The sequence below is a fragment of the Colius striatus genome, chromosome 15 (genome assembly GCF_028858725.1).
Source record: "Colius striatus isolate bColStr4 chromosome 15, bColStr4.1.hap1, whole genome shotgun sequence".
Classification (NCBI taxonomy): domain Eukaryota; kingdom Metazoa; phylum Chordata; class Aves; order Coliiformes; family Coliidae; genus Colius; species Colius striatus.
In genome coordinates, this window is record NC_084773.1 from 17,073,616 (window position 1) to 17,325,042 (window position 251,427).

The window sequence follows — 251,427 nt, forward strand, 5'->3', positions numbered from 1 at the left end:
ACATTAGAAGACACTCTAAGCCCTGAGTTATCTTATTCATGCTACAGCTGGTAAGATTAACAGCAAAAATTAAACAATTTCATTATTATTTAATGGCTTTTAAAAATGGATTGCTTTAATATTGATAATTGGACTCTTTAAGATTAATAACCCTGATCTGGCACCTCCACACCACAAACCATTTCTCACACTTAGCCAACTTCCATAGAACTTCACAAAGAAAAGACTGACAATACACCCTGAAGACCTCTGAAGTAAAAAGAAAGACACCATGTGCACCCTTACATTAGTTTTTATTTCCCATCCACCTCTCAGTTTACATTGTACATGAAACACAGGCAGTCCTGTAAGCACTCAGGATTGGCAGCATTCACCAAGCCCCTAAACTAAATTCATCCAGCTGATGTCAATGTGCCAGTTCAATACAGATTCTGAACTTCAGCAAACTGGAGACACATGCACAAACAAGTCAGAAGTAGAAAGGATCACAATTCCTAAAATCTGTTAGGAACATATAATCAATCCAGAGTTCTACCCTGCCTAAAGAACCAGGGGCCCAACAGCTTTGTGGATTCCCTCAATTGCCAGTTTCCAGACAGAGATGGCCCAGACCCTCTTTAGGAAAGCCATGAGCCAGATCTTTGCAACTGTCCAAAGTCTCCCAGCATTTCCTGGCAAAATCCCATTAATCCAACTCTGAACCTCTTTCTGCTGTCAAGACAATTTTGTGACTCTTTTGTAAAGCTAATCAACAAATCAGTATTTGTGTCTCTGCAATATTAAGCCACAAAGGCTGAAGAATACGTTGGCCATCAACTGTCAGCACTGCACTCACATTTGCTGAAAGTCGTGAATGCTTGCAGGATATTTTGCCCTTGGATTATTTCCCCTCAGCCTCTCTTCTGCACATTCAGGCATACGTTCAACCACTTGTTCTAGTGAGTCCTGACACAGCTTGAAAGAGAAACTCCTCATCAGCTGCTTCTGTACAGGTTCAGGCACACGTCTGCATTCACACACAGGCTTCATCAGCACCGTCTGCAGCACAGGAAGTTAAACACACACCATTGTTTTCCACAAACCAGCCTTAAAATGCACGGCAACAAAGCCATCAGTGCCAGACCACAGCCTTAGCTCTGGGTGAGTCCCACAGAAATACACTTCACCATCAGCTTGGACCCCAGAGCATCAGGTTGTCACGGCGAGAACAAGCAGAGACACGTGGCTCCACGCCATTAACAGCATTTAAAACTCTTTGCCTCTAAAACCTGGCAAACAATGAACCACAATTTTATTTCTTTTTTTAATGAGAAGTGTTTTATAAAAGAAAATATCAAATCTCTGCACAGGTCATAGTTAAATGTCATCTTTATTTTGAGTTGGTTTCACTCGAACTCAGACATTTTACTCATTTCTTTAAACATCCCACAGGGTGAAAAAAAACCCACACACACATCCCCTTTCCCCTCAAATACAGGAAATTGTATTTCTCAAGGGTTTTTTTCTTTAGGTCAAGAAGTGCAATTTTGCTTCTATGGTTCTTTAAAGTAAAGGAGTTTTATGTCTCAGTAAGAAGTGCAGCAGACACCTCACACATGTCGTGTAGCACCTCTGTCCCGCTTTCCCATGCACTGCTTATGGTTGTGAGAGAGCTATGTGGGAATTATGCTCACAGTAACTCATCCTGACCACTACAGGCAGGTCAGTAAATGGATCCACACCCTGGGAAATTGCCTGTGACTGTCAGAGCATGGAAGTCAGTAACACCTACAGTTACACCACTGGAATGTTTACATTTACTGGAACTGTTTGGCTTTTGCATACAAGTGTATGCTGTGCTTCAGGCCACTGAGGCTGTATGATTACACTGCAACTCCATCATGGGAATATGTTCTTTAAAAAGATCCATAATTTAACACAGAACTCTGGGTTTTTTATTGCCCTGAACTCGACTCTTCCTTCTGGCCCCACTTAAGACAACAGAACTGCTCCCTTTTTCTCTCCATCAACATGTCAACCCTGAAGGGAATTTCATAAGAATTTGGCTTTGGCTTACTATTTCCTTTACTAGACACAGGGAACTATGCTACTGGCTTTGAAAGGATTTTCCCAAGTTTTCTAGACTCTCTGACATTGAGAAAACAAGAATATGAATAGATGAGGCTTTTAATGACTGCAGGAACGAGGTTCCTCATGACTTCACTTCCTTTCAGCTGCAGTTGAAAAGCACACTGTGCAGGTCATTTGTCAAAAAACTGTAAGTCCATTCCCTTTAGCATCCTCAAAAAAGACTCAAGTTGGATTCTAGTTTGCTCATTTTTCCATTAGAGTCATGTTTATGTGAAAAAGTTGAAACACTCAGATTACCTGATGGTTTAAGTATGCACTTCGGACAAGATTTATGTGCCATGAGATAGAAGACTGACTAAACCTACTGAGCAGACTTTATCTATTTTAGCATTTCAAACTAGAGGGAGAGAGTCAGAAGTTTATATTTAAATCCAAAAACACAAGACATGCTGCTTTCTAACTTGAAAAAAATGTTTCTTAACATGAAATATACTCTGTACTCAGCCGGACCAAACAAGAGGAGTTAAAGCTTTCTTAACCACTTCTTTCTGACAACTGCTATTACACAAAGGAAGATCTTCACCCCTAGAAACAATACGGGGACAAGCACAGAAATGATGTGGATAGTGATGGAAAGGAACTAACCAGCCATTCTGGAACCATCGCACCACATAAGTTGGCTGCAAAAGACATACTGGGCAGTGTCTTACTACAGAAAGGCAATCCCTATGCAGAATGTTACTTACAGATACAGGGCTATATATCAAAGCACTCAGCTTCTTCAAAAGAGGAACTGAGGAGCTCTGACAGGCTTAGTTCACTCCCAGTGAGAAATTAAGCTGTAACCCTCTCCAGCTTCTAGGATTTCCTCACATAAGAGAAGGTATAAACTATTACAAGATTAGTGTCTGCTCCAGAAAACATTCAGTGAAATGGATGGACTTGTACACAAAGACGAGCATGTCCCAATTCAGAACGTAAAAATACAGCACAGAAACCCAAAAGAGGTCTGAAAAATAGTGTTTACATATCAAAACCTCCCAGAATTAAAGGGAGGGATTGTAAAGAGAAGGTATGGTGCCAGGAAGTGGCTGGATAAGTTAATGATGGGTTCTTTCCCTCGTAGAGGTTTACGTGTTTCACACCAGCATTTTGCTTTATGTTGGTACAAGATTTTTATGGAGCATTACTTAAAAATACTATTTCAGTCAGAAGTCTAATTTAGAATTCATCATGTTTTACCCTAAATGGCCACTTGGAATGCTGTGAAACATGATTTGTAGCCAGAAGCACCAAGTACATAAATTCTTCCACATCAAAGGAGTAGTTGGTAAATTTTGGATGTTCTCCCAGCGTTGGATGGTGTCCCTGGAAAAATGAAATGAGGCTTTTTAGGTGGAAAAGACAAAAAGAGAATCAGTACATCTTCCATCCTCAAAGCAAGGGAAAAAAAAACCTGAGCATCTGCCATTTTAATGTATTATTTCTGATCCACTGATCTGCTGTAAGGCAAGTCAGCAAAGTAACTGCAGAACAGCAACGCTGCGGACAGCTTGGATTAATAGCCAATTAATTTCATCTCTCTTCTTCCCTCAGCCATTAATATCAAATGATTTCTTACTCACAACAGGGAAGTTAATTTGGTCTAAAGAATGAAAATCATATTTCAAGTATCAGGAGGCAGATAGGTAAAATAAGCTAACCTTTAAAGGCTTCAAGTGATTGCACCCACCCTCGCAGCAGCAGTCCTCATTACCTGATCCTGAGGGAATACTTTATTCCTTTTTCGCCAGGTAATGTAATGAATGCCTCTCAGCCTTGCCAAATCCAGGTAACAACGTTCATCTTCACAATTGTATCTAGAGACAGACAGAAAAATCATATTTACCTGCAGAGATTGTTCTGATGTTCACCAGGGTGAAAAACAAACCAATGCACTTCAGGCCCAAATGTTTGTTGTCCAGCTCTAAGGCTCCAAAACCATGGACAAACTCTCCTCCAATGAAGACAACACCACTGGGTACCATCTGTTGGTGAGATGTGACCTGAGAGGCAGTTTGAGGCACATCTGCAGGTCAGGCAGGCCCCTGGCCAGCTGCAGCAGCTCTGGGACATGCGCTTGTGGAGACTGGACAAAATGCTCTCAAGCCAAAGTTCTGCTGCCAAGCACCAGCCCTTCAGCCTTCCCACAGTAGAGGCTTTAAGCAGCATTTCCCAGGATGGAGAACTCGGTGCTCTTCTGAGAAGCATGTAGCATTTTTGTTTAGGCCTAGAGAACTGGAAGCATCTAGAACTCCCATACTTTGTTACAAAATTTGGCTACAAAAATGATCGGAGGGATAGAACGTCTGTCCTGCATACAAAGGCTGGGAGAGTTGGGGTTGCTCAGCCAGGAGAAGGCTCCAGGGAGACCTCATTGCAGCTCTTATAAGGGGGCTTATAAGAAAGATGGGGACAATCTTTTTAGTAAAGCCTGCTGTGAGAAGATAAAGGATAATGGTTTAAACCAAGAAAGGATAGATTTAGACAAGATATAAGGAAGAAATTGTTATGAGTGGTGAAGCACTTGAAGAAGTTGCCTGGTGAGCTGGTAAATGCCCATCCCTGGAAACACTTAGGTCAGGTTGGATAGGGCTCTGAGCAACCCAATCTAGTTGAAGGTGTCCCTGCTCATAGCAGGGGGTTGGACCAGATGGGCTTTAAAGGTTCCTTCCAATCCAAACTATTCTATGAAAATATGTTTTAAAAGGAAGTTGCTAGAGAAATTCGGGGAAAACAGAACGAGACACAGCAAAACTTGGCCAAGAAGTTGGTACTCATGTCCTGAACACAGAAAGAAGTTTGACCAGGTTGCATTTCATTTATACCACAGCATCTTAATAAATCACAGCCTAAACCTGTATGATACAGTTACATTATATTTGATAATGAAAGCTTCCTCACTTCTCCCACTGTCAAAATGAGGTCTAGATGAGGATGGCAAGACAAATGCTCATAGCCAAATACCAGCAAGGGAAGTGCTTCATTAACACCTATGAACAGACATTAGTAGTTGTGGTGTGAGGAAAGAAAAAGAAACAGACTTACAGTTCAAAAACAACAGCCCAGTCTGGCAGAAAGAGCAAATGGGTAAGTCCAGCTCCGTGCATCCCAATGAATATATCAGAGTTGTGGGTAATTCTCAACTGCTCTGAAAACTCAAGTTCCCTGCAGAGAAAACAAGAGAAGTGGTGATGTGGCATTGCTTGTCCATCTTAGTGAGAATTAGTTACATGTAGAAAGCACAAAATTAACTTCAGGGAATGCTGAAAGAACTGATTTCTCCAAGAACAATGCTAAGAATCCCAAATGCTGCAGCCAGCAATAACTCAGCATGGCATTAAAAGAAATGCAGATGGGTTTCAAAACTTCTCAAGTCTGTCCCAAACATTTCTATTGTTTTTCTTACAAGCCGAGGCTTTTGTCAGGTTGGGCTTTTTTTATTGTCTGTGGGAATCTGCGGTGCTGAATGGCACCACAGAGCTTCAACAAGCATGGGAATGGTGCAAGTACCACTTGGTCATCCCTTCAAGGAGGATGGTTCAGGGGCCCTCTCAAGAGTAGACACCCTCTTGCCTATTATTAGACTGCTCCAGTGCTTTCATTGACAGGGAATTGGAAGCAACTCGACTTCCTCCCACTGTAACTACTTCAGTCAGAACGCTGAGCTCTCACTGCTGATTGTTTCTCATTCTTCCTGCGTGATCCATGACAGCATCACTGAGCAGACAGGAGTTGCTGCTGTCTGGCACTGGCATACACTACCCAGGAACTTGTTCTTCAACCCATTTCTTGCTGGCACAGTTCCTACCACATCTGGGCACCACAAACTGCCCTCAGGCAGTGTCTTCAGTGGCCATCAAAGCAGCAAATAAGCTGAGTTATAAATCATTACTAAACTAAGGGTCCTACAAAATAAGACACTAGCATCATTCAAGAGGAATTCTTATTGACCCAGTTACTGCAGAGCATTAGCAAATGCAAAAGAGTGATGGTAACACACTCTTGGAGAGGGGAGGAAACAAAAAGCGATTTCAAAACTTGCTCATCATATAGTAGCTTTAACTTGAGCCTACTACCTCTAGAAGTTCATTCCTAAGTAGTGCATCATGAGATGCAAGTGCTTAACTGGCTCCTCCACCACTCCCTAATATTCCTCCTTCCTTACCAGTTCAGGGACTTGGCAAAGGTTACACAATGGGGCACACGTAGCTTTGCCTGCAAACAGTTTTCCCCAGCCATAGGCAGCATGAGCTCACATCAGTTTCTTACACCCACTTACGTACTTGTACTTGTAGTCGACCACTTTGACCTCCAACGTCGATACCGTTTTCAAAGCATTCACAAGCTAGGGAGGAAAACAAAAAGACAATGATTTGGTGATCTCCTTCAACTAATTCCTCCTCATCATTGTACACACTCCTCTTCCCCACCAAGGAATTACAGTGAGACAGACAGAAGTTACTGTCACTGCCATGGAAAGGAGCAGTTCTCCTGCTTTTGTGCCTCAGATACATCGTTCCTGGCAGAATAACCCTCAGTGAGGGGACTCATCCTGCACTCTCACAGAGGCTATCATTCACTTCTACATGCTCCAGGACCCAATCCTACCTAGAAGACTCAAAACTAGCAAGAATTTTGCCATGAGTAGTGGGAAAATGTAACTGGATTTCCAAAAGATACCCCAACAGCTAAAGAATCAAATCAGCAGCTAGAAGGATTTTCAAAAATACCTTACTAGGTCAGACTCCAACTTGCAAGAGAAGTGAAACCTGGTTAGAGTCTGGCAAAAAGGGCTTTTTCTAAGTCTCCAATCCCTAGCCAGCAGAAGATGGACAAAGAGCCAAGTATTTTCTTCTACAGAAGTGTAGTAAAGGTAAGATTAACTTCTCCTTTTCTGTCATGTGTTCGTTACCAGAAAACATATCCCATGTAGCAGTGTGAGCATGCACTGTGCCTAGCAGGTGAGGCACAAACCTAGCCACCTGTGCTCTGTCTCTTCTGCCGCTGAGCTATTGCATCAAACATGTCTCAGTTTCTCCCTATATAAGGTGTGGATGATAATGTCAATTCATTTCTGATGGGCACTGGGAGCTAAGAATGAAGACAGGTATGAAAACATTAGATGTTATCATTTTACTACAGGAGAAGTTGCACCAGAAGTTCACTGAGCTGCATGACTCAAAAATGTGAATGAATATGAACATTTATGAAGTTCTGAATGCACATACTCAGATACAAAAGCTTGTGCATTTTAACCTACAAGCATAACAAAGGTTTTTGTTGGAGCCTTCAACACTGGGAAATGCTAGAAATAAAAAAAAGACAAATAGAGAGGGAAACAATTTAATGTTATCAAAAGCTCTGCCATGTCTGTTGGTTAAGAGGAAATACTTTTAGCATTACATCTGTAGTCTTCCAGTGGATATTTTTCAAGGTCACTTTTCTGCCCGGTGTCCAGAAACAGAGGCTGGGTAGAAGACATATTAGAAGAAATTAACATTAGCACTGAATGTATTTTGTCCAAGATTTGTCAGCAGACAGATGCCTTGGGTGTACTTGGAAAAAACAAAAAAGCCAAACCAATTCCAAGAGCAAATTTAACTTCTGATAAGTTTGTTTTATAAGTAAGAAGGTCCCCACCTCATTCTGGTTTAGTATTTTCCGGTAATCTGTACTGCGGGCAAGTATTGTGACTCGAATTTTCCCATCCTACAAGGGAAGAAGCAGCAGTGTATTAGTTATGAGGCAGACCTCACAAAAAAAACAACAAATCTCCACCCCAAACTCCTCCATTTTTGCTTTTGGTCATTATTTGAGCAACTAAATATGTTCCCTCTCCATGTAATAGGTGATGTAATCACCTTAAAATTCACATCGTATTTTCCAGCGGATTAAAAGTGTCAGGCACTTTGCAAAAGTCTGACTATTAACAGAAATAAACCACATTTTCTGAAGGATTTCTTTTATTCAGTACAAAAGAGTCTTTGTATTCCACATTATACAGCAGTTTTTGAAAGCAGGAAAACAGCTTCCAGGACAGCTTGTGCACAAGATCCTTGGAAAAAAATATTTTACTTCACCAACAGTTCCTTCTTTTACCTCTTTAAATTAATTGGACTCACAGGGGTAAGTGTTCCAAGTGAAATAAAGAGATTTAACTGCATGACTCCCATTAGTGTCAGCAGGAGAAGCATAACTGTGCAGTGCTTTGAATGCATGCCCCTCAGCGATAATATGTAAGCTACTCCCTAGCAAATACTTCAAGAAGGCCAGAACTGCCATATCCATCAGTGCAGCCATTGCAACAATTTGCCAAAACTACCAGTGTGTGCAAGGGAGAAGCCCAGGGACTAGCAGATGGCACCAGGCAGGGACAGGGAAGACCAGGTTCCATGGTTTCCTCCTGTGATCTGAGCTCAGCAGAGCAATCTCACTGCACTGCTCTGCAGGATTGCCTCTGCTGGGCCCAAGGGCTGGAGCCTGCTGACAAGCTCCTGGAGAAATCAGGTTACGTGTATCCTGCCTAACTAGGAAGGACACAAAGGCCTTGAACAGAGAGAATGGAGAAGAGGAAGAGAACCTGAGGCTGGAAGGACAATGGTCTAAAGTCTGCCCTATGGGAATGAGACATGAAGGCAACTCTCACAAATGTCTGCTGAAGGCCTTCAGAGAATAGGCTGACTTACAGGAAAAAAAAGAGATCCCAAGCATCATAGGAAGGACAAAACATGCACAATACACCCTTATTTCCCACTGGGGCCAGATTGATACTGCTGTTTCTCTGGTAAGAGCAATCAGCTCCATATTGTAACTCCATTATTCAGTTATCATACCTTAGGTCCTTCTTGTGTGATATTTAATCTGTGTAACACATGCTGAGAAAATGCTCTGAATAGCCCTGTACCATGGCAGCCAGAGATCTGAAATTAAAAAAGCAACTGTTAATACAAAAAGTGATTTTCCTCAGAAAAACCTCTCTTTATGATCAGTCTTCTGCCATTCTTGTGGAACAAAAGTCTAGTATCATGCACTGCACTAAACACATCACTATTCAATGCAGCACAAGTGGCACTTTCATTTCGAAGGAAATACATCTTTCTCTAGAAGTGTTACAGCCTGAATGCATGAGCTAATACTCTTGGGAAAGTCTGTCACTGCACAAGCCCTTGCACTCCACAAAAACACCAGTAAGTTCATAGTGCTCACCTATTCAAGAGGAATAGTATGAGTTGTGACACAGGAGATTGGACACAACCACCTAAAGTAACTCCAAAATCCTAATCTTTGGGGAAGATCACTTCACTTGGAGTGGCACAGACCTTCAGTGCAGTACATTTCATGGTAACTCTGCTAAGTATTTGAAAGACTCATTAGCTCAGATTTGATAGTCACACATGCATGTAGTTAACACAGTGGATGGATCAAAAGGACTCACCAATGGTGTGTTATAAAACAAGCCATATCGCATTCGAGGCAGTAATGAGAAAACTGCTTCTTTAAAGCACACCTGCAAAAGGAGATCACAAGAAGTTACACTGCACTGCTACCTTCTGCTGGCACATCCCATGCTCATTCAGGGGGATCACTGCTTATAATGAGATAGCAATTACAATGCTCCTGTCAAAACATCCTCACTTCCTTGACTGTGCAAATGAAGAGAACAAAGACGATCTTGATCCCAAAAGAGCTCTCACTTAAGAGATGCAAGTGTGGGAAGAGGTCAAAAAACCACCCCCAAACCAGAACAAACATGAACTAAATAGAAGAAAACCAGCTAGAGAATAGAGAGTTTAAGACAGGCTTTAAGGGAATCAAGAGACTAAAATGAGCTCTGAATAAATGGTTGTATTTTTTGGCAGGAGCAAAAGTTTTTTAAACGATAAGCAGCAAGTACAGTGAAAGTTGCAGGGGAAGAGAAACACACCAGGAGGAATCAGAAGACTTACAAATTCAGACAGTACCATTTGAAAACCCTTCACTTCAGAAGTGAAACCAATACATAAATGTCACCTCTCAGAAGACACAAAAGTTAGGCCCATGGACACATGACAGGATCAGGTGACAGCTGTCTCTTGTTTGTAGGGTACAGCACTCATGTTACACAAATTAAACATGCATGGAAAGTATTAGTATTTTCCTCTGATCCACAAGCAGCTTGAGAAGTTGTCATATTTGCTACTCAGTGTCTACAAAGTCAAACAAAATATACAATACCACACCCTTTTAGAGTCAAAGGTTTTCAAGTGTATTATCTCATGGTCAGTAAACGCCTTCCATGTCTCACTGAACAGGTCACCGTAGCCATAGGAGCTCTAGGAGGAAAGGAAAGATCACAATGACTACATAAATGCATATGAAAACTCTCTTCAGGATTTACAAGCTCTGTATAGGAGTTTTAATACACAGTCAATACATGCAGTACCACCACAGGACCTAAGGCAGCCTAGCACAGAACACAGATATTGCAGAACACCAAGCCCTCTGTTTACAACAGTAGTTGGCTCAAATTACCTTTCAAGTTGTTAATTTTTAATAACAGAGTTCTATAAACTACCAATCTACACAAAGTTCTTCAGCAATAGCTTAGAATTTCTGAGTTAGGAGCAAAGAGTACCTGCAACTTTCCCCAGAGGCAACAAAACACAAGTTCCATTTGAAGTAACAGAAACACAGGGATGGTAGGAGGAGTGAACCTCAATACCCGAGACTAAAATGCCACCTGGGAACTCGAGTGCAGCAGTCATGTTTGGAGTAAAAAGTCACAACAAGCCTGTTTCACATCCACCTCTGGTTTGGGACTGTCACTTGTACATTGCACATACATCACAAATTAAAGGCAACAATCTGATTTCATGGAAGACAGAGAAAGGAAACTATGATCTGTGTTATTTTGACAAGCTGTCAAGAAGTTCCTCTAGAGAGCAGTATAAAACTTCCTCCCTTTGTAGCAACACTCTGTGGAACCTTTTAAGAACCATATATTCCCTACAACACTAGCCCAGCAGCAAGGGCTCCAGCCTTCACCTTTGGAACGTTTCCTACACATCTGAGGGCTACGAGTCACCATCTCTTACTCTTTGAATGGAATTAAATGTGGCTTCAGTAGCCCTGGTGCAGACTCTCACTTAAAGCCTCTTTTCAACTCTAGAGCTGGTTCAGGCTGCTTGGAAGGTTATGTGGAAACATTCTCAACAAGAACTATGAAAACAAAGACTACAAATGACCACAGAAGAGAGGAAATCTAGTGAAATGGGAAAGAATGTAAAGGGCATCAGATCTCCTTCAGTTGAAAAGGTGCTCCCTTCTCTTTCTTCTGCCATCAAGTTTTAATGAAGCTTATGAACCATACTACTTTCTGGCCATCTGTATTACAAGAACTGCTCTTCCAGATTAGAAGTACAGAACTGACATTCAAGGTTGAAAGGACTGCTTTCTAACCCTATCTGCTCTCCTTACAAATGCTTTACAAACACTGCTTTCCTGCAGTTGCAGAAACAGACTGCAAGTCCACACCCAGTGGATTTCCTACTCATTTTCTGCTTTAACCTCCATCTAAGGGCATTACTGTTTAATAAGAAGAGTGCATTGATTCTACAGTAGCTAGAAAGTATGGTCAAATCTAATGGCACCAAGGAAAAAGAATGAATACTAAGCTGGTCCATCTTTCCATCAGGATAGAGGGTTCAGCAGCAGTTAGTTGGTGCCATCACCTGGTTGTCCATGGTAATGAACAGAAGCAGGCTGAGCAGTTAAGACTCATTTAAAATGACAGTACTGACACAGTACTTAGTTTGAACGGTGCATTTGAAAGAGTTATTTGATTCAACAATGCAATGTAAGACAAAGAGCTGCTTTTCAAAGTGATTTATAATACTGTCTGACACATCTGATCTTTTCAGAAAGCCAGCAAAGCTGGATTAATGGGTCTGTGAATAACATCTTGAGAGCTTGCTTATCTGGCAGCATTTGTTTTAGCTCTCAATATATAAGAGAATTAGAAAAAACAGTCCCTTCCAGCCAAAGTGCTTTCTCATTAAATAGCATGCAGGGGATAGCTGCAGTTCTCCATTGAATATTAGTTGTCCCAGCAGTAAACATTCAGAAAAACACTCCAGTATTTTATGAGTACAAGACAGGCATGGGACAATATCATAGTCAAGAACTCTGTTATTTCTGGAGCTGATTACACATGTCATCTGGCAGGTTACAAATTGCCTAGCATTTTGTTATTTAGCTTAACGCTCTCCTACAGAACTTAAATACTGGCCAGTAAATGTAACATTCCTCTTAAACACAGCCATGGTCTCAACTAGCAGATAGAGCAGAAGTAGCTCCACTTAAAAACTTTGTGTATTTGTCATCATGGCATTGTAAGAGGTGATTGAGAGAAGTAACTGCAAGAAGGTCACTCAAAGGAATTATTTGACCCTGTTTTAATACATATATATATATATATATATATATATATAAAAGGGTTTCAATTATTTGTTTTCTTTACTACAGGCTGCAGATTACAGATTTAGGAAGATGTAGGCTACATTTCTTTTTCATAATAGAAGAAACAGTTTTGAGCAAATCTGCTTCAATATTCTCAGAGAAAAGTCTAAGGGAAACAATAAGAAATGTTCAAATCATGTTATGTTCAGATCATGTTATTTTTGAGGTCTTGTGAAAAAAAGGCATAACTATGTACTAGCAAAAAATAACTTACAGAGTACTGTTCAAACAGCATATGGTTTACTATAGAAAGTCTATTCCCTAACTACTATTCATGCACCTGTATTAATAGGATCCAAAACCTTTTCAATTTCACATGGCTAAGCCCACAAGAAAGCAAGGATTGGCTACTAAAACCTCCAGAGTCTTTATAAAGCCAAAATACAACACATCACAAATACATTAAAAGCACAGCAGACTTACAGTGTCCCACATGACTATGTTGACATCAGTGCTGAAGGAATTATTGATATGCTGTGTAATGTACAGATTGACGAAATCACAGAAGTGATGGTACATGTTAACACCTGAGAAAGAAAGAATTGTTAGCAAAATACTCCATTTCTCATTCCACTTTTTATTGGTCCATGCATTTTTTCCTGCATTTTACATTATTATGTATTATCTTATGTTCTGACTGAATACTCCTTATAGAGCCTAAAAGGACAAACCTTAAAGGGAATAAATCAAGAGAAGAAATTTGAAGTAAAATGTGTTTTTAAAAAGTTCAGAGAAATTAGAAGAAAGGTCAAAACACAGCATAAGATAAAGGTAAGTTTCATGTGCTATTTCTTACTGCAGTCTGCAGTTGCTTTCTGAATTATATGAAAGTAACTACTCCTTCAACAACAGCTAGTCAGGCATACATGAAACATTAAAACCAGGCCTTCAGTACCGATCTTAGTTCTGCTTTATTAGGGCTAAGGGAAGCTCTGTCTGCGGGATGACAAGACAGAACTTGTACTTGCACACAAGCCAAAGCCCAAGGAATTCCTCAGGGTTTTTTTTTTTTCCTCAGAGCGTTCTTGTTCCTTCCTGGTTCCTTAAGCCAGTACCTTAAGACTATGGCATATAAAAACTACCATGAAACAAAAGAGGTAATGTACCCCAGTTTCCTTGCTAGTGAAGGCCAGATCCCAGTTTTGGAATCATGTGCACACAGCCCCTGTTACTGCTTCTGACCAAAATGAGCTCCCATGACAGAATTTAGCTGTCATGTTTCTCCCTTCTCCTCTGAAACAAGGGAGCTGGACAAAATCACCTCCTGCTCAAAGGTACAAATTGACAGCACAGCAATTCTGCCTCAGTAACTGTTCAGGGGCCTACAACAACTTTGCTTAAAATATAAGACACTGGCCTGCAGGGGAGAGGGGTAATTCAGTTACAGTATGGCACAGGGTCAAAAACACAGCAGATGACTATCCAGTTTATACCATATCTTACCACACAGCAGCTTGTTTGTACCTCTACATCCTGAACACTCTTTCACTAACATTTGTCTGTAAAACACGTTGCATGAACAAAAAGCTTGGTGAGCTTCCAAAAATGTCAGATACCACTGGCTGATTCCTGAAGGTGGCTGGGTGCTGCCTGTCTTTGAATATCACTTCCTCCTTCCTATAGTTCAATACACATAGACTCCTCAATTACTGAACAAGGACTACAAGGCACATACACTCAGACCTTGTGTTTCATGGTATGAAACCTATCATCCAGAAATAGCCAAAATTAAAGACCTTGTACAGAAAAGTCTCTGGCACAAAGCTTTTTAAAACACGAGAATGACTGTGTAAGGCAAACATCAGGAAATGTTTCTGATTTCTTTGTTAATCATCTCTGGGAACATGTCAGATTTGGAAATTTAAGTTTACAAGTTCATCAATGGAACTGCAGAAACAAAGGAATGAACAAGGCACATCTTTTTCAAATAAAAAATATACTGCAAGTGAATTTGCCAATCACTGCAGGACACAGAAACCACACAAGCTAAAGATACCAATTACCTGCATCTAATTTCATGAAGTATGTTGGCTTCTCAATAACAACGTCACACTTCCCATCTTCTAGAGGCCTGAAGTCTAATGCAGTAAATGTCTGGAGTTCTGCAAACCTACAAAGATTCGATCACACAGAACATGCTTTGACATTAACACACTGAAACAAATGTACTTCAATACATCTAAGATGTAGTAACTGCTCCTCCAGTCCATTTGATTTAACAGAACTGCTGAAAAATGATAGAATCTGACAATTAAAGTGATTTGAAATTGTAATGGAAGGTTCTTCAGCTTATGAGCTTCAAGAGGTTAAACACTGCCTTTGATCTCAGAAGGGAACAGCACCTTTGATCTTCAAATCAAGGCAGCAGAGATGTAACAAAGAGCTTTAGAGCCTAGATCTGTGGGTCTACCAACTTGATCTGCATTGACAAAGACACTTCAGCAAGTTCTTCATGTCTTGGTCAGAATAATGAGTGTAGATGCAACTATTTATTATTCCTGGATCTAAACAAGAATGAGCAGTTGAGATGGCAATAGCAGGCCAAGAAAAAGACTTTTCCTCCTCTGCAGTTACCCTTAACTGAATTGACCATCAATGCAAAATGAGAACAAAAATGAAAACATCAGAAAAGAATAAAAACTAATTCTTATATAGACCTTAATGGCTCCAATTGCTGTATATTCCATCAACTGGATGGCAGCTTTGAAGTATTAACATGCAACTTGTGACACCACAAAGAACCCTCTGCACTTCCTGCCCAGCCTGGAGACTGTTGCCCATGTCACATTCCAAACACAGGCTCCCTGGGAACACCATAGGAAGGTATATCCAGATCAGGTATTGCACTGGGCACATCAACCAAGGGCTGTGTCAGCTAAGACAAGTGCAAACCCAAGGCCTGATTTCACAACAAAACAATTGACTCTTAACAGACTAGGCACAGAACCAGCACCTTTTCCAGAAAACACCAGAAGGCTAGAACTGCAAAAGACAAGACATTTTCAGATCTTTTTCTGCTGTAAATTAGGCAGGAGACAATTACATGCAGCCTAGCTCAGAATATCCTGCATAGATGCAATTATCAGAGGTATCCAAAATGAATTCTCAAACAGACCTTAGAAAGAAGCAATAATTTTTCAGTGTGAAATCCCCCACACTCAGTTGCTCATGCCAGTGAAAAAGAAATAAAAAAGCATTAGTAAGTGAACTGGGCAGCAGCCTTGACAAGTGATCCTTACCAAGACTGCAGGGGGCTCTTGCGCTGACCTTCAGCCAGAAACGTCTGAACGTCCAGAGTGCAGTGACCTCCGATTTCCCCCTTCTGGAAAAAGTCTTCTTTGAATCTAAGGCAAATCAGTACAATTCCATCAGCTTTTGTGCAATAGCATTACAAGTGCTCTGTAGTCAACACTACATACTCAAGCCAGTGCTAGTTACTCTCAGTTCAGCAAGGTGCTTCATATATATTTAAACCTCAAGTACTTTCTCCAGTGTAATTCAAGCATTTCCCACAATTCCCAGATAGAGATAGTGGTGTCCTTGGAGTTAAGAAAATAGCACTCATCTCACCTCATCTCATCAATGCTATCAGGAATCATCTTCTTATACTCAAGTAAGTAATTTAATTAGATTTTGCTACACAATTACTTACAGGAGCATCAGTAGCTGGGCTTCTTGCTTGCTTTTAACAACAATTTCTCAGTGAAGTTCATCTCAGATTTCACAACCCACTCAGTAACACAAGAATTTTATACAACATACAAAAGAGATGCAAGAACAAGTTTCATGAAAACAACCTGACAACTAAAAGTGCTGCCTAAGTTAGCGCTCAAGATAGACTAAGATGATCAAACCCATCCTGAAAGGTATCAGCATCAGAGTCATGAAGCAGCTCTTTTCAAGTCATTTCAACAATGAGGCAGAAGGAAGAATGGTACCAAAAACAACAGTATGGGATTTTTTACTCAGTTTCCCAATATGTGGCATTTAAATCTGGGATGTGGGAGACGCAGGTTCAGATCTCTCTTCAGTCTCACTGTACATGAAATGCAGTTCCTGGTTCTGGCATAAAGACACCTAGCATTGGAAAGGTCTCCTCAGTGTCTAATGCAAAACCAATTCTGCTTTGAACATCACCTGATCAAGAAAGGATCTGAGTGAAAACACATAAAAGTCTTTCCTTTCTTCCATCAGAAGGGAGAATTTCAATCACCCACCATCATTACATAAAACTGAGAGTTTAAGGATGAGCTGTATTGCTGACAGCAGCCAGCATTCAGGAGATGTAGATCTCAACAAGACTGTAGTAACAAGTCTCTGATCAGCAGGGCCCATGACAATAAACACACCAGCTTCATTAAACAAATTCTGAAGTCCTTTTCCCTGCCATCCCTTGGTTTTACTAGAACATAAGGAAATCAGAGACCTGTCGTGGTTTCTTTTCACTGTCCGTAAATCGATGTACAAGTTTGTCGCTCTGCAATGCTGAAGGTATTGAGAACAGGTCAGAGATGAATCTCCCTGTTAAGAAAAGAACAAGCAGGATTTCATCAGTAACAAAAGGCTACATTGAAAACAAGGGAAAGTATCGTACCTATCAGAAATACCTACTGTTGCTGCAGGCTTACAATGGGTTTTCATTTCATTGAGCCTCTCTCGAACGTAACCAAAGTCAGCTTGTTTCCAGAATATCTGTTGGGCTGTCTCAATGTCACTTGCCCTGAGGTATGAAAAGGAGAGGAAAAAAACAGATATCAAGGTCCATTCCACTGAAAGTAGGACAGAAGAGCCAGTCAGTTACTTCAGTGACATCCGAGATGCAAAACAGGAAGCAACTTATCAGCTGCGCGTAAGTGAAAACATCAGCGACAATTTAAAGCATTTCTCCTGTAAAAGGGGACACAGTCTTTTGGAACATTTTTTTCTTCTGCTTTCAAAGCTGAGAAAGGAAATCCAGAGTTATTTTAGGAGTCTGATTTCAAGGCTAAATCGCAATAATGAAAGCACAGTGGAAGGAAGCATTTCAAACACAGTTTTCTTCCTTAAAAAGTCACATTTTTAACATCATGTTGAAAGACAGATGCATAAATACACATACTCCTCCAGGAACAATCATCCTCTAAACTCTGAGTATCACAACGATGTTAACTTCACAGATAATAAGAAAGAAAGCACTAGACTCTCTTTTTTTAACATCCTGTATTTTATAGATCTAAAACAAAACTTACCATCCAGTTTCCACATAATCACAGACCGGGTAACTGAACCTGGAATCTGGTTTGCACGATTTCTCATAACCCCAGCAAGATTTTAGCTTCTTCAAATATTTCTGTAACAGAGAATAACTGAATCAAGTTGTGCAACAGTAAATTGGGAAATTACTTAAGGTAGTTGTTAGCTTATAAACAACCTCCCACTAATCCTGTATTAAAGGCTTTAGGTTTGGTCTGGTTTCAGATAGAACGCTCAGAATCTTTTTTGGGCCTCTGTTGTGCACAGAGGCCACACATGCACAGCAACATTATCTTGTCTTTAGGATGGCTGTTCAACCATTTTTCCTGACCCTGTAAGTAGGATTCCAAAATTTTGACATCACTGACAGATACAGATAGCAAAGCTAAGCTCACACAAAGCCCAGTGCTCCAAGTCTCAGGCTCTCAGTGCTGTAGAGAGACAGACAACAGGGAGCACAGGTTCACCTCCCAGCTCTGTGAAGAAGCTCTAGCCTGAGAGCCACTAGACTCGCTCCTGAGCCACATGCAGCCTGGATCTCTGGGTTTCCTGTCTCTGCTTCAGGTGAATGAATTCTGTGCAACCACAGAGTAAAATTAAATCAACATTTCATTGATTTGCCTACACTCTTGGCACATCTGCAAAGCTGCCACAGGATGCTAAAAACCACAGGCCTAGAAAGTACTAACTGCGCTCAGTTCAAACAGCTTCCACATGCACAAGTCATTCAGATCAAGATCACCATTTCAGCTCTGTGGCTATTAAAAAAAAGAAGGGATACAAATCTTACAAAACAGTATATTAAAAGTGCAATCTTGTGGCAGCATCAGATTCTGGAAGGGCCTTGTATAACCATTCCAAAAGCAACAACTCCAGTGCCCAGTGGAACTGACTAATTGCAAAGGAGATTATCATCATTCTTAAACTGCCATGACACTGAAAAGAAACCACTTCAAAGTTACATTTGAACAAACAAACAAACACACAAAGGCAAACTTACCTTATATGGGCAAAGAGAATCCTGCCTACAGATGCCAGCAATATGCTGATTATTGTGCAGAAAGTATGGAATATGCTCTTCTGGCAAGTTGACGGCTTTGTAGCTATATAATGGCTCTTCTGGAATGGGTTTTATTTCAGTGACATTTTCAGCTTGGGAATTAGCCAGAACTTCTTGCAGTAGCAATCCAAATACAAGCAACATGAACATGGCAACCTATGAGCTCTGTACTTTAAAAGACAAAAACAAACCAGACACTTCATAGATCAACAGCACAGCACATTTCAGGCATGTAAGACAATATTCATCAAGAGGCAGTCATGTAATCAAAGCATTTCTACTTGTATTTCTGGGGTGGTTTCTGTTTTGCTATGAAAAGTAAACTTTCACTAAGAGACTAGACTGTACAGGATTATCTTTGAATCATTAGTCATTAGAGGGTTATTACGCACTACTAGCTCCCAGTCAAAATGAAATGGGTGTGTTTACTTTAGAGAAATCCCAAGAGATCTTGAGAGCTCAAATGTGGAAACTAAGTATAGAGCATATAATATCCAGCCAGTGGGAAGAAAATGTAGAAGTCTTGGGGGGGAGGGGTGAGAAGAAAAGGAATTTTAGTTTAAAGTACAAAAATAACACATTCTCCACTTTGGAAGAAACTAATCATTAGTTGAAGGAAAACTATGCAGCCAAAACCAAATGGTCAAACTTAGGTCTGATTGAGGATGCTTGTTTTTAAGTAGTTAACATCACCTTTGAATACCAAGGTCTATACTTGAACTTAACTACAAGTCCATGCATATCTATATACTCTAAAGCAGACTAGATTTCTGGTAATAAAATCTTCTCATCAAACACCCTTCCTTTGAACCTGAGGGAAAAAAAATGGATGGCCTGGATCTAAACAACCTTTTATAGCATTATAATTTGCCAAAATTTGCATGCTTGCTGGCAAGTGAAGCCCTTAGCAACATTCCTACAACAGAAGTAGTTTTACCTGTTTGGTTTGAGAAGAGCTGCTCCAGATTTCTCAAGTACAAACCTAGAAGTGGGAGGGGGAAGAAAGCCAAGTTAAATACGTCGTGCAAAAGGAAGCTTCCTTTGAACACAGCCCTGCTTCTTGAGGAACATTCACAGGAGTGAGAGCAACCTCCCAACAGCCTGGGAGCGCTTCTGACCCGTCTGGCTACGCGGATACCTGCAAAAAGCGCTGGCTTTCCCTACGGCACGCACTCCGGGGCTCGGGAGGACCGCACGGCACCCCATCCCCAGCTCAACCCCAACACTGTGCAGCCGTGGCCGGCTGCCCAAAACCGCCTTGCCCCTTACCCATCCGCTGGGCCCTGGCTGAGGATCAGTTACTTCGGGAAGGCGCCCGAGACTCGCTGCCAGGCTGGACCCACAGGCGGACGCTGCCTCCGCGTCCCACGCCGGCCCGGAGCCGATGCCAGGCCCGCGGCACGCCCCGCCGCATCGCTACCCCATCCTTCCCGCCCCCCGCGTCGCTCACCCACGCCCGGGGGCCGCGGCGGGCACCTCACCTCAGCTCAGCCCCGGGGAGCCCAGTGGCTCCTCCCGTGACGCGCTCACCGACGGCCTTAATCCTCATGCCGCCGCGGCAGCTGGCGGCTGTCGGAGCGGGGGGGAAGCGCGCCCGGCCCGGCCCCACCAGGCTCCGCGGGAGAAGGGCGGCCGCCGTGAGGGCTGCTCCCGCCCGCCCGCCCTCAGGGCGGCCCCGCCGCGCGCCCCTCCTTCACACCCGCGCGGCGCGGCGCGGGGCGGCACCGCCGCTCCCCATCGTCCCACAGCGGGGAGCGACCGCGGCCTCGGGGCTGCGGCGCCGGGCCCGCCCCACCTGCAGGCGGCGGGGAAGGAGGGACGGGCCCGCCTGGGCTGGGCTCGGCCTCGGCCACCGCTTTCCCAGCCCGGCGGCCGTCAGGTGGAGCCGGCAGCGTGCCCGTGCCCGCCTGCGCCCCCGGCCGGGGCCGGCGGGGCTGGTCCGTGCCGCACGGCACCTGCCGAGGCAAAGCGGGGCGGTAGCGGCGGCCGGAGCCGGCGGAGCGTCTTCCTTGGGCTGCCGGAAATCGAGCGCTGCCGCCGTCTCGCAGCGGGAGCGGCGCTCCCAGGCAGCGCGGAAAAACGCCTTTTCCTGCCGCCGTTCCGCAGGAAGCGCAGCCTCCGGGCACCCCATTGTTCGAGGCGTCCTCGCCGCTCCGGGAGAGCTGGCCAGGAGGAGGAGGGCCGGGGAGGGGGGCCGACGAGGCAACACCGCGCCCCCGCCTGCAGAAGCTGCCATATCCGCAATCAGGGAGCTAATTAACGCCCTGCCTCGCTCCAGGGGCCAGTCCCGCACCGCCGCCTGTGCTGGCACCCTGCAGTCCTTCACCCTTTACTCAGTTCCCGCTTTGACAAGGGGCAGACGGACTAATGACACTCCGAGTGCCTCGACTGCTGTCCGCAAAGGAAAGGGCTCGGCTCCCCTGGGCCCGAGGTGGGAAAGGCGGTGCAGCGCCCCAGAGAGCCTACTACTTCAACAAAGAAAATCACTCTACCTTTCACATGATCTTTAATCCTATTACTGCAGTGCATTTACAAATAAGCCAGCCTCTTCTGCCTAAATACACACACCAGCCCAGGCCGTAAACTGGCACAGGTAATTCTAACTTGAACTACCTCATATATCTTCTAACTTCAGTATTTTCCTTTTATACCATCGGGTTCACATGAACTCATAATGAAACTAGTTGGAAAGTCTTTTCCCAAAAAGAAGCAGAGCACACTCTTAGCACAAAGTTTTATTTTCCCCTGACCCATGCTTTGTACAGTTTATACACATTTTACAACCCAAAACCAAGGGTTCCACTGTCACAGGGCGATAACCCATCGTGTTTCACACGCAGGATCATTATAGCCCTTAGTAAAAGATATGCACATAAATTACAACAAAGGGATAGCAGGACAAGAAAATTAATAGAACTAACCCTCTCTCTGATGTATGGATCCCTAGGGTTTAGAACATCATGAAGGACATACCACAGTGCCCAGAGGACCAGCATAGCCTGTACCTCCTCCTAGCCCTCTCACGGGATGGGAGGCCTTGCAATAGGAAATGAGCCCCTGCTGCACAGTACACTTCCAGCAAGCCTTTAAAGCCTAGAAAAGGCAATCTCAGTCATAGCAGTGAACTTAAGGTGTTCAAGCAGCCATTAAAGTTCATTCAAACCAAGCATACAAGATTTACATCAGAGATGACCAAACCAGAATACTTTGAAGTCTAGTTACCTTCCAACAGCCACTTTGTATTGTAAGGCTTTGATGATTAAGACACAGCAGGGCATCTGATTCTTATGTGACAGTAAAGGTTGCACTAAATTCAAATAAAGAATCCAAGAAACAGTCAAAACAATATTTACATTTACTTTTGTAGAAGTTAAACATCTCTGACAAATGCTTTCAGATCTGAAGCAGTTAATGCTGACAGCATGTTACAATTTCCCATTTAGCTCAGCTCTTCCTGTAAACCTCTGGATAGTGGAGACAGACTCAAAGCTGCTCATGCAGGTCAGCCCTGCATGATTTATCTACTCACATATTACAGAGGAAGTGTTACCTTAAAAGGGTTGGCAGCCATAGCTCCAAATAAAAGTTCAAAGGACTTTTTTTTCCTTGAGAGTGCTGTATTTGTCTACCAAGACTGTAAAAGGAGAAAGGTGAAAAGTCAGCAACGTATTGATTTGCTTCAGTTGATAAAAGTGAATAGAATTTCTCACCTTTGACCACCCTAATGTTTCCTTTTTTAAAGCAAAAGCTGAACTTACAATATGTGCACACCATAATTCTAACACACATCAAATCAGTAAGTTCCAACAAATGATTTATGTGGAGTGTGAGTTTGGGGTTTTGGAGGGTTTGTCTTTTAAAAAAGAACCTTTGACCATCTAACTCTGCCTCGATACGAAGGCAAAGTGTTAAACTCTCAGTTGTTGAGAAGAAAAACTATTTCACCTTGGTTTCCAAAACTGAAACTAACAAAGGAAGAGGGGTAGTTCCTTCCCACCTCCTCCAGAAAAAAAAAGTCTTTTATTTCATTAAAGCAGTTAGTTTCTATGACAGATGCTGAGTTAAGACAGATTTTAGTGTTCTTGCTCTATGGCTTTATTGAAATCTTCAAAATAACCGTCTGAATCTCAAACAGAAACATTTTTTTCCAGGAACACACCCTTGCCTGTGTAACTTCAGTCACTGTTCTCCCTGTGAGGAGTAAATCCCTAACACCTGTAGAAAAGTCCCATCACCAAGAGGCTTTTCTCCAGAAGCAAATTCCTCACCATTCACAGCTTGTCTGTCTCAGGCCACTGAATACACAAGCAGGATCTGAGCTCCACACCACCAATTACAATGCACACAGATGAGAAAACCACCTCTCACCACAGAGGCAGTGGTACCACGTGCAAAGATTTTGACTGCTATTTGACACAAGTATTTAATCACAGCTCCAGTTCTGAGATGCAGCAAAACATTTTTGTCTGGAATGCAGAGAGGAAGGCACAAGAAGCTTCTCGCCGATTCTCAGCATTCCCAAGGGTACCATTCAAATGTTTCCTCTGACATCAACGAAAATGCAGCTAAGCCTGAAGCCACGTGGATGCTATTTGACCAATATCTTGCTTAAGGAAGGGCGTGAGAAATACTTGGCAGCCACTGGAGACTTGCTTGGAAACTATATTAAGTCACAGTACAATTTTGCAAGAAGTCTAAACTTTGCTACTGATATAAAAGGAACCACGAGCAGCAGCAAGTGATTTTTTTTCAAGTCATTTTTCTGCATTCATCTGAACTGTTTGAGCTACTGTTAAAACTCAGCATTCAAACCTAGAACAAATATTGAACAGTTCAGATTTGTGGTATGAGAAGTTAAACATATTTAGAATGAGAAGCAGAGCTGCTCTTAGACAGCTCAGGAGACAACACAAGGAATACACAAGAGAGGCTGTAATTTATAAGTTCTTACCAGTCTCACACTTTGCTTAGAGCTGGTGTAAAAGCCAGGCTAACCTGACTTGTCCAAGAACTGAGAATTCTCATCCTAACACCTTCAGATGCCACAAGGAAAAATAGGAGATCATCCTGTCACAAAAACAGTCACTGATTCTGGTCCAGATAACAAAGCACTGCTGCTTCATTGTGAAAAAAGTACTGATGAGATTTTAGAAAAACTCACATTAAAAACACTTGAAAAACTCTTCCAATGGCATTTTCATACACAGGGTTTATGCATCCAGGGCTGCTTTAGTAAAACTCTCACCTTCCAGTGGTGGTCTCATGAGGTAACTGTCATCATTTCTGCTACTGTTTACAAGTATAAAGGCCCACCAGTTAGCAAAAACTTAAACAAAGGGATGACTGAGGGACAATTATTAAATATTGCACAAATAATTTAACTGCAGACAGTAGAAGACACTTAAAGCATTGATTTTCTGTCAACATATGAACCCTATTATATAGTCACACTTTCTATAATACAGTTGTTTTTTTACAAGACATTTAAATTCAGCATGTACATAAACAATTATCTTTACAATCTGTTATCATATAACATCTGGAGTTCCAGCAGGAATTAGTTTTGTCTCTGTTTTAAGAGTTCATCTATTTGAGTCTTGTACATGTTTTTCACATCCTCAAGATCCAGTCGGAGCTCTTCTGCCTCCTCCGCTTTCTCCCCATACATCTGAAGAATTGTATTGTACCTCTGATCCAAATCCTGCAAGGACATGTGGGTTTTTATCTGGCTGATTTTCAACTGAAAAGAAAGTTCCTGCTAGGACAGAGTTTTACACTACTAGAGAAAAATAGGTGTAGCATTATTTTCTCTAAGTGGAACTACTTTAAAACGAAGCACATTGTAAACTCTTCAAAAATACTTCTAGCTTTGCCTGAATATGGCTTGATTTATACTCTAGATATAAAAAGATATTCCAAAGAAAAGGACTCTTGACGACAAAGAACTAGCTCTGCCTTCTAAGGATGTACTGAAGCACATTGAAGTTCAACTGCTATAAAAGTACTGAAATACTGATAGCAAACTGCACTTGGGTTTTACTACAGGAATGACCACAGTTTGGGAAATATTTCCTTGGCAAATTCACCATTCTGCATTTCAAGAGCAATGACCATTTCCCAAATTATTCCCAAACTATTTCCAACATTTCAAATTAAGTTCTTAAACATTCAGAGGATTAAACTATTTGTTCTGTTAGTTGTATCAGCTCACTGAGCCTAAAAGAGTTAAGAAACTCTTAAATCTGTTACTTGTCAAAACATTCCCTTTACTGACAGACTACTTCCAGACATGTCTTACATGAGAGAAACATAAAAGTCTTCTTTCCCTGATGTAATACACAATCTTAGCACAGTACACATTTCTAACAACTGCATTTTGAACTCACTACCTAGTCATGGTGTAGGCATTTTCAGATTCTACTATATCTAACCAAAACCAAACACAAAAGAGCTCTTCAGTCATTTATGATTAGAGACAGATTTGTATATAATCCTAAACTGATAAGGGTATTCCTAAAAAAGCCTCAAATATGTCAATTTGACAGCAGACTTACAACAGAAATGCACTCACCTTTAACTGTGCACGTAATTTTGGTATTTCCTTCACTTTTTCTTCAAGTTCATCATTTTGATTTGTTAATTTAACCAGTTCTTCTGCCATTATTGATCGAGTTTTCTCAAGGTTTCCAATTTCCAGCTAAGGTAAACACTTTTAACAATTAGGAGGAGGAAAGAATTCACATTTATAGAACACTGTATCAAAATACTCTGATACAGTAATTAAGGCTTTTTCTACAAAACTGCAAACTCTGGAAGCACTTTCACTTCTCAAATCTGGTCAGTGGTTTGGTTTGGTTCTTTTTCAGGTAAGGTCAGTTTCTGGACAGATCCTTGCCAAAACAAAAAAAGAAGCAACAAATCCTTCTCTTGCTCATCCCTACACATACCTCCAGCAGCTATACTGATTAACAGAACTCTCCTAAAAAGGGGAAGAGTGAATGCACCTTTCTGTGAGGAGAGGGACCAAACTCCGAGTATAAAATTGGTCACATATATTTGATATAAAATTTGAATATAATATTGGTTGCATTAGTTTTTACCCTTGTAAATGCTGTTTGGTTATGTAAGAATAACTACTGTACCTGTAGATGTGAAATCTCTCCTTCTCTTAGTTTTAGCTGTGATTGAAGGTTTTCAATGATACTTGAACCTGCTCCCATCCTTATAGCATCATAAAGATTGCTCCCACCAGTAGCTATTGGTCCAAATGTGTGATCATGAGAATCATCCTACAAACAACAGGTTAGAGAAGCTTAAAATTAGACAAAAATATACACCCTTTGGAAACTTCCTTCTCCTGAAGTACTGTAACATTTAAGATCTAAAATTATACTGCGAGCATTTCCACGCTTAACACTTGTTTTAAAACAAAAGCTTAAGACTTGAGACAGCTCCCTTCTGGCACGCTCTCATGTCACCTCTACAACTGCCATTTACCTTGGGCATCGGTAACCATATCCACAGGAAAGCAAAAGTGGCAGACTTCACACAGCCCACAGCAGTCAATGATACTGCCTAGGGAGTGGGGCTGTACCCAAACCCAGCATTGTTAGTTAAAAGACAGAAATTTGACTCCTGCTAGTGTTATTCAATGGTTCTAGGTGAAATTAGACAGGTGAACTCAGCACCAATACATTCAGCTATTACTCAGCAATAAAATTTTTAAGTTCACACTGTCTTTCACAGATATTTTACAATTACAGATGGCTGATGAGCAGCTTTTAGACATTTCTGCATAGGAACTGCCAAATCTAAGGCAAATATACTCTTAAAGAGACTTTTTCTACATTAATAAGATTTTTTTAAAAGGGAAAAAAGCAGTCTGTCCCAAACCAAAAGCCAATAGAACTGATATTTGATACCTGTGAGAGGAAAGATGTCTGAAGACCTGCCATATCAACTCCACTTATGGAACTAGAGCGTGAGATAGTTGGAGTACTTGAAACAGTTTCCACTGTAAATGACTTTCGATCCTTAAGAAAAAAAGAAATCCCACACAACATGACCAGTTAAAGAAAAACGTTTCCAAGATGCTGAAAGAAAGATTCTGCAAAGAACAGATTGCCCTTTTCCACCAATAACTATAGAACAAAATGTGACTGATGACATTTTCCCATCCCTAAAACATAGGAAAGTTCAACAATAAAGAATCTCTGTGCCAATAACCCTTCTAAGCCTATGCTCAAATCTTCAGACTCTTCAGCAAATGAAGACAGAAGCTGCAAATTGCACCAAAACAATTTCTCTTTCAATTAGCCAAAGGAGATTCAGAGGCAGTTTTGTATGTCAAATGCATCAGAGGAAGTACACCCCAAACCCAGAAGTAAGTCTCTTTTTAGAAAGTATGTTAATACTTTTTAAAAAATGAAGTGTATGTATTAAACTCCGAGATGTCTCACATGCCAATACCTTACTGACAAACCTTCCAAACAGACTGACCTCTCTTTATAGGCAGCATCTGAAACTATGCTAACCTCTGAAGGAGGAAGCACTTGGATTTTAGAACTGGAGATGGTGAGAAACAGAAATCAGCAATAGAAACAGTTTTACTTGAGTACCAGCCACTAATTAGCAGTATTCAAATTATTGATTGAGGACTGTTCTGTAATTCAAGCTGGAAAGCACATAGCACATAGCACACGACACACAGTCATGTGAAATGCAAACCAGGAACTCTATGGAACCAATGTAGCAGTCAGAGCAAAGGAAAAAAATGTAGCTTGAGATGAAAAAGACTCCAAGAGTGTTAAAAAATAAATTGAAGATCAAACCAATCACTATCCAGATTTTCTCTCTTTTCAGGTTAAATAGTCTATTCTCAAGACTCATTTCTGCGAGTGTAACACAAGCACTTACTTCACTGTCCACAGAAGGAAGTTACAATGAAGGGAAAGCCAAGACCTTAACTTTTAGGCTGACAGTATAACTCTGTACTGCTCTAAGTCCACTCTGTTACTTGCAACAGTCCAGTTCTACATATCTACCAGAGTGATAGTACAGGTAAGACTGAACAGAAACGTTAGGATTTGGTACCTTCTCCTTTGCTGCCTCTTGCACAAAGATTGCCTTCTTTCTTTCCTGCTCAACTTTCATTTTCTCCATTTCTAACTGAGTAGCCAGCAGTGTCTACAAAAAAAACCCACACGGTATTAATCTCCTGCTAGCTGAGACTTCAACAATAATAGAGATTAAAGCTAAAGTAGACAATACCTTTTCTTTCTTTGCATCTTCCAAGGTTTTTGCATACTCATCTTTGAGCCCTTCTAGTTCAACCTCATATCTACAATGAGGAAAGAAAGAAATAGGGAAATTCAGTAAATAAGTATTCTGTGTTTACATTAGATTCATATGCTTTTAAAACCAACACAGCTTCAAGGCTTTGATACATTATAACAGTAACACACCTCAATCTTTAGCAGGAAACAAAATATCCTTAACTTGGGTAATGTTTTGCATAGTTGTATCAACACTGAAAAGAACCAGGTTTTCCCACTTGCAAAGAAATCTGCTGCAGAGGGTTACACAAGAGATCTTACTCCACTACAACTTTTAAGAGCAAAAATGCAACTCACCTACTGTTTTCATTTTCCATTTTCTTCAATCTGTTTCTTTCCACTTCCAGCTGAGTCTGAAGGCGTGTATTTTCTTGCCTTAAAAGACTGTTCTGGGATTCAGTAGAAGACATCTGAACTTTATAAGAAAGAAGTTCCTCTGTAGCAGCCCGTTCCCTCTCAGCAGCTGCTGCTAGAAGAGTTTGAGACTCACCTAATATTAAGTAAAGAAAAACATGAAATTTAACTTTTTGGACCAAATATTTATAATATGGGCATTCTATTTATGCATCAAAATGGAATCTGAGATTCTTTTTACATGCAACTGCTTTTTCTTTTGAAAAAAACCCTGTTTTCTGTTATGAAGTTAAACATCTTCCTTCATACAGATCAAAGCAATGCAGAACAACACTTCATACTCTCTCAGAATGCAATATGCAACTACAAATTGACTCCAGAAAGTAATTTCTTTGGGCATTTTATGCATTTTTCATTTACAATAATAGATTAGTGATGTATCAACAAATATACATCTCATTACCTATGCAGTTCGGTAAGGAAAGGAACTCAACCTTTACGCTGTGGAATCTAAGTAGCAGGCTTGATAACTGGAAATGCTGGTATATTTTCAGTTGTCTCCTTCCTCTAGATGCTGTGAGGACATGTACACTTTGACATCTCTGTCTTACAACCAGTGAATTACTTGTCCAAGAACCTTGGCAGAATACCCCACACACCATTTCCTTGCAGGAAACTGTTTTATGCTCATCTCTCCTGACCTACCATTTAAGCTTTGGGCAACTGTCAAACCCTTTTCATTTGCCTCTAGCTATCATCCATCTTCAACAAGAGACTCACAGCTCATTAAAAGCTAAAAACATCCTACCAAGTCTATCAGAAAGGTTCTTTTCCAGTTTTTCCCACGCAGAGGTTTGTGCTCCCAGGGTGGCTTGCAGATTTTCTATCTGCCGGAGGAGCGGCCGTGTAGCAGACGTAACACTTTGGCTTAGTTCTTGGTTCCGGCTTTCTGCTTCTTGAAGTCTCTGAAATCACAAATGAAATATCATTAAGCTTTAAAGTCACAGGATGGATTGAAAGATTGATCCAGAATTCAGTTAGCCACAGTTTAGCTTTAGCTACAGTTTAGCTTTACATTCGTAGTTGCTTTACATTCTAAACCTCCTGTGTTCAAACTCGCAGCCAAGTGGGAAACTCCAAGACAGAAGCTTAAGACTTTAGATCCATGACAGAGCAATGGCCCAGAAACATTCAGCCCTCTGGACATCCTTTTAAACATTTTGGCAACAATCTATTGTTCTTAAGGTCTAGAAGATAAATACATTCTTAAGAAGCAGTTGAACAATCACAAGGTATTTGCTAGCAATTTCAGAGGACTATAACAAACTTAATGGCTGTACTTTGTCTTCTACAAAAAGGACAGTCTTCTATTTAAAAGGTATAAAAAATACTTCTTTTTCCAGATGTGATTAAAAAAACTACTTCCTTTAATATTGTTATTACTGCTCTACACAGGAGAAATACCACAGGTAGCTAGGAAAACAAAGCTTCTTTCAGGTTATTAATGTCATGACAACATTTAATTTTCAGTTTTTAGAAGCCCTCTTTGTATCTGCAATTTGGCATCATCTAGCTGCTACAGTACCTGCTGTAGTTCACTGATCTCCTGGCGTAAGTAGTCTTCTTTTCTTGCTGCCTGCTGTTCAGCACGTTGCAGCGTGAGCCTCAAGTCTGCTACCTAAAGAAACAACATTGTCACTCACCTCTTGCCAAAAGTTATGGTACTAACTACTCCTTCCTGCAGCCCTGTACCATTTTCAAACACCATTAGACAGGGCAGGTCTGTTTACAAGCTGAAGGCTTAAGTTTTGCATGCACACAAACAGCCACACTGATTTATCCATCACTGAAAATTCTGTCCAACTACATTTCTTGAACTTTGCATCATGGCAAGAGCACTACACACTTAAGACAGAGACTGTCAAAGTCATTTCATGCAGATAAGTAAAGTAATTTTTAACAAATTTATTGTTTTAAAGCTTAGCACTAAACAAGTTCACAGGAGAAAAATCCACTAGGTATTTGCTAAGTACGCAAAACCATCTCCCACCTCACATTGCATCTGGTTTGTCACGTTGGAGACACACACCATTCCAGTACATTCACTTGACAAAGAAGTTTTATTCACTGCAACTTAAGACTCACCTGAATTGCCAAAGCTTCTTGTTGCTGTCGAGCCTCATCCTGGGCCTTCTCCAGAGCTAACCCGAGCTCTTCTTTTGCCTTCATTTCCCGACTTAAGGCTGCTTCTTGTGCCTCACTGTCCTTTGTAGCATTAGCTTTATGAAGATCTGCAAGTTCCCTGAGGAGAAGAAAAAAGAAACACCCCAAAAAGCAACAATGCATTTACAGTTTCTACAGCACTAATAGTGACTTCGCAAATAGCTTTGTTATGTATTAACATTTCACAAGCATTGCACAAGAAATAGGCACAGAAGCTGAACGTATGGCTGAAAACAGGCACATAACTATCTGATTACTTGTATGCACTGTCCAGTGCTGCCTGAACACTTCTGTTTCGTTCTTCAAGGTCTTCCACTTCTGCCTGAAGTTTAGCAAGATCCTTTTCCTGTCGTTCTACAACACTGTTCAGTTGTTTAATGCTGTCTCGATGTTGCTTCTCAAGGTCTTCCTTGCCATCAAGCACCTATTAAAGCATAGACAAGAAGCATGAGACTAATCCCAGTACACAAGGTAGACAACATCATCTGAGGACAATAACAATTGTGGCAACCAAAATCAGGATGGAGTTATACAAAATCATCAAAATGATGTAACACTTGATCAAAAGAGGATTTGCTCCCTCATCTTCCCCAGAGGAGGAGGCTCCTCTTCACCACAGTTTCACATACTTCATATAATACTGGGTCTGCTGTTTGTTAAGGTCTTGATTCAATCACTAACCAAACAAAAACCTGCCCAAAGTTTGCTAGTACAGCTTTCCCAACTAAAATCTGTAGAAAGGCAATTTGGTGATCCCATCTGATCACCAGCAGTGCAAGCGCAAACAAGCAGATGGAAAGACACCTGGATGCTGTTTTAAACTCTTCTGAGAACACACACAGAAATCACAACTCAGACTTCCAATAATATGAAACAGAGAAGTCTCCCAGAAGAGAAAAAAAGTGTCAATCTACACCCTTCCCAAAAGGCTACTGTGCAGCTCACATAAAAAGCTTAAAAACAAATTTCCTCACCTGTTTTAAATGTTGCAACTCCTCTTCCAATTCCTTGATCTTTTTGTTCTGTTTTGTGTTAGTATTTTCTCTCTCTTTCTCTTTGGCTCTCAATTTCTTAATAATGTTAGAATTGTGCAGCTGCTGTTTGGAAAGCTTTTCTCCTGTGAGGAAAATGAACATAAAGCTAGTGCATAAAGCTGTTACTCTATGAACACTCTATTCACACCTTCCCCCACTCTTCAGTCCCATTAAAGCAACAATCAAATATGAGTAGAAATACACATACAAGTTCTTGAGTTTTAAATATACCTTCACCTCAGATGACCTTGCTACACTAAGCAATAGTGAGATAGGACAGGCAGGGAAAGGCTTTCAAAGTAAAGCAAACGAGCTCCTCATATCAGAAAAAAAGCCCCAAACAAATGGAGTGTTTGTTTAGTAATCATATCGTACTCCCAAAATTTAAACACAGTAAGGAAATGACTGTAGAAATGCCTTGAACAATGTCCTAGTTAGATTTCTGCTGCATGGAACATGGAGCATTGCACTACACGCTGGTTTTACTTCACAACAGCTTTTAATGAGTACTGCAGAAAGCACCCCTCTAGCCATCTGTACTTCACTGATCCCTCCTGTTGCTATTTTCTATTACTGAAATGTTTCTAAATGTTTGAACCATCCAACTTCCTTCAAATGACATCTTTTTTCCACGTAATGGAGGCTCATATGTGAAGGCACTGCATTTCAAATCATTCTACAAATGTTCAGCATTACAAAAACATTATTCTCACCTTCTTCCATTAATCCTTTGATTTGCTCTTCTTTTTCTTTCAGTAAATCAGCAGTTTCATTGGTATTAAGTCTAGTGGCCAATTCTTCCTTAACAGTTTTTACTTCCTTAATAATAGGATAGAGTACATAGGATTATTTATTGAAATATATTTAGGGGAAAATGCACAGTAACTTACACAGATCATCTTTTTCTTCTTCCCTTCCATTCAAAAGGCTTTTCTTTGAAAACCATTTTGGTTGGAAGGGAACTATGAGGATTACCTGATCAATTCAGACTGCTCACAGCATTAGCACACTATGTTTTAAGAACAACCAAGGACTGAGACTCCATAAATTCTCTCCACAATTTGTTCCAACTCCTTCCATTTCACTTTCTAAGCTTTAAACTTTTGCAATATAGTAAGTACTTTTGCAATACAGTGAAAACAAACTTACATACACAGGCATCAGATGATTTTTCTATTTCAACTCACTCACAGTGAAAAAACAACTGTGAAAATATTTTTTCCTGTTACAGATTTACTTTTTGCAGGCTAGCAATAAACTAGAGAAACATAATGCTGTGCTATCAGCTCAAGAACATATAAAGTCCATAAATGTTGTTGCTACACACTTTGTTGCTCATTCTAAACCAATTCATCATGATGTATTAATTTTACTACTAGTTCTTCTCCCCCACACCAAGGCAAATGCACATATGGGTACAAGGTAAATGAAGGCAGATGTTGAACTTCTTTCCAAATTAGACTAACTTTAACCTAAATGAGTTCCTTAACTTTGTTCACATCACGGCTGTAAGAATGCTTGTGTTAACACAAGGACATAATCAGCTTATGCTGGTGACTAATACCATGAGATAGCACCTGTCAGTCTCGTGCATTTCCCTGAAGTAATTTTTATAAGTTTGCCTCAAGAAATTTACTTGTGTTCTACAATAATAAGCATTAATTTCACCAAAAAGCTAAATTACCTTTTTAGCTGCATCTCTTTCTTTGCAGGCTAGCTGGAGCTTCTTTTCAGCATCCCCAATCCGCTGAGCAAACTCCTCTTTAAGAGATGAAAGGCTACTGCTCTCTTCTTTCATTCTAAACATTTCACTACGTGTAACATGAACATTTCAGAACAGTTGCACAGTTATGGGGCATTACAAGTACTTTGTTAACAGGTTGTCTTAAATGCTTTGAAACTATTTTGGCTTTTTTTATTTTACATGTTAACCAGAAGTTAATAAACCTACATATTAAAGGTACTGATCAAAGATCTTTATTAATTCAGTAATCTACCCATGAACACAATGAAATGCTTGATTTACCTTCAATGTTTTGCCCCTTAGTCAAGTTGTTTCTGATTAAACATAGTCTGTTGTCATATATAGAGCAAATGGTCAAATGTATTTTTAAGATAAAATCAATTTAGTTATTAAATAACACACAATCTGTAAATTTTTGAACATATTTGATGAGTAAATTGGTAAATCCAACATTTCTTTTTCATTTAACTGAATTAAATCATGAATTCAGATTTTTCCCTACAACCAGCTCTTCTACCACACTTTCAGTGCCTACATTTTAGTCGGCTCATTATTTGGTAAATTAGGTTCATCGCCCTGGATCAGAAAAGTCAGTTTCCTCTAATAGCTGAATCCAGACCTTTAACAACAACCAAGTCTGATTCCACACATCTGCTTGTCATTTGTACTGCTTACTTACTGAAAAATCTTTCACCAGCCTCTTTCTAAGAGATTTTGGCCCCAAGAAATAACGTGTCTTTAACAAAAGACAGGACATGCAATCATCATTTCAACCTTTCCCAAACAGTGCACATCTCTTGTGGCCTTTGCTCTAGTTATAAAGCTACTTGTTTTATGACATTGTCTACTGATGTTATTATAGCAAAGTGACAGTTACACCCACTACTGTGTATATGTTCATACTTACTCTTTTAGGTTATCATAAGCTTCTTCCAGGCGAGCCTTTTCTTTACTAGTACTTAATAACTGTATTTCCCTCTTCTCCAGTTTCTCAGTTAATGAATCAATCATCTGGACAATGTTTTTACAGATAAAGATCAGATGAACAGGACAATTAAAACACAAGAGGGGCAGGCTTCCCCTTTTCCCCCCCACTATTTAAAGCTGAACTTGTCAATGTCTTTAGGAGTTGAAAACTCAGTGAAGATTTCCATGTTTCTGCCACATTAATTTAGAATTAGCAATATTTAGACACAAAAAACATTTGTTTTCTACAAGTGTAGAAATCCCACTAAGGAAGCATGAGGCTCAGCTAAGTTTCTCATCAAAATCATCAACAGTTAAATCTAATTATAAATGGAGTTTTAAACAGAAGTGATAACCTATCCAACACCAGCTATAATGAACCATGCAGACTCCCAGTGCTCCTTATACCACTCTTTACAGAGCCACAGTAATCTGCACTTAAAGGTTTCTTCTTTGAGATGTTAGCACAAAGCAGCAAAACAGCAGTAGATGAGGGAAGAAAACTTTCAGGTAGGACCAAGAGCTCTTAGCTCATGTCAACAATTGAATTTCTTAATATCAGATACTGGGAAGCTAAATATAGAGAAATAACAGAAACATATATGCAAATATCAACAAATGAGACAGACTCTGTAAGTGTAGCTCAATATGGCCAATGAAAGACAAAATTTGTTATGGTCCATTACCACTGTTTCCACAATGTACAACCATTTAAGTGAAGAAAACTTCTGGGTAACAGTCCACAGCTTTGGAGTTCCCTATGGAATTCACATTGACATTCTGTACATTGTACAAAAAAAAATGCTTTCCTTCAAGCACAGGTTACACTGAGCTTTTTCCCATAAGCCATTGCTTTTGCCATGCTACTATCAGAAACAGCATCAGTACTGCAAACATGCCTAGAGGGCAACACCATGAGCAGGGCTCTTATGTTATTTATTAGGCATGGAGACTATGAGCAAAGCAAAATGCAAAGAAACAGAGCAAAAAACATGTCAAAGGAGCTCAGAAACTAAAAACAAGAATAGAGGGATGGGAAGGTGGTCAGAGAAATGGAAACAAGTGCACACAATGCAATGGTAGAACTGGACAGAACATGCTGGTTCAAAGCTCCTGTCTTCCATACACTTGAATATTTGACTTGGTCACATTTCTAGTCATTCTTTCTATCTAAACTAGCCATATAAATTTGTTTTAATCTATGCACTATTCATACCTATGCTTATCTTCTTCAAGAAAAAGCCTAATGCACCTTTTTTTAAAAGTTAAGATTACTTCTGCTAAAAACCCCACTGATTTATGACTGACTTACACAAACTACTGCTATCCTTAAAGAACACAAATCATGCTCCTAGAACGTAACAAAATTTTGACAGTTTTGTAAGTCGGTAGGAAAAAAAGCCTTGCAAAATATTATCTCCATTACTGCTGAACACTTTAGTAGTGCCATAATTGAAATCAGAATACTTCGAGGAATAACTACACCAATAATTTCAATTAACACATTTGACTTCTCAAAGCTTCCTGTTTGTTAGCACTACTCACAGTTCACACTAACTGTGTAGGTTAGGTGAAATCTAAAACTACTTGACCAGAAATTTCACCAGTATTCTTCCAGTGCACATCAAGGACAGTTTTCTACAAGGTAAAGTAGTTGAGCATCAATTAATTCCTATTAATTGAAGACAATAACTACATAAGGAAATAGGAGTTCCATATGTAAGCAAAGGCTGTGTTTGTTAAAAGCCTTTTACAGTTACCTTCTTAAGCTCTTGCTTTTCAGTGTCCTCTTCTAACAACTTCTCAACAGCATCCTGCTGTGGCTCGGTCTCCCCTTTCACAACCTGTTCTTCAGCAGTTTGCACAGTAGCAACCAAAACATCTGGTTGCTCAGAATTCACCGGGGTTGCACTTCTCCCACTCTCTTCCATCTCAGCTTCCTCAGCATGTAAAATAGGAGCATCACTCAAATTTTCAGATTGATTTTTCAGGGCATCAACCATTTCTGTCTTTGGCACAGAAGGGCTGACAGCGACAGACACCGAAGCAGAAGCTCTACCTGACAGTTCATCATCTGAGTTTATTTCACTTACACTTCTACTATCTAAAGACTGTACACTAAATGAATCAATTCTTTCAAAAGCATCAGAGGAGCAGCAGCTTTCAGTCATTTTTTGAAAGTCATCCAAGCGATTATAATCTGCACAGGCAGACGTAGATAAAAGCTGAAATGACGTTTGCATTAGGTGAAGACTGGATTTTGAATCTGCTGTTTCTTGTCTTGAACTTACTGAGCTCTCACTTATTACACTTTCATGGTCTAAAACTTCAATATCACTAGTTGTGGATGTCCCCGAGGAGAAAGTGCTAATTGGAGGTGATGGTGTATTGCTTTGCCTGTCCTCAGTCTTTCGCTCTTTAGTTTCCAAACCCAAGTCTTTTGTACCTGCATTAGAAGGCTGTGAAGCACTGCCTGGTGCACCCCCTGCTCCTTCCCCTCCTGCACTGTTCTTTTCATTAAGAGCATCTTCAGGTATTTCCAAATTTAGAGCAGACACCTTTTTGTCAGTAACTTCATCTGTGCTTTCTTCATGCTTGGTATTAGATACTAGCACAGAATTAGCTTCTAGTTTCTCCTTGGGAATATCAAGGTTTTTCAAGTCCACCAGGCCAGCTACAGAGGAATCCTTCACTTCTGCCTCTGTCGTCACCGACACTTCCAGCTGACTGGGGGGTTGAGACTCCTTTAAAGTGCTTTTTACCTCCTCTTTGGGTCGCTGTGATTTGGCTGGAGGTTTGGACACCACTGGATTTTTCTGTATGCTCTGAACGTCTGTCGGAGAGAGAAAGGCACTGAAGAAGTTTTCAGATTCATCTACTACCGTCCTCCTCACTGGCTTAGTGATTGCTGTCGGTGACGCTGGCTGATTCTGTGGCTCTGTATTTGAACTTAAGCCCCAGGAAGATGTATCCCATCCTCCACTTATGAGAGAATTTGTTCCTAAAACAAGAAAAAAAAAGATATAGGCCGAGAACACTTAAAATGTTTTGTTTTGTCAGTCTTTCTCTTATTAGATGCAATAATTCAGAAGATGTTTTCAGTATCATATAACTTTGTGATCATGTATTATATTCACTCAGCATCACCTAATACAAGAATAGATTTTAGTTACTACTTCATTACAAACCTTAGAGTTGATTTTTAGACAAAGCAAAAGGAGCTTAAGAGAGATGTGGAGTAATTCTAAGAATTCAGGTGGACACAGACACTTCTAGAAAGTACCTGAATGGAACCAACTTGCAACCTCACTATTAAACTTTCTGCAAAGGCAGAAGAAAGGAATGACACACAAATTACATCACAAAATCAAAGGGTGAGATTTTCAGAAAGATGAAGAGCAATGTCTGAGATGTCACTGCCTTCTGAAAGTTGTAAGGGCAAGCCTGAAACCTCTTTGGGACAAAAAGCAAGCATTTCCTTTGCAAAGGGAACAAGCAAAAGGGAAGGTAGGCTCCTGCTTCCTATAGTGAGAGGAGGCTAAGCAAAACAATCTGAACAACCACAGCTTAAAAGTAGAGAACTACACAGATTACAAAAGGATCAAACAACGATAAGGTCCTGAAAGTTATCTGCCAGTAGCACACAAACACTTCACACATCATTACAGAAAATAAGGGGGAAAAGCTTTAAATAGCTGCAGAATTTACACTGTAAGAAGGCTTTGTCCCCTTCTAGTTTGTGACAGCTTTATTTTCCTCTCAGACCAAGCAACAGCATGAAGCTGACAACATGCAGTGCCAGCAGCTCTAAAGTAATAGCTTTCTTCTTCTGTGGAGAAATACTGAACTGATTAGTTCAGAAGTTGCCCTAAAACAATGTCAACAATACTTCTTATTGTCCTTCTTGCAGGTTTTCCAGGGCTTATCAGCAGCAAGAAAAAGAAGAATTTCAGCATCAAATTTCAGTGACATTTCAAGTAAGGAAAAAAACCCCATAAATATCCAATTTGATTTTGCACCCAAAATATAATTTGGTTATGTAGCTTTTCAGGCTACTTAAAAACAAGCTCTTTTTATACAGCAGCTTCCATTAAAAAACACCAAGTTCTAACATTTACAGCAGATTACCACTTTCAGAAACTGTTGATAGCTCTTGGCCTCAAACTTTCACATTCAGATAATTACTACCCTTGTTGCCAAAAGTAGTACAAACATCTGATTTATTACTAACTTGTCCATGATTCAATAGCTTCAGAAAGAGCCCTGTGAGTAAACTGCATCATCCAGAAAATATTTTGACTTTTAAAAACAAATACGAGTGTGTTCCCTGAAAAACACCGATATTCGCCCTTTTCCTTATGAATTACAGACCTACTATAAAGATATAAACTCAAAACCAATTTGGATGAGTCTAAAGTTTTAAGAAACTTAAGCATGACAAAGTCTTCTATAAACAATTCCTGTAATTTCAGACAACAGTGGACTATGTAAGTGATTGTCGAGCCCCTGCTCCCACAAAGTGATGAAGATAGGGAAAAGTGACCCTAGGCTTTGCTGAGCAAACCTAGCAAACACTTTCATTTGTTACAGCTTTCTGTTTTCATAGGTGTAACTCTATTGTGGGCGTACCTGGAAATAACCTCCTGCCACGAATACATACATCTCTTCTAGATCTAGTTGCAGTAACGACACTGGCTGCAGATTAATTTAGTTTCCCATTATTTTCTTTCTTCATTCTTATCTTTCAAGTATTGTTTATAGAAACTTCTTTTCCCTACAAGGACTCCTTATTTTTCCTATTTCCATACAGCAATTAAGGACTGATCACTCAGTCTCTACATTAGCATACATACAAGGCAGACACTTCTTCATAACCAAGCCGTGACATTTTTTTCCACCAACACATTGCTTCTGGCAGACTTTGGATGAACTTCACACCACCAAGTGTAGAAACTTCACTGGGTTTACACGGACTAGACTTTCGGCTTCTATTCCACTCTTCCTGACACAAAAAGCTAATTCATATTTGTCTCTGAAAGAATATAATTTCCCCTTTTTTATTGACTGAGCCGTTTTCATCACTGATCAGTGCCTCGGATAAAGAAAAACAAATCAGGCCTTGAAGAGATGGGGTCTGAAGTGTGGTGGTACCCCTGGCATGGCGTGTGCTGCTGACACTTTCTGTCAGGCTTAACTCTCCCCCACCTGGACGGGCGGGAACAAGAAGTACCACAGGCACTGGAGAACGAGTTTGGACGTGGTGGGCAGGCTGCACTTCCACAAGTGAACTCCCCGAGCCAGGTTACGAAGAGAGACAGAAAACGGGGACAGAGGAGGGTGAAGGGAAAGCGTCACCACGGCCAGCCCCACTGCGAGGGCCGGGCAGGAGGCCGTGAGGCGAGGCGGTTCAGCCCGCCTCAGGCGGGGGCTGGGAGCACGGGAGAGCCGCCCGCAATCACCCCCGCTTACCGTCACCATAGTCGGGGATGACGGCGTCAGGCCAGGGCCCCTCCTCGGCCTGGATGTCCAGCACTCGGTCGATGGACTTCTGGGCCTGCGACAGCGCCTGCTTGGCGAAGCTGGACAGCTGCGAGGCGTTGAACCAGCTCATCCTCCGTGACGCCCGGTCCCGCGGGGGGGCGGCGGCACCGGGCCACAAGCGCTGAGGCGCAAGGGGAGCCGCCCGCCCTCAGAGCCCGCGCCCCGGCGGCGGCGGAGCCGGCGGCCTCGAGCTGGGCTCGGCGCTGGAGAACGGCAGCCCCGCGCCTGCGCGCCGCCGCGCTCCACGTCGCAAACAAGCCTGCGCGCAGCCGCAGGGCCCCCGCACGCGTCAGAGCGGGGGCGAGGGACGGGCTTCCGCCCCGGCAGCGGCCACGGCGGCCGCCCGCGCCTCCCCTTCCGCCTCGCCGCCGGCCACGGCTGCCTCCCTTCTGTCGTGCCGACACTTCCAGACGTAAATAACGATGCAAGTGTAAGCGCCTCTGAACATGAGCGCCTCAACTTGCTGTTTAAAGTCCCACTGCGTAACTTCCTAAACGGGCAGTTGTTAAAAATTACTGTAAACTGCCCCCTACCTTTACTACTGAGTTCACGTGCAAGACTGGAAGATAGCAAGCTTAACCATAATTCACAGTTTACAGAGTTAAAAGTTAAAGACAGTTTATACACATTAAGTGAAACAAAGGAGAAATCACATTATCCAACTATCTGGCACTGATGACAGAAAAGTCTCTGAAGCAGCCAAATGATAGCCAAGATTTTTTAATCAAGGTTATAAACGCTCTTGAGTGTCCACTGAGAAGCCACAAACTAAGGTGTCTTTATGATTTTTTATTAATAAATACCTTAACAGCACCAATGACACTTGAATATAATCCTGCAGTACTGTGCACAGCAGTTGCTTGCAGACGTGTCCATATTCTCAGTTACAGTTGATCATTTTCTCCTATTGTGTTCGCTCTTTAAGTAATCTCTTCCACACTTAGCACTTCTCATAAAATTGATCAAATCAATACCAAGTAAAAGGGAAATGCTCATTTTAATCTATTGTGCTCTTTTAGCTTTAAGGTGACTCAGCAAGTGTACAGGAGTGCTACAATTCAAAACCAGATGGCAATGGTTCCTTTCAATGGGGGTTCTCGTGGCATACGCATGTGCATACACGTGTTGAAAACAAGACTTTTGGCCACTTTAAACTTTTCACGTGTCTGAGAGTATAGTAGCATTAACATTTTGACAACAAAAACTGGAAAAAAAGGTGTATTCCTATACACCACAGTTCTGTACATTAATAAGCATTTATACAAATATAATCCACCAAATATTGGCTTCTACGTACAGTTCTGAAGTATGGTGATTCACTTGTATTACCTAACCTTCAACAACGCTAGTACTAACATGAACATTTCAAGTTGCTTTAACACCCAGAGTATGTTTGCTTTACAAGGTGAGTACAGGTTTCTCTCACTGTATATGCACTTTACTTATGAATAGATTAAGTGGTAAAGTGAAGCTTGAACAACATAGTCTGTGGTGTAGTAATATCAGCAACTGCAAGTTCCTGGCCATCCACAAGCCCCAACTCTGAAACAGAAAGAAAAGTTTAAGTACACTAAACCCATGTGCTTTGTCCTGTTTTAAATTATTGTTCTTAAATTTTTTAATTAAGAAAAAAGTTTTGCCATTCTCACAAACCCATAAATATGATGAAATAAAGCTGCTAACAGCTCACTAGCTAAAATAATACTAATCTAATTCAACCAGGAAAATCACAGACCTTGTTAAGAAATATATAAAACATTAGTGAAGTATGTTTAATTCACATCAGTTATCAGCTTGCTTTGTTGCAACATTTTTCTCTGCCATCTGCCCACACTTCACATTTAAGCAAGTCAAAGCTCATCCCTGAGCAACCTGAGAAAGGTATATTGCAAATAAAAGGGTAATGGAATACATTCTACTGCATACTGTAAAATAAAGCTAAAGATGCCATACAGCAGGATGAAACTGCCTGCCTTTCTGTTGTATCTTGAAAATCTACATGACAACTGCCTCGTACCTTTTAGTGTCTTGGAAAGGTTTGGCCTTGTTCGTTCTTCAATTGAAGCTACTGTCTGCAAAAAAACACATTAAAAAGCCAAAACATTTACTTCCAATTCAGTAAATTGACATAAATTATTAAAGACAATAACATACATTCAGATTACCTGTAAATAAAGTGTTTTATTTCCCCCATACATAGTTGCTGTGATTGCAGGAGACTTCATTTGCCTATATATAAAACATTTTTTTTAGGAACAGAAAAGCCAAAACAGAGAATCAGGCAAAAATACTTCTTTTTTTAAACATTAAACTACCAAAAGCAATCAAGTCAGAGTAGTTGCACACTTACAGTGAAGCATTATTTGTCAAGTAATCCAAGATTTCCTGCAATTTAGCTGATGGGGAAATCTCTATGTTTTGGGGAAGCTGGCTGCAGGCTGGACAGTTCTCCTGCAAAAAAGCACCACAAGAATACATGTCATGTTAAATACGATTTTTTTAAAAGCTTTTCATAAGGTCTCAAAACTATTTGTGTGTTTGTGAGGTTTGAATCAAGTCTTGGCTCTAGAAATGTTAATAGTGTTGTAAACATTAATGATGAAACCAAATCCATCGTGAAGTCTGTCACTGTTCAGCTGCCTCGCAACATGCAGCTAAGTGTTTATGAACCACAAATTTCATCTGACAGAAAATGTAATACTACGAACTTTCAAATCATTAATTGTCATAACTTCCTGTTGAGAAGATTTGCTTATGAGTCTTCTTAAGATTGCATATCTTATTTTGTAAGCCACACTTCCTGTATTACAAGGCAGATCTTCAGGATTCATTTTCAAAAAAGTCAAGTGCTATTCTTCCCTGCAGGCAACGTAGCAGAAAGTTGAAATACCAACATTGCACAAGCAGACACTACAGAAATATCTTTCTGAGGACCTTCCTATACCAAAGCTACTTTATCCAAAGCTTCTTAATATTTGGAAAACAGGCAAAAACTAGATATGCCAAATTCACATACTAAGCAATAGTTTTTGGTAAACTAATGGATAGAAGAAATGGTTTCATTACCAAGACATCAAATAAAACATCTGTTGATCTGGAGGGAAGCAGTCCTGCTACTGTACAAGGACTGCCACTTGCACCACTATTAGATCCTAAAACCACAGAAGTTTTAAAACCAAAAAAATCCTACACGCTAAAAGCAATGCTCAGGAGAAGCAGCAGACTAGTAACATTGTAGTTTCTGCTTTTAAAACTTCAGAAATATTATTATTCAGTGCTAGAGAGCAAGAGATTAAAACTTGAGTTTTGGAAATACAACACAAACTGCCTGAGTTCAATAAGAATCAAGGAAGCAACCCTGCAAACCTTTAATGGCACTAACCTTTCTTTCCGCTTCAAACGTGTACGTGTATAATCCATCCACATCATTAAACACCAGGTAGTTGTTCAGAGGAATGTATGCACTATAATGACAAACATGTTTCTATTAATATATGTCATTATGTTGGAAATCATGTATGTTATTAAAAAGAAATTAAATACCTTGTGGCTATTTTAAAAACTTCAGTGGCACAAACAGCTGGAATGAGAAAAGAAAGAATTTCTTCACCTTCTAGCTCTACCTTAGAACACACAGACATTAGTGCAGGGAGTTGGATCAAAGAAGAATGGAACAACAAAAAATGAAAGTCAAGCATAACAATTTATAAGGAGAAAAACTTCTGAAGGTAGCTGGTAGTTTTATGCATTAACGCCATAGATTCAGCACTAATTTGTGTTCTTCAATTATTCTTTTCCCCTCCATCCTAAATACTTTTACTCACTCCCACAGTCATACATGAGCTTAAAAATGACACACTCACATGCAGTTTCCCTACACAAAACAGAAACGAAACTAAGAACAAAATCAGACCCATTTAAAAGTGAGTATTATCTTCCCAAGTTCTCAGTTCCAAACTGTTGCCTTACAAAACTCTGAAGTCTCTAGAGCAGAAATGAAATGAGTTCTTTTAGCATACCTGCAATTACTGCATTTGTAGAAGCTACTGCTGGAATAATTCGTTTAACCACTCCTGTAAAAACAAACCATACAGAGCTTTGTCTTTTCCAAGAAACTATACCAAGAGCTGCCTTTTAGTCAGAATAATTACAGAAGGGTATACTCAAAGGTATTTGAAACTTTCCAGGAATTTCTATAACAGTGAAGTATAACAGCATGCTTCAAATGCTTTGACTTTTTTTGTATTTTAGGCATGGAACAAGCCTGTTGAGAAAACAAAGGTATCACACCCAGAGAACTAGTGGACAAATTCTCAAAACAAGTATTCTGTATTTATCACTAAAAACAATTTAAAATGTGGTTCCATTCCTGTTTAACCGGGGAAATGCATGAAGGAAAGCTATTTGGTTTTGGTATTCCTCCTGCAAGAACAGTCTTGCCAAACTGTATTGGCATCTTCATCCAACTCTCTTTACTGAGCCCATCGAGCCCAACAGCATAGTACCTACACTAACATCAGCAAGATTTCCTAGGCATACGAGTCTGTACATTTGGAACAAAGAAGTTCAGTCTTTTTTCAGGCCTGTCAAAAAGGCAGCAAATACCTAAGCAGTCTGAAGTTCCTCTGGCTTCTCATTACTCACTTGTATCCTTTCATATCTGAGAAAATGTGCATGAAAATTATTTTTGCTTTCTTGCTCTTATGTACTTTACAATGAAGCCACCTTCAAATGCTGAAAACTGTGCAGCCATTTGCATGTGCATAATATTTCATAACTGGAGTTTACATTTATCTGTACAAAAAAACCCCCCACTACTAGAGAAGCCAGAAAAAATTGCTGCAAAGCAGACAATCTGCAATACACTAGGTGGAATTTGCAGAAGGTACACAAGGAATCAGTTTGTCCTTTTTTGATAGAAAGGCACACGTGGAGGTTCAAGTGTGACAATTCAAGCCCAGCATTTCAACTGTGCTCTCAATACTAAAAGTCAACAAGTAACTAAAAGTTTCCACAAATTCTGTATGAGATTCTCCACTTTTTTTCCTGTTTGGTTAGTGTGCAAAATGCTGATTCAATAAGTGGCACCATTCTGCACTTGTATGTGAAAAGAGGCATATACAGCAGTGAAGAACAGATGATAATAGCCTTAACGAGCCTAAAATGGCATAAAGTGTTGCTGTTGCTAAAAGAGTAAATCATGTTCTTTTGCTCCTGCTCTTTGACTCAGCAAAAGTGGTCACAGTGTCATGTAAACTGTGGATCTGCTCCAGGTTAAAAATAAAATGGAAAAAATCCCTTCAGTTTTGTCCCAGATATGTTCCTCTGATTCATGATGAACGCCTAAACATCTGAGTCATCATCAAAATATTTATGCTGGCACAGGAAACAAGCTGCTTGTTTCTGTTTTAAGATGCTAAGGGAGAAAAGAACTATTTCTTTCTCAGCAGACCTGACAGCTTAGTCTTAACAAATACATGGAATGCCAGACCAGCCTAATTGCAAATGCCATAAACTTGGTGAAATGCCATAGGCCTTACCTTGGGTGAGTCTGTATGTAACACCTTTAATATTAAATTGTGATGCTCTTTCTAAAGACTTCTGGTAAATCCACTGTATATGTTCAGGGTCATCTCCATCCAATGCAACACCTTCTACAGTAAAGTTAAAAAATTACTGATGAGTTACACCTGTAAGAGTCCTTCAGAAATACAGCTTTCTTATTATCTAAAATAAATCCCTTTGCTTTCATTTGGGTTAACACAAGTATCTCATTAAACTATTAAAATGTGATACTTCAAATAATCAAAGTATCACTTCTACAAGTATCCTAAGTTCCAACACATTCTATACACAAACTATTCTAACTTCAGATAAGTACAGAGCTGTTACATTTTGAGTCAAGAATGTGAGAGAGAAACACATGAAGAAATATGGAACTTGGAGTGAGCCTGAGAGAAAATCCATCACCAGCTCTGAGGATGCTCACATGCAATACAACAATGAGCCACATCAGCTTAGAAGGTAAGATTGTTTTATTAAAAATACCTGTGTATACCTAACTCAATACAAATTAGTTAAGAGGAGAAATGTCAGTTTAACACCAATGCAATATTCTAATTACCTCCAAAAGGCTGTTCTTTTGGCCACTGCAATATCCTGACATACTCAATACAATGCTCTGGTAGTCTGGGCATCGATGCAATAGTACACATGGGAAAATTGACCTGGGGAAGGCAGGGGAAGAAAACCAGAAGAAAACATTAATACCTATAGTACTAGGAAGAAAAACAAGCAAATCACAGGACTATTAAAAAACAAACCAAAACAGACCCCAAAACATCATTGGTTGCAATTACCTGTGGTGGATAAAGCTCAAGCGTGCACTCAACACATGCTGTCATACCAGGAATAATCACACGAACATTTCCTTTAAAACCTTCTGTCCCTCCATCTATTAAAGGTATGATGGAACTTGGATCCAGTACACCGTCTTCATAATGTAAAAATGACATCTAAGAAATAAAGGGGTAGGTGTTGTTGGGTTTTGTTTGGTTTGGGGTGTTTTTTTTTAAACAAGTTGCAGGAAGAAAAAAATAATCCTAAAAATGCTATTCATAACAGTACACCGCAAGACTGAATGCTTAATGCATAATTTATGTTAAGGGTACATGTATTACCTATTGGTCAGTGCACGTGACTTCATCTAGCACCTTCACCCTCCACCTCCTCATCCCCTTACATCCCTGATAAATGTTACTATTTCCTTATAGCAGAGCAGAACAAATGGTTGGTCGGTTTGAAGGATTTGATTCTTGGTTTGCTGTTTGGTTTGGGGTTTTTTTTAAATACTAATAAGTACTCAAGATCATTATTTTATAAATAAATAAATTCACAATGATAAAACTACCTAGTTCAATGACTGGCTTTGTACTACTTTCTAGGAGCGGGGCTCCAAAATGACATTTACAAGTTGCAGCATGGCAAGTACTATTTACAGTGGGAGCATCCAGAGAGGCTGTGGAACTTCCCTTCAAAACCTGACTGCATAAAGCCACAAACAATGTAATCTAACTTTGACATTACCCCTGCAGGGCACTGCACAAATGTTGGCTAACTCCTCAGGAAAAAGGCAGGTAAGAGAGCATGCATTTTATCCTCTTCACAAAAATATACAGAAATAGACACAGAATGCTGTGTTTCAACAGCCCTTGTTTCATTTTAGTGACACATTCTACACAAATCTATTCAATTTTAGTTATCTACACTCAAGTAATAACCAGGCTTTAAAAAGACTGAAGACTTTACCAGCATGCCATTTATCCATCTTCTTGCAATTATAGAGTCCAGCCCACAAACAATAATATGAAACTCTAGGAGGAAAAAAATAGTTATTTAAAGTCTATACTAGCGCCTACTTCTTAAGACAAGCAAAGTATCCTGTCCATAACAGTCCAGAGGAACTGACTGTACTTTAACTATCTCCCTTAGATTACCTACATGAAAGATGCATTTAAGTTTTGTCTACTTGTTACTTCTATTCCCAGCATACTGTAGAAGACTAAAATAATTAGCAATCCAAGTACTAGGAAAAGCATAAAGCAGCAACAACTGCATGTTCCCCTGAAGCACCAGTGGGTGTCTGGCAAGCAAACAAATACCACTTACGTCGATAGAAGCTTTCATCCATGTCTTGAATCTTTTTAAAATATCTGAATGCAAGCCCAGTAAAGGAATGTATTTATAAAGCACTGAAGTTTACTGGGTTTCATTTGCTAATATAAAGACAAAACATGATCTAATTTACTACTCAAATTTTACATGACTTCTTTTTAAAACTAAGTGATTGGAAGATTCAAAATTCCTACAGCTGAAACTGTAGCAGCTGACAAAACAATTTTAATTAAGTGGCACAAGGTAACAGTCATACACAGGAGAAAGCTCAGCAGGCAAACTATTCAGTAAGCTCAAAATGTGTCCTCTCACAAAGTCCAGTATCACTAAGTGCTGCGCTATGTTTATAAACTAATGTCTCCTACCAAAATGTGCTCAAAACACTCTGTATAAAACTCTGAATAAAGCTGGAATTCCAGTATCTCAATGAAAATTAACAGGTTGCATTTGAATAAAAAGACTTGGTGAAAACATTAAAAAAACAGTTTCTTAAAGCTCAGCCTCCTCTCCCCAGTGATACCTCCTGTGTGCTAACGTCCCACTGAAAGAATTCTCAGTCATTAGCTGAATGAATCTGCTCTTTATCGTACAAAAAAAAAAAAGAGAGGATGGGAGCAAAATACCTTAGTCTTACCACCTACAGAGCTTTCTAGGTTTTCTGAAGCCTTTGAGGCTACTACTTCTCTATAAAAGGATACGCTACGACACTGCAGTTGGGAATGCGGCTGTTTAGGAATTCTGCTGCAACTTCTGCTTTTGGTCGCCCAACATCCTTCGGTCTGGGAAAAAAACCCAAGCAAATTCAAATGTATTATTGTAGTAGATTCAATCTTGCCAGCCTCCATGCACTGCTATACTGGATTAAGTGATTAATTACGACCGTAGGACAATTTATGGATAATATTAAAGCATCTCCTATTACAACAAGGAATCACACACAATGTTTAGTTAATTATGAGTACTTCTGTGATAGGAAAGTTTGGTTATCTTTAGTTTTTAATCCTTTATTCAATCAAAATAGTGATCAGTCACATATTTTGTTTAGGTAGATTTAAAGAAACAGAAGTCGAATCGTGAAAATATCACTTACCGAAACAAAAACTGTCGGTTAAGGTTAGAAACATCTATAGTATCCATGTCAATAACATGGATCTGTCTAAAGCCAGACAGGGCCTGTGGAAAGAGGTAGTCAATTTCATTTAATAGGAAATTAAACACTCACAGTGCTCCAGAATTCATTCCACATGTCAAAAAGTAACTTCTGGAGGAACAAGTGTATTTGCTTTTCATTCCCTCTGCGGACGTGGTTGTTCTTTGTTAAAAGAACACTCTTTGTTGGGTTATTAATGTCAATATTTAGGCAAATGGGATCAGTAACATTTCAGTGGTCAATGTTCTACCCAATGCTGCATTGCTTTAGCTGACCTAATCATAACACAGTAAAGCCAATGGTAGGCTGATCTGTAAGGGGAACTTGCAGTATTGCCTCACAACTGGAGTAAATCAAAAGCGTTCATTGGGGAAAAAAATGAGAATGTGAAGAAATGCCATAAGCAAGCACTTCCTTGCTTGGCAGGAATAGGAAAACAAAGTTTAATTCCTGTAAAATTTTAAGGGTTTGAATATTCAGCTTTTTCACAGTTGGCATAAGTGAGTCTGGCATATCCACCCCAAATCACAGTTCAAAAAAAGCCAACATTCCTCACTGCATTCAGTGCTGGGATGGAACGCAAACACAAAGGCACTTCGCTATCAAGAAGACATCAAACCTCTGAGAGAAGTTCTTCCTGATCTCTTTGCAGGCCATCATTAGATTTAGCAAATAATTTTAAAGTAAAATTGTCTTAAAACTGTATTGTGGGTCTGAACTGATAATATAATGTGTCAGGCACCAATAAACAATGTGAATTGTGGTTAAACAGAAACCATAAACCATTGGGTTTAGAGAAAGGAAGTAAATGTGGTGTTATGTTCTGAAATGACTCCAAAAACTGAGGCCCATTCTCTAAGTTTTTTTCCTTTAAGATTCAGTCTTGTTGTATACAAAGATTTTCAAACTTTTCATTTCACATTTTCTGAACAGAGTTATCCCAAGCATAGTAGGTACTGAAAATACGGTGTCAGGAAACTGATCAAATACAAGAAGAACAGGACTAAAGCCTTTCAGAATAGAAATGAATTTCTGTACATCATACACTGCTGAACAATCACTTTGTTTCATTGATAAATGTTCAGCTTCTGTTCTACATTACCAAAGCAGCCTGGGAGAGCCTGCTAAAGAGCAAGTCTTGGACCATGAACACACAGATTGAGAGTCTTTATCGAATCTATACTCATTGTCCCACAGATATGAATACCTGTGAACAGAATCTAGATTTACTTCTGAGCTTATCTTTCTGAAAACGATAAAAATAAATCACAACAACCTAAAACCTTTCTAAAGAGATGGAGACCGAGTGCACAGAGCAGACTTAGGAAGTCCCTTAGCCCATACAAATCCTCCCTCTCAATGACCTATCAACAGATTGAATTTGTTATGTCCCAATAAATCCATAAAACAGTAGCTCCGAGCAGAGGTTAAATTCACTAAATTCCCAAAGAAAGAAAACTGCACCAGAGGTGTCATAGTATCTTCAAATAAAATCCTGCTTAAGCATTGAAATAACAAACCAGGGACCAGAACAACAGTGCACACAAGTGCTGGAACTGTAAAACCACCAAGTTAATGCATCTGGAAAGCCTGGCTTTAAATGAGGCTATTGATTTATCAAGAATCTCAAGTTTGAAGGTAATCTGTGAAAATACTGAAATAGCAGTACACAAATTCTATAGTAAAGTACACTAATGCATAAGTGTTGGAATAAATGAAGGAAAAGAATTATTTCATAGTAAGTTACTGTAACAATTCACACATTTTCCATGGAATCTATAAGGACAGAAATTATTATTAAATAGAAGAACAGAAAAGTACAGTGTTAGTCTAATCTACCAAACTCAAAAAGGATGGTAACAGTGATACACTTATAAATATGAGCATCTGTGAGGATAAAAACTACATTAACAAGATAATTAGAACCATTTAAATTTATTAGATAAAGGTCTGACAGCACATGATACCATGATTGCATTTTAAACACTTAAAAATTGCTTTCCAGAACAAGTAGTGAGAGACTCCATTATATACTAACACTGTACCAAGAAAACTACACAATACCTTCAGGTAATCTGTACCCCATGGAATTACTGTCATATTTCTTTCCCTGTTCTTACACTAGTACCTGTTCCTCCTTAGCCATTTCCGTACAAGACAGTGTGTGTTGATCTGACTCGACAAAGTTGCTGCCATTACATAGGCTGAATTCAGCAACAGATGCAACTCTGAGGGACTGTTCAGGCTCTGCAGACAACCTCCAATTTACTGATCTTGAGTACCTGGAAAATCTGAGAGCCACTACTCAGGAAGGTCAAATGGATCCCATGGCCATGAACGTCACAGTAAGTTTGGCTCTGCTAATCTCGCTATGAAAGAACATAAATAGTTGCAGCAATTCTAATCTCACTTTGAATTAATCCAAAGATGTAAAAGAAACTTGAAATGAAATTCAACCTTTGTTAATACTAAACTTTGTACTACCTACTTATGGCAGTTTGAAGCATTGCTCTTCATCTAAAAAGACACAGTTTAGCCACTGCATTCCAAACAACATTTCATTGTATCACTATGAGCATGATTTGTTCTTAGTTTACTTCACTTCCTTAGATTAAAGGAAGATTAAAGGAAAAATTAAAGAGAAGATTCTAAGAAGGGAAGGGTGACAAATGAGTAATTACCAGGTTTTTCAGGAGTTCGCATCCCAAGCCTCCTGCTCCAATAACTAGTACTTTACATGTGCTTAACAAAAACTCAAGAGCCTGCAGAAAATACAAAACAAAAAGTTAATACACTAAGTAGGAAGAAGTATAATTTGCCCTTTGCTTCGTAACTCTTATAAATGCATTTCCATAAATGTTCAGCACATAGTAAGTTTTACATACAACCACGGAGATCAATAAAACAGTTGGTGCTTGCAGGAGTAATTACATATCGGACTTTTAAGTGGTTGTTGAGTTCATTCAGTTTCTATATCCCAACCTAACAGAAAATCAAGACTTTTGTTGATGTGAGTATTCTCTTTATATTCATTTTGACCATGAAAATAGCAAAGTCCACCTTTATTACTCTTCCATTTAATTAAATGGTGTTTTCTTCCTCCAAACAGTTTACTGATATATAATACAAAATAAATCTAATCAGACATTGCCAGTCAAGAAGAATTTAAATAACTACAAAACTGCTTTCTATGAACTGTTCTTCTACATCTCTGCCTCAAACTACTAAATAACGGAACGCTACATTAAAGAGGTAAAATATATTCAGCTGTAAGCTCTGAAACAAAATGTACCAGAAAAGGAAAGCAGAAGAAATAATCAAAACCATCTGCATTTTGCTTTTCCCTATTAAACATATTTCCCAATTTTTTAAGTACTTTTATTAACATTAACCCCTTTAAGTACAAGAAATTACTTACTGTACCTAGTAACTTCAAAATAGAGAGAAAAATACTGATACTTTTCATGTGGAACTCAAAGACAGAGTTCTTATGTTGCTACATCTTTATATGACGACAGCAAACTTGCATATGACAGGATACAATTTAGAAATACAAGCTTATGAAAAGAATACAATATGTTCTTCGAGAATCATGTTTAATCAATTAAAACATAAGCTTTTCATTCAGTTGTAGTATTCATACACTGCTGGCATTCAATTCAGGCAACTGTTTACATTAGTTTGCAACATACACTACAAATCTTGTATTTAAAGTAAGTGTTTCTCACTTGAGTGCCTGGCTCGAAATCAGGATGTGTGAATGGTCCAGATCGCTCGAGGAACTTCTTTACATGGTTCCAGCGACCTTCCCAGTCTCCAGTGTCCCCACACCCACCATCAACAGCCATTCTGCACAGAACACAGTAAATTCAGCTGCAAAATCGTAGACAAAAAGCCACACCTCTAAAATACTATTTTTTTTCTTTATATATCTTAAGAACACTTTAAATTGTTGACCCTTCACACAAATGATTCTGTATATTCTTTATGCATGGAAGCTATGTGCATGAGCATTTGGATCAGTGGGTTTTATCTTTAGAACTAGAAAGCAATAATACTAATATGCATAGAGGGGAAAATCCCAGGCATTTCAATAAATCCCACCAACTTAGCTGTTACTAGTAAAAGTTAACCTGAAGTGAAAAAAGGGTCTGGTCTTTTTGTTTAATTTTCCTTGTATTTAAAGAGAACATGGAAAAAGAGGCTGTCCCTTTAGATTTTGAAGGTGGTGGGGTTTTTTTCAGAGACAAGTCTTGTATACTTTTTTTTTTTATATAGACTTTTAACATTCATAGACCATATTTAGAATTATCAGTATGTAACACTAATTGTGAGGACTGGATAAATAACAGGATCATGTTGCACCACCATCTCCTCTGAACCTTCATAGTCGTTTAATTTAAAGAAAGGTTAGAAGAAATATTAATCTTGAGCATTCTTCACCCTTAATTAGTACAATGTAATTTAGTATACTTCTATTTTTCACTCATCTCCTGAGCCTATCACTTCAAAAAAAAAAAAGGAAAGTTGCAGTTCTCTTTTCAATCTTCAAGACAGAATTTTACATCAAATACTCCAAAACCCTTTTTATGCTTTTGCAGGTCACTTTTAGTAGTACATAATTACAAATTTAAACAGTTAAAGAGACTTACTGGAATAGTTAAAAACCAGCTGTCAAGTAATTGTGTAATGTAAGATCACAGCACAAACCCTTTCTTGACAGAGCACACTTCCCTTTTTAAATAGGAGCTCCACTAGACTATATTGCACATTAATAGAAAACTAAGCTTGTAACAAAGGTTGTGTCATCATTGATAAGGAGCATTATTTGCCTCCTCCTATGAAATAATATGAAGGTTGCTTCCATCAATAACTGTTGAGTAATGTTTAGACATTATTATTACTTCCTGGTGACTCATTTCAAATTAAAATAAAAATGCAGTGCAAACATTTAGGCAGCAAATGCCTTTATCCTCAAAGAATTCAGAAGGTGGAAAACACAGTATGTCCATAGTAACTTTAGCTTACAGGCAAATAATTTTGCAAAAGATTTTCAGTAACAGGGAATAAACTTCACTAAAGTGCAGGAATAAATACATCATAATTTCCCTGTATTTTGATTACAGGCTGAACTCACTCCTGGTTAACTGTTGAATTCAGGCAAGTCAGTTACTCCATGAGCAGTAACCTCCAAAATTTATTTGAACTCATAAAGGTTTTTTGACTTCTGACTTGCAGCTTTGTGTCTCCTCCAATTTACATTAAAAATTAAGTTTTTAGGAAGCTGTGAATAAACATAACATCCCCTCCCCTGAACTCTGGGCTCATCTGTTGTATGCCAGTTTTCAGCATGTGCATTAAGCACTGACTTGAGTAAATAAAAGGGTTCAATAAACATCACAATAATTGTTCCTATGGATTACATTTTAACTTTAAACTTTTCTGGAAACAAGTGTCGAAGCTCTGCTTGGTAATATCAAGAAAAAATTCTTAATCCTTTTATAGAGGCATTAAGAGCAGAACTCAGCTTTTCCATTTAGATATGTATTCTCCTTTGTAAGTGATAAAATGTTAAGATCTAGTTTCACTTTTGCACTTGGTTTTTATACAGTTGGACATTGTGGAGATCTGAAAAGCATCAGTAACCCAACCTGAGATTTTACATTAAACTTCAGAGAAAGTTTTTTAAAGCGTTTATTTTTGTGTAGTTACAGTATTAGCAGGTATCTCTATTACTAGAGTTTAACAAAATGAATATTTATGCCATCTGATTAATTTTAAATTGTTTACAGTATCAGAGTACCACAGTTGCTTTAGGCCCAGACTTTCCCCTGACACCTTCACATCTCCAGAGCTCCATGCTTTTGAGGGACTCAGCATGCACCCCCAATCCAACATGCCCAGGGATTTTTGTAAGCCTCACCCCAACACACGCATGCACTGCCTGTGAGTCAGCTGCTCAGGGAGGCAGGTCTGCTTTGTGATCCTTGGGAAGAGGGCCACAAGCAGACGGAAAGGAATAGTTAGGGGATGGAAGCAGATGAGGTTAAAGATTTCCGAGCATTAGTTTTCAAGGCCGTGCACAGAAGCACAAGTGCATAGAATTTAGGGTTTTAATAAGCAGAGGTAACTGTTCTGTAGCCTGAATTTTTACTTTTCGGCCAAAATTCAGTCACCTGCTTCTAGCCTACAGGCCCTTCCCAGGTCCCCGAACAGGCAATACAGCTTTTCCCACTCCTGTCACAAAGCTCTCCATCACACCAGCCGTTACTCATGCCAAGCTCCAAGCCCGCGACTCCCATCCCCGCTCCGGGTGGGCCCCTTGGTCCTCTCCCCAGGAGATTCCTCTTCCCCAGTCCTTGCTGCTCAAGCGCCCTTTCGCCTTCCCCCTCCTCACACTGACACAACTAACACCTTTCCTCCGGTTCCCTCCTCCCGCCCCTGGACTGCGCCATCCCCTCTTCTCTCCGCCTCCCGGGCCGCTCTCGCACGCTCGCCCCTACCAGCGCCTTCCCAGCGGGCCCCGCAGCCCTAAGCTAACCCGCAGCCTCCTCCCAGCCCACATCTCTCCTGCGGGGCTGCGGCTCGCCCTGACCTACCAGCCGCCCCTCAGCAAGCGCTGCCTGCCCCTGCCCCGGGCCGGGAGCCCGCTCGCCCGCAGCCCCGCACTAACCCATCCGCCAGCAGCTCCTCTAGCCTCCTTCTTTTCTTCTCCCTAAAAGAGAGAGAATAAAAGAAGGGTCAGTATCGCGCTACAGAGACCGGGGAGGAGGGAGAGGGGACCCCGGGGCCCACCCGTCCCCGGGAAGCGGGGGAAGGGGCGGCCAAGCACACACATACAGGGCACTTACGGTTCCTCACCATCCGCCATATTTTCCTCTGCTTCCCACAACGCTCCGCGGGGTCCGGATGGGCGGCGCTTTGCCCCAGCGCCGCGGGTGCGGGAGCTGGGCCGGGTGCGATAGAGCGTCCGCCCGGCGACCCCTCCCGGCCCTGCCCCGAGCCCCGCAGCGGGAACCGGGCAGCCGCAGCCCCTCCGGCCACGCCGATGTGGAAGGGACCCGCGATGGAACCCTCACCGGGTCCCTGGCAGCGCCGGCAGCGAGGGGCAGCTGCGCCTGGTCCCGGGTAGCCGAGGGCTCTCCCCTCGTCTGTTTCCCTGACGCTTTCTTGGGGCCCTCAGGGACCGCACCGGCGGCCTCCGGGACAAAAAGGCGGTGGGGTTGGCCTCGGGCTGGCAGCTGGCCGGGTACCCACTTCATCCGAGCTGTGTTTACAAATGGTTGTTGGCGATCAGTAACCAGAGGCCGGCCACCACGGGCAGCCCTGGACCACACGGAATGGCGCCGGAGCGTTTGCTCTCCAGAACTAGAGCAAGGAAAGGCATCAAACTGCAGGGCAGGAAGGAGATGAGCAGGGATTGCTTCTCAGGCCTCAGGCTCCTCAACTTTAGGGATCCAAATCCTCTGTTGATCAAGCTGTGAGAAGCTGCTGCTAGCCCCCAGCATGGTGGAGTTTACCACATTCAGCTTGGCACGACCATTAGGTCAGGCTTTCATTTTGAAGAGGGCTTTGCTGCCGGTGTTGTGTGGCACACGGGCAGCGTGTGGATCAAGTGTGGAAGTGCTTAAGAAACAACCCTTCTTACAGCAATTGTTGCGGTTGGACCCACTGTGGCTGCTAACACCGGCCTTCCCCTCCACAGCAAGGCCTTGGGGCGCAGTTGCCCCACAAGTGGACTCTCCCTGCGCAGGCTCAGCACGCCCTGGGTGCCTCCTCGGCTGAGGCAACTGCTTCGTGGCCCTTTCCACACCCAGACCCCGACTCGCCGTTCACAGAGGATGCGCACTGGATCCGCCAACCGAACACTGAACGTACGTCATCTGCTGAACACACACAGAGTCCAGCGGCCGTTGGCAGCAACGGCAGCAGCGGCACTGCCCCCCACCCTCCCCCGCCAGCTGCCTTTCTGCACGCCTCTGCTGCCGCCCCGTTCTTCATTTTCAGAAGCGTTTCTTCCCCGCGTCAGGAAGGCGCCGGGGCCAGGGCCAGGTACCGGAGCCGGGTAGCGGAGCCGCCCCGGGGCGGTGCCGCGGCGCTCTCGGGCCTGCGCGGCGGCAGCGGGGCGCGGCGCGGGCGGCGGCGGCCATGGAGGTGCAGGTGGCGCCGCTGAGGGCCTGGGACGATTTCTTCCCCGGCTCGGACCGCTTCGCCCGACCCGACTTCAAGGACATCTCGAAATGGAACAACCGAGTGGTCAACAACCTGCTCTACTACCAGACCAATTACCTGATGGTGGCGGCCGCTGTCGTGTCCGTCGTTGGGTGAGTGCGCGGGCCTGGCTTCCTCCGCCGCGGCTCCGGGCGGCCGTTCCCTAGGCGGGAGGCACTGTGCCTCTGCCCGGTGCCACTGCGCTGCCCCTGGGGATGACATGGGTGCAGGGGCAGGAAAGCTGCCTTTCCCTTGCTCTGCTTCTCCTCAAGCCTCTGATTTACTGGGTGTCACTTTAAAAATTAAGACCTACTTACAGCTTCCCTTATGGAGGGCGGGCTCGTTAGGTTAGGTGTAATGTTTAGGATTTGTTTATTTATTTATCTAACAGATCTGAGGACTTCCTCTGATCTTCCTTTCCCACAGGCTGCTTGCTCATCCATCCGCTTTGTCCAGGGCTGCCTGCCCCTCAGCCTGTGGCGGGGCAGAGAACAGGGGACAGGTTTATGTGCTGGATGTCAGTGCTCTGAACAACCAGGCTGCATCCTGCGCAGTGATCTTTGCTTCCTCACCACATCTGTCTGCTGTGGTTGCTTACGCTGAGATAAATAAAATCTAAATAAAATACCAAATTAGATTACATCTGCTCTGTTAATAGTTCTGCTCGGTGAAGTTCATGTTCAGGGGGCAGAGAAAGCCTTTCTTATTTCTAAGCTACCTCATACTGAAAAATATTTAATATAGAATAAAAAAGGTGGCCATTAATTTTGTTTTCATGGGCAGGATTGAGACCTTCAAGGCAGTACCATCTGCTGGTACGATGCTCTTGTCAGGATCAGCTTTCATGAAGAGAACTGGGAAGTAACCTTATAATCATCTTTTGAATCAAAGTCTGTATGACTTTTCTTCAAGTATGGCTCTTTGGTCAGAAAGCTCTTAAGCAAGACAGCAACAGAGGCTGATGATTAAGCTTTTAATATGGAGACTGGAATGCCTCACTCTTCACAACAAACAACGTGCAAATGTGAATGCTTAAACTGGAGAATTGCCCAGCCACTAGATCAGTGTGGTTTGGGCTGAACCATATCTTCTGGGTAGCAGAAACTTAAAATTTCTCCCCTAAATCCATTTTGGTTTTTTTAAGCACTCTGCATGTTTTTAGGACTTGTAGAGGTGTTGACCCAGCATCTAAGTCAGTGAAGATCATCTGAGTTGCAGAGAGCAACGGTGCTCTGTGAAAGGAGCATCCAAGAGCTCCGCTTTTTTTCCTTGATGCACATGGTAGTTAAAAGTTTGGCATAGTGGCAAAGGCTTTGGTCTTCTTAATTTTGGTGGGGATATGTTGCAGTCAGCTTAATAGGCCAGTAGACAGGTGAAATGAGACTTCCACAGTCTGACTGTTCTTACACCTCTAAATGCCTAAATTGGTGTTCATCCACTCCTGTTTGTGTGATGGTGTAGCCAGCTCTCAGTGAGTAGGGGGTCCTGGAAGGCAGGGAGGCAACTCTTCTCCCCAAGAAGGTGTGTGTGGGGGGAAAAATAGCTAAACTGTGTTCATATGTCTGTAAAACTGTGATGGCAGCAGCTTTTACTTAGTATTCTGCAATCCTCCATTTCAACTCCTATCTCTTTTCTTTAGATCAAGGGCAATCTGTCTCTCACTATTTAGCTGGGGTGGAAGAGGAAGAGAGCCACAGGAGACAGAGATTTATACCAGACCTCCAAAGCTAATGTCTTAATATTGAGTGGTAACCCTCTGAGTTGAGAATTTATGGATGAGGAACACCTGGAGGGAGAACCTGATCTCAAATATTTTTTTGTGTGTCTTAGAGTCTTTGGTATATGATGAATCTGATTCTTCTAACAATGAAATAAAAGAGGATGGGAGAAGAACTCTAAAGGAAAGAGGATAACAGTTCAATAGAGAAAAGCTATTGATTTCTTTTAATGCAAGATTTTTCACTCTGCTAGGCTGTGTCTTTGGGAGAAAGGCAAAGAAAGTTCTCAGATAAATTTAAATTGATGACTAAGTTGTCTCGCAGCCTTGTTCTGTAGTGGGCAGGAATCCCTGAGTGATAAGTGATGAATCATGGCTTTTTAGGAACTCAGGGCTGTATACAGGCTTAAGGGCAGGTTATTAAAACCACTAATGTAGTGGCCTTCCTGCCATCAAAATGTATCTTAGCCCATGACCAAATCTATCTGTCCTTAAACTGTCTAATTATATAGACAAGCTTGTAATGCAGAGATGATATTTTCAGCTGTTGTAATAGTGGGTAGCTGTGGTGGTGCTGGGCTGACATGGATACTGTAGCCTAGAGCTTTCTTCATACTGGAAGTACAATGCTCACTGCCATGGCTTCAGTTTACTGCTTCTCATACGATAAAGTTAATCTCCATAGCCTTTTACCATCTCTTTAGATGGTAAGGAATAACCTTACTCTGAGGGGGAGTGGAATTGTAATGGTCTCTGCTGCATCATTTCCCTGCCTTTCTCCCTCCATGAGAGCTCTGTTCTATATAAATGGTGTGCTGTGCTTTGCAATAATGTAGATATTCCTTTGAGCCTGCAGATCTAGACAGATAATAATAAATCAGAGAACATGAAGCAAACTTCTGAATTAGTGCCCCTCTATGAGAACAGGTTGATAGCAGCAGCCTTGTCTCCTTCACCCTCCCCGCCCTGCTCATTCCTGTAAGAATTAATCTACAGTAGTCTGTTACTTCTTTTTTTCCTCCCTGCAACTCTGTTGCAGGAGGCTGCTAATAAGAAACAAAGTCTATACTACATCAAATTGTGCCCTTTCTCCCAGTTGTGTAGAAACTGGACTGCCTGCACTTGTCCTGAGCCAGAGCCCTGTCGTTCTGAATGCTGTACAGATATTTATTAAAATCAGTGCCTCCCACACCAGCTTGCAGCTCCCCTCAAACAATCATTTTGTTCAATGAGGGGAATTTGTCTGTACTTTTACCTACTCCAACAAGGCTTCTTTGTCTTGCAGTTAAAACTGAACTACTTAAACTGATGTCATTTCTTCAAGGCTGTTGTTGCCAGGTACTCACTAAAAATTAGTTTCTAAATCTGACAGTATTAAAAGCTGTATTGGATTGCAGAGTGTTACATCTAAAAGAGTCTTCATTCTCTTCTAGCATAATGTTTTCCCTGTGTGAGGTTCTTTCCTTTACCACTTGTTTTCATGGATGCTGAGGGCTGTCACCTAGGACAACATGCCAATATATTGTTTTATGTACTATCTCTAGTTATATAACCTCAGTGAAGCTAGAAGTATGGGAAGAGAGAAGGAGGAACTTCATCTTTAAAGTTATTTAAATCAATACAAATGATGTAGGAAGCACTGGAGTGCTCTAACCTACCCACCACTTGGAACATGGTGGAGCAAAAGGCCTTCTAAAAGGAAATATTCATGCTTATCGATGTAATGGTCCAGCTGAGCTGTTCTAAGTAAAGAGATGTTGTTCTCAATGACAGTAAGTCTCTTGCTCAGTGCCATTGTTCAGACTTGCCTGGTCACATGCAAAAGAAACAGATGTGACAGCAACTGCTGAATAATCACTGCGACAGCCATCTGAAATGGAGATGATTTAAGGATGGAACTAGCTTGCTTCTGATTTTAATGTGGCCTGTCCTATTTCTGGGCTTATGCTGCTAGAGGCTTCTTGTCTTGCACAAAGGCTGTGTCCTGCTCAGCATTTTTTCACTATGCCATATCTGTGCTGTGTATTCTCTGAGGAACTGCTCACTTCTTCTGCTATAAGGCTATGCATAAGTGTGCAAGGTGATGTGGGAAGTCACTGAAAGCAGAGAGTACTCTTTGAGCTTTCCTGCACCTGTGTGAGAAACCTAACCTGTCGTGTGGTGCATATAGGGCAGAGTCTAGAAGTATGAATCCAATTAAAAAAAATAGAAGAATCTCATCTTAATCTGTTTTTGCTGGCCAGAGGCAGCTGCCAGTACTCCCTCCTCCCACACAACTGCCCCCCCAGCTGCTAGCATCTCCACTCTCTTCTGATGCAAACTTGCACAAACACAAAGTGTCCCATGGTGCTGCTTGGTACAGGGCAAGGCCTACGTCCCTGCAATCAGGGAGGATGTTTCTTGTCTCGTTTTGTTTTCTCATCTCTTTAGTTTGTATCAAAGCAGATGCTGAAAAGGAAGCCCAATCTCTGAAAAGTACCAGGATTGTAATTCCAAGTTGCAATACTGCTGGGTCTGAATCTAGGTGACAGCTTTTCCTTGCTGGTTTGCCCCAGCTGTACTGGAGATTGCAGCATCTTACCAGGGTTGTACTTTGCCCACCAAAGTCAGAAGTGCAGAAGATCATACAGCTAGGGTGCTCTGGGCTGCTGGCACCCCCAAATGCTATTTAGTCCTGCCATACTGACTCTTTTCAGGGTAGTGAGAATTAGTGTTTTCCCCAGTCCCAAGAGTGGCTTTTCGCCAAAGTCGTCCTAGCAGTTTAAACTCAAGGTACCATGCTGCTGCCATCCATTACATCTTTACGTATTTGAGAGATCTTGTAAATCACTCCTTCAGGGAATTATATTTAGAAAGTATCTTGTAACATACTTAATGGCAGGTCACTTACCTTGTCTCTGCAGCTTGGGAAGACTTCCAGCCTTCTTCCTTGAGCATAGATTTGGCATATTGTGTCCTGATCACTATATAAATAAGGCCAGTATCAATAGTGTTGGCTCAACTGTAAGGTGACTTCTAGGGCTGTTACATGGCTCTTTTCCTCAGACACTGGTGTTCTAAAATAACAGGTCCATGTTGTTTTCCCATTTGGTCATTAGCTATTGTGTTACCAAGAGCAGTGTGTCCACAGATCTGAGCAAAACTGGATAACAGAGGTCTGACTTCTCCAAAGATGCCATTGCTGGAAAAGAAGTTTCTATATATGAATTTCTAGGAGAATCTCAGCTAGTGATGTCAACTATGCTGTGGGCGAGTCAGGCAATAAAGGGGGAGCTTGGCATGTGACACCCTATCCAGTACTGTAATCAACAGTATTGAAGTCTGTGGACACATGGCTGATAATTTGAATACCAGTTTTTAGTGGCAACTGCTGTCCCCATCTGTTTTCATGTGGCTCTGAATGACTTCATTTGATACTTATGTTCACTGTTTGCTTGTACACGCTGGAATGCAGCCCACTTCACAAAACATGGAATTCAAATAACTTTCACCAAGAAAGTGGCATCTTCTCAATGAGTTTTTTTCCCCCTTTATATCCCCCACAGCCAATCATTACATACAACTTCTGTAACACCAGAAAGAAGCATAGAGCAGAGAAGTCTTTGGTGTCTTCCATCTAAATATGGAGGGGTTGCCCTTCACTACTGGAGTTGTAATGAGAGTAGAGGGAAGGAAGATAAAGCTTTGAGAGTATTGACCAGACACATGGAAAATGTGGAGTGGAGCTCTGCCTAGCCCTTTGTTGCATCCAGGATTGTCTTGCCTATAGATTTTTGGGAACAAGAAATTGCTGTGAATTGTCTGAGTAAGTTTGGCCATTTCTCCTCCAAGAGAGCTGTGATGGGGAGGTGACTTGTGCTTTAAGAATATCCTGTGCCCAGTAGTATGTATATAAGCCAGGCACTGGTGTGGTCCAGCCATGAGTCACGCTCCTCCTGCTGCAAAGGAGCACAAATGAAACTGACTTCTTTCAGAGGAATGCTGTTCTCTTTTTCCAGCCTGGAAATTTTAGATTGACTATTCAGAGCTAAATATAATCTGGCTGGCTAAAGGGAGTGACTCAGATGCAACACACAAGCCTTTCCTATCACCACTTCTAAAAAGCCCTCTTGGCTTTTCAGTACGAGTGGCAGGAGCAGGTGGGGAACTAGTCTGAATTTTAATCTGTTTCCATCCAGTAGTCCTGTCTCCTGTTGGCACAACTAACTTAAGGAATCAAGAGTCAGTCTCTGCTCTGAAATAATTCTTGGGGTTTTTTCCATGCTCTCTGGCACTGCAGGTAGAGCGTTGGCACACCAATCTGGCAACAGATTGCTTCATATCCGGTGTAGGCAGAAGCCACAAACCATAGCATCCTCCTCGGAGTGGAGTTCTGAGGCACCCTGTCTCTTAGCTGTGGAACAGTAAGGCTGACTGCAAAGTCTACAAGAAGAAAGCTAGACCACATCCAGCTTTATCAGGGCAGTGTTATGCTGTTGTCATAGTGGCAGCTCAGAGCCCTCAGATGCTGGGTAGTTGGAGCAGTGCACATACACGCAAGTAAATCAGCATGCAGATGGAATCACATAGCTTTTTACTAAAGAGGTGAACTGTAACAGAGCCTGGACTTGGTGTGAGTGCAGAAATGAGTGAAAAGGAAGGCATTGCTGAAAGTGTGATGCTAAACAAGCTCTAAATACTTGGGAAAGTGGTTTGAGCAGGTGATGTTCTTACCCTGGTCCATAAAAAGAGACTTGCTGTTTATAGTCCAAAACTGATCCACTTGACAGCTTGGTTCGCTTGGTAACTCCAATAACAGAACACAAACCTCAGCAGTGACCCTCTGACCAGCCCTGTCCCTCCTTCCTGCATGACCTTTATCTCATACTCCAGTTCTTTCTGGCTCTCAGGCATGCTTGCTTGAGGTTGGGCTTCCATCTGTTCTGTTAATGGTCATAAGCTCGTTCTGCAGATCAATAAAGTGATGTTGTTTGGGTGTACACCACTAAGTGGGCTTTTTCAGGAATAAGTAGGGAAGTAACTTTTTTTTAGTCAGCATTCCACCACCTTTCCCATTTCACAAACCTAGACAAGATAATATGAAAAGCTAGTTCATCTGAAGGCCTAGGCTGAGCCTGGTTTCGTTCCTGAGTAGGGAAAAAGTCAATCCCTTGGGCACCTTACTGTTGATTTCATCTGCTCAGAGTTTCGCTAATTCTGGGTCTGACATCAAGGGAACATGTGGATTGGACAAGTAGGAGGGTTCCTGGTGGTAAGAGATGATGAGCTGCTGCAGAAACTCTCATTGTCTTGAGCTACGTTCAGGAAGTGAACATAAGGATTATCTAAATTCAGTGCTAAGAGTTGCTCGTTGAGTTGCATTTGTTGCTTCATTTACCTTCTACCCAAAATCAGAAGTTGCTAAAGGTTGACAGCAAAAACTGACTGCTTAAGGCCTCCCTTAACAAGTGACCAGTGAGCTAGATGTCTGCTTATATGGACATAAGGCACAAAGGCTCTAAAACACAACTTTCTCCTTTTTTTTCCCCTCCCTCTTCCCTCCAGATTTCTGAGTCCTCTGAATATGCTCATTGGCGGTACTGTGGTGGTGCTGGTGTTCATGGGCTTCGTGTGGGTGTCACACAACAAGGATATAATCCGCAGGCTGAAGAAGCAGTACCCAACCATGTTTGTGGTGGTCGTCATGCTATCTAGCTACTTCTTGATCTCCTATCTAGGAGATGTCATGGTGTTCCTGTTTGGGATCACGCTTCCTCTCTTGTGTAAGTACTTTTCCTGTTCTCTGAGAGGGGAGGGGTATGTGACCTGGGCTTTATCAAACAAGTGTGGAGAGTCCAAATCAGCTGTGGCCTTTACTGTCTCTATTTAAATCACCCCAAAGCAAGATTGTGGGGAGAGGGGACACAGAACAGCACAATGTTATTAAGTTACTTAAGTAGTCACTGAGACTTCAACTTCTTCGAGTGATGTCACGGCATTGGAGTGTGTCATAAGATGAATGCTGAAAGAACTATGTATTCCTTGGGCATTCATTACTGAGTGTGTTTCTGTCCTGCAGTGATGTTTGTCCATGCTTCCCTGAGGCTCCGGAACATAAAGAACAAGATGGAGAACACAATGGAAGGAATAGGCTTGAAGAAGACCCCAATGGGCATCATCCTGGATGCTCTAGAACAGCAAGAGGATAGTATCAACAAACTGGCTGACTACATATCTAAAGTGAAGGAGTAAGCAGCTGCAACGTGTCGTTTTGACCTGTTGCAGGAGTGTAGTTGCTATTTACTATTGTTCAAGCTTGCTTTCAGTTTGTGTACAAAACAGGAAATGCACGTGATACAGATTAATAGTTGCAGGATACAAATATTCCAAGGTCTTCTGGGCTCCTCTAAGAGCATAAGAGCAGCAACTTTTTCCTACTGTATAGCAAAATGTTCTCGTGTTTACACAAATACATTCTAACTTAAACGTGTTTGCTTGTCTCTTCTTCTGTGGGGTGGAGGAGGAAGAGATGGAAACCTATGGAATGAAGTCTCTCCAACTGTCATGTAGCAAATATGTCTGATCCAAGCAACACCCCTTTCATCTCAGTTCTACAGGATGGCAGTTAGCCAGTTTATGCTGGCACCTTCAGGCTGGCAGTGAGCTGGGATGTGTCAGAAGCAGGCATCTCCTGCATCCTCCACCTCTCTCCTATGAGTGGTCTGTGTGGTGGCCATGGCATTAGCTTAACTGGCCAGGTAAACCTGGGCAGTACTGGCCACAAATATGGGTTCCTATCCTCACCCCACATTCCTCCATTAGCAGCTGGGAAACAGTCTAAATACATCTAAGCATGAAAAATACATGTGGCACTGTGGCTCTGTCAGTTCCAGGCAAGTGCACGTTTGGTCTCTGCAAAGTCTTGACCTGTAGAATCTGCTCCTCTCTGCAGGAGAGCCAGGCTTCCTTGCATACCAGCTAAACTATAGCCAAGCATGGAAGAAAAAAGGTTTCCAGATATATTGGCTGAGCTCAGTTTCTGCTCTCTTGGTGTTTTAAATACTACTACTTTAGGACTTACCTTGTTCTGCTTCAGTCTGTATAGGCTGCTTTGTAAATGGAGGTGAATGAGTGTTCTGAGGGGGTCATCTTCTTTCTTCTTAACCAGAATGCAAAGACAGCAGTAAAACCCACATCCCACTGACTCTGCACTCCTGACACTATTCAAAGGAATAAACTGGATTTCAGGTTTACAAGTAAAAGCAATAAATGTCAAGAACAGTTTTTGAAAACCTATTCCAAATTCATGGCTATATTTGCCTGTAACAACTCTGGAAAGTTGAGGGGGGAGGGATTCTTTTATACATATATTTTAACTGCCAGCTCTGAGGGAATTATCTTGATAACAGGAGCTTACCAACAAAAGGGGGGGAAAAAGTTGTCCAGGTGACACCCTCCACTTCCAACCTTCCAGCGTTTCTCTTTTCTAAAAAAAAGCAATTAACAACAAAAAAAGCAAGGATGCCTGAAGTTGAAGCTTTTATGTAACTTACCATGCTGTTTTCATAGTGAACTGTGGAGAAAGCTGACGATGCCATTCCATTTCAGTGTTGAAGTGCTCAGTCCGTAGTGGAAATGTCTGTACGCTGCAGCGCCAGCGGCCTGTTCCTCACGTGTAGCGCATGGTCTTTGTTATCTGAAAACTTGTTCCCACACTTACAGAACACACTAGCCTGTGGCTTCATCATTACTGTAGAATTTTAAAAACTGCACAATTATGAAGGAAAATAAATTCTGATGGTGATTGCTGAGTGCAGTTATTTCAGGTTGGGAAGAAGGTGGGGGGAGCTGGAGCTCGTCACTGTGCCTGTGGTTGGAGGAACTTCCCCCACAGTGGCAGCAGGAGATCTGTCACCCTGCAGCTCGTGCCACAAGCCTGGGCTTGGGATGAACCTGCTGCATGAGAATGCTCTGTATCTGCATTAACTTTGTTGAGGCACAAGGAAACTCTGAGCTGCAGGGATGTTATGGCCTTCCTCTAGCATCCTTGGAAAGGCTTCTCGACTGAGGTGGAGTACTTAAGGCATTTGTTCCTGCTGTTTCAATCTCTTATATAACTCAGCTGGGATTTCACATTTCTTTTAATTACCCGAGAGGGATTTCTGCTTGTAGGATTAGTGGAAGCTGTGCCTTGAGCAGCTGGAGGAAGCCAGGTCTGCTCTCTGTCTGCCCTCCCTCCTCCTCTGATCACTGGAGAGGTGGCTCAGGGGAGAACAGGGCTCAGAGCAGGGCTGCACGGGTCCTGCTGGAGAGAGCTGGGTAACGTCAGCTGCTGCAGCACTGCTGTTTCTGACAGAGGGGGGAATGGGAAAGCACTGCATTGTGTTTTTCTTTGTACTTCCCCGTCCCAGCTGCTGGGATAAGCTGCACTAGCCCAGTCTTGAAGCCAGCCTGGCAAGCAGTGTGCTCTAAGGGCTTTCTAGGGGAGCTGCTTTCTGCACTTGTCCTTTGCTGCTTTGCTCCACATGAGGACTTAGTTAGAAGTACCAGCTTCCTTCCCTTTCCTACTGTTAACCTTTACCAAAAGGGAGAGCTGTATGAAATTAGTACAACGGAAATGTTACTTCTTGATGCCTCTGCCAGGCAGAAATGGCTCTTACCTCCTCCTTACATGATACTTAAAGCCTACTTGCTGTGTCACAGGCAATACAGCAACCAACTTCCCTGAGTGTGGGGCATTATGGTTGCAGACAGAAGCAGAGCTGAGAGGGAACTTTAAAAGCTGGGAGGATGGAAATGTGAAAGAGGCCAGATCATAGATACAAAAAGGAGAAGGCTAAATTAAAACTTGAAGTTATGATAGTGGAGGCTGCCTGGGGTTCAAAGAGATGCTGGACATTGCTGGTGCTCCAGGACTATCATCATAAATGCAGCAGGAGGCGTGGGATGGGACTGGGATTTAGGTGCCAGGGAAAGCTGCTAAGAGTTACAGGCAGGAGCAAGGAGAGGAGAGACTCACCTGAAGGAAATGCTGCCAGGACCTGCAACACTCTGCCTTTTGAGCAAGAGTATCAGCCACAGGGAGCTGCATGTTAGCAAAGGGAAAGGCTTTCTTCTTTCTTGATGCCTTATAACTTAAGCCCAACAAAAGCCCCAAAACAACTGGTTTCTTGGGATTGTGTTCCACAGGAGTGTGACTTACCTTGAGCTGCTTTACAATAAAAGTCTTGCAGCAAAAAAAGAAACTGATGTGAACAAAAAAATCACAAAATTATTAAGGAAAACCAAATTGTGTATGTGCAGGTTTAACCCCATCCTATCCAGCCCTGCTCAGAGAGACACATTCACACCCCATACTAGGAGGGAGGGGGAGCTTCTTAAACTCCTGGCAAAGAGAGAGGGGTAAGGCTCATCCTCCTGCTGCAGGAACAGTGTGGAGAAAGACCTGAAATGGCATTTCAGTGCACTCCAAAATGGCTTTAATAAAGGAATATCTCATGGGCAGAGGTGTACCGTGGGGAATGAAGATGACAGCTCCCAAAGCAGAGCATTGTGTCTGTTACATGCTGACCAGGTACAATACCAACTAGACTTAAGTTTTGAAGCAGAGGTGACTTGAAACCATCCAGCAGCTGAGGCTTTCGATGTGCCAGCGCAGTTGTTCTGTTCTGTGAGCATCTCGTTAGCCATGGAAGTGCTGCACACATCTTACAGACAGAGCTTTATTTCATTTCTGTTTCCTTAGCCTAAAAAATGGAGCTGTATACATGGAAACCAAATACATTTCTCATGGACAAGAGAAGAACAAAGGAGCATGTGTGTGAAAAGAAAGATAAGATAAAGCACAGCATGTTCCTGCAGAATCTGGCAGCAGAAGGACAACGTGGAAGCAAAATAGTTTGCTGACAAACTAGAAAGACGAGGTTACTGATGCCTCTGAGAAAATACTCCCACAACTAACTGGAGCCTCGAATCCCCTTGGCAGACAGATGGCACTGGGATTGTTTGGTACTTGATGGAAATGCTTAGCACTGACTTTTCCCATGCCAGCCATTCTCACCACACTTACAGAAGTGTGTATCGCAAGCTTTGTTCCCAAAGAGTCGTTTATACCACCTGGGTTCTGCAGAAAACATCTGCTGAAACAGTTGTAAGCAAAACTTGAATAGTCTTTATTCTGTGTTGTTCTCTTCGGGTCACTCTGGTCTCTCACTCCAGCTGCTTCGGCAACGGCACCTGGGCAAGGACAGTAAGTGTGAGGTGGAGAAAATGTTTCAGTCTTATTTCCAAAGCTGGTTTAGTTTAATACAAACTTTCAGAAGTTGTTAAATGACCAAAAATGTAACAGCTGGGAGCCCTAAGGAGCTCTGGAATTCCTTTTGTTTGTGATTCCCCACTTGTAGTTTGCAGTGCTTAATGCCCAGTAAAGCAATTTGCAAGCAGTGAGTGCCACCACAGAGTGACCCAACATCCAGCTTGGCTCAAGCGGTGAAACCCCATTTTATGCATGAAGCTGAGGATACTGAGGCAAATAAGGAGTTACCAAGATCATGCAAGCAGGTGAGAATTACACCCTAATGCCCAAATTCCAGCCCTCCAAAAAACCACCAAGCAAAAAACAATCCCTGAACCCAAACACATGTGCCCATTGCTTCCTCTTTCCATGGGCTGTGACAGTAATTATCTGCCCCATGCCCTACACCCCTCATTTATAAAAACCTCCTGAGGATTGAGGGGGATGGTTGGGGTTCCTTATTGCTCCATGACAGCACTTGAGTTTCAATGCACTGACACCATTGTCCTCCATCCTCCTGAGCAGAGGGGAGAACACAGATCCCACAGCAGTGTCAGACCCACCTGCCATCACAAGCACCATCTTGGCACGCAGAGAAGAGCCACGGACTTTACAAGAGCAGGTAGGAATAAACCCACAGCCTTTACAAGAGCAGGTAGGGATAAACCCACAGCCTTTACAAGAACAGGTAGAGATAAACCCACAGCCTTTACAAGAGCAGGTCTTGTCGTCTTAGTTTTGTTTTGGGGGCAGAATGGTTCTATGAAACCTGGACCAGGTGCAGAGATCACTGTAGGACCTGCCCCTGCCAAAATTTTGGGACAAACTACCGTCTCTGGAGTTACTGAGGGAATAATTATTGCCCACATCCCACTCTATTGTAATGTCCATTTTAAACAAAGTATTAGTTACAAAGTGCCACTTAACCATTTCTTAATTGCAGAGGATTTCCTCTCCCCTGAGCCTTGGCAACACAAACAGATGTATCAACTTCATTAGCTATAAATAGATCAGACAGCTTTTAGCATTTCTTGACTAAGGGTACAATGCAACGAAGTGTGACATTGCAGGACAGCAAAAGGTTAAAGCTAGTGGGCAGCATTTTGAGAAGTGGCCCATGAATTTGGTACCCACAGAAGAGCAGCACCAAGAGGCAGTTTGGGACTTGGATTCTCAAGGGTGTTTTATGGGGAACTGGGCTACGGGTAACGGGCAAAAGCTGGAACACAAGAAGTTCCACTAAAGGAAAAAAACTTCTTTACTGGGAGGGTGATGGAGCAATGGAAGAAGCTGCCCAGGGAAGGTGTGGAGTCTCCTTCTCTGGAGGTTTCCAAACCCACCTGACACTTTCCTGTGTGACTTGATCTAGGTGGACCTGCTTGAGCAGCAGGGTTAGACTAGATGATCTTTAAAGGTGCCTTCCAACCCCAACCATTCTGTGATTCTGTGACTGCAGACTCGTGAAAAATAATACCTGTTCCTCTCCTGAAACAAATATCCTGAGCAGCACTTGCCTGTCATAACTAATAGGCTATTACTAGCACACTAACCCTGAGCTTCTGGGCATCTGAATTCCCTTTCACCTGTATGGATGCAGAAAGTGATGCTGTCATTTTTCTGTGCTAAGCCAAGCCTTAGTGCTGCCAGGCAAAACAACCAGCTGCACTCCAGGAACAGCAGCCTGATGCAAAATGAGCACCAGCCACCCACATGAGAATGTGCCCAAGCCCCAGTCAACAGCCACCATCCCAAGGGGCCGTCCGGGAGCGGCAGGGGCCGCGGTTCCCTCCCCGGGCCGCCCCGCTGAGCACGCACCGGTTTGAGGTAAGCGACGTTACTCTGACGGATGTCGTTCAGCAGCTGATCTCGGGGGGTTATTTCGACGAGAGGGGGTGGCCTTCTCCTGGGGATCGGTTTAAGGGTTTTGATGACATCTTTGAGGTTGGTTTTCTCGGCGGGTTCCACGTACTCCGGCACGGCGGATTTGCGTTGGATCTTCTTCAGCTTGACCACTCTGAAGTTGACGGGCTTCTCTCTGCATGGCTCCTCAGGGGCCACCTGCCTCGTGCTCTCCTGCCTTTTGCTCAGGGACACAGCAGCAGGGATGGGTGGTTTCGGGGCTTGCGGGGGTTCGTGCACCCTCGGCTGGGGCATTGGCCCCCCCAGCATTTCCCACATCCCGGGAGGCAACCCAAGTCCATTTTCCAGCATCGCTATCAACTCTCTCTGCTCTTTCATTTGCTGCTGTCTTTGCTCCTCTTTCCTCTTTTGCCTCTGCTTGTCCAGGTTCCTGCTCAGCAGGTTGGTCACCACCATCCTGGGCCCCGGCAGTTCGAAGTGATACCCCATTTTAAGGAGGGTGGTGTTGGCTTTCAGCAGCCTGGCGATCTCCATCTCTGCCTGGTGGCCCAGCATGCTCCGCTGGTTGTGGAAGCGGAGCTCCGTCAGTGTCTCGTTGTACTGCAGACACCTCATGATAGCAACCACCCCTTTGCCAGAGATGAAGTTGGAGTCGATGTTCAGCGTGGTGATGCTCCTGTTCTCCCGCAGCATGTTGGCCAGAGCGAAAGCCACGTTGTCGTCGGCCCCCACGTTGGCCAAGCTGAACGTTTTTACGTTCTTATTCTTTTTCATGGCATTGACAAAGTCTATCAGCATTTCTTTGGGGACGTTCTCTATGTTGTTCAAGTTGAGTTCTTTCACGTCTGGGTTGTTTCTTCGGACTTTGTCCAAACTCTCGTCTAAATTGGTTTGGTTTCCCGAGGGCCTGGCGCTCAGCTTCATGAAGCTGGTGTCCAGTGCTAACTTTTTGGGGATGTTCAGTTTGGATATTTTCTTTTCATTTTCCTGTGGCTTTTCTGTAGTTTCTCCTGGTTCTGTACCTGATTTCTTACTTATCTGATCTCTGTCACTGTTCTCATTGGTGGAAATCTCCTTTGTTTCCAATTCAGGCTCATCCTCCTCTTCATCCTCCTCTTCATCATCTTCCTCATCATCTTCCTCATCCTCCTCAGCTTCTTCTTTCTCATCATCCTCCTCCACTGTCTCCTTATCGCTTCCACCTTTGTTTGTCTCCCCGGATGGTGTTCCTGAGCTGGACAAGTGCTCATTTTGGTAGTGTCTCTCTTTTCCCTCTGCTCCTGGCACCCTCCCGCTGGCCGCCTCGCTGCTGCCCAGGGCCTTTCCTTCTGCCTCCTCTGCAGCGCTTCTCTGAGGAAGACAAAACCTCACAGCTGAAATAATCCAATGTGGCTTTGTTAACATGAACTTTCTGCTCAAATAAACATGTGTAGTGACTGGGTTTAGATATCCCTGTGCCCACACATGATAGAACAATCCTTAGAAGTGCCACTGCCTGTAAGTTAGGGCTGTGCTGACTTGCTTGGGAACACAGGAATGATTGCTTTTAAAGTGACTGCAAACCAATTTCTCATCTTTACCCATCAAACTCAATCCTGACAATCAAGTTATGTGTTTAATGTTATGTTAAAGTGGTCCTTGAACCCTTCTGAGGGTTAAGAGCCTCTGATGCAGCCTCTTTCCAGATTTTGTGTGATTTTTGTTGTTTCCTCAACACGACAGAATGTTTCTTTTGTGTACCACAAACCATTAGAAGCCATTGTTAGGAACTGCCTATTTGCACAGCCCAAGGAGGAGTCAAGAGGAGGATATATCACAACATTTATGGAGTCATCCAGCACGAGACAAGGCTACCTGGCTTGGTACCTGCCAGAGCATGGCAACTGAGAGAACACATCTCTGAAGATAAAGCAAAATATTACTTCAGTGTTATTTTGAGTTCAGAGATAGGAAACTGATCCCTGCACACAGCTGCTGCAAGGCAGTGGGGCTGCTAGCATCAAAATGAAAGCAATTGCAAACTTCCAGCACCTCCAGAGACCCTCCTAGCTAAAAGGGGTTTTTCAAGCATCTTTTTGCAAGAGGATCCCCCATCACTGAGAAATGCTAAGAAAGATCAAGGTCTTTCCCCAAAAGATTTGCACTAGTTCAGGCAGAGCTTATGCTTCCTCAAAAGTCACACAAGATAGTGATAAAGTCACCTCTGCCCTCAGGGCTGTGGCTCCCGTCTGCTGTGCTGGTGGATGGCTTTAGTACAGGGGGCACCTCAGCAGCTGTGAATGCAGCAGGCAGCTCTACACTCAAATGCCAGATTTAACCTTAGAAGCATTTAAACAACAACAAAAAGTCTCTTTGTAGGTAACTGTTGTAGGAGGGAAAAACTCACTACATGATCCTCCCCTCTCCAGAGGCAGCCCATGACACCTGCCCTGGGAAGTCCGTGGTGTTGTGTATTAACAAAACCACGAGTTTATTGGTTTCATGTAAATAAAACCAGTTACCTCAAATTCACTTTGGTTCAGGTATGGATGTGTTCTGTTTAGCCAAGTTTTCATTCTATTAATCTATTTTTAAGAGTGCTCCTCATCCTAAAAACTGTCTAAGTATGACCTGAACTTTATTTCAAAGTCATAAGGACAGAATAAATACTGTGTTCAACAGGGTTGGATCAGCTTGTGGGGTTTACATGCTTGGTTGTTAGTGAATGTGTCACATTGTTAAAATACAGTGGTTTGGGGGTTTGTCCAGTATGACATGAAATTCTGTCGATTAATTAAACACATATGATTAATGTAGTTTGCTATTGAAAAGCATTGTGGTGGTTTTCCATACTCAGAGCCACACCCATTTGAGTTACACCTCCAAACTGACTTTATGACAATTTCTCAGTGATTTGCTTTACTGAGACAGAATTAGGATTTATCTCTCATTAAAAAGCTTAAATAAACACTTGGGAAAAAGCAATTAAAAAGTTACTAACTCTGATATCAGTCCAAGCCAGATGCTGACATTGCTGAGGCTTTAAGTATGAACTCAAATTTGTTTGCACCTTACCTTAAGTAATAGATGGAAGCAGAAGCAGTTTAAGGTGTTAAAGCTATAAAGCAAATCCCACAGCAGATGCATAATAAATATTTATGATTTTTTTGCTTGTTACCTCAGAGGGCAAGAGGGTGACAGGAACTCTCTCGTCCTCGAGCATGCGTCTGGATGCCTTCTGCCAGTACAGGTAGTCAACCAGCGACCTGTGGTCAAAGCTCCCCGTTGGGGGTTTCTCTGTCTGATCTTTCTGTATCATCCCTATTGGGACTTCAGGGTCTGGGGCCATGACTTCCATCTCACACTGCAGCTCCTTTAGCTCCTCAGGGGACAGGTTTGCCAGGATTTCATCCTCGTCGATGTCCTCAGGACACACATCTTCGTCAGAGTTTTGGCTGAGTTCGGACATGTTCTTTCTTCCCTCCTTCCTCTAGTACTTTTTAAATCTAAAGAGAAAGATAAATCTTAAAGGATTTTTTCTTTTGTTTTCCTGACTAGCAGTAGCTGATTTGGTTAAATGGACAACTTCATGTTTTGGTCATGAGCTGTGGCAGCTCTCGGTCCCAGTGCAGGAGACAGACCACGCAGCTAAGTCTATATTAAGCTGCACTTGGCTGACTAAAGAGAATTTATGGCGATGCTGCCATGCTCCATTTTCAGCAACCTGTCAGCTGTGCAAGCCCTTCTGACATTTCAGTGCAGCTGGTGTGTCCCCCCATTGAGTAAGGCAGGAGGCAGACATGTTCTAGAGGGTTCCTGGGGCATTGTGCCTTTCATTGCTTCAGCTCGTGCTTGAATGGCCGTAGGTGGGTGAAGTCACGTGGATGGTACCTGCGAGGTGTATGGGTGAAGTTCTGCACTGTGGAAAGAAACAGCACAAGGTCTCTGTTACGTCTCAGATATCTCAGAAGGGCTGGAGGTGCAGGCTCCTCACTGCCTTTAGCTAATCCAAACCCTGACTGAATATTGCAGGTGGTTTTGGTGTGAGTGCAGCCATCGTGCAATTGTGGAGCTCTCACAGAAACCAGATCATGGTTAAGGTAAAATCCTCTAGGATGGAGCAAAGGCAAGTGGTCAGTACAGCACACACCTTGTGCTTGGCGACAAGGGTCTATGTGGGGACTGGCACCAGCTCTTTGAAGCAGTCTAAGGGAAACACATTTCACACAGCACATCCACGTGCCCTGCTCCCACCCAACCTGCCCAGGGGCAACGTCAGTGCCCTATTTCTTGACTGGCCCATCCCTATCATGGGCATTATTTGCACTGTCAACAGATCTTGACTGACAGTTCACCTCAGGTTCATCCTTCTGCCATTTTTTACCAGTTTTCTTGCAGAATTAACAAGCAGCTACAAAGAATTACTTTGCTGATGTTCTTAAAACTGGTGTGACTACAGAAGAAAGCTGAAATCCCTTTTTTTAGTGAGTGTCCATTCCAGCTAAGAGGTACCTCCTCCTCTGTTCTGAATGTTTTACAGGCTTCTAAATTTACAGGGTAAACCTGAGACCATACCCTCAACACCACTCAGCTCGCGGCTGCTCTGTAAAAACAGAGTAGCGTGGGTGGGTAATTTTCCCACTACTGAGCAATTTCAGCACACTGCAGTTTGAACTGTTCATTGGATTAGCAAGATTTCCTCTCTCACTTTCAAGTATTCCTTGCAGGGAATATTGACTCAAACCCTCACCTTGCAGCTGCAAATGCAGCTTTTGTAGGAAAGAAGCCACAGGTGAGTGGCTGTGAAATCAAACCACACCAATCTTTAAGCCATACACCTTGCTAGTCTCAACCACGCTCTGCTGGAGCCAGCCAGCAGTAAAAGAGTCTCTGCATGGACAATGGCTTCTCTTGGTTGAGTTTTACAAAATATGGTGCTCAAGGTCCTGTTAACCTCTATTACAAGGCCATTATCCTCAGTTAATTAATGCTGTTACACAGTGGGGAAGGGGGCAAAATTTTAACAACAAAATAAGCAGTAAAGGAAGAAATAACAAAAACTCAAGCCAAGAAGTAATGGCTCTGTTTGCCCCTTTGGTTTTTCAAGGGACATCCTTATTTTATATTATGCAGTAGCAAGCACAACAGCAGACCCACACATCAATCTAGCTGGTCTAGCAGTTTTAACCCCCCAGCCATTGCTGTCCATAATAGAGTCCATAAATGGTTTCCTGATGTTGTCAAATAAATCAATGCTCTTCAGTAGCTGGCATGTTGTTCTCCCAAACGATGCTGTTTGGGTCACAGAAGCTGACTATTCAGTGGTTACTTATCTCTTGCTAATTTCTTGACTGTAAATAAAGCCCCTGGCCCCCTTCTTGTGTTTCCATGATCTTCAGCCAGGCCATCTTGGGCCATCGTCTTGTCAGATCTGCTAAGCAGGGTCAAACCCATGAAGTCCTCTTGAGAAGGGAAACAGGGATACTGAGAACACTATCAGGTATTGGAAAAGCAAGTTTTCTCCTAACTAGATTATTTGCAGATACCATGGTTAGGAAACACTACACCTCTGGGAGTGATGCCTTCTCCGTCAGACTCAGAGCAGAGGGCTGCCCAGTGACATCCCTCTCCTGGTGACACGGGTGCTAATCCCACAGATTTCCAAGGTGGGTATCACATTTTGCCTACTTTAGGTCTCCTCTCTCCATAAATTACCTCGAGCACAGGATTCACTTCCTTTTCTAACACGGTGCTTAGTGTTTTGCTGCACTGGAAACGGAACGTTAAGGCAACAAACACCACCCTCCAGGCTGGGGACACACTCATGGCCAAATCTAGAAGTCTTTTCCAAGGCAAAGCTCCCATCTCCCTCCAAATAATATTTGTGGGTATTCCCCTGGGAGCTTTCCAAAATAACCACTCATTTCCTCAGCCTTCATTAAGAGAGGAAGGCCACTTCCATTGGTAGCACTTGTTATTTTCATGCCAATTTGACACTTGCTTAGGAATCCCCAGACTAATCAGCTGCTGCACGAGGTGCTCTGTTACCAAGGAGCAGAGAGCTGTGCCAGCAGCCACGCTCAGAGAATCAGCAGAAGACACATAGTACCTGCTGCCATCACAAAGCTATTACTACAGGTAGCAGCTCAAAATTCATGCTAAGTAGGTACCTAACAGGTGCTATAAGGCACTTCAGGAGCAAACAGATAGGAGCAAAGATCTGCTCGCAGTACTGACCAACCCATGCTCACTGTTTCTAGGGCAGTACTCGTGCATGGATGAGCACTTCCATGGAACCCAAGGGGCTCTCATGCAGGATTATTTCACTTCATTAAACTTTCTTTCCTCATTAATGCATTTTTGCCAAAACTTCCAACTTACCTCTTGAAAACAGAAGAGTTGACAAGTTTGTCACTCAACTCTGAAGAGAGGCTGACCCCTGTGTCACCACTTGACGTGAGGCAGGACATCAAACCATGCTTCGAGTGCCTAAAATGTTCTGGTTTTAAGGTAGTTGATGGGACACACGCTGGTGCCAAATGCTCAAGAGCAATATCTATAATGTTGGCTTTCACTTATTCTACTTTTTACTTCCCTTAATTACCAATCCACAGCATTTCCAAGCACCAAGGCATTAATTGCAGCCAGTTGAAGAATGTGCCTGTGTAACATATCCTTGCATCACTTTTAAGGAACTCGTAGGATTGATGGGGTAGTCTAAAATTGACAAATAGTAGCATACATCAGGCATGTCCAGCAATGCACTGTAATGCAATATGGGGATTATCAAGGGTCAGATGATGGGATCTTAACAATAACAACCACTAAGTAACGAGAGAGATACTCTGTGGGAAAAACATCAGGGATCATCTTGGAGGAGGAAAAAAAAAACACCTCACCCCACATCCAAACTGCTACAGAGATAAATATATCATATATAGATATAAATATATCAGATTAAGTTTGCTGCTTAAATAGAGTAAGGACATTTGACTTTCAAAGCATTTGCCCAAGATGCTTGAAAGGGAGCTGCAAAGCCAAGGCCCCGTGCAGAGCAGCAGGCATGGTAGGGGGATGGGGGTGTGAGCCCCTCACCCTGCCTCAGCAGTCACCAAATCACCACATCCCACTGCCTCCAAGTCCGGAAGTTTCTCCAGGAGGAGCAAGTGGAGCCGTGTCTCTTGTTTTCTTGGGACCCTGATGCCTCAAATTTGTCCCCAAAAAGGGACAGAAAAGTCTGAGAGCAGTGGCACAAGATCCCTAGGCAGTAGGCAACCACCTCTGACATCATTTGTATTCTTTATTACAGAAAAATACCCATTAACATGCACAGGCAGAAAGGGAGAGCACAGAGAGGACTTTGGTCATGCCAGAAATTAAGGAGAGAAAACGTCAGCCTGGGGCAGGGAACTGAGCCCCACACCAAAGCAACCCTGCAGGGAAAAGCATGGGCGAGTCAGATGTGTGTGTTTCTGTTGGCATCAAAAAGGGCTCAGTAATTAGCTGATGGATTTCTAAACCATTTCAACTGTTTTAAACCATTTTTAAAAGATAACCCAAAACTCCTTGATTTTGGGGCAGAGGACAGCTCCACATAGGAACGTTGCCAGTCACTAAGCTAGTCCTGGGGCTCTGGGCTAATCCAGAGCAAACCTTTGACCCATTCAGAACCAAAACACACCCCAAACTTCTGTGCTTATTTGCCAATGAACAACACTATTCCTCACCCACCATCCCCCCTGCCAATACACATACACTCTATTTTTAATGGCCACGTTTTAAAGTGGCTTGAGCAGCAACTCCAGCACAGCCACAGCACACACGATGCCCATTTGCACTGTGCTCATTAACAAAGAAGAAGGTGTGTGTTTCCAGGAGAGAGCTTCATCTCCCAGATACCATTCATAGCACAGCCATGGGCAAAAAGCTGAAACGCTCAGCACTAGTGAAGTCTGTCCTAATTTGGTATTTTTACTTTCCCAGGTCATGTTATTCACATGATCTGGGTAAAGCACTTCCAAATACCTGAACATTTTCCTCCCTAGGTGGTGGCTCCTTGCCTCATCTCCTTGAGGAGTGGCAGCCATCATCATCATCACCTTTTGAACGAGCGACCACCTCCACATCTAATATGAAACACCAAATCCAGCACACACCAAATCAGCTAAGAACCAGAGTCCTTCTAGGACACAATGCCACCCTTCACATTAACCATAGGGTGTATCTTTCTTTTGTAGCACCCAAACCTATCACAGCCCCATACCTCACACCATCCTGTGTCCACGAGCACTGATGCTGACAAGGCCATGTGGCCGTTTCATTCTGTCTGCTCAGGGCACGTCCTTCCCTAACCTCAAGCTCAGGAACAGGTGGAAGGGTTTCTTCTAGAGTTACTCCAGCTGAGCCCTGTCTGGCTGCAAACTTCTTCATCTGCAGCTCTTTGATGACACTCTAATGATCAAATATAAATTGAGACTCCTGTGTGCTGTGCTTCAGACAGGCAGGAGATGCCCCAGGAGACAGAGCACATCTCTCTGCAGTCAAGGACTTGCTGAAGGATTTATGGTGATTCCCTTCATGAGGGACAGACAAGGATAACAAAGTTGGATGGATGGCAAGGAACTCTCTGATGAAGGCCCTGACATTTATGTCCTGTGTCCTCTTGGGCTACGAGCACCCATCACAGCTCTCACTATCCTTTCTTTCAAGGAGGAAACCACATCACATGACATCAGGTTTGTCTTGCTGCATCAAAGAATGGGGTAATTGTCTTTGATGATACATCCTACCCTGGGAGATGACCTATGTGGTCCTGAATCTAACAGCTACAAGGGGAAGGGGAAGGTCCTGACAGACGAAGCAGGGGGTTGTTCATCAGACAGGGTGTCACCACCTTGACCCGCTGGTAGCACGGGCATCACAGCCATGCTGGGAACAGGGGAAAGTGTCTTTGTTGGAAAGCTCAGCCAGGCATTGCAGACACACTGTCCTGGCACACAAGGACACTTGGCCAATTTGTGACTGGGCAGGTGGAGGAGAGAACTCAGAAAAGGGAAAGAGGATGAACAACAATACAGCAAGCATACAATTGCCTCTTCTTCCTCTGTCCAGGCCTATGGTGGGATCTATTTGCAAAATAAAACAGGATTCCCCTGCCTTGTTTGTCTCAAACAGCTACAAAAAGCCACAGAAGTAATCTGAAAACCATGCCAGGAAGTTTCTGTTACCAGCAAGAGACAAATATTCCAGAGAACACAGAGTTTCTCCCCTAGCACAAAATCCCTGGGGAAAAAAATCCATGGAAACAGATAATTGGACTTAAATTAATAACTATTACATAAAATACAGTTAAAAGATTGTTCCTATTGGCTTTAACTTGATAGATTTCAATACTTGTGCCAGGCCTTGCTATAGCTGAAGCTCTCAGCTTTCTACCTAAGAAATGTATTGAATATGATAGAAGAACGCAAAGGAGATTGAAAAATAATGTAGGAAGCAGAAATCTTTCTAGAAGAGGTGTTAACTCATCCAGAAAGTGCCAGGCAAGCACAGGGGACAGGGAGCTCCTGCTCAGGCTCAGAAGCTGCCCGCAGAGGCAGCTCTCCTGCAGTAACCCCCAGAGCCCAGGAGATGGAGCAAGGCTTCAGCCCTGGCAGCATTTCCTACACGTGGGGACCGGCTGGGCCATGGCCAGAGGCTTCTCACGCACCCGGGAGCCACGCAGCCTCGCTGTGCGCACAACATCCCTGCTACACTGCTCACTTTGAAGCTGAAAGAGTCCAAGATCACGCAGGAAAAATCAGCAGAAAGCTACAAGAGTGGCATCACGTATTGAGTCACCCTGGCCAGCAAGTTTCACAGCAGTATGCTTGTGTGAATTTTGAAGACCATCCCATGCTCAGGGAGGGGGCTCCTGGTCTGAGCCTCATCCTTCCCCCTCCCTGTGCTGGAGGAATGGCAGCCACCATCCTCCCACGGGCGTTGGTCCTCCCACATCTCCCAGTGTTTCTGGTCAAAACAGCAGAGAAAGAGCAGGCAGCAATTAAAAACATCAGGCATGGCTTATTTTAGCACAGTGCCATAACGTCTTTTTAAGGATTCCTGGCAAGGGCTTGTTTTTCTTCTTCATCCATCAACTACAAAGCACTCAAATGCTCCATTACATACAGCTTTCTGGGGGGTTTTATTTCCCCTCCACACACTCATCTCATCAGCACGTTTTACCTGCTGGAGAGAGACGTTTGTGACACTGTAAAATAGAAGCCTGTAGGTCTGTGGGTGTTTCACATGGGTGTTTCACATTGTTCACCTCTTAGCTCTGTTCAGGGTCATACTAAGTCACAATTTCTAAATATTTCTAGAAACTGGAAGGGGCAGGAAGGATTTCCAAGGAGTACCACAGCTGGGAAGCCTCTTCACTACTACTGGCCAGTCACTAGATGTCCCCAGTAGCCCTGGCGAGGAAGAGTTGTGGCTAAACGGCAGAACACAGAGCAGGTCAAAGTCACACAAAGCACAGGCAGATTGTAAATCTATCTTATTTGCTCACAGCTGAAATACAAGCGTATCTTTATTACCTTTCTGGCTGCAACAGACAGGCTTGGTCTCTGTGAATGGCTGCACACGTGCATCAAACCATTGCTGTGGAAATGTAGTGCAATAAAGGCAGCTGGAGGTCTGCAAAAGGCAAAGTTAAGGGTCCTGGGGAACAACAGTCAACGAGCAGGTGTTACACAAGCTGCCCAGCACCACCAGCTCCCCTGTCAACAACAGGCAGAAGGTCCTCAGGAGATGTTATGCCCTGCCCTCCTCAGTCCTTTGCTACCTCCCCAGGCAACACCTACAGAGGCTGGGTGGTGGTCTTCTCTCTTCTTCTGGACCTCCTTTGCTCTCTAGTTTCACCCTTCACAAGTGTTTTGAAGAGCACAGCTCTTGCCCAAGACCAGGCCTGTGGAGGACAAGGGGGTTACAAGTGCTGCACCTGCCACACTCCCAGCTCTGCCACCCCCAGCAACTCTGCAGCTTACCTGTGGCTTACAGAATGCTGTAATCAGGTTCTGAACTCTGGCCCTAGAGGTTTTATGCTCAATATCCCCAAATACAGCAACTCTCAACTCAAACTCACTTCAAATGTTGATGTTCTCAACAAAACGGTCCTGCTCCTGTCCAAGCAAATGCCAACATGGATGTGTCAGACTGGGTTAAATCCTTAATGCTAATGGAAAAGCCAATACAAAACTCAATGGCTACAGCATTACAATAAAGGAATGCAAACAATGGCTTAAGTGAGGCACGGACCTTGCTACACACCTCATTTCCTTTTGGAAATGAAAACCCTTGAGAGTGCTGATAAATAACCACCAGCCCATACTGATACCATGAGTTCTGGGAAAGGTCCTGGACTTCGTCCTGCCCAGCTTCCTGCTCAAAGCATCAATGCTTTGGAACAGCAGCCAGCTTGACTCTTTGAATGAACAACTTGTGATCAGACAGACCCCAAAATCTACTTGAAGAAATGGAAAAGTGTAACCACATGGGAGTATTTTTAGTGTAAGTTCTTACTAATACCTATTTTCACCAGCAATCTGGAAATAAGAGCAGAGTTCAGCACTGGTGGTGAAGCTTATGATGCTATAAAAAGTAGGAAATAGCAAATAACTCTGAAAAGAGGAGAGTGAGAGTGAATAACCTCAACTGCTTGGTGACCAGGGTGCTAAAGCAGTTGCACACCTGGAAGCCAAGTTGCTCTTCCAGAACGGTGGGTGTCACTGAGGGCATGAATTCAAGAGGGGACCCAGAAGATGAGTGAACACAAACCTCAACAGCCATGTTCTAAATGGGAAAGGCTGCAGCAATTTTTAGGTGCTAGGACAGATGAGTAAGAAGTGTTTTCAGAAACATGAGGCTAGGTCTGTCTGTGCATCCCTGCCAGGCTGAGGCCAGGCAGCTGGGCCAGGGATAGCAGCGGGGATGCAGCTGTGTTGCAGAGGCACCTGCAAAGGCAGCTGCAAAGGCACTGACTCCTTCCTCTCCTTGCATCATCCCAAATTCAGACTTACAGATGTGTTTTGAGAGGGTCTGAACTGTCCAGGGCCAAACCTCCCCCAGCCAAGGCCACTGATCCTCGACACTCAACCTACCATCTCAGGCCCAAGGACATCATCACTGCACAGTGATTTACTGCCACCCACTTAAAAGCCTCGAAATCCCACAGGCTGTGCAGAACACACAAACACTTGAGCACAAAGAGGAAGAAGGCTGAAGTGGTTTTGGTAGCACACTTTTTAGTTTATTGACCTATACAAAACAATAGGTCTAAAAAATTCAGAAGTAGTAAAAGAATAAGCAAAAAGAGCTTTCGCATTTCTAGAGGCCTATACAAATATGCAAACCCAAGGAAATAAGTTACTTCTCGTTTTGTTTCTGTTCTTTTCAATTCCAAACCGCGACTCTAATCATACAAACGACTAAGTACCAGCTTAACAAATGTGTCCTTCTGTATATATTACATGCTCTGGGATATTGGTAAAAAAGGTCAAAAAAGTTGATCAGAAACTTTTCTATTCACAATATGGACAAGGAGTAACGAATCCTTTGTATAAAAGAAAAACAAGAGAGCACCATTTATGGAATCCTGAAGCACAGTACAGCTGAGAAACCAGAGAGGGTTTACCGCATGCAAACGAGTTGCTGGAAATCCCATCAGCTACCTCGTGCCAGTTGGTTCCCAGAGGGGTGGCAGGAGGTGGGTTTATCCCTCTTGGGTCGAGACTGAAGATTGCAGTCGCACTTCTTTCCTACACAAAGGGTTTTGCTAACGCGCTGTCCTGTCCCTCAGCGGCTCCGCGATGCGCCCGGCAGTTCAGGGCACTCGCGGCACCATCCTAATGCCCCTCAGTTTAAGGCACCCACTTGGCTGTTGGTGTTTGCATTCACCTGAAAATACTGGCCGTGCCAATCATGCCGTTTGCTCTGCGGCGAGCTGCCCGCGGCAGGTCCCCGGCTCACCGTGGCACAGCACAACGGGACCCTCACCCCACGGACCGGGCTGCTGTGAAGCTCTGCCCACTCCTCCACACAGGGGAGTTGTACCATGGAAAGGGCATTACACAGGAGGTTATTAATGACACTTCATCATGGAAAAGTGAGTTCACTGCTTCTGTTTTCAAAATCCACACAACCACCCATGGTTTCACACGATATATTGTGTCAGCAAACTCTTTGCTTTGTGGAACTTGCTTGTGGTGCTAACAAGCGCTCTAAATGACACCCCAAAAAATAGAGAAACTCATTCAAACCTTCCTAATGAAAAAAAATATCCAGGCTTCCTTCAAGTAATGTTCCAATACTGATTAAGTCACCCTTGGCCTCACTCACACACACGCAGTCTATCCTTCATAAGCTTATGAAAGTCCTTCCAGGCCATCATAAGCCATAGCAGAATGCATTTTCATTTCTTCTTATTTCAAACATCAGAACTGTGCTCCTAGAATTCCTGGGTTTTCCATAAAAGTCTCCTTTTCACATTTTCTTTTTCTCCAAGGTTTGACTTCAACACCTTCCAACCTTCCAAAAAAGTGCTTGCTAAATATAAATACTTCAACCAAGTGCTGCATCTAGGCATAGATTAAACTGTGGCTTGCCCTTGCTTGTGTAGGCTGTCTGGATTCAGAAGTGCCATTCGTGGTGAGGCTCTGTCCTGCTGCTACAGTCCCTCTTGGTGCTGACTTCCATCTCTCCCAGCAGAACAGCCCTGCTTCCTTTTGCTCCTTCGGTTTGGAAGTTCCACCCGAGATCCACCTCGGAGTCCCGGCATCTTGTGCAAGGCACGGGGGGAGGGCAGGAATGTGGGGCTGCAGGAGGCTTACACCAACGTTCCAGGCTTTGAGTCCTCGTGCCAGAAGAGCCTCTGCTCGTTGCCATGCCCGTCCCCCTCCAGCCGGCTCTCGTCCCCACCGCCCAGCGGGCTCTGCTCCGCGTACGTCCTGCAAGAGACACAGACCGGCCGTCAGACAGAGACAGGCACCATCCCCTGCACAAACTCCCAGTAGCTCCAAGCAATTCTGCCATTTCCGACTTCAGCAGTGCAGAAGTCCGGGGCAGGTGAGCTCATGTGCAAGAGGTGGATTGCTTTAGTCAGCCTCTCCACTGGGGAAGGGTTGGGGCATCATCAAGGGTTGGGGCCAGCAGGACCAAGTGCGCCTGCACTCAGCACTGGTGAGGCCACATCTCGAGTGCTGTGTTCAGTTTTGGGTCCTTCACTACAAGAAAGACACTGAGGGACTGGAGTGTGTCCAGAGATGGGCACTGGAGCTGAGGAAGGGGCTGGAGCACAAGTGTGATGGGGAAGGGTTGAGGGCCCTGGGGGTGTTCAGTCTGGAGAAGAGGAGACTGAGGGGAGACCATGAGCACTCTCTGCAGCTCCCTGACAGGAGGTTGTAGTGAGGTGGGGGCTGGTCTCTTCTACATAACAACTGATGAAACAAGAGGAAATGGCCCCAGGTTGCCTCAGGAGAGGTTGAGATTGAAGCTGAGGAAGAACTTTTCCCCTGAGAGGGTTGGTTGTCAATCTCTGTCCCAGGCTGCCCAGAGAGGTGGGGGAGTCCCCAGCCCTGGAGGAATTTAAAAGACACATAGCTGAGGTGCTGAGGGCCAGGGACTGATGGTGGGCTTGGCAGTGTGAGGGGAGCAGGTGGACTCCAGGAGCTTAAAGGTCCTTTCCAACAGAAACAATTCTATGATTCTATGACAAACCCAGGTTTTGTGCTGTCCTTAGTAAAACAGGATCTCAGCTGCTGGAAATTGTCAAGACTGTAGGGTGTATTGATGGCTCATTTGCCATAATTACATTAAAATAGAAAATAGATGAATGATCAGACAAGTGATTCAGAACATGGAAAATTAATAGCTAATAAGCCTCATTTAGATACAGCTGCCAAAATAAGCAGAGTTTTCAAAGCCCAATTACAGGAAAAAATCAGTAGAAAATGTATTTTTAAACACTGTTACTGTAAATCTTCTAAATCACTGCAGTAAAAAAGCCCATGACATTATCTTGGAATCAGGGACCTAGCAGATGCTTTTATGTCTTTTCTAACTCTTGCATTTATTTTAGAACAAACACCATTTAAACTTCAGTAATTTCTCACAAGTCAGCCTGGCAGCAAGTGCAAACTGCAGTCCACAGAGCCAGAGGCACAGCCTTGGGGTACTTACTACAGCTGGCTACACTTAGTGTATGTGCACTTAAACGTGATGGCATCTGTGTGGGCAGAGACATTGCCCTGGACAGGAGCCCTCTGTCCTCACTGGCAGCAGCTGACACACAACAGCGAGGGAAGAGACATAAAAACACTGAGTAGAAGCAGTGGGAGGGCTGCAGGAGTTCCTGCAGGGAGAGAGCAGAGCCTGAGGTGCCCACAGCCCTGGAGAGAGCCCTGGGAGCAGCAGCACAGCCCTGGCCACAGGGCTTCTCCCTGCCAAGAGAGGGGTGTGACAAGTGTGGAATTGCCTCTGGACACCTGTCCTCAAGATATGGAGTTGGAGGAGGTGTCTCCTTCCCTTGTTTCTCCAAAAGTTTATCAGCACAGGCACTACAGCTTCAGAGACACAAGAAGAGTAAGAAAAGACATAAATGCTGGGCTGCTGTGGGGGTGAGTGGAACAGCTACCAAGGAGTGTGAGATCTTGGATGCTCCGGCATCAGCCCAAGGAAAAGGCTGTGCAGCAAATGAGTTCATCCTTCACTGTAACTGCTTTCCCCTTCCTTGAACACCAATAGTACAACTGACCTGCCCCACAGAGAAGTCTTGCTCTCACAAAGTCAATTTTACAGTTACTCTCCACTCGGGCTCTTTGAAATCAAGTTTTAACAGCCTGTGAAATGCAGGATGAAGCAGAGAACAATCCTGATGCTCTCTACTCACCTGCTCTGCAAAGGAAGGTTGCCATAAACATTCCCATAACAGCTGGAGTAAGAGGAATGAGACAACACGTCGTAGTCTGAAAGTCCCAGCGCAAGAGGGTTTCGCCAGTTCCCAGCGGTGTTTGCAGAAGATGCTGGAATTAAAAAGGAATTACAGCAAATTAGATCTTTCTCCAGCTAAATCAGCTGAGACAAACGAGACAATTCTCATTAGTGATCTCTCTGGGTTTCTGGGGACACACAAGCAGACAATGCCAACATGAGACACGATTCACAAGCCCTGTGGGGTGGTACTTTGGAGCTGGGGAATTGCTTTAAAAAAGATCTTCTGACCCATTCAGGGATGTTCACTGTACTGTGTTTTGGAAGCCACCACAGCAACTGTGTTTAGACGGCAGGAAGTTTTGTACGTTGCTTCTAGTTGGCAAACACCTGTTTGAAACCCACGTGGCGCTCTGTGCTGCTTTGGACTATCTGTTCACACAGAGTAAAAGGAAGTTTTGCCCTTAGGAGAAGGCAACAAGCAGATCCTTCTTCCCAAGCACAGAACAAGATACTGTTCAGTTCCTCATCTACCTTTCAGATCAGAGCTCTAGCCTTGCTTCTACTCTGCTGAGTTGGCTGAGGAAGCAGGCAGGCAGAATTTGATGTACAGCAGGGACTTAAAGAAACCACTCTGGACAGAAGAAATGAGACATTACCCGAGGAGAACGACGACACCCGACTGCTGGGAGAGCACGGCACCTGCAGACCAGCAAAGCCCAAACTCCTTTGGGATCCTCTGTCAGACTCAAAGCCTGCCTGCAGGCCATGACCCTGTTCCTTTTGACCGGAGGCACGTTGGTACCAGCCACGGAGATGCTCAGCTACTAAGGCCTTGTGAATGTTTTTGGTTATATGCTCCGTTTTAGCCACTTGCTTCCTGGGAAGCCTTAGGGTTGCATACGGGTTGTGTGGCACTCTGTCTACGTCATCCTCGTGGTAAGCCCTGTATCTCTCGTAGCCGCAGTGCGCCGAGGAGCGGTAGGATGGGTTCACGCTGTACTGTCCCTCCGTGTCGCTCTCGTAGATGTAGCCCCCTCCAGTGAAATAAACCTCAGGCTCAGCATATGGGCAATACCCAGAAATATAGTAACTAGAGGAAGGCTGCTCCTGGCTTTTGTGGTAGACACCATTGCGGGCATCCCTCTGGGCAAGGTTTGGCATGCTGCCTGAACTGGCGGCGGAAATGTTGTGTTTCTTGGAGCGTCTGCGCCCCCTGGTCCTGTTGTCCAGCGTCTGAGTGGTGTAATAGGGGCTGGGAGTCGGCGTCACGCAGTAATACTCTGCGCTCGACTGGCTCGTGTAGGACGACCCGTCATCGAGGATCTCTGTGCTGCTGCTTCGCTGGGCCTTGGAGAGGGTGAAGGCTGCCTTCTCGGCAGGAGCCTCCGACAGCAGCTGGGTTTGGGACTCCAGACTCCCGCTGCGCTGCCGGCAGTGGTGCGGGGAAACATCCGGCCTGAAACAACACAGATGTTAAAGGGTGGCCCAAGGCAGTCCCACGAGAACGTGCCCACGCTCTCTGCAACCCTCTGTGTGAGGCAGGCACGCTGTCTCCTCAAACTAAGCACAAGACAAACTCACTCTTATTTTCCCACAGAGTATCTGCATTACAAGACACTGAGCTTGGCTGAATCTTAGATTTGCTGCAACAGTGGGAGCTCTCTAATAGAAATCTATAACTGAGCAAGCTTCGTCTGTGCCAGGAGTACATGCAGTACGGCTCACAAACATATTCTGCAATGATTTAAAGAAGGACTCTCACAGTTTTTAAGTAGGCAGAGTCTGCACAAGTAACCGAGCTAGCAGCAGAACATGGTGAGCGTGGCTCTGTTTCTCAAGGCTGCACTACTCCAGACAAATAAACCATGAGCTCTTCATAGCATTACCACATTTATACCACCTTTCCTTCCCCAGTGTGTGTTCTCAGCTGCCTAATAGCACAGGTGAGCTGCCCATGCAGCTTTCTTCCCAATAGTTAGGGCATTAGTTGGGTTCTCTCTCCTCTATCTGGCCACTTTGTCAGGAGGTCTGTAAGAACATAAGCCACAGCAGGCATCTGTCATCTTGGGAACAAGATTTTGTGGACAGGCCACTAGCTGATGGACAAGGCAATTTCAGAAGCCTCACTTTGTTAGGAAACAAGGCCACAGAGAAAATGTAAACTGAACTCTGGCTATCTTACAAGCATTTCACAGGAATGTTTGGAATGAGCATTTCTCCTTAAACCTCCCTACAGGTGCCTATCTGGAAATGACTCTTCTCACATAGTCTTTTATGATGAGAGGGGCAATATTTGTGCACCAGCTTCCATCTCACTCCTGAGTTTGCAGACACCATTTGTGTGTGCTGCTATTTGCCAGGAGAGGGTTTATGCTCACATAAGTGCCTTCACTCGCTTACAAAGCTGGTGCAGGACTGTGCCCCAAGACACTGGCTGATATGAACCTTGAGCCTCCAATAGCCACACAAGATTTTGAGAGCCTGGCAATGCTGCATGCCAAAGGACCTTTGGCCCTCTCATCATTGTTTGCTTTTATTCTTCTGCTACCTAAGACAGAGGTCGCACTTAACCCAGAGCCCTCTTACTGTAGGTGGCTGCTGCTGTAGGCATTGCGTGTGAGCACGGGGGTGGTGGGCATGCTCCTCCCGCCCTGCAGCTGCGGCGGCCGCTCCAGCGTGCGGTACGGGCTGCTCTGAGTCGACAGAGGGTCCCTGCAAGGAAGGAGACGACCCTGGTTCAGTTAAATGCCACACAGCTTGCAGCACACAGGATGTGTGCACCCTAAGTCTTGAAGAAACAAAACAAAGGGCAGAAAACACAGGTGAGGGCATAGCTGGATGGGTTTGTCCATATAAAGGACAAAGCCGGTAAACAGGAAGAGAAATTCAGCCCCTTCTGGTGGCCTGATGGAGGTCCTCTCAGGATGACCAGTAGGAAAGCTGCTGCCAAAGGACACAAGTGCAATGCAGAAGAGACAGGGCAGGTAACAGAGAAGCAAAGGAATCTTCTTTTAAATGATGCACATCACAGCTAAATGGCTGCATATGGCTACAATTCAACTTTTAAACCTCATGTGGACGAAGGTTCTGCTTATCTTGAGGGACAGACGATAAAAACACAAAGACATGACATTACCCAGAATGTCAAAAACACTCTCAAGCATGTATTCAACAGCCTGCTCAAGGCAAGACACAGTCCAAGAAATACTAGGATGGGTGGGAATCCTTATACTGAAAACAGCCAGCACCAGATCAGACCCATGTAACAGGATCACACACCATCAGCAGAGCTGCTGGGATCAATGTGCTCCATGTTCTGCCTCAGAAAGTGCCCAAATCCCAGAGGTACATACAGGAACCTCAGCCAGTCACTGCAGCTGGCACTAATGATGGCAGGTGGTTGAATCTCTGACATGGAGAACTGCCCATCAGGACTGACATGAATTCTATATGCTTTGACAATGCACTGATACCACCCTGAGGGATGGGTATGGTTTGGTGTTATCTGAAGCCCTTAACCAGTTATCAGGAAAACCACAAGTTGTTTAGTGAATACTGGAAACAAGCCCCAGAGATGGAGACAAGGTTGACACTACTGTAGGGACAAGCAATTCCTTAAATACAGCCCTTGCCATTAAATTTCTCACCCGTCTCAAACCTCTTCACAAAGCCAACACTGCGCTACGATTTCAGAGACCATGACAACACACTTTTGTTACTAAAAAGATTTAGCTCCCATCACCAAATCCTGTCGTGAGAGAGGAGCGTCGGGCAGTGGGCTCTGCAGGAGTGCCTGCAGGAACAGGATTCCTGGCAGGGGCAAGAACAGAGCTCACACCAGGAAGGTGGAGAGCACGGTGGCAGCGAGACGTGCCCTACCTGGAGTATCTGGATTCCAAGAGCTGCTCGTTTATGGATGACTTTCTGAGATGAATTCTCTCCACCCCGAGGGACTTTGGTGGAGGAAGCCTTGGAGAGAGCTGTGCAGAGCTGGGTCTCTGTGCTGGCACAGGAAGTGATTCACTGACTGTTGGAAAGGAACATGTATCTTATTAGCAAAATCCTTGATATTTTTGCCCTCTATGCAAATCTGTGGCCCCCAAGCAGAACCACTTTGCACTGTAGAAGCTGTGAATCTAGAAATGCTCTCCTGCCTGCACTGAGCTCTCCCCCACAGGAGGACATCATGGAGGCTCATTCAGATCTCAGCAGCACTGACTCCTACAGAGCTTACACACAGCTTGGGGCTGTGCCAGATTGCCAAGTGGAATTTCCTCAGGAAAACATCTCCTTGTAGCACAATCCGTCCCAGAACTGAGCAGGCAAGCTCAGCCTTGGCAAAGGCCACTTCTTCTCCCTCATCTCCCATCTCTTTACTTAAAAATGACATGTTAAGAATTAGTTTTGAAATACAACCTAAAAGGAACTGACTTCAAAAGCACCTGAATGAGCAAAGACAACTGAGAGACACATTTGATTGAAGGCAATGGGGAAGACGCTAGTTTGATCCTTGCTCTTACTTTGCTCAGGGCACAGCCCAGGTTCCGTCAGAGCCAACAGGAAACTCCAGCTAATACATATAAATGCAGGAGGAGCATCACAGAGAACACCTTCACAAACCAAAGGCCTGGCTCTACTTTTATTAGTAGGAGCAGGAATCAGGAGTAACTCCATTTTAAAGCACCAGATGGGTTGTACAAGTCTCAAACTGGGACAAAGTGAGATTAGAATCAGGCTCTAACTGAAAAGTGAGTAATAATTTAGATAATGTTTGTCCCCAAATGATGAGTATCCAGTGGAAGGGAGAGGCAAGCCAAGTCCTTTCCACCTTGTGGAACGGGGCGTGGACGTGTGTGTCTGTGGGTGTGTGTGTGAAATGAGTCAGCTGAGCAAACACCACATCCATGCAAGATGCAAGCTCACTAGGTAACAGCTAAACGTAAACAGATCCTTAGTATCTGTCACTATTCTGCTTTTTTATAAGTTTTAGAGTGTCTGTGAGGACAGAAGGGCTGGGCAAACCCTCCAGCCTTTGACTCACCTCTGGCCACCTCCTAGGGATGAAGTATTTGACATCCACAATGCACTCAGCTTGCAGGTTGGTTGTGTTAAAACCAACTGTCCTCTCCAAAGAAGGCTCAGATCAGCTCACAGAGCAGAAATTTTTCAATAACTAACCCACTATGCTCTTGCTTCCTCTGCTATAAAGTCATTTGTCACTGAAAGGCACCAAAATATAGGCCAAGGGCTTGTCTCTGAAAGGGCACATTTCGTAGCAAAACAAGGGTAAGCAACATACCGTCATCATAGGTGGTTGTATCAGACAGGGAGCTGCTCTCAGATGGAATTATATCTTCTATGAATGAAAAAAAGCACTTTTAAGTATAGGAGACCCAACACCAGTTTCCAAATCTCATACACAGTTTATTTTCCACAGCTTCAGAGCCAGCTGCTACTTGTAATGCTGTGATGTGTATGCTTTAGACCTCAGCAGCCTGGAGACAGTCCTGCTTTGGAGTGTGTCGTGACCCAGTGGTGTTCACTGTAGTTCAGCAAGCTACCTTAGCTAATTATCAAAGGAGGTTACTTTTTTTTCCAGCTGCAGCAGGAATCAGGCCAAGATTTACAAAGGTGTTTTCCACCCAGCTTCCAACAGATCTCACAAGGTGTTTTGGTGCTTCAATATCTGTCAGGAGCCTACACAGACATGTAGATCTTGGCTGCTAGCATCTAATCTCCTCTAGGTATATCTGAAATACCACCAAGGAGGTAGGAAACACCTTTTGAAATTTGGCATTCACTTTTCAATGTTTCATCAGCATAAAAATCCCATTTCAATGAAATTAAAATCAATTCAGAATATCTCCCCCAATTTCAACCAAGTTACTGGAAATTCCAGCAACCCAGTGAGCAGTAACTGTTGTAGGAACACTGCAAACCTTTCTGTTTCTTGTTTTGTTTTTTACTCAAAGTGCTTTATTGCACCTGCTTGTCCTCTCACCTTGATGTCACACACTCGCTCAGCAACAGCCTGTCCTTGCTAAGGAGCTCTGAATTTAAATCCTAAATCTGTGCACTTCCCCACAGAAACAGGACAACTCTGGGTGACAGAGGAAGCAAAGGAAAGGGAGAGTGGAACACGAGGAGGGGACAGTCCAGTATGTCCTTCCCTTAGGGGCTGGGATGACAACAGTTATGGCTTGACTCAATAAGTCAATTTTATTATTTAACACATTACTTCCAACAAGTCATTCCCCAAATTCACAGACACTGGTGACTCATTGTTGCTCAGCTCTCTGAAATCCAGTACCTTGAGCCTGAGAGTATGGCCAGTGGTGGGGAAAAGGTTAGAAAGAAAATCAGTTATTGAAGCAGAGGATGGATCTGCTTCAGATAAACAAACACACACTGTACTGCAAGAGACAGGAACTGGAAGGGAACACAGCTAACTCATTGCTAGCTAGGTATTTGCTGTCTTGCAGTCCCCTCCCTTCAGGGAGACCCTCTGAGACGCTGAATCCAGTCCCTTTTGGCTGTGTCCACCTTCCCAGACAGCAACCAAGGATGTCATGTATCAAATGTTGCCCAATGATAGGCTAGGTGTATAAGGACCAACTCCTAAGTTGTTGGTTTGCACAGCAGGATAAAAAACTGCCTGCATCAAACAACAGTAACTGTGCAGGGAGGGAGAACCCCACATGGGCTTCTCATTGCTCAGGGGCTTTCAGTAGCTTCCTGGTCATTACTATAGATCACATGTCCCAGGACCTCCCACAAAAGGTATCCAGATTGGGGAGCAAAAGACTGGAAAAACAGATGCTTTCCTTCTCTCTGTCAATCAGGAACTAGCTAGGCCACATGAAATAGTGATCATCAGCCTGCCAGCATAAGCACTTTGTCACGATGGGATAGCTCAATGCTGTACTGGTTTGTACAGGAATGAGACACGTTGAAGGTTTCCCTGATAGAAACCTGGTAGTGACAGGAGAAAGGCCTTTTCCAAGGAAAATGTATGTTGGCAACAGGTGTCATCTCAAGGGTCAGTAAGAGAGTATCAATATAAACAGCAGAAAAATCTTGTGTTTACTTTCCCACCTTGTAATTCCCAGGAAAAATCCCACTAACCTCACAAAACAGCATTTCCTCTGGGACAAAGGGGGAAAAAGGAAATCAAACATTAACAATTGTCTGTAGATATTTTCCACAGAGGGGAGAAATAAAACATGTCCTAAAACTGTTAATGTCAGTAAAGAAAGTAGAGGGGCCTGCAATACCTAGGAGCTTTTACGACCCAAACTCCTTCAGCTGGCTCAGATACTGGCAAGTTTCCAAGCTTTATCCTACAAAACAGCAGAAATCTCACCTCTCAGGAAAATCACACTTTCAGAAAGGACGGGGCAAAGCTATCTGCTTTCACTGTGCTTGTCAATGGCAAATGCATTCAGTCAAAAAGCTCTTTGCCACTACTTGCATTCATAAACTCTTGAGCTTTGCTTCCATCCTCCTGGAAAGCAGCAATTTTTAATCAAGAACCAAAGTCTTAGATCCTTATTTCCTTGATTCTATAAGAAAATCTCCCATGTTCTACTTCTGCTAGAACTGAAGCACTGTGGAAGGGAAGGGAGAGAGACCTTGCAATGTGGCAGTTAAACATACAACTGCACTCAATACACTGGCGTGTGATGGCCAAAATCACAGCTTCAGCCAAGGTGCTCCTGGCAGCCTTTCTACATGCAGCACTTTCAGTCTGTACCTGGCACTGGAACGTGTCTCCACTTGTTCCTAAAACTCCAGCTTATTCTGCCCTCAGCCTATAAGCAGTGCACTTAGCAGAGCAGATGCAGCAATTGCATCTCTTTTTTGCCTTGGAGAAAATAAAAACCATACAGTGAAGATGTAAACAAAACTTGCAAGTGGGCCAAATTACTTTTCTTTGCCTCCTGTTTTCATTAGAACACGGGGAATTCTGTTGCTTACCTGGTAGAGTAAGAGTTGATTTCTGGGTTGGTTTTTTGCCACACTTGATTCTATATTCATTTATGGAGTTTTCTATCTCTTGCAGTTTTTTTACAGCATCAGTATACTCTTGCTTTCTTTTCTTCTTCACATTTTTGCAGATGTCTGGCTCACTGGCAAGTTTCTTGGCAGCCTCCACCAGCTTTTGCTGTATGATAAAATTGCTCTCCAAGTCCTGCAAAGCAGGATCCTGCAAATCCACAAGACAAGTTACTTTGCTTGTACTCTTGAGTAGAAATTACCAACGAAAGCTATTGAATAAAAGATCTGTTTTTGTGGTAATGAAGTGACATCTTGAGCACAAAACACAGAAATACCAAAGTTAATACACAAGACACTCCCAGCATATGAAACTCTTAGATATTATTTTCCTATGACTAGTGTAAGATTATGAGATCTCTTGGAAAAGATCCAAAGCTCTCCAGTCCAGGTGATACTTAAATCCAGGTTTAGACCACTAAACCTCCTTGCTCTGAGTCGAAGCCTGAAAACATCTGTTCAAAATCTCTCTCTGCTTCACAGAAAATAAAGATGGAAATTGATACTAGCATACCTACATAACAGGGAGTTGGAGGCTTTAATTAATTGTTTGTAAACAACTTTGAGATGCTCAGATGAAAGGCGCTACGGCAGTGCTGAGCAACACGTAATTAAATCTGGTCAGTAGGATTTTGTTTCAATAACTTTTAAATAGTCTACATAAAATCTGTCTGCTGCAGACATGGATCACTCCAGTCCTGTAAGCCAGGGCAAAGAGTTTTTGGTCAAAGGCAGATGCAAAGTGCCCAACACCTTCTTATTACTTACATGATACAGCTTGTTAAGAAATCTCACAAGGAATGAGGGGGAAAAGTGTATATGTCTGAATTACTCTATCCCTTGAGTCAGCCTCTGTCAACAAAGTTCATATGAACTCTGGAGCAACATAGGAAGCTTTTACTCAGGTGGAAGTTTCATTAAGCCAGAGATACATCTCCTTTTGCTGTCACCTGTCACACAACTATGCTCATGGACAGACGATTGTGCAAGGGGGACAGTGTCCGCCCCTGCCACATTCTGCATTTGAACACAACCTCAACGTGAGACAGATCAATGCTTGAGAAAAGCTCATAATCATGGGTTGCCAGACAGTGTTATGAATCTGCTCTTCCCTAATTAGCAGCAAAATGTCCATTAAAATGCAAGCAGCATGGCCAAATCAGGGATTCGGGTCAGGGGACTTTAAGGCCTTTTGAAGCAGCCGATTTCCTGGTCATTTCAAAGGCAGCGTGGCTGAAATAAGGGTGGTACCCATCTAAACTTCCCAGCCTATGCAAGCAACTGCCCCAGCTGCCTCCTCTTAGTCAGGGAAGAGCTGGATTATTTACAAGCAGCTTTGGCCACCAGCCTGGCCACCCCACCTCTGCTCTGTGAAAACAAACAGCAGCGCTCACCTCTTCACTCGGGAGCAGGTTGTCATCCAGCTTGAAGGCTGTGCCAACACGTCTCCTCACCTGGGGAGGTTCCTCTCCAGCATTCAGAGGATACTCCTTGGGCATCTTGCCTGTCAGCTCCTGAGAACACAGAGGGCTCTACATGATGGTCTGGAAGGAGGGAATGGCTCTCACCTACCCCGACCCCACTGCGAGGTACAGTACTCACGGCCTCTCGCAGGCAGATTTTCTTCAGCTCCTCAACTTTCTGAAGGAGTTTTTCCTGAAGCATTTTTTCTTTCTTCTTTAGTTCCATAATTTTTTCTTTCTTTTGTTCTTCACTGACCTCTGAATCCTGAGAGCCTGAAAAATAAACTCTCTCTATCAGATGATTTGCAGGTAAAAGACACTTTTTTTCTGGTCAAGCTGAGATCTCCCCAAAGCAGTCCAGCCCAGCAAAACAATACGTGATTCCAAGGGCAACATCCCGCTCATGTCATCCAGCAGGCAGGCTTTTAGGAAGTCCACACTTTTTCAATCCCCCCTAGCATATGTAGTCCCAAGTATACACTCCAGAAACCCACTACACTGAATGCAAATCATTGCTTTAGCAATATCTACAATATACTTAATATTCTGTCTTTGACTTCGCTTTAGAGACAGGCATCAAGTCTCCTTGCTTGAGCTTCACCTCGAGGCACTCACATGTGGCAGCCAGGCTTCTACCTTCTATGCAGTCAAGGAGAGATCTCAAGTCCACTCCAGAGCTGAGCTTTATTTGGACCAGAGAAGATAAATGCTTCATTTTTGAGGAAGCTTGGAGCAATTCAGCTCCTAGAACAGGTGCTTTAATTTAGCCTCGATCAAATATCCCTCAGACTTTGATAAGACTTACAGTCATTCAAGGACTGACTGGTAAACTGATATGAAACATAGTTACAGGGGGAAACAGCAAGTTATACCATTGATGTTATTGTTTCAGGTACATCACACATGCCTTCACATACGGCAGTGTAGTTACCGTCAGCTAGCTTCGTCTTCCCTTTTCACACACACAAGCCCCACTGTACTTCACTACATTGCATCCACATGAAGTATTACCTGATGAGATCAAACTACCATTGCTGGCCATAATAAACTGGTTCTTGGCCTCCAGAGTCACTAGCTTTGAAACTTTTGGTGTTCCCATCTCGGTCAGGTCCATGGCAATATCGTCCAAGCTTCTGGCTGAAGGAATTTTTGCCTGAAGGAGTTAAAAAAACCCCAAACATTCAGCCTCTTCGAGTTACCTCTAATTAACTTCAGAACAGACACTTCACACCTCATCTGCCACAATATTAAAGGCTAAAGCAACAGCATCATGTCAGAGCTCAGGGTGCACAGCCCTGTGCTGGAATTCCTTCCCCCTCTGCCCTCAAAGCTTGAGCCATCTCCCAACTCAAAACCTCTTTTCTGTTTGCACCTTGTTCAAAATGAACACAAGGAGACAAAAGAAAAAGCAGATTAAACACCAAGAGGTGGGAATTCCCTCTTCTGTGATTTCCATAGCCTTTAATTGCAGGCAGGCTAAAACAGATCAAATAAGGATACTGTCACTAACAGGCTGCTGGAAAAGCTGACAGAAACAATTTGTAGTTTTTCTCTGTAGAGTAGTTAAGCCCTGGAAAAACATACACCAAAGGATATAAAGGAAAAGTGTTGAAACTTATGCCCAGTCAAGCGCCTTATAACTTACTTTGCTTTGCTTTCTGTCCAAGTAGAACTGGTGTTGACTGATTGCCATCACCCAGATGGACTTGATCAGGGAAGTGTTTGCATACCAGGTTTGCACTACCAGTCCACTCTGACCAAAGGTCCTTCTTGACACCGAAATTCTGAGGTGAGAACAATGCAGTTTCAAGGCAAGTCTTTGAGGTTGAAGTCCCAAACACCCCCCTCTCAAATAGGCAAGGTTCAACCTTTATATCAGCGATGTGAAAACTCAGATCTCTTTCTCCCTGCACCTGGTGCCACCTTCCCTCTCTCCTAACCTTCTCTTAATTTTACTAAGCTAAGGTTCAGGTCCCTCCTGGTTGAACTTTGCCACATGAGTAGTAGCAAGTGCTGTACCCTTTAGTTCAGCAGCACAGTTGTGCTGCTGAGACCAACATCTGCGTATGTTATAACCCAAGAAAGGGCGAGCAGATTACCATGGGATCCTGAAAGGAGTGATCAGGCAGGACAGGGGATCTAGGGGGATCAGCAGAGCACCTTGCTGCTCCTTCTGGTTCAGCCAAGAGGCACAGTGCCAGAGGTAGAAAGGAAGGCAGCAGGAGAAGCAGAAAGGAAGGCGGAGTCAGAAATTCATCCTGGGCAAAAGCTCCTTCTTCTTGGGAGGCACCTGGAGGTCAAGGCCCCGGAAGGCAGCCCATGGGGGAGCTCCCACCCCAACTGGCAGTGTGCCTTCGGGCCCCCAAGGCTCAAACCCAGAGAAGGGAGCCAAGGCAGAAGAGAGCAGAAGGGGATCAAGGACATGATGTCTGAGCCCTGCAGGCTGTGTTCCTGGGTCTCCTGCTGCACAGGCATGTTACAGCAGCCTCTGGGGAAAAGGGCTTTGTAAAGTGTGCAAATTTGGCTACCACAAATGGTCCTCCCTTTGCTCCAAGAACTCCCTCAGAAGACATCATAGGCAATCTCAGAGGACACCCAGAGCTGTAACACATCATCAGTCGCTCCACACAGCTCACTATGACTGTGATCTTCCCTCTACAACATCCCAGCACGATCTGTCCATCCCTCGGAGCCCCGATCCAGCCTGGGCTGCCTTGCCAAACACAGCATCCACGTTGCAAAGGAATCTCAGGTCTGTGTTGAATTCAGAGGCACCTCCCATCCCCATCCACTACCATGAGATGATGAATCCCCACCCTCTGGGTAAGGGCTCATCCTGCTGCCTCCTGCAGCCTTACCTGCGGGGATCGTGCACTTCCACAGCAAATTTCTTTTCACGGAAATAGAGATTTTCCAGCTGTTTCCATTGGAATAGCTAGGAGAATTGGGAGAGAGAAGCAGGACACTGTCACTACAAAAATCACCAGTCTTCTGCCCCCAAGGTTCTGTAATTCCAGCAAACTACAATTCCTGTCTATCTTGAGCTGTGGCATGGACTCAGCAGTTACATCATTAACTCATCCCTAACATCAATTAGAATAAGCACATAAATATATAGTGTGCCCCTCCAGTAATTTCACACTCTCAACAGAAAATGCATTGCACATTGAGGATTTTGCCTGAGAGATTTCACCTCTTTCCATCAATAGCACATTTATTTTCACTGCTAGAAGTTCAGAAAGACCTTGGGAAGGCAGCTAAAGTCCTTTTGTCTCTGATAAAATGCAAAAACCTCTATACCAAGTAACTGCATGGACACCTAGGGTCTCTTCCCTCAGTCAGAACACCCCCAGGGAATGGCAGCAGCTCAGGGAAAACCAAGACCTCTCTCCTCTGAAGACATTGGGTGAGAGATTCAGCATGACATTGTAGAGCAGGGATAGAACACATACTGAGGAGGAAGCTATCCCACAACGCAGACTTCTGTAAGGAAACCACGAATTTCCTGCAAAGTGCCAGCTGGGAGAAGAGATCAAAGTCAACCAGGGCTTGGCAGCTGCACCCGTGGGATCAGTATTTCACACCAAGTCGCTCTCCCTTTGTACCAGCCTTCACCACCCTCTGGGGATGATCCATCAGGGGCTGCATCTTCTCAGTCTGGCTTTGGCTGAGCTGTTCCCTGGCCCCTCAGTGCAGGTTTCTGCAGCACCAACTCCTGTCCTCTCTCAAGCAGTGCCAGGGTGCGTGGGCACACACAGAGACCCATACAGGTGTCCCCAGGGATGTCAACTGAAGACATGCACAAGTGGAGCAGCACACACTGCAGTTCACAGTGAGCTACTTCCCAGGGCTACAGCTCACGTGGAGGTACCGCAGGAACTTCCACCAGGCTGGGCAAGCAGGGCCAGCGTTCAGTAGGAGAGATCAGCCTGCAACAGCAGCGATGCAGCTGAGGCACTTGGCCATTACAGTGACCCTTCTCCTTCCACACAGGAGTTTTCTCCAAAGCCACCACACCAGAAATCCCCAGGACATGCAACATCCCCGCTGGCCTCTGCCAAAACCCAACACGCCATGTTCCCACTGGAGGAACTTCCAAGCTCTGTACAAATTGTGCATTACAACATGCTGCATTTAACACATTCTTAACACAGATCCCAAACGAAACCTAACCCAGAGCATGTGTTTGTAGGGAAAGCTCTGGCTCTCTCAATGACCCTTCCCTCTGTTTAATTAACGCTTTCCCTTCTAGTACTACAATTTCTCATTAGATCCTGCTCTATGAAAAATGCAGCAAGAGGAAAAATCATTTACTTAAACTAATAAGTAATTTTCTAAAAGATAATGTTTTAGCCTGATGCTTAAGTGAGTGTCTTTGTATTAAAGGCACCCTGTCCTGTCACACTGCTTTCAGAAGTGCCCTCTTTCTAACAGTGTTAAACTTAAAAAAGCCCTGAAAACAGCTCATACAGTATGTCAGGCTGTTGAGCAAGAGCACCCACACACAGGGATCCCCAATGTGGCCCCAGCCCCTCAGCCACCCCCTGCCCCTCCGAGCACGCTCCCCTCCCCACACTCACCTCCCCACTGCACCGGCCCCTTCTCCACGGCCCCAACGGCCACGCTGGAAAGCGTCAAGGGCGACATGAGCAGAGCAGAGTGAGAGGTGGCTGCTGTGCCATCCCTCCAGCCCGGCAGCCCTGGGTTCTGCTCCGGCTTCGCCTCCCACTGCTGACACACGCCTGACATCACCACCTCTCCCGGCAGCGACGCCTCCCCGACCCACCCTTCCCCCGAGATAAAGGCAAAACTGAACGCAGGAGAGGGCAGAAGAGGGTTTCTGCCAGGGGGCTGCACCCCTCTGGGATACCCCGAGGCCTGGCAGGGGCTTAGGCGGGAGCCAGGGTGGTGAGGGGCTGCGGCTGGCAGCCTGGCCCCCACAGCACTGAGCCCTGGCCCTGTCGGCATTGACTCATGCCTGAGAGGCAACAGGTTCAACCAGAAGCATCGGGCTGTGTTCCCGGCCAGCCTGCTCCCACGCTCGTAAAAACGATGGGCGTGCTTCAAACATGACCTCTGGAAAAAACCTGCCCTGCTGCTTCTTATCGGTTGTGGGTGATGACACCCCGGCCCCTTTCTTTATCACTTCCTCTGGGTTTTTCCCCTCCGGACGCACTCGGCATTCCCGAGGGCTGCGGGAGAAGGGGGCAGTTGTTCCAGGGGCTCTGGAGGTGAGACGCTCACATTCAGCAAAACACAGCTGCCCCAGCACCTTGAGCAGCCTCCTGCCCAGGCAGAGGGACAGGCTAGCACTCCCAGGCACTGGAGGACCCTTCCATGAGCTCTGAGTTGCATCTCTGATCATCCCTGGTGTGAGAAGGGAAAAAAACCCAAAAGCCTTTGCACTTACAAAGAAACTTGCATGGAATTGCCTCAGGATGTGGGTAGAGCTTTGCCCCATTTCCTCCCCACCCTTGGAAATCCTTCCCAGCCCCAAAACGGAGCTGGTGCGTGCCTGAAGCATTTACAGCCAGGTAGATTCAGCACAGAGACATTTGTCTCCTTACCCAAAGACAGGCATGACTGGGACAACTCCAGCTACTCACTGTGAGGGTGAGGAAGCACTGGCAGGGGCTGCCCAGATGGGTTGTGGAGTCTCCTTCTCTGGAGACATTCTAGAACCCACTTGGATGAGTTCCTGTGTGACCCACTCTAAGTGATCCCGCCCTGGCTGGGGGGTTGCACTGGATGAGCTTTCCAAGTCCCTTCCAACCCTTAAGATGCTGTGATTCTATGATACTCCCTCCATTGCTCCACCACATTTGAAATCCTGCACATGGGACACATTTTTGCTCTTACAGACTGAAAAGTAACCTGTCCTTGAGCCATCTCACTTCAGAATAGAACCTCCTCCTTAGCAATCAACTCCTCTAACAAACCCTCCCGCAGTCAGGTCCTTAAAAAGACCCAGCAATGATTGTATGAGCAGCTCAAGAATAAGTTGTGGACTAATAACATTTATGTAAGTGCACTTAAGTATAATAATGAATAAATGCATTAACAGGTTTCTGCCTAACACATCTGCATCCACAAAGACAAGAGGAAAAAAGGCTTCAATACAAACAAGGTCAAAAAAAAGTACTCAAGAATAAACCAGAGTAAATCAGATGAGATTATGTAAACACCTTTAAGTATTCTTTTTCTAAATCGTGGTTAAAAGGCAACACTCAGGAAACTGTCACTGGCACTAGAGTTTTCCTGCTCCCTTCAAAGGCTTCCTAACTCTGCAGAGACATGTTTCTAAGTCACTCCTAATTTCAGTCTTGCCTAAATGACACACATATCACAAGACAAAAGAGTTGTAAAAAACAAAACCAAACAAACCACCTGGAAATCCAAAACTGGTTTTTGAGGTATGGAAGGACAATTAGGAATAATTAAAATGTTTTTGTGCAAGTTTTGCAATATATGTTCCCTTCACCAGATTATTAGGTCCACCTGAGCTAATTAATGCTTTCTTAATAGCCTTCTCATCCATTCACACTGCTCTTGAAAACTCCCGCTGAGCACAGCAGTCCAACTCTACAGGCAGAATTTGGCCATGCTCAAGGTTTGTTTTCTGGGCCTTTTTGGAGAAGGCAGAAGTGCAAAGCTCTCCAATCATTACTCAGGCTCCTCTGTGCACCAGTCAGACTTGTACCACCCAGCTGCTGCTCTGGCCAGCCCATGAGTTTAAGCTTTCTGTATTTCTACTGCAGTTCTCTTCAAGACACTGCAGAAACACACAACAAAAAGGTATCACCCTCCCAACCTTCTTTCCCGTACAAAAAGAGTGGTAATTGTAGTCTAATGAGACACAAAACAGACACAGACTGTTAAAGCAGCGAGACACCTTAAGAAAGGCAGTTGGTTTTTTACCTGGCCCATCTCACATAAGTTTTGAATAAAATGCAAGTTTGTCTGGGCCTGACAGCAGGAGCTTGCTGGCTCTGAAAAACGGCCCCATCAGGATGGCAGGCAGGAGCTGGCAGAGCCCCTGCCTGGGAGATGTGCAAGAGAGCTGCTGAGGGGCCCTTCGCTTCATGTTCCTATCAGCCTGATGCTTTTTGTTTCATAAGGATTTTTTTAAATCTTTTTTTTTCTGCAAAGGAGTGAAAGGTCTGGAGGGGTTGTGTGACCAAGCACTTCTGCAGAGCTGCATCAGAGCCCAAGGCATAGCACATGCCAGGGTTAATCCTGGGATGTTTCTGAGCTCTATAGGAAATTCTGACCAACAGACAAATTATCCAGATCTTTGATTTTCTGGGTAAAGCCAACGTGGAAGTTCAAACCATGCTGCAGTGCTTGCAGAAGCCTTTCCCTTGGGCAGCACTTTCCAAGCACCTCCTGGTACATGCAGTGCCTGTAAGAAGGTTCAGCCACTAGCATCCCAGACACTGGCTGGGAACAGTAATCTCCAGACAAGCCTGGCAATTCAGACCAAGAAAACATAAAGGATTTCTGCTCAGAGGAATGCACCCCACCCCAGTGAAGGAAATTATCGCCCTGCCAGCAACCCTGGAAGAAGGGCTGTGCTGTAGCCCCTCTGCTGCAGTTTGCTGTCTGGCTTGCTACCTTCAGCTGAAATCTTTCTGGTTTCAATTGCTATGCTTGGCCATGGAGGGAAGCATTTAAGGAGATGGCAGGAGAGCCAAACTGCTCCACCTGCAGCAACAACTGAGAGGAGGCAGCAGACAATCCCACCTGTGCCAGCACATAAATTGGCATCCTTCATCTCTTACATATTAAGCCATTCCTCTAAAGACCTCTCCAATGGCTTTTTTTTCTAATGCACTACTATCTGTCCTTGCTCAGTTCTCACTAGTGTTGGCATTAACAAGAATCAGAGATGTCTCAGCACCAAACTGTCCCAAAATGCACGTGTTCTGGGGTAGATAACACTCCAGCAACTTTCCACACATCTGGAAGGAACTGAAATCCAGAGCAGTCTCCTAACAGCTCAGTGTTTATTTTCAATACCTATGTAAGCTCTGTATCTGATGTCTAAATCAATGGCTTCTACTTGGTGAGAAATAAACACCGTAGAAGAACTCTGTGCCTAATTAGACCTGCCTGCTGAGAAGCCTGTACCAATGCTGTTGGGCTCTGAACCACTCAGCAGAGCAGGACTAGGAATTTACATGAAGTAAACGTTCTGCAAGGGAAAACTTCCAGTATCAGCTCTTAGTATGTGTTGAATTAGAAGGAAAAGATAATAAATATTACCCATTTCCAAACTAGTACAGTCTACCAACAGCACTTTTGACAATATCATGTACTAAAGACAACCAGCAGTAGAGTCTTAAGTTCTTGTAGATTTGAAACAATACCATGGGAAGATTAGTTCTTTTCTTCAGATATTATAGTTCATTTATCACCAGGGAGTCGCCCACAGAAACACAATGAAGTGGGAGAACAAGTCAAAAAGCCAGCAAGCTGCCTTCTCAAATTCCCATCCCTTGGAGGATCACCACGTATTGGCTGAACGCAGAATCAACTCAACTCATACCATAACACACACTCCATAAACAAGACATTAATAAACATTGTTTATCTCACCAGCCAGAAGAACAGGAGTAGAGGTAAAAGGGAGATCTGTTCTGTTTTGAAATGGCATATGAAGTCCTGGGACTTGTTTTATGCTTTTCCTAATTGATTCAGAGGAGACAGGGGACAGGATCTTGGCATGCCACCCTACAGCAAGCAGGAGGCATCTTAAGTATTAAGCACAGCTGAAAGGAGAATATGTTTGCAAAGCAGCAGGACTGCAAAGTTAATCCCAGGTCTGAGCTAAAATCTCAACAAGGGCTGCCAAACCCAGACTTTTTTATGCCTTTTGAGACTTCAGGATTACAATAATCTGAGCTCAGTGTAACCTCCAGCCAGCATGGAGCCACTGCTTTTATCTACAAAGAAAAAGATGATTTTCATAAGTGACACGAAAAAGTAATTCTCCATTTTCAGTCTGTTATGGTGCTGGAGCAACATGCTTCCCTCATCAGCACCCAGTCCCAGGCCAGAGGTGAAACAGGGGCTCACCCCACTAGGAACTGCTTCCAGAGCAACACAAGATTTCAGGAGTGACTTACAGCAACTAAACTCCTTTCTTCAGACCATCTCAGGTCAACCAGCAAAATGTTACTAGCCAGACACAAACTTCCCCAGCCAGCTTTACAGGGTCAGACACTGCAGGTTGCCCTGGTCCAGCCCCGAGTTACACACCATCCCCTCCAACACTACGTTTCCCTCACAGGTGATTGATGGCCCATGCACAAGTGTTGCCAGAGCTGAGCAACACAGATCTGGAGGTTGCTTCATCCAGCTCTGTCACACAAGTTGTTTCCTGTGAAGGGTTCTCAGCCTTGGACTTCACACCACACTGTTGATCCAGCAACAGAATCTTGGGATAAACACTGTGCTCCAAGGCTCATGTTCAGGTCTCTTTTGCCTAAAGAGATACTTGGGTAAAGCCACAAGATTTCCATTTTTGAGGAGGACAGTTATATTTGTTGGGATTTAATTGACACTGCATTGAACAAGTGCAGTAACATTTTATGTCTTTTTTTATATGTTATTACTTTTTCTATGTATGGACTCAGCTCTGCCCAGATGCCTGTGATGAACACATTGAACAAATGCAGCCATGTCTGACAGCACTGCAGAAAAGACACAGGGAGCAGAATAAAAACCCCTGGTGTGAAATCAGCTGGAGTATAGGCACCAAAATTCATGTTCAAAGTCTCCCACCTAAGCAGCTTTCCCACTGCAGCCAGAACCAAACAGGTTTGCACACTCAGAGACCACTTCTGTCTTTTAAAATAAGGAAAGGCCAGATTGGCTTTCACTGGACTCAGACTTTCCCTTTCATTGAGTTAATCAGTTGCATGAATATTTAAACTAGCTGGAGAAGTGGAGCACAATAAGGATGCTCTTTCCAGATGGCTAGGGATAAACACAACAGCACTTTTGATCCACAGTATAAACAGCAGGATAACATCAGCACATGGCAGTTGTGAGTTTGGTTGGCTCCGTCCCAAAAAGCAAAGCAAGAAAATTCTGCTAAATCCAGCAAAACCAGCACCTCTGCTCCAAGCACATGCCTACTCTCCTCTTGCCTGCTGCTTTAGAAACAACTGTGCCTGCTGACTCCTCAGAGATTCAGGGAGGTTAGACAGACTCTTCTCTCTCTAAAATATATTCATAAACAAACAACAACACTAGCAACAAGGCTGCAGCTACCCTGAAATAAACAGCAGTACCTCAACATTTCAACTCCAAAACTAAGCCTGGATGTGGGTGCCTCTGTAGAGCCAGCATCTGCTCTCCCTCCCAAAAGCAATCTGAGCCCAGTTACTTTGTATTTCAAACCCTGAAACACTTTTCTGTAGATACTATTTGCATATTTAGCCTCATGTTAAAATGAGGTGACTCAGGACATGTTGGGCCTTAAGTCACTTTAGTCTCCTCCTATTGACACCAGACAGAAATCCATAAGGATACTACAGCCCTATCTATCCCCACTTTTTCAACCTGCCCTTTGCCTTTTGGTTCCTCTCTCCCACACCTTCCTTTTCAATCTCTATCCTCTGTCTGCAGTTATAATCACAGTAAAGCAGACAACTATTATCACTTCCATTGTAACACTTCCACTGCAGAGGTGACCTTTGGCTATTATTTTATTTTCCTTCAACACAACTCCAGCCTCAGTCAAAGGCAACACCTCTTAACTAACTGTAGCAGGGTGTGACTTGGTATCTGGGCCCTGCTGACCTTAAAAGGGTTTCTTAATCTGCCTGGTCAATGTCGCAAACTGAAATCCCACAAGCATAAAAAGTGCTTGGGGAAGCAATGCCTCTAGCCAGGCAGGCTGCCTTTTCTTGGAGAGCATTGCTGGTCACAGCTGGACATCGCAGCTGGAGAACGAGCTGTGTTTGACCTGACAAGAAACATCTTGTAGATGTTGCCTGAAAACAGGGAAGGGCTGAAGAGCAAGAGGAGCACCTTGATATACTCCCTTGACAACCAACGGCTGCATTAATGCTGACTTGATTTTCTAGGGTTCCCCTTGTGGCACTACCATTTGGAACAGGCATAGTGAGAGACCTGGGATGAAACTGTGTGCTTTGCTAAACAAGGCAAAGGAAGGACAAACAAGTTCAACCTTGGATGCACAGGTATATAAATACATCAGAAGAAAAGAAGTCGTAGCCTGCTCTGCAGAACGAAGACCAAGTTGAGGGGGTGAAGGGGAATTATTCTTAACAAGGAAGTTTTGTTAAGCTGTGTTTTTTGGCACAAATACACTAAACAGTATCATTTTGCAAATGTAAAATTCCCTGGCAGGAAGCACAGGCTTCATGTGAACTCCTGCCCAGATAATTCCTGGGGAAGGAGAATGGCAAAACCCCAGGTCTCTATCTCCTCCCAGCTTAGATGTTTCAAGGAAGACATGACCAAAAAGAAACCACACACACCGGGCCCAACGGCGCGGCTCCTGCACGTGCAGCCCTGGCTCTTCCCTCAGCCAAGTGGGTTAAATAAATCTTCAAAGACTTCCAGGGCTCAGTCCTGTCACAGGGAGACGTATGTGGCTACAGGACTGGGCGAGCTCCCAACACATCGTGTGCTGGGGCTGCGTGCTGGCTTTCCAAAGCCGCCGGCAGAAGTGCCTGTCAGGGCTCGCTGACGGGGCTTTGAGGGAGCCGGCAGTGCAAGGCTGCCCTGGTTTAAACAAGGGAGGCTGTTGGCAGAGTTCACTCTGTAGAAGACAGGCTGGGGACCAAGGGGATGGAAAAAGAAAGAACGACCTCCAGGATTTGGCATTGCCTCTCAACATTCCCCTTCAATTCATTGCATCATAGAAGCATACAGTCGCCTAAACGAGCTTGCAGTTTTACACAGTTCCACTCGTATTTCATGGGTATCAGTGCAGCTTTTTATCCCTTCACACACAAAAAAACACCTACAAAAGCCAAGTGAAAACACTGCTTTAGTACAAGGCCTTTAGTTTGGGACTTGCAGAAACCAAACTGCTTCATACTTCTGTACTTATACCTGAGGGCTGCCAAAATTCCCATCCAGACTGTCCTGAGACCACCAAACTCAAGACAACACATGAGCCAAAGCTCCCAAAGGGAGTTTCCATTATCTATGTGAGAGGGAGTGTTTTAATGCCTCAGTGCCAGCAGAATTCTCCTTCTGCTTTGAAGCCTTGGTTAGGCCCACTAGCCTAATAAGCAAGTTTACAAAAGTATATTCTGACACACAACAGCATCTCACCACCCCCCTAAAAAAATCAGCTGCAAAAAACTTACTTTTCTGGGCTTAACTTTGTCTTGTAAGTCGTACTGGCCTATTCCTTTGTAACTTATTCCAAGCCACCAAGGGATTCCTTGTTTATCCTGAAAAACAGACATCTATGTGATCCAAGAGCTACTTAAGCATGACACCATTCCAAGATTACAGCCCATTGCATTCTGCGACAAGTACGAGTAGGTACGGAACAAAGACCTTCTTGCAAACAAATTGGTGTGGATTGCTGGAGTGAATGTTGAAACTTTCTCCCCCTGTCTTCTCAGGCAGAGGCAAGAAACTGAGTGGTGGTGGTGCAAAGTGGACAAAAAAATGACGATGCTGCTGAAACAACAGGGTGTCACTCGTTGCAGGAGTGGCTGTGAGGGGAGAGGATACAGGACAGAAAAAACTGTGGCCAATGACTGCATCCACTAAATTCAGGCTTCAGGAGAGAACAGTGCAAAACATCAGCTTTCCAGGTACCACAGTCATGGCTCTGACTCAAAGTAAGGAGACATCATCTCTGCCGAACTCTTCTGCACAAAATGCTTTGGCCCAGGCTCTGCTCTACAAACAGGAATAAATGGTGTGTTTCCATCACTCTCCAAAAACATTTCTCAGCATTTCCTCATTCCAAGTACGCATCCACTAATCATCTGACACTTAGAAGTAGTCTTTTCTACATGGCATTGTTTTCTAATCTTGATTAGAAACGTCTCCAGGGAAACTATTAACTACGACTGATCTAGAAGCAATATCCACTTCAATTAAGATGAGAGAAATGTAGCTCCTGATAGGGCTACAGAAGGTTTTGCAAAGATTCTCTTCTGTCTTCTGTAGCACACAATGCTTTGCTGCTCTCTGGAAACAATTTTGGGAGAATATTGAAGGGAGAACAATTATAAAGGTTGAAAAATGAGGCGTTTAATACTGATAGAAGGGTACTGACTCAAACTACTCCTATAGGAATGCAATCACACGTCATAAGCTAAGCAATCCCATTATCTATGGGTATCCACTAACCTTTACTCCATAATAATGAACTCCATATGTTGGCAAAGCTTCTACCACTTTCATGTACCTGTGGACAGATTTATAGCTTATCAGATGATTCTCTCTGGAGGGAATAATATGTATTAAGTCTTTTTTTCACAGATATATTCAGGACATGTCATTTATCATTTGCATATTTTGAAGGTCTTAATAATTGAAAGCCCATCTTTTCAGGAGAAAAACTTAGCATCCTGGCCCGGGGACGCTAAGAGTGGTGGTGTTTTGGCTCAGAGGAAGCCAGTGGAAAATTTCTCATACAACAAAACATTCACTCTCTTATCAGCAGGTCGGAGAACTGAAAAGCCAAAATTCTGAACTGAACATATGAGCCTTTTGGGAAACGTTGGTGTAAGGACCTGCCTGTAATGATTCCATTATGGTGCTCTGCTAACGACAATTAGGCTCCAAACAAAAGGATTGATGCAGTCGTACCACTGTTTCATGAGGCAATTCAGACAACCACCGAAAAGACAATTTTTCCCCTTGTTCCTACTGAGATAAGCCCCTGAATTATTCGGGCAAGGTTATAGGCACTAAGTTATGCAAGAAAAGCATCCCTTTTCTGCACTGTGCCACCATGGCAGCTATCTGAAGCTCCTCTGTTTGTAACACATCCCATGACATTTGCTTGTAGGAAGCACAGTAATATTAACAGTAAATTAAAAATACAGTTCCAGGGGCTCTATATGCATCTTGGAAGACCTTGTTCTTTCAAAAGACAAATTCTGCACATTTCAACAAACATGCATTTGTGCTTTTTACAGGGCTTAAGGTAACATTTACCCTTAAGAGTTTAGTGAGAAAACTGATAGAAAGGTGGGTATGGAGAAGATTCTTCCAATAAAATAAGCTCCAAATAATTTATATTTGAGGGATGTGAATGAGGACAAACACCTTCCCTGTGAGCCTGTGAAATCTGAAGCTTCAAATAACTTAACTTTGAAATACAACTCAATAAAATGAATCTGACAGATAGAAATGGTAAATTTTGCAAGCAGTAGTGAACAGGCCAGCCTGCATTGCCACTTCTCGATAAAAATAAGGGGAAAAGAGAAGTAAAAATACCATCTTTACAAATTAACAAGTGTCATACTCACTGAACAATGGCTTGTCCTCTGGTCAGACCTTTAATTTGTGTGTAATGCTCAATTACTCTGTCCTCACTGCAAAACAAGCACAAAACTCAATTTAGAGGCTCAGTGACTTTCTTCATGTGTGACAGAATCTGTTGAAACTCAGACGTCTGCCCAGCATACAGAGAAGTGTCCCTCTGTACATTTCCCCGCTCTGGTTTACATTCTGTTTCTTCCCAATTTCTTTCCCACCCTTCACTAAGCAGCGTGGAGCTGATCCCACCAGCACACACTGTGTTCCAGGCTAATTAAGGAATCCTTTCAGATCAGCCTGCCCTGCTGCAGATGCTGCTGCAGAATGACGGTATTCATTCTGTAAATTCATTTTCACGTTCTTGAAGTACAAAACTTCAAAGGAGAGTTAATGCTCCATATGTACAAAGAAGTTAAACCAGAAATGTTTTCATTCCAGTGTGCTTTTTTTTCCCCCTGATGCTTCATAAGTGAAACAAATATAGATTTGCCAGCAATGACCTTTTTGCATCTTTCCTGTTATATATTTGAACATTCTGTTTTATCAGAATGTGAAGTAAAATATGCATTGAAATGTCAGACAGCTGAAAGCAAAGGAAACCCCAGCAGCATTCATTCTGAAAACACCCCTCAAATCATAAGCAAATACTGGTGTACTTGAAAAATCTATCAGGCACACATCAAGCCTAAAAAAAGGGAAACAAACAGAGTCAAACTTGCACAAAGGGCATCCATTCCAAGGAAACGATATCTTTGATTCATCCCAAATGCTGTGTTCCTCTACAGGAGTTTCAAGCCACAAAATTGGACTGTCTTTCCATTTCCAGCTTTCCTATTTTATTTTCACCCTCTGTCCCACTGAGGAGAGCAGCTGGGTGGGCATATGGCAGCCAGCCAAGGTCAACCCAACCACAGAGGCTCTACTGTGTGACAGTTGAAGAGCAAGGTGCTTTGCTTTTTGCAAACCCAGGCTTGGCTGGAGTTCAGATTTCAGCTCTTTTCTAATGCATAGTCTGCACATATTCTGATCCAGCAGTTTCTGATCCAGCAATTTAATTTGTGCAAACTTTCAATGAGGGATTTGCATTGGATCTTGCATAATTTATAACCTTCTAAAAACTGGAAATGCTTGTATTCAAGCAATTAGCTCCAAGTCTTATATCACATGCAGGTGGAAAACTTTGTTTAAGAAAAAAGAGTTTGCAAAAGTGTTTTAAAGTGATGTTGGCATCAGCATTCATAGCCATGATTTACATTTTAAATGAAACAGCTTACCAGTAAGCGAGGGATGGATGCTCCTGCAGTGTCTTGGTAGGAAAGACAGGCAGTGTCTTCAAGTCTTTTCTAGTGTTTTCATCACTAAAACACCAAAATTACATAGAGTCACTGCTAGCAAATCACAGATGCAATTACCAGTTGCAGGAGAAGGGAAGGGCTGTATTTGCTGCCCAAGAACGTGGTGCACTGCCCCATATCAGGCTGTCATAGCAACGTAACTCTATAGGCCTTCTCACATGACAGTGATGTATATGGTGTCATGCAGACTCCTGTTGTCATTCATTATACACACACGTGATTCTCGGACCACTGCGGTGGGAGCACCGTATCAATATTTACTTTCCACACACTCACTCTATTTGCTGAGTGCACAATAAGCCCTGAAACAGCTGCAGAAGGAAAGCCTCTGCCCAGAAAAAAAAGCTTATGATGCTAATTTTTGCTTTATCTTTAGCTAGAATCCTACCTCTGGACAATAAATTTCATGAAGCAGCATGGTATTTGTCATAGCTCAGAATGACTCATCTGATTCAAAACACAGGCTGTCAGCTCATGTATTTTGAAATATTTTCACTGAAAATACTTTTCCTGGACTGCTTATTCCATAGAAAACTCAAATATTTTGGACTCCAGGATCATCCTGGAATGAAATAAAGGGGGTTGAAGTATCTGAATACAATTTGTTACAAAGGATCCCAGCAGAACATTTAAAAACCTCTTTACAGGCATCAGTAACACAGTTCATGTTGTCTCCTCATATGTTCCATTAGTGAAACATCTGAAACTTGCAGGCCTCCTTTCTGCAGGATTTCTGCATGCCTTCACAGCAACACCAACAAGCACAAACAGCAGCACCAACAAGCACAAACATGACTTTTCCACGTGAAGAACGCCTCAGTCACGTCCGTAAGCATCCGCCTTGACTTCTACATCCAGGCTTTCCTTGAAGGCTTTTTCCTGCTTCCCACCTCTCTTTTCATCAGGTTCCACTGTTGGAGATTTCAGCTGAACTACACTCCCCCTCTTCCCTCGAAATCAGCACCCTGTGCATCAATAGAGTGAACCAGAGCACAGAAATCTGCTCTGTGGGCAGCACAGATCAATCTCTGCAGATGGAGGAGGCAGCAAACCCCTACCACGTTTCCATCTCACGTGGCAGATGTCACATGGAAGGCACAGTAAAGGAAAGGTTTTTGTTCCTCAGGAGCAAGGGGTAATCGCTCCACAAGCGGCTTCCCCAGCATTGACAATGTGCCTCAACCCTGACGAAGAGGGACCACCTCTGGGGATAAGAAAACAGTTCAATCAACAGCTTATTTATTCTTCAATGTCTTTGATGAAGTTGCCAAGAAGGGGGTCAATTAATGCTGAGGAGCAGTTGCTGCGGGCCCATGCTCTTCTGCCAGGAATATGCACTTTTCTTTGCAAGCTGGCCAGCACCCAAACGCCACAAAGGGGACATCTGGGTGGAAAAATCAGCATCTCTCAACACTCAAATACAGCCAATGCTCACAAAAGCTGAGGGGGTTTTATATCCCCCTTAAAAGCCTATTTTGATGGGATCACAAAGCTGCAGGACATCTCAGCTTGCAGTAAAAAGGTAGATTACCGGAGTTTTGTGTAGACACATGAAAATGCAGACAGAGCACACCCTCCTGAGGCCTCCAAAACCACAGCAAAAAAGAAAGAAAACAATCCCAAACCAAAAAGCCAGGCTCTGAGCAACCAGGCTTGATCTCATAGTTGACTCCTCCCAGAGCAGGAGGTTTGGCCAGGTGACCAAACTGGTCCCTTCCAACTTCCATCATTGACTCACAGGACAATTGACTATTAGAATAAAGATTTCCTTCTATTTTTAAGCCTGCCTCGTAGCTGCAAGGGCTGCTGTGGCAGGTTTGGCAGGGAAATACGGCAGAGTAGGAGATGTTTGAGGAGGAAGCAGTAATAAAATAGTTCATTTTTACTAAAGAGAAGGGTTATTCCTCGAAATATACATTCTCAACCCAAAATATTAAAGGTAAGAGGTTTCATGGTTGGTGTTTAAACCCCTATATAAAACCCTCATTGCCAGCAAACAACAAACACCCTGGGGAGGGCTGAAGCACCGACGAGGCTGATGGTGGGAAGAGAGAGCTGAGCCACATCAGCAGGGCAGGGGAGCAGGTGACTCCTCAGCTGTCCCCACTGAACCCATGGAGCGGGTCCAGGTTCTCCTTTGCCAACTGTCACAAGCCCAGAAGCCTCCCCATCACACAAATGCCATGAATCCCAGCAGCTGTCCCACCACGCTCTGAAATGACACCTTTTACACAATTCCTGGCCTCTAATGGAGCTACTCACCTTCCTGTTTGGTTTCTGAGCCTTCTACCTCTGGACCAGGTTAAGCAGCAACTTACATACTGTATCCTCATCAAATGCCAAAATGAGGGTGATAGTTAAGCTTAGGTGATGAGTAGCATCTCATCAATATGGAAATGTCAACCACTGGATTTAAACTAAGCACCAGCAAGCCAGCATACCCACCTCCCCAACAAGATCTGTGGGCTGAGCTGGGACATAGTGACCAAAGGGCTGCAGTCATGTCTGTACCATGACGCAGGGCATGTCCCTCCAACACCAACCCACAACCACAGGCCCTGCTGCAGTTTGTTAGTAGGCAGAGTCCATGGAGCTGGGACAATTTAGAGCATGGCTGGACCTTCTCTGTTCTTCTGCCAACCTATAAACCCAAAACAACTTCTTGCAATAGCAGAGAACATACTTCTTTCATGAGGCAACGTTGGCCCTTGGAACTCGCCTTCCTGAAGGGATCCAACTTCATCCCCTGAGGTTCAGACACACCATCCCATCCATCTGCAGCTGGAGGGAGTCCATCAAAATAGACTTAAGGCCTAAAAGTCTGAGAATCCCCATGAGAATTCTTTTTTTCCTGTGTAATTGTAAGCTAAAGCATGAAACAATCCTAGAAAAATGTAAAAGACCTGAGAGAAACAGGGCATAACTCCTTGCACGCAGGTTACCTCCAGAGAGCACAGGCTGGCATCCAGCAGCTCAGATCTGTTGACTACGTGCCTGAGGATTAGCATTTGGGATGATTCATGGCTTCAGGGATAATAAAAGCTTCAAATGGTCCTCCCCCTCCTTCCACAGAGTTCATTATCACTTCATCTGCTACAAGGAGCCCAAGCACGTCTTCCCTTGACCTTCAGGATCACTTTCCCAAGCCCTCCAAGAACCAACCGTTCCCCAGAGGTGACAACCCCAGATAGTAGGAGCGACGGTTTGAATTATTACCTGTTCTGATTTGGTTTCACAATGATCACAAGGTGATACCAAAAAAATCACAGGGCAGACAGCCCTGGCTCCAGATGTCCAACCATCTACGCTATCTGCCAGCCAAACACGCCAGTACTGTAGCTGGTGTGTCCATGATTGGTTCTCATCAGAGCAGGGGGAGGACTCGGCTGTCAGGACAGAGACATCCACTTGCATTTAGTCTGATCTCTGCCATGGAGGGAGATTCTTGACTGGTGGTGCTTGGCATAATTGCAATGCATAAACTGCCCAGAGTCAATGGGACTGAACATTTTTTTGGCACAAGGTTTGCTTATTCTCCAGGAGGAGAATATAGGAAACTCTCAAGTACATTTCCACTATACAGAAGAGTTAAACTGCAGACAGAGCCTTTCCTTCCTACTCCACCCTCTACATGAGAGTTTTCTCTCTGGTAATTGTCAAACAGAACTTGAATTGACCTGGACAATGTAAATGAAAATGTACCTCAGACCCTCCTCAGGCCAAACCTCAGCTTGTATTCTTGATACTGTCCATATTTCTGTCCTAACATGAATAAACATTGGGCAAGATGCCATCCCAAGTAGCATATGTTGCTTATCAGTACCAGCTCCATAGAGATGGAAGGGCAGCTTGACTCTGAAATAACCAACAGCAATATTTAACCACGTACCATGCCATGAACAGGAATTCCTACATCCAAACTACTATCTTCAGCAGCAAACCAGGACCAATCCCCCATGCTTCCTACAGCCTGCTGACATTAGAGTGAAATGTTGGGCACCTTGGTAAAATCCCACCAGAAATCTAGGACGGAACCATGGCATGCTCTGCCTAAAGCATAGGACTGAACATTACAAAAGGCCTTACATATTTATGCTCCCCAGAAAGTGCATCTTCACAGCTTGTAATAGAGTGATACAACACACCCTGCTAGGCAAAGATTTACAGAACTGTGCTAATTAGGATGATTTGTTAATGGCTGGCCAGGCTTCTCCCTGCACCCACTGTCAAAAAACAGCTTATGCCTTTTGCTCATGCAGGTAAGAGCTTAGATGTAATAAGATGTGGTTAATGAGATTAGCATAAAACATGAAGAGCAATAGACACACCCAGAGCAGCAAAAGCAACTACTGGACTACAACATAAAAGATTAGCAGCCCATATCATCTTTGTGACTATTAACAATTTGATATGGAGAGGACTTCAGACAACTTTGAACTGACTAAAGTGACGGCAGGTATGTCTGCCTCAGCCGAATTGTGCTGATAACACTTTATAAGGTAGGATTTATCACTTGGGAAAGTGTATTGTATAATGATTTCCCCCTATTTTTAAAGCCTCTTGACCTCATATAAATAGCAACACAAGAGTAAGCATGTGATCATTAGAATAAGCCAACTCCTGAGTCTTTCTGAATGTCACTATTTTATACTTGGTTAATTCTTGAAATGAATTTTAGGCACACCACAGACAGAATTTACTGTGGCCTTAGTTTCAGAAACTATCACCCAACCTCTCAAGTTAACCAGAAAGATATTTCACAGATGCCTAAAAATCAGACACTTGAGAACCACATGTGAGATACAAGGAAAGGTGGAGCTTCCCAGGTACAGGATGAAACGGTATCCCACATCATGAAGATGCTTCGAAAACATTCCATTAGGGTTTTTCTTCTCATTCTGTTCAAGACATGTAGAGCTAGCAAAATAAATACAGAGGAGCAGCACACAACTAGACTGGATGATGAAAGCTTAGCAAGGAAAGTTCTCAGAGGACTGGTCAGGTTATTCAGATGATGTTAGTAAAGGTCCTATTTCTTGACAATAACCACTGAATTCCTTTGCTGTGTGATTCCAAGCAGTGCTGTTACAGTACGAGAACCCCCTCTATTGCTGCTCACACCCCAGTCTGGTCCTTAAGTGACTTTCTAAAGTGACCAGATTAAGGGTAACACCACCAAGGGCTCCAAGGTGCTCCCATTCCCTATGTTCACAGCTCAGAGCCAACAATGTGGACCATGGCACTGCAGCTGGGCTGCTTCAGCAACAGGTGCCTTTTCTGGAGGCTTTTGTTTTGGTTTCAAATAAATGGAAGGGCAGAGTGTGACAACCTCCTACTCCTGAGGAGGTCTGTCTGCCTTTTCAAGGTACCACAAGAAACAGGTGTGAGGAGGAAGCAGTAAGGCAACAAAGGGGAAGAAAACCAGATGAGCAGGGTTAAAAGTGCAAGAGAAAAATGGGGAGGGTAAAGAAGGGGAAAGGAACACAGAGCAGGGAAGGTGTGGGGAGAGCCGATGGATTTAGCAGCTTTTGAGGATGTCAGAGCAGCAGGATCTTGGCAGCAGGATTCTGAAATGTGCTCTCTGACAAAACCTCTTTTGTGACAAATGCCAGACGTTTCCCATCATTTCCCAGCCTTGCAGTTTCTGGTCTGCTGGCACCCTCAAGAAAGTTATTTTTCTATTGAAGGAAGACCAGGCTCCCGTTAGCACAGGACAGCCAGAGCCAAACCTTAACCCCCAGCCAGCAGGGAGCTTTGCCTGGGGCAGGGCTGCAAACTCTGCCACTTGAACAGCAGATAGGAACTGCTTGCTCAGAAAGGTATTTGAAGGAGGGTTTCTGAGAGCTCTCCAAACCCCATACATCAAAAAGAACATGACAAGCAGTGCAGATGGCTTTTTCAATGCTAGGCTTCATGTACATCTATGCTGTGGATTCCCACACTGTGCTGCAACAACAGCTTTACTTTCACAGCTCAAAAGAGACCAAACACAAAGCATGACAGGCTGGGCAACAATTCCCCACACTTAGCACAAGCTGGATCACTGCCTTGGGCCCTCAGGGCGGACCTCCAGGTCCAGTCCTGCTGCTTTAGGCTGATTTCTCTGCTTCCCAAGCACTGCCTGACTCTGAGAAAGCAGCAGCGGTACCTACTGATCTCACAGGGGTTTGTTTGGTGATTCTACTTGTTGGCTTTTGCAAGATGGACCAAGAGCACCCAGAAAAAAAGCAACATTTCTCACATCAGCTCTGTGTACGTCCCTCTCTGAGGACGTGGGGACCAGATAAATGGAAATGTGAGCTGCTCCCAGAGCCACCTTGGCAGACGAGGCACCATTTGCATTTCACTTTGCAGATGAGGAGCAGGGTGCTGAGGAAGCAATTCTCCATGGCTAGAGAAAACCTGCAACCTGAACCTGCTCCAAATTCTCAGGTTTTCTTTGACAGCTCTTAATGTGAAATCTGAATATTCTGAAGATTAACTGCTTTGGTCCTTGAACAATACACCTACCATTGGTGATAGCTCCCAGTCCCACAGATCTAGTGCAGTACAGCCACCTTTACAGAGCTGCTCAGCCATACCAACAGCACGTGTTAGTGGTGCTGCTCTGCCAGACCAGACGGGAAGCAGAACAGCTCTGCTTGACCTGGGGATTCAGTGCAGAGCACAAGATGACTATTCACAGCCGAGACAACGCTTGAAGGATCCCAAACCCTTCCTCACAACAACAGACTGTTATTTCTAACGTTCACGCTTTCTTCCTGTTCACACAAAAGTCAGCTTAGCCCTATTAGTCGTGGGTTTTTAGCATGTCTGAGTACAGCAGCAAAGTTTAAAGCCTGTTATCACAGCCCTGCATGCTGATACAGAGATCTACGGAGCCACAAGAATAATAAAGAATCCAAATAATGATAAAGACCTGACAAATCTGCCAAAGCAAAAAAGCTGAGGCTGGAAAGCTGTCCTTTCATTTCCTCAAAGCACAAAATACACCCCATGTGATAGATCCCAACCATCATGGGAAGGAAAAGCAAGACAGATTTATTTTTGCCTTTTTAAAGTGAGGAAGTTGTTCAGAGTCAGGCCAGAGCCCAAACTCCTGCTCAGGGCTGGCCATGTGAGACTGGAGAAACTCTCTGTAGATAGGATGTTGTCCAGATATTCAGCAGAAGGGTGGTGAATAAATGGTAATACAGCAGCCATGGAATTTCATCTTAAAACAGGAAAAGGCAATGTGTTTTAATGCTGAACCTATACCTGAGGAAATTTTCCAGGACAAAAGGGAGAGCATGTTTTACCTGAGGCTGTAGATGCCATGATACTACCCCAAGCCTAACAGCTAGGTCAGCAACACATCTCCAACTCCCTGCATGGGAGGCCACTTGGGGGATGATGAATTTTCTGGCACCATGCTTGCCTTGTCTCTCATCTGCTTTGGATGCAGAACACACACAAAAGCCCTCCATAGGTCACTGAGTTGTACCCACTATGGCACTGCCTCTCCCAGCTAGAAGTGCCTCAAAGGAAAAAAAAAACACCCAAAAAGAAGAAAGGACCGTGGAGGGACAAAGAAAAAGGACAAAACTCAACCAAGCCCTTTGCTGCTCCTCAGGAGGCTGTACAAACATCATGCATGTGTAATCTAAAAGTGTGTTTCCTTCCCAAACTGCTGTAATTATTTGTAAATATTAAAACTTAGACTGCCATATGCAAGTAGCAAACCCCACGAGATCAGATTATTAAATTACTCAAAAATCCTCTTTTTTCCCCTCTTCATCTAATCCTTTTCACTCATTTCACCCACAGTGCTTCCACCTAATTCAGTCTAATTCATCTGCTGCATAATAAGCATACTATACAAACTCCTTGAGAGCCCTTACAGAACTGCTTTAAAGTAGGAAATGGTAAAAACCCATTAAAATGACATCATTGCAGAGACTATGTATGCTTTGCTCTGCCCTGAGCATGAGTCTACAAGTAGTACCAGTAGGAAAAAAAACCCCTCTTGCTACTGAAAGTCTATCAGAATTTTTTTGTAACTGCACCTGCTTTACACAGTGAATTTCCACTTCTCATTGAAAAACCAAACACCAGAAAAGAACAACATTTACATCTCAGAACGGCTGCCTGAGCACTCGGGGAGATGGAGTTCAGCAGCTCCCTGCTCTGCCTTCCCTCAGCTACCCATTCCTCACGGTACACTGGGGTGTAGGATCCCCAAACCCAACTGCAGAGACTCATCAAGAAAAGCAAGACTTGCACACTGCAAGAGAAAAATTACTGCAGTTTCCAACCAGCTTTCTTTGAAGAGAGTATGAAATTCAATTAGGGAGAGAGCTCTTTGGGAACGTGGGTATCTGATACCTGCCAAGTAGGGGAATCATTATCATTGTGTGAAACGCAGATCAAACACGACTTTCCCTAAGCTTGTTTATTTACTACCTCAGCTCATGAGATGTTCCCAAATAAAGCAAAATAAATAAGCAACTCCCTCAGCAAACAGGCTCCATGTTAATAAATCTTTACTCATCTTGCTTCAAATCAGTTCTTTATTGCAAAAGAGTGAGCTCAGGAGAGCACACAGCTGGGTTTGACTGAGATGGAGTTAATGGTTCACGAGCAAGTGCCTAGAAAGGTATTTCAAGCAAAAGTGTGCAGAGTTGCAGCTCAAAGGCAAAACACACAATGACTCACTGGGCAAACAAGTAGCTGCGGAGCACAAGGAGAACCCCAGCGCCAGTGCTCAGCACTGATTTCCAGCACAGCAGCCACAGCCCACGGGGAGCAGTTGGTCACACTGGAGGAGCCTCTGTAAATATCAGTGCATGGGCATTTAACAACCTGCACTTGCAGGGAAAAGAAAAATCAGAAACTAAACCAGAGTGCTGCCTATGACAGGAACCAGATGGACGGCCCTGACACCGAGTCCTACCGTGACTCACCGTCTCTTTTGTATCACTCGCTGATAAACGTGGAAGGAAAGCCTCAGTGGCTCAAAGAGACACCCAGATTGTGCTCAGGTCTTTGGCCTTGCCATTAGACTGCTACAGTGTCCCCTTGTAATTCATCCCCACCCCAATGGCCCTGCAAAAGAGCTTCCAGTGAGTGGATGGTTCACAACAGATCCCCCCCATAAAAGGGCAGCCCAGGGAAGCAAAAATGTTAGTGCTGGGGACACTCAAAATGTACTCATTGCAGGGCTTTCTTTAGGCAAGCTCTAGCCTGGCCCCACAGCCTGAGTGCCTGTGAGTGGCTGGCACACAGGAGGGAAGCTCCATGCATGCCACACATAGACCCACCTTGAGCCCACTGAGACACCTCTGGGAGGCAAACCTGGGAGAGGCAAGGAGGAATAACTGTGAGAGTCTGTCCAAATTCATATATCTGCTCTCACCTCAGTCTTGGACATGGCCACACCTGGTGAGATTTCCAAAAACAGGCTGGACAAGCTGCCTCCAACAAATCTCAGGTGTGTCCTGTTTCTGAAGCTACACTAATCATGGGGTAAGCAGGGCAGCCAACAGGTGCTTTGCTATCAGACAATTATTCATGTCTTCCAAGCAACTATTTTCTAGTGCTACCTACATTATTGTTTGCACATTCTTTTTTACCAAGTTTTCCAATTTGTCTGTCAAAATAGTCATCTTCCCACCCCAATGCTACTCAAAAATCTAATAGTGAGCACTTACTCTGAATTAGGATAAGTTATTAATACCAGTTTCCTGCACCTAGACCAAGCACTTCAATTTTTCCTCAGTAAAGCTCGGAAATTTGGGAGTTTCTGAACCAATTACTCTACAGTCATTATGCAAGGGTATCCTTCACACAAACCTTTTCCTTTTGTAAGCTGCATTTATCACCCATGTAATGATAAACCCCGGTGCCTTGCACATGTCAGCTATCAGGAATTCATTATTTTGTCTGTGTTATGTTATACCAGGCGGGAAGTTATCTTTGCAGCCCACAGGCCAGAAGCAAAATCGAATGAGTCAGCTATTTAAAGAAAATGGAAGCCCTCCTCCAGCTATTTAATTAACTTTCAGGGAGCATGGCTGGCTTTCAATCCTGGAAATGTTACTGGGGAAAATACAATCCAAGATTATCAGTCAGAAAATAAACTTTTGTTAGGAAGTTGCTTTCCTTATATTGTCCCTGTAGCCAATCTGAGTTTAAGAAACATTTTATCCCATGCTAGAAGGGCAGCATTTAGGATACCTCAGTTATAAACTATCATCAAGCCACAAGGAAAAATAATGCCATCTACTATAATAAAGCATTTTTGAGGGCAGATGCATAATCTGTAAATCATTCTTTTACCAAGAACAAGACCTTGTGTTGTCTATTTACACAATGAATAATTACCAGCCTGATCTCTCTTTTTGCTTGCCTGACATTAGTTTTCTTTAGAATTTAAAGAAAATTCAAATAAATTTCCTAAAATAACAGAACATGGACTTCTTTTCCCCCCAGACTGAGCCATGCCAGAAGCTGCAACTTGAATCGAGTTCTCTTTTCAAGACTCTTGCACAGAGTCAAAACCCAAGATTTTGTATAACCAGGTTTACAGCTTTTTCTGTTTCATTTGAAAAGATGAGAATGGAGGAGTGCAATTAACTAATGCAGAGTTTCATAACTACTATCAGTAGCTCATATTTTGCTAAGGATTCTTATTGCAGGACCTGGAGGAAAACGGATGAGAATTCAGCTTAAATAAAGTAGCAGTCAACTAGAAGCCATGGAAAAGCTATGAAAAGTGAACATGAGTGAAGTGTTACATCCTTCCTCTTGAGTAAAACCTGCCCTGTTGTCACACAGGAAGACAGAGACACAGGGATCACATCCCCTACTTGCTGGGAGCATCGGAGCTGCAGGACTCTGGGAAGGAACCGCTCTGCCCACGGCAACCCTGACACTGTCTTGCATCGGGGGAGAGGAACAGCTCACTGAGCATCCCTTCAACATGGTCCTCATCACATGCAGGGGGGAATTATCTTAGCTGGGATCACCAGTTTGGTAAACAGGAAAAGGAACTGGGTGTGTGGTGAGCTACAGAGATCGTGGTCCGCTGTCATCCCCGTTACTCATTCCTCCTGCAGGCCACAGTTGCTTCACACTGCCTTCAAGGAACCTCCAAAGCAGGCACATATGCAATAGACATGCTCTGTGTGCAATGTTGAAGCACGCACTTAAGTTTTATCAAGATGTCTTAAAAGCCAAAGTGGGACTCAGGTCGTTTATCTTGCATAAAGCCTCTCTCCAAATGATAAGGTGCATACCCTTGTCCCAACAGCCCAGCGCCCTAGGGTCCCATTGCAAACCACCTGCAAGGTCCCAAAGACCCTAATACTTTCACGCTGTCAGAGTTACCAGACTACAAAGTACTTTGGGAGTGACCTTTGTGGTGGAGAAATCACAAGTTTTTACTTTCTCCAAGCCCCCACATGTCAGGTTTACTCACTGAAAATAAACAGATTTCAAAAGAATGCGCTCACCCACTCAGCACGGGGTAAAGGAGGCTGTTTCTGGGGAGATTGCTGCACTCTGCCATCGAGACGTTATCTGAGCAGTGGATTGGGAAAGGGGTTACTGCAGAGCCACGGGAGTCTGAACGATTCAGACCCTGTTACGGATCTGCTGTTCCCAGCTGAAGTCAGCAGGAGTGATGCACAGTGACCCTACTGTGGGATGGCTCCATGAAAAAACAGCCAGGCAGAAATCACCAACCTTGTCTGGACTGGCCCATTTTTTTCCCCCCCATTCCAGCAAGCTCATCTGTGGGACTGCAGGCAGTTCCTGCATTGCCTCGCGTTCACTCAGCACTAATCCTCCATAAAAATGTTAACTCCTGTGTTCTCACGGATGCAGGAATGGTGCAACAGCCACATCCCACAAAGTGATTCAGAGTGGCATTGCCAAATGACAGCAAACACTGACCATGTCAAAACCAAGGCACTGCAAGAGGAGGCTGCCACATTGCACAAGGATGACGTAGCCTTTGCGTCACAGCAAGGGAGACCAGCCCTGCAGTATCTTTGTTCAGAGAGGCTGGTAATGAAGCTAGTGTGTTATCAGCAGTAGTCCAAATGACCACTTGTGATATGTAAAATGAAATTCCTCCACTTCTGGTGTGCTCGTGGTTCCTGGGACAGCTGGCTGTGCTCATTTGCCATGGAGGCAGAACATATGTTTTTCTTAACAGGGGAAACAATTGCTGCAGCTATTTTCATGCAACTGTTAGGAGAAGAGCTGCACGTGGAAATCACTTTTGTAGCACAATATTCTTCCCTCCAATTTTCTTTACATACTTTCAAGGTAACCACAGGCAATCCACTCCTTGCCACGTGTCTGCAGAGGCATGGAAAACAACCACAGATGCAGTGTGTGAAGCAATACTTAAAAACCTATTTATGGCAAATGATAAGGAGTCAGTGCTCAGTTTAAACCACATAAGGGGGGGTTTTCACCACAAAGGTAGTTTGTAACCTTTAACCTTAATCCCTTTCCTTGAGAACTGAGAGCACACGCCACCAGTTGCTACAGCTTAATAAGTTACTTCTTGTCAAGCGAACAGTGGCTCCCTGGTTATCTGTGCCTAAACTGAGTTAAGCTTAGGGCATCTTAGGGTGTTCCCATGAGATCAGGCAAGATGAGCAGTCTTTCTAGAGAATAATGCAGCACACTGTGGCTATAAAGCTAAACATTGTGGATCACAAAGCAGGTCTACAGCACCAAGAGGAACAGAAACTGTATAGCCAGCCTATCCAGTTGATTTTATTCGCAAGCACATTTTTCCTCCCTGCTCAACTAAAGGGAGAAGGAGGTTGTGATGGACTTCACAGAGCATATCCTTCAGTGGAGAAAGAACTGGTATTCAGAGAAGAAGGGGTCTTTGGCAGCAGCACTAGCACTTACTTGACAACTGTGCACTGAAGAAAAAGCAGAGTATGTCACTGCTGCAAGCTTTGGCAGTCAGATGCGACTTGCTCCACGCGCAGAGCAAATAGCTCTGTACTGAGCATTTTCAAAGTGTGGTTCTTGGAGGCCATTGTGGCTAAAGAATAAACACACCTCTCTTCCCACATGGAAACTCAGCAAGTAGTAAAATATTAACGTGACCAAAGCCAACCTTCTGAATTTCTATTTGCTTAGTGAGCTGTTTCTAATTGAAGGTCTTTTCCTTGGCTCTAACAGGTCTGTGTACGAGTCCATGTCCTCCCCACAGACCCCCATGGCCACTTCTCATAACCACTGCATGGCAAAAAGCCATCTCCAAGGGCAAGCCCAGTCTGATGATGCAGCTTTAGACAGCTAAAGCCCAGCAACCGAGTCACCCACCAGCTACCACACAACTGTTGGGTCAAGTGTGGGGAGAGGCCCCAGAGGGCAGCTGCCGAAGAAAGCAGCTCATTGATCCCTGGTGTGGGCAGCTGCCACGGCCACGCAGTGCTGCGGGCAAGGGCACCTGCATGGACACAAGCTACAGTGCAAAGCACTGGCTTGAGAAGAAGAAAGAGTGGGAATTTTCTCCCCATCCTGCTTTGGCACCCTCATTTAGGGAGGGAAGCAAAGGAGGGTGTCTTGCAAAATGGTTTTGAGCTGGAGCCTCCTCACAAAAGGCACTCGCTACTCACCCTCCAGACTCCAGCCATAAGCAGTGGCTGGACTTTATCCCTGTTTTTGATTGTTTGCAATACAATGCCAACACAGAAAAACACATCCATCAAGTACACTAGTATTAAAAAGGAAAATGTTATTACCTGGAATAGTCCCCTTTAGCTTCCTACAATTGAAAAACAGTGACAGAATTAAAACATGATCTCTTCAAAAGCCCTCGATTTTCCCAGCATTGTTCACTTCCCCCCCTCCCACAGCTCTGTGGCCAGATCCTGACCCCAGTTGCACTTAATGCAAAGCATGGAGACTGTCTGCTTGTACCCAAGAACAAAACTTTTGGCCCTTTACACTTCCAGCTATAGATTATCCACCTACACCACAAATAAAACCACTTCCAAAATGAGGACGAATTTCACACTGCAAATCAAATGTCACTTTTACTGCTTGAGATGTGAAATACAATTCTCTCCCTGGCCAAGCACATCCAATTAGAGGTTGGCTTTACAGGCAAGCTCAGCAGTAGGAACTGTGCTCACTCAAGATGAAAACAACGGTTTGAGCAGACCAAGCCACTGCAGCTTTGCACTGTGTCACTGACAATGCAACAGTGAAAAGCTCCAACATTCTAAAGACAGAATTTCGTTTCATAGTGGCAACTGACTAGAGTTTGTGTGCAACAAAACTTGATTAAAGAGACGGAAAACTGACATAGTCTATTTAAACATAACAGAGGTATCAAGAACACAAGCTCTGAAAGAAAGATCCACTGGCATAATCTAGCAGATTTAGCTACAGTGTTATACTGTTTTCTTCCTAGAACTCTTGAACATATTTAAATTAGAATAAGCCATAAATTAGCTGGAAACCTGCCCAAATAAATGTCTTGCCTTGATGAGTTTTTCCTCTTTCCTTCCTGCTTTCCATTTAAAATTCCTCAAATAGTCTTTTTCACTTGCATGTGAGAAAACTCCTAAATTCTTCAGCTGTCCCTCCCCCCCCAGCCGCAGAGACTACACACAGTTCTGCGAGGTTTTATCTACACAGAGTGAGGAAGAAAAGCCCCGAAAGGCAGCAGAACTGAAGGAAGCCCAAGTTATGGGTCCCGGCCGAGCCAACGCGGGAGGAAAAGGCGCTTACCTGCAAAATCAGAGCTGCCAACTTGAAGACGGTCTCACTCTCCACCTCAATCTGCCCCTGTAGCAGGAGAGAGCAGAACGTCAGCCGGGCCCGCCCCGGGGCCGTCCCCCTCCTCCCGCCGCGGGGCCACCCCGCGCTCGGGGACGCGGGTTCCTGCCGTCCATCCGCCGCTTCTGGGCATGCACAGGACCCACCGTCCTCCTCCCCACAAAGCCCTCTCTCCCCATTCCCGTTTCCCTCGCCAGTGACGGCGTTTTACTGGACGCGGCTTTGCGTCCCCGCACCCGAGTGCGCTCGGCTGCCAGGGATCGGATCCCGCACGCTGCCAAAGCGACTCGGCCTGAAGCAGAGACAGAGCTGCCGGAGAGGGATTTTTATAGCTTGGAGCACAGGTCTTTGTTCCGATGGTAGTACTAGATAAACACCACTGATCACAAGGATAGCATAACTAAGCGTCCTCTGCATCTTGCAGCCTCCAGTTCTTGCAGCTACACTGGAGTCACAGTGCAACCTCCAGAAAGTCTGCACAGACCCTCATGCTGGATATCTGTGCCTCGACCTGAGACCACTCCTGCCCTGACAGCATTAGACATGCAGCTCACAAATGGCTAAACATCAAAACTACCACAAGGATCCCTTTTCTCCCCTGCTTGCAAGCTTAAGTGCAATCTGACAGATTTAGTTCCTTGCAAGCAAAACTCTGCTCTTGATTCTGTACTGGGACTAGCTATAACACTGGAAGAGCACAGAAGATGGACTTACAGCTGGACCCCCAGTGCATCTTGCAAACTGTATAAAGGACAAAACAGTGCCCAGGAACCAGCCCATGAAAACATGTAGTTTTTTCTTCTACAGATGAAGACAGCAGACACAGTGCCTGTCTCCTGCCACCCAGATCCCAACACACTCTCTGTCCCCAAGATCCATTGGCTCAATGAGGGTACAAAGCAGGCCAAAAGCTGAAATAGTGCCAAAAGCAAGGTAGCAGGAAGATGTACAGAATCATATACAGACACAAGGAAATGACATCTCAGAGTATATAGGGCACATCTGGAGCTGAGCTAATTTACCACAGCTGCAGGTCTGGCCCACCGAGACTAAATTCAAAAGTGAACAAACAAATAATTCCATTTTCATGGAAAGGAGGGGTTTTTTTGCCAGCTTTGCCAATAAAACATTCCAGCAGCAGTGCTCCCCCAGGCTGCTCTGAAATGGCAGGCCAAGAGGAATTTCCCCTTCCCAACAGGTGTGGCAACAGCTATGTAGAAGTAGCCTCTAAAGCATTCCCAGGCATACTTTATGAAAAGAAGAGGAGGGGCACATCACAAATTAGGAGGCCAAAAAAAAAGCTTCAAGTTCATCCTTCCTCTTTCATGTTGATGCTTAAGAGAAAAGGCAAGGATTGCAGCTCAGAAACTCTTCACATAGGTGCAATTTTAAGGCAGTTTGTTACTTCCAGGTCTGTATCTGGTTAGCCTTTGTCATGCACATCTGAGCTGCCTTTATTCAGCTTAAATTGCATCTGCTCAAACAGCCTCTGAGGTCAACTGTGGTAGTGCAAAGATTACAGGAGATCAGGACATCCCAGCACCACACTTTGCTGCATTGGCAGAAGGGAACTCAGACATGAGAAAGTGTCATTGCAATGAACCTCTGCTCAGCAGGAAAGATGGGCTCTAGATTCAGTAAAGCTGTCCCTGGACCCCAAAATCAGGGGAAACAGGGCCAAAAGGGATCTTAACAGCTCATTATCACCACCATCTCCCTGCCCCAAGGTGGAATCAGCTACATGCAGCTCATCACATTTCAGGCCTACAAAAATCTCATCGAGATTTGACTATCCATATGCAATTCTCACATCAAAGGCCCTTTTCTCTTTGTTCCTGGCTCCAAGAAAAGCTTTGCAGCACTAGGTGAGCTGCTGCAGCAGCGAATCTCTGCTGACCCATAGCAATACCTGCTGCTGGCATTACAGGAGTGTTTGGGACTTAATAACCAAGCACCTCTTCACTTTTCATCTTCAAAGCACCTCACAGCCATTAACTAATTAGCAATAGTAATTATGAGGCTGCTCTCCCATGTTTATTTACTTGTTCCTAAACACCAGTATTAAGAAACTCTGGTCACTTTACTAGGCTGCTATGGCATTGCCACAAATGATAAGTGATGCCACAAACCACTTCATTTAAGGCTTTAGAAGACTGAACAGGCTGGAGGGGGACTCTCTTCTTCAGGTGAAGAGGTTTCCATCTTTGCTTTCATGGTGAGAGTTTTGCTGTGCTCGTGTACTCAGTTTTGAACACCATTTGCTTAGAGGTTATATTGAGGAGACAACACGTAAGAAGGTCCTTGCTCAACCAACATGTCTGAAACAGGACATTGACGGTGTTTTGACCAGAGCAAAGGAGACAACAGGACATCCCAGCCGTGGGACTGCCACCACAGCTCTCCATCTGTTGCAACCCTCAGAACAGGACCTGCCCTAATTATTATCACATATCAACATAAATTAACAGCAGCTGGAGACTGGGGCCACTCTGAAGGAGGTTCTGCACTGAAAAACCCAACCCAGAAGAGTAATCAAGAGAGCCTCTACCATAAAAATCAAAGGAAAGAGATGCAGGGAGGCAAAGGGACTGCACTGACATCACACAATAGCTAAGTAGCAGTGAGGATTTGAAGCCAGGGATTCCCAAGCCTGTCTAATAGACTAATGCTATACAAGTGTCAGTCTCTTGGACAATTCCCTCTGAACCTGGAATTGTTTTCCATCATAACATAACATAATTTACCATCTGGTTCCCCAGTTGGCCATTCCTGTAACATAATCCAGCCCTGGGCTCTCAAGGAGTTTGGACAGCCCTTGACTTGGTCTTGTAGCTACTGCAACTCTCCCAGCTCAGGCAGGGTTTGGGTTGTATAACCACCCACTTCCCCTGAGGCTGGCAGATGGGGGTCTCTGTTCCATCATTGCTTTAACAGCAAGGTCAGGTTTGAAAAATAGATGAGGGAAATGGCTGCAAGAAGATTCACTGGTAACACCTGCAATTGCCAGGGTCATTTCAGCAAGGACTTCAGTAAGCAGACAGGGGGAGCTGGGAGCCAGGGCAGCAAGTGCTGTCCTGTCCATGTGTTGAAGATGAAGATGGAAGGTTCTCCTAGATTTATCCCAAGTGGGAATAAGGTCATTAATATTAAGTTAAGTAGATGGATGTAATTCAGATAATGGAATCTGAGTCTTCTACATTTTAGATGTAAATAAGTTTAAACAGATTGGTGAGTGCAGCTCCAGGGAGGAGATGAAACTGATATTTTTCAACTAGAGTTTGCACAGAGACCAATCACTTAAACCAATGAGACAGATTCAGCCCCTCATGTAGCTCTCCAAAATGCCACTTGCTTATCTAAACACTGCATTTGATCCAACAGTTTCAGGTGGTGGCTTCTGTCAGACTGACAAACGTCAGAATAATAAGAGGCTGTAGCAGTTGTCTAAACCAGGTGGCAATTACCATAGAGCAGAAATAGGTCACTATCTCTGCAGCAAGTAAAGAGCAACTCCTACCCGTGGGTAGAATTAAGCCCCCAATTCAGATAGGAGCTCAAGCTTTCTGCTGGATAGACTTATGAAGGTGATAAAAATCACATGGCTTTGTCAGGAATAGAGCAGGGAACCCTCTTCAGACACACCAACAACACTGCAACTGACTGCCATAGAGATACAAGTGTGAAATCCTGATGGAAACACAGATCAAGAATGAAGATAGTCAGATGAGCATTAACTGTGCTGAGCAAATCTTTAGACTGTAAACTCAGATTAAAGCAGATTAACAACAACGAAGAAAAGCAACACACAGGAACTGTCATCTTTACCTCTTTAAAGCCAGAGATGGAAATGAAAACAGATGTCCTTTTCTTTCAGAGCACATGAAATCTCCAGAGATTAAACACTGACAGCAGAAACATTTCATGTGGAGATCTGACAAGTGAGATATTGACACACCTCTTGCTTCTCCAAACCAACCTCTTAAAAAGTTTATATTAACCAAAGACGCCCCAAAACAAACACACTGTGATTGAATAGCCTCCAGACAGCCACACTAGTGAATATAATTACCCGTCATTACTGAAAGGTGATTAAAAAAGGCTAAGAGAAAGAAGGGTGCAATTAGACAGAGGGAAAGGAAAGACCCAAATGTCTGCAAGAAGGTGTGCAAACTGAGGGAGGCAATTAGCTGGGTGTGGACCCAACATGAGTGAAGAGAGCAATGCCAGTACCTGCACCTGGCACTGCTGTGACTTCCCAGGGACCCCAGGATGAGTCCTGACACCAGAAGGCAAAAGCAGGTCCCTGCAGCACAAAGAGCTCACAACTTCACGGTATTGAAGGTTTCTTTGGGAGCAGAGGCTGCAGAAGGTGGCCTGAGCTCCTGGGACAGGCTGGGGAGGGGTTGTTGGCTGCAACTTCTGTTGAGCATGTTGAGCAGCGAGGGAGGAACTAGGTCAGGCCAATTCAATAACTCGCCGGGTCGGTGTGGCTGTGCCAGGTAATTACACCGAGGAGGCAAACAATGGCAAGGAAGGAATCACTCTCCAGCTTCATAGTGCCCATCTCAATGATGGGCATTTACACCTCCCTCTCAATCCTGGTGCTGTCACCTGCTGTTACCCCTGTCCTGCCGTGCCCCCGACAACCCATCCCTTTCCCTTCTGCATCAGTAGCTTGCTGAGCATCTCAACTGGGACCAGTTTCGCAAAGACAGAAGCACTGGGCTGAGAAAAAGCTCAGCAAAGCAAGGGTCAGCCTCCAGCACATCAGGAAGGGAAAGTAAAGCAGTAAGCCAGCAGGAGATGCAGAATATGGGTCCTTACAGAAGCAAGTTAACTCTGGTCCTACTGAACCTCCTTAAAAGGGCACTTCAAATTTACCCTCACTGCACTTACTCCACATGAGCACAGCCTGGATGGCTCAGAAGGCCTCTTAGTTGCTTCACAGGATTTAGATGGTCCATGACATCTTTTATTTCATCCACTGAGCCTCACAGCCCTTCCTACACACACAAGAGCATGACTAGAGACAAAGCACATCTCAGTGCACATGCTATGGTCACCACAGCTCTCTCCTGGCAGGACCTGCTCCTTCCCACCTCAGCAGCTTAGGCCAACCCAGCCAAAAAAGTAGCTGGTAGTGCCTTGTGGTGAGGAAAAGCTTCAGGTTTCTGCTGCACCCTTTGTTTTGTTGTCTCTGCCAAGCATCCTCATCAGCCTCTCTTGCTTGGGTTTTGTGCTTCAGCCAACAGTTAGATGAAACTCCAGGGACTGCAGAAAGTACTTTGAGAGTTGTCTGCACAGTTCTATGCAATGGGAGTGTGTTTAATATGAGACTAAAAGCAGAACATGGGGGAAAGACATAAAGATCCTGTTTGCAATATACCCTGTTTGTAAGCCAGGGCATATGGCAGGTGTCATTAGATTTCATGTATAATCACAGCCTCTCTTTCCTGCCCTAGCACCTTGGTGAGATACCAAACAACTCACCAAAACCAGAACTGACTGAGCTGTCACAGCACCAGGAGGTGCAAGGTATGAAACTCTGCCTGCAAACCAACTCAATCTTCCTATGCAATGGGGTAGCCCACTTGGAACACAACCTGCACCTCCCCTGGCAGGAGCCTCAATAGGTTCCTGGGGCACCATCACCATTTATAGCAGGAAGCCCTGGACCAACCTCAGCTGTGTGTATCCACACCATAGCCAAATCCTTCCCCAAGACAGCACAGCCCTATACTCAGTCTCATGGGGTAACAAGAAGGGAGGCCCCAGGGAGATCAGTCAGATTACATCAGCAGTGGAGACCTGCTTTCTCCTACCACATTTTGTCACAGGTATAACCATGCTCCATCCTTCTTATCTGCTGACACACTGCTGGGGGTTTGGGCCATGGAGGCAGCTGCCAGCACCCAAGGAAGATAACAGCCCTGAAGGTGCAGAGGCCAACTGATCCTGCTGATCCTCACCCTAGGCTTTGCACACACTGTCTTTAGGAGCAGAACAGCAAATACAGGTGATGGATAGAGCAGATTTTATAGCCTTGGCTAGGATTGCTCCCCATGGTGTTCCGAGGCTGCATGGGAACGCTCCCCTTTCCCTCGAGAGGGGGAACAAGTAGGAAATATCTGTTATAAAGCTTTCGTGAGCTCTCTGATATATGACCACTTTGCTCTCCATGACCTGGAAGCCAGCCAAACTTTATGCTCACACTAGGGGTCTGTTTCAACAGCTCTTCCTGGTAAGCACTGGTCTTGAGGCTGCCAAGTGCTCACAAGCATTGCTGTTCACAAAGCTATCACAGTTCCAGGCTCCTCTGAAAACTTCCATTTCCTTCAACTTCTTCCTTTTTATTTAAACCAGTTCTTACAAGTCCTTGAAACGGGAAATTAAATAAATGACCCTCCCCCAACACCCAAATATAGAGAGGAAAAGGGGAACACAGCCAATTTGACCAAGACCTGAGTTTATAGAAAGTATTTTAAGGACTGGCAAAGAGTCAACCGTATGGCTGCAGAGCTATATGAAGGTTAGCTCTAATGCATAATAAACTTGACAGTACTTTACTAGCCAAGTAGGGTGTTATTTTTCCAAACTTGGCTGTTTTCAAAGAAGAAAAGACTAATTTATCTTTCCAAATCTATCATCAGCATGTGCATGACCAGTTCTGACCCACTTTCTTAAAAGTATCCAAGCTATGGTCATGGGCTGTGCAATAATACACTGAACATGTTACAAAGCTCCTCTATCCCTGTGCAAACATCAGTTCTGAGATACCCATTTTCACCTGAAACCAAGTGCTAGGCTTTCACTATTTGAAATTCCAGCTGTATAGCAGATTTCAGAGATAGCTATAAATCTAAACCCAGCTTCTTTAAGTCAATGGCAGGAGAGAAAGCTTTTCAATTGAAGTTGTCACCACTGAAAGTTTTCAGGCTGGCTTGAAGAAGGGAGATGTGTAAGAAAACACAGCATCCTTCTAGCCTTTGCATTCTCCCAAAATATATATGGATAAGTGAGCTTTTAAGTCACAGGGAGATCTTTCCATAGTCCTCGAGATGTAAATTTTACCAGATCCCAGCTCCTGCTTGGTGGCCTAAGCTGTTCCTGGCAGTGTATTTGGCTTCTTGAGCTCCAACCCAAGGACTGTAGATGCTGGCGAGCGTGAGCCAGGCAGCTGGCTGGACCACACAGGGCTGACAGGGCCTGGGGACTGCAACATCAGAGCAAGGAAAAAGAAGGCAGCACAATGTGAAAGAAGGGTAGGGCAACAGCACTAGTAACATGTGTTGTATCAGCTGGAGGCCAAGATTTACACACACAGCAGCTGGGAGGAAGCATCGGGTACTCTTAAAAGCAAATGTTGCATTCAGCTCATAGTCATTGGGCCCCTCACTGTAAGAATGAAATTGAGGGGCTGGAGCGTGTCCAGAGCTGGGGAAGGGGCTGGAGCACAAGTCGGATGGCAAGTAGCTGAGGCAGCTGGGGGTGTTTGGTCTGGAGAAGAGAAGGCTGAGAGGAAACACTCTCTGCAATTCCCTGACAGGAGCCTGGAGTGAGGTGAGGGTTGGTCTCTGCTCCCAAGTAATGAATGACAAGACAAGAAGAAATGGGCTCAAACACACCAGGGAAGGTTTAGATGGGAAATAAGGAAGAACTTGTTCCCTGAGAAGGTTGTTAGACACTGTTCCAGGCTGCCCAGGGAGGTGGAGGAGTCCCCATCCCTGGAGCTATTGCAAAGCCGTGGAGCTGAGGTGCTGAGGGCCATGAGTTAGTGGTGGGCTTGGACTTGATTCTATGATATGCAAGGAGACAAGGCCAGCAACTGCTGAATGGGCTGGGTTGGAAAATCCAGCAGAGGAGGTTTATTCTCCAGGTGTGTAAAGCAGTGCTGTATTATACTGCACAGGAAAGGGATGCAGTGCTGGTGCAGTGGTGGGTTAAGATGGGAGTGCAGCAGAAAGGAGCAGCTGTGGACACCTCACACTCACTGCACAGAGATTCTTTGCATACACAAGTCAGAGGGGACTGCACAGAGAACAGCACAGTGTAAACCTGGCATAAACCTGGCATGTGGCATCAAAGATCCCAGAGGCACAAAGAAGGATGGACTATGCAGAGGAGCACAGAGGTGGATGAGTGGGTGTGAAATAGAAAGAAGTTTTTGGCAGCAGAGATAGTATTGTCTATCTTACCTCTCCCTTGCCAAACTGTCTACAGAAAATGCAAAATGCAGAAGCTCCAGATTCCTCCAGCCCTTGTCAGGGGGAAGGAGTACCTGATTTGCAGGAAGGAGCAGAGAGATTCACGGGAAGGAATGTGGAGTTGGAAGGTGAGGAAGGAGAGCATGGCTGGGCACTACACAGCAGCACGACAGCCTGCATCCTTCTAAAAACTTCTATGCAGGTTTTCATTCCATTATTTCTTGTTCAGAATCCATATTTTGTAATTAATTGTGTAATTTATGTATTTAAGGTAATTATTTTTTATTTTGTTTTTCTTTTTTAGCTGTGAGCAAAACCTCTCTGGACTCATCTGGGGCAAGATGGCCAACATGCCCAGCCCAGCAGCTCCAGCCTAGACACAGAGATGCCAGACTTCATTAAGGAGACACCATTCTGTCTGATCAGATACAGCCACTGCCAGGATTTCACATACAGGATTGCCCTCAGATCGCTGCAGATGCATTTCTGATGCAGCCTCTGAACCTCATAAGCCACAGACAAACCCTTCCAGAGGAGAGACTGGAACAGTACTTTGCCAACACACCAGCTGTGTTCACCTGAGCCTTCAGTTGGCTCCTGTGGTGTGCCCTACATGCTGGCAGGAGCCCCAGCACACACATCCCTACATACAGGGCAACATCACCTGCTCACCTTCTGCTCAGGAAAGCATTGCTTTCCTTTAAAGCACATCAGCCATGGAAGCACAGGTATCTACATCCTGCAGTGCTATCAACACATGCAGTGTCAGAAGAGTAGAAACACTGACTCCTTTGAGCATCAGGCCTCTGCACCACCCTGGATTTGGGCTTCTCACACACTGTGTCCCATATGGGGAACAAGCTGCTGTGAAAACTTTGGAAGCAGCTTTGCGAAAGCAAAAAACACAACTGGCTTTTAAGCAATCTTATCCACCAAGTCTTCTCACACCCCACTATTGCAGCATTTACCCTCTGAGCCACATTCCTGGCCCACACAGAACACAAGCTTCACGCAAAGATCCAGGTTAGGATATAAGCTTGATAGGGATCCTCGAGCACACCTCATGCATTGGGGAGCACTCCTGAGTACACAGACTGGGCATACATGGCAGCTTTTTAAGATACTGAAGTTTCCTCACTCATGCAGCAAAGAAAGGGGAGGAAAAAAAATCAGAAAAGCTGAACTGAAGCAGATCTAACCTCCCTGAGTTGGATTTATGACTGAGAAATACCAGGGAACATTCCTCACTGTCATCAGCAAGCATCAGCCACTTGCTTCACTAGAGCTGGGGATCTGCTCGCATTCAAAGGCCAACACCACTCATTCCACATCCTGCACCTCCTTCCCCACAGTACAAGGAAGCTGAGCAGTGCCATGGGAGCAGACATACCAAGGGAATGTGTCCAAGGTGCCTTTGTGCATCCCCTTGTCCATGTCCCATGGGAGAATTGGTCCCGTGGGAGAATTGAACCTGGACACAGCAGAGAACCCACTCTGCTTCTGGCAGGTTTGCTTGCAGGAACAAGGAAGACAGTACTTTGGGTTGCTACCAATTAGAGCACACACCTCACAGGCCATGAGGAGAAGATATGAACCAGCTTTCATTCAAACCTCTCAATTCAACCACGTGATGTCCAGCCTGCTTACTGCTACACCATCAGCATTTCATCTCAGTAACATAGAGCTGTGCTGCTTGAATAGTGACATTTATCCATGCCAGAAGTGACTCTGTTGATGTCATGACATGTATCTGTGATCAGTAAGGACAATTTTTTAATGCTCCTTTTCTCCTTTGCATTCTCTAAGCTTTATGCATGCATAAATATGTGTACTTGCACCCAAATGTTTTAATATTGACTAGCATTTGCTTCAATAGCAGTGTCATTTTTCACATTCCATCCTAAAGCCAGACCCCTTTTCCAATTCCAAAATTATTTGTGCTGTCTAGTTAAATTGCTCCAGTTTTCCCTGAAAGGATGACTGTGAGTTGCCAAGACCCTTCATTTAACATAGCAGGTATGTCAAGCAGAGATTTGCTTTTCATTCATCTTAACCACTGAGGCTCCAAATTCTTCAAGCATCCTTCAACCTTTAGCATGTTGTAAAAAGACCCAAATTTCCTCCACTCTCCCAGAAAGCAATTCCTGTACAAAGCAGTCACAGCTTTGCCATTAGCCATTTTTACATCAGGTTTCTGATCCCACTATAGAATAACAAATACTGGATAATGAACAAGAATCCTCTGAGTTCTGAAGCATATTAAAGGTGAGAACTTTGGCTGGCTCCACCAAACCCCATCACCAGCTAACAATATGAAATTGTTTGCCAAGAAAAAAATTAAGAGCTGAATGACTCTCTTAGACTGATTGAAATAAAGCACCAGATGCTCAAGTTTGATATTAACTGGAGAATCCCAGAAACATCAGGCATTGCTAAAGTTCACTGAACTGCAGCTGCTATTGCACACCAGTGAGTAGGGACGTGGTAAAGGTGGCTGCCACACCACTGTTTTCAGGCTTAGATGTATCTGCAGCAGGTTTTTTAAGGTTTTGTTTACAATACCATGAAGTAACTTCTAAAAAAATGTATTTAACCAATTTGAGCATTTTAAGAAAACAGTGGAAGCTTTTTAACCAGTGTAAGTACAGAAAGTGGTTTAATAACTAGCTTTGATTGCTACTTTATAGTGTTTATTGCTTTACTACTTCATTGAATTATGGCAGGAAATCAGGGAACTGGGAACAAAGTTCACAGCACAAGACCTTCCTCAGACATCTTCTCTTCTTGAGACAAGTCTGACTTGAGATCAGTGAAGAGATGTTTGCCTTGAGTGGTCACTAGGCAGCATACAGAAGGCCACACCACTCAGAGCCCTCCTGCAGAGTTCCAGCTCAAATTTCAAACAACTTAAAAGCTTTGGAGAATTTAAGACTTATTTCAGTGCAGTAAGCACACAGTGGGGCTGTGAAAACAGGATCAGGAAACCATCATCAACCTTTTCCATTTCCTTGGAGCATCAGTATTGAAGTGAAGGAGGAAAGTAAGCACACTGAGATCTTAATATTTCAGTAGGGTCAAGAAATCAGATGCAGCTCCCAGCAAGTTTGCAGGAGTGTGTAGGTGCAGGAGCACTGAAAGGGAGATGCACAAGAAGAAACTCTGAAAGACACTGAGCCTTACCTGGTGCACACAGGACTTGGCATTCAGAAAGAACAGCTCCACAGTAGTTTTGTCCTTGAGAAAGGAAATGCTCTCAATGTAGAACCTGGAAAGTTAAAAAGTTGTTCCAGTTATTTTCTTGACTAGGTTTCATCTGCTTCCCAAATCCTTTTATTTCCTCCATGTTTTGTTCTCCAGCAATAAAATGGCACAGAGGAACTATGAGCTACTGCCCTTAATTTCCTGCCTATTAGGAGGGAACAGGCAGAAAAAAAATCACAGGATGACAGACTCAACAAACTCCTTGTTCAATAGGCTGTAGGTATCTGATGACTTTTCACCTCATCGTAAAACCCTGTTGAATGCTGAAGGAGCAAAGCCCATCACTCCTAATAACAGAGGCTCAAAACCAGGGGCTTACAAGGAAGGTTTGCAACTCTGCACAGCACTTGCTGCCTTCCTTCCTGGCCTGGCCCTGGATTCCTCTTCCCAGGGCCATCACAGATGCACACATCAATAGAAGCCATCCCAGTACTGGCTACTCTGGCCCAGCCAAGGTTAGCAGAGAGGTCTCAGTTTCTTTTAGAGCTACAGCAAACATCTCATCTGCCACTGCCACTCTGCAAACCTGCACACAACCTGTCCGTGCACTTCTGACTCACTCAGGGCATCACACTGAACAGCTCTGAGATGCATTAAATGGTGCAGAGAAAACACATCTATAATTTGAGGAGCATGGAGCTGCCAAGTCAGTTTAATGAGACACAAATTTGTGTGAAGGTGGAACCATCAATCCTTCCTTAGCTGGATTTGAAAGCAGGGTATCTGTGCTCCAGCTGCTTATGGAGGATGAATGTGTTGGGTCCAGACTCTCTCACCTGATGCTAGACAGAAGGCATGCTTTTTTTCCAGCAAAGCAAAGACTTGGGCCACCATCACCTCTGCCTCAGCAGTGCAGACCACAGCAGGGTTTCTCAGTGTCTTGCCTTTGAGAGCAGGAGGGTTGGATGGACACACAGTCCATTATGTTTAGCAGAAGCAGGCTAATCCTTCCCACAGCTCCATGGTGCTCCTAAGGCTCCTCACAGCCTCAAGATCCAGCCACTGATCTCTATGCAGATGACTTACAGACTTTGGAAGAAACCCACAGCAGCAGCATGGAGCACACAGTAGGAAGCAGTAAAACTGGCACCTGTGGTACTTGTTAGGAATGGATGCAAGAATTATGCTGTGACTCGAGACAAGCAGTACATTTAACAGTAATTGTTTTAATATTTCACATTCCTACAGCATGTTCCATCAAATTAAAGCACTCCCTAGAATGCCTCTGCAGAATAAGGAGATAATTTACCCACTTTACAGGCATGCAGCCTGTCCAAGGGCAGACCCAAGCCCTGCAGCCTGCCCCAGACATCTGAAAGGCTATTTTACATTTCCATGACTCACTTCTCACTGAGAACTGCTGGAGACATGGGTATTTCCACTCTCTTGATTGCACGTGACTGGAACAGCTTTGCTAAACTTCACTTTAAACACACTTGAGTGTTTCTCTCCAGAAATACAGAGCAGAGGGCAGGAGCCTCTCTCTTCATCCTTTTTCCATCCTGCTGCCAGACTGAGCCTTCATGGCACAGACCTTCCTCAGCCTGCTGAAGCCTTCCTCCCTCAGCAGCATCAAAAAGGTGATTTCCCTCAACTAATAAACTGCAAGTGCATTAAATGAGGTTCTTTCAACTAGGAGCCAAGCAAGGCTGACTTCTCCTCAGAAGCAGCACAGTTAATGCCCACAGTTCTGAAGGGAGAGAACTTCCAGTCAGTGCTGGTACACAGGAGAAGACTGGAGGGCACTGGGCAGACATTGCCATCCTACCCTTGCTGGCTCTATTTCTTCGATGGTAGAAGTTGTACATGCTTATCACTACAGTACAGATCGGGAACACTGGACCACAGAGATAAGGCTGCTCAGGGGATGACAGGCATGCTTGGGAACACCAGATAGTGTATGTTCTGCTTTTATTTCCAATGCTGTCAGCATCTTTGAAACTAGAATGACACTTTCATAAGTCTAAAATCTGCAGTAGAGTGCCCTTTGCCAGCTGCATGTACCATATGAAAACTTCTGTGACTGGACTGAGTTTATGTCACCTGCACAACCAGAATTGAAATCTGAAAGGCTTATCATGGGTTTCATTACTGATCAGCAACAGCTCAGGGCTGAGGAGTTATGAACAAAAGAAGGGTCATAACCACATATCTGGGACTTGCCCCCATTTCTAGTGTTGCTCCTGGAAAGTATCCAGTGAAGTGCTGCAAGATGCTGAGAACTGATGCTGTGGCACATTTGGCACTGGTTAGAACAGCAGCTCAGTGTCATGCCTCATTGTACCTGCATCTCAAACACAAGTGACACTGAAGCAGTACTTGATCTATTTATGGTTGAAGCCATTTCAAACACACAGAAGCCACTGACCCATGCAGGAGGGCTCACGCAGTCTCAGGACACCCTGTCCCTGCAGCAGGAGCCAAGACTAGAGACCACTCAGTCCAGCCTATGCTACTTGCCCCACACCCTACCAGGCCTTTCCATTCAGGACATGGGCACACACAGCTGCAACTGTTTCAGCTGCTCTCTTGAAAATTTAATTAAGAAACAGGCTAGGACCAGGCAAATGTGGAAACAAGAGATAAGTGTCTGAACTAACCACACTAAGCATCTGGCTTAGAGCAAAGGCCTAGAGTCACTTATCCAAAAAGTTGTAACTAAGTAGAGAGCTGCAGGTTTTGAAGTGGCTTTTCTACCGGTATATCTATTTTCTACAGATCAGACAGTTTCTATACTGGTAATTATTTCTGTGTCCTCCTCCTTCTGATGTGCTTCTCACTGCCCACCTTGGCTCCTAATTGTGTGGTTTGGATCTCATGAACCCAGGGTAGTCACTCTTAAAACTGGTTTTTACAAGTTGATCTTTCCATTCTTCACACATTAACTCTCATCCAGGTCTCTGCACAGTCTATCCTGGAGAGGACCATCTTGCAACAGAGAGGGCCAAAACAAACATCATGAGCCAACAGCATTAATCCCAACCAAAGAAAAGCTCAAGTCCTGTGATTGCCTTCACAGCTTTCTTGGGCAGTTGTTGATTTCAGCCTCTCAGATCTTCATCAAAAACAGTAAATACATTGAAGAGCCCATCACCCCTTTTAAAAACCTTTTTTTCTTCTTTCTGTTAAAAGTGGGGACCAGCAGAGCAGCTCTGAGCTTCACCCCAAATAAGCACATGTTCAGCAGAAACAAAGTGCTGCTTGTTTGAACCGTTCCCTCAAAGACCAGGGTGCAGAGGACGTGGTGAGGCGACAGTGCCAACCAACCCAACTACACAAGAGGCTCTGCCTTGGAAGTACTTCAAATAATTAAGTACACAAGGCATAAATTTACCAAGATATGAAAAGCAAATGAGGTCAGTCAGCTCTCATTTTCCTCATAGAGTGCAAGAAAAACAACAGCTCCAACAATATTCAGAATATGATGCTTGGTCTTTTCTGCCAGCACAGCTCTGTCTCACAGGACATGGGGTTTTTTTCAGGCCCTTAACCAGCAAAGCTTTGCCAGCAAAAGCCCTAAAGTAATGCAATTACATTGGCCAAAATCATCACTTTGCCAAGGATTTTTTTCTATCCTGGGGACTGGCTTAAGCTGTGTGAGTAAAGAAGCCATCAGCAATCCCTTTCAAGTACAGACAACCCTTAAGTAAACATGACAAAAAGTAAGCAGGACTGAACAAGCTGTATTACAATTTAGCACTATTCCAGGGAAGTCAAGCAAAGGAAGATTTTAAAATAGAAGGTTTTCAACCAAAAAGCCCTAGAAAATATCCCAGTGAGTTTCAGAAGTAGCAGGTTCCAAACTACTTTAACCCATAACTCAATACTAAAGAGAGCAGCACTTATCCAGGACTTCATCTCCTTCCAAAAATAACACATTGCTTTGACATTTATCAAATCCCTAATCAGTTCTTTTAAACAAAAACCCCTGGTGATAAATAAACCCAAGTGGGAATGTTTTCTTTGTGGAAACAATTACTCACCTAACGGCAAAGTACAAAGTTGCCGGGCCCGGTTTCTTGGGCAAGTCATGGTCCAGGACTCGGTGATCCAGCTGGAGCCAGACACTCTGACCTCTGTGGAAATAGGTTGGGGAGGTGGTTAAAAACTGGGACAGAAAATACAAAAAGGAGGTCTTTGCACTGCTCCTAGTCACTCTGAGTGTTACTGTAACAGTGTGAGCTGAGGCAGGCAAACATCTCACCAAATCGTTTGCTCACTGTCAGATTTTGATGTAATTCAGTTTTGAATGGTAGAGAAGGCTCTTCACAGTCATGTTTTCACCTGCAGCACTAAACATGGCACCTAGAAAAACTATTCTTATTGAAATATCCCCTTTTGCTGTAGATGGGGACATTTCCATCAACTCCTTATGTCTAACGGAGGGATCTCATCTGCAGCACAGACCAGACATTTGCCTACATAACTGAGTCTGATCTCTTCTGCTTCATGAGGATCCCACAGCTTTGCTGCCATACCCCCAACTACTTCTGTTCTGAATCACCCCCAGACCCAAGGTGACATAAACCCCTGTTTTGGGGCAGAGGGGGGTTTACTGCATGTGCACTCATATAATGATGCAGCTGTATAAAACACAGTTCTTTCTCTAGTGCCTGCTCTGATTGAAATTGTAAGGAAGCCAGAAGGAAAGAATATGTCTCCAAAACCCCAGTAACCTCCCTGAGGATCCTGGGGCCCAAGAAGGAGTGCAGAAGGCTGTGGCTTACTGAAAGGCTGGGGCATGGGTGCCCTCCAGAGGCCACACGCTCCCTCTGAGCACCCAGCCCAGCCCCACGCACCCAAGGCAGCCTCTGGAAAAGCCAACAGCTTTTAAGTAAGCCCACTTTAAAGCTCATCATGAGAGACTACCAGCAACTGAAAACCTGCAGAAGAGTGTCATCACAACTCCTCAAGGGGAGGAAAAAGTGAGCCAAGTGCAAACAGCATCCTCAAGCTGGGAGAAAGTATTTTCCAAGGACAAGTATAAGGCAAATAAATTCTAGGGAGAGTCCAAGATGAGAGTGGCTGGTAAAAATAACAGGCTGCTGTGGTAAGGGCCCCAGAGTGAGCTGCTACTACCAGCTCTGTCAACAGAAGCCTCTTGCCCAGAGTCAGTCCTGCACCTGCATATGTGAGCTGGCAGGGTGGCCCAAATACAGCTCCAGCATGATTTGGAGGTGAAGGCTTCCATCCAAGACACCATAAAAAGCAACAACAGAGAGCAGCAGGGACTGGTAGTATTCCCATTAGACAAGAAGAGGTTTATTTAGGGGCTGTATTAGTGCACAGCTCTGTGGTCACTGCTCTAAGCAGCGCTCACCCCAGATTTTTGAGTCTAAACAGCAGCTGGGATGTCAGTTAACCATCTGACTCTGGGCTAATGCAATGGAAGCTGATCTCCCACTGTGCTCCAAAGCCTGACCAAGGCATCTCACCCAGCCTGGTGCCTGGGGAAGGGCAGCAGCTGCCCCACTGGCATTGGCATCACTAAAACTGCACCCAACGGTGCCCTGCACGTGCAGTAGTCCAGCTGCTGGGAAGCACTGTTATGTATTTTGAGCATGTTCTGCTTTTGCAGCTCTTTCTGGTAGTCTGCAGAATAGCTTGGACACCTAAAAGTAACAGGGAAGCTAGGGGAAAGTTGTTCATGGGAAGGACTAAGCTTGTATTTCACTGCTGTTAGGGACGTCTGTGTTTGAAAGACTCAATCACACATTTGAGATTGAAGTGCAAAGCAATAGGACCAGTTAGCTTTCAAAATTAATGCAAAACCTTTCTGTTACTGTAAGTGTAGAGTAGAAAAGCTGAGGGTGTTGGTGGGGGAAATTATTGCTGATTCCATTTCTTCACCTACCAAGACAAACCCAAAAAGTGAAAGCATCAGGGAGGTCCTTTACAAGTGTTCTCTGGTTTGTGCCTGGAAGGTATTTTCCAAATATGTTCTGATTTGTTTCTTCCCTTTTCTCCAGCCAAGCAGCAGAAGTACAAGGTAGGAAAAAATCCTTCTTCAAAAACTCTGAGCTGCCATAGTGTCAGAGATGGGTTTCACACTGCAATAATCACATAGCTGTTGAAAACAAATGAACCTACTTACGTATCATCTATAAAGGTTATCCCAAAATACTCCTTTTCCTTGAGGTTGAAGTGTGAGGCCACCAGGTCCAGTAACTCCCGAGACAAAAGTTTGGGCTGGTGAAAGAATAAAAGTGATTTCATTATTAGATATGAAAATTGTGGACTGAAATGAAAATTTTCTCTGCAAATACTGGTGTTTAAGCACACATGGCCAAGTCACAGCCCTGTAGTACAACCCAGTCCAGAACTGGCTGCATCAGGCTGGGGGCAGTTGGAATCAGTGTCTCTGTGGAGTTGTGGGGGACATATGGAATATGGAGAGATCATTCTGTTTTTAACCCACACCATCAAAGTGCACAGACACACCCTTGCTGTCCTGTTTCTGGAGAAGAAAGGCAGCACCTCCAGCCCTTCTGCATTTACAGCAGGAGGGATTTTTCAATTAAGAATATATTTTGTAGAGGTTCTGTTACAGGAATAAAACACATCACTCAAGATAAGGACATTTCTCCTTAACTTACAAAACCCATCACCACAAGGGGGGTGTTTAATGCACTTGATGAGTTCTGGTGAAAGCAGGTGAAAAGCTGAATGCAGAGCCAATGGCAGATGTTTTGCCCACTGCGCACCAATGCCCAAGGGAAGCACTTCTGCCAATATAGGGACATAGTTTAGTGCTAGATGTGGCAGTGCTGGGTTATCAGTTGGACTTGATGACCTTAAAGATCTTTCCCAACCTAAATGATTCTGTGTTTGTAGTTCAGGTCTGAGGAAGGGCCCGTGTATGCCTGAAAGCATACCTGTTCATTCCACTTCCATCAGATGCTCTAGTGAGAGATATAACTTTTCTTGAAACATCACTTATGCATCAGCCTCCAATAGCACTGCTAAAGAAAATAAGCAGAGGACTCAGTGCTAGCAATGCCCAGAAGAGCAGGGTCCCTACCTGAACCAGCAGCTCCAAGTTCCTGTCATCGAGGAGATGCACCTGGCAGTGGCGGCCCTCTGTCATCTGCAACGACAGCAACACAGCCTCATGAGGAAGGGCAGGATCAGCAGCTTTCCTGGCTTGCATCAGATCATGTGTGGCTCAGGGGCAAGGACAGTGTGTAACAAGCATCCAGTCTGCACCAAGGAGGGAATGCCCTCCATACCCGAGCCCAGTGTCCTTCTCCAAGGACTTGGTCCAGGAAGCTGTCTCAGCACTCTCAGCTCTCATCAGCTTCAGGCTAGAATGAGTGATGCTTAGGACTGCTCAGGATCAGACAGAAACAACAAGAATTTAATCTGAGGATGAACCAGCCTGTCTAGTACAACAACCACAACCTGCAACAAGGGCCTTTTGCTCCAGTGACAAGCAGAGATGACCAGAGACCCATGAACTCCCCATCTATCCAACCATTCCTGCAGATAGGTCAGCCTAAATTTGGTCCTTTGACAGAGGACCTGGTCTCTTGTCTAGACTGAGCCTCTCATGGCACATTATTGCTCTCTCTTGGCTAACATTTCACAAGCACTAGAACTCATTGCCTCCACAGCTTTCTTATCTAGATGCTCACACAGATCAAGAGAGATGTTTGAACTGAGTGATGAAGAATGCGATGTACTTCACAGCCTCTAACATTAGACCTGGACCACCTCAGGTTCCCACTTTGTGTCACATTTATCTCTTGCAAACAACCAGTCTTTCTCTCTTTAAGAGGAGAGCAATTCAGAAATAGCTGCACATTATGTCCTTTTAATATCTGCCCTTTGAAATCTAATACATTTCCATGAAAGCTTTTACATTATTTAAGATGTGTTCTAATTCTGGACCTCTCGCCTGCTTCAGCGAGGACCAGCTTTGCAATGCTCTCAGAGCTGGGGAAGGCAACCTGGCTTTTATATTTATTCTCCCAGCCTCAGAGTAACTCATTTTCCTGACAGCACAAGCTTCTCACAGACTATAAATCCTGAGCTCTGAGCAGAGGCTGAGGGTGGTTTGCTTACATAGGAGCTCCCAGAGGGATTAAACAGCAACACACAGTAGTCTCTCCTTTCACTTGTCTGGCTCTGCAGGGATGGAGAAGAGGACAGGGCTGAGCTCTGCTGCCACCAACACACCCTCAGCACCTCCTGTCCCAGGATGCCACACAGAAAATCTTATAAAGATTTCAAATACATACAGTTTATACTTGACTGCATTAAAACTGATAAAAGGCCTCCTGCCTCCCCCCCAGTGCCATCCCCATTTCTACGTGCAGCTGTTTGCACAGCAAGGGCTACCAAGACACGGCCTCTTCTGTCACCACTTGGCCTGTTTCAGCTGTAAGGAGCCAAGTTAACAATGCTTCATTGTTTCAACTAATTGAGCTCACTTTGACCCAAAGGCAAGAGGGAGTCCCCTTCTGAGGAGCTCTGCAAACAGGTCAGAGATGAACGTCTGTGAGCACAACTCTGTCTAGTGCCTGGGCTATGGCACCTGTGGCACTAGCCCTGGCAACTTGGGGCACTGACTAAACATGGTCACTCCCCAAAACAGCAATACTGGTAGAAGGATAATTTGCAGAGCAAGCTGAGCTGGGAGAAGCTCCTTCCTTTTCTGTTCTTCACCTCTACAAACATGAATTTGTAGAAAATTGCCGTAGGAAGAGTGACTGGCGCACAGAGATGTGCAGGGCAAGGACTACAGCATTGCAGAGAGGCAGTGATGGTCCCTATGCAAACTACAGACTCCTCACCATGTACTGCACCCTGAGGAGGCATCAGCCCAGAGCTGCACCAGCCCCAGGCCCATGCTCTCAGAAGAGTATCACTTCCAGCATTTTATCCTTCAGATTTTGGAAGCAAAGTTGCAGCATCCCAGCTCCACATTCCAGTGCAGTCCCTGCAATTTACCTGCTCGCTAAACACATTGCCTGGAACCTTTAAATCCATTATGATCCAGTTATGGGTCCATTTGTTCCTGAGAGCTGAAGGTCTGCCATCGCATGATGGTAAATAGGTTGCATGTTACCATGAATTAATCATCTCATCAGCACACCCTTCAAGGTGGTGCATATTTCTGTCTCTGACCAGAGCCAATTACCAATCTGCCCCTGTTGCAAAGTGTCTGATCCAATAGTGTTTTCCAATCATTCCCCATCTGTTGCTCTGAGATAGCACAAGGGTTGCCATTATTTAATTGCTAGCTGCTTTAGCTTTCACCCAGTGAAATCACATTAATCACTTCTGACTGTTTTAATTGCCTTGGTTGTCTATTGTTAAGTAAAAAAGGTTTCTATTATAGCAAACACATCCACAAAGCCTTGTGCTGAGGATAAAGAAGGTTGCTGGGAAGACTAACACATAAAAGAAATACCAACCATAATCTGTGTTTCTGTGCAGCTATCCAAGATAATTGCAAAGCACCTTAAAAGTAATTAAGCCTCATGACACCCTTAAAGATAGGCAAGATAGAGCTATCCCTGACTTTATAGATAAGAAAACACAAGGACAGCTTTAAAGTCTGATTTACAGATATAGATACAGACAACATTTAGTACTTGAGTCTCCAGGAATCTCATCTCAGAACAAATCGTATCCCTGGCTCCTAGAGTACTAGAAAGTCAAGAAGTTGCAGAAGATGTCAGGATGCTTGGCAATAAAGCACCCACTCATGTGACCAAGCTGTCAACTCCTGGGCATATTCCCAAAGCTCTATATGGCCATGGGCTGGTGTCACCCCAGGAAAGTTCTAGGCACGTGGTGGAAATACAACAGCAATATCCAGGGATGTAAATGTCTGCTCATACTTGGCTCCCCAGCTCTCAGGGCACTGGGCTCCTCCAAGACCCAAGCAGTAGCTCAAGGAGGAAGGGGGTCTCCAAAGCCCTCTCCATTTGCAGCTTGCACCCCTCTGTCCCCCCAGCCTGTGCACACACATCTCAGAGCCACATTCCTGCTAAGATGCCGTCTCAATACTCACTGCGTGGCACCACAGCCCAGCTGAGGAATGCAGATCTGCCGGGGTGACTACCAGCTTTGCATTTGGAGGCTCCAGCTGCTAAATGAAGTGGTGTTAACTAGAGCACTCCAAACATCAGCCCTTATCCTCCACTTGCAGACCCAAAGCTTCGGCAACCAGCACCCTGCAGCTGTTCAAGAGCTCACTCCAAGTATCCCCACCTCATTCCTGATGGGGCAGAGAGCACTTAACTTGGCTTACTCCATACTTAAACAGAACCAGAAGCAAATCACTCCCAACTACTAATCACAAGCCCATCCTACATCAGGAATGTTGCCCACCAGAGAGATCGTCTCCAGAAGACAACTCTCTCCTCACATGGAGCTGTCCCGTGGTGAAAACAGGGCTCCAACATAAAGGACAATACTCATGTTTTCCAAGCCTGGCTCTTACAGGGGGGAGAACCAAAAGCTTCAGAGGCTATGGCACCTCACAAGCTTTGAAGCATCAGTCACTTTCCACTGGCCTCGTGTTTTCCCAGTGCAGTGCCACAGAGGTGCAAAATGACCATGGTGCAGCAATACCACCAGGATCAATAGTCTGATCCTCTTCTCTTGCCTGAAGAAAAGCTGGAGAGCTTCATACAGACCAATTCATCAACCATAGTAACACTGGATACATAGAAGATTTTGGCTGTGGACGAATGTCTCTAGTTCAGGAACCAAGGACCCCAAGCTCCTGGGAGCTGAAGCAGCACAGGACTCGTTTTTAACTCCCCCAAAGACATCAGTGTGATTTATTTCCCCACAGCACATCTGCTCTCAGGCCTGTTTCCTCAGGCTCTGGGAAGGGACTCATACTTGGCTCCTCAGCTCTCAGGGCACTGGGCTCCTCCAAGACCCAACACCCAGCAGCCCTGTGCAGATACATTTTCTTTCATCTTTAATTCAGTGTGCCTTGCTAATCTGAACAATATAATTGATTTTCTATATAGTTGAACCAATTCATCACGAGATGAGCACAGCTGTCTGGCTGAAGTGTGAGCAGTCCTGAGATATATATACACACACATCTATGTTTTCAGCTGGTTCTCATTGATTTTGCATTGTCTGTACAAACGAACAAATTCTTTACTTCTGCAACATGGCCCCAAGTTGGCCTTTCTAGCAGTTATTTTTAAAAGCCTGCTAATGTTTCAGCTATTATTCAGTAAAAGGAGTATCAGCACAAAATTCATGAAGCATCCCTGTATCTCATCTCACTCCCAATAGGAAATTAGCAGAGTGACATAACATACAGCCCCATTTTTGGCAAAACCATACTGAGATACTGGGATGCTGGATTCTTATCGTTTCCCAAGTCACTGATATGCTCAGCACACAAATAAGCAGTAAAACTTCAACAAATGGAGAGGAGAAAAAACAGTCTGATGCAGAAGTGCAGTAATATCAAAATATGTCAGCCCTCCTAACTTACAGGCAGGTACTGACAGCAGACTTTCAGCAAGAAACTGGTTTACCCATATCTTCAGTAAAGAAGGCAGATAGTGAAGAAGAAATAACACACAATTCTCAATCTCTATGTGTGGAAATTAAAGCATAGGGTGAGAGTGTTTTATAGAGGGTTAACATGTTCAGAAAGGTTTCACAGAGCTGTAGAAAAAAAACACCTCATCATTTTTTTCCTCTGTCTCACTTAGGACACAAAAATCAAGACCAATTCTCCATCTATATTAATTCAGGCATATTTTCCAAAACATCAGTCCCTTAAAAAGAAAGAAACAAGGAAAAAAAACCCTACTCCTTGACTTCTTAAGCCAATTCCCTGTGATATCCTGAGTCTGAATGTTTATTTGGGAAAAACCTCTGACATATGCAGGATATTTACGCTGTTTCTCTTCACTAGAAACATCCTCCCCATCCAAAGCTGGTGTCTACACACAATATTTTTAGCCATCCCTGTGTGTCATCCAGTCAGGGAAAAAATAAGAAAGAAAAAAAGTAATTAGACAGGGTGTAAACAGGAAACCTCAAAAAAAACCATAAGCCAAGAAAAAGCTTACAGTATAACCCATCTGCTGAAGTGTAGCTTAGGAACGGGAAATCACAAAGGGTTCAGCTCAGCAGCAAACCTGCATGTGCTGCTTTCCCTCCAGGCCACATTGCACCTCCCAGAACTGGGCAGATGACAAAGATGTTGCTTGGTGTAGCTGGCCATATCTATTGCTGACTTCTATTTTTAAGTCCTTTGTGGTTTAATGTCTGGAGTCTTTGCTACAAGGGAAAGCCAGAATAAACCCCAAACCCTAACAACTCTGTGGCCAGAGAGGATTATGCATTAGTTGCATATAATTGAGTCAAAATTTGGAACTGTTTCTAGCATTGAATGCTCAGAGGTCTGTGTATGCATCCCAGCTGCTCTTATTTGGGATGTGTCATGGTTTGGGCTTCAGCAGCCCATGTGCATATGTTTCTGGCACAACCACACTGCACTGAGGGATAACTGTGGTCTGTTCAGGGACAAGCTGGCTGAGCCATGGTCCTGCATCCACACAAATATGCATTGCTGGAAGCTTTAAAACCATCCTGCACCTCACCTCCATCCAGTGAGGCTTCACATCTTTAATACCACAAACTTCATGAAGAGAAATCTTTTGGAAGTGGCAGATCTCCCAGCTCTCACTGTCACACAGAGAACTGAGCCTCAGTTGTGCAGAATTGCACAGGTTACTTCCATCAGCTCCTTGCAGGATAACCACGTGAATTTAAACTTCACCAGCAGGTAAGACAGACAGATAACTCCAGAAGATATTCTACAGGAAGGAAAGGACCTGCACTGGTGCATCCAGTCATGAGAGTGAAAGAGGAATTGTTTTCACTAAATCAATGGCCAACACACAAAGCCTTAAACCTGCAGTTTTAAAGGCGAGAAATTGAGCTGCAATGCGTCATTAGGACAGGGATTGTAAACACTGGATCATTTGTTTCTGAAACAGGCACACCACAGTGGCTCAAGCAGTCAGAACACCAAAGAAAATCCCAGGGATAACAGAAGAGTGATATTCCCATTCACTTACGATATGCTTGTGGGTCAGTTCAGAAATGCTGTCCCTTTGCCACAAGGATCCAGCTTCCACGGAGCCTGTTGCATAGGAGTCCCAAAATCCTCCTGTCCTGCCTTCGACCATGGATTCAGAGGCAGCAGTGCTGCTTTGCAGGTGCAGGAGCCCAGAGAACCAGCCTTGCACTTGAAATTCATCTCAAAATCCCTACCGTAGCTGCAGTTAATCATCTACAAAGCACCACCAGTAATTTCCTGTAAGGCTTTTTTTCCCCATCATCTAACTCAGAGGTCTGTAAGAGATTTCAAAGCTTAAGACTGAAGCCTCTACACTGACCTCAGATTTTCATTGGCATTTTCAGACCTGAAGGCACTTAGGATCAGATCCTCAGCTGCCTTAGATCAGTGTTGCTTCACTGACTTTGATACAAGCAGTTGGGCTTTTATCTGGCCTGTAAACATGCACAGCTTCATCAACATTATGAAATAAGCTGCAAGAATATATTGCAATATGGAGCTGCCCTAACTAGGCACATCTCAGGAAAATAAAAGCCTTTGCCTGTCCTTCTGGAAGGAAGGGGCCTGCATGCAGCTGGGGGAGGAGGGGAAGAGGGGAAAAAGTTACAATGGTTTAAATGACCTCAGAGTTTCCTGGTGTGTCTGTCGGGAGAGCAAAGCCTTGTCCTGTTCCAGCACTTGGAGTTGCTCAAAGCTTTATAGAACAAGCAGAAAAAATAAACAGGAGCTTGGTTTTATACCAGCATTTCTATGGAAACTTCATAAAGGATCTGCATAGATCTCCAAAAATGCCTCCATGCTTTTGCCTTCTTGCCAGCCTGTTTGCAGCCTGTACATCCTCCCTGACTCAGTCTAGATACCCACATCCAACAGTGGGAGGTGCTCAGGGGTACACAGGTAAGTAGGAGGTTGGAAATGCTCCACTCTCCCATAGCTGAAGATCTGGGGAAGGGCAATGCACCTCCATCCTACTGCCACATCACATCCCACTCTGCCTCTCCACCTCCTTTGTCAGCAGGAGCTGCAGCACAAGAGCCCCCAAATGATATCTTCTCTGCATAATGGCCCTCCCCTTGTAGTCTCCTGAATTCACTGGTACCTCCTGCAAAATACAAAGGGTTGGCTTTGGGTCCAAAAACTGAGCTTTCCCCCTGGTCTCTGCACACATCAGCCTAGGCACTTGGTGGGTACCACTGTGGCCCCACAGCCTGGCTCATGTAGATCTGATAAACTTGCCATGATCCCTTTGAAGGCATCAGCTGAGCTTCCACCAGCTTTACAAGGAGCAGGCCATGTCTCCAGACATGCTGTCCCTCCTTCCTAACCCTCACATCATAAAGAAGCCTTTGGCTGAAGTTCTGTCTCTGATGCAGTGGATAAATTTTGCCATTAACTTGGACAGTGCCAAGGCTTTGCCTTAAATCATTTGTTATCTTGCTATTAACCTCAACAGAAGCCAGTATCTGCTTAATGTTAAATAGCCATCAATGCACTGAAGTGGCTGGTTTCACCCTTTGTGCCATGGCAAGCCCCATGTAGGACTCAACTCATCTCACCAAGGTGACTCCAAGTGCCACCCTCTGTCCCTCCCAAAGACTGCAGAGCCCACACCAGCCCTGCACACTCCCCTCCCAACACTCACAGGGTATTTAGCCACAGTGACTGCAGGGACTGTACAGAGCAATTCCAGATCTCAGTGTCCCCTCTGCTTCCTGCTTCAGATTCAGTCAGGCAGGGACAGACACTCGAAGACCCAACTGAATGTGACATACACAGAAATCATGTTTTCAGATGAGACAGGCTAGAGAAAACTTAAGTGCAAGCTGGCACAAATACCCATTTGACAATGCTTTCCCTGGAAACATTGGCTCTGCTGATGTTTGGCAAAGAGTTAGAGATAAAACACAGTGCTTGGAACAGGGGGCCAAGAGGCTCTCTGGGTTGTATGGCACCTTCCTGAAATAGCCACATGAACTGAAGATATGATGAAAAAACTGGCTCCTGCAGAGTATCAACTGACTTGCCTGTAAGCCCCACCAGCTGAGCCAGTAAAAAAATCCTGGCAAAGCAAGAGCCCAAGTGCTCTCCCTCACTGCAGGCACTGTGGCTGTTCAGGGCCAAGTGCCAATGCACTTTCCATGTGACTCTCCTTTGCCCATTTATTGCATTATTTCTCATTGCAGGGGATGGCAAATCTAAGGGACTCTTTCACTTGCTCTGCACAGGAAAACAGACACATTAGAAAAATTCCCACTTACTGGAGCAGATCATAGGGCTCTAAATTTCCTCCTCTCTCAAATTGCTCAAATGCAACACATCTGGAGGGCTGCTGCTTCTCAGTTTCTACCAGGAGTATGCAATATAGAAACTAACCCTTCTCTTCCCCACAAGGAGCCATTGCAATATGAATCCTGATGCTACCAATAGTGGTTTCACATCCTGGCTGCTTCTCCCTCCCACACAGGAGTGCAGGGGTTGTTTGCCCATCACCAGCACACCAGCATACAGAGAAGTGTGCTACAAGTGTGCAGGCAACAGCAGGTCCCACAGCACAAGGCAGAAAGATACACTGCTCCAGAAAAGCCTTTGCTGGCTACATTGGCCGCAGGCTTTTGAGCTGACAAGTGGCATCCAGACAAGATCTCAGCTCTCTTGATAGGGCTGAAGGCCACAGGATCTCACTGGTAATGTTATCAGTGGATGTTGAGCCCCTCTGACAGAGGGGGAGAGGCTAGCCACCTTCTTGAAGGAACAGCCCCCTTGTTGCACCAGTATTCTTCTGTTAAGGGCATCTCATACTCAAAACCAAAGCATTCCACGAGGCCTGATGTTACTGTTCCTACCAGTTGTCTATTTAAAATATCAACAAGAAAAGAATAGACAGGCAACAGTACAGCTAATCCTAAAAATCAGGAACACTAATAGGAAACAATCAGTGAAAATCTGCCACAAATATCAAGTCAATGAAAGACTTTATCCAACATCTGCTTTCCTTGGCAGAACACAGCTAATAAATTCACGTCTGGTGGGGACGTGCTTATCACCAGCAGTGCTGAGACACCACACTCAGGTCATTACTGTGCACAACCCCACGGTGATGCTTTGTTCCAGTGCAACCCTCTGGGAATTCAATGGGGGAAAAAAAAAGAGCTTGTGTGATCAGAGAGCTTTCCTGATACTACCCAAAGCAGCAAATGTGGTTTCAGATCCAGTAGAAGGCACTATGTTCAGGCAGCAGCCTCCCCTACCCAGTGGGGCAGGACCAGACATCTGCCCTCCCATAACCCTTTCTGACCTTTGTTCCCCAACCAAGAGGCTGGAGGCAAATCAGTTAAGCTCCTGCTTCTTTGCTTAAGTCTCTACAAAATAAATCTTGGCAGAGATTCTCTGGGGAGCTTTTGGTAACTTTTCCTGGTTTTTACCCCAACCCAGAAACCATCCCTGGATGCTCCTGAAACAGAAACTCAGCTTTCTCTGTCATGGGAACACTTACAGAAGACTAAATCCCCTTAGAAAAGAGCTTCCTATCCCTAGAGACACACACCCTGTCCTTGAAGCCTCTTTACATCTCCTCAAGTTCTCCCCCATCTCTCTTTGATGGCTTCTCACAGGAGGCTCCTTTGTTCCTTCTACTGCATTTCTTGCTTCTCCACCATCCACCCGGTCACCTTTGGGTTGGGTTTTTAAGGGAAGACTTCAGAGGCAGGAGGTATAGGCAGAGCAAGCCTTCACCAAATATCTGTCATCCTCTCCAGGTAGCATTGCCCTCCAAGTGCATCTTGCATCTCTTTCCCTCCTGCCCCCTCAGGATTCTTGCACTTGTTTCATACCCCATCCTGTCCCCAGACTTTTGCAGCCACTCTCTCGCTTGGCAGCAGCAGCCCCTCAGGAAGCCCAGCTGCCAGCCTCCAACAAGACATGAGGTCAGCAGGCAATGAAAAAAATACTTGTTTTAAAAAGAAGGCTGTATCACAAGTCCTTCTGAATCAACTTTAAACCTGTAACTCTTAAAAAATGCAAAGAGCAAGCAAATAAACCAAGAAAAGCCTGAAAACTTAAGCTCCCTGGATGAAGCCAAAGCTATGTGTATTGGTTGCAGAGAGCACTGAGCAGTGTTTCAGGGTGGTGCTTGTGGCACTCAGGGGTTTCACAGATATGGACCACTCCAAGCTCCACTTCTGACGTGAAAGGAGGACTTTGAATCAAAGGCTTTTTCTCAACAGCCGTTAATGAGCTCCATGTGCACTGCTGCATCTCCAGTGCCAACCTCTTCAAGAGGGGTTTTTTTGGGGCAAGAGGGGTGGGGACCTTACTGATGAGATTTAATAGTTACATGCTGAAAGGAGCTACTGTACCAGGCACTGACAGGACTTATGAATCTGTGCTTTGTTCAGTTTAAATCATATCTCAGAGCAGCCTATAAGAGTAATCTCTGAAAATGGAGGTTTTTCTTTAACCAGAAATTACAGACCTGCTCTCCAGCTGCAGTAAAGTTACCAGAATGAGGCTTGGATTTAGCACTTTCCTAAAGCAGCCAAGGTAGCACTTGAAACAAAGGCAGGAAAAGCGGCTGTAAAGGCTGAGAGTATACAAACAGCCCCTTATCTCTACAATGGAGTGCAAAAGATACAAGGAAATTTGTATGGACTGGTCTTTCAGGGCAAAAAAATGAGCAAGCAAAAAGGTTTCAGCCTGCACAACCAAAGTACCTCCAACTGACTTTGCTCTGTGCTGCTTTCTGGCTGTCTGCTCTCCTGCACTCACATCCCTATGATGTTTTAGTTAGGGCACAATGTAACAGCACTAAACTAGGTGATCTGTTGCTGATAAGCATCAGAAAAGTAAAGCCTCTTACCTTAAAGCCACCTGTCCTCCTGGTTTAAAAGGGCTGCAGAAACCCAAGAAGCATTCACCAGTGTACATGTAGTAAGCTTTTGTGTTTTCTGGATATTGAAGCTGGGGGAAGAAGGGTGACACGATCCTGGACTTCTTCCTTTGCCACAATCTCAAGGAAATGACCTTCACGTTTGTTGCTTTGATTACAGAGTCAGAAACAAAAGCCTTTCCAGTGTGAGTCAGGGGACACAAGGGCTGAAACACCATTGTTAAAAATGGAGGCGAGCTGGGAAAGCATTACAATGTGGTGGGGTTTTTGTTTCCCCTTCCTTTGTAATATTAACCCCTTTATTATGAAATAAAGCCAAGGTACCAAACTGAAGGCATAGCACAAGGTGCCAGCCTCAGGGCAGTGAGACACTTTGTGAGACCACAGGTCCCTGTCTGCTCTGCAGCCAGATGAGTATCCCATGCCAACAGCTCTCTGCTTGTTGGGAGCTGCCATGGTCCTCCAGCTTTTCCACCTCACAGGTCTTCTATCCTTCCAGCCAGGGGACAGATGAGGCCTTTATGCTAGAGCTCAGCACAGCACCACCACTTTCAACCCCTGGGCTGGGGGGCTTAGCTCTGCATCAGCCAGAGGGAGCTGAAGGTACATGGGTAAAGGAAGAGAACCAGAGCTTGTCCTCTCAGCACATCCATCCTCATTTCACCTGCTCACCTCTTCCTTGCTGCAGACAGCCCCAGGTCAAGTGCTCCACTGGATTTGCCCAACTCCTTTCCAAAGCACAGGATTGCTGTCTGACATGGGCTACTGCATGTTGGGGAAGGAATCAGGAGCACAGAGTTTACACAACTGGCCATTCATCTGAATTTGTTCTGGGGCCAGCGTTGTTCCCCAAGAGTGCAGTTTGCTGCTGGCAGAGGTGCAGGAGGAAATCATCTACCTGTTGTTCTGCTGCTTCCCTTGCAGGACTGTTTTCTGTGTGCAAAACACCAAGTTTTACTTGATCTCCCTGACCTCCTCTGGTGCATCAACCTAGCAGCCTTCCCACACCTCTGGGCTTTGATGCAGCAACACTAATCATGTAACTGTGTCAGGCAGAGCACAGGCATCACAAAAGGCACAAAACCTGACCTCTTCTCCAAAAGAAATGTCAAATAACTATGTAACATTGCTTTCATCAAAAACAGAATAAACAAAAGAGAACTGAAGAACCATATACCCAAATCCAGGAGCCTGTAACCTTCAGAGCTCCAGTCTGACCTCCAGGCAGGTAAAAGAGGCACAGGACCTCAAATTCACACATAAACCCCCTAAAATATCAGCCTGTTTCTCCTTTGCAAACTTAGTTCAGTGTTATTAATCTTCTTTTATGTGATATGAGTATGGGTACCTGAGCTTTTAAATCGCACCACTGACTCCCCTCCTCTCTCTGCATTGATTATGTTAGGAAGACTGATGCCAAAGCAACTATACAGCCCAGGACCACACTGTCTAATGTGGGCTGGAAGAGACAAGGTCAGGGGAACATCACAAAATGCTACCAGAGCAGGGACAGGAGCTCTGGACACACACCAAGCCAACCTCACCTGGAAGCAAGAGCAACCTCTTCCCTTTAGCTGGATGCTCCTCTTCAGTTGTTTATGCTCCCAACTGAGCAGTCACTACACAGAGAGAGGACAAACTACAAAGATTTTTCCACCCCAATTTTTATAAATCATGGATCTATTTTAACAGAAAAAAAAAAAAGTTCAACACTTGGATTAAAATCACTTTCTTTTCTCCCACTCCTCAGAGCTACTGAGCCCTCTTGGCCCCCTGAACTCCCTCAAAAAGGAAGCTCTGTGCACTAAGTGACCGAGGCCAACACCAGGCTCCATCAAGCTGCAGAGCACTGTGTGAGGCCAGAGCCTTACTGATGTGACTGGGAAGAGAAGCAAGGCTGAGGCTACCTCTGTAAATTCCCATCAATCCAAACACCTCCAGAGGGCAACTCACCTCAGCTACCCCAGACACCTGGGATGCAGTGAGGTGCCAGAGGTGTCTCGCCCTCTCTGTTTAATGCAGAGGAACTAGCTTTGATCAAATATCCACCTTTTTAAATAGCTGCAGACAAAGAGGGTGGGTTTTTTTTCCCCAAAGTTACTTTGGAAAAGCTAACAGTCTCATAGTTGTGAGACTACAAAAGCTCTCCACACAATGCTCAATATTACAGCTTTCATGACAAAAAAGACCACATAAGCTGGCCTCACATCAGGCAAGAGGATGCCAGGTCAGGTCTAGCCAGCTGGTCCAGACTGAACCAGCAACTTAAGGGGTGGCAGCTGAGACAGTCCAAAATACTCTCCCAAAACTAACACACTTGCATTTGTCTCCAAAACAGACTCCAAAGCCCCAAAATAAGATGGAAAATAGACGGTGAGTCATTTTTCCTTAGAGAAATGACGTGAAGGTTACCTGGGTGGTGCCAACTTCTGCCCTTCTGGGATAACCACAGGGACAGGAATAGCTGGAGGAAGGAAAGAGCACAGCTCCTTAAAGGATCCAGACTCCCAAACACAGATCTGAGTTAATTCAGCTGTACTGTGGGGTTTTCTTTCTACACAAGAAAAAATAGAGTTTAAAAGAAATACAGTATCCCCATGAGAGGTTCCAGCAATGGGAAGCTGTTGGAGTCACAAGAGTTGAGCTGGGGGAAGTCTATGTAACTCACAAGCTACCAGAAAAGCAGATGCAATGTGCTTGACATTAGAGAGGAATTACTGCCACTTTTGCTAGGGCTTAGCAACCAGCAGCTTGCAGGGCTGCTGAGGGCACCTGCCCAACCGGATTCCTGATGGGCTTCATCTCCACCAACATACTTGCTCTCCCAAAGCAACTGTGGCAACCAGACACATCCAGTCTGGCATCAGGCAAACAACTCTACATTCAGTGTGACAGGGATCTCTTTGCCTAGGGCAGCCACCTTTCTGGAGTGATTATTCCTCTCATTTTTTTCCTATCTACAATCTCAGTTTTCCTGTCCTATTGCACTTTTGCTGCCTTTTTTCTTTCTACATGTTTCTTTTCCCACACTCTCTTGCAAGTTCATGTGCAGTTTGCAGCATCAGGGGTTTTCACATTCACCTGAATGGGGTCAGAATGACAATTTTGTTTATTCTATAGTCTCTCTCATCTCCTCCCTTGCTTGCACAGCCTGTACTTTTCATGCTATGCAATCTTGCCCTGCCCTCTCCTGCTCTTCTTCCAAAGCTTCTTTTACTCCCATCCTCCGGGCCTTTGCCTTCCTCACCCCTGCACAAGCCAGTATCGTGCCTACATGAGATACCAAGAAGCATGGCCTTCAAGCCATACACTCTCAGCCCAGTTCACATCACCCTACCTAGAAACCACTGGCCCAAGGAAAGGTAAAACCAGGATGCTCAGAGAGCAGCACAGCAGCAGCCATGCAGGGTATGTGCTGCATGCAGTAACTTCTCCATCAGCACTCCCAGCTCTGCTGGCACCACACGTTTACACCCAATACAAAGCAGGAAGGTGAACACTGGGGCACCCATCACTGAGATAGCATCTATTCTGCATCAGCTGGAAAAGCAACCATGGAAACCATCACAGCCCTAAATCTCATGTTGCTTTGACTGTCAGTGACAGCCTTTAATGGCTAAAACAAGACCTTTCAGGCTGTTCACAGCATTTTGATGACCCTTATTCTTCCCACCTCTTCTTCCCCAACACAGAGTTGTTGCATGTTTAAATGAATGACAGGCCAATTAGCAGGGAAAAGTGTACATGTGTATTTGTGTGTGGGAGGGTGTTTAAGCTAATATATTCCAGCACTGATAGCTTGATCCTCTTTGCAGTCTCTGAGAATGAACTGGCCTCCATCTGTACAGAAGATTAGCAGAATTACTAATCACTAATTATGACTCAGAGGTTTTAAGAGCAATGCAGACTGTACAAGGGTGGCCTGATTTTTAGAAAGTGAAGAGACAAAGATAGCACAGTGTTATTTTAAGCACATGGACAGTCCATTCAAGTCTGCAAAGAACCCCAGTAACAACGGTAGCAAAAGCAGTGACAGAGAGCTAATCACACAGGACAAAAAATGATGTATGGAAAAACCAGCATGTGCCTGCAACACTTCTCATTTACCTTTTCACAAGCCTCCTGTCCAGCCAGAGCATTCTGACCAGCCTCTCTGCACAAGACCAAAACACAGCCTTATCCAGCGAGGCTCATACAGCAATACCTTTGTACAGGAGCCTGCCTCTGAAAAGCGGCTCCAGCGACATTTGAAATCCAACATATTTGGTGAGCTGTGTCAGAGCAAAGAAAGAAAATATTTATCCAGGCCAGAGCACTTAGTGAATAGAAGGCACTGTTTGAAACTGGCACCGTGACACCCTGAAGGAAGCGAGATGAAGTTCGCAGTCTGGTTGTGAAGTTGTGTGCTAGGGAAGAGGGAGGAGCAGGACAGAAGTCATATTTGTTTGAATAAACTCTGTTCAACAGAAACATCTATATCATGAGCTCAAATGGAAACATGTCTGGCACAGAGCTTTGGAAAGCTGCTGTTGGAAGTGGGTAAAGCTGACTAACTCTAAGCCGTTGAGAGGCAGTGCCCAGAGCTGGTCTTTTTCTCAGCTCTGCAAGAGGCTTCCCTGAAGCTCCAGCCACGAGGAAGCCTCCACGTGCCATGGTTGCATGTGATGGGGTTTTCAAGCAGAAGCAAAGCTCTGCAGGTGATGTAAAAGTGGTGTCACAGTACTAGATCAGATCTCTTCAGAAAGAACATCATCTGGATGGAAGCTGGCAGAATAAAGCTTTTCCAGAGCAATGGGTAATCCCCAGTGCCTGAGTTTAAATCTTTGAAGGGGCACATACTCAGCATCCTCTAAAAAAAGGCTTCAAGCTTCCCTTAGAAAGCCCTGACCTGTAAGAATACCTGAGATGCTTCCTCTGAGCATCACTCCCAGATTCTGCCTGCTGTGGAGGAAGGAGAGCTCTGCCCTGACAACACAGCTCCCTCTCACCGCTCCAGCCCGCCCTGTCGTCATTGTGAAAAGAGAAAGAACAAGGGATCTCCAATTTCTAGTCAGCAATTTCTTATAATGAAAGGGAAGGCGTGGCAGCAGAGGAAACATGGTCCTCACTATCCAAACTAACTACGTTAGCAGCATAGGAAACAGAAGTCAACCGCTTCCTCTCCTGCTCCTCCACCCCAGGTACGTAGGGGCTGGACACATGTTACAAAGCTTCATCAGCAAACTTTTGTCACTTCACACAGAGGAAATGATCTTTTGGAGGTTAAAAAGAACTCAGTCCAAAAAAAACCCACATGAATTCAATTGACACTTCTACACCAGAGATGGTTAGCTGAATTACCGGTGTGACTGAACAGCTCAGTGGCAGAGATGCTCCCAGACCAGGTTTCATGTCTAAGAGATACCAAACACAATGTGTCATCATGTTCTGCTGGGAGTTTGGGGATAGTTTGCCTGGCTTCTTTTTTGCACTTTGCATCAAGCAGAATGACTGACATGCATTTTAACCCCATTGCTAAACCATCACTTGACCCATTTTTAAAAGAGTTAGCTGCATTATCAAATAGACTTTGATCCCAGTGAAAGTCAGGCCAGTGGTAGCACCAGCAACTAAACACAGGATAGGTGTTGATGCTGAAAAGTTTTGGCTTTGCTGCTGCTTATTAACCTCATTTCTACAAAAACTTCCCTTTGTTCTACTGCTTTATAATTAAATCTAAGACAGGTGGCCTATAAAAACAGCACATGGAGAGCCCTGCCAAAAGCTTCATTTTAGAAGAGTATCAGGACACCCCGAAGCGCAGCATTGTCCTGTCGTGGGCATCAGGAAGGGCTCTGGGAAGACCCCCTCCCTCCCAAAGCCTACCTGGCAGGTCAGAGCACTGAATGCCAGATCTCCACAGATGCAGTCCTTGCTCCTGTCCCTCATGGGAAATGGGTACCTTTGCATGAAGCCTTCTGTGCTGAATTCTCACCTAGGATTATTTTCCAAGCCTTAAGAGGCCCAATATCTCATATTGACTTGCTACAGCTAGAAAGATCTGTGCCAGCTCCCCCATCAGCTGTCTCAGCAAGTCTCTTTTTTTTCCTAGGACAGGCTTTCAGATGCTCTCTGCCATTGACAAGACAATGTTCCCTGGCATATAACCCAAGTGCTCACAGAGAGGATAAATCTACATACTGTACAACCTTCCTCTTCTTGCATGGTTGAGAGGTTATTTCAGAGTGAAACGGGACACCCCATCAGCACTTGGCTCACAAACTCCTCCAGATGAATTGGCTCTGGGCAAAGAGGACATCCTCTCTCTTTTGGCAGGTAAGACAGATGATGGCAGTACCCTGGAGCACAGCAGCATGGGGAAGTGCCTGAGCTTGGCTCACTGGGCTGAGAATGAAGTCCTTGCACTGGGGGCCAGGTAGATGGAGCAACAGTTAGTACAGCATTGGAAGGTGTTTCCAACACACATATCCTAGAAACCAGAAGGCTAAAGAGAAGATGACTGACAAAGGCTGATTTGTTCTTGTTGGTTTTCTTGTACTTAAAGCTGCTAAGGCAGGTAAAGGCCTCATGCTGGCAGAGAGGATTTCAGACAGCTCTGCCCGCGTGACAAACTCAGCACCTGCTGACTTCAAAAGACATAGGTGAGAGCCCTGTGTGGATGCAAGAAGGTGTTAGTGGATTCTCCATGTTTGAATTCAAGCTTATAACTCCTAGGAGGCTAGCAAGCATTTTACATTTAAAAAGAGAAAGACCAAAACCCCACCACCACAACACCAAAGCTAGCAGCCCTGGGACAAGAAATGCCGCTACATTTCTTTTCCCTGCGGTAATGTACTGATGATTGAAAAGACCTACCAGTAACGTCCAACTCACCCCAAAACAGCCTCTGACCTACAAAACAACAGTGATCTCAAATACAGATATTGCTCCACTGAGCAAGGGGAACAAGTGTAATGCAGCATGGCTCAGACTACGTCTCTCTAAGCACGGGTCACGCAGCCACTGCCTTGAGGTGTTTGCATTGCTTGAACTGTTTAAGAAAGGAAAAGGAAAGTAATATTTGATTCAACCTCCCGTAGGGCTCTGATATCTAAACAGGCTGGTGGCATTTCTTGCTTTGTGCTCAGTCCTGCACCTACTGAACTCAGCCAGGACATGGCCAGTGGTTTTAACAGCAAAGAGGCAAGACATCAGCACAGAAAGCAACGTGTTACGTAACCCAACAAGGAAGAGCTGCAGGGCATTCTTTCAGCCATCTCTTTAATACACTCCAAATTACCACTATGGAATTCCTGATATAGAAATGTCTTCTTGCCTGCTTTCACCTCGCAGGGTGACCCTCAGAGCCATAAGCATGGAGCATCAGGTCACTGCGTGTCCCCAGCAGTCTGATGGTGCTCTCCTTGTGGCGGTGACAAGTTGTAGGCAGAGAGAAGCAGGGAAAAGGCACTGTCCCTTCTCCCCCTGGCTCAAAGACTGCCTGGAAGGATGACAGAAGGACCAATTCCCTCTTTTTACCCATTTTCACATCCCCACTTTAGGAAACGGGTACAAAGTCAGCAATGCTTTTCCTAAAGATGACAGATTAATCCACCAACAGCCACTAGGACACAAAGTTTGGGCAGAGATACAGTCATGCTTTGTTTTGGAAAATGAATCTCTTTTCACTTTGAGCCAAGGACCAGAGAATCGTGGCTGAACAGCCTGAAAACAGCTGTTGTCAGAGCTGGTCCTTAGACAGCCACTGTCCCAGGCCTGTAGGGATGGGGTTTGCCTCCATGGGGATGCAGGAGGGGGTGAAGACAGTCAGAGCTCCACGCTCTCCACATGAATGAACTCCAAAAAGTCATATCCACACAGTACAGGTGTAGGTGGATTTTATTTCTAGAGAAAGAAAAGAGCCAGGGCTGCATTCCATGTTTCTTCAAGTGAGTAAAGGAGGGCAAACAGGGAGCAATGATGCCCATGCTCCTGGATTCCCTAACTGCACGATTCATCTCTCAAGTAACATGTGTCACATACCACAGAGTGTTTACAACTAGCATCTGCACAAGATGCCAAGATGCATTTGAGCATTTGGAAGCACTTCTATCACAGTGAAGACTTTCTCCTTCTCCTGGGCATACCTTAAAGCTAAATAGCAACAGATCCCTTTCGGATTAAAGAAGCACAGATGTCCTTTTAGCATGACTTCCCCATGGAAGTTACATTCTGATGATTCTAGAGAGATGTTTGCTATAAGCTGTGTCATTTTCTGTATTGCAACACACCAGAGAGAGGAGAGAAGCAGCTTTGAAACATTCAACACAACCTAGCAAACACTCACGCTGACACTGTGACCAGACACATATCACAAGTGTACATGTGAGAGCAAAATAAATACACTCACAAAAAATCAGTAACTGCCAACAAAAACACACTCCACAAAGAGTGACACCACCTGAACTGCAACTGGATACCACAGTAACTGCAAGGACTGGGCTGTATTTTTTGCCTGCAGGAAGAGGAGCATCCCAGTTGTTGTTTCAGGACTCATTGCAGCTCCCCCAAGTAGCAATCCCTTTGCAATGCAAAGTACTATCGCATTACAATCTGCCACTATTCAGCCACACAAACACAAAGAGCAGAGAAAGCCACAGTCAGTCTCTCCCATGGCAGTATGGCTGTGCTGGGTGCCTGATGGCAGCACAGGCACATCCCAAGCACAAGGATGGTGGTGGCAGGGAAAGGGGCTCTGAGGGGCTGCATTAGTGGGTGCATTTGGATAAACTGGCTGATAGAACGCACTTCACATCAAAATCTCTCCCCCAAGCCCTGAATTCAAAGCAGACACTCAGCACTGGCTGTTTGAAAGCACTATGAGACATGAACTCAACCTCAGACTTTAAACCTGATGAGTATCCCCTGAGCAGGGCTGCGTGAGCCCTGGCTCTCCCCCGCTGCCCCTCACCTCGCCTCGCGCCGGCTGCCTCGCCCGAGCTGTGCACACCTGGGAGCCAGGCAGGTGAGCGAGCACGTGTGCAGCAGAAGGCACGACGCTGTTTCTAGCCAACCCTGGGGGGTTCCCGGCGCTTCTTACCTGGTAGACATCGCGGAGGCCGCACCACGCTCGCAGGGCTTGCCGGCATGCCCGCAGCCGGGCAGCGTACCACCGCCGCAGCGCTGCCACCGTCACCGTCCAGAGGAAGCGGCTCCCGCCCAACAGCAGATCCTCCACCCCGCACATCAACACCGAAGCCATGAGCTGCTCCGGCCGCAACACAAAACCCCCGTCCCGGCTGGTTGCTCTCGCTGGCTCCCGCTCCCTCGTTCAAACGCTTGGCATGACGGCGGCTCGGCTTTATACAGCGGGCGGAGGGCAGGGGTGTTGCACAGAGCCAGGGTCAAGTCTTAAAACAAACTCCTCTTTCACTGCGCTTCCTGGGCAGATTCCCAGGCATGCCCTGGCCGCCGGCGCCTGAAGCCGAGCCAGCAGCTGCAGTAGCTCAGCCCTACCAGCGGCTCACACAGCAGCCTTGTCCTTCTTAGCAGCTTAAATAAATCTCTGTTAAGCTCCAGTAGCTACCACTATGTTTTCTAATTAAATTTTAACCCTTTTGCCATATGCCCCGACAACAACCCCATTTAGAGGCGGCAGGAGGAGAAGGAAACCGCTCACCGGTGGCAATCGCTGCTGCGCTCCCGTGTCACAGGCAGCTCCCGCCTAACACACGGCGCTATCTGCCTCCAACACCTCATTATCTGCCACAGAGGGAACAAAGCTGTCATCGTTTGCTCTCAGCTGATCCCATGCTCAAATTATACCCTGGAAATCCTACTTTCAAACGAAATCCCACCTCCTGGAGCCAGCAAGCAGGGGAAAGAGAAAAACCCAAAGATCAGAATGCTCCTGCAGAAATAGATGCACTAACTTCTTTTCCAGCTCAGACTGCAGCAGATGCCCACAGCACAGAGCCATCTCTCTGCTCCACGCCTTCCTGTGCTTGTTGCACAGTACTGGTTAAATGCTCAACACCTGCTAAAGAGATTATTTTGCTCTACTCTTAAACTAACTCCATTAACGCAGCACTCGCTGCATGAGAAAAACAAAGCTGCTCATGCTAGTAAAGCTCTTCACAAACAGCCCAGAGCAAACAAACACTGAAATAATGGCCCACTAGAGACTCCAGCCTTGCCTCGATACTTGGTTTAAAGTTAAGCAGCACCTTGCCCTTCTGGGGCTTAAACTCCTAATGCTGCCAAGCCGCACCTTTCGTTTGTGAGCCCTTTCATATTAAAAGCTGAGGGAGGGTAGAAATCAAAGGGCAGTTAATCTTTTTAAGACCTCCTCAGAGGATTTGTTGTTTCCTAAGCTTTTTGGGACAGAAGCTTTGAGGAGCCCACATGCCACCAGTAACATCTTGCTAAATTAACCAAAGAGTAAATTCTTGGCTAAAACCATCAGCAAGACCAGATCTGTAGAACTGATCTCTCTTGTGCAAGAAAAGGAATAAAAAGAGGCAGGAATAGCTTGCATAAAGGCTGCATGGGAAAGATAAATCCCATGACATTGCTGGTACTGCTTCCCTGGGGGTACTGCCTGCCAACAGCCTCTACATGAGCTGCAGCAGCCCTATCCCTCAAGCTCTTCATGGGAGCAAGGCACCCTGCATGCCCATAGCACAGTGCAAGTAGTCACAAACCCCATTTCATTCCATATCTATCAGAGCATCTTTGCATGCAATTCTGGGATGGAATTCTCTAGACAGATGATTGCCTGTTTCAGACAGGCTTTGGACCCATGTGTCTCCCAGCATCACATGTTTTGCTTTTACACCTAACAAAGCAAAAGCAGCTCTGCTGCACTTGGAGCTGGTGCCTATTCCCCATGCTGCCACCAGGGAGTTGAAATCTCCCCAAGCCCTGCTTCACACGGGGAGAACAACAACTATATTTCAAATGTTATTAGAAGCTGTTCCAAAGTGAGCTTTGCAGAGATACAGCTTGTTACAACAAGAAGCAAATAAAGACTTGTGCTCTACATTGAAATCCAGCATCCTTATACCCACCCCAAGAGCTTATCATGCCTTTGAACGCTGTCTTAGAGCCTGTCACCACAAAGAACTCTTCCTCCTCCTCCTCCTCCAATGCTGCCCATCCTCACTGCTCTGTGTTTAAGAGGACATTTAACATCCATGAAAATATACAAAATGGAAAAAGTTTCCATCTTCCAGAGGGGAGTAATGACAAATATCTCCAGAGAGTTATTCCAGTAACTTAAACCAGTGCCAGGCTCAGCAGCGGGTAATTGGCATTCCCTCAGAGAACGCTGCTTTGAAGAGGAATCAGCCAGGAAAAACTCCAATGGCATCGGTGCATTATGGTCAAGTCATATCCAAATTTAAACACAGAGGGGAAAAAAAAGAGAAAATACAATCTCCAAGTTTCATTTCTAACAGAAAAGAAAAGGAGCTTTGTAGTTAAAGAAATGGGGCAGGGAACAGCCCCATCCTGAGCCAGGAAAAGCCATCCAACCCACTCCACAAAGTTCAAATGCTTCTGCTCACTGCCTGCTGTCCTCAGTGCCTTTATTTTCTCTATCACTTAGCTAGATAGAAGAAACTCAGGATGGTGAGGATTTTCTCCTTTAACATGGCACAAGGAATTTCTTGGTCTGGGTTTTTCAATAGGTGTTGGATCCATGGCGTCTTTAAATTGAACTCGTGTTTTGCACAGTTACTCTTCATACTTGACAAGTCACTGTAGGCCTGAGCTATGGCCTCAAATAGCTCCATCTCATAAGGCAGAGGCCCGAGTACATACTCACACCCTCCCTCCCCACGATATCCATCAATATTTCCATTACTTTGTGCAGGCTTTACGCTCTTATAGTAAAGTTGCAGCTCCACATGCAGGCTCTAGAGCAAGGCAAGAACCTTTTCCCCCTCCTTAATTAAGACACATGGATATAAATCCAGTCTCATCAAAAAAAGCTTCACACATCTTGTCATCTCTTCTGCAGATGAAATAGCAAAGAAAGTTCATGATACAAAGAGCAGCTGAGTGCAATTTAGAATAATTTTGCTGGTTTCATACACAGCTGATGAATTATACATTCCAAATAATTCCAGTTTTTTATTGACTTGCACTTTCAGAACCTGATTGCAAGTGGGTTAATTTGAAATACCTGAATATCATCTGGGCTCCTTAGAGTCAGAACAGAGATGATAAAATTCATCAAGGGACAGCCAGTAAGATACACAGTTAGTTTCCAAAGGCTCTAAGTATGCAGATGAGGAAGGATAGATCTTTGCAGATATGTACCACTTTCATAGGAACATAAGACAGCTACTGCAAAACTGTTTGATGTAGTTGTATGAACAACAGGATAATTCATTTCTGATAAGGACTAAGGCTACAACAACAGGAATCTAAGGAGAACATGGCTTAAAAAGAAGACTGAAAACTTGATGTGTGGCAGATTCATGCTTTTTCTTACATAACTGATCGTAGTTCTAGAGATAAGGAGTATTATAAAGAAAACAAAGGTTTGCTACCAACATAATAGGGATAGATGACCCCAGGTGGGTTCTCAGGATTCCTTGTATGTTATCTTCTGTGCCAAAATGAATAGAATGAGGCTTTGCAGAATTGCTGCTTCTCTTCTCAAAGCAGCTCACATGAAGCTCACGTGAATAGAGAATTCATCTATCTATGAGGCCACAGGACAAGAGTATCAATCTTCCCTTGTATCTACAAAGCAGTATTGCCTCTAGATACAGCTTTTTATTAGCCATACAGGAAAAAGGACACACACACACAAAGTCCCCAGTGGCAGGTAATGAAATTAAAGCTTTGATAAGTTTTGATCTCTGAACATTCAGCAGTACAAGGTGAGTTATTGTGCAGATGCACAAAATGCCTAGTTATATGGGCTAGCAGATATCTGTCCTGATCAGTGCTTTAAACACACTAATCCATAATTTGTCCTCATATGTTGGCTACACAGAATTGCAGCCAACAGTCACAATGTTCTGTAGAGCAAGCAGTAAACACTGAGGACCATAAAAACACCGAGAGACCTCACAAGGTTAAGAGAAACTGTTGCATTTCCTTGCATACATCACTACTTTGAACTCCGCTGTTACTTCAACATCAAATGTTCAAACTCTCAAGCCCTGATACTCTGAGATGGTCTCAGGGCAATAAGTATCGTTGAGGTCTATGGTAGGACCCTAAAAGCTGTGGTACCACATTGTCCATTGAATCCCCACTAGAAGTCAGCTGCAGTTCTACCTCATCCTGCTACACAGTGACAATTTTCTCCTTTCTGCAGAGCTCTGTGTGCAGATTTTCATCAGAAATCCCCCATTTTGCTCCAGTTACAAGACAAAAGCCCATGATTACACTGCTTTTAAAAACATATTTTCCTAAATGCCCAAAAATGCTGTTTTATAGGCTATCTTATGAGCGTGAGCAACAGGATTACTTGGGAATAAGGACTTTCTCAGACAGTGCTGAAGCTCCATATCTCCCTAATGCTTTCTTTAAAATTCCTGTCATGAAACAAGCCTGTCAAGCTGTGAGCTTTAACGCAATTAACCCCAAATAAAGATGAAGTGACTTTTCAAAACCATTTTTGCTACACTCTGGCCCTTAATTACCAACTTGATCAAGTGAAATGCAGCCATCGGGCACCCTCTCTTTCATGTTATAACCTCTCAGTACAGAAGATGCTTAAAAAGCAGCACTGGTGTATAGGATAAATCTGTAATCCAACATGCTCTGATCAGGAGCTTTTGAAGTAGGATTCAACTTCTGGTTAAAAGGTGTTTGCAAATCAATTTGTTTCTTTGAGACCATTGCAGGGGGAAATCACAGGATGTTTCTAACCTGCTTTAATCCTTTTTATTAGTACAAATCTGAGGGACCTCTCATGTCCGGACTTACACAAAGGTTTACCTAGTGCCATTCACAAAGTGGACTTTAGAGAGCAAATTAAATCTGCATGAAAGGGCCATGCCACTCTCCTTTAAGGCTAACAACAGCATCTCATGTAGGTATTTGGACCCTCCCCCAGCAATTTCAGTTGCCAGTTTTGCCCACTGAACTGCACTTAAGTCATGTGAAAGTCACAACTACACCCAAAGTGATCCAGAGCTGCAGAGGGAAGCTTTGGTACCTGGTGCTTTCCCCCCTGGATGAGGCACAGCCTCTAATAAGCTTATTTAACATCAGCTTTACATGCTGCTAGAGGAGGTGTTGACTTATTTCCTCCTCTGAGGGTCTAGGCTGTACACACACTGCTCTACACTAATGATATAAACAACACTGTGACAAACAAACACATTTCTAAAGGTGAACAGCCTCTGTGCCAGAAACATGGATTTTCTGCAGTCTGTGTCCCATAGTAAACTAATTAGCACCTCACATCAGAAAAGAAGTGCCACTGCCTCTCAACTTTATAAATGATTCAACAGCTTGCAGTCTGATTCCTCGAACAGCAAACTTCCATACCTGCTGTACCTAGAGCTACAAAATCAGGTCAGGTTCAAAACAAGTAGCATATGCTCCAGTTTCACGAGTCAGGGTTTATCATCTTTCACTATCACTGTCAGAACACATCACCCAGATTTATAACACAAATCTAGCTCCTCCAGTACCTGATGGCCAGTGCCTCAGGGGTATCATTTAGCACAGCTCCTCTGGCTTCAGTGAAACCTCACGTGTCCTCACCTAAATGATTGGGTGAGGATGTAGTTCAAATAGTCTACGTGCAACTTGGTAGCAGTGAGCACAATTTCTAATGCATGTCACTATTTGACATAGGACTATATACAAATGGTATTCAAATTTTTGTACACACATATTTCTATGTCATTAGAAGCCTACAGACTCAGAAGGTCAGTTTGCACAGAAAAGATACGTAACAAGGGGAAATATCACCCCAGACTACCAAGGTAAGGATGGCAAAAACAGCAGAAAACAACTGATTTCCAGCCAAAAGAAGATCTGTTTCCATCACACACACACAGAGCCTGAAAAGGATTTCAGACAAACTGCATCTTTATGCCCTTTCTCATCAGCACAGCTGATGGCAAATGGGGGAGCTACACCAAGGTTGCCATCTCTCCAGTCACCAGCACTCTGCCTGCAGCTCGCTGGGTACTGAGACCTGTCCCAGGGTCACTCAACAGTTGGTCAAGGTGTCTGTGGGATTAATGTGGCGCTGCCTTCACCACTCCAAGACAGGGCAGGAGCCTGGAGAGCCAGTCATCTATTCTCTGCCTCATGGGAAGGGCTTCCTTCTCAGGGAAAGCTTCATCAGGAGGGGAGGGTCACAATCAGTGATATGGGAAGCCATCCTGCACTCAGTGCCACTCCCAAGTCACATCTGGAGGAAACAGAGCAAATGAGCACAGGGTGGAAACCTGAGGCACCCTCAGTACTGCAGAGAAAGCAACAGCACTGCCTTCCCCTGCCTTCCATGCCATGCCCAGGGCGGTGGCAGTGCTGCTGAGGAAATGATGCACAGCATGCTGTTGCTGCTGTGCCATGCCCTGGGCAAGGAGGAGGCACCCCTAGACCCCCACTCCTCTCCAGGGAGTACCCATGGGAAGTGAGGGCACAGGGGAGAGGCTCTGGCTGCCTTTGGAAGCAGCAGTAGGAAGAGAAATTTCCCTCCAATCTTTTGCCATCCTACTATCTAGTCTGGTAGCAGGTTGCTCTCACTCATCTGCAGACTACGGCCCTACCTACTAAACTCAAGAACCAGCCTCTGGAGATAGTTCCCAAGCCCAAGAGGAGACAAGAGGCCTCTGTAGAAGAGGGGCTGAGACCCTGCAAAATAAAAAGACAGAAAGCTGTAACTCACCACAAAGATAAATGATAGGAAGGGGTAAACGCCACAAGGGGCTGGAGTTGCTGGTATGGTGACACATCCAACTCCACTGGTTTGTCCTGCACTTTTCCAGCAGCAGGAGGAAGGTTTCCTCCTTGGCTCTGCTGACAGGTCATTTGGACAGGCACTGTGATCCCTGACAGGTACCAAACCTGCTCCTCTTCCCTCAGGCACCAGCCCACAACAGATGCCAGCATCGCCCTGATACTGTCCAGATCAGAAATGGGGCAGTGTCTCCTATGTTTTAAGTCATTAAGGAGCATTAAAGGGAGCCTGAAGAAGTCAGATAATTACTTCCAGATGAAATATTTCACGGTAGATATAAATGTGTGAGAAGCACGGAAACCCAGGGCTGCCCCAGCTTTATGATTTTATAGTCTCGTCAATCTATGGCAAATAGGGTAGAATATGTAAGGCCAAGAAGACAAAAAATAATAACCCAAACCTATCAGTCTTCTGACAGGAATCCTTTAAACAGTGAGAATAAATGATGTCTAACTACTATAATTATATCCTCAGTGCATTCATTCTCTCAGGATGAGTAACCCAAGATGCTGTAGCCTCCAGAAAAAAAACTCATGAGTCAGAACAACACTCTGCCCTTGATTAGACTTTATGGGTCATGCCAAGCCCAGGAAAGGTGTACACCTAAGAAAAGACTTGTTCTTCCCTATGTACCTGCTCAGTTGACAGTTTTGATCACTACATCCTACCAAACATGAACTGAGAGACCACCTTGGATGCCTTTGTGGAAACTGAAGAAACCCTCAGTTTCAGACTATGAACCCAGGAGAGCAGGACTCCTGCCCAGGTAGTGTTTGGTATATAAGAATATCAATACTGATACCAGCTTTTCATCACAGCCTATATTTCAAGTAACTAAGCATTGTCCCTCCTGTTGCTGATTGGCAAAGGGCAGCAGGGATGAGGGCAGTAGCATGGCACACGCAGTTGATGCTCTCCTAGGGACACAGCACTCAGCTCATCTCCCCCAGACCAGACCACCAGCATCCAGCCCCAGAGCTATGGCATGGTTCAAGGGACTGAATGATCTTCTTGTCATTTTTATCTGGGACTTGATCCAGCACAATCTAAAGTTAACAGGTCTTGTTGCACCTCTGATGAGTTCAGTTTGTATCTTTTGAGGCAGAGCAGTGCATTTTCCCAGCCCATGTTTGCACAGAGGGAAGTACAAACCAGTGGAAAGAGACAGCACTGGTAAAGAGGCAAAAAGCAATTGCCACTATAAATCTACAAGTTTGCAGCACTCTTGGTGATATGGAGTGATGTTTTCTGAGAACACAGGCCTGCTCCAACTGTGTTTCTCAAGCTAGGAAGCAAGAGCATCGCTTCACAATGTATCATCTGTTGCTACAACAATTAGTGCCTCATTTTACTAACAAAGTATGTGTACAGTGTGCATTTGCCAGCTCCAGACAAATAAATGGGGAATAACCATCTGCAATTTGGAAAGAGACAAATCTGTATGTTCTGTTAGAACAGATGAGCTCTGCTGTAAGCATTTCTTGAAGGTGACACTTGGTGGTGAGCGTTTGACCATTGAAAAGGAAACTAGTCAAGGAGCTTCAGGCATCTCCTCACAGAAGGACCATAATTCTTATACATAGCACTAAATGTTGCTACAAGTAGGAGTGAAGTAAGCTTTCCAAATCACATGAGCTGTTGGCCATTTGGAAAGTAGGTGGGCATCCAGCAGCATGAGGCCACAGGCACAGGGAGCAACTGAACCAAAGGAGAAGGAAAGAGCAGCCATTGAAAGGATGCTTTTATCCTCAGAAGGCCTCCAAAATAAACAAGCAGCATGCCCATGGGCTTGATCCAAAGCCCATTGAAATCAATGGAAAGGCTCCAGTTGCCCACAGTAGGCTGTCAGTGAGGCCAGGAGAGCCCCAGGCACTGCCACCAACACACCAGACCCCAGCAGCCGCTCCGTACCACCCCGCAGCTCCTCCTGACATTGCTCACTTGGCCCCAGCAGGCAGTTTGCAGTCACTAACTACTGAAGACATTCAAAATTATTATGTAATATTCAAATTAAGAAAGTTATTTTGAATTCTTCTTTCCCAACCCAACCCCAGGAGTACAGGAAGGTGGAAAGGTCAGAATCCATCACCCGTGCAGCTCAGGCCTGCCACAAAAATATCGACCTAGGAAGTCTGAAGCATAGCTTTCCCTCATAAGGTGCCTTCTGGAGCCACCACATGGGTCAGTCCTTCCCCAGCTGCCACCTTTATATTTGCCCTGAAGTTTCAAATGCCTGAATTTAGAGAAGAAATCTACACTGACACTACAGAAATTCAAAGCTCCTCTCACCAAGGAGAATGGGTCAAGTTAAGACATCACCTATTTTCACATTCAAGCTGAACAGAACTCCCCCAACAAGAGTAAGGAGTCCTGTCCCAAATTTCCCCTCCCTTTTTAAATAAAGCACCAAGAGAAAGGCAGTGGCTGTATCAGATGCCCATGGGGTGGGAGCAGCGACCTTGGGAAAGGTCAGAAATGCAAACAATGGGAAAGGAAGCTGGGAGGGAAAGGCAGAGGGGCCATGGGATGGCTGCTGTGGCTGTAGCCTCAGCTGCTGAGTCAGCTCATTCAGGTCAGCAGGACCTCATCTCTTCAGAAGCAGGGTACAGGTGCTGCACAAAGCCTTGTCCCTGCCAGGAGATGTTGCTCATCCCTTTCTCAGGGCCCTCACCAGACATCCGTGTGACACAGGGCTGGGGGTCTTGCCTGGCCCCTCTTCCTGCATGCCACAGCGGGTGGCCATGGCCACATCCTGCAGGTAAAGCTGTGCAGCCTCTTGTCCTGGTGCAGGCACACACGTGGGTGCAGGATGGGTTACCCCAGCCCACTCCTAGTCACTTCTTTTGTAGCTTACTGGGGAGAATAAGAGAGGGGAGGTGTCAGCAGAAGGGGCTGTTGACAGCATGGACTCATTAAAATTCCTTTTCAGAAAAGAAAAGCTTTAAAATATAGTTTGGATTCAGTTTTTTGTTCTGTTTTTTAACCCCTGTAAACTTTTCCACAATCACCCTGGCAGAGAAGCAGAATAGACATACTGAGAGCAAGGCTTTACACCAGCCAGGCTCCCCAGTTTCCTCATCTCTCTTCTGGTTGTCCTGAAACAACATGAACTCCCCAATGGGGGTCAATCTGAGACCATTTGTATGCTTAAAAAGTTAATTCTAGCTGTAAAGGGCACAAATGAGAATTCAGCATTTGTTAACAATTATCCCAGGCAGTAACTCCAGTCTCCCCCTCATACTTCAAATGGAAACAAGGCAGTAACTGAGCAGTATCTGTTGGCAGGGAAACTTTTAAATAAATGGCCAGGAGTGGCTGAAAAGGCTTCCAAAGAGAAAAATTCTCATTACTTCTCTCCTCCTCTTTGGGATAAAAAGCAGGCTTGCAAACTGCCCTTGTCATTATCAGAACTGTGAGTCAATCAGCATTTCATGGTCCTAATTAGTGTGTATTTGTTTTCATGGGTGTGATTCCTCATTTGCCAACACTGCAAAATTATAATGCATTTTCCCCCATCCTCCTTGGAGAGGACATGATGAGGGTTCAGCCAGGGATAGGAAGCCATTTGGAGCAGGAAGAGGATGCTTGCAAACAGCTGGAGTGCTCATATTAGACCTTTTCTAAAGTCAGAGGATCAAATAGACATTTTTAGAAGTTAGCTGCTGCTCTCATTCAGGTTAACAAGCAAAACTGTAGCACAAAATGCTCTTTGCCTGTCAGTTTCAGACAAGTGGTCCTGGAAGATGCTTCCCAGGAGCTCTGCTCCCATCCTGTACATGTGGTTGGAAGGGAAGGGGACATGAAGTCCAGTGACACCAGAGAGCTCAGTCTTCCTCTTCCTCCAGTCCTACATCAGGAAGAAGGAAGATTTCTAGCTACTGCTGACTAGACCCTGCTACACATTTCATTGCCTCCATTGTAACACAGGCTGCCTGTAGAGAGAGGAACAACTCTTATTAGAGGCACAGATGAAGGGAACTGTTCTTCCTCTATGCAGCCCTGTCCTTCCCACCTCTCCCCAGACCCTGGCCTTGGCAGGACACAGGGGTATCTGCCCCTTCCTTGCAGAGGCAGCAAGTTCCTTCAGCACACAGCTCATTGCAGAACTGTCTAGGGGAAAACAAATGCAAGGATTCAAAACCAAAGCTAGTGGATGCTACATTTCCAAATCCTCTGAGTCACAAAAAAAAAAAATAAGAATTGCATATAATATCCTTCACTCCTTTCTCCTGCTGATTGTTAAACCAAATAAAAACCCCCACCAGAAGGCAACTGCCACTGGAATACAATTCATGTTTCTGTATTGCTAAATTATGCATTGGCCTTGCAGCAGGTAAAATTGTAGCACAGCACCATCTGTTTCTCAATATGCTTGTTGCCAGCTACCATAGCAGGGATTTACTTGCACGCTCCCTTCTGAGGTACATCTGAGCTGATGGGCTGAACATCTGTCACCAAAGAAAAGGATCTGTCACCTGCCCACTGCACATTTGGGATATACCCTCCTGAAAGGAGGGAGCAGATCATTTCTTCTGACATATGGGATAGGCTCCCAGTGCCAGCTCTAGTGAATAGCCCTTGATGATGCTATGCATCCTTAACATACTGAGAGAGATAGCACAACTTCCAGATGTTTATGCCTTATGCCAGAGCACATTTATATTAGCAGTTTCACTTATAAATATTCCAAGGATTGCTGCAAGTTTTTCCATTATGATAGAGGAAGGGGAAGGAGAAAAGCAGCCAACAATTTCACATCTTTAGACTGAAATTTAAAGGACTTGTACACATGAAAATCTCAGCTATTATTCAGGCAGCTTCCAACTTCTGTTCAAGCAGATCTCAAATAGTAACCCAAGCCACAGGGGGCTCAGCATAGAGCTGACCCTGAAGGTAACTGTCCACAGAGGGGTTTCAGGGCATGCCCAGGCCCAGAAATGGGGCTACAGAGCCCTACCAGTGCCCAGCTGAGGATGGGCCTCTCATCCTGCATCTCCTTGGGCTGTGTACAGAGCTATTGCTAAAGGACAGACCTAGAAGACAATGGAACAAACTCCGTATCCCTGACTTGCCTCAAATTTCCAGTCTTCTGCCTGCAGAGCAGCTGCTGAAGCTGTGCCCAGCAAGGACAGCAAAAGTCCACCCCAACCTGGAGCAACACTGGCTGCTGCTGCAGTCATAAATGCTTTCAGCCTAAGAAGTTCTCTGTACAGGCTCTGGCACCGAGGCAGAGCAGCATCCTTACATGGTTCAGCCTCCCTCCCCTTGATATCCATGGCAGGCATCACATCCAAATGACTGCCTGACCCACCACCCAGCCCAGCATCAGGAACTGCATCTGTAGCAGGTCTGCCACTGGTGACACTCATGCAAAATAAGCTTATGAGAAGCTTTTCAGTATCCTTATTGCAATGCTCAGTCACTTCTGAGCTCCCAGGAGCACTTCCACCAACCACAGGAACACACATGCCCAGCTCAAAAAGCAACAAAACACAGGCTCAAGCAGCTCAACTTTTCAACTCAAGCAACAAGTTTCTCTCACCTGAGACACAGGAGACAGGTACCCTCTGGAGGCAAAAGCTGCTTGCAACACCTTACCCTCTGCCACACGCCATAAAAACCTCTCCTTCACTCTGTGTTCGGATGCTCCACTCACTCCTCCAACCTCAGCTCAGGTCTTTTGCAAAGCCTCCTCTGTGAGACTGTGCCACCAGTGAAAGGCTGCTGGCCACACACCGAGGAGCCTGAGCTGGTGGCTGGAGGCAGGGGAATTCCTGCAGTGCTTGGAGAAGAGGCCAAGCACCTCCCAGGGCTCCGGGACAAGAGAGCGCCTGTCAGGAGACAAAAGCAACGAGCAAACTGGTTCAGCCTGTTGCTGCCTATGCTGAAGGCCAGCTCAGCACAGGAGGTGTTCAAGTCATGTGTTTGTTCCTGCCCCAGCTCAAAAAGAAAAAAAAAAGAGAAAAGAAAGTGGTTTCACAGGATTTAAGACTTTCACCTAACCATTTTCAAAGGGTCACCTAACCATTCACCTAACCATTTGCAAAGGGGGTATTTGCTGACCAAAGTAAGAACAATACAACAGTCAGGAGTTCAATGCCAAAGCTGTAACAGAGCAACTACTTCTTCCTCCTCACAGATTTACATACAGACACATCCACCACCTTAGTTTTACTGTTCAGAGTCAGGAATGGGGATGCTTGTTCCCACTTCTCTCCCCTCCAGCTTGACCTATCACACAATCCTTAAGGAATCAAGACAACCTGACAAACAACCATCTCCTGACTTCCCACAGAAGGAAAGAAGAGGATCTAGGAATGTTTCAAGGAAGTGTCATCTGATCTGCAAGTACAACTGTGGTACCTTTCTTTTGTCTTAGATATCTCAATTCCCACACTGCAGGTTTCAGTGGCTGTTTTGTTGCACATGGGATGTGCCAAACAACTTCAGCAAAACACACAGGAACTGGCTGCTGTGGCTCTGAGCCGGTGCTGTGCCAAGGCAAAGGCTGATCCTGAGCTGAGGCAGCCTGGCTGCCTTGGCTAGCAGCGAGTCCCTGGCCATGGGACTCCCTCTCAACTCCATCAGAAACACACTCAAGCTCCAGTTCTTCAGGTCAGCTCAAGGAGTTCATTTCCTCAATAACATTACTTCCTAGGGAGAAATCAAACTCTTGGATGTCTCATTCTTTGTCACTGCAACTCTATCAGTGTGCTTTGCTGCAATCCAGCCACCGCTGCTTTCCAGGAGAGCATTGTTGCTATTTGAGGAGAGATTCACCTACCTCACTGTACATCCTTAGGGAGTGACTATAAAATCAACACCCCAAAGGAGCTGCTGGCTTGACCACAGCATCTAGAACACTAGACTGTGAGTTTTTGACAGTCAAGATTTAAAATAACTGAAACCATCTTGGGATGAGCTCACCTCTGGGATACTATTGGATGGCTTTGCTCAGAAAAGCCTTATCCATTCACACCTGTAGTTCTCCTACCATTGCTTACTTTTCCACACCATATCTGGGTTTTATCCTTTCCATTGCATGACTTCTCTTCCTTGTATCTAGTCTCTTCACAAGACACTACAAGAGTGGTATCTATTTTCCCTTACAATAGCTTCCTGCACTCTAAAGGGATGAACAACCTCCCTCTCCAGGCCTTCAAATAGCACACTTGGTCTACAGATGGGGTCCCTTTCCAGCAGCTATGACTGCTGCATGCCTTGGTTCATTTCAGATGCAAACCCAACCTTCCTTACCGACTCTGCATAATCCTTCTCTCCATTTGATTAATGAATGAAGTGCTTCCAAAGAACAGAAAGACACGTTTCCTAATTACAGGAGTCAGGCTGAAGCAGATCCTTTAAACAAACACATCCTGACTAAGCTCTTCTGACTCCAGCTTATCCAATCTTCCCCCTTCACCCCCTGGGTATCTCCAACAAGTGACTCCTCAAAGCAGCAGCATTTGGCTGCTGCAGGACTGCATTCAAAGACTGAATGGCCCAGGGCACCAGCACCTGTTTCAAGGGGAACATGTGGGGAATCCATCCAACTCACCTCCTGGGTGAATTTTGCTATGATGCCCCTCTTGCATTCACACACTTGCTCTTCAGAGAAGGCAGTTCTAGCACTAAAACTATGCAATGCTGCTGAGATCTTCTGGTCTCTCTGTTTTTTCTCCTCAGTAGGCTGCAGCAAACATTGCTTAGAGTTTTGGGGACCCCCAAATACAAGGCTCAAGCCTGGAGGCAACACAATGCTTGAGCAGCCTCCTCTTTCCCCAAGGTATTACAGGGCTGCCAACATCATGTCCAAAACTGCATTTTGAATCCCAGTGATCATGGGGATGGTGGCAGCTTTCAGACAGGACTTGTACTGGTTTCACCCTCCTGCCTCTGCCACATACATACCAGGGTCATCACAATGTACAAACAGCAAGAGAAATACAAGGTTAAAAAGCACAGGATGAAGTGCTCAAATGGTGTGACTGGCACAGAGGGATGCCAGCATGTTTTGGTGCCAGTAGCCCATCCTGTGGGGTTTTGTGACTGGGAAGAGGATGGGGCACAGACCCAGTCAGAGTTCTCAGCACCAGCCTCAGTAGCAGCTCACACAGAGCATTCACTGCCCTAGCCCATTGATTGACACCCTACAACTTTATTTTATGGATGGATATCTGGTGTGGAAATTTGCCATTGCCCTGAGCCAGCAATTCCTCCCCAGGTCCTGTCTGTAGCAGTGCTGCAGTTCACTCCTGAAAGCAGAGGGCTGTTGCAAACCAGCTCTGCTATCCATGTAACCAGAGGTTTGATACTCATCACAACAGCCACCTTTCCACCTCCCCCAGCCTCAGAAGAGCAAAATTTCCCCCTGCCTTGCTTAGCACACACTAATTGGTCAGCAATCAGATACCTACTAGCAAGGCAGAGCATCATCAGCTGGAGATTAAAGGATTACCCTGATCACAAGATTGAAGAGGGTGTGGGTGGAGAGCAATAATCTCCTTTCTCATGGACAACAGCTCACTAGAGGGCAGCCAGCACACAGCTCACTCCACCACCCCAAACAGTGAGCAGTGAATCTCACCCCACAGCCTTGCAGGGCTCCCACACCAACATGTAAACAGCACCCTGGAGTTTGTGCAAATGACCCTGTGGTGAGGGAGAAGCGAGAAAAACTTATTAACCCTCTACAATGCAGATGGCATAGCTCAGACACAGGTGTGGACTCATGAACAGAGGCACACATCTTGCTCCCAGAGCCCTGACTGCTCAAACCAGATAATGAACTCCAATATTCAACCCAGCCTGAATGTGCTGTGGGATAGGAAGAAGAATTAGGGGGGAAAAAGTAAAGCTCACAAGTTGAAAAGAACAGTTTAGTAACTAATATGAAACCTAATAAATAATAAAGTATTGTACAAGTAATGAAAAAGAATAAAACAAAAAGAGAGAAATAAAACCCACGGGGAAAGAAGGGGTCTGCCCCTCTCTGACAACTGCCCCCAGGTTTAATACTGGGCATGACATCCCCTGGTGTGGAACAGCCCTTTAACTAGTTTGAGTTAGCTGTCCTGGCCCTGTTCCCTCCCAGTTTCATGTGCACTCACTTGCCATCAGCCTGGAAAACACAAAACCAGAAAAACCCTTAAGATAAGCACTAATTAGCAAACATCAGTGTGTTATCAACATAAATCCAAAGCACAGCCCTGTACTAGCTGCTGGTTAACAGTATCCCACCTGAAACCAGGACACAGGGTTTCACTCACACAACTGCCAGCACTTAGTGAACAATATAGGTTTGACAAATCTCTAAATTAGCCTCCATGACCCCAGGAAGCAGAGGTAGTGAGTTATTCAGCTACCTACAGAGAAAACCAAACCCAACAATTAATAAAAAAAAGCAGGCCCTATTTGTTTTGTTGCTTATAGCAAATGACTATAAATCAGTGAACCCACAGCATTAACAACCCCAAGTGCATCCCCCTCATCCCTCTGTCTCCAGGAAAGCCCTCATCTTGTATGGTAATACCCACAACCTTGCCTGCTGACCTTTTCCAGGCCAGTCAGAAACTGTGAGCCCTAACCCCATTGCTGGGAGATTTACTCTGTATTTTAAGTACTTATTCTCTTGGTAAATTCTGACCAGGGTGTAATTGCCTTTGTGTGGCAATGATCTATTATCTTATTAGGAAATACCATGGGATGAGGGATTTAAGGTACACAGTGCAAGTTCTCACCAGTAATGAACTCCAGCAGGACTAATTTGCTTTGATCAATAGTTAATCAGATCAAATACTCCCAAATCACCCTTTTTGGATAGCTTGTTCTTTATGTGAGGGATCAGCACCCTAACCCAAAGCTTACTGGAGCCTTCCCATGCTGGCTCAGTCCCTTCAAGATCAACAGATGGTTCTGCAGGGGCTTGAACCCAGCACAGCTCCACAGATGATCCCAGCTCATCTCAGCAGTGGTTAACTTTCAATCAGTTCTACTCCAGGTTTTAACTAACCACAATAAGTTCTACTATAGTCAAAAGTCTTTACAAACTGATATCTAATAGAAGAAAACTGCCCTCAGACTAGAAAGGAACATCATTTCAAATATGCCACAAAGAAGAACATTGATTTTTAAGAGAGTGATGATTTTCCTTCTTAGTTTATAAGCTGCCCTCAGTTCTTCAAGGCTGTTACATGGTGCCAATTCCACACCTAGATAGATCCCAAATGTCTCCTAGCACTTAAAAAGTGAAGCAGGCTACATCTAAGAAATCCCTTTATGAGAATCAGTCCTTTCCACAGCCACTATGTAACTGATGTTTTCCTTTCTGTATTTTAAGAGCATGTTGCTAAGCTGGGATTTGTTTCATACACATTTTTTCCAGTCTGTCCCTTAATTCACCTGAAATCACAGCAGGATGACAGGACAGAGGTAAGCCTTTACTCTGCTGCTGCAAAGTGAGCCCTGACAAATCACACTGGGGGAAAGAGTTCCCTGGCTGGCAGCACACAAAGTCACTGCTCCAGACCTCCCAGGTCCCCAGAAATTAACTGCTGCAGAGGGTTAGAGCAAAACCTCCCCCAGCCCTGGATCAACACAACCTCCTCTTTTGTAACACAGCAAAACCTGCTCATCCTCTTCTTACAACAGGACTGTATGCTACTATCTAAACACCAAAAAAAAATGAAACAGTGTATGGGGAAGAGATTAGTGTTAGAAATCAATTAATACAATGCCTAAACAAATGAGTTTCATCCCAGTTTATTCACTCCATCCCAGAGGGAGAATATCCTTCTTATCTGAGCAGCAGAGAAAGAGAACAAGTCTAATAAAAAGACAAGCTGGGCTGCTGAGAGTTGTTATTTTTAACTAATTCTCCCTTTTTGTTCCTCTTTATTTTAATTACAGAGTTGAGATTGTACTAAGAGCCCAATCTTGCACTAGCACTAATCTGGAGCACCCTGCAAGGCAACAAGGATCTTGGCTCAAGTTGCTGAGCACAATTTCTGAAGCAGCTGTTTGGATACACAGAGCAATTTGATGTCTTTGTCACATTAACTCAGCAGAGAAAAACCACTGTTCCTGCAGAGCTGTGACTCTGCTGTGTTTTTCATGTAGTGTTATAGTCGGCAAATGATGTTTTCTTACCAGGCACAGGACAAGTGTCTGAACTTCACCACTGCTGCACAAATCTTTGCATCAGTTAGGGGGAAGAGGAGCATCTATGGGACAGTGACAAGAGCTCATATGTGTGGACTCACTCCACATCCTTGGAAGGTGCCATATCCCTGCTGCTTCCAGCTCATCCCAGGGTGGGAGACTTTATCTGGTCTCACTCCCAGCTGCCCAAAACAGCCCACAGGGATATGCTGGGATCCCAGTAAGAGGACAAGTTGTAATTTCACAGCAGACTGGAAATCTCAGCAACCAGCAGCTTGGGGTTGGCATCCTCAGGACAGACGACAATGCCACTCCTGAGAAGAGAGCACATTACATGGAGAAGGACAAACATCGTCTGTGCATCCAGCAGAAAGCAGTGTTAGGAGACCTCTCCTTGGGGCAGTGCCACCATGACATCCCACATCAGGGGCACACAAGAACAGCTGATGTGCTCAGGCTGTTTAGAGTTCCTCTCCTTGTGTCTCACACAGGAAGGAAACAAAGAGCCTGAATTTCCCCATCTCCATCAGCTGACATCCAGCAACCAGGAAGGGACCACAACAGCTCTCACTGACACCAGACACATCAGCAGTGAACAAGTTACATAATCCTAAAAGTTAAGGCAAGGTGAATGCTCATCCCAGTCTTACACACTACAAAGAGCAGCTCAGCAGGAGGAGCTTGGGGTCCTGTGGCCATGTACTTTCAAACACCTCTCTCTTCTCAGCACAGGAGAATTTCATGTGGAGAGGCAGAACAGCTGCCCTGAGAAAACTGCCTGGAGATGTAGCCTTGTATTTATGAGCTGTTACTTCTCATGCAGGCTGGGACAGACACAGGCTCAGCAGCAGCAGCAGACTGGATGGCTGCAGCAGCACTCCTAGCTCCCTGGGTCAGTGGCAGCCAGCCCTTGACAAGGAAATAAAACTCAAGTATTCTACTCTATTACAGTTTTTAAAAGCCTAAAAGCCATGTTGCACTTCAGGAAAAACAGTGATCTGCTGTGGGACCAGGGATTCTGTGATGATGGCTCTCCCCAACACCTCTCCATATGTACCCTCACCATTTGCAGTAGCAGGGTAACAGGCATACAACCTCACAGTTACTGGAGGCAAATAAAGGAAAATATTTTGACACAGAAATGCAGATGTTCAACTGGTAGCATCCTCCAAATGTAGTTTCCCACAGTGTCAGGCATTTCAGGACCAGAGATGCCCTCCTCTCCCAAAAAACAGAGATTGCGACAACTTAACCTTTCTACCTCTGCACCAGCCAGATTCATCCCTAGTGCAGTCCTGGAGGTTCCTGGTGCTGAGCTTTCCAATAAGCAGGGGTGGCATGACTTCAGTTCCTGAGAGCCTGCAGGATTCCTGGAAGCACATTGAGGGCTTGCTCTGTCACTTGGTACAAGTGGCAGGAGGATCTTGCAGGAGAAATGAGATGTCACCACAGAGCACCCTGGGCCCTAGCTAAAAAGTCTCCAGCTGGAGACTTCTGTCTTCAATTTGGATTCTGATAAGAATAAGTCACTAATCCTATAAGAAGAGACCTTGATGATAACAGCAGTGAGTCATCCCACTTACATATGAGCCCCCAATTCCTTTCATTCCCCTTTCCAGGAGCTGATTCAAAACAGTCCTTTCTGTTTGCAAAGCTTCTTATCTGTTCACTTTCACCTACAGCTCCCAAGGCTTCTCTATCCCCCCTTTCCTTGGGCAAAGGCCATGTACCAGTTTGGGCTGCTGGTTTAATCAGCAGCTCAGAATGGACATGGTTTCTGCAGTTACTGGTCTGACCAGTCTGTGCCCTGAATCACCATTTTGAGCTACTTTAATTTGTCCTACACGGCTACAGCTGAATTCAACCTGGAAAAGCATCTACTCCCTCCACTACATTGATGTTTATTTTCTTCTAGTATGAGCCTTTATTGTTCTAGAATGCAAAATGCATATAAAGCACAAAACATTAGGTTCCAAGATGAAGCAAAGTTTCAGCTCTGGGTTCTGCTTGGAACTTGTATGAAAAGTTTAAAACCTTTGGAAAAAAAAACGGTAAAAAGAACAGGATCTCAGAGAAACACACTAAACACAGCTTAAGCTGCAGGGCAAGGTGGGAAGAGGAAGCAGCCCCCTCCAGCAGCATGTTGCTTAACCATATCACAAATGCAAATGCAGACAATCCTGTTGAACAGGCTCAAAGTTAGTCTCCTAGTGCAGTTCACTGAAACTACAGGAATTTGCCCTCAGAACTTTCCTTCTAGTATCAATGTCTACACTTGGAGATCATAAAAAGCATCTAATAGATAAAATTAACACTTTCCAAAAGCTTGCTCCAGGTCACCCCCAGGGAATCACATAATTATGGGATGAAAGATAAAGCTCTGTCTGGAAGAAGAACACAAAGTAGTGAGAAACACATTATAAAGTTATCGTCATTTGGGCTTCTTTCCATTTGCCTTCTGAGGTTCATATCTCCAAGATCTCCTCAGCTACCCTGGAAGCTACAGACCTAGCAAAAGGAGAACAGCCATTGTAAATCCCAAACTCCAGGAGTCTTGATATTAAGACGTAAAAAGAACAACAAAAACAAAGGGCCACAAGCCTTTAAGAGCTGCAAACATGGAGATCATCACTTCTCATCATTACCAGGGAGGCCTAGAGCTACAGCAGCATCTAAAAACCCTATGCACAGACAGTAAGGGCATATAAAACCCCATTCTTAGGGAACAGATCAACCTTTAAATTACAGAGGTTAGACAAAAGCTTCCTCTAAGTACTGGATAGCCCACAGTTGTTCTGTATCAAGATGTAACTGTCAGTTGGCTCCTGTCCCTTAAAATTGCTTCCATCTGTCTTTGCCTAGAGTGACAGACAAGCTTCTAGCATAAACAAAACTCTTACACAAATCCCCTCACTCTCCACGTCCCACAGGGCATTCCCAGCTGGGAAGAGCAGTTTCCATGCTGCTCTATAACTCTGGGGGTAAAGCTTTAACAGTCTTGCCTCATTTTTATGCAGCATGGAAGAGAGTGCAGGCAGTTGCCTCATGACAATCTTTGTTGTTACAGAAGAAGTTAGAGGATGGCTCCTCCCTGGAAGCTACCAGCTTCACAAAGAGACAAAGGACAAGATGCACACCAAAGCTTGCAGCAAAACTAGACAGTACCCAGTAAAGTGCTGGGCATTTTCTAGGATCTGCTTCCATCCCATCTTTGGAGCTTTGCCCCAGGACCTCCGAATACACATTAAAGGCTGTTAAGTGTATTTTGAAGCACCCAGCAGCCAGATTCAGAATAAGAACAGAACATGTTCTGCCCCAGAATAGCAAGCTTAAAGTGGTGGAGTTGATAAGTGTAGGGCTGAGTTAGTAATATTCAGCTTCAATGCACTGGGAGAATACTTTTCTAAAGACTGGGTTAGAGTTGATACATTTTTCAACTGAGTTTTCACCAAAAAAAGAGGGAAAAAGTCATGTTCAACAGTTACTCCTTTTAATGAAGCATTCAAGAAATGAACTCTTTCCTTCTCCACTCAACAGGCAGATAATCAGCAGATGTACTTGGCTACAGCATATGAAAGTCAGAGTGTATTTTCTATAGTCAACAAGCAAAGTCAAAATAGAAAATGCTTCTTGTTTCACAGATAGATCATAAATGCTCTTCCATCACTGTGAAGACCTTCTCATGGACTCCACTCCCTTCTCATAGAGGAACTGAAGCTCAGACCAGTGGCCTGACTACACAAAAAGCAAGTTTCAAAGCTGGGAGCATGGCTGCATCTCAGCCATCGGTGCCCCATGCAGAGCCACACCACCTCACCCACTGCAGCCATACTGAAGTTGCATATAAAACAAACCCTGCAGTAATCCTGCTTTTGCAGCTTTTTTAATCACAGTATGCTCCAACAGCTGTTGGAAAGAGATTCCTGATGCAGGCTCCAGGTCGATTTAACAATCCAACTAATAATTGTATTTCATTTCTCAGGCTATTAGCCTGTAATGGAGCAGCAGCAGCCTGGGCTCTTGCTGTCAGGGAATACAGTGTGTGCCAAGGGCTAGGTGCATTGCCTTGGGTCAGCTGGTACCCTCTGAATCCCAGAGCACATCATCTTGGGAGCAGGGAATCCCTGCTCTGCTCTCAGCAAAGACTGGAGCTTCCAGTTGCTTTTCTAAAGATGAAGGACAGGAAAAAAACATGTCAGCATGTTTCCAGTACTTTCTCTCCTCTTGTTTTACCCCTTTTGTAGTCCTCTCAAATAACAAAGCTGCTAAAATGAGATGTGCACACACGCAAAACAAGTTAATTAATGGTCCCAGCCTAAATCGGTGAAAACAGCATGCCTTAAGCAATGGCTTGGCATTTCACTCTGGGCTGCCAGACTTTCTCTTTCCAAGCGGTCCTTAATCTCTATACTAACACTTAGCTCCCTGCTGAGCAGCCACTTCCAGAACCAAAGCTCTTTGGGTATTTTGTTCTCCAGATCCCAGACTCCCCACTGCCCTTAGGAGCTGGAGCATCTGCATTAGGGCTGAGGAGCTGAGAGGGAGCCAGCATAGCACTGACAGCAGGGGGATGAATGTCTGCTCAGACCAAGAGAAATAAACAGGAGGGCATGGAAGAGATGAGCTCTCCAATCCCATTTAGACCAGTGAAGGGCCTGAGTTTGGAGGTACCTAAGTTCGTACTGAACAAGCTTTAAACAAATTCCTTCCTGCTAAAGCCTATTTTGGCTCTGCTTCTCCTCCAGCTGTCATTTCTTGCAAGATTTATTTTCCCATCTTACATGAAGAAGGCAAAAAGGAGAGGGCAGGGAAAAGGGAAAACATTCCTTAGAACTACAAAGTTGTGCTCATCCAGCACACTCAGATTGCAGTTTGCAGCAATTACTGTACCCAAGTACCAGTTGTGCACATTGGAGCAGACTGATGACTGCTCTGAAGAGCTGGGAGTCAGTCACAGGCAAGGTGTGCATCAGTTCTGCCTGGGGCAAGCTCAATGTGGCAGGGTGGATAAGGACAACCACAGAGGTCTGAGCTGTGCACAGATGTCAAGGAGCCTCTGCACACTCCAGTCATGCAGAGCATGTGCTGCAGGCTTCCTGCAGAGGCTGAGCCCAGCCTGGGTGCTGGGCAGCAGGAAAGGAGGTTGGGGAGACTAGACTCAGGGAGCAGGAGGCAGGAGTGGAGCTCAGCCAGGTCCTACTCAGCCCATCAAGAGGTGAATCCTTCTCCTGCTCAAGGCCTGGATGATTCCTGGAGATGCAAACCTGTCTACTGCTCACCAAGTGGGGAAGAAGCAAACCAGGGCTGTCCCCACTGCTCTCTCCTCACATAACCAGCCCTACTTTCCCACTTCATCTCCAGTGAAAAGCAGTGTGGGCAGCACAGCCCTGTTCCCTGCCCTGCAACAGCACAATCCATCTTTGTTGGGACACAGCCAGTTAAAGCACTGGGTCAAGGAAGGGACACGGTGACAGCAAAACCCCAAGTGATGCAAAGCAGCATTCTGGTACTCCAAGGCAAACCATGCAAGCAGTTATGCACAGAAAGCTGCTCCAGCACTCAGTTTTTATCTGGTTAAGAGATTTTTATTTCCCTCCTCCAAGAGGATTAAAGCTACAAAGAGGCAGCACAAAGGGAAAGAAAGGTGGGAGGACTGCAGCAGCATGAGGGAGATGAGAAACCAGGGGCTCCTGCTTTTGATGTTTGGATGATCACATCATTGCAATTATTATGTCAAGGGCTCTGCTGTGTCACTGGTAAATAAATCAACCAAGGAAATGAACTGTGCAGGGAGTTTGCACCACAAGTCACAGCAGGTAAAACAGATAACAGGAAAGTCAAAGCATTTCAAACAGAGGGAAAACTTCAGAATACTGGGGGAACTAAGTAACCTTTTTAATATTTCTACAACAACTATGAGATCTGGCTAAGTGCCTGAACAGGGAGGGTAACAGACTTCAGATTCATCTACTTATTTTTGGGAAATGAAGCCACCAGTTAATCTCTATTGGAGATACAGAGAGGATAAAGAACTCAAGAATGTCTTATACAAGGAACCTGACACCTGTTTTTCTGGAGATACCCATCCTCATACACATTAAAAGTTATGGGACATGCTAATTAATTTTATGAAATTTCACCAACAAAACCCCTATGTTGGCCCTTTTCCCTCTCCCCTGCTACCACAAAAAGTGAGGTGATCTGTAATACATCATGATTACACAGAATCTCATACCCCACTCTTTCAAAGAGTGATCCTAAGCAAAGTGCCATCCCAAGTACTTAGTGACCATCAGTAGATCTGAGTTCTCTCCTGTGGCTGATGAGTAAACAGATCCATACAAAGGCTAAGACATTTACCTAAGACCACTGCCAGGGCATGCACCTACCCTGCTCAGCCATGGTACCCAACAGAAAACACCCCAAAGCCCACTGAGCAAGCCAAGCTTAGTCAGAACTGCTGGCACAGGCAGCATGTGGGAGCAGATGGGACGGAGCAGAGAGTAAGGCACCATTGATCTATAGACATTTGGCCATTATCTTCCCTCTCCCCACGGCATTCTCCTCTCAGTCTCTCCAGGCTCTGCCAAGTCGAATTCCATCTAAGTTGCTTGCCCTAAGCACCACCTCATCCCTCCCAGCCCAGAGGTGGGGCTCCAGAAATGCTTTCTAAATGCCTGCTTTGCAATTCAGAACATCCTTAAACTCCTCCATCAGCTTGGTATTTGCCTATAAACCCCTTTGGATCTAAAGTGTTTATACAGTATTACTTGCAAGACTTAACTCAAAGATGAGTAATTTGGTTCTGTGATTTTTGGCTTCATTTTGATTTCAAGGCAGCAACAGAAAACCTAGTTTTCAGTATCTTATGGATTTTGCCTCAAATCAAAGCACTTATAAACAGATTTACATTCCTAAAGAGGAATTGATTCTTAATACAAACTACTACTTCCACTTTTATCTACCACCTCCTCTTATTGAAGCCCACCTAGCAATGGTGGGAGCACAAATTCTGTGATCACATTCCTAATAGCTGTATCATGTTTATTTTAGATCAAATCTGGCCTATTCCAGTTGCAAGTATTTAAAGCCCAGACCTGGTGTAGGAGAGTAAGTTAAAATGAGAATAGCAGTGAAAGTGATGGAACCCACCAACATGAGCAAGCACAGCACATGACACCACTCTGCAGGCTGCAAATCACAGGGGAGAGGGATGCACAGGGACATGTGTGCATAGCATTGAACCCTACAGTACAGAATTAGTGCAACAGTGTCAAGAGCCATCTTTTGGCAAGGTTAATATAGATGCTGCAGCTCATTACTGGGAAGAACCAGCATGCTGTGGCCAACACTATGCTGCACATAATCATGATAACAGAGCTGCCACCATGGGATGATACACACCTCCAAGTCCAGCACACACACAACACACATTGCACCATTCAACACCTCTGCTAGGTAGCAGAGTAAGGAGACAATTTATAGATTCATGCTTCTGCTTTGAGCAGAACAGGAGTTCTGCCACTTCTATGTCAATACAATGTCATAATCCTCACTTCCAGCAGTTCCAGGGCAGCTGAGCCATAGCTGGTGGCATATTTATGCCCTCCTGGCTCAGGTAACAGCTATTAGGCAGTGCCTCCTGATGCAGGCACTCATCAGCACTCAGTGAGCCACAGAAATAGGCTCTGCTCACACTGCTAACTGCAATTCACACTTCAAGCCATAAAGTAGTAGTGCAAGAGGGGAGTCATGAAGGAGTGTTACCTCAGGGACAGGGGTCAGCAGGGATCTTTGAGTTACTGACACCAGCAGCTATCTAACCTAGAAACACCTGGTTCCCAGGTCTCCACATCACTTAACCAGCTAGATCCTTAGTTGATATAAATCATTAGGATAACATTAGGGTATTGGAGCATCTCCTTTATACCACCTGATGCTCTAACCCATACTACCAAATATAGAGACTTCTCTAGATACACACAGGCAAACAGCCCAACGTGATTTTCTGCTGCTGAGTGTAGGGACCTGGCTTAGGCCAGGCTGCTGCAAATATATCTACTTCAGCTGCAAAGGCACCTGCTTTAATCCAGGCAATATTATCTCCTCTATCTTATGAATTCAGTGAAGTATTTCAGTCTTGACTACTAAATAAAAGTGTGTTTAGTTCAAACTAACTACAGCTAACACAGAAGATTTTCCTCCTTTCCAGGGGAAGTGATTTTGTCTGAAAATGCTGATTTTTTTTCCCTTTATATCTGACACAACAAAGCAGGAGTAACATTAACATGAAGATGTTCTGGTTTTGCTGGTAACTTTGATGTTCCTGGGCTCTCAAGCAGTTAACTCACTTTCAGAACATTTTAATCAGAGACCACAAAAGCGTTTCTTACTGGCCAGAACTGTTCACAACATACAATAGAAACAGTTCCTGCTCATTTGAGCTCTGCTCATTTAACTTCTAATCATTCAAGCTATGCTTTTCAGCCTTCAGCAGTATCAATTAAAGCAAAAGTGCTCCAATTTCAAAAGCAGTCTTCAGCTGCTTGCAGGTTGAAGCACCCATCACTGCACCTGCTGCAGCCCCAACCTTCACCACAGCCCTCTTGCACAAAACCTAATGCTTAAATTAAATCCAAATGACCTCGAGCTGCCTCTCAGCAAGAGCCAGAAGCAAACACCACATCTTCCCTAAGAACTGCATTTAAAACTGCTGCACCTTCAAGCACCTCTAATTTCTCAGAATGATGCAGCACCAGCCAGAGCAGCGAGTCTTCCCACCCACATGACCCCACATAATAGAGTGCTCCTAAAAAGTAATTTATCCTCTGAAGAGAGCCAAGAAAACCTCCCCTGGCAGAAGCCTTGCTGCTTTCCAAGTCAACACCAGCTACATTTTCACAGCAATAAGGAAACATGATTTCATCTTAGTAACAGATAAATTCCTTTACAAACATCAATGAATCCTCACAGACCGAGCTCCAACCTAATAACAACCCTTTCAAGAGTCTAAAAGGGTAAAATACACCTGACATAGGCAAAGTGAAATCATTTAAGCTTACTCCTATCCCACTAGAAGCAACATTAGAAGCAGTGGGTGGGAAGTTGCCCACAGATTTCTCCAGTCCTTGGCACAAAATGCAACACAAACCATTTCCTACAGCATCACAGGGAGACTCCATCATGCTACAGCTGTAACACCGACAGTACTGCAGCACACCTTTAGTCTTCTGCCATTGCCAGACAGGGCTTGAGGACCAGTATAACAGACAAAGCAGCCCAGCTGTAAAATACATTAAGAGCTCCAATGCCCTGGGAATGGCCTTGCTCTGTCTTCCCCAAAGGGACTACTTTTGCAGCAAAATAATGGATTCATTATTTATAGCAGGAATAAGGTGGCTCACTGTACCTGAGGAAGCCACGTTCAACTGAGGGGATATCTTGATATGATGCATTACATAAATGACACCTACACAAGCTTCTGTTGCCACAGTAAGAAGTTTTCAGTGTTTTTAATAAGGAAAAGAAGCTTCTCCCTTAATTTCAACAGAAATAGCGTAGCAATATCGTGTCAAGCATCCATGGTGAACAGTTGATCATTAGACCACAGCTCAATAATGTCTTTGCAAAGATCCTAAGTAAGGCTACAGGACAAAAAGAGAACATGAAAGCACAAGTTAAAAACTAGCATTAATTCATTGTTTTTTACTAGATGCAACAGATGTGCTTTGCAGTATTATGCTCCCCACGAGCACAGACTTTGGGAAGGTTGTGCTCTGAGTTCTCATCTCCATTTCCTGCCCTGAGTCGCTCCACAGAAATCAAGCCAGGCACAAGCTCACTGCAGTCAAGCTCTGTGCCTGCTGGCAGAAACATTTTAAACACTTGCCCCAGTAAGAAATATGGCAGAAGAATCCAAAGGAGTTTTTCTTCTATTCTTTTACCAGAAGTGAAGCAAGAACAGCTTGCTTACTGTATTGCTTTTCTACATTATTGTCAGCAATTGTGTGCTGAAAGTCCTTCCTATAAAAAATTCCAAGTATCTATTTTATGACATCCTCATCCATCACACCACATTAGAGATACTCCAGGGACTCTGCTTTGGCTTTATTGTCATTTAACATGGAGATTTGTCCCCCATCCCTCTCACTGTATTTTACATCATGGCTGGCATTAAGCTTTGAGGTTCAGTAGCTCCAAGGGAGCCTTCTATCTAAAAATACTTACTGCAAGGAAAATGTTAAATGACATCTTTGAAGAATAATTTTTTGGGGAAAAGGTGTCAGGTGACTCGCCAACTTCTGAGACATGCAGATGCAATGAGTAAAAAGAACAAGTGCTGCTGATTCTCCAGGCTTGACCCAGAAAAAGACACCCTTTAAAGTTTAAGAACACAAAACAATTTGAGAGGGGAAAAATTTTTAAAGCAAGGTACTGGAAAATCTACAGCTATGGGCAAAGGAAGAGGGAGGAAAAGAACAGACATGATGTGGCAGGGAGTAAAGAGATGGGAAATGCTTCATTTTAGCTTACATGGGTAACATTAGAATACACACACACACATAATTTAGACACAGTATTTTCCCCTGGGAAACCCAAATTTATGCCTGGTGTGTACAAGAGGATAGTACAGTTGTGACAGACAGGCCTGTAATTAGGTCTCTGTTGTGCCATCAACAAATGTGGCATTTATGAACATACATCCCCAGAGCTGCAAATCCCACATATACTCTGCTGAAAGCTCATACATCTCCTGTTTGCAACCTTACCTGCTTATGCATTTCATTTTGGGTTTGATTATTAGATGCCCACAAGCGTCTACTAAGTAGACAGAAGAAACCATGACAGAGCAAATCCCAGCTCTGCTGTTAGGCAGGTCCAATAAACCAAGAACAAAGAGTCTGCAGCAGTGCATGCTCACCATGCCCCTGCTGAGACATGCACAGATCCAAGAGCCAGGGCTGTGCCAGTTCCTGCAAAAAGAATGGCACCAGGACATCTGCCCTCCTTGATGGCACAAGCTGAGAAATGCAAAGAGAATATCAGTCTTATGATATCTCAGTCCTTGGTAGAGGCCTCCCTGGGAATGTGTTGTACCTACCTGCCTTGAGTTCCCATTGCATGCCAATAAACTTCCATATTATTATGTAAATGCACAGCTAGAAATGAAAGTATCAACTGATCTTGTATATGCTTTTGTTCTTCCCTTTACCACTGCACTGCCACTGACTGTAATTCAAACACTGTGATTTGATGTTTCTTTTTTGCAAGTGCTCGCACTGATTTTAAATAAGGCAGGCTTGGCCTGAAAGCAGCACCTACAGAGGTGAATTTTCCTTTGCCTTAGCAACACAGGAAGCAAAACAGCTGTGAGAAGACCCAGAGACCACATCATGATGGGGAGGGTGCAGGGAGTGGAGAAGGAAAGATTCATCTGAGAATACCTTGTGAGCGTTTCCAAAACCAAGAGCCTAAAACAAGGAGGGAAAAGATAACATGAGTGAAGATTGAAAGGAACAAGAAAAGCAAATGGTAAGATTTCAAGTGAGGGGATCACTGCAGGAAAGCAGAGCCCCCAAAGAAGCTGTATTCCCACAGTTGTGCTCACCATGACCACAAGCATCTGCAGGAGCAGCACGCACACACCAGGACAATGTGGTCATAACTCACACAAACATCAGCAAACAGCAGTTTTCCTGCTCACTGCAATAGCTCCTTCTATAATTTAGTAAAGACACAGACACCAGTCTATCATGTTTCTCCTCCCTCAAAGCAGCAGCATCAGTTTTTCTCAGGTTACTTTGGAGCTGGCTTAGATTTCCTTTGAGAACTAGGGATTCAGCAATCTTGTAAATGAAAGTAGCAGCCCAGGCTCATTGGTTCAGAACAACCCTGAAAGCCAGATAGTTCCAACAAGTTTCAGATTTCACTAAGCAGCTCAGATGAGAGCACCTTGGCATGCATCCCTGCATAACAGCATCAATGTGCCTGGAAAGCCTCAAGAATTCATACTCCATTTAACACTACTGAGCATTTAACAACCAGCTTTCAGAAATACAGGGACACCAGAAGACAATCTCCTTACACACAAGGCTGTGCAACCACCCTCACAAGCAGATAGATTGATGGGAACTCTTGGAGAGCAGATGTGCCCTGTCCCTGCTGATGTGTGGTGCCCACAGAGCAGCTCTGATGTGCATCTTCACCTCAGGCACCAACAGGAGCTGTTCACCTGATAGAGAATTTGCCTCTAAGCTGAGGTGGTGAAAGATATTGTCAGAAAGTCTAAGCTTTACTCCTGGCTCAGAGTCTATATTTATACATCTCCTTTGGAAGGGGGCAACCAAGACCACTAGGTCTGCTATTCAGATCTAGGATTGACTGCAACTACAGAGCAGCCTTGGACAAGTAGCTGCCTGTCAATTCAACATGGGAATTCCTCCATCTCCTCTGTTATTTGCATGTATTTCTTGAAGCACCAATTCATACAAACCTCCTGCTGTACTGCCCTCGGATCTGGGGAGCTGCACTCATCTCACACAGCTGCCTGTGGCCAAGTGACAGACTGCCAGTGTCTCTGGGAGAGCCAGGATCCCTGAGCAAGAGCAAGCAATGGCTTGCCTGCCAGTTATTATAGCAGATACCTCCAAGGCCAGAGAACAAGTGGTCATGTGTCATACCTCTTGGTAACACCTCTCCTTCACAACTTATCTTTCAATTCTAAGCAAGCAGGAGAGCAGCACAGAAAGGGCAAGCTCAAATACAGTACTCTGCCTGCCATAATGGCTATGTCAGGAATCCAGGTTTATGTGCAGAGACTGTTAAAAAAGGGGGAAGAAGAAGTAGTTTACTCTGCAGAGCTCTACATGTGTTTCAAGAACACACACCAGCTTCATGTTCACAATTTTTCTTCTTTAAATGAATCTTTATGGGATACATCTGTGGGAGCTCCTCCCTTCTGCCCAGCTCTTGTTTTAAACCAGACCCTCCCAGCTCAAAACATGCTTAATCCCAAGCAAAAGTCAGAAGGTGCCCACAGCTATTTCTAGAAGCTGTGCCTTAATTGCAGGCAGGCAACTGTTTTCTGGACTGAAATATCAAACACACACTTTACTCATGCAGAACTCCTCTTACTGCCTCCCTCCACATGCACCATTTTCACCCTTCTTGTGTACACACATAGGAATCCAAATTGGGAAGATAAGAATACCTTGGGTAAGGGTATTGCCTAGTTTTGATTTTCAATATTTCTGTGAGTCAACTAGGACTTAGTTTGCTAAGCAATGACAGCTTTTAAATGATGCTGATTAAAACCATTCAATCAAGACATTATGCCTTTACAAATACTGGCTGTGTTTAATTCACGCTACAGCATTTTCCCCCCTTCCCTGAATTCAGCAACTGAGACTGCTTTCCTTCAGCAAGCCAGACACACATGTGATGAAGCCTTTGCACCTCCAAATCATAAAGACATAACAATATTTGGCCTCCTCCAGAGCAAGTTCTAATTAAATTGGAGTTCTACCACAATTCAAACCCACTTGGATACTTCTGGACATGATCCAGTTCCCAACGGGGAGCTGAGAAAGAAAACTTCTTGGGAAAAGCCATCCCACCACACAAGACTTTTGAAAGATCAGCTCCTGAAGGAGCTGGCTGCTGTTGAGGATGGCCTATTAAGCTACTGATTCATATGGATCATTTTTATAGGCCTCACTTGAGACTTGAAATTTGGTACAAAGTTCTCATCTCCACTTAACCCAAGAAGCACATGAATTCCATGGTGCACCAATGTAGGAGCACAGAGCTCACCAAAACTTAAACATTACAGGCTTGTAAAGCCTCCCAGGCAATTGTACTGAGTTAAGTGTACTTGTGACCTCTCATTCAAATAACCCCCTGTGGTTTTATTATCTGGGAAGACTACCACCCTGCTTTGGGATAGTGATTTCTTGGGAAGCAAAGTGTCTCTCACTAGTTTAGTCCTACAGGTAAACCCACTCAGATCCATTCTTGAGGCACAAACAATACCAAAAGACAATCACTCTGAGGCCCAATCCTGTCTGCCTTTACTCTTCCAAAGTCTCCCTCAAACCACACTCCTTATTTTATGCAAACTGTCAAATTATATACACCAAAATGCATTAGTCCCATGATGAGAATCTCTTTGCCTCTTCTGACCAGCATCTGACTCCACACAGCTGAGGGGAAACACTTATCCATCTTCCTGAAATGAAGAGACAACTGGAACAACCTTTGTTGAACCACAGCAGAGCCTGTACTGAGAGAAAGCCCCTGTTTCTAAGCACTCCAGCAGCTGACAGAACGGTCTGTCAAGACTTTTTCTTTGGGAATAACATGAATTTAGTCCCAAGATCAGTATTTCATTATCTACTGCTTTACAACAGCCTCCCATTTTTCATCACTCAACTCTACTTTTTAAATAAGGAATCCACAGCAATCCAAGACAAGTTCAGGTTGATGACAGTTTGACTGAGCACTGTTAGAGGAAGACAATGTGCCCCTGCAATGATAGCAATTAGGAACAAGAGTCTTTGCACCAAGCTCTGAGGATGATGCAAGACAAGACTAACATACTGCTGCTTCCACTGCTCTAGGTTTGATACAACTCTGCACACACAAAAACACCAACTAAGTGACTGCCAATGTTTTGGAAGCTGAAAGATAAAACAAAGGCCTCCAAGTGCTTCTGACTTGGGCAACTTCCAGGAGTTTAACTGGTCAGATAAAATATTAAGAGTAACTGGCCTGGGACCCATGCAACCACAGCATGCTCATCCTGCCTGCACCAGAGCCTCCAGCCAGCTCCAAGGTGTTTCATGTGGACAGGAGGCAGAAAAGCCAAACAGACACAATGTAAATAGCTTTTGGAACGGTTTTGACACCACCAGTTAAAAGCCAACCTGCTTCTGTGTTACCTTCAGCATTTTTCCAAATCAGCTGCCTCCCTTCAGCCCACAGCAAACATTATGGCTTTTTTTTTTCTTAAACCCAGTACTCACTATAGACTAGGAGTTAATTTATGGCAATTCATTAGGCTACTTTAACTCTGGCAATAACAATTCATGCTGTAACTTTCCAAGATGAATTCTTCACAAAAACACTGCCCCACCCTTGCAAAAAGTTAATTACAGATCCTTTTACCTGCTCTCAGAAGATCACAGGGCAGATGCTGTCAGACAGGTTTGCTTTCTGTCATTACCATTTCAGCACCAATTCATCTCTCCTAATCCCATTCTGAATATCAGGTACTCAGAGACACATATTGAAATGAAGAGGTTTATTGTAACCACCCAGGCAGCAGCATTGGTTGGGATGGAGCTTTCAGAGACGACAAGACAACAGAGTATGTGGGGATGACTTGCTCTTCTTACAATCTCTAGGTCATGCTGTTCTCTTGAAGCCCCTTCTGGCCCTCCAAATATTTGCTTGAGGTTTGCTTTCTATGCAGAGTTTCCCAGTGGAATGGTGAGCATGCAGAGCACATTCCATTGCTAAGTGTCTTCTTCAAAATTTGGGTAAATACCAGCACATTCCTACCAACTCACTCAAGCAATTTGGATTCTAGTTGCAGGAGCAGAGTTTGCAAGAATGTCCAGCTACTGCCTTGCTGCCTGGTTTTCACTAAAACCAAGCACATGACTTTGCTCATTTTGTCCTCTGCTAATTGGTACCTTTAAACCCTCACAGTAGATACATTTCTCCCTGGAAATGCTTACTCTAAACTATTATTTAGACAAAAAGGGTAGCTGTAACCATGCCAGGAGGTTCTAACAGATAAAATGTCCTGTATGTAAAGAACTATGCTTTATGATAATGAAGACTTAGCTAGTGTTAGATTACTGTCATATGAGTACTGAGAATTTAATGCTTAGTGGTAAATTCGAGTTTAATTTGCTTTTTCTTCCTGTCTTCTCTTACTCTCCTTGGATATGGGTGTCACAATTGCAGAGAAATTGCTTACTTGAAATGATTGCACAAGTGGCAAATGCAAAACACTCTTGTGCTTGAGAGGGACAGAGCAGCATTGATAATCACCTCTGAATCCTTCCCCCCACCAGACTTATGTGCCATACCTCACCCAACACATTAGGCACACCACCAGGTCATCAGGATGCAGCACAAAGAAAAAAGTTCAAGTAAAACACACAGTCACAATAGAAGACAACTGAAACAGTTACACAGGGACATAGAGTTACATATCTATTTCTTGTAGTCCAGACCAATCACTAGGAGTAAGATACTAGTGTGGAGGAACTGCATAAAGTCATAACAAATTCCACCCTTTGGATCCCATGGGTGTGTTTGCTCCAAGCTTAAAAACTGCTTTAAAACCACATGTCTGCCCTGAACACTCTTCCAGTAGTTTTTCAAACCATCATTCTGCGGCCCAGCAGAGATTATCTGAAGAATTCCCTAACACATGGCAATCCCAATCAGGTTTGTACCATGCCTCTTCAGCTTTCAGTGCTACCACCCCATCTTACTTGATATTCTCCTGCCCTCATGTTTGTGCTCATCATGCATTCAGCACAGTGTTTCTTTGCACTCCTTCTCCCTTGCTTTGATGTTCCTTTGCAGACCTGGCTGTGCTGTGAAGAGCCACTCTTCACTCAGAATTGCAGCTCTCAATCATTTGGTCTCGGAGCTACCACAGCAGTTACAAGAATCATCTCACATAAGAGATCACTGAAACATAGAAGAATTTCAAGCAGATCTTTCCAACTCCTTGAAGAAAATACAGGCAGATTTCACTTTGGCTTTATAGCATTCCATGATTTTTCTCCCTATGCACGTGAACCTTTCACTTTCTTTACTCTTCCACACACAGTTATCCCCTGAAATGGAAGTCACAAACCTCAGAACTTCTCAGACTTCACAAATGAATGTACCAATTGCAAACCTGGGTTTCTCAGATTAAAGAAACCATTTAAGATGAGAAAACTCCAAATGAGCCTCTCCAATTTTTAGGGGATAGGCAATGGTAAACCAATCAGCGTCAGGACTGGCCCTGGGACCTCTGAGCTCAGAGGGACTGTGGTGTTTGTTGTGTGGACCCAGGCAATATCTGCACAAGAGCCTTTGATTTCAGAGACTGAATGCCATGTGCAGCCTTAAAATAAGAGTCCCTGCAGCCCGAGGTGACAGGTATTGCTGCTGAAAGCTACTCTTACACCTGTCTTAGCCCCAGAGGAAGAAAGCAGGCTGCACACAGGTGTTATGTTTCACCTACTATAGTTTTCCTAGTCAGACACCACCTCTTCCACCCAAGCCTTTTATTCTTTTCCAGAAGAATGAGTTATCAGTTGCTTTGGGCAGAGCAGTACCAAGAGACTTATCAGACATTATCCTATACAACAGGAGTTTCCACTCCCATCTGCCTCAGAAAGCAGAGCCACCCAGAACCCCTTCCCCAGACCTGAGGGGTCCTTGTAGTTTGATGGCTCCAGGGTACAGGGTTGGGGAGTGCTGGGAAGAACAGCTGGAGACAGAGATCCCCCCTCCTCTCCATCCAGCATTCACATACACAACCTGACACCTCCAGAGGTCTGGCACTACTGCCATGGAGTATCCAGAATGCTACTTTTACTCAGACAAGTTCTGCAAAGGAAGATAAATTACCATTGCAATTCATCTTAAGCACAGTATGATCTTGGCATCCTGGTGAGGCTTCATGGACAGCCCTTCAGTATAAAATACAGCACAAACACATATGGTGTATTTTATAACTGCAAGCCACGCTGTCCTGTGTGAAGCTCACAGGAAACAAAACATCCCATTTCATCTTATTCTTTCCAGTTTGCTGTGTAAAAATCTACTTGACTTGTTTCATAAGGTGACCAGGGCACTGCAGGAACAACTCAGCAGCACTGCCCATGGTGTCACCAGTAGAAACTACCTTAGCTCCACCAGTGTATTCTTCTAAAACCAAGTTGGAGTTCATACCTGTGGCTTTACCTCCTCCCCTAGTTCCAAGGAAGCAAATAAGACTCCTCCTGTGAGAAAGGAACCAGGATCTTAGTTTTTGAAAACAGCTTCCTTTGCTATTTCCTTGTTACATGTGGCAGTTCTGTACAGCACCACTTTGCAGCCTGAGGCTACAAAACCACACAGATAGGGGGAAGCTCATACCTACAGTCCAGGTGTGAGAGGGCCAGGTCCCACTATGCTGCAGTTGGAGGGGTGTGGAGAACTACACAGCTCAGTCAGACAACAGTCTCTGACCTTTCTCCTCCCCCAGTAACCTACTACCTCCCTACTGTGCCTTGAAGGCACTCAACAGCTTCACTGCTGAGTAAATTACACCCACTGTTGTGTAAGATTAGCTGTTACAACCCAAGTCAACACACCTACATGTTAGCCAGTTAGGGACTCAAGTAGTTTGTAGTAAGATTTAAAAGGTCAGATTACAACTACAAAAGTCACTGGCACATTAAAAAAAGAAAACCATTAAATGCTATTCCTGGCACTTCAAAGCAGAGATCTGAGCCTGCAATCACTGCTCCTTCGTGAGGCACATCTCTAAGAGACTCATCATGTAAGAGCTGCAGTGGTAAGCTCAGTGGAGATGAGTCTGGTGCTGCAGCCTCCTGCCCCCCTACCTGTCTCAGGCAGCCAGCACCTCTCCCTGTGGTTTTTAGTCCAGGTCTCAACTGAGACAATAGAACACATGTCCCAGGTCTGTCCTCACACTTTTGCAAAATAAGGGGAAGGAATGGCACAACATCTTTCTTTACTGAGACAATCATAAAAGCACTAAATACATTCACCTCCCACCCCCCCCTCACATCCTCCTCCACCTTCAGCAGGGCTGCACACACTCACACAGCAATGGTCTGAAACAACAAATCTCAGATGAAGTTTCCACTTACCAGGAATCACTGGGTGAAACCTAGTAAGGATAAACTGCCAAGCAGTTCGTCCCTTGCAGTATTTCCTCACTTGCTGCTCCCCACCTCATTCAACATCCCTCGCCTTTGTTTCTCCTCTGGCTGCTTTTTCCAGTTCAGTCCCACCCATGGCTAGCTGTTCCTACTCTTGTTTTCTTTCACATGTTATTTTAGGAGGACAGGACTACAGAACACCACTCGTACGTAAAACCAAAACCAAACAAGTACAACTTAGCAGAGGAAGTGCCAGACACACAGTCTGCCACACTGCACAACCCGCCACCCTGTACTTAAACAGCAGAGCTGGAGACAACAACTGTTAAAGCAAACTGGGAGACTTATTCCTGGTGCCACTAGAATCCCACGCAGCTATGGTTTAGGCGAGAGCAAAGATGACACACACAAATGCAGTTAAATAAACATACCGTATCTCAGCTGCTGCACAGCCCAGGCTCCATTCAAGTAGGATGGGGGAGTTAGAAGTAGAAGAGTCGATTGCTCTCACTGGGAAAAGAGGTGTGCAGCTTGCCCCAACAGGCACATGACTCTGCGACAGGGTGTAACTTCTGCAAGACAAGATGTTGATGCATTGGTAACAACTGCTTCTGACATTTAGCAACAAAGCTAGTCATGCTGGGTTAAAAGAGAGATTCAGGCTGAGAGTGAGTGGGTTAAAAACTATTCTGCTAACACCCGCTCCCCAAAGCTCCAAGTGGAAGGGATCAAGTTGACAAGTTAACTCCAGGTAGTAAGATATCTTCAATGTACTCCAAATCAGGGTTGAAGATAGGAAAAACTATTTAGCCAGTCTTACATAAGCTCTAAAGATGGATTAAAATACTCGTTACAAAGCTTGTTTAATGATAAGCTGAGATCTGAAGTGCCAAACACCGTGGCAGGACCTTGAACTTTCTTCTTTACAGTTTTCTTCTTCCATCAGTTTGATTTTTTCCCACATACATCTAGATTACACACAAACATGCAGGAGACTCTTCCTCTCCCTTCTAAACCCACCATGTACCCACACAGCTTTGATCCACGTGTCACCTTGACTAGGGGTGAACCACCAAGAAATCCCCATCCCTAAAGATCATGAAAACAAGCAGTGTAGTGCATCACAACAGTATCTCTGCAAGTCTGTCATGCTGAAACAGCAGTCATTAATATTTTTAAAGATGAGCCAGGTTTGCAGGAGAAGATGTTTTATTATATGAACTAATGCACAGTATGCACTCACACCTCCCCTTCCTTCCCCACACTTCTTGCCAGGCCAATTTGAGAAAGCCCATTGTTTTACTCTCCTTCCCTGGATGATCACCAATTCACTTAGTGACCAACTTAAGAAGCCTTGACACCAGTATATCTATCAGGTTCACACTATTGCCTCCAAAAACAGATCTACAATTTTGCTGCTGTCCCCTGGACATCGAGGTTCATGAGGACACACTCACTAGATTTCAACTTCAATTCACTTTCTGTTACATGGAAACCTGTCATTAGGTTAAACCTCCCTCCTTTCCAGCAGATCCTCACATCCAACTCTTACAATGATTTACTTTTAAGTGCAATGAAGGCTAAAACATGGAAAGGGAGTTATGCTGGTGCCAAGACAGGCAGCCTCACATGGTCAGCATTAGGAAATACTGACAGATAAGCACATAACTGCTTGCTTCATGCCAGATAATGCATCAGCCTCAACACTGCCAAACAGGCACCTCCTGGAGCTTCCCATTTCTGCCTCCCATATAAGCAATATGAGGTGGGGCTGCAGAAGTGTTTAGGAAAAGTTGTTTCTCCAAACTTTCTCCTCTGCACAAGAGCACAGACCGTAAAAATCAGAGATGCAACAGGTTTCCAAGATGATCAAGAAAACAGCAAAGTTTGAAAACAATTCTGTTTTCTAGATTTAAACATTCACTTTTGAGTACAGAAGGAAGAACCAAGTCCAGGCATTGAGAAGCTCTCAGATTAGACATGACATACACACATCTCTCCATCCCACTATCAAGGGTGCTTACAATAAACGTCAGTTGCATTTTAGTTGCTAAAACACTAGATTCTATCAACTCTCTGCTAACCATTTGACACTGGAGGAGGAACAAGTGATGTAAAAGAGTCTATTTTGTAAAACTGACTAATGTGGTACCGATTAGAAAGCCTCCTACTGCAGCACATCCTTCTACATTTCCCACGCTTCACCTTTCTGCTCCATATGCAGCTGTCCTATGTGGGGCCATTAGTTCACTGAAAGAGTATTATTACATTTTTGGTCATTTAAAAGTTGCTTTTAGCCAAGCCCTGCACTCAGGCAGCATTCTCACAAACAAAGACACTTCCTTCGTACTATGCACAAGAGGGAACTCAGTGTCACAGTTAAATATGCTTAAATTGCTGTATCTGCAATCCAGAGGGCTTTGTAGTTTGTTTTCTAAAGTAGAAACAGAAGTATAAACTAAAATAGAGTAAGTAAAGAAGGTCAGAAGAAAGTAAGGAGAACACTGCCAAATTGTTAGGCAACTGCAGCTCTCTGTGCACTGGGAACACTTTGGAGAGGCTTCCCAAGCTCCAAACACAAATTTCTCATCATTACCTTCAGGGACAGTATTATGACAGACCATGTCAAGATTTAATCTTGCACACACCTTCCTTTAAAAAAATCCCTTTGAGATATAAGCCATTTTGCCTTTTATAAGAAGTGCTTCCTTTACCAGTTTGATGCAGTCCCAGCTGTCCTGCACAAAGCTACTGAGCACATGTACATCTGCTTTCCATAACTTCCAAGTAGAAGCATTCAGACAGATGCAGTAATTGTGTTCATGTAACCTATGCATTTAGCACTCCACTGCCTCCAGAGGTGGTATGTCACACAAAGTACATAAAGGAATGGGTATAGATACCCATCTCCCACTGTGAAGGCATGACAGAGCATAACCAGGCTGTGATAGTTTGAACTGATCACCTGCATGCTGCAAGACCAACAAGCAGCAACTGAAAAGATTCTTTTGGCTCAGTGATCAGACCATATGATCTCAAAACTTATCTAAAGGGTTGGGAATAACCTCAACTTTGGACTACAGAAGTGTAGTAATGAACAATCTTGTCATGGCAAAGGAATGAGAAGGTCCAGGTAGATCAGGGCTTCACGTCTTCCAGTTCTGGAGCATCTTGGTAAAGATTCTTGGATAACAATGTTTGTAAATAGTTTGTTAAAGTAACAGGTAACTAACAAAACAACTCTGGTGGAATTGAATTTCTTCTCCCCCTTCAGCATCTTCCCTTCCTCCACACTGGTGTTTTGTCTGTCTGAAGCTCCTGTCAGCTCTATGCACAGCCAAGCTATTAGGGGTTTTGTCTCTGAACAAAGAAGGATATACTTTTAGTGATGGCCTCTTTTCTGACTTCACCCTGTAACAGACCACAGAGAAAACAATGGTCTGAAATGACAGTTTGCATGTATTCAATGTGAAGTCTGTGTTTTCCAGAAATTACTACAATTCTGAAGCAACTAGGGTTTGATGGTTTGTTTTGTTGCTTTAAATAGTAAAAGAAAACAAAGATCTCTTCTTTCCAAAACCTATACCATTTAGCCACAGTGTTAACTATTGCAGAAGGCACTGATGCATTATGACTGGAGGCAAGAGGAAGGCTTAATGCTTTGAAATGGCTGCAACCAAACAACAGTGGCTTTGCCTCTGGCTTTTCACCATTACATTGGATGCAAACTGCTTAGCCTGTTAAAAAATAGATAAACATGCTCTAAGCTGGCCAAGGAATTGTTCCTACAACTAAACATTGTCATGCAATACCACTGGTGATGTTCACAAGATAAGGACAGAGCTCATTTATCTGTGATGCCCAGCGACCTACTTATTGCACCCGGCCCTTGACTTAATCATATTCTCAGCAAATAGTTTTAAGTATTGACCAATCTTGCAGCATATGGCATGTGCTGGTTTATCTGAAGCCTGATTACAAATGCAGAGGTGCCAAGCCCAAGCTTCGCATCAATCAAGACCTTCCTGCAATGATGTAGTGATCTAAAAAGCCTGATCTTTCTCTTGTGTGGCTGTGCATGCTCTACAGCTGCCCTTGGCTGCTCAGAAACCCTTAAACCAAAATCCAGCTGCCTTATGAAAACTGCTGTCTGCAGGCAACTCTTCACATTCACTCTGCAATCAATTTCCATGTTAAGCACAAAAATCATTTCACTGTGGTACTCCAGATAGGAAAAAAAACAAACAGAACACAAGTCAAAACCTAGTATTAGCCCCTTAGAGCACTTGCTACTTTATTTTTCAGGTTTTGATATATAATCCAAGAGGAGAAGTCTGAAACATGGTTTAACCACAAGGTCTCATAGCAAATAAGCTAAGGAAGAGCTCTAACTTTTATTGCCATGTAGTTTGAACACACTAAATCTTTCTTTCCCCATTCCACTCTTGGAGGAGGTGTCCAAGAACATCTCCAAAGTTGGCTCCTCGCCCTGCATGCTGCTTCTCTGGGCTGGCTGTGCCTGAGCATCTTTTCATTTATCTGAGTGTGAGTAAGGCACTTCCTCTCAGATGACTAAAGGCAACACCTTTGGTTAGCCATCCTCCTCCTTCAGCTTTGCTACTCCAGATTTTAATGTCAGGCACAGACTTATCTGAAAAGAGCAGTGCCGCTCTGACTAGGATGCTGCCTGATAGTTTTACAGCCTAGAAATCATTTCATACCGCATCTAGTTCATCCTCTACTGGTCTTCCTAAGTTAGCCTCACACCACCAGCTCTAAATAACAGTCTATTGACTCTGGGACTGTCCCATTCTGCATGACAGCCAGAGCACACTGCTGTCTGTGGCTCAAGGATCACCAAAACTCCAAGGTACTGAGACCCAGAAGACACAGAGTGCAGTGTCCTAATTCAGAGCTACCTTACTCTGTCCAAAAATAAAACCATAATCATGTCAGCCTGTCCCAGGGAGCATGAACAAGGTTTCCCAGCCATGATTTCCAAAAAGATGTGACTTTCTATCCCTTTTGCTACTCCTTGTATTCATGTAACTGCTGTAACCAGTATCCCAGGGAGGGGGTGGAAAGCAAACAAAAGACATTATAGTCAATTTGTATGGAAAATCAATTAAGTTCAGACATCTCATTAACCTTCTAACCTGTTTATCCCCCAGCTTTAATTTATACTACTACTTGCAAATGGATTGGACACATTGGCCCACCATTTCCCTGGGAAGGTGCAACAGGCACAGAGTCCTTGGAATATACCATTTATGCAGGTCCTTTCCTCCCTCCTCTTTGCTATTCAGTGGATGCTAAAAGCATTGGAAGAAGAAAATAGGATACAGACAATATGCAAGAGCTCTTTGAAAAACTACAGAAGCCCTGCAGTGGGCCTCCTTTTTACCTTCTGCTGCTTTCATTACCAGAAGCTAAGAGCAGACTGGCCTGTAGCAAGAATGCCCATCCATAGCCACACCGAGTCCCACAGTGGTAACAGCGCCACACTCAAAGGAGTCTTTCCATAGCACACTTCACAAGATTGAACCAAAAAACATTTACTGAAAATGTTATAGGTAAAGTGTTGAGTTTTGTTTTCAATGTTACAACACAAAGCCTAGGAAAGCCCTGATTTCTGTAGCTGAGATGCATTCACAGCCTTTACTCTGGGTAACTCATGTCACCAGCCACATAACACCCCAGTTTCAGTGAATACAAACCCAGTATCTGCACTGTAAACCATGGAAAAAAAACGATCTCCTGCATGTTAGACTTTAGAGGCTCATTCTCTCCTGTCATGTTTTCAAAATTAGAGGATTCCAGGGCTTGTTAATACACTGAATATTCTCTGTACAATTCCCATCTTTTGGCTAAGACAACACACGTATTTCTAATAGACTGAAATGCACGTTCTTAATAAGGGTTTTGACAAGTTTAATACATCAGAACCAAATTATAAAGGTCAAGTCTGACATAGCTGCACCCATGCAAGTCTATAGGAATCAACAAGATGAATCTCTATAAAACAGACCAAACCCTGAGATGTGTGCAGTTGCAGGGAATACAAATCTTTAAGGCAAACGTTGCTAACTTCTTCAGGGTAAGCTCTTAGAAGAAAAGGAGAAAAAGATAACTTTTATAATAATTTTTTAAAAGTGGAGAGCAAAAGTGACAATAGCTGCATTTTCCTAAATGTATGTTCCTGCCTCTGTACAAGCCAGGCATAACCAGAGCACTGCAGTCTTCCCCAGCCTGCAGCCACAGCTCTCCGGCCAGTGCCCCTGCAGCTGCTCAAAGATTTCCCAAGTTATAGCCAAGTAAAAATTGATTAAAGACTTGACTGTTTCACTGCGGCTATAGGGAACCCTGCAAGAGTATCCAGAATGAGCTCAGCTGCTCTTTGCTTCCCATTAGGCAAAATGCTAAGAGGCAGAGCTTAAAGAACACCATTCCCTAAAGGAAAAGCCAACAAGTTTCCCAGACAGCAGCTATGCGCTGTCCTCTGCTCCAGAGACAGACAAACACTTACAAATGGATTTAAGACTAAAAACCAACACACTGCAGGGGATGGAGACTGTTCCAAGCAGCTCCTAACCTGGCCTCTCCCTAGATCTCATCCTCTGACCACTACAGGCACTCCAAAACTCTCATCCAGGAACAGTATGATGAGCATAACAGTCTTCCACTGCATTCAATGGAGCAACATTTAGCCAAGGACCATCTAGTCCCATGTATAAAACAATAAGGGAGCAGTGAGGTCAAAGGCAAAGCATTATATTATTTTACACTGCATCAATGACTGGGTTAGAAAGCCCAGCCTACAAGCACTCAGTGCCCAGCAGAGTAACTGATATCAAGTGGTGCAGGCAACCAGATATCTCATCCTTACCATGTAGCAGGTTCAAAGTGAACTTCATTTCAATTTAGTTCAAACCCGTGCAAAGACAATACAAGTCAAACTGAAACATGGCTGTTACACTCAGGGAAAAAGATTCATTTCCTCAAAATAGGTAGGCTCTGGTCTTAAAACTCTCAAGGGGATAGAGAAAATGCGTGTCAAGGTATCATGTCTGCAGAGGACCGGCAGGTACGGAGGAAGAGAGAGGCGAGAGGAAACAGAGGGAGAACAATACCGGGAAAGAGACCGTTCCAGGCAAGAGGGAGGGATGCAAGGCCAAGCCGGGAAGGCAAAACAAGTGTAACAAAGGCAGAGGAAGCGCCCTGGGCTTCCTCGGCGGGGCCTCGGTCCGGCGGGGATGTGTGTCTGTCCAGACGAGCCCCTTCGCAGCCCTGGAGAGACCCTGTGCTGTGGCTGAACACAGAGCTGCCTCCTTTCTTAACAGAAAAGGGCAGGATGACAACGCCGGTGGATCCCCTCCTGTTTGGCAGACTAAGTTGGGGTTGAAATACTTCCCGGACCCCTCAGTCTACTAACAGCACCCATTGTCTGAAGGCGAGCGAATGTTTGGCATCGCCCACGCCAGAGCGGCCACGCTCCATCCTCCTCTACGCCCCACGGGGAATTTCATCCTCCCGAGCGCTTCCCTTGCTCCGCCAGACACCCAACTTGAACCGAGCGGGCTGCGGGAGACGGGGCGTGCGGGCAGAGACCAGAGTGGATGAGGAGACCCCGGCACCCACCCCCATCTCGCGTGGGTGCGGCCCCGCGGTTTCCCTCATCACCACTCGCGCTGTCACGGCGGGGGAACCCCGCCGATCCCCCCCTGCCCCGCGCCTCGCATCCCCCCGCCGCCCGCTGTGAACGGCGGCCCCTCCCTGCCGCCAGCCGCCCCCCCGGCCCCGTTCGGAGAACAATGCGCTGCCCGCCCAGCCCTTACCTCGGCCGGGGCTCCGCCGAGCCGTGCGGGCAGCCCCGCCGGCGGCCGCCCGCCGAGCCCCGCCCGCCCCGCACCCCCCTGCGCCCCCGGCTCCTCGCCGCAGCCCGGCGGGGGCAGGGCTTAGCCGGCTCCCCGGGGTGGGGGGGTGAGAGGAGGGGGACGAACGGACCCGCAGCCACTCCCAGCCGCGCAAGAGCCGGTGGCAATGGATGCTCAAGCCGTGTTTACATCCGTGCGTGTGTCCGTGCGGACCCGAGCTCACCTCTCCCGAAGCTGCCGCCCTGCGCGGGAGGGGACGCCAGCAAGTTAGAGCATCCTCCTCAACTTCGGCAGCAGCCGGAGCAGAAGGGACGTGTCCAGTCCCGCTCTCCACAAACAGGAGCTGTCAACGCCGGCAGCTCCCCGGGCCGGCTGCCCCGGAGCCCTGTGGGTCCTCCCACTGCTTTTGATTTACTCCAGCTGCAATTCACAACATCGGCAGAAGACGTGTGCCATCTCCTCCTAGGTGATGCACGGAGATTTCTCCAGCCTCCTTCCCATTGCCCCGTGTTTGCATAAATCCATCTATCTCTGTTCGTAAGAGCCCTTTGTCATCTCTGCCGTGTAAAACAGAACAATAAGATGAGTTCAAGAATATCCATGCTGGCATGTCACAAATGCAGCCTTCCAATTACCGTATGGAGATGCACGGTAATGAATAGCAGTTCGGCTATTGTTTGAGGGTTGGTAGATAAACTGGAGGTGCTAGTGAATGATTTTAGAAACCAGGCTTTGAAATGAGCAGCACCACAAGTCCTGTATATTCCACTCAGCAAATCACTGCAGCTAAAACAGCACTTGTGTGGGGAAGAAATTAACTCTAAGTGTGCTGTTATTTCTGCAGGGGCTCCACAAATCCTTGGGATCTTCTTAATTTTGGTTAAATAAATTAACAAGATCCTCCTAGATAAATAGAAATTCCACCCACCTCAATCTTGTATCAATTGTTATTAATCTCAGCAACACTAAATCTTCCTATTTTTCACATTCACAGACTACAGTGCCAAACTACTTGATGCTTTTCTTAGAGTAACAAACACAGCTTGACTCACTTGGTTTTGCATACATCTCCATCCACATTTGTGCAGGGTTCCTTGGCTATGTTGCACCCATGCCATTTTAGCCCTGATCTGTTCCTGCTCTCCTGGTACTTACTGCAATCACACTAATGCTGTTCATCCAGATCTTTCCCCTGTGTCTCCTCCCTCCTTTCTGTTTACACCATGAGGGCTCTCACACCTGGTTTTTGCTGCCATCTGAGTTTTTTGGGTTTTTATTTCCTTCAGTTCCTCTGGGCCTGTGGTTTGGAGACTGAGACGTGCTCTTAGATGTTTCCCCACAGGCAACATTTGCCTCTTCCGCTCCAAGTTGCCACAAGAGCAAGGCAATAACAACTTCTGGTCAGCAAATTTTGCACATCATCCTCTGAAACTTAATTCTATACACTCTGCATCTTGCAAACAAACCCTTTCTTTCTGCCTCCTTTACTCACAGGACCTCACAAGTTTCCTGCATATTCATGTCATAGTTTATCTGCTCCCTAGAAATAGATTATTCTAGCTATGTGTACCTCTGTACTAGCAATCTCATCCCTGCTTAGTTTCCAGTTACCATCAAAGCCAATGCCCCAGCAGGCTCTGTGCTGCAGAAGATGAACCACCACTCTGCAATCTCCCTAATAAAATCATTCTATATCAAAATAATCTCTAACACCATCTACTACAACAGTTCAAATCCACCATACCCTCCCTCTTGCGTGTAATACTTCATTAAGGGAAATTACACTGACACATATTTTGATGGGACATAAGCATCCATTTGCCTCCCACAAATAATCCTAAATCAAAGCCCAGGGACAGAGGAATGAGCTTACTTAGGACAGGGAAGGTCAGCTGATATTTATAGCAGCTGAAGTAAATGCTTTCTATCTGGTTTATAGCTGTATTATAATAAAATCAAAAGCTTGAATAAAGGAGTGCATGTGCACCTGAACCAACTTATGTACAGAAAATGAGTGATAGCACTGCTGGACAGCAGAGGCTTCCTGACATGACTGATGAAGGGATGTAGACCACAAGGTCTCTTGCCTTCAGGAGCAGAGGCCAGACAAATGAAGCATAGAGTGAGGAACCTGGAGATGTAGTTTACCTGGAATCTCACAGTAAGCCACAAAGAATTTTTCCTGCTTTCAACCAAGGTAGCTCACATTCCATGTCTCACATGAAATAACCTCAGGTTTGGTGAGAAAATCCACATCTAGTCCATGATGTAGGACTTGATTCTTAAGTTCTTTTGCCTTCCTTGGCCAACAGCAGCTGTTTACACCATTCAACACTCAAGAGATTCAATGCATTGCAGCACAATTAGTCAACATTTCTATTTCCTGAAGGTTTGGCAGTCCAAAACAAAACCCTTGCGTTCCTAGCCCTGAAACATTGTTTTTGGATGTCAACTTCTTAAGTAAATATGTAAAGCCTATGGACATGAGAGCCAGACTGGGTTAAAGAGCTTTGTGCAAAATGGCTGGGCTTATGCTACTTGTGTGAAAGTTAGACCCCAGCACTGACCATAGCTCTTTGCAAAGTACTTTTATAGCAAAAGAGGAATATTAATGTTTAAAAAGGTACTTTGCCTCTCTGCTGAGATCTACCACTGATGTAATCTGAACAAACTGCCAGAGTAGGGATCATTTATTATTTAGTATGAACAATGCAGTGCCAGGCTAAATGGACTACTAGTCTAACCCATTGCATTCTTCTGGGAAACCCCAATAAAACCAAGCTGTTTATGTAGTTTGGCACTGACATACAGATCCTAAAATGAGCATCACCTGAGAGAGAGTAAGACACAGGCTCACTGTATTTCATACCAATCTTTACCCAGGTGTGCTGGCAGCAGATATCCAGGTTTTGGGGGCTTTAGGGGAAAAGTTGTTCAGGCTGGTGTCAGAAATTACCTTTCAGGTTCTTCTGGAGCTAGAAAAAGTACTATCACTCCAGCAGTAAACCTCTTTCCATGGATGGAGATTTCTTCCTTACAGATCAAAGCTGGCCAGCTTAACTGAACATGTTCTTTTTTCCTTTGTTTCAGCTAAGTTGGCTGATTTTGTCCTAAAGCTGAGACAAATGTTCATATGCTGGAGCTGTACACCTACTCACAGGTGTGGAGCACAAATCCCCAGAAGAAAATGATAGCAAACAGCTTGAACTGACCCATATTCACATTGCAAGCAAGTGATGGAGTTTCAATTCTGTGCATAAACCTTTACAGTACAAGCCCATAATATGTTACAAACAATCCAAGGCAGACTATAGTCAAGCTCAGATTCCCACAGATCCATCTCACATCCCACATCCCACAGATCCATCTCACATAAACTCCAGAAATGCCACAAGACACCTATTGTGAATGTGCAGATTCTAAAACCTGCTCAATCCTGAAAACCAATTTGGATGCTCTCAACTACTATGATTTCAGAACAGATCTGCTGAGCTGTATAGAGAGGTTTTTACCCTACATCTTCCTTCTGTGCTTCTGCAAAGTGATTTCTTTTCCTCATGAAGAGGACTGGAGCCTCCAGAGCAGACAAGAGCTTCAGAGAGCTGTTACAGAGCTCAGTGAGGCTGACAGCCTGGTCACTCTCCTGAGTACAACCCTCTCCCACACAAGAAAAGGAAGTTAAAGCCTCCCCATCCTTCCCACTTCCCTTCTTTTGCTTCTCCTCAATATTCTGGAGTCTTCCTCATCAAGACCTTTTGCAAGCAGCATCTATTTGTGTGGTTTGACGTGGCTGATGTGGTTTAAATGAAGAAGTGGAAGACAAGAGGTTGCTGGTTTTCATCTCTTGTCAGATGTTTATCGTTGACTAGTCAACACTGGTATATTTTTAAAAAAGGAAATGAGCTAAATAAAATGCAGAAAGATAGACTAAAATGATGTCATTTACCTTAACTGCCAACACACACAAAATGCTGTTTTAAAAATACACCAGCAGACCAGAGTCCTGAGAAACTCTTTACAAGGCCAACTTCTAGATGACAGGATTCAAGTCCAAGGTCCAAACTCAGCAAATACAGGCTTCATCTCAGTTTTCAGCAGGGCTCCTGGGGCATCAGCGCATCCCTGATGTGAGCAGCCTGCTTGCACCAGCCACTTTCACAAAGCTTGACAGGGCTGAAGTGTCTTCTTCCACCTTGTCCCATTACACACCTCTGCTCTATTTCCAGGAAAAGGTCCTTGGGTATTGTCCAAAACAATTAACATGTTACTGTTTATCTTGTTTCAAGCTGGTTCCCTTAACACCAGATATCAAATAAAGAGTGTGGGATGCACTCAGCACTGGCAACCACCTGCAAGAGAAACCTTCCTGTACCAAGAGTGTTTTCTTACTCTTCAAAGAGTCTTTCCTGCCTTATTTGTAGCTGAAATGAGACCTGTGAAATGAAGATTCTCTAACAGATGTTGGAGTATCACTGGGAATAAGGATTTTATTGGTTATTGAGATAATTCCTGATATCCTGACCAGTTTCAATAATGCCCCTTCTCATTGACATGAACCAAAAGGGCTTTTGGCACATCATTTGAAGTGTTAAAGCTACAGCACTTTCAAAGCCTGTGTACAAGACAAGGACCTGAACTTCTTGGGCTGTGCCCAGTCTCAAACAGAAGTGAAACAGATCACATTCCTGCTTGATATTAAATTATGTGCCCAAATACAACCTTCAAAATCCATCTTGCCTATATCTATGCTTTAAGCAGCTCATGGTTCAAACTTGCAAGTTTCCAAATTATGTGAGTTACCTCTAATATTTAGATACATTGATGCCATTCTAAGGCACTAAGCTCTATCAATAAGATGTTACTTAAAACTGGGGTTGCTAACTATGTCCATCAGTAAATAATCTCTTAAATATTGCTGCACAACCTTCAGTTCTCATTTAAGTGTGGTTTTGTTAGCAGGCTTTCAGCTAAAATACTAGAAAGGCAATTAGAAATGGTAATCCCTGTAACCATTAGCCCTTCCTACATGTGATGAATGATGCTCATACTCAGTATCCCAGTGCCAGTTACAACCTCCTCATATTATAGAAAGTATTAAATCCCACTTTTCCATCCTCTAGACAGACTGACTTTGATGCCAAGGGACTGAAATTAGATGAGGGAACCCGAGTTTCACTCATAGCATCCACTGCAAGCTCAAAGAGTGGATGCGCAGGTAATCTATTCCATCTACCCATATAATCCATTTAGATCACAGATGAGATGCTCTCTCCTGACAACAGCTGAGCTCTGAAACTGCAACTGAAGTCTGCAGGAAGAGATAAATGATTTTTCAAATTTGAGGGTTTTAGGGCCCTTTAATTTTCCTAGTTCCTAAATAAGAAGCAGACCTGCAGGTTAACAGCAAGACAAGAAACACATCCAGGTCCTACATAAGCTCTCACAGTCCTTCTCTTTATCTATGCTCAATAATAACAAGAGAAAACAAGCTGAAGGTATGAGTGTTACTCCTCTTATCACTGAAACCACTCTCAGAGAAATGATGGTTATTCTGATGGCTGATAGCACAATCTACTGGGCTTTTCTTGCATTTCTCCTGCTTCATTATTCACCGATCCTATCATTGTTCCCATGGAATTAAAAGTAGATTACAAAGTGCAAAGTGGCTCATTACAGTCACTTATTCCACCTGCCACTCCACAGGCCATAATATTTCACCCAGTGATTCCTATGGGTCTCCTAAACACTGTTGAGCAAGAATATGTCGTTCCAGAGGATACACTCCTATCTTGTAGGACCATTAATACTAGGCAGGATTTTGCTTCTGAGCATTTGGTTACATCCCTATGTATTCATATCTAATCAGAATTTGCCAAGAGTTTTCACATTGATATTCCTGATAGAGACATGCATTCAGAATGGTTCCAACATTCACTAGTTTTTAAAGATACACTTACAAAACAGTTGCCCCGTTTGCTCCTGGAGTTATATTAGCCCCTGAAGATCCAAGTTACATCCTCTGTGTTTCAAAACCTTATCCAAACCATTTAAAATCTAGCCTTCTAGTGCCAAGGGGACCTATACACTTTGCTCTGTATTAATAAAAACACTACTCTGTCTCATCAGGAGATCCAAAGGCATATTACAAAGATAAGTGTCAGCAGCTTTCCTTATTTTTTATAGGTGAATATAGCTGAAAATCAGCAAAGGGAAGAGATTCACTGGCAAGGAAGCTACACTCCCAAGTCCCAGACCTCCTCACAATTCCATTCACACACACACACTTTCTGTGTGTCTTCAGCTTAAAATGCCTCCAGGACTTTACCTCTTTTCATTTTCTGTCCTTGCTAAACTACATATTTTGAACTCTAGCTGAGACCCAAACATCAATCACACCCACTATTGACTACTCCAGTATATGAGGCTAATAAAATGAGGCTCTGGAAGAGCTCTTTCACTAGCCCTGAAGCAGTGGTCTGCTAGAGGCTCACTCATGGATGGGCAGGGCGAGCTGCAAGGACAGCCATGGTACACACACCTGGAGCTATAGAAGCTGGAGCTGCAGCACTTTGGGGATGCAAGGGAGAGAGGCTGCTTGCAAGATTTTGTGTTTAAGTTCCCCTCCTACCATAAAATAAATGCTTACAGAACTTCTCCTATTAGTTTCTCTTTTAAGAGGACATTTTACATCTGTCTCCACCACTTGACTGCCCTGGGATTCTGTCTGCTCGCCAGGGAAGGGCTGGCAAACTTTTTCCTGATGCATCAAGAAAAAAAAAACCAGCTTTACACTTATTTTAGTTCTATATCAGGATCAGAACTTATGACTGCTTTGCTTCTATCTCCAGGCCCATCTGACAGCCATAAACCAGAGGCACAGTTACTCTGGTAGCTGTCAGGCATATCTTGATGGCTACATGGGGGTTTGATGTGAAGGCTTTTTGTTTTGCCTTTCCACCAGCCAGTCTAGGAAGACACATTAAGATGGAAAATAACCTAACACTAGAGGCATTTAACCAGCTAAAAATACTACAAGAGGGTCACTGGACATAACTCTGACAAAGTCTTGCTTGTTGGATCCTGTTTATTTGATCCTAAGAGCTGAAACAGCTCTGAAGGGTACATTACAGTTTCACTGTGCTGGTGTCAAGGAGGAATAGTGACATTTAGCCCATGAGATTTGCTCTGTCTCTTCAGTAATGCAACCTAGACCAGACTCTGACCCTCAGCCATCTAAAATGAACTTGCTGACCTTCCATTACTGCTCTCAGCCTCCAGAGTGCTCTCCATGGGTACTCTGAAATGACTTCTGGTGAATGAGACAACTATGCAATTACACTCATGGAGCGTCTTGACCTCTCCATATATCAAAGGACAGAGCCTGCAAAAATGTCCATCGTGAAACCCATCTGTGATTTAAAGGAGAATGCCATATAACTTCCTGAAGCTTTCCAAAGCCACTAAATAAGCCAAACTCTAGGATGCCTCCAGACATTGCATCAGCAACACATGCTCAAAACCTCGCTTCTATAGCACAGTAGCATCAAAACTAACTCTATAGTTCTTAAAGAACAAGTTAGTAAAGTGTTCACTGAGGAAAAAATGACTGCTCTTACCTTCAGCAGAGAGACCATCAGGGAGCTGAGAGGGACAGCAGATCCCCAAGGGACATAGCACAGAGCATAGAACAGGCTTCAGCCATGTAGAATGTGAGCAAGACAGGCCCAGAGCTGGTGACCAGCTCCAGGAGTCAATCCAAATCACAAAGCCAATTCATAGAGCAAGTAGGTCCATGGCCAAACAAGGAATTCAGTCTTTGTGGCAGAGCATTCAGCCAAAGGTAGCTGAGAGAGAGAAGCCAGTACTACTCCAACATGCCTCAAGAAAAAGAATAAGTGACCCCAGCTGAGTTTAAGTAGTCTCATGAGCCCATGGGAGTGGGTGAAGGCACCAGGTGAGGCTGGTTGCTCAGGTCCATTAATAGTGCTCTTGGGGGCCTCGTTAGAGACCCTTTCAAAACAATCCCACACAATTTCATACAGTGATTTTAAAGCTTGATCCACAGTTATAACAGACTCTGCACTGTCTGGAGGTACTCATCTCCATTCAATGATAGTGTAGGCACCTCCACTTCTAGGAGGTTTCAAGAAGTCAGAAAAGGATGTAGCAGAGAGGGTTTAGATAATACAGAAGGCACCTGTGTATGAGAATGGCCCAGGGACATGGTAGGCTGCAGTAGGAAGAAACCTTAAAGCCAGCTATGATTTTTAACATCTGACTTTCAGGCAGTGTAACTACTTCACAGAGATGGGAGGCATTGCAAAGAGGCTGCCTCAACTAGAATATGCCTCATTTTCTTCTCTTCCTGCAATTGAGAAGAGAGTTTAAAATCAGAAGAAAGGTATGTTTGTTGTTTTTGTTTTTTTCTGGTCCCTGCAGGTTAGCATGGAACACTGGATTTGATAGATGTTTATGTCTAGAAGAGGAGCAGCATTTGCATCTGTTTATTCTGTATAAACAAACTAACCAAAGCTCTGATCTGACTACAACATGATGCGGCTTCCAAAAATTCTCCACAAATGCCTGCCTCATTAAAACTCAAGTTGCCTGGGCTCCTATACATACTTTTGAAAATCCCACCCTGCACATTTAGAAAAGACTATCTGCTACCAGTAGAAAAACTCATCTGTGAAGGCAGTGGAAATATGCAGCGTCTCACAGCAGCAAGCCTTTAATTACCACATGGTAATCATCACAGCGATTAAATTGTCATCAGGTCCTTGCTAGTGCCTCTCTAACCTCCTTTAGCTGCACCAAACTAGTCAAGAACCTAGATCAAAAGTGAGGTAGCAACCCACTGTCCTTCATTTCAGGAGTACAGATGTATAAAAGGGTATTAAATCAGCTTTATTTCTTAGGTATACTTAACATGCCACAGCTTAGAAGATGACAATTTCATGGGAAAGGATTAGAACAGTTTGGGTTGTGTGTAATGAATACCATCTTAGGTCTACATTTTCTGCTTTCTTAAACCCTAAAGAGTTCCCAATTCCAGTATTTTTCATGCATAACCATTTATTCCAGTTGCTGACTATACCTTGTAACCTGTATGCCACTTCACTGCTTTTTTTCTGTTAATGATTGTACACTTTCCAGACATGGAAATTGTTGTGTCTTAACCTTAACTAAAGTTGATTTGTATTTACTGAAGCATGCAGATAATCCACAAGAGCCTATGCTGAAAAATTGCTGTTAAAGTCCATGTAGTCAATGCAGATGGCTATACACCAAGGATAATCTCTGTGTGGGTTCATCCATTGCTTTAACAGCCCAGTTACAGAGCATTCACTCCCATAGGAATCCATGTGCCACAGGAGGCAAAACCAGTCACAAATAAATAGGTAAAAACCCACAATAAATTGGATACCCAGCCTGCCAGCAGATTAAGTTGTGAAGGAGTATTAAGTTGTTTGGGTTTCCATTTAAAAATAAACAAATCAAATCTCCCAGTCAATCTGCTTAATGTCTGATTGACATTAAGCAGATAAGTAGTGATTTAACCTCATGGGGTAGATTTCTTCCTATGATACAGAGGTCACGTCATACTTGGAAGATGACAAGTGAATGTTTTAATTTCCTGTCCTGCCACAGCCCAGTGATGTCTTTGCCCAAAGGTGAGGGTGCTCCTCCTTTCTCTCTCTCAGATGCTCCTGGGGCATTCTAATAGGTGCCAGCAGTGTGAAAACAATGTTGTCACATGGCACCATGTGCTGTAAATCATTTCCTGCAGGGAAAAGGTCACCTCATTTAAGACAGTATGAAGAGGTTTACTGTGGGACACATTCAGATGGTCATTCAGTGTTTCCCACACCTGAGAATTCATTCTTCACAGGTCTTTGAATTGCACATCCTCACTGGTCTCAAGAATGCCAGCAGAATCCAACGTGCAAAATAATCCAGTGCCACAACAGCCATGCAGGTCTGCTGCATCGGATTTTATTGTGTTGATTTATGTCTCCATTTCTTACAGACTTAGTGAGCCTAACTGGGCTTGCACAGTGGAGCTTCCTCAGCTGCTCATCAGGTTCTGCAAGAGGTGATTTTTCATTTTGTGTTCAGATGTCAGCACACATCCCCCACACCTGCGCCTGCCTGGCCTGAACGCCCAGGGGATACCCACTCCCAGTTCCTTCCAAGATGAGCATCTCTTCCGCCAGCTGCTTGCCCCACCATGCAACATTAACACATGCAGTACCTTTTCCTCATCAGTTTTGCTTTCTTTCTTTCTCACCTCTCTCCTCAAATGAATAAGTCCTAAGCCTGAGCTGGGAAGTTTGAAATCATTGTTGTGGACTTTGAGCATTTGATTTCCTGGGGCATAATTCTTTAATTATGTGACAGAAGGGGTTTTTTTTCATTGCTGTTGACAACTTTATCCACAGAATCAAACTGCCTCCAATATATTATTCAGAAACACTTTCCTTTGTTGACAGCTGATGGTCCACAATAACAATATAAAGACATCAGCACAATCCAGTCCAATCCACTAACTTATTTAAATCATCTTTGATAACGATGCTAGGCTGGCCAGGGACCCTCAGTACTTGCCAAGACAACTGCCAGGACAGTTGTGACATCCAGACTGTCTTCTCAGCTGTGCTACCATTTATTGGCAACTGATCAGACTTGAGCTGGTTAGTATTGCCATACTTTCCACAGTTTGATCCAAACCAGTCAGACCAAAGCTGCTGATGTCCCTGCCTGTGGTGTGAACTTGCACTCGCTAAGCTGCAGCATCTCCCAACCCACTGCCCTGCACCAGTGTTGACATTGGTCCAATGGCAGTGGGCTGGATCTAATGTCACAGCTCCACTGAAGGCATTGGTCTCTCACTGCCTTATAGAGAGGAACATCTCCCAGTTTCTCCCATATCTCCTTGGAAAGCATTCCTGCAGGAATCCCAGGTATGGCCACAGTTGTGCTGCCTCTTTCCTCTCCTCCACACAGCAGTCTCTCAGGGTGATTGAGGAACCCTCCTGCTCACACCATCCCTCAAGCTTTGTTAGCATCATTTAAACACCCTTCCACTTCCCTGCTTTCCTGGCTCAAATGCCACTTTCCATCTCATCTTAAAGCTTTTTAATTCCCAAATTATTCCCTCACTCTCTCCTTCTGTAATTCATGTAGTGTAAAGCTGCACTGAGATGGCTCCCTGCTCCCCTTCTCAATTTGCTCTGCAGATAGTAAAGATTGTTTTACATCCCCAGGTTTACTGCCAGGGAACATCTCAGCTTCATTGCCAGGTTACCTCCTGCAGCCTCCCCTGTCGCCCCACTGCAGGTGTACTTAGATTGCTTCTGAAGCTGCTCCTGAGAGGCCATAGCTTATAACATAGCACTTCTGGGTAAGTCAGCATCATTTGGGTTATCTTAAAAGTGGTGATTTAGGAGCTGGTGACAAGCATTTCTGTCTCCTCTACTGCACAGATAAGTGGGATGCTGGAGTGACCTGTCATTTCTCACCCCAGGGTGCCCTGGAAATTCTACCCGTGTCATTTCTCACAGAGCAGGGATTGCCCCTGCAATTTCCAGCCCTCCAAACATCACATATTTGGATCACTGAGTTTCTAAACCTCACACAGTCCATCAATGACAATTAACACTCCAGCCTACACACATGAGGATGCAGACACATTAAATGACACAGGGCATGGAGCTGCAGGAAGCCCTCTTGCTAGAAACATTGGCAGAGCTGTTTTGCTTTAGGAAGCAAGGAAGGGAATCCTGGGGGAAAGAGCAAAGGAAAAGCTGTTGTAAAAGGAGTCATTTTAAGCCAAACATAAGCAGAAGTCTTATTCATAAAAGAAAGAACTGAAGTCCAGAACTGCCTAACTTGAAGAGAGGCAGGAGTGTGAGTAACTACAGCATCACACTGATTTCTTGTCAAAGAGCCCCAGCAGTGCTACCCACTATAGCATTTGTCAGGGCTTTTTCAGCAAGGACATCATTAGCCATAAAATCTTGGATGCTTCCATGCTTCAAATCATTAAGCCCTGGAAAATCATCTTCTTCCTATCTCATTTCAGTTTTTCCTCTGTAAAATGCAATGGCCCAACTCCACTGAGCAGCAGAGGCAGCTGTATGCAGTGCCAGCGCCCTCCAGCCACACCACCAGCTACTCCTCCACACACAAGCAGCCAGCACCTGCAGATGGTCCAGGCAGCAAATGTTTAAATGGCCATAATCACTCCTCTCCTGCCCCGGTGGCATTTTTGTATCAGTGACAGGAAATGAGGCTGAGCAAGGCAAAAAATCCCATTGCCATGAATATTCACGTGGATTTTTAAGCATTCTTGCTAAGTGTTTGAATGTTCTTTGTAATCACTTCTGGTTGAATGCACCAGCAAATGAGTTTCTGATGGACACAGGTACCCTCTGATGGGAACCTTGTGTTGTTATTATGTATTGCCAGTGTTGCCATTGCACACAGAATTTACATCCATGAGCCGATGAGATAGATGCTGCAGACACAACCTCTGCCCCAAGTAGCTTGTGTGGTAATGGGAGAGAGGAAGAGCCACCGGGGAACCCCAAGGAGAAGTGTGAACAGGCAGTGGTGGTCAGAGAGATACCACACTTGTGGCATGCAAGGAGGGACCTTGCAGCTTGGTAGAAAGCTCAAAGATGCAAACTGGAGAAGTGAAGCAGGCAGTGATGGGTGTTTTCAGAGCTGATGGAGCTTGTGCCGACTTTGGGATGCTAAATGAGAGGTAGTGGCTGGGATTGTGTCATCAGATGCTTGCAACAGAGATGGAGGTTTGTTCAGCACTGGAGCACAGGTCTGGTCCTACAATCTGTGCATCCTGTCAGAAGGGCTTGAAGTTTGAATTTGAAATGCCAAATATCTACAGTGATTCAGTCACCAGGAAATTACCAAGTGAGAAACATTTGTTAAAATCATTTGCTAACGTTTTAACAATCACTTTAAGTTTGAGTAAGAACTGGACTTGTTCTCAGGCAACTTGCAGGTAGAAAGGAACATTTTAGCCTGTGAGGGTTTTGTTTTTTGCACAGGCTGTTTCACAGCTCTTCAGATGAAATTCCAAACCACTTTTTTGGGTTTTTTTGGTTTAACATACTAACAAAAGAAACGTGATCCATACTTAATGCAGCTAGGAGATGTGTCCTGTGGTGAACCTCTTTTGGTAACAATTATGTGGTGTGCCTTCAGTTACAGAGACTTTGGTGAAAGAAGAACTTTTACTTCCCTTTTTCTACAAACCAGGGATGAATTTCCCCTTCTGCATAAACAACAAAAAAACACCCTCTCCTTCTTTCTGTAAAAATTCAATTGCTTACAATGTCTTGAAAGCAACAAAGCAATAAAGAGCGGGACACCAATGGAGGCAAGGGTGGAAATTTCCATCATAGAGACAGGTTCTCTTGGATGGCCAAGACATGATTTGTGGCCATCTGAAAAAAATATATTGAGAGGCATCACCAAAGCTCTCGACTTGCATGCTTGAGGAGCTGAAATTGCCCCTTTCTCCCCCTTTTTCTCTCCACCCTCCCTCTCCACTGTACTTCATATGTGTTTAATTTCAAAAGTCCTCTGGGGTCTGGCCTCTGGCACCGTGACTAAAATGAAATGTTCTGGCTGGGAGCTGAGGAGGGGGAGATGGGAGGGATGGGGAACAAAGCCCAAGGGCTGTGCTGCTGGGGAGAGGCTCCCAGGCTGTCACTACTCTGCCATGACCAACTGCAGACAGCTAATTAACAGCAGACGCAAATAATTAGCATCTGTGAAGCCAGACAGCTTTGCCTGAGGACCTCTAAGAAGAAAACCTGCAGTCCAGCATTCGTGGGTGAGTGATAAATGCTCATTTCAAACGATTGAACTATCTTAGAGGGCAGAATTGTTCCTCCCAGAGCACTCGTGATGGGCATCACCAGCAAATGCCAGAGTGATTTATTTTTCTAAGCATGGATTTGTAGACACCAGAGCTATTATAGATGGCACAAACCAGTGCTACTCTCTTCCTATCTTCCTATTAGGTCACCTTATGGGTTTAGGAGGCAGAAATTCCTTCCCCACTGCAAATAGTGAGTAGGTTTTGCTCATGACAGAGGAACTGGGAGGAAAAAACCCGCGTTTGCTCCTCAAAAGGCAGCCAGTGTCCCGGTGACCTCTCCCTTCTGCACACCCGGCTGCCTCGGCAGATGGGGCCTTCAGCGCTCACAACTTTTATGACACGGTGCTTCAGCGAGAAATTTAAATAAGCTACAGCCCTGTAACACAGAGAATGTTTGGGTTTGATGTTAGATGGTGTGAAGTTATGTCCTTAAAGCTGTATTCATCAGAATGTATGCACACCCTGTGGCTGGGAGGGCACCTGGCAGACATGAAAGGTCAGAGGTGTGGGTTCAGCCCTCCATTAAACTGTTCACTCTCAGATTCCTTGTGTGAGGGGTGTGTTTTTCCTTTCATTCTCCAGCAAGCACAACAGGACTGTGATGAAGCCAAATTTGCTGCCCAGTCATCCCTGGCATGATTGAAAGGGATGTATCACTGGAGTAATTTACCCCAAGCTGAGCAAGCCGAGAGCCTCCTGGTAGCACGTACCCATCCCAGGCTGGCAGAGCATCTGCTGGGAAGCCAGGGGAGACCAGGGCATGAATTTGGTATGGACTCAAAGACTGAATCTTCAAATCCACACCTTTGCCCTACAAGCTTGCTAAGAAACAGAGATAGCTTCTCAATGTGGACATTTCAGCTAGAGAGGGGAATGCTACCTTTAAGATTCCCCGGGGATTGATTAAAAATGCACAGTCTTCCTCCAGAAGTGCTTTACCTTCATATATTCATTTATATAACATCCAGGGGCAGGCACAGCTCAGGATGTGAGTAGATGAGCAAACTGCAAAACCTGGGCTGCTGAGTCCTGCCAGTGTCAGTGAGGCAGAGAAACAAGACCCCTAGATCATAACTGCACAGCAGTGTTATTGAGGTACAAATTGCTCTTTGCATACTCCGTGTCATATAAATGCAGAAAAGTTCATTTTCACTAGTTTGTAAATAGCTTACAGGACTAAACAAATAGATATGCCTTTTCTCTTGCATACTGAATGTTTGGAATATTTGCATATTTAGGTAATGACAACATTTCTACATGCTGTAGCTTTGCTTGTAGTCATAAATCTATAATGCACTTCAAGGCTCTACTGTCCCCCAAAACGTGATGTGCTCGGGTTTGTCCAAGTTACGAGCACACATCTGCAATTCATTAAGCAATCCAGCCAACACATTTTCCATTTCATAGTCACTATCTTTGTGTGACCTTTTTGGTCTGGTGACTCAAACATATTTAATAAATTATTAACAGAGATTACATTATTGAGAGAGGAGCTGTGTAATTAGTTGAAAGAGTGCTCAGGATTGAGGTTGTTGGGATCTGCTGAAATTGGAAAGTTGACAAGAAGACTGCACAGGAGGAGGGGGAAAAGCACAGAAAATTTAAACCCAGAATATTTTCAGATTAAAAAAATGAGTCTCAAATGGTTGCAGATCATAGCTCTTTCTGTGGATTTTAGCCACTTTAAGGACAGAAACCTCCATCTCTCTCCAGCCTCCATCTCTCTCCGGCCCTGTGTGGAAAATGCAAGATCTGAGAAGGTATTGGGTCTTCCCCAGCCACTAAAGTGCAACTGGGAGTGTGGCCAGCAAAAAGCAAGAGTGGATGTGTGTTTTCAGCAGGAGTGGTTACTGTATTCCTCCATTCTGACCAATTTGTTCATGGTTTTCTAGTAATGTCTAAAGGAGAGTTGTGGTTTCTTGGCTCTCGGTGCTGTGAACATGCTCCTTGTCCATAGGTGCAAAAGTTGGTGTATGGCAGGCGGACTAGCTGCTGGGGCTGAAGGATATGTACCCCAGTTTGGGATTATCTGGTTCAGAAAGGACCTGCTGCCTCTGCACTGGCATCTTCAGCTTCAGAGTTATCTCAGTAACACTGATTTTCTCTGCTGCATTTTTCATACACCTTGCTTTGTCCAGCTTTAGATGCCAAAGAGTAATGCATTGGCCTGGCCCATGCAGCTTTACTTTTGTCTAAATCTAACCAGCAAGCTGTAAGCCTTACAGTAATAAACATTATTAGTGCTCTGATAAACGATGGCAGTGCGGCAGAAAATGCCGTCCATTGTAATCCACGGAAAGCCTCAGCTTCAATCACATCTTATTACTTTCAGGGTATTCAATCTTCATCTCAAATCGTTCTGTGGCAGTTTAATCAATACATCAAAATCATGCACAATTCCTACTCACTGAATAGCTTGCATCAGAAGTGGTTTCAGGGTTGTGTGCTGGAATCAGGCAAATAATGAAATCAAAGACCTAGTGATAGAAACAGTCCAGAATGAACCTCAGTGTTTTTGTTATGATTTATCTACATTTCCTGGCCTCAATTTGTACACAATACTGAACTTCAAAGAGAATCTTTCAAATCCTTTCCATACATTAATTCTGAGAGCACCACCAAGGTCCAGGTTACAGCTATTTCTCAGAGCAAGTAACCCAAGCAGAGATAGGAGTTAGCATCGTCCAGCTTGGTCATTGTTTTTTGATGTCACTTCTCTGAGACTGTAGATTCTTACCCAAAATTAGTTCTTGGCATGTTCAAAATCTTAAATCAATGAGCTACTTTGAAAAAAAGGTGGTATTAAAACATCTCAGTTGTCTCACTCTAAGGTGCAACTGGCCCTGGACTCCAGAAGCATTTTTCCTTTTGTATCAAAGCTATATAACATTGCCTTTTTCTCCCAGCACTGTTCAAGAATGTTTTCTCAAATGCTGATTTCTTCATGTTGGAAATAAAACTAAAAAAAATTAGTCTCTCTGTCTCCTTCACCTTTTTTTCTTTATCTCTTTATTTTAGTCTCCTGTTTGTTTTAATCATGTTGCAGATTGGGACACATATGAGGGTCAAAATGAATGGGAAATAGTTATTTGTGATTACAAGCTTGTTTTTTCCCCCCTTATTCTCCCTTCAAATATAACAATGTGTTCTCCCAGTGATCTCCTTGCAGCTATGTTGTGCAGACTTCACAGAGAAATGAAGAAGACCCAGTTACAGGCTGCACTGGATGGTTTTCATATGGCAAGTGCAGAATCAGCCTGAGTGTTACCCCACATTTTCCCTCCTAGATTAAAATATGATGAAACAGACATGCAACTGCAGTCATCAGATGTGAGGTAAACAAGCCTAAGCCAATTTTCTGGGGGGCTGGAGAAGTACTGCCTGCTGCTAGACGAGCTGAGCCTCGAGGAGTGCTCTGTGAGGCTGCTCCTGGCACAGCCCTCGCCAAGATAATGGCTCATTTAGGTTATATATGCCCATAAAAGCTGTGTTCTGATAAAGTGATTTAACAGGGAAAAGGAGTCAAAGTAGCAGCTCATCAAGGAAGTGATATGTCACTGTGAGTTATGCAGTACCTCCTTACCTGTCTCAGGAGCACATCCTTGGACATGCTGTGAATCACTTACAGAACTGTGATCCATCCTGTGGCTTAAACCAGGGGGGAACATGCAACGAAGATTACTCTTTCACTAGGACTTCATGAAACTGTCACAGACTTAATGAAATTGTCATCTCTCCATTGACTTCAAAGAGAGATGGGCTGGAGCCAGCCATCAAGTTATCACCAAATTACAATAAACCCATTCTTCTTCTTATCAGATTTACTCTTGTTCCTTTAAAGGTGATGGAGAACACAGGCACTTGAATTCTTCTGAGATTAGGTCACTGGCTTGAAGCGGATTTTCTGTTTGGTTTCATCCTCAAGGAAGGGGTTGACAGAGGTCACTGGTTTGGGGCGGGGTGAGTTGGCAATATGGTACATTTTTACACAGATTATGCCTTGTAAAAAATCTCAGCAACAAACCTAGCAGGTGAGACATAGTTTGACCTCCAGCTCTGAAGGCATGTGCTACGTTATAATTGTTTTCTGCTTTGACGCGTTACATATAGCAAGATGTTGCCCACCTCAGAAGGCACTGAGGTATCTTGCTGTAAGGTGCTTAAATTGTTTACAAGAACAACGAGGCTCCTGGGGAGGGAGGAGTTGGGGGTGTATTTGATGCTCTGCTTTTGATAGCACAAGCCTCTTGCCTTGGGTTCCTTCACAGCAGATGACTCTCTCTCTGGCAGCTTAGGACGACGCAGACATGGCAGTGGTGGTGATGGGAGCCTGTCCTGGTTTGCAGGGACCAACTTCACCTTCTGAGAACATTCTGGTTCTGGAGCTGGAGCTACATTGGTAAAAGTCTTCTGTCAGAACTGAAAACAAAAGAACTTCCTTTAGCAGAAAAATAAGGCCTTTTATATTAAAACCCAGATTTTCATGCCCAATATTTATACAAAAAGTCAAAGTATTTGATTCCAAAATGCAGTGACACAACTGATGTGGGCTGAGCACCCCATGGCTTTGCTCTCCTGTGAACAGGCTTTGCTCAGCAAACTTCCTGCAGTTGGATTTTCACAGCAGCTCCAACTTGTTTTGGTTAAAACTGTTTTCACTTTTCATTTCAAAATACCACTTCAGTTTCTCCAAGAAAGCCTCTGGACCCCTTCCCCATGCTTGCTTTCTTGACAGTGGGATATCGTTATCCAAACATCACATCCCTCATCCTTAGGCCCCTGAAGGATGCTCCTGGCAGGATATTTTATTCTCTGGTTTGTAAAGTCCATTTCAGGATCAAATGAGCTGCATGTATGCATCAGAGTGTGTTGGACACAAGATCAAACCCGTTATATGAGCTTGAGAAAAAATGTGGTGGCAGCAAACGCAACAGACCGGTCTGTGCATCTCATGTCATTCAGCAGGACCAGGGTCAGCAGCTTTGTTCATTTCTCTTGAGAAAGAGGCTAAATGCATCCACATGCACATCAAACCTCATCCACAGGAAACCTAATCAACAGCAAATCTCATCCCAAGCAAACCTCACCAGTGGCATCACTCAGCACCCGCTGAGCACAGAGGAGCACTAGGTAAGAAGAAAAATGCCAGTTTGGAATTACAGGATTCTTTTTAACCTTGTCAGATGAAACTAACAAAGTAGAAAGGATTATAAAGAAGAGCTGTAAAGCTGAGACTCATAACCCCACAGATTATATATGGCCCTTTTGGCTATGTATTATTCATCACTACGATATTAGTCTGGCTTTCTGGCTTTTGGGCAAGCCTTACATGTAAAATACCGCCATAGAAGAGTGCTGGGTTGGTTTTTTTTCCCTGGGCTTTGCTGTGAGGAGATAAAATGTTATCATTTGATGGGATCCTGCCTAATAAGACAACAGAGATGAAAAATGAGCACGCTTGTCAAGCTGGAGCCAGCGCGTTGCTTTTTAGCCGAAAACCAATCGAGTAGTTAATTCTGAAGGAAATTGCCCTTGTTCCTCACCGTCAGGCATTTTGACATTTGCGTTGACAGTTCCTCGATTAAACATGAATATTTTGGTGGCATTTGAGTGTAAACCAAGCCAGGTGTTTCAAGGGCCCTATAGATCTAATTTCTATTGAGGCGGACGGTCCGTTCCCCTCCGGGCACCAGAGCGGATGAAATCCATTATTTATTTTCTGTAGACTAAAGCCTCCATTACAAGCAGCAGCTCATGATGTTGCCAGAGGCAGGATGTGATGTGCATCACAGGTACCAAGGAAAAAGGTTATCTGCTTCGCCTATAATCTTTTTTATTGCACAAAAGCAGATCCTTGAGCACTTGGTGGGGATTTTCAAGCCTCTCCTTTGGCCAGAGGGAGGGAGGGAGGGAGGGAGCAGCCCAAGGAGCATGGGGATATGACTCCTCTCTGCTCTAGGCAGCAGCAGGGGGAAATCCAAGTGGAGAATCCAAACTAGAGAAGAAATGCAGTAAATGGGGAAGTGTAATAATAGGTTTGAGGGCAGTAGGAGATTTCCTCTTCAAAAGGTGAACTTTGATTGATAATTCCCTGAATTGATAAGCCTCAGAAAGGTGCAGACTAAAGAGAACTGGCCATTTGCAAGCTGCAGAAATGCTGGGATCTGCCTCATTTTAACATGGGTCTCCAGCACAAGTGAGTGCTCCAGCAATTGTGTAGCAAAAACATAGCTGTAAGTTCTGTTATCTCTAATGTAGTGGGCCAAAAACCTCATGTCATGAAGCTGCCTAGCTTTGTGAGCCCCTTTGAGTTGAAATAACCTCACTTTGTTATTCTAAAACATAAAACCAACTGAAGTATTAAATCCAGTCACTCATGCTGCCAGGGAATATCTGTCCAAGTTTTTATTCCTACTTAAGCCAACACGATTTCTTGCAAATGCAGCACAAATCTCTACAAGCAATAATTTTGACTCATGAAGGGCCTCTGTTTTATCCACCTCCCTTATGGGGGGGAGGAGGGGGTGGAAACTGAGGCACAAAGGTATCAAGTCAATGATCATCTCTGCCTCTGGTCAGGCTGAGGCTGGAGTCCTTCAGGATGCAGAATCTGAACCTCAGGCACAGTCAGCCTCTCACTCTCTGCCTCTCACAGAATAATTCAGAAAGTTATTGGGACAAAAGGCTGTTTGTTATTGTTGCTAAAGGCCAGTTGCTACAGGAGATTTCTATATTCTCTGCTCTGGCAGGGGGATCTTTTCATGAGCCTGAGGGATACATAAAGGATTTGACTTTCCAGACATAGTTTTGTGCTTAATATATCGCCTTACATGGATTAAAGTACTTATTTCTGATTTAGCAAAGACCCCTTGAAATGCTGGATGGAACACAACATGGTTTTCATTCAGCTTCATCTGCCAGGCTCAATTAGGGAAGAATTAGAGGTTTGCCTGATGGGAATTCGTGAGTTTCCCTCTTGCACTGATGGCTGGTGGATGCTCAGAGCCTGTCCTGGTCGGATGGGCTGAAAACATCAAACACATGAAATACTGGAGGATAAAAGAGTCTCAAACGCAGCTGTACAATGAAACTTTTCTTACTCTGCTGTATTGAGGAGCAGCAGCTCCATTCATTAGGGCTCATCCTCCTCACTCCCTGTGTAACCTGCGAGTGGCAGACTTTACATGAAAGTCATACCTGTGAGACAGAGAATCTCAGCCTGCCTGGAGCCACATGAGCTGGCATGCTGAGCTTGGGGAAAGGAAATAGACATTAATAAAGCCTATATATATACATATATATAGAATCATAGAATGGTAGGGGTTGGAAGGGACCTTTAGGGATCATCTAGTCCAACAGAAGGATGTGTAGCTTTTACCTAATGTCTCTGTGGAGATTACTTCTGTAATGTAGAGACATTCCTAGGTGGCTTTTATGCCCTTACATCAACGCAGTCACACTCTGAACTAGGCCAGGAGCTCTTCTGTTTCCATATCAGAGTATTGTAAACACAGAAATGGAGAAGAACGGAGCACAGCAACACATGTTACTGTTTATAGGTAATTTATAGCTTTATATAGTTGTTTTAATTTTACAAAACTCCTGTCTGATTTATTTCATCGGGTCAAATCTTTTGTTTTTTCCCCAAGCAAATCCATTTCATCAATAGTGTGTGAGGTAATACAAATTCTATTGGCAGGAGTCTACAGTGATGAAATAGCAAACATTGCATTACTAACCCCAATAATGCAGGAAAAACATCTTTCTGTTGTGCAAGCAGACAGCAATGGAACACAGAATTTCCCCTCAGGAATAGATCACGCTCTTACAACAAAAGCATTGTGAAAGTCTTTGTTCTGATCCCTAAGGATTTTATGAATTGTCACACAATCTACTCAGATCAGCTGTTCCTCCTGATAAGCAGACTTTGCATTTCTATGAAAGCTGGATGATAGTTCAAAGAGTGTCATAAAAAGAAAAGTAATTAAAAATGAGGTGCTTTTGATCATTTTGAGAAATATGAGTTTCTGTTTCATTCTGGGGGGAGGGAAAGCAAGAAGAGGTCTGAAATGTCTTCACAACGGACAGGGTGCCCAGCTGAATACCCTGAATGTCCCTGATAGACTAATGCTATACCCTCAGGAGATGTATATTCTGAGTAGCCTCTAAATATCCATACAGGTTTTGAAAATGAGTTTTTGCACTCCAAATTCTCTCTGTCTTTTCTTGATTCTTTACATGGACTCCAAATGTCCTGGTTACATTTTGTTGAGATATACGTTAGCATCCCATATGTTTGCAAGCTTTTGCTGCATTAATACTTGGCACATATTTAATGATCACCATCTGATTAAGACATTTTCTCTTTCTAGGCAGAGAACAGTAGGGATGCTACAGCTGCTGCCTGTAATTGTTTTAGAGCATTAAATGTGTGTATGATGCTTATTCCACACCAGGAGCCTGTAAGTGGCCACTACCAGAATTACTTGAGCTACAGATCCATCATGGTGACACATTTTTTGGGTGATGCTTCCCAAAGGCACTTTTACAAAACTCAGCAAACAGGATCATGATAGATGTAACACTGAGCAAGAAGTATCACTACATTGTAATAGTTCAAAGCCACAGCTTATTAATCATTAGAGAAGTGATCTGTGGTCATATTTGTTCAACCAGATCCTGGTTTCTTTCAGTGGGTTTCTTGTCACAAATGGGCAGTACTTTGCAATGGTTTAATACATTAAATTCACTCAAATGTGTTTTAATCCAACCAGTAGCCCACCACTTGGGGTAAAATGGTAGGAGCTAAAGGGGGTGCTAAATCAGCAAGATTTGTACTTTGACTACACCTCTGTCAGCTGCTCCTTGCCATCAGGTTGGGGACCTTGCCTTTTGTGCGAGTGCTGGTCTGCAGGTTACCACGGCTGCTCCCTTCCAGGCTGCCTCTCCTGCACATCATTAGCATTCCCCTCCTGCACCAGCACCACGGGGGAGCTGCAATTAAAATTCAATGTGACAGAGCATGTCAAATGCAAAGGGTCCCTTTTGCACAAAATCTTTGCTAAGCTCCTGTTCATTTTGTGGTTGTATCAGTTTCGTGTGCTGCTTTCTAAGAACAAATTAACAGGAGCAGGTCAGGCTTTTGTGATGTCCTTTGGCAATTTCTGTTAGATTGGGGTTTCTGACCATTAAAAATCATAGACTTATTGGTTGTGTCTTGCTCATAAAAACAAAGTGATAATCTGTTAATCATTTCCCTTCAGGGCTGGATGTATTCAGTGTAACAGAATATTGCCCCCGGAGCGAGGGCAGCTCTGCCAAGACCAGCTCTTTGCAGCCACCACTCCTTGGGAATGTGTAGGGAGGGCAGCCTGGAGGGATGAGTGAAGGAAACTGGTCCAGAGCAGAGCTGCCCAGGGTGCCAAATCCATCTCAGTTTCACTTAGTGATCTAAGAAACAAGAAATACAGGGTAATGCTTCAGCAAGAAGGCCTTAGGATGGAGTTTTCTTACAAGAAAGGCTTTCCAAAGTGGTCTGGGGAACGTGACAGATGGGCAGCTCAGCTGAACAACAAAAAGTTGAGGACTGTCACTAGCCCTGCACCAGCAGCTCAGCTTTTCCTAACCACTGAGAGTCAGGAGATGGCCCAGAGGAGACACTGTCCATCCGAGTAACACACACTCCCAGCACACACCTTTCAGGGACAGGCAGAGCAGTGGGGAACTGCAGATGAAGATTGAGCAGATACTAATGGAGCTTTTCTCTGAGCACAAGTGCAGGTTTAAGCTTCTTGTTTCATTAGGACATTCTTTATACTAATTTTGCAAGGCATTAATAGGTGATAGAAATCCTCACTGCATCCCAGGTCTCACACTCTGCTTTGAAACTATCATGTGTGAGACATTGCTCTGACCTCAGTACAGAAGTCATGGAAAAGTCAGGTCACCACTGTGGGCATGTTGCCTTTAGGTTAAGGGAGCTTTAAAGACTCTTGATTAAATGTCCACAAAATAGTAGGGTAGCAATAAATCTTCTACAGAAACAGCAAATCTAAAAAAAATAGCTAAATCCAGAGTGTGGGGAGGAGGATGCTAGGGTATAGCAGATCCACAGCCAGCATCAGAGGGATTCTCCCTGCCTTTGTTATAGCAGAATAATACTGTGTGGGCAGGTGGCATAATCAAGGCCATGGTATCCCTGGAAATCTGGAGACAGGTGAAATCTCATGGAGTGATTATACAGTTAATGACAACAAGCTGTACTTTCTCATTGGTGAGGGCTGAGGGCAGGGTATTTTAGTAGGCAGGAGGAGGGGGGAGCTCTCAGCAGGCTACCTAGTAGAATGTGGTCCTGAGTATGCCCAGAAGAGGTGCTCCACAGAGACAGTTGTTTCCTGTGGCACAGATACCATTGGACGTCTCAACATCTTGCATTGTCTCAGGAGGAGCAGATGAGTCAGGAAGGAGAGAAGATCCAGCTGGGATGCTCATCTCTACTTCTAAGGAGATGCTGTCCTGCAAGCCAACCTCTGAGGCAGCTGAGGCATCGCATGAGAAGTGTTGGCTTAACTGTAAAGAGGAGATTATTGATGAAGTAGCTGTGCTGCCAGGTCGTCAGCTTTTAAACTGAGTCACTGTATGAGCTTAGGAAGCTTCCCAGTGAGCAGGAGACTTGTTATCACATATTCATTATGAAAAACGCAGGATCGCTTCCTTGTGAGGTATGTGAACTCTGGTAGGTGGCATTGCTGAGGGTTAATCCTCTGGGAGGCTTCTTTGTACCCTTTCCCACTTGGGTCTGGATCTCACTGAAATCTATGAGGCTGAGTCTGGTGATTTAAATGAGCTCTAATTTATTATCCTTGGGTGGCTGTAGTCTCCAAGCAAGAACTCTGCTTCTATGTGACTTACACAATGTTCTGCTTGGGGTGTGAGAGGAAATATCAGCACACTCTGCAGCAAAGTCTCTTCTGCCTTTTTGTTCCCTGGGCTCTCCTTCAGTCCTTCCCCAGCATTCCTGTGGCCTTTCTGAAGAGCAACCGCATACTTTGTGTGCCACAGCTGTTGTCACCCACTTCATTTCAGCTTCATGCCCTAAGATAATTTCTGATGTCTGTACTGTGATTTACCCTACCCCTGTCAGGACTGAAATAAACTCTTCTGAAGTTAATGGCGGGGGGGGGGGGGGGGGGGGGTTAAAGCTTTAGAAGTCTTGGCTATGTTTTAATTGCAGCTCTCCTATTAACACTTGGGCTCTGAGTGCACACAACATGCAGCTGCTGAAGAAAGCTTATCCTTCTGAGACCACAGTTCCTTCCTCCAGACAGTCATCAGCCTTAGTCAGCAATAACTGTTTCTTCTTTGCCATTTAGCTACTGAGTTTTTATTAATAATGTTTCTGCATCTGAAGTACAGAAAAAGGCCTGAGCAGCAGGTAGGGCTGCAAGTTAAATGTGTGCATCCCTTGATGAGAAAGGATCTTTCCCCCTCTAACTTCTCTTCTGAATTTCTTCATGAAGGCTGCAGAGTATGGGAGAGCTTTCAGCTTGCCTAGCTTGATTCCAGGTGGTTTGATTCAAAGCCTCTCCCTCCTGCTTACTGACAGTGATCCAAGGGGTGCTGAAGGAGCATGCCAGAGTGTGTAAGGCATATACACTGCTCTCCTGAAGGCTTCCTTGTTAAACACAAGAAATCATGTCAACTCTCTCATCACTACTCCTCAGAATATGATCAAACATCATTCCACAGGCAATAAAACTATGTCAAGCACCACTAAAGTTATTTATTTTACACACCCAGGCTCGCAAATAAGTCCATACACACCCTCACACTCCAAATGGAATAATGCATACCAGCTGTATTTTAAGATGTAGCTGGCTCTAGCCATAAGCCAAATTCAGGAAATTACCTTGCTAAGAGCTCACTGAAGATTCCCATATATGGTGCTTATTACTGTTATTACAAATGAATTCATGGGAAACTTAATTAAGTTCTCAAAAAGAAACAAACGGTTTCCTATCTATTAAGTACACTGGCCAAGTTTACTTTTGGCATATTTCCCTGTCCCATAAAGGTTCTTAGTGCATAATTTTTCTCTGAGTAATCTTGTTACTAAAATAAGTCTTAGGGTCAACATCAGCTTGCTGGATACTATAGAAAAACTGATGGTAACTTCAGTGGGCTGCACCTGCAACCAGAGACACTTTAAATATTAATGTCACCATCCTTAAGTAACACATAGAAATCACATTTTTATTCATGTATGGCTCCTTTCTATTTCAAAGTGGATATGTCCTAAGACATCCAGCCGGCATCTCTGCTGGGGAGTCAAAGACCTTGGCTGCTCTGGGCAGAGCTGATGAACCCATCACTGAAGCTGTTTTTGTCTCCCCAGACCTCAAATCTAAGAACCTGGTTAAAAACTGAAGCTCAGGCCTTGGTGTCATATCTCCCTGGCTCTGCCATCACTTGTCTGCTTCCAGAATAAGGCTTATGTTAATATGGAATGAGCAATGACCCATATCAGTGAAAGATGAGGCTAATCATTTACCCATAACCTGCTAAGCCACAAGGAATTATGCAGGAGAGCACAGGCATATTTGGAAGTAGCAAATCCTCTCTGCTGCTTGTTTAGGGAAGGAGAAGACATGGTTGTAAATCTAGAGGAGTCACTTATCTGCAAAAGGAATGTTACAAGCATGAGCAAAAGTGCCACGTCTTCTGCTTTGTGCTCCCTGGGGAGCACAAAGGGGTTTGGAATTTGATGAGTGATTTAGTAACATAGATCAAAATAATACTGGGCATGGAACATGTTCTTCCTAAATCCCGTTACGGACGAGCAATTACCTGTTCATCGATCAATGCTGACTGAATCTTTTATGCAGAAAGGTGTTTTGCACAGGCAAAAAGGCTCATTGCACAGTGAGGCCTTGCTTCAGTGCATGGAGCAGATCACAGATGGGTTTGTTGAGCTGGAAGGCAATTCAGCGAGTCTTTACCCCAAATAAGAGTTTTCATGCTCTGTGGACTCCTGTCATTGTTCTGCAAATGTAGACTCATCGTTTTTAGAGTCCATGCTAAGGAAAAATGTTTCTGATAGGACTGAACATCATTAACACTGCACTCACCAGCTTTAAAGCCATCCAGAAAACGATGTGGAAATCATCTGCTCTGTAAACAGTAACTTGCAATGGGCATTCTCAATCACTGATCTGCAGTATGTATTCACTGCCTGAGAGCATCAAGCTGTGTGTCTGCTCCTCAGAAACCTAGGTGACTTAGGAATCTTATTCCCAAAATTCTGCCTCTCTGCTTGGGTCCTACTACCCCAAACAAGCGGGGTAGGACGGGCAGGGGATGGCAGGCACTCTGTGCATTATCCAGCTGATACAGATCTGCCAGGGTTTCCCAGCAACCTGCTAGAAAAAGTCGAGGCCAAAATAATTCAGTGGACTCATGCTGCTGCTCTGGCACTGGAGGACTTTACCCAAAGTCACCCATAAGCCAATCCTTTCATCCCAGGACTGGAAGATGCAGTGGGGTGGTGGCAATATCTCTGCTAGACTCTGTGTTACATTGCCAACTGATATCATATGTGATGATGGATATATATATGTGTGTGTGTATATCATTGTGGTTGGAGACAGTCTTGCACAAATTACCTTTGGGACAGATATTTTGGTAGAGGGGACCAGCTTAGAGTGAGATTTGGTTGCTGATGTACTGAAGCTGGCTAATTTAAAGGAGCACACATCAAAGGTTCCTGAAGATCCTTCTGAGGACAGGAGGCAGCTGTCCCAGGTTTGGAGTTATGCTACAGAAAAGTGGGTTTTACCGATTGATCAGAGGGGAAGGCTTTTTATGAATTCAACACCAGGCAGTGATTTGAAGTAGATGTTGTAATGCTTTTTCTCTTTGGTCTTTCTAAACCAGCTGTACATTTCTACCTCATTTATTATTTAGAAATGATGTGTTGCTTTATGTGCTGAGGAGTTTGTGCTCTCAGATATTGACTTAGTGAAAAATCATAGGGTCATTTTGACTATTGCCACTCCAGCTTGGAAAAAAAGAAGCTCTGGTCAGCTGTATGGAGGCTGCAGCAGCCCCAGGCTGTGGTCTGACCTGAGGGTGATGGAGCAGTCTGAGGGCTGGGTGGTGTCACACCAAAAATGAGCTGCTCTCAGCATTTCTGAAAGACCTAGCTCCCTGCTTTCACTGGGGGAAAAAGGTGGTGCCCTATTTAAATTAGAAATGAGCCCACGGCAGCATCTTTGATTGAAAACTGGAAAATGTCAAGCCAAAAAAGATTATTCTTTTTAGAACGGCATCTAGTGTTTCTACATCTGTACAAGAAACCTCATTCTTTAACTCCCCAAACCGATCCTACACAAATTAGCCAACAAACAGCCTGCACCAATTTTTCTTTGGCTCAACCGAAAACCTTCCTGTGCCTATGCCACAGCCGGAGAGCCCCTCGGGGTGTGGGGTATCGGTGGGGAGCGGGCGCGGGGCCGTCCCCAGCGGGGGACGCGCGGCTGGAGCGCGGCGGCTCCGCGCGAAGCGGCAGCACCATCTGCTGCGGGCGGCGCGAACGGCAGCGGCCGCCGCCACCGCCGCGGTGATGGGCTCCCGCGGGCCGCACGCGTCCTCACAGCTCACGACGTGGGTCCCCAGCTAAGGACGGGGATGCTGAGAAGTGGTTTTCAGCCCTCGTTTGGGAAGGAAACTTGGATGTCAATTGTTATCTTGGATTTCACGGCTCCATCTCGGCTGCCGCGAGGATTTGGGGTTCCATACGGACATCGGGGCTCAGACACTGACTGCAGCCCGAGCCACACATCACAGAAATGCTCCAGTTGCTCGGCAGAACAGCTCGTGTGCTCCCCAGTGAACAGCGATGGGCTCAGCCTGTGCTCTGAGTGAAACACCAACTCGAATAGGAATCTGCCCCACTACAACAGGAAACATCAGCTTTCCACAGAGCCTTCGTGGCATTTCCAGTGGAAAGTGGTAAAGGGAAATGTGTCTGCCCTAATTATAGGAGATGGTCAAAACCTCTGATTTGATCATGTAAAAGGAGGAAGCTCAGATGTGACCTTTGCATCTGAAAGCTGCAGGGCAGACTTTTTTTGGATGATTACTGTAATGGCACTTAGTGAAGCTGTTAAATGGGAGAACTGACACTGCTGTGCTGAGTTGAGAGCTGTTTGGAAACCTCTCTGCTGCCTTTTTTCCACCCTGTCACTGGGAAACTGTTTTCCTGCAAAAGAATGGAAAATTGAGCAATGTGCCGAGGGCTTGATCCAAAGCACATTGGCTTCAAAGCCCATCCCAAAGCTTCAGCTGCAGAGGAATCTGAAATATTCTCATCTCAGTAAGCTCCACTTTGAACAATAGAAAACAAATTCAGATTTCAGTAAATATATAGGAGGTGCCAGACAGATATACCAATCACCTGCAAATCCCAGTACCACATCTTGGACTAACCTCAGCAACTGAAAATACGGTGGAAATGGTGGGACAGGGGCATTTTACCTCAGGGAGACCTAGAAACACAAACAACCTGAAAAAAAACCTGCTAGTAGGCGTAGTCTCCTTAAAACCTTTCCTCTGGGAAGAGTGCAGGTGTTTAATACTCAGGTCCTCAGCAGATCGATGAGCAGACAGAATATTTTTAGTGAGCTCCCCTGGGCAGTAAGTGATGGTCTGTCTCTGAAGCTGGTGATGCTCAGAGGACCTTGGCCCCACTCCATCTTGCACAATGCCTGAGAGCAAAGTACAGACCAGTGTAAGGAGACACTCAATGCAGCCTCCTTGTCACAACTGTTTTTCAACAAGGCTTGCTCTGCATCCAGCAAGGACAGCCCAGGGCTGTTTGGCCTATCCAGGAACATGTGCTTCCAGTAAGCTCCTCTCAGGAGAGGAATGCATATTTTAGAAAACCCAAAGCAACTTTGTTTCTTCATTTCCACACCAAAAATACATACCTAAAAACTTTGTCAGAAACTCTCAGTATGATAAAGTAGCTGGTGGGTGGAGGATGTTGGGAAGGAGGGGCTTTGAGATTCTCCATGTCATACAGGCAAGGGCTTATTGGACCAAAGAAGCTTCAAAAATCCCCAAATGCCAATGCCAGAAGAGTGTTTGCATTACAATACCCGAGACAGGGAGTACAACAAATGTTCTGAGAGTCTTGGAAAGCAGTCTCCAAAGCTCTTGAGAAACTCCTGATTTACTGTTAGGTGAAAGAGCTGCATCATAAATAGGAGGCTGTTGTAAAAGTAATTTAAAATGCAAAATTCTGCCTTAACCCTCCATTTTGCAAAGTCCTATTGATTGTGGGTAGAGATGTCACTCAAGGCTCAGTCCCATCTGTGGCAATCCAGAGACCCGGTGACCATGCATTATCCTTCAAGTGGAAAGTACATAGGGCTCTTAGAGAAAACCCTGAGTTCATCCTCTGTATGTTTACTGGGGTGACAGGCTAAGGAAGGAGCTAAGATCCTGACCTACAGTTACATCAGCTTATTCAGCTTCAGCAGCCAGAGCACGTGGTTATTAGTAATCTAGTGAAAAATGTAACAACACTTGCTTAAAAATAAACAGCCCACTCAAAAAAGGAAGTTATAATAAATAAACTGTATGAGAGGTAGCAATAAAAACTTTATGGCTGGAGTCATAGTTGGCTGTAGAAATAAATGTCTCTAAAGCAGAAGGCATTGACTATTTTCCTCCCTACATCTTGATATTGAAATTCCCCCAAGGTCTCCCAAGCCTGCGTGCCGGGGAACAAGCTATCACGGTATTTAGAGTCACCCCAGTGCTTCTGCCCACACAACTTCCTTTCTTGAAGTCACACTGTAGAGAGAAAATGTTTTCCTTCCACTTGCTCAGCAGAGCTTGGTGAGCTCATAAGCAGGAGACTTCAACTTTCAAATGTTGACCTAGACCGAGGTCTAATTTCCCTCTTTATTATGTTTTCTTCAGCAGCTTCCAAGAACTGGGGCTCACTCTGTTAAACTAATCTTCACCAGCTTTCACTCCTTGTCTGGAAAAGTTGCTGTGAGCAGCTCTGGTCGGCCTGTGAGTAATGTCCCAGAATTCCTACAATCCCAGATAATCAGGCTGGCCAGATGAGGCTGGGACAGATGACGCTGGGGGTGGGAGAGGTTGCTGCTTGCATCTTCTTTTTGGTAATTTAGCACAACTTCATTTCAAAAACTGCTTAAAAAGTGTTCTAATATAGAGTGGTAAAAGTAAAGAAACTCTCAGTTGTCTTTACATCACCATATCTCCAGGCAAAGGGGAGGACCCAAACAAAAGTGCCGATTTCCAGGGAAGGGAATGGCCCAAACCCCAATACAACCATGGCAAGTGCCAATCTACAGCAGCTCTCCCCTGCCAGAGCTCAGTGCAAATCCCGAGAGAGTTTCTCTTAACTGCACCATCCCTCCCTGTGTTGCACAGATATGATCCTCCCACACGTGTTGATATTGTTCTCCAGAAGGCGTGTGTTTTTTTTATTGTGCTGGTAGAGTTAGATGAAACTAATGAGTCAATGGTCTCACATTTTTAAACAGATGGTTGAGATACCACTTTTGATTTCAGTCAGCTGCTGTGCTTCAATGCCTCTGTGTTTTGGACTGAGCGCTTTGGAGTACACCTGTAGGGAAAAGAGGTTTAAAATGGCTGTGGTACAGACTGGGAAGTAATGGTATCTTGCTGCAGGAAGCCTTCCACTGGCTTTAAGCAGCTGCTGTTTTGGTAAGAGACAGCTTTCTGTCTGAGGCCCTTCAGGGAGAGTGGTGGAAGGGAGGTGTCTGGCAATGGGACAAGGGACTTCTCGAGAAAGAATAAAGCCATGTCCTGAGAGTGACTGGAGCATCCTATCTGGCCCCACACCCAGAGAGGGAGCTGCTGGCACAGTGATGTCAACCAGATTTTGAGAGCTTTGGAGAGGTAGTTTGTAGAGACTGGTGTTTGGTCTCAGTGTACATCCTCACCCTCTCCCAAGCTGTAATGTTCTTACTCATGTTGAGTAGTACCACTGTGAGGAAATATTGCCACTGGTTACAGCAGGACTATTTATGGCAGATGCTAATATTCAATGTGAGTAAATAGCTATACGTGTGTGATGGGGCATACAAGGTTGTTCAGAGGCCTGTGGTTTGCAAGCCTGGACAATGCTGGAGATACACACATAATCGTGTGAAATCTCAGATAAGTGTCTTCAAGGCTGATATTTATTCAGAGCTAAACACAAAGATATTCCAGTAATTCCATCTGGAAAGATTTCTTTTCCTCTATTCTAATTTCCTTCCTGATGCTGTCTGGGTTGTGTTGGCTGAGCTTAGAAATTTGGGAGTAGAAGTAATGTGTGAAAAAAAGTAGTTTTTATACATCTCATGGTACCCAAATTCAAGCCAGGAAGTGCCCAGATCATCAGCTCTAAGCATGGCAAGCAGCATCTTGGTAGTACAGAGTTAGCTTCATGCCAGTCTGATGTCACACATCTGAGGCAAACTTCATAACAATGCTTTGAAGGCAGATGGTAAAACTCATCTGTCTCAGCTGCTCTGGTAGTTATGTTTTGAGTTAAACTGAGTGCTGAAGGTTCCTTGTGTAGTTGGTGAGAGAGACTGGTGGTATTGCTGGTGGAAACCTCCGTGGCACCGCTGGGCAGCTAATTTTGGGATTGTCAAAGGTAAGGACCTGCTGAGAGTCATACAGGTGCCTTAAAAATAGGAGGGAAAATAAAATGCAGAGGCAAATCAGAGCAAGACTGTTTAGATAACTGAAAAAGACCACGTGTTTTAGATGGGAGAAATGAAAGCCAAAATAGTACTGAGCAAAAGAGATTTACCTGCAGTGCTTGAGGACTGGAAAAATCATTAGAGCATATTAGTATAACAAGTTTTGCCATTTGGGGATGATTCTAGTGAGTACATTTGTGGCTTGCTGTGTTGACCGTGTAGATAAAGCCATTGCAGAAGAGCTGTTTAACATCCTGGGCCCATTCAGCAGAAAAGTCTAGGTTATCTCACCGAGTTGCAGGGCAGAGATGTTGGGCAGCCGAGTAGGGCAACTCTCAGCTGCAGACGCACACCCACACCTCAGATCTTGGACTTCTCTGGAAACCAGTTCATGGGTATTTCAATAAATGCCACTCTGAGGTGTTCCAGAGAAGCTGAGAATGGGGGAAAACAAAAAAACTTAAGAGGATGGAAAAATCCCATTGCCTATGTCTTCTCCAAAGGAGCCTGGAGGCGGGCGGGTGCTTTGAGTGGCATTCGTCGAGGCTGCCAGTCCCACAGAACTCGCGTAGGAAGTTTCTCACCGTTGCAGTCTGCAGGGACGTTTCTTCCCCCTTAGTGACCTAATTTTGGTGAGTGAGCAACCATTTGGAAGGACTTTCCTGCCTGACTTTCTGACTGCTGCTCAGAGCCAGCAGGAAGGGGAGCCTGAGTTCAGAGCTTTACGGGGAGCACGTGGTTCAGCAGCCCCGTGACTCCTGCCTGGGAGCCCCGTTGCTGCTGTGCACAGACAAGGTGGCACTTCATGGACAGAACATTGCTAAAAAAGAAAGCTCCCATATAAAGCAGCCTTCAGATCCCACTGTGAGTAACTGGATGTGGCTTACTGAGTTTTTATACACTTTTGCCAAAAGAAAGCAACTTTTTAATACAAAGCACATGATTTTCCTTTCAAAGAATGTTTACAGAACACAGCTCATTGCCTCATCAGTCAGTGTATCCTTGATATTTTCATTTATGTGGTTTCTTATTCAACACGTGTTTGAATCATAAGACCTCTACTCCTTTATCTGAATTTATCTACTGGGAGCATTTATAAGAGTGAAATGTCAGTCAGGTGCATGCCAGACATGCAACAACCACATTTCTTTTCCCTGCTCCCGGTCTCAGTTCTCTGGAATTCCCCTCTCCTGCTTTATCTTTTTTTTAATGTTCTCGTTCCAGCAAAGGGAAAGCTGTTTCCAGAGTTTTCTCTGACCAAGGAAACAACCTCAGTGAGGTTCTAACATCAGGTCTTTGCTTAGCATCTTTGATCCATTTGCAACACACCAGGGGGTCCTTTTGTCCCCCAGATGAGAGGTCGTTGATGAGAGGTCCTGTTTCTTCAACTAGTCTGTTCTGGTTTGGTACTGGAGGGGTCCCTAGACTGTTTTCCAGGTGGGTTTTTCCTTTGCTTTTCCTTTTCTTACTTATATAGCAAAGGAAGGGAAAATCAAACAGATCAGGAGCACTGTTAGGGCTGCAAGCTGTGGGTGGGCAGAGAGCATGGCACCCTCCTGCAGAAGTCAAACATCCCACATGGTGAGGTCTCCACACATGCCCTCCCATACCTTGTGGCAAACACTCCCTGCCCTCCTCTGCTCTGGAGAAGCCTCTTGCTTCTGATTTCTTATGCTTGCATCCGCATGGAAATCTGAGGAATTGGGCAACACTGGCATGGGAATGGAATGTCATTATTTGTGGTGAATTCTTTCTTCATGCCGAGTGTAAAGAGGCTGTAAATATATGCACTGGCACAGTTTTAACATACTTCTCTCTCCACCATAATAATGTAACGTTCTAGAAAATCTTATAGAAATCCAGGCTGGAATTTGGATAAAAGAAGTAGCTGTTTGTTTTTCCCACACTTCTCTCTTCACTTAAAATATATAAGTATCATCACTATAGGATGATGTGTGCGCAAGAATGATGACAAAGAATGAGCATGGGGGTGGTGTGATGCTGAGCAGTAGCAGCTTGATGTTTGTTGGTTTAAGCAAGACACGTGGCTTGAGATGTTTAGGAAACTGCACCGAAACACTGTATCTAAAATAGGTGATCTTGCATGTATGCCCCGGTCAGCTACCATGGAGCTTTCCCCTGGCTGATCTGTGCATTGACATCATAGGCAAACGTAGCTGCTGGCACTGATGCCTGTGTCACATGGATTGTATGAAAGCAGGGCAACATCTGGCAGTGAGCATTTCAGGCTCTTGATCTGAAAATTGAGTGTAAAGAGGAAATGTGATGGTTCTCTTGTCTCCCAAGTGTTTTAAAAAGTAAGACAGAGATTCAAGAACAAAACTATTTCTTAAGGAGGCCTACATGAACTTTCCAGTATTAACACTCTGCAGTGAGCTCAGACAGCATCTCCCCAGAGTGCTGATGTGGGATTTCAAATGTGTCTACAGTCAGCAAAGGCATAACCCTGCTCCTGAAACCCCTGGCAAAGCCCTCTCCTCCTGCAAAGGGAGATGATGGCCATGGTAGCTTCAAGTCCAGGCTCAACCCCACAACTGAAATGAAGAGGATACAGAAGACCTGGGAAGATCAGCATATGGTTAGGTCTTTGCATTTGGGTGTGCTGCTGAATTTTACTGGACAAGAACCATGTTCATTCACTACTAGCAGAGGATCAGCAGTGCTAACTGTGCCTGTGCTTTCCCATTAATTATGAGGTGCTGTGATTGCATATTTACATTTGCTGATGATGCCGATGTCTTTCAGAAGAAGGTATAGAGGATTTTACGTGACTTTCAGCTGGAACACGATGTCACCAACACTCCCCCTCCCAGGCTGGTGGAGCAGTTCTGATTGCTTGCAACACTTTATTAATAGACTTGCTAACATCAAGGAAAGCTTTATGAACACTTGGGATACAGGGAAGTGCCAGTGGCTGCACCTTGTGCTGCTTCTGCTAATAAAATGTAGAAATGATAAGTAATGTATTTTTATTTTCTGAGACAACTTAGAGCCACCAATAGGCAGACCTTCCTTGGGCTTTCTAAGCAGCATCCAACAGCTCTGACATCTCTCATGCATACAGCAGTGCAGGGATGCTGTGTGCTTCTTGCTTAGTGGTCTGTCAGGATTCAACCCCTTGCAGGGGCCTTGCAAGAAGAGAGGGTGGAAAAGGAGTGTATGGCCTTTGGCTGGTTTGCAGGCAATGGTGAAAAATGCAGGTGTGGACCAGCTGTGGGTAGCAAACACCTGAGGAGTGTTCGTGCCTTGAGTGGAAATGTGTGCCCTTGTCCCAGAGGTGCCAACTGACCTGGCGTGCGTTGCTCTGAAGGGGATTATGAGGGTCAGGTACAACCCTGTTATTTGGTTGTGTCTCAACAAGACATGGGACAACACAGCAGCTTGAGATAGCCCCTTTTGCACTTGCAGTAGAAATGAGACACCTGGTTAATAACCCTGCTTCATGGAGGAAGATGATTTTCCATGCAAGGACTGAGAGGCATTAAGATGTCTTGTGATCACCTGACATGAATAAGGCACAATCAAGCTCTTTATAAGAAGCAAGATTTGAGCTCCTTGGCTTGGGCAGCACCTTCCTTGGGCTTTCCACAGATCTTGAGCTCTGATCCTACAGTAGCTGTAGACCCCAATACATCCCAGGTTCCAATAAATACAACCACTGTTGGGGAAAATTAGGTGAGATAGGCTTTATCAGCTCTTGACAGATCAATCTACTTCAAAAACAGCTCTCACCTGATAAGGATCAGGCATGAGTGATATATGAATTCCTATTGATATCTATCTGAACATCTCTGTGAGCTACAGTTTGTAGCCTCCTCTTTATTAAAACTGAAAAGACTTATGAAGGTTCTGGAAATAGCCAGGGCTAATTACCTAGATGCAGTCACAGGTGTGAGGCAAGTACTGGGTTCTTTGATACCCATTTACAGTTTTGGACCAAAGAAGTGGTGGATACTCTGAACTGCTTGGATGTCCACAGGCCAACAGAGATCTACAGGTTGACAGATATGTCCTCCTGTCAAGGACAGCCCAGGTAAGCATGGGCAGGTAATGCAATCAGATAACTGGCTGCTCTAGACTAACACCTACTTTGCTGCTGAGCAAGGCCTTTGTGTTGCAAAAAACCTTTGGATTAAGGCCTCATGTGCAAGCCTTTTCATGGAAATCACTAGAGGGTATTTTTTCTGTTCTCCCACAGCAGTACAGAGTGTTCTTTTAATTCCATTTTGCCACAGTAATGGCATTAACTTCTGGGAAAGCATGAGCTCCAGGTCTGGTTTTCTTAGTGACTAGCTCCTTGGAGAGAAGTCAGCTCACTTCAGCCATATCCATGAAAGCTGCTCTGCCAAATAGAGGCAATCTGAAGCACTTTGAATATCCTGCTCTCATGTACTACATCATCTGTCAGTGTGGAAGGTTAAGCCAAAAGTCTGTTCATGTATTCGAGTCACTTAGCTGTGTACAATTTGGTCCAGGCTGTGCTATTCTTTATCAAATCTCCTAATACACAAAGCAGTATTGTTGGTATTGTGTTTCCCAAAGGACTGCCACCACAAATCCTCCAAAAAAGCAGGAGTGGTTCAAGCTATATTGTTGGATTGTTGCACTGGGTATGGCTGGTCCATGGGCCACAGCTACACTGATATTCTCCCAAGGTTTCAAAGCTAACGCCACTTGCCTTTGGCTGCGAGACCACAAAGGGACCCTTGCCAAAAAGTACTCAGGGTGATCAAGCAGTTCAACGTTGCTCCTGAATTTGAGTTCCCTGGTGCTAGTTGGGTGACCAGAGGAGATCCAAGTGAGGGATGATGTGTGAGTATTGTGCCCTGTGCCTCTTCACAGGCCAAGTCTGATAGGAAAAGTGATGGGTGTTAACAATTAAAGGTCTTTTCCAACCTAAACCATTCCGTCATTCTATGAACACAGAACAAAAAGAAGTGTGGGGAAGTTGATGGAGGGCTGCAAACAGAGGGGCAAAAATAGAGAGGCATATAACTGGATAAGTTGCCTTACTTTCTGCTTCTTGTGTGCACATATTTGAAGGAAACATTCAAACTCATCCCTGGATTTACACTGAGGGAAGGGGCATCCTTTCTTTACAGTTGATGAATCCGGCTCCCTCCTTCACGAGTAGGCATTGAGACTGACAGATCCATGTTTAGCATGGGATGCATTGGCAGGCCTTTAACTTCCCTTTTTTAAACAAAGCCTCTTGCCTTTAAAGAAAAGAAAAAAAATCCTCTGGCAAGTTGTCCTTTGCAGGTAGATGGAGACAATGGCACACACTTACACAGCCTGTTCAGGTCAAATGGCAGCCTGCTGAGAGAAAAGCAGGGAAAAACGTCTCCCTGTAGAGTTTCTGAAGTAAGCACACATTATGACTGAAGCATTTAATGATCACTCAAGAAGAGTTTTGGGAATCCTTTTTGGGTTTTTTTTTTATGGGTAGTTTTGATTTCAACTGTACATACTTTTGGCCATTCGTGCTATCCATTATGTCTATAATACAGATTGGAAATACTCACCACATAGTTTGCTAGCTGAGGTCATTCTTTTTTGCACATCCAAAAGTGTGAAAGGTAACACAAAAATTCAGCAAATTGGCCCTTATCCTTTAATTCTTCTCCTTTAAAACCCCCACCAGTCTCAGCAGGCTTTATGTACTGAACACTCTTTTTTTTTCCCATGGATTTCTGATTCTCTCCCTGCTTAGTTTTTATTTGAAGATAAACTCTTTAGGTGGTGACACAGAAAGTAATTGCAGTAGAAATACTGTAGATGAGAAAAATCAAAGAGATTCTGACTTGAAGTGGGGAATATTTTAGTATTTAATAGAAAATAGCATTCTATTCTGATTTCAGGTGGGTATTTTAAGACATTTAGGGAGGGTTTGTGTTTCATGATGTGTATGTAAAGGCTAGATGTAGAGCAGAAATATAATGGTCTTGGTATTTGAGCTCCTGATTAATATGTTCACTTTTTAAATGTAAACAAAAAAGCCTTCCTCTCTTCAAACAGCACTTGTAATGAAATCTCTCTCAAAAGACAGATAAAATACAGGAAGCATTCATGAGACTGCATCAAAACAGCTAAAGAAAGTTGTCACTGAAAAGCTCTGCTTTTTCTGTTCAAAACTATTATTAGACAGTGGGAAAGAAAACAAACATCTTGCCCCCTTAATTGATGAGATTATGCATATTAGGGAGAAAAAAAACCCCTCAAAATGGGCTGTGATTTTTGATCTCACCTTTTATAATAGGATTTTCAGGAAACAAATTTAGACCTAAGTGTTGTTGATGTGAAAATGACACAGTTTCTCGGGAAAGCTGAGAACAAGGTGTTGGAGACCAGTGCTGCTGGGCCAAGTCCTCTTTTCTCAATGCACTTTGCTCCTCTTTAAAAGCAGCTTCTTACATGTCTCTACAGGTTGTACTGGTTTAAATACACCAGGGAAAAACTGGCAGAGGTGTATGGTTGGCCTTTTATTTTAAAGCAGTCTACACAAACCAGCGCCAGTACTTCAGGCAAATGCATATAAACCAGTTAACTCTGTAATCAGTTTAATAAGCACTGATACGGTACCAAATTACACAAAAGCAGCATAAATGAGCATTTAACCTGGTTCATCTATGTTTGCTTTGGCCTTTGCACCAGTTTAATTAACCGTATTTGCAATGCCATGCTAGCCACGTGAGGTTGCCCTCACAAGCTTTATTCCATGGGCTTTTACTGAGTTCCCAGCCTATCTATGATTGTGTTTGAGTGCTAGTTGGTGATACCTGCTGGGGCTCAGCTCTGGTTGCTCCTGCTTTTCCTTCTCCCTGAGAGCCTGCAAAAGCCCAGCATTGCTCAGCAGGCTGAGCTGAGGACTCAGTGGGACTGCCTTCCTGCAGCAGTCTTTGAGAAGCAAGACCCAAATTATTTCCCACTGGGAGAATAACCCTCTGGTCCTCAGGAGAAGGTGATCACATGTAGCTTGCTGCTCTTCTGCTGTTTTTCTTGGAATTTGTCATTCCCGAGGCAATAGTTCTTTGAGTTGTATCAGCTCAGGAGAACCTCAGCTTTCACTTGAAGAAAAGGCCAAGTGTCTACCTCTCAGCTTGCAAACGTGCCACCACATCCAAGGGTGACTGGGTGTCACTGGCCAGGAGTCTAGTTTAGAGCCTGTCAGATCCTCTTTTCCAGGCCACCGACCGCAGCTGAGAGTCCTCAGGTGTCTCTCCTCCATCCTGCAAATCCTCTCCCTGAATACCTCCAGAGACCAGGGAAGTTTGATCATTTGTCCCTGCAGAGGCAGTTGTGACACCTCAACACACTGTGTTAGGACCTAGGAACATCTGCCTTCAGCACCAAGCTCGGTCTCTAAATGTGGAAATCATGAAGGCTGCTCTTTTGAAGAAGAATCAGAGGGAATTACTTAATCCCCAGTCTAGGCTTTTTTTTTAATCCCCTTCCTAAAGCCAAGTCAGAATGACATTGCTCTTGCAGCTTCTGTTTGTGTCATTGCTCCTGTTGCTAACCAGTGTCATGAGTTAGTGTCTGGAAAGAGGAACATGTGAAAATCAAAACAAGGATATTGGACAACAGAGATTATCCAGTTCCCCCTTGAATTCTTCATTACCTATCTAAATATGGCAGAGATCAAGGGAGGACTAGGAATTACTGGATGATTCATTAGAGTAACACAATTCATTCAGGAGCCCCAGCTGCAGAATTAATCACCTTCAGTTCTGCTGATAAAACCACCCTGGGACTGACAGAGTTTCAGACTTTGTTCCAAACTGATGACACAGTCTTACAAACTATATTTTAAGCATATGAATTCTGCTGGTTTCTGCTGGGGCATTCATGTAACGAGGGGGGTTATTTTCAGTCTGAGAACTTGAAACATTTCCTGAGAGAAGCAGAGGCAAAACTTGCAGTGAAATTATTAGACCTCGCAGCAGCATCTTGTGTGAGGCAGGCTGAGGAGAGTAAGGCTGTCCTGCTGAGACTTGGGGTAGCTGGCCTGTTGTTCTCCCTCATAAAAGGACTTTTGGATTCCCTCTCAAAACATTTGGTCACCACTGGCTGTCTGGCAAAGCCCTGCATGCAAACTGACAAAGCTTGGAAGAATTATCTTGCTGTATGTGGCTGCTGGTTTTCATGTATGTCAGAGATATGCCATGTGCTGTTCTTGTGACAAGTAGGCTAAATGGTGCTTCTTTGAAACAGCTGTAGCTCACATATGCACAGCAAAACAGCAGTTACATTTCCACGGGTTTCATCCCTCTTGGACATTTTCCATCCTGAATGGGAGCAGGATTTCCCCACCGCTACACTTCTGAGCTGCTGTGTGCAGGGAGATTCTGCTG

The 251,427-nt window shown here is 44.4% G+C and overlaps 6 protein-coding genes across 14 annotated transcripts; 1 reads left to right on the plus strand and 5 right to left on the minus strand.

Moving 5' to 3' along the window:
* Positions 1 to 1,350: 1,350 nt before the first annotated feature.
* EOGT (EGF domain specific O-linked N-acetylglucosamine transferase) lies at positions 1,351 to 20,600 on the minus strand. 4 transcript variants are annotated; one of them, XM_062008326.1, is made up of 17 exons: positions 20,383 to 20,600; positions 19,839 to 19,883; positions 18,842 to 19,066; positions 17,838 to 17,938; positions 17,221 to 17,329; positions 17,036 to 17,130; positions 15,849 to 15,953; positions 14,613 to 14,719; positions 13,033 to 13,136; positions 10,332 to 10,424; positions 9,548 to 9,619; positions 8,946 to 9,032; positions 7,753 to 7,821; positions 6,396 to 6,457; positions 5,158 to 5,277; positions 3,827 to 3,929; positions 1,351 to 3,438 (listed from the first exon to the last, which is right to left on the minus strand). In XM_062008326.1, the coding sequence occupies exons 3-17, from the start codon at positions 19,049 to 19,051 to the stop codon at positions 3,292 to 3,294; spliced, it is 1,584 nt and encodes a 527-aa protein (XP_061864310.1). In that variant the 5' UTR covers positions 19,052 to 19,066; positions 19,839 to 19,883; positions 20,383 to 20,600; the 3' UTR covers positions 1,351 to 3,291. The 4 variants fall into 4 exon arrangements, with proteins under 4 accessions (XP_061864310.1, XP_061864309.1, XP_061864312.1 ...); XM_062008325.1 differs by having other exon boundaries at positions 18,842 to 19,071; XM_062008328.1 differs by lacking the exon at positions 20,383 to 20,600 and adding an exon at positions 20,171 to 20,267.
* A 1,021-nt stretch (positions 20,601 to 21,621) lies between these two features.
* Positions 21,622 to 40,306, minus strand: TMF1 (TATA element modulatory factor 1). The gene is made up of 17 exons (XM_062008164.1): positions 40,027 to 40,306; positions 36,318 to 37,558; positions 34,499 to 34,602; positions 33,532 to 33,658; positions 32,561 to 32,666; positions 31,788 to 31,930; positions 31,071 to 31,237; positions 30,736 to 30,892; positions 30,176 to 30,268; positions 29,399 to 29,555; positions 28,534 to 28,726; positions 28,172 to 28,241; positions 27,995 to 28,087; positions 26,824 to 26,934; positions 26,044 to 26,190; positions 25,473 to 25,598; positions 21,622 to 24,602 (listed from the first exon to the last, which is right to left on the minus strand). Exons 1-17 carry the CDS (start codon positions 40,166 to 40,168, stop codon positions 24,459 to 24,461), a joined length of 3,321 nt encoding a protein of 1,106 aa, XP_061864148.1. The 5' UTR covers positions 40,169 to 40,306; the 3' UTR covers positions 21,622 to 24,458.
* Positions 40,307 to 40,872: 566 nt separating this feature from the next.
* UBA3 (ubiquitin like modifier activating enzyme 3) lies at positions 40,873 to 55,831 on the minus strand. Of its 4 annotated transcripts, none has more exons than XM_062007969.1 (18): positions 55,774 to 55,831; positions 55,596 to 55,637; positions 52,651 to 52,771; positions 51,604 to 51,684; positions 48,863 to 48,945; positions 48,471 to 48,551; positions 47,767 to 47,810; positions 47,407 to 47,471; positions 46,458 to 46,613; positions 46,223 to 46,325; positions 45,639 to 45,752; positions 44,118 to 44,171; positions 43,642 to 43,678; positions 43,481 to 43,562; positions 42,449 to 42,549; positions 42,264 to 42,327; positions 42,116 to 42,170; positions 40,873 to 41,640 (listed from the first exon to the last, which is right to left on the minus strand). In XM_062007969.1, exons 1-18 carry the CDS (start codon positions 55,791 to 55,793, stop codon positions 41,552 to 41,554), a joined length of 1,392 nt encoding a protein of 463 aa, XP_061863953.1. In that variant the 5' UTR covers positions 55,794 to 55,831; the 3' UTR covers positions 40,873 to 41,551. The 4 variants fall into 4 exon arrangements, with proteins under 4 accessions (XP_061863953.1, XP_061863955.1, XP_061863954.1 ...); XM_062007971.1 differs by having other exon boundaries at positions 55,763 to 55,811; XM_062007970.1 differs by lacking the exon at positions 55,596 to 55,637 and having other exon boundaries at positions 55,774 to 55,804.
* A 1,191-nt stretch (positions 55,832 to 57,022) lies between these two features.
* Positions 57,023 to 65,319, plus strand: ARL6IP5 (ADP ribosylation factor like GTPase 6 interacting protein 5). The gene is made up of 3 exons (XM_062007973.1): positions 57,023 to 57,246; positions 64,395 to 64,612; positions 64,909 to 65,319. The coding sequence occupies exons 1-3, from the start codon at positions 57,071 to 57,073 to the stop codon at positions 65,079 to 65,081; spliced, it is 567 nt and encodes a 188-aa protein (XP_061863957.1). The 5' UTR covers positions 57,023 to 57,070; the 3' UTR covers positions 65,082 to 65,319.
* A 3,719-nt stretch (positions 65,320 to 69,038) lies between these two features.
* Positions 69,039 to 74,431, minus strand: LMOD3 (leiomodin 3). Its single transcript, XM_010196266.2, has 3 exons — positions 74,141 to 74,431; positions 70,939 to 72,333; positions 69,039 to 69,065 (listed from the first exon to the last, which is right to left on the minus strand). The coding sequence occupies exons 1-3, from the start codon at positions 74,429 to 74,431 to the stop codon at positions 69,039 to 69,041; spliced, it is 1,713 nt and encodes a 570-aa protein (XP_010194568.2).
* An 8,795-nt stretch (positions 74,432 to 83,226) lies between these two features.
* FRMD4B (FERM domain containing 4B) lies at positions 83,227 to 210,375 on the minus strand. Of its 3 annotated transcripts, XM_062008400.1 has the most exons (24): positions 210,350 to 210,375; positions 202,946 to 203,086; positions 145,583 to 145,648; positions 144,656 to 144,750; positions 142,545 to 142,637; positions 138,481 to 138,565; positions 127,049 to 127,105; positions 126,055 to 126,077; positions 112,217 to 112,300; positions 110,933 to 110,998; positions 109,806 to 109,863; positions 108,803 to 108,889; positions 99,308 to 99,384; positions 98,095 to 98,233; positions 97,461 to 97,602; positions 96,589 to 96,722; positions 96,381 to 96,500; positions 94,909 to 95,137; positions 92,231 to 92,287; positions 90,811 to 90,958; positions 89,518 to 89,643; positions 87,588 to 88,387; positions 86,888 to 87,020; positions 83,227 to 84,947 (listed from the first exon to the last, which is right to left on the minus strand). In XM_062008400.1, exons 3-24 carry the CDS (start codon positions 145,646 to 145,648, stop codon positions 84,827 to 84,829), a joined length of 2,940 nt encoding a protein of 979 aa, XP_061864384.1. In that variant the 5' UTR covers positions 202,946 to 203,086; positions 210,350 to 210,375; the 3' UTR covers positions 83,227 to 84,826. The 3 variants fall into 3 exon arrangements, with proteins under 3 accessions (XP_061864384.1, XP_061864383.1, XP_061864385.1); XM_062008399.1 differs by lacking the exons at positions 202,946 to 203,086; positions 210,350 to 210,375 and adding an exon at positions 165,604 to 165,841; XM_062008401.1 differs by lacking the exons at positions 202,946 to 203,086; positions 210,350 to 210,375 and adding an exon at positions 151,638 to 151,654.
* Positions 210,376 to 251,427: the final 41,052 nt, after the last annotated feature.

Coding starts and splice junctions, on each gene's coding strand:
- EOGT (XM_062008326.1), bottom strand. CDS start 19,051: ATGTTCATGTTGCTTGTATTTGGATTGCTACTGCAAGAAGTTCTGGCT. Junction 13,137..14,612: donor CTTCATGAAATTAGATGCAG/GTAATTGGTATC, acceptor TTTCTTTCTCAG/GTGTTAACATGTACCATCAC. Junction 5,278..6,395: donor GTGGTCGACTACAAGTACAA/GTACGTAAGTGG, acceptor TTTTCTCTGCAG/GGAACTTGAGTTTTCAGAGC.
- ARL6IP5 (XM_062007973.1), top strand. CDS start 57,071: ATGGAGGTGCAGGTGGCGCCGCTGAGGGCCTGGGACGATTTCTTCCCC. Junction 57,247..64,394: donor GCTGTCGTGTCCGTCGTTGG/GTGAGTGCGCGG, acceptor TCTTCCCTCCAG/ATTTCTGAGTCCTCTGAATA. Junction 64,613..64,908: donor GATCACGCTTCCTCTCTTGT/GTAAGTACTTTT, acceptor TCTGTCCTGCAG/TGATGTTTGTCCATGCTTCC.
- UBA3 (XM_062007969.1), bottom strand. CDS start 55,793: ATGGCGGATGGTGAGGAACC. Junction 48,946..51,603: donor GCGAACTCCTGAAAAACCTG/GTAATTACTCAT, acceptor CTCTTTCCACAG/GCCCTGTCTGGCTTTAGACA. Junction 41,641..42,115: donor CCTTTCCAAGACACTAAAAG/GTACGAGGCAGT, acceptor TTTCTGTTTCAG/AGTTGGGGCTTGTGGATGGC.
- LMOD3 (XM_010196266.2), bottom strand. CDS start 74,431: ATGTCCGAACTCAGCCAAAACTCTGACGAAGATGTGTGTCCTGAGGAC. Junction 72,334..74,140: donor TCACCCTCTTGCCCTCTGAG/GTAACAAGCAAA, acceptor TGTCTTCCTCAG/AGAAGCGCTGCAGAGGAGGC. Junction 69,066..70,938: donor ACGTCGCTTACCTCAAACCG/GTGCGTGCTCAG, acceptor GTCCTTGCCCAG/GTGCCGTTGCCGAAGCAGCT.
- FRMD4B (XM_062008399.1), bottom strand. CDS start 165,765: ATGGCTTCGGTGTTGATGTGCGGGGTGGAGGATCTGCTGTTGGGCGGG. Junction 88,388..89,517: donor TACAGCAGCAGCCACCTACA/GTAAGAGGGCTC, acceptor GTGTTGTTTCAG/GCCGGATGTTTCCCCGCACC. Junction 84,948..86,887: donor AACCTTCCTTTGCAGAGCAG/GTGAGTAGAGAG, acceptor TGTCTCTTGCAG/GACGTACGCGGAGCAGAGCC.
- TMF1 (XM_062008164.1), bottom strand. CDS start 40,168: ATGAGCTGGTTCAACGCCTCGCAGCTGTCCAGCTTCGCCAAGCAGGCG. Junction 37,559..40,026: donor CATCCCCGACTATGGTGACG/GTAAGCGGGGGT, acceptor TTCTTGTTTTAG/GAACAAATTCTCTCATAAGT. Junction 24,603..25,472: donor AATTACGTGCACAGTTAAAG/GTGAGTGCATTT, acceptor ATGTCCTTGCAG/GATTTGGATCAGAGGTACAA.